Here is a 288,358-nt window from a genome sequence, read left to right on the forward strand (position 1 = left end):
GTATTAAAAAAAATGACCACCGTATTCCTAAGGAATAGCGAAATGTTATTTTAAAGCGCCTTTCTCTACCCCCAGATGTCCGATCTGTTTAAAGCAATCTAACGTTTAGAAAGTTGCATTTCTTCCACAATATGTTTCCTTAGGGCCAGCTGATATGTGTGTTGTTTTGGATATAGTTTTTATACAAGTTATAAAGCCAAGGATAGCTTTTTTATATGTAATTTAAAAGAGAACTGCTTCGTACGTCTGTGTGATTTTTACAAGGCTTATATCGAACTAGTTATCTTGTGTTTTACACGTTATCATTAAAATCTTTTACCTCTCATGGAAAAAGTAGCTGCGCGCCTCCGCCGCATGGGGTTGGAGGAGGGTGGGTTTATGCGCAGCTGTTGACAAGTATGCGCGCGCAGGTACGAACGTAGCAGGGGGGCTGTCAGTTTCCTGGCCTGTGGCGAGCACTGGCTGCTCTAGATGCGCTCCAGGGCTCATACAGTTTGTAGACACGTGCCTGTTCAGGGCCGCATAGAGCTTCGGCATTGGTCAGCTCGTGGGCGCACACAGGGGTCTGCCTGCACCGCTCTCATGGCTCAGTGTGAGCAGCGAGAAAAAGAGAGCCAAGCAGCTTGTATTTCTGTGTGCTTCGAACTACAAGCACTTGCCTGCGCATACGCGTAGAGCTTCGGCCCTGGTCATCTCGTGACCGCGCGCAGGGGCTGCCAGCTTTTCAGCGCAGAACCTGTCTGTGATCTTTCTGTGGGAAACCCGTCATTTGGTCTTTCTGTGAGATGGGGAAGGGGGCTTGACTTAGATAAAATAAAAGCGGTTTACAAGTGATAAAGCAAAGGTTAGATAGATATTTTAAATAATAGATCCTGGGGTTCTTACCCAAAGCAGTATAGGCAGGAACGGCTATAAGGTAGATCGCCACAGCTGGAACATGTGTGTATGTCCTCAGGAGAAGTGAACAAGGAACTGGCAGGGGCCAGTCATCAGGTGCTGCCTGACCGAGGGCAGAGGCAGAGGCAGGTCCTTCATGCCTGGGGACATGTCGTGGGAGCGGCTGGAACAGGCCTGGACTTGTCTTCGGGAGAAGGGACAGGATGTTGTGGGGCCACCAACAGGTGTGGCTGGCAGTGTCTGGATAGAAACTTGCACAGACATGTCGAGGGTCCGGCTGGAACAGGCCTGGACTTGTCTTTGGGAGAGAGGGCTGGGGGTGAAGGAGGGGGACAGACATCCATCAAGTCTGCTCTTGACACAAAGGAGAACCAAGCAGGTGAAAGGGGGCCGGGATGAAGGAGGGGGTTGGATTGGGGGACTGTGGGGTGAGCCCGACATCCATCAAACGGCTCTTGACACAAAGGAGAACCAAGCAGGTGCAGGGGGGTCGGGATGAAGGAGGGGTGGATGGGGGACTGGGGGACGGGACTGACATCCATCAAATGGCTCTTGACAGAAAGAGAACCAATCAGGTAGGATGGCGGGAGTCTGGACGGGTGGTCCTTCACCAATCTGCAGCCAGGGGGCGGGAACCGTCCTTCCAAGCCACCAATCAGGTGGAGGGGCGGGGGCCTGCATGCAAATCCACCAATCAGAGGAGGGGGTGGGGCTTAATGCCATCAATCAAATTTGATTGACAGTTTGACAGAAGGTCCCTGATGTATTACTACTTATGTCTACTTTATTTTGTTTTGACCCCATATGCTTTTCATTGGACTTGTCTCTTTGATTATGAACATAAATAAAATGCTATTCATTTTTACCTATTTGTCATGGCTTGACTTCTTGTGCTAAGGAGCATGCATAGCATAGCCCCTTGACTGTGGCTTTCCTGTTGGAAAAAAGTATAGATCCACCCTAATCTTGGTTCATGATGCCAGATATGTTTTACAGGCTAATGCACTGCTCTACAGTTCAGTTTTACCAGGAGAGAAACCACAATCAATGAGTTGTAGCACTCACCATCTGCGTACAGATAATGAAGAAGGTATGGGAGGAGCTTCTTGAATAACTCAATTAATTAGGGTTGACAATATTACTCAGTTAAAAAATATCTTTGTTAGGGGTAGGTATTTTGCGATTTGGACATTTTGATAAAACAGAGGGTAGTGTGCATCCAAGAAAGTTTTGATTCAGTTCAGTACACAACAGCATTCAAATGGAATGGTTCATTGGGTAAAAAAAGCGAAATGAGAAAGAACATTGGAAATATGAATTTTAAGTGTAATTGGTGTATAAGTATGAATTCTAAGTGTATATTGTAGCTAATAAAAGTACTATATATTGTGATATTGGCGCTTGGTTGGCGCTGACCCGACACAGACTAACACCAGAGGCACGGGTAAAATAAACAAAAAGATTTATTTTTTCTTCAGGCCCTACACAGTCCCCAAAACACACACAAAGAAAAATCACCCCAATCACACTCTGTCTTCCTCCACTCCTCCCAGGCAGCTTTGTTCTCCTCCTCCCGACTCTGGCGCCCTGAGTAGTGGCTACAGGCTCCTCTTATAGCCCACCCGGAAGTGCTGCAGGTGCTCGTTGCACTTCCAGGTGTGGCTGCGCTCCCGCCCTGACGGGCTTGTTAAGCCATGCAGCTCTATGCAGCTCCCCCTGGCGGAAGCCAGGGAGCCCAACCAAGATGAGCTTTGGTGTTTCACGAAAGTGGCCCCAATGCAACCCAGGGAGACTGCCAACAAAGGTTCCGAGGGACATAGCGTGGCTCCAATGGCTGTTACCCCGGATCTAGTGACAAAGTCGCGTTCCGGCCTGGCATGGGTCCTGGCCGTCCACAACAATATATATTGTTGTCACAGACGGCCAGGGTTCTTGCCCAGCTGGGATGCCTCTTCACTGAGAGGACCGGGGGAGCCAGCGTGAGCAGCACAGTACCTCCTGTGGGACGCTAGATGGCAGCCTCCATGGGTTGCAGTGGTGCCTCGAACTCCCACAGGGCTTTATGGGAGATGGAGTTATCTACAGTCCTGTTGGGATCCAGGGGTGCCGCCAGGGGTTACTGCAGCTGTTCCTGAGCCCATGTGGGCGGTTCTTCCACCACGTACGGAAGTGCAGCCGGAAGTGGGGCAACAAGCACCTGGAGCACTTCCGGGTGACTTATATAAGGGGCCAGCAGAGACTACTCGGTGAGCCAAAGTCGGGTAGAAGGTGAATGAAGCTTGCTAAGGAGGATTGGAGGAGAAAAGAGAAAACAAGAGGAATTATTTCTATTTTGTGCTCTTCTGCTTGTGTGACTGTGTTGTGTACTTGTGGGAATGGGGAAGACGTTGTCCACAAGTGAAGAAACAAAAATAAATCTTTTGTGTTTTCTTAATGTGCCTCCTGTGTCTATCTGTGTCGGGTTAAGTGCTGGTATAGTGCCATCTATTGTCAGTATATATATATATATATATATATATATATATATATATATATATATATATATATATATTGTATTGTCGTTATATTTTCTCTACTTACCCTTTATCTAGGGATAAGTGAACTCATCAGATTCGTTACCGGCTTCATCTACTGTTGCACCTTAAGATTAACACATGCCTATATAGCTATACACATACACACAGACACTCAACAGTGCCCCATGAATGACACACGTACAGCTGGTTAACCTCTAGCACTTTAAACCACATAAGTGCCTTAGGAATAACACAGCCTGTCACTCTCTCAGCACTTCAAGAGACTTACTTATTATAGATATGAACAACATACGATGTTTTAAATGTATCTCAGACCTAAATATTACTTTTAGTCTCCAAGAATACATTTAAACATAAAAAGGCTCAGCATCCTTGACTATAGGCCATTTATCAGCCAAGAATGCCTTACTTTACGTACTGTTCCATACTATTGGGTGGAGCTCTCACCTTCAGCCCTTAATAAACCTTGCAGCACAGTGGTAATGGCAAATCTCTAGCTGCACCAGGTGCTCAAAGAAATCTACCTCATTACTTCCATCACTCTAGACATTAAGACAAAGTATAGAAAGTTAAAAGCATCATGGTATTTGTTACAGGAATAATAATAATACCAGTGGAACAAAGAATAATTAAAAGTAGGACTGATTGTAAAGTCTGGATATATATAGTCTTTAGAAAAAGCATATGAAAAGTTAAAGATGACAAGGATTAATGTCACAGGCGGCTTGTGATCTGGCACTTGTAGTTTTACATTAGATGCTTTTCTGACGATCAGAAGGAAACGGCAGCACGTTGACGTCACTCTGTTCTCTTCTCCTGATGTTTTCATCCCTTCTTCTTCCTCCCTCCAATGTCGCTCTTCAGATGAGGCATATTTATTATAAAATTCTACCTGGGGTTTTGCAAAATGTGACTGTTAGATATTCTGATTGACTGGCTGTCAATATGATGAATGAATTCACTGTCTGTTTTCCCAAACAATAAAACTTTTTTCATGTTGCCTGAGGTATCCGCATGTCTTCCTTTCCCAGGCTGTAAAATAATTTAGCTACTTGTTGTCCCAGAAGCCCAGGTTATAAACTAATCAATAGACTTAGGCACCAAGATGTCTTCCTTTCTTTGTTGGAACAGCTATTTTAAAAGTGAGGTACAACTGGGAAGAGGATATGCTTTGATTTGTCCTGAATGTACAGTTGCCTCACATTTTTATGCAATCGTTTTGTTCACCCCACTGAATTAAAGCTGAAAGTCTGCACTTCAACTGCATCTGAGTTGTTTCTTTTAAAATTCATTGTGGTAATGTACAGAACCAAAATTAGAAAAAAGTTGTCTCTGTCCAAATATTTATGGACCTAACTGTAGTTCATCTGTTGTTGTTTTGAGCAAAATATAATGAAAATACAGAACAAAATTAATAGATTTTGTATCCCACTATTAAATATAGTGAAATAAAAGATTGGACACACAATGAAGGTTTGGGGCAGCCGCCCATATACTTTCCCTGGCTGCAAAAGGGCTTAAGTTAGAGTGGTAGGGCATAGGTTGAAGTCCAAAGTAGAACTGCCTTGGTAGGGATGATGGTGTGTTTATAAGGTGACTCAAGGGAAGTGATGTCATCAGAGCGGGATAGGAAGTGACATCTTCGGGGCAGAGACAGGCAGAATGTCCAGTGTCTGGTCTGTCGAGAGAAAAGAGAGAGATTCAGTGCAACCCGCCTTCCCCCCATCGTGGCACGGAATTGGCATTTTCTGGCTCCTTTAATTGACTCCCAAAATATATATATAGCTATTGTAGGTGGTAAATATTAGGATATTCATTGGGAATCACTGTTAGTGAAGCTGATCCAATGAGAAAATATCAACTTTTTCTATAAATTCTAATAATAAGAAAAATATTTTGTAGACACATAAAATGTTATTTTAACTTTGCAGTTATGCTAGAAAAAAAATTCATTTGAACATTAAAAGTAAACTCGGAGTAGAAAATAACTTTTTAATTTTTCATAGATTTAACAAAAGAAAGCCCTCTGAATTTATGGTTAAAAACATTGCACTTGTTTGATGAACCAATACTTAATAAAAACAATTTGGCTCCTCTGATTTATTACAAGGTAGTTTTCACCCATCCAGTGCTTAATTTTATTAAAACAATTAACTAAAGATGTAAATAGGACAGGAATCATTAGTTTTTATAGGTAAGTAAAAGAACGTGTCCTAGAAATGAACTCCAATTTACTTGAATGTTTTTAGCAGGTCAAATACTGTCCCCTTTTAAGATTTTGTTTTTAAAAGCATCTTTTCATTTGCCAGAGGCAGTTATATTAATACAAATTCCCTTCATTTCAGCTGTGTCATACAGGCTTGATACTCAAGTTGCATCATGGGTATTATGAAAATTCTGTTAAAGAAACCTGCTTACGTAAAGGCTCAGCTTCTAGGAGTATCTAAATTGCAATTGCAGACATTTACTTTTTGCTAGTTTAACTTTATAATGACTAGCCCTTGTTAATTATTCCTAAGACATTATATAGAAACATGCATACAAACTGACATATATGGAATACATACAAATACACACGTCTGGAGGAATTTAGTTCACTACTTTTATACAGTGCTCCTCCTTTAAAATGTATACACGTAATTAAGTAAGACAAAACAATAAGAATTGAACCAGATGATAATTAATTTCAATTTTATAAACTTTACAACAGTTCCAATAGTCTAGACCAGGGGTGAGCAATGTTGGTCCTGGAGTGCCGCAGTGGCTACAGGTTTTCATTCCAACCCAATTGCTTAATTATAAACCAATTCTTTACAATCTCATACCTTATTTGATTTTATGGCTTGTTAGTCTGCAATGTAAGGTTCTTATATAGTAGATTTTTTCCTTTCCAAGAATGTCATCAAAATGATTTGAAGCCTGTCACATTTTCTATTAAGTGTTTAAATAAATCAAACAGTGCATGATGAACGCACAGAGATGTAAATTGAAACAAGCTAGATGGTGAACTGCTGACTACTTTGTCATTTATATCTTACTGCTAAAAAGGAGCCATTAAAACAGTGAATGCAACTGTTTAAGGTTAAAATAAGCAATTAAGGGTGGAGAACCTTAGCAAGTGAGGCAACTAATTGCTTAAGCATCAAAATGTCACTTAAGCAATAAGTGCTTCATCAGCAGTAATTGACTTCTCATTAAGAAACTGGGTTGAAACAAAAACCAGCAGCCACTGCGGCTCTTCAGGACCGACATTGCCACCCCTAGTCTAGACACCTGATTTCAAACATTATGCTGCCTTAGGAGAAGTAAGGACCAATACAACCAGTTCTTTGTGTATTTTATGTTTGAGAGCAGAGTTCTAGAGAATTTACACTTAATGAGACAGCTCTTTCTTGATTATTTTTGCTCAGCTTATGATGCATGTATTATGCAGGGTATACAATGACTGATTGCGATGCAGTGGGGCACAGTTTTCTACCTTCTTAGTTGAAAACATTTTCTCATTACAGACCATGGTTGAGGTTATTCAATCCATGTGCACTAATGTCTGCTTCCAGCAACAAAAACAGCATTTATTTATATAGCACATTTTCATACAACAAGGTACCTCAAAGTGCTTTACAAGATGACAAAAAGAAAGTCACAAGAAAAGAAAAACAAATAAGATTAGGCAATAATGTTAAAGAATAAGTAACAAAAGAAGGTAAGGTCAGATGGCTGGGAGGACAGAAAAAAACAAAAAAAATCTCCAGCCTAAAACAAAATTTGCAGGGGTTTCTAGGCTAAAAGACCATCCAGCCCCCACTGGGCATTCTGCCTAACTTAAATGTTCCTAAATCAACCTCTTAGTTTTCATGCTTCACGTGATAGGATTTGATGAAGTTAGTCTTCAGCATGGTGCCTTGATCAGGTGGTGGTGGCACAGATCAAGATCACAGAAGAAAGGGAAAAGACAGCAGAGAATATAGGGATTACTACAGATTGTGGATTCTGGAAAAAAAAAATAATTCTATACCCATATAGTCTATTAGGAATACAACTGAAATGTAGCTATGAAAAAGCCACATTAAGATAATGGGCTTTTAGCAGTTTTTTAAAATTATCCACAGTACTAGCCTGGTGTATTTCTATTGGTAAAGTATTCCAGATTTTAGGTGTATAACAACAAAAGGGCACTTCACCACTTATTTTAAGCCTGTCTCTTGGAATTATAAGCAGACCTGCCTGGTCATGTGCCCGCTCGCAAGAGCAACTAACAGAGACCCGCCCACCAACTGTAAGACCATGGGATACCCCTCGCAAACTGCTCTACACGCCGCATACAGCGATTCACATCTGCGACAAACAAACTGTTTTACACGCTGCATACAGCGATTCACATCCGTGACAAACATGCCTCTTCTTAGATAGTCCTGCCGCGTCCACCCTCGTTCTCGAAGCATACACACCGCCTGGTCATGTGCCTGCTCGCAAGAGAAACTGACGGAGACCCGCCCACCAACTCGAAGACCATGGTGTGTAAAACAGTTTGCGATGGTGGACGCGGTTGTGCGTCATAACCGAAAAGAATACAGTGGAACCTTGGTTCATGACCATAATTCGTTCCAAAACTCTGGTCGTAAACCGATTTGGTCATGAACCGAAGCAATTTCTCCCATAGGATTGTATGTAAATACAATTAATCAGTTCCAGACTGTACGAACTGTATGTAAATATATATTTTAAGTTTTTAAGCACAAATATAGTTAATTAAACCATAGAATGCACAGCGTAATAGTAAACTAAATGTAAAAACATTGAATAACACTGAGAAAACCTTGAACAACAGTGAAAACTAACACTACAATAGTTCGCGCTATAGTACTACCAACCGCTGGCTAAAAACACTTTTTTTTTTAATGAGTTTTAAGCACAGGGAAAAAAATTAAAATTTGAAAAAATCTGTAATTTAATAAACCACCAAGAAAAGTAACATTGCAACAATGCACACTACGAACCGATCGCTGTAAACAGAAGTGAAAACAAAATCAAGCCCAGTGCATTCTTTACCTGCCTTCCTACCTTGTGAGTCCAGCCCCCTCTCTCTCGTGCTGCCTGTGTGTGTGCATCTGTCTCTCTCTCGCGCTGCCTGTGTGTGAGCGGGTCTCTCTCTCGGGCTGCCTGTGTGTGTGCATCTGTCTCTCTCTGGCACTGCCTGTGTGTGTGCTTCTGTCTCTCTCTGGCGCTGCCTGTGTATATGTGCGGCTCTCTCTCGCGCTGCCTGTGTGTGTGCCTCTGTCTCTCTCTGGCGCTGCCTGTGTGTGTGCGCAGCTCTCTCTCTCGCGCTGCCTGTGTGTGTGCGCGGCTCTCTCTCTCGCGCTGCCTGTGTGTGTGCCTCTGTCTCTCTCTGGCGCTGCCTATGTGTGTGCGCGGCTCTCTCTCTCGGGCTGCCTGTGTGTGTGCGTCTGTCTCTCTCTGGCGCTGCCTGTGTGTGCGCGGCTCTCTCTCTGGCACTGCCTGTGTGTGTGCCTCTGTCTCTCTCTGGCACTGCCTGTGTGTGTGCCTTTGTGTCTCTCTGGCGCTGCCTATGTGAGTGCGTGGCTCTCTCTCTCGCGCTGCCTGTGTGTGTGCGTCTGTCTCTCTCTGGCGCTGCCTGTGTGTGTGCGCAGCTCTCTCTCTCTCATGCTGCCTGTGTGTGTTCGTCTGTCTCTCTCTGGCGCTGCCTGTGTGTGTGCACGGCTCTCTCTCACGCTGCCTCTGTGTGAACCGAGGTTCCACTGAGGTTGACTAATGAAAAGTCAACGTGGCTCAGAGGTGCATGTGGAGTCTAGCAGAGACGAACGTGAATGACGCCCGATGTTGTGAGTTGCTGCGTCCGAGTTGGTGGGCGTGGCTCTGAGAGTTGTCGTCGTATCCAATGGTCTTAGAGTTGGTGGGCGTGGCTGTCTTGCGTGCTTTCCATGAGTGGCTACTTGTCGGCAGCATAGTGAATTATATACAGTGGGCGTGGCTGTCTTGCGTGCTTTCCATGGGTGGCTACTTGTCGGTGCGTGCTTTCCATGGGTGGCTACTTGTTGGCAGCTTAGTGAATTATATATATAGATATTGAACAATTATTATAAAAGTAAAGTAGAATAAATCAGACTCTGCAGCTGTATAAATCAAAAAAAAAAATCGAGTATGTGTTCAGGTAAACTACCACTTCCAGGTGATGGATTTGGCCCAGAAGTTAATACAGATCTATAATTGTGGTGTCGGACTCTGCAGCTGTATAAATAATAAAAAAAAACGAGTATATATTCAGGTAAAGTACCACTTCCAGGTGATGGATTTGGCCCAAAAGTTAATACAGATCTATAATTGTGGTGTAACAACCACATGCCAAATTTCATCCATCTATCTAGTTGCGTTTTTGAGTTATCGTATTTAGACACACACAGACACGCGTGCCAAAATTCAAAAAAACAGTATTGTTGGACACTGGTTAGTCTATAACATCAAGATTCATCAAAATATCGAGTTCGAATTTTTTTATGATTACTATACTTTCTCCATACTTCATATATGAGAAAGTAAAAACAATTTCTCCTGTGCGAAGAGGCAGGTGAATTGCTGTCAACAAAAAGCAGACACCTGGGAAATAAACTGAAACGTTACTCACTCGTGATTTTACTGTCCATATGGTAAACGTTTTGTTGAACAGCACATTCTGATTTCAGCCGTTTGAATTACATCTTGATATACAACAAGCACAAAGAAAGGCAGCATGCAAATCGCTTTCTATTTCTCATGCTTTACGCACCTGCACTCAGCTTACTCTGTCACCGCAAATGCTGGTTCACTGGATGAATACAGTATATGCGGGTGGCTCGTGGTGGATGACTTTCTGTTTTAGAGTTAAAACTTGCAAGGGTTAAAGACTAACGGCAAGAATATTCATATAAATATGAAATCTAAAAATATTTTAGTAAATTATTATTTTATTTCAGTTAATCTTTCCAGCTACTATAATAGTTTTGTTTAGTTTTAGCTTTTCATTTCAGTTTTGTTAATTATTTTATTTCAGTTTGCGAAAATGTTTTTTAATAATAGTTTTAGTTTTGATTTTATATTTCATTAACTATAATAACCTTGCTCCAGTGCATTATAAAGCTTCTGCATAACCTCCTTGGATTTGTACTCCACATAATGTGCTATATAACCTATCATTCTGTTTGCCTTCTTAATGACTTCTGAACACTTAATGACTTCAGAACACTTTCTGGAATTTCTGCAGAGTCTACTATGACAATTAAATCCTTCTAATAAGGTGTGCTCTCAATTTACAGACATCCCATTGTGTATTCAAACCTAACATTTTTACTTTCTAGTGTAATACCTTTGATTTGCTGAAATTAAATTTCATTTGCCACAAATCTGCCCAAGTCTGTATGCTGTCCATGTCCTTCTATAATGATTTAACATATTTCAAATTATCTCCCAATCCACCTATCTTGGTATAAACTGCAAACTTAACCAGTATCACACACATCCACATGGGAGACAGCTAGAGGGCTTAAATAATAGTAATACCATGCCAGACCAGGGGGTGGCGAGATACACTAACATTCTCTCTCAGTCCTGTACAAACTGTCCTTGGGTAGGTACCGGCTCCATTGATGACGTCACTTCCGGTACCAGCACCATTGATGATGCCACTTCTGGTACCAGCGCTCCGGCTGACGACACTTCTGGTCTCAACAACATCACTTCTGGTTCTGGTCCAGATGACGTCACTTTCGGTCACGGCCTTTAAAGCTGCCATTTTACCAAACTCAAATCAGTTCTGTTTTGGACATTGTACCAATCACAATTCGAGAAAAAATAAACATTTTGAAGCCAGGGATTTTACACGGGTTGCTGCCTCAACCCTTTGATGTTTCCTGTGTCTTATTGTCACACCAGCTTGTTACTTATATTCCTATCTATATCATTCATATATATTAAAAATAGCAGCAGCCCTAGCACTGACCTCCTCTGGAACACCACTCTTAACATCAGCCAATTCTGATAAGGTACTTAACAGCATAACCCTCTGCTTTCTGTGTATGGGCTGATTCTGCACCCATCTACAAACATCACCCTGAACTCCCACTTCTTTTAGTTTGATGCCCAACCTCTTATATGGTAACTTATCAAATGCTTTCTGAAAGTCAAGATAAATAATATCATATTATCCACTTTGATCATATGTTTTTGTTGCTTCCTTATAGAATTAAAGCATATATGTAAAACATGGCTTCCCTCTTCTGAACCCATGCTGACTATTCAGAAAAACTCCTATACTTGCCATGTGCTGCTCAGTCATATCCTTAATTATTCCTTTCATTAATTTTCCTGTGACACACATTAAGCTTACTGGCCTATAGTGGCTTGGATCTGCTTTTTATATAAAAGGATAATATTTGTCATTTTCCAATTCTTTGAAATCTCCCCAGTGTGCAGTAACTTCCTAAAATTTTGTGTCAAGGGTTTATATATATCTCTATACAGTATGTACTTGTGTACTTATATATGTACTTTTATAGCAATCTGAGGCAATTAAGGGGAACTTCATATCTGTATGCACCAAAGCAAAAAGAAAATGTTAGAATTTAATTGTGCCTGGACCCATACCAATATTATATAGAGTAGATGTGATTTATGGCAGATTGTGTTCCCTTCACTGCTGGTTAGAGACCTGGGGCCTCATGCATAATGCCGTGTGTAGAAATAACACTAACACATGGCGTATGGACAAAAGTGGAAATGTGCATATGCAGAAAAAAATTCAGATGCACAAAACCATGCATAAGCTAACTTCCATGCACTTCTGCTCTATAAAGCATGAAACGTAACACACGTGCACGCACCTGCCATCCCACCACAACTCCTCCCAGATATTTGCATATTTTAATATGCAAATCAATATAAGTATCACCTTCCCTGTTCAGTGTTTGGTTAAACGGCAATGGCAAAAGCATGAAAAGCGGAGGCAAGGAAAAACTTGGTATTTTTTGGTTTAAGCCGTGATCTAAACAACAAAAGGAAGTTGAGCGAGTGATACAGAGTGGTGAAGAAACTAAAAAGTTCAAGTTCAGAAAGTCACACAGTACCTGAAATAAAAAGAAGTGGTCAGATATCAAAGTTGCAGTGAAAAGGCGATTCGTGGCCAACTGTCTCAGTGTCATACGGAACTGTATTAGGGTACAGAAAAAAGAAAAAAAAATAGGGACACAGTGAAAAAAGTGTAAATGTCTACTTCAATCTTCTAGTTTATTTTCTCATTAAAGTAGAACATCATAAACTTAATCTTAAAATTAATGTTTAATTTACTAGAGTTTCTCAGTTCCCATCGTAACTAAAGTAGCACATTAAATGCTCCGTATTCTATGTGTTCTTCTATGTGCTTTATGTGTGTGAATCACTATGTGCTTCTTAAACAAGCTTTCTCTTACACCAACAGGACACAGAATACATTACATTTGTTATATTACAGCTGTCTGAACAATTTAAACACTAAGATGTATACTTGATATCATTTTCATGATGAAATGAATTAAAGCATGTATTAAATATGGAGGCACGGTGGCTCAGTGGTAGCGATGAGCTAGCTCACCGTCCAGAGATTGTCCCTGCCTCCTACAAGATGCTTGCTGGGATGTGCATGACCATCGATGAAATAATTTATTGCAGCAGTACTGTCTCTGTCAAACATACCAACCTCCAATTCCTGTAATTCCTTTTCCTTCTCCACATAACCAATCACCACACAATATGCTCTGTAATAAATGTCAAACCACCTGTAAATTTAGGAGGGCAATTTTAAGGAACTTTGAAATATCATTGTAGTATATGTTTAATTATTCCATCCATCTATCCATCCAGGGTCACGCCAGTCCCAGCAAGCATACAGTGTGAGGCGGGACCAATCCCTGGAATGGGGTGCCTGCTCAATGCTATCGCTGCGCCACTGTGCCCACACGTTTAATTATTAACAGTATACATTATCTAAATGAAATTAAAAATGTATCTGTATAATATAATATACATATTTTAATGCACTTCATCTTAAAAATAATATCAAGAGCTCCAAGAAGATAGCTCTTGGAAATCTAAATCGACTTAAAAATAATCAGCCTCAAAAATAATAATAATATTGATATGAAAAATATACAATATGAAAGCATAAGTACAAAACTTCCTGGTTGACTGATCAGAGCCCTATTCAGACTGCAGTCTTTAAAATCACAAACTGTTGATTATCCCACCTGTTACTATCATGTAGCTGTTATGGAGCATTGTGGAGTCTTGATGCAAACCATAAATTACTTGATAACCAAAAAATAAGAAGCATAAATAGACCAAGAAATAAAACCAGGCCCTCTCTCACGAGGTAACTGTAATACTAACTTATTCAAATTAAAGCAAAAAATATATAACCATTCAGAAACGTCATGGCAGTTTTAAATGCTGCTTATTAAACATTTACTCTCTTGAAAGTAAAGGTGTTATGGGAAATAATATTATATTAAATACAAAATCTGATTTGTGTCTTCTCACTGAAACCTAACTTAGTAAATCTTATACTATTTCTCTAGCTGAGGGCATCACCAGATGGATACATATTCCTTCATAAATCTAGAGCTACTGGTTGAGGAGATTGACTCAATAATTGGAATAAAAAATTTTGACAAAATGCAAACAGCTTCAAAAATATAGGTAAATTCACATCTTTTGAGCAACTCATTTTAATTATCAAAAAAGATTCCAGGACAATTGTAGTGCTAGTCTACAGACCACCAGAGCCATTCTCATTGTTTGTGATGGAATTTGGCAGAATTTTATCTGATTTGGCTTTAAACTATGATGCTGTAGTATTGACAGGGGTGGCACAGTGGCGCAGTGGGTAGCGCTGCTGCCTTGCAGTTGGGAGACCTGGGGACCTGGGTTCGCTTCCAGGGTCCTCCCTGCGTGGAGTTTGCATGTTCTCCCTGTGTCTGCGTGGGTTTCCTCCGGGCGCTCCGGTTTCCTCCCACAGTCCAAAGACATGCAGGTTATGTGGATTGGCGATTCTAAATTGGCCCGTGTGTGTTCTGCGGTGGGTTGGCACCCTGCCCGGGATTGGTTCCTGCCTTGTGCCCTGGGATTGGCTCCAGCAGACCCCCGTGACCCTGTGTTCGGATTCAGTGGGTTGGAAAATGGATGGATAGTATTGACAGCAGATTTTAATGTACACATTGATGTGTAAATTGACACAGTTAGCAAATGCTTTACTTATTTGTTAAATTTAGTAGGATTTTGTCAGATTGCCAATGGTCCAACTTATAATCATAATCACACATTAGATCTAGATAGATAGATAGATAGACCTTTATTAACAACTTAAACATAATTACAGTCATATTAAATATATCTAATTTATATTAATTTAATTAGGTTATAATATGCAAATGCAATCTTTAACATCTTATTAAAGAAAGAAACAGGACAAATCAGTAATCAGGCAGCAGAAAAGCTGTTTGTTGTATTTTTTAATGACTCCTTGGCAAAATGCCTTGGAGAGAGCATTATTTGTCACCTGGGGGGAATTTGGCTTATTAAGCCCCTTAAATAAATAAAAATATAAATAGGCAGATAAGTAAGTAAGTGAGTAAAAAAACAAACAAACAAACAAATAAATAAATAAATATACACACATGCTTTGGTCTGAATACATACCAGAATGACTATAAACCAAAACAATAAAAATGAAAGAAAGTTCTGACTTGGCTGTCACAGTCACAGGGAGCCTTCATGCAGACATATTGCTGTTTGCGTAAAGGAGCCCTAGTAGCATTTCTTGACACACTTCTGCTGAATGATTCTTTAGCTGAAAGCACTCAGTGTTAGTGTGTCAGAGAGAGAATGTGCAGCATTGTTCATAATGGCACAAAGTTTTGTTTTAATTCTCTCCATTGGTACTACCTCTGGGGGGTCCAGAGTACATTCTATATCTGAGCTTGCCCTTTAATTAGTCTTGTTGGTGGGCCTCTCTTAAAGTGATGTTGCCAGTACAGCACATTACAGCATAGAAAATTGTACTAGTTATCACAGAGTAACAGAAGATGTGAACAATGTCACTTCCCACATTAAAGGAACACACTCTACTAAGGAAAAACAACTGCTCTGCCCTTTCTTATATAGTTCCTCTGTGTTCCTAGACCAGTCCAAACTGTCATTAAAGTGAAGCCCCAGGGACTAGTAGGAGTGGACCACCTCTACATCCACTCCCAGACATAGATGATCTTTGGTGTGGCAAAAGTCAATAACCAGTTCTTTGGCTTTTTTTTGATGTTAAGATGCAGACAATTTTTTTTTCTTGTTCCCCTTTATCAATACACCCCATAAGTGTAGAATCATCAGGGAATGTCTACAAATGACTTGGCCTGGTGTTATATTTGTAGTCGTAGGTGTAGAGATTGAAGAGAAAAGGAGACAGAACTGTCCTTTGTGGTGTTTCAGTGTTGCTCACATCTGTATCAGGAACACAGTCCTTGAGTCTCACAAATTGTGGTCTGCCTAACAGGTAGTCCATTGTCTAGGACACCATAGGCTCATCCACCTGCATATCTCTAAGTTTACCCCTTAAAAGGGATGCCTGAAACTCAAAATGTAAATATTGCTACAATAAGTAAAGTTATTTCTGATCACTTTTAAATTACATTACCAATATAGTACATTTACCAATATATTCACAGATTTAAACCAAAACTGTGCGATATCAAGGTTGTCACATATAATAATGGAAAACAATTTAGATCAGCTAACATCAAATGATAATATGAAATGGAAACTGACTTTGGGCTTACACGCAATGTCCTGTCTAGTTTAATTACAATACAATACAATACAATACAGTTTATATAATTCTTATTTATCAAACACCCAGTTATAGACTTTAGACCAAATGACATTTCTCCGATGTTGTCCTTAATTAGATGTTTGAGAGAGTTAAAGGAGTTGATGGATGAGAACTACTGATTTTGCATTCCAGGGCATGTGTGGAGGTCCAGATTTTGCTTTACACAAATTAAACACTGAGTATGACTAATAAATAACTCTTCTAAACTGATGTTATTATGAAATTGTTATAACAAAATTACTTCAGAAATGAAGAAAACATCTTATTTTACAGTGTAAGAAATTGCCCCCAGAATTATGGGCCAGTACTTTTTATGCAAAATAACAGCCATCCAAAATACACTGCCATTACAACTAAAGAAGTTACTGAGGCAAGAAAAGTAGAAAGTCTTTGACTTTCCAAGTCCGCCTTCTGATTTAAATGTAATCAAGCATGAAGGTAGAAACTCCCAAAACAAATTGCCACTTAACATGACAACAACAAAGGCTTTGGTAAAGCATCTCGAGAGAAGAAACCAAAGGTTTCTGGGTCTTCCCTGGGGCCTCCTCCCGGTTGGACATGCCCGGAACACCTCACCAGGGAGGTGTCCAGGAGGCATCCTGATCAGATGCCCGAGCCACCTCATCTGACTCCTCTCAATGCGGAGGAGCAGCGGCTCTACTCTGAGCCCCTCCCGGATGACTGAGCTTCTCGCCCTATCTTTAAGGGAGAGCCCAGACACCCTGCGGAGGAAACTCATTTCAGCCGCTTGTATTCGCGATCTCATTCTTTCGGTCACTACCCATAGCTCATGACCATAGGTGAGGGTAGGAACATAGATCAACTGGTAAATTGAGAGCTTTGCCTTACAGCTCAGCTCCTTTTTCACCATAACAGACCGATGCAGAGCCCGTATCACTGCGGAAGCCGCACCGATCCACCTGTCGATCTCCTGCTCCATTCTTCCCTCACTCGTGAACAAGACCCCAAGATACTTGAACTCCTCCACTTGAGGCAGGATCTCGCACCCAACCCTGAGAGGGCACTCCACCCTTTTCTGACTGAGGACCATGGTCTCGAATTTGGAGATGCTGATTCCTATCCCAGCCGCTTCACACTCGGCTGCGAACCGATCCAGAGAGAGCTGAAGATCACAGCCTGATGAAGCAAACAGGACAACATCATCTGCAAAAAGCAGTAACCCAATCCTGAGTCCATCAAACCGGACCCCCTCAATGCCCTGGCTGCGCCTAGAAATTCTGTCCATAAAAGTTATGAACAGAATCGCTGACAAAGGGCAGCCCTGGCAGAGTCCAACTCTCACTGGAAACGGGTTCGACTTACTGCCGGAAATGCGGACCAAGCTCTGACACCAGTTGTACAGGGACCAAACAGCCCTTATCAGGGGGTCCGGTACCCCATACTCCCGGAGCATCCCCCACAGGATTCCCCGAGGGACACGGTCGAACGCCTTTTCCAAGTCCACAAAACACATGTAGACTGGTTGGGCGAACTCCCTTGCACCCTCCAGGACTCTGCTAAGGGTGTAGAGCTGGTCCACTGTTCCGGGACCAGGACGAAGACCACACTGTTCCTCCTGACTCCGAGGTTCGACTATCTGATGGACCCTCCTCAGTATCAGTACCAGTGTTATCTTGCACAATACAAATTGTCTTCATTTTGACACACTGAAAACTGGGTTTTGAGATTTATCAAAAATAAAATTTCCATAGAGCTGCATTATTATCTACAGATCTTCTTCCAGCTCAATCAATTTCCACATCTAGAAATATTAAAAGTACATAGTTTTCTCTCAATCATATTCTAGTTACATTAAAACAATTGACTTAAGTTTAAAAACAAGGTTTCATTGGGTTTTTTGGATTAAAAAGGAAAAAATGCAGAATGCAGATGCTAGAAGTTGTGCTATGGAGTATGCTGTCTCAGCAGACACATTTAAATTGACAGCTTAATTGGATAGAGACTGTTGTGGAAGGAAATTATTTATCCCATTTATAGCACCAGTTTATTAGCAGCTATGTTGTATACCTCTAGAAATAGTCAAACCATTAGACCTTAGATTTATACACTTTACTACTATAGTAAAAACATATATTAAACTGGGAAAGGAAAATCCACTCCTTATCTACTTGAAGGTTGGTTGGAAATTCAACCATGTCTTAAGATCACATATAAGGTTTATTTTTAGACCAACATGAATTATCAACATAAAACTTAATTTCATATAGATGGCTTCTCTTTTTATAATTGTGACGTTATGTTCTGGTATACACAAGAAAAGCCCAATTTAAAGTCTCTGAACTGAATATACAGTACAATTAGAATGTCATGGGCAGTAATGTACTGTGAGTGAAAGTGGTAATGAAATGGTTTATTTTAGGAAGTCTAGTTAATTATTGTTATTAGAACATAAGAAATTCAGCACACAATGGTCATTAATTAAGCTTTCACTCAAACAGCATTTAAATGTAGCTTAAAACACTTTCTTAAATCTAGTGCTCAAGCTCATAAGACTTTGAATTTTGGAAGTCAACTATCAAAACTTCAATATTTTTCATCACATATAAAGAAAGTTTAGATTCATGGTGTGCTGCATCAAGCAGGTACAGAAGTGCAATTTTTTAAAAAAGGTGAAAGAGATAAATAATTTGAATTTACATTTTTGTACAGTTGCAATAAATCATGTATATATTGAACATATACTGTATTGCCATAAAGATACATGTTCTTTTCATTTTGAGCGGGTATAAGCAAGTTACAGCAGTGACCCCTCTTGCTGTTTACCTTAGGAACTGTTGGCCTACTTACCAGGAATTTACTAAATTTACAAAGTAATGAATATCACACAAGCAACAGGCTGATTAATTGTGCCATGAATGCAGAACAGGGACAAAGGGGCTAAAGGATCAACTGCTTAACCCCAGTAAAAGACTGGTATTTAGGTTCTCAAATGGAAAAGCAGAAACAGCAACTTATACAAAAATCTTACTTTGCAAAGTACCTGGGAACTGAGTAAAGGCATTTACCCATGCAGTCTTCCAAAAGTTACATTCTGTCGGATGTCTTCTTATACTTTTAAAACAACATTATGAAATTAATATAAGAAAAACAGTTTTTGGGTGATAAACCTTCAAGGCAATTAGTACATTATTTTGTAGACAAACTATTTTTTTTCACCATATACCATAGTCTCAATTCTTGTCACATTCATTGGAGAGATCAAAAATTCCTAAGCATTCTTCGCAGCAACATGAAAATGTTCCTGTAGGTTAGATTTCAACTTATTAACACACTGTGAGTGCACGGTAGATATAATTACCTTGTGTCATCAGACCAAAGGCAATATCAAAAGTCAATTGAGGTTGTCTACCGAGTATCAGTTCATGTGGCGAGAAGCTGATGACTTCATTCTTTGTGGAGTTGTAATCTTGAGTGAGGGATTTGGCAAAGTAACACTACCTGTTATTGTCTTTATCCTTGAGGGTACCTAGCACACTGAGAACTGTTCTGTTGTATTATTCCACAGGATTCCCTCTAGAGGGATATGGACTGGTCCTTACCTTTTCGGTACCTATAAGAGCACACAGTTAAAGAACTGTGATTTGTTTGTGATCCAGAAAATCACAATGTACTGTACAAGGAATTGCACATTTCTCTACATATTGGTTTTTAGTATGTATGGCTACTGCATGCTTAGAGAAATGATCAGTGATCACAATTATGTCTTAAGTTTTATGGTTGTCATGTTCCAAAGATAGGAAATCCATGCAAACTAACTTAATTGGTCTTGTGGTTCTAGTATTAATATATTGATGAACAACTTTTTAAGGCTGACATTTACTTCTAACACGTTGGCTATTCTCCACATAATGAGACATTCTTGACCAGGTAAAATCTAGTTCACACTAGATCAAGAGTGTGTTAAATTCCCAAATGTTCCATGTCATCATGAACATTCTTAAGAATGACTGATTGTTATCTATCAAGCAATACCAATTGAAAGACAGTTTGAAAGTCACACTGGTGGTTCCTGTATAATATACCATTTTTCAGTTCTGACCAATTCCACTTTTTCACCATCAACTTAAGATCAGGAGACTTAGTGCTGGAAGTGTGTGGAGCATGCTCATTTATAATCATCATGGAAATGATCTGCCCAATAAAAAGACCAGTTTTCTTTTGCTTGATATACTCATCAGGGTTAAAGGTAGGTATTGTTAAACTTCCACAGTCATACTCAAGATCATCAGCTACAGCTTTGAGGGTGGAGTGTAAGTGATTCAACCAACGTGACTGAAGGTAAATCAACATTGATGTCACTAAGAAGATGACTGTTACAGACAGTCATACGTACATCAGTAGAAAGAACTGTATGCTCTGAAAAAGATTGTAAATCAGATGATGTAAAATGATGTATTGGGCTGGTTACTTTCTTCTTGTGGGGTAGCACAGTGGCGCAGTGGTAGCGCTGCTGCCTCGCAGTAAGGAGAGCTGGGTTCACTTCCCGGGTCCTCCCTGTGTGGAGTTTGCATGTTCTCCCCGTGTCTGCGTGGATTTCCTCCGAGTGCTCCGGTTTCCTCCCACAGTCCAAAGACATGCAGGTTAGGTGCATTGGCGATCCTAATGTGTGTTTGGTGTGTGTGCCCTGCGGTGGGCTGGCACCCTGCCCGGGATTTGTTCCCACCTTGCTCCCTGTGCTGGATGGGATTGGCTCCAGCAGACCCCGAGAACCTGTGTTAGGATGTACTGGGCTGGAAAATGACTGACTGACTTTCTTTTTGTGACACTAGGTGATAAATCACTTAACCCTGATGTCGCCTTGAGAATCCATCTGCATAGTGATTCTATTTTCCAGTTTGATATTTGATATCAGAATTGAATGTTGAAGGAGTAGCCATCTAGCTTACTGCATTCAACTTGGCTGAGCTAGTACATAAGTTAAAGGATTGTTGTTGGTGGTTCCAATAAAGTTATTACCATAAAGATTATTTTGGGTTAAAGTTAAAGATCATCAGCTGTTTTGTACTTTGCTCTTTTGTGCAAGGTCAGTGTGAACTCCTTTCCTTGAAACTACATGTTCTAAATAGTGTACTGAAGTTTAGAAACATTTGCACTTGCACTTGCAGTTGAGGATTCTACATGTAGAAATAACCACCAATTAATTCTTGAAAACTGTTAGTGCTACCACAACAGATCAGTGCCCATTTTGCCTTCAGAAAAAAACAACTTATCACTTATTTCTGTATTGTACCAGATTAACACCACTGTTGCATTTCCTTGCTTTATTGTTTATGGAATTGCATTCAACTAATTCAATTACATTTTTTGGAATGTCTGTGTCAAGAATATGCAAAAGAGAATGTTTACTTTGCAATTTTTTGTCAGGCCAAGACAACATGGCAATTTTAAAAACAAGAGGAAATAGGGATAAAGATATGAAAACCACTGAAACTTTATTAATGTTTAAGGTACTCCTTTAGAGGAATTTGCATACTATAAACTATTTTATTCAGTTAGATATACAGTGCATCCGGAAAGTATTCACAGCGCATCACTTTTTCCACATTTTGTTATGTTACAGCCTTATTCCAAAATGGATTAAATTCATTTTTTTCCTCAGAATTCTACACACAACACCCCATAACATAACAACACCGGATGCACTGTATTTAGAGAAATCTGGGGTGTAAATGATGTTTTATGTTCCACAGAAAATGAATATCTAGTGGTAAATTATGAGTAGAAAAACGTTGAACGTTGTCTGTTAATATGACTGTAATTATATTTTAGTTGTTAATAAAGGTATATCTATCTAACTATCTTACTTACTTTTACACTGTGTGTTGATTGCTTTGGTCTGGACTGGGTGTGGCCTTTGTGCTAGCAGGAGAGTGAGTGTAGCTTTTCCTTTTTTGTATTTTATTTCTTTTTTGTTTGTTTCTAGTAATTTCTGTTACAGTGTTTTTTAAAGAAAGGGTTAGGATGTCTGCGTCCTGAGGGATGCAGCCAGGCCTTTTGCCACATGGGTCTGAAAACCTTAGTAGAAGAAATAGCATCAAGTTGATTGTTGATCCTGTAGTTTCATTAGGGCTGTGTTACTGAAATAGGAAAAGTAATTGGATATAAAAACATTATTTCTGCTTCACTGATGAATAAGGCAGTTGTGTTATTTCTAAATGAGGAGGCTTTAGTTCATGAATTGTTTCAGGAAGGCCTAGTTATTAATGGCACTCTCATCTCTGTTTTGTCACTTTTGACTCCTGCAAAGAGGATTATAATCTCTATTGTTCCTCCTTTTTTGAAGAATGAACTTGAAGCATGAATTTTCATTTAGGAGACAGGTTTTTATGCTGCTCAAAAGAAGTTATAATGAGTTAGGTGTAGCTTTAAAGTTCAAAGTAGATGGATGTGATTATATTGTTTTTATATACCTCTGAATCAATGAAAAGCAGTTGATTGCAACAGAACTGATGATAGTTACCCTATGAGAAAATAAATATAATGAAGGAATCAGATGTAGAGGATGAGTCTGAGGACTTAGAATTTGATGCCGCTAATCAGCGGATGGTTATTTGTAAGATATCTATAGGTACTCTTAGCTCTACTCCAGGACGTACTGAAAATCAGATACCCAGTTGTAGCTCCACAGTTTAAAGGACTAAAAAAGAGAAAGCTGATACAAAAATTCCTGAAGTGGATGGATTGGCTGAGAGCGAGTTGAAGTGCTCTAGTCTGAGTACAAATCAGGCCAAAGAAGAAGGTCCAGCTAAGGCTGAGGTTACACAGCTTGTCAAAGAAACAACACTATCTGAGGTGGATAGAATCCAAAGTTTAAATGATAATGCTCTCTGTGTACTTTCCAAAGTTGATGAGCTTGCTGAGGCCCTTGCTGAGTCCACAGTTCAAAATGAAGCTGATTGCCCTCTTTTAAATATCAAAGCAGTGACAGAGACTGAACCTAGCAATGTTTCAGGAAGTACAGTTAGAGAAGAAAAAGCTGAAGTAGTTGAGGAAATGAATGCTGATGAAGAATGGGCGGCACTACCCAGAAACAGGGAGGAAAACACAGATGGGGCCATAAAAACGTAACAAAACAAACTTGACAGAGAGGGCTGATGTGTCTTTAAAAAATCGCTTCTTAAGAAGCAGAGATGTGGCAATTAACCCATATCTTGACGAGGGTCAGGGTGGTGAGGAAAGTGACTTTTATATGTCAAGTGACAATTTAACTAGTACTCTTGTAAAAAAGGAGTATGGCTCTGAAAGAATTCTAAACTTTTTTGGATTTTCTTGAAGGCAAAAGATGAATAAGTGTTGTAGAAAATTTTCCTGACCTAGAACTCTTTTTGGTTTCAGCCAAGTGTGTTGTGCATAATGTTGTTCCTTTAAGAATGGAAAGAAAAGAATTTAATCTTTTAAAGAATGTTATCAGAGAAGCTAAAATGTCTCTCACCTGTAGTACATAATGGCTTATCACCAGTTCTTCTTTCAGTTCAAGTTTGTCTTGTCATTACTTCTCCATTTTCTTTCTAATGCATGTTTTCTCTTTGGGTTCTTTGAATATTAACAGGTGCAGAGACTCCTTTAAAAAATATATACTCTTAAATATTTAGAGCAGAAAAAACTGATGTTGTTTTTCTTCAAGAAGCTTATACAGACCCAATGAATCAGTTGGACTGGCAGAGGGACTAGAGCGGGATAACGTTTTTAAGCCATGTCTCTAGTTCCAGCACAGGGGTGGTAGTGCTCTTCAGTAAAGCTTTTATCCAGATTCCATGATCTGTTTTGAGCAAGTTAAAGGCCATCTCATGAAGGCAGTTGTGCAAATACAGGGTAAAAAGATTATTTCCATAAATGTCTATTCTCCAAATGAGTGTAAAGAGAGAGATTCTTTTTTTCTTTTGTTAAATGATGTACTAAATAAACAGGATTCTGAGAAATTGATTAATGCATTTATTTCTAGTAGGATTGACTACTGTAATGCGGTGTTCACTGGATGTTCAAATTGTTCTTTATACAGCCTCCAGTTAATCCAAAATGCTGCTGCAAGAATTATTACAAGTACAAGAAAATATGAACACATAACTTCAGTTCTTAAATCCTTACACTTACACCTTACACTCCCGGTTAAGTTTAGGGCAGATTTCAAAATCTTCCTTTTAACATTTATAAGCCTTAAATGGCCAAGGTCCGGCTTAGTTATCTGAACTTATCATCACTTACAAACCAGAGCGCACATTAAGATCTCAAGATACCGGTCTGCTAATAAAATAAAAATAAAATAATAATAATAAAATAATAATACTAAATAAATAAAATAAAATAATAATAAAATAAATAATAAATAATAAAATAACAGTGGGAGGTTGAGCTTTCAGTTAACCCAGCCACAAGGGATGCACAAACCAGTGTGTTTCTTCATGCCAGTCCCAAGCCCAGATAAATGGGGAGGTTTACATCAGGAAGGGCATCCGGTGTAAAACTTTTCCAAATTAATATGCGGACAACAATGCAAATTTCCATACTGGATCGGTTGAGCCCAGGGTTAAAAACGACCGCCACCAGTACTGTTAGCCAACAGGGTGCTGGCAGAAACTGGGCTACTGTTGGCCGAAGAAGACAAAAAAGAAAGAGAAGAAGAGGGGGGAGACGTGTCCAGAGGCAGGAGGAGAGAAGGAAACTAAAGAGAGTGAAACTGAGAGTAGGAACTTTGAATGTTGGCAGTATGACTGGTACGGGGAGAGAGTTAGCAAATGTGATGGAGAGAAGGAAGGTTGATATATTGTGTGTGCAAGAGACTAAATGGAAGGGGAGTAAGGCCAGGCAGATTGGAGGTGGATTCAAATTGTTCTATCATGGTGTGGATGGGAGAAGAAATGGGGTAGGGGTTATTCTGAAGAAAAAGTATGTCAAGAGTGTTTTGGAGGTGAAAAGAGTGTCAGACAGAGTAATGATTATGAAGCTGGAAATTGGAGGTGTGATGATGAATGTTGTTAGTGCATATGCCCAGCAAGTTGGGTGTGCGATGGAGGAGAAAGAAGATTCTTGGAGTGAGTTGGATGAAGTGATGAACAGTGTACCCAAGAGACAGAAAGTGGTGATTGGAGCGGATTTCAATGGACATGTTGGTGAAGGGAACCGAGGAGACAAGAAGGTGATGGGTAGGTATGGTGTCAAGGAGAGGAATGAAGAAGGTCAGATGATAGTGGATTTTGCCAAAAGGATGGACAGGGCTGTGGTGAATACATATTTTAAAAACAGGGAGGAACATAGAGTTATGTACAAGAGTGGAGGAAGATGCACATAGGTAGATTACCTCCTTTGCAGAAGAGTCAATTTGAAGGAGATTAAAGACTGCAAAGTGGTGGCAGGGGAAAGTATAGTTAGGCAGCACGGGATAGTGGTCTGTAGAATGACGGAGATCAAGAAGAGGAAGAGAGTGAGGGCAGAGCAAAGGATCAAATGGTGGAATTTGAAAAAGGACGTCTGCAAGGATGTGCAGAACTGTAATAACTACAGGGGGATAAAATTGATGAGCCACAGCATGAAGTTATGGGAAAGAGTAGTGGAAGCTAGGTTAAGAAGTGAGGTAATGATTAGTGAGCAACAGTATGTTTTCATGCCGAGAAAGAGCTTGTTTGCTCTGAGGATGTAGATGGAGAAGTATAGAGAAGGTCAGAAGGAGTTGCATTGTGTCTTTGTGGACCTGGAGAAGGCATATCACATGCTGCCTAGAGATTAGCTGTGGTATTGAATGAAAAAGTTGGGAGTGGCAGAGAAGTACGAACAGTTGTACAGGATATGTACGAAGGAGGTGTGACAGTGGTAAGGTCTGCGGTAGGAGTGACTGATGCATTCAAGGTGGAGTAAAGTGGTATCAAAACCTGTTTCCAGTTTGGCATGAATTAGTACAATATCCACATCCAGTTCTTTAATCGCCATGGTAACATTTCTAGAAGAATGTTCAGAGTATAATTGGCAGAACAGTTTAATTTAAACCTTGGAGACATCCCACCATTGTTTCTGTGAGGAAAAATAATTTTTGCTGAGTCTCCATTTGTCCCGAAAGTGCCCAAAGTATTGCAGAAACAGAGAATCTTTAAGAAATTTAGTGTTAAAGTGCAAGAAAGATTTAAAGTTACTCTCAAACCCCACAGAAAAAATAGTTAGAACTAAATTATGGTCTGAAAAAAATGTGAGCAATAGACAAGAGCCCAAAATTAAGTTCAGATTGTACTTTAATGTATACATTCTGTCTAGCCTAGCCACAGACAACATTCCACTGGATGTCTTAAGTCAGTGTTTCTCAACCTTTAAGTATTTGCTGCCCAAGTTTTCATAACAGTTTTAATCGCGCCCCCCTAACGTTTTTTTGAAACCCTAATAAAATTTATTCAGATTTTTTTTGCTACCAATACACCGCTACAAGTTTAAAATTTCCCTACGAATAGCGAAATTACACCACATATGGCAACATTCGCGCCTCCTTTTTTGTTACCCTAGGGGGGCGCGCCCCACAGATTGAGAACCGCTGTCTTAAGTCATGTGTACTGTCTCCCCATTTGGTTCAATTCCTTCCATACATCTACAAGTTCTTGCCTATGAAGAACAGATTGCAATACCTTGACTGACACTGGATAAGGTTCAGCACTATTCCTGTCCATCATAGCATTTTCAGGGCAATTAAAATCACCAGCTAAAATCACAATATCCTCCGAACTGCACTTAGCTAGTACAATACAATACTATTTATTTTTATATAGCCCAAAATCACATAAGAAGTGTCGCAATGGACTTTAACAGTCCTTGCCTTTTGACAACCCCCCAGCCTTGACTCTCTAAGAAGACAAGGAAAAACTCCCAATAAACCCCTAGTAGGGAAAAAAATGGAAGAAACCTTGGGAAAGGCAGTTCAAAGAGAGACCCCTTTCCAGGTAGGTTGGGCGTGCAGTGGGTGTCAAAAAGAAGGGGGTTAATACAATACAATACACAGAAACAGAACACAAGTAATCCTCAATACAATATAATAGTGCAATAGAAATATTACAAGTACAGAGCAGAATTCAACAGTAGATGATATCACATAATATGATTTGGATTTGTTTAGAGTCCTGGAGACTTCAGCCATCAAGCAGCCTCATCCTTTTGGCCATTCCACAGCTGAGACAACACTGGGCCAGCCAATCTGATGAAAGGATCCATTTACCCGACGATTTACCAAAGAAAGAATTGTATGACTGGTGACTTAAAGTATCACGATTTATACATTTGAAGGAGATGCCTGATACCCTCTGGAGGAAAACTTCTCCATCATGGAGGAACGTTATATAAACCTCCCATTGAAATAAGAGTTGGGGACCTGCAGTGGAGGATTCTATATGTAGCAATAGCTACCAATTCATTCTTAAAAATTATTGGCATTAGAGCAACTGATCAGTGTCAATTTTGCCTTCAGAAATACACAATTTATCACTTACAGTTAGGTCCATAAATATTTGGACAGTGACAACTTTTTTCTAATTTTGGTGCTGTACATTACCACAATGAATTTTAAATGAAACAACTCAGATGCAGTTGAAGTGCAAACTTTCAGCTTTAATTCAGTGGGGTGAACAAAACGATTGCATAAAAATGTGAGGCAACTAAAGCATTTTTTAACACAATCCCTTCAGTTCAGGGGCTCAAAAGTAATTGGACAATTGACTCAAAGGCTATTTCATGGGCAAGTGTGGGCAAGTCCGTCGTTATATCATTATCAATTAAGCAGATAAAAGGCCTGGAGTTGATTTGAGGTGTGCTGCTTGCATGTGGAAGATTTTGCTGTGAACAGACAACATGCGGTCAAAGAAGCTCTCCATGCAGGTGAAAGAAGCCATCCTTAAGCTGCGAAAACAGAAAAAACCCATCAGAAAAATTACTACAATATTACGAGTGGCAAAATCTACAGTTTGGTACATCCTGAGAAAGAAAGCAAGCACTGGTGAACTCAGCAACGCAAAAAGACCTGGACGTCCACGGAAGACAACAGTGGTGGATGATCGCAGAATCATTTCCATGGTGAAGAGAAAACCCTTCACAACAGCCAACCAAGTGAACAACACTCTCCAGGGGGTAGGCGTATTGATATCCAAGTCTACCATAAAGAGAAGACTGCATGAAAGTAAATACAGAGGGTGCACTGCAAGGTGCAAGCCACTCATAAGCCTCAAGAATAGGAAGGCTAGATTGGACTTTGCTAAAGAACATCTAAAAAAGCCAGCACAGTTCTGGAAAAACATTCTTTGGACAGATGAAACCAAGATCAACCTCTACCAGAATGATGGCAAAAAAAAGTATGGAGAAGGCGTGGAACAGCTCATTATCCAAAGCATACCACATCATCTGTAAAACACGGTGGAGGCAGTGTGATGGCTTGGGCGTGCATGGCTGACAGTGGCACTGGGACACTAGTGTTTATTGATGATGTGACACAGGACAGAAGCAGCCGAATGAATTCTGAGGTGTTCAGAGACATACTGTCTGCTGAAATCCAGGTAAATGCCGTCAAATTGATTGGGCAGCATTTCATGATACAGATGGACAATGACCCAAAACATACAGCCAAAGCAACCCAGGAGTTTATTAAAGCAAAGAAGTGGAAAATTTTTGAATGGCCAAGTCAGTCACCTGATCTTAACCAACTGAGCATGCATTTCACTTGTTGAAGACTAAACTTCGGACAGAAAGGCCCACAAACAAACAGCAACTGAAAGCCGCTACAGTAAAGGCCTGGCAGAGCATTAAAAAGGAGGAAACCCAGCATCTGGTGATGTCCATGAGTTCAAGACTTCAGGCTATCATTGCCAGCAAAGGGTTTTCAACCAAGTATTAGAAATTAACCTTTTATTTCCAGTTATTTAATTTGTCCAATACTTTTGAGCCCCTGAAATGAAGGGATTAAAAATGTTAAAAAAAAATGGGTTAAAAAAATGCTTTAGTTGCCTCACATTTTTATGTAATCGTTTTGTTCACCCCACTGAATTAAAGCTGAAAGTCTGCACTTCAACTGCATCTGAGTTGTTTCATTTAAAATTCATTGTGGTAATGTGCAGAACCAAAATTAGAAAAAAGTTGTCTCTGTCCAAATATTTATGGACCTACCTGTATTTCTGTATTGTACCAGATTACCACCACTGTTGTATTTCCTTGCTTTATTGATTATGGAATTGGGAATTGTATTCAATGAACTCATTTAAATTTGTGGAATTTCTGTATCAAGAAAATATAAAAAGGAATGTTTACTTTGCAATTTTTTGTCAGGCCAAGCCAAGATGGCAATTTTAAAACAAGAATAAATAAGGATAAAAATGTGAAAACAGCTGATGCTTTACTAATGTTGTGGAAGAATAATTTTAGGGTAGCATAGCATTCAGCTTAAAGAAATAGCATAAAGGGTTAATAAATGTCGGAAACCTTTGCAGGCATATTGGGAGACCAGATAAAGGTCAAGTGAACAACAAAATATACTGAAAGATGACAAAGAGATGATTAAGAAACCAGCAGATGTCCTGTAAAAAACAGAATGGACAGCTGTTATAAGTATAGAAATTTCAAGGGTGGTGGCTCAACTCAAAGGTATATGAAGAACCAGAATATAATATAACATACTTTTATTTTATATAAGTCATTTGGGTGTAAACCAATGAACCAACCAGAGTAGAATGTATGCATTGATTGACACTGTATTTAAATTCAGTAGTTTATAAAATTAACCTCTATTCTTTGTTTCTCTGATCATTCTGACCATGGAGTCATTAAAAAATACAACAAACAGCTTTTCTGCTGCCTGATTACTGATTTGTCCTGTTTCTTTCTTTAATAAGATGTTAAATTTCTACAACAATGTTTAAAGTACTCCTTCAATTGAGACTGAAGATTGAATTTGCATACTATAATAAAATTAACATAAATTAATACAAATTAGATATATTTAATATGACTGTAATTATATTTTAGTTGTTAATAAAGGTCTATCTATCTATCTATCTATTAAAATGTTTGTTCTGTGTTTTTTTCTTTCAAAGAACAGTATAAGCTGTGTTCAATTTCTGCTTCTTTTCACTTACTAAGAAGCAACACACTTGCAGTGAATAGACTGCATTGTTAAATGTCTTGTGGAAAATTTAGTCTTTATTATTAAAACAGTATTATCAAAAAGCAAAAAAAAGGGAGGTTTCTCTAGGGAGGAAACAAATCCTTTTCCACTTTGCCTTTACTTGTTTGTACATATCACTTCCTGACTGGAGCAAGCTTTGTTCAGCAGCTATAATTTACTCATATGAACATATATATATAACAAACTCGCCTAAAATTTCCTCGTTCTAATAGGAAAAAGTAGAACACATCAATTTAGTGTCTTTATCATTTTTTCATTAATTCTCAGACGGATGCCAGTCCACATCAGTACCCAGAGAAAACAAAGCACAGATGTCATTATGCGGCAATCTAAAAGTGTCTATGCTTAACCAAAACCTCGGTATTTTTAAGTCAGTTGTCCTAAATACATGACAGAATACCTAAGGCAGGACCTTACATAGTTTTAAAAATCTGGTTTATTAGGATATTTAGTTGGCATCTGTTTCATTGTCTTCTTGAACTGATGATGAATGCTTTCAGGAGAAATTACTGAACGGCGGAAATAAAGAGCGAGGACACGCTTAAGCGAACGAATGAGAGTCACGGGAATATTTCTAATAGTCCTTTTCCAGAGTTCGTCCTTTGTTTGTACAGGCGCCTCGGGGAAGGGGAATGGGAGGGTGCGAGAGCTTGCCTGAAAGGGGGTGTGAGATGCGACGTATATTCAATTGAAGGACATTGGAAAACGATTATTTAGTGTTATGTAGCTTTCGATTTATCATCTTCGTAACGAACGACTTACTTCGGACACCTCTAAGTTGAATTTTGGAGACCATATACAAGAAGTCAGGCAGTAGCATGACGATTCCGGCGTTTTCCATCCTGTGTGTAGTCCTGATGCTCGTTTCACACTACAGGCTTAGTAGGTGAGTCTGCCTGCTTGCTATAATGCAGCAGAAACTCATCGAGATTTAAAAAAAAAACAAAAAACAAAAAAAAAAAAACAATCGCTTCGCCGACTATAGTACTGTATCATTCATTTATCTGCTATGTTTATTTCAATTCGGGTTGTGGGGAAGCCTATGCTTACTCTGACCGTATTAGGCTGATGGCAGCGACCGACCCCGGACGGGGCACAAGGCTGAAGTGGGCTACTCATTCGCAGCTCCTTATTCGGCTGGTTTCTTACTCGCTTGGCTACTTATTTGTTTACCGTCAGCTATTTATTCACATACTTTGAACAAAGCAGTTACTTATTCAGCGTTAACAGAAAGACAGATGCCTTTAATAAAAGTTGAGGTTTATCTCGGCCCAACGTGGGTAATTAATGAGAGTTACAGTAATGTTTAAATGGTACTATAATGCGTTAAATGTAGTTGGCCCATCCCAGTTTTTTACAATTTCAAGAAAATATAGATGTCTTTGTGAAGCTGCAGTTCAATTTTATCTGGCCCAACTCGAATACTTTCGTCAAATGGGCTGGCAAAGTTGGCACAGTGTAATATCTAATGAATAAGATTTACTGTGATCTTTGAAGGGCACAGTAGAGCATTAAAAAGCTCCAGTTTTCAGAATTTCAAGAACATACAGATGTGCTTGTTAATCTGCAGTTGAGTTTTTCTTTGTTCAACGAGGGTGTATGGGTCAAGTGAACTGGCAAAGTTGGCATACTTTCATATTTAATGAATGGGATTTATTGTTAAGTTTAATGGGCACTATGAAGGGTTAAATGCCCTTGAACTGCCCACATTTCCAGAGTTTTGAGAAAAGAATGATGCTTTTATTTAATCATAGTTGGATTTTGCTTGGACAAACACAAGTAGGACAAATGGATTGGCAAAGCTGGCATACTTTCATATCTAATGAATATGATTACCTCTGATGTTTGATGAGCACTGTAAAGGGTTAAATGCCATTGGGTCACCCAAATTTTCCATTTTGACAAAAGGCGGATGTCTTTGTTAAGTTGCAGTTGAGTTTTGCCCAGATTGTTCAATTTGCTTTGAAATGTTGTCAAAAATGTATTGTTTTAAGTTAAAGTATACTTTGTGTTCTATTTTTCACAAACAGTACTTTAGCTGTATGCAGCATTTTTAATGATTTGTAAATCAACTCTTTACTCAAATATAATATATGCATTTCTGAAATCATCACCTTATTATTTTGATTCATGTGATTAATGATGTAAAAACACACAGTCTTAGTTTGTTTTTTTGTATGTGATAGATATTTCTCCATGTCTGTAGCGTTTTGGAAAGTAACTATGAAAAACATTAAACTCTCTTCTCTTTCTTCCTCATCCTCACATTTTTTGAAGTGCTGATGTCATCCTTGTAAATGAGAGAGAAGTTGCTGAGAGTTGTTGTTTTCTGTGATGTGTGAGTGTTAATTAAAAACGATATATTTCTCCTAAAAACTTTGTGTTTTGGTTGTCAATAAGAGTTTTGTGGGAATTTTTGAAGATTTTTTCCCTTTAGAATGGTTTCTTTGCTTTTTCTTTATTTTGCTCGCACTTTAACAAAAGCTGCTGGGTGTTCATGGATGAGTTAGGAAAAGTTCTTTGTTTTTTGAGCTTGTTCTTGTTATTTGTATGCAAAGTAACATCAGTGAGATGAGGCAATGAGCAGAAGTAGCTGACACCGGCATCACTGTAAACGAACTGTTATAAGTAACAAAAACAGTGATTCATTAGTGGGTGTTATGAAGAATTCTGTGACCGTGGAATTCAGTGTTCCTTCTGATTTAGCGCAGGCACATTAAGGTGTGATTCTAATGGATCTTGTCATGTTTGTGCATTTTTGCATGCTGTTTCACTTTTGATTTAATGCATGCTCTATGCAAAATGCCGTCCTGTCTGTCAGTAAACATGCAGGAATGCAGTTGCCTGCCCACTATTTCCTCACCCACAACAATAAGAGATACAGAGCAATGAAAACCAGGACAAACCATCTTAAAAACAGTTTTTATCCAAAAGCAATCATGGCCCTGAACTCAAATAAAACTGTTCCATATCATTCACTAAATGTGCAATATAGACGTTAAGTCAACCAGTGCAATTTGTACATCTATCTATCTATCTATCTATCTATCTATCTATCTATCTATCTATCTATCTATCTATCTATCTATCTATCTATCTATCTATCTATCTATCTATCTATCTATCTATCTATCTATCTATCTATCTATCTATCTATCTATCTATCTATCTATCTAATATCATGAAGTCTGTGTTCTAAGATTGCAGGTGTATTAGACATTATTGTTTTACTGGAGTGCCCTGTTACTGACAGTGAACACTAAATTTTGTTAAAATGGTATTGAAAAATGCTACTTGTTGGCATTGTTAACATCGTTGTGCATGAGGAAACAGGGGGCAGGTGGCTGTGTGTGCATGTTTACTGAGAGACAGGACAGCATTTTGTATGGAGCATGCTTTACATTGAAAGAGAAACAGCACACAAAGATGGTCAAACACATGAAGATCCATGACTGTCACACCTTATTTATTGTGCCTGCTCCAAATCAGAAGGAACGCTGAATTCTACAGGGCACAGAAATCTTCATATAAAAAAGCAGTGGCTGACTTCAAAGTGGTAAAGAGAAAGGTTCTGCAGCAAATAGGCAGGTGGCTAGCATTATGATGCCAATCAAGCACAAACGGCTATAGCAGCAGACAAGACAGTAAGAAATTAACTAGCAGCAGATATTCAGTAAGCAAACTTTTCTAGATTGAACAGTTCTTAGTGGTTGGGAAAGCAGTGCAGTTAAGAGGATGATGGCATAAGGGTTCTTTAGTATGAAGGAATACAAACGGTGTGAGTGGAGACCTTTTCAGTAAAGAATAAGAGGAGTGCAGAGATAGAAGAGCAGACAATAAAATGTAAAGTTAACCTCACAGAAGAACAAACAGCAGGCAGTCGAGAGGGAGAATATTACAGAAGCTTAAGGGATCAAAATTTGTAAAATAAAAGTATAAGTTCTTTTATGAGTGGCGCAGTGGGTAGCGCTGCTGCCTCACAGTTAGGAGACTCATGTTCGCTTCTCGGGTCCTCCCTGCATGGAGTTTGCATGTTCTCCCTGTGTCTGCGTGGGTTTCCTCTGGGTACTCCGGTTTCCTCCCACAGTCCAAAGACATGCAGGTTAGTTACATTGGGGATTCTAAATTGTCCCTAGTGTGTGCTTGGTGTGTGTGTGTGCGCACCCTGCAGTGGGCTGGCGCCCTGCCCGGGGTTTGTTTCCTGCCTTGCACCCTGTGTTGGCTGGGATTAGCTCCAGCAGACCCCCATGAACCTGTAATTAGGATATAGCAGGTTGGATAATGGATGGATAGTTCTTTTATCCAATCTTTTGGCTTAATTTTTGACATTTAAGTTAAATCATTTAAATTTAATACAAAAAAGTTCTAGTAACTCAAAGACAAATTTTAATAATGAGGCCAGTGCAATGCAAGTCCTGTTGGATGTTGGACTTTTTAGAAGACGGCTTGGAGGAGCCAGTGTGAGGGTTATATCTGTAAGAGATGCCAGCTAATCCAGCAGCTCAAGCTCAGGGTCTCTGAACTGGAGGAGGAGTTGGCAGACTTAATTTGTTGTAGAGAATTGGTGAACTTGGCCCAGGTGTCCCTTAGAGAGATGGTGTGCACCCCTAATGTGGTGCGGGATGAGATTCCATACCAGACAGGTAGAGATAGGTGGGTCATGATCACAAGGGGCAAGGTAAAAGGTGCACACTGTTCAGGGGCATCAACCCCTTAAATGGAAGTATCAAACTATTTTCAAGTCCTTGCAGAGCTGGATGGTGTCTCTGAAAATTCAGAGGTGGTGGGAAGATGTGAGGAGCCCCTACGGGCCAACTCAAAAACAGTCAAATTCTAAACCAATGTTTAAATGCGAAATTAAAATGAGTAACACGTTAAAAACAGCTTGTCTTAATGCTAACAGTAAAAAAAATAAAATAACTGAGTTGGAGTTGTATGTAGTGGAGCATAACTATGAGATTATAGAAATAACAGAAACATGGCTAAATAAAAAAGATGGTTGTGAGTATAACATAGAGGGATACATATTTTGTAGGAAGAATAGACAGAACAGAAGAGGAGGTAGGGTTGTTCTTTATGTCAAACAGAATTTAAACATGAGTCCTCAATGAGCCCCATCTTAGTGAGGATATTTTTCTTTTTTTTTGATGACTCAGGTGCCACCACAAGTGGCAGCCTTTCCAGGAGCTCCGTGTACGATTTTATCTCTCTACCTTTTTATCTATTTTATCTATTTCACTGATCACTTTCTTTTATGTGGACTCGTTCCCTGGACACTTTTTACTACTTGGACATGGATTTTTACATGCTGAGACTTGTCTATTCAGGTAGTCAACTTCAAGCGCTGAGAACAAATGCCCGCACTGGTGTGGTTCCCTATTTACCTGACGAGGTAAGAAGACGGTATTGTTGCAGTAGAAAAGGAGCTAAGCTAAAGACGAAGCGGCTTGCAAGAAAGTGGCGTTACAAACCTTCGGTGCCTTCTGTCACTACCAAATAAGATTGATGAACTGGCCACGCTGGTGAAAAATGTCAGGACCTACGGAGAATGCAGTTTGTTGTGTTTTTGTGAAACGTGGCTAACAACTACCATCCCAGATGCTAACGTGGAGCTACCCAGGTTTAGCACAGTTATAGCAGACAGAGACGCAAATACCCGTGGAAAGCGGAAAGGAGGAGGACTCGCTCTCTATGTAAATACAGTGAAACCTCAGTTCATGAACGTCTCGGTACACGTACAAATTGGTTTACGACCATAAAGTTCGCCAAACTTTTGCCTCGGTTCACGATCACACACTCGGTATACGAACAAGCCAGTTTCCCTTTCGGTTTGTAAATGTTCAGTCTCTCCCTGTGCATTTCCTGTGCAGCGAGCAAGAGAGAGAGAGCGAGAGAGCACGACACACAGACACACACACAGGCAGCGCGAGAGAGAGACAGACGCACACACACAGGCAGCGCGAGAGAGACGCGCACACACACACACGCAGCGCGAGAGAGAGCCGCGCACACACACAGGCAGCGCAAGAGAGACAGACGCACACACACAGGCAACGCGAGAGAGAGCCGCGCACACACACAGGCAGCATGAGAGAGAGCTGGACGCATAAGGTAGGAAGGCACTTAAAGAATGCACTGGGCTTGATTTTGTTTTCACTTCTGTTTACAGCGATCGGTTCGTAGCGTGCATTGTTGCAATGTTACTTTTCTTGGTGGTTTATTAAATTACGGATTTTTTCAAATGTTAATTTTTTTCCCTGTGCTTAAAACTCGCTCTCTATGTAAATACAGTGAAACCTCAGTTCATGAACGTCTCGGTACACGTACAAATTGGTTTACGACCATAAAGTTCGCCAAACTTTTGCCTCGGTTCACGATCACACACTCGGTATACGAACAAGCCAGTTTCCCTTTCGGTTTGTAAATGTTCAGTCTCTCCCTGTGCATTTCCTGTGCAGCGAGCAAGAGAGAGAGAGCGAGAGAGCACGACACACAGACACACACACAGGCAGCGCGAGAGAGAGACAGACGCACACACAGGCAGCGCGAGAGAGACGCGCACACACACATGCAGCGCGAGAGAGAGCTGCGCACACACACAGGCAGCGCGAGAGAGAGCCGCGCACACACACAGGCAGCGCAAGAGAGACAGACGCACACACACAGGCAACGCGAGAGAGAGCCGCGCACACACACAGGCAGCATGAGAGAGAGCTGGACGCATAAGGTAGGAAGGCACTTAAAGAATGCACTGGGCTTGATTTTGTTTTCACTTCTGTTTACAGCGATCGGTTCGTAGCGTGCATTGTTGCAATGTTACTTTTCTTGGTGGTTTATTAAATTACGGATTTTTTCAAATGTTAATTTTTTTCCCTGTGCTTAAAACTCATTAAAAAAAAAGTGTTTTTAGCCAGTTGTTGGTAGCGCTATAGCGCAAACTATTGCAGTTAGTTTTCTCTGTTGTTCAAGGTTTTCTCAGTGTTATTCAATGTTTTTACATTTAGTTTACTATTACGCTGTGCATTCTATGGTTTCATTAACTATATTTGTGCTTAAAAACTTAAAAAAAATATATATTTACATACAGTTCGTATGGTCTGGAACGGATTAATTGTATTTACATACAATCCTATGGGGGAAATTGCTTTGGTTCACGACCAAATCGGTTTACGACCAGAGTTTTGGAACGAATTATGGTCGTGAACCGAGGTCCGAACTCTGGATATGTAAACGTCAAAATCTCCACTTGCTGCAGGGACATGAAACTGTTGGCCGTAAGTTTGCATCCCTATTACTTGCCCAGAGATTTTGGACACGTCATTGTAGTTGTTGTATACATCCCTCCTCGGGCGGACATGGAGATAGCAGGTGACATCATCCATTCTGCTGTTGCTAAACTGCAAATGCAGCACCCCAAGGCGCTTGTGCTAATCGCTGGAGACTTTAACCATGTGACGCTGGACAAAACATTACCTGCCTTCTCCCAATATGTGGATTGTAACACCCGGGGAAATAAGACTATTGACGTACTGTATGAAAACATTAAAGACCCATACAGTGCCACCCCGCTGCCTGCGCTTGGTAAAGCAGATCATAACCTGGTTCTGCTTCAGCCGCACTACAAACCAAGAATGAGGGAGCTACCTACAACCACACACTCATTCAGGAAGTGGTCCCCTGAGGCACAGCAGGCTCTGAGGGACTGCTTTGGAACTACAGACTGGGATATCCTGCAGGGATCATATAGTGAGAACATTGAGGGGGATAAAATTGATGAGCCACAGCATTAAGTTATGGGAAAGAGTAGTGGAAGCTAGCTTAAGAAGGGAGGTGATGATTATTGAGCAGCAGTATGGTTTCATGCCGGGAAAGAACACTACAGATGTGATGTTTGCTCTGTGGGTGTTAATGGAGAAGTATAGAGAAGGCCAGAAGGAGATGCATTGTGGACATAGAGAAAGCATATGACAGGGTGCCTCGGGAGGAGTTGTGGCACTGTATGAGGAAGTTGGGAGTGGCAGAGAAGTATGTAAGAGTTGTACAGGATATGTACGAAGGAAATGTGACAGTGGTGAGGTCTGCGGTAGGAGTGAAGGATGCATTCAAGGTAGAGGTAGGATTACATCAGGAACCAGCTCTGACCCTTTTGTTATTTGCAATGGTGATGGACAAGTTGACAAACAAGATTAAGATTCCCCACTCACTATGATGTTTGTGGATGACATTGTGATCTGTAGCAAGAGTAGGGAGCAGATAGAGGAGACTCTGGACAGGTGGAGATATGCTCTGGAGAGAAGAGGGATGAAGGTCAGTAGGAAGAAGACATAATACATGTGTGTTAATGAAAGAGAGGTCAGAGAAGGGTGAGGATGCATGGAGCAGAGTTGGCGTAGGTGGATGACTTTAAATACTTGATATCAACAGTACAGAGTAACAAGGAGTGTGGAAGAGAGTTGAAGAAGAGAGTGCCAGCAAGGTGGAGTGGGTGGAGAAGGACTGATTTGTGACAGACTGGTACCAGCAAGAGTGAAAGGGAAAATCTACAAGACGTTAGTGAGACCAACTATGTTACATAGGTTGGAGACGGTGGCACTGACCAGATAGGATTAGGAACGAGTACATTAGAGGGTCAGCTCAGGTTGGCAGGTTTGGAGACAAAGTCAGAGAGGCAAGATTGCGTTGGTTTGGACATGTGCAGAGAAGAGATGGCAGGTATATTGGGAAAAGGATGCTAAGGATGGAGCTGCCATGCAAGAGGAAAAGAGGAAGGCCTAAGAGAAGGTTTATGGATGTGGTGAGAGAGGACATGCAGGTGATGGGTGTAACAGAGCAAGAGGCAGAGGACAGGAAGATATGGAAAAAGATGATCCGCTGTGGCAACCCCTAACAGGAGCAGCTGAACAAAGAAGAAGATTAGAACAATCTAAATTAGAAGAGGCCATTCAACCCAACAAATGTTTCCATTCCTATCCACTTAATTCTCCTAAAAGTTTAGTTTTAAAAGTCCCTAAAGCCCTACTGTCTACCACACTACCTGATAGCTTATTTAAAGAGTTTATGGTTCTCTGTGTAAAGAAAAACTTCCTAATGTTTGTAAGAAATTTATCTTTAATAAGTTTCCAACCGTGTCCCCATGTTTTTCATGAACTCATTTTAAAGTAACAATCCATTGTACTAATTCCCTTCATAATTTTAAGCACTTCAATCATGTCTCCTCTTAATCTTCTTTTGCTTAAACTGGAAAGGCTCAACTCTTTTAATCTTTCTTCATCTCCTATAAGCCTGGGCTAACCCTATCACTGTTCTCTGGACTTTTTGTACCACTGCTATGTCATTTTGTAGCTTTGAGACCTACACTGTACACAGTACTTCAGATGAGGCTTCAGCTTGAGAATAACCTCCTTGGACTTGTACTCTGCAGATTGTACTATATAATCTAACATTCTGTTAGCCTTTTTAATGGCTTCTGGAAGTTTATTGGATAGAGTCCACAATGACTCCTAAATCCTTCTGATAAAGTGTACTTTCAATTTTCAAACCTCCCATTATGTATTCAAACCTAACATTTTTACTTCCTACATGTAATACTTTACATTTTTTGATATTAAAATTCATCTGCCACAAATTTGCCCAAGCCTGTATGCTGTCCAAGTCCCAATATAATGATTTAACAGATTCCAGATTATCTGGCAATCCACCTATTTTAGTATCATCTGCAAACTTAACCAAATTGTGACTTATATTATTATCCAAATCAATAATATATATTAAAAATAGCAGAGGCCCTAACACTGACCCCTGTTAAACATCACTCTTTGCCAATTCTAATAAGGTTCTTCACACCATGACCCTGTGTCTGAGACAATTTTGCACCTATCCACGAACAACATTCCCACTTCTTTAAGTTTGATGCCCAACCAATCATGTGTCACCTTATCAAATGCTTTCTTAAAGTCAAGATAAATAATATATACTCAACTTTGATCATATCCTTTTATTGCTTCCTCATAGAATTCCAGTATGTTGGTAAAACATGACCTGTCTTCTGAACCCATTCTGACTTTCCAGTAAATATGTTCTTGCCATGTGTTTTGCTCAATCTTATCCTTAATAATTCCTTCCATTAATTTTCTCTGATGAATATTAAGCTTCCTGGCCTGTAGTTACTTGGATCTGCCTAGACACCCTTTTTATATAACAGGATATTATTTGCCCTTTTCCACTCTGACAGAATTTCCACAGTTCTGACTTTCTAAAAATAGGAGTCAAGGGTTTATATGTTTACTTGCTAGCATCATTAAGAACTCAAGAGTAAATATTATAAGGAGATTTATTTGATTTCAACCTATTTAATATAAGCAGTACTTCTCCTTCTATAATTTCTGAATCACTCAGCACCTCCGTAGTAGTTCCTTATTCCACTAGGAGAATATCTGCTTCCTCACATGTGAAAATCTCAGACAAATTCGAGTTCAGAGCACCCGCTAGATCACTGTCTGTATTTTTAAATTCCCTTTTACTATTCCTGATGCACTTCACCTCATCCTTGACTTATCTTTTACTACTAAAATACTGAAAGAATCTCTTTGGGTCATTATTCCTGCCTTTTAGCCTCCCTAATGTCCTTCTTAATGATTGCCCTTATGTTTTCATGCGCCCTATGATTCACATTGGACTTACCAATCTTATACATCTTATACAGCTTGTTTTTCCTTTGCATCTTCTTTTTCAACTCTTTTTTTTTTAATTTTATTGATTTTATTGTAATCATTCCATATAAATAGATCAATTTTTACAAAAAATAGGATTGAAAGCAAATCACCCCCCACCACTGAGAAAGAGAGCAAAGAAAGAAAGCTAGTAAAAATAAGTAAATTGATGATAATAAGCGGATAAATATAAATGGAGAAGAAAAAGAAATGGGAAGAGAATCTGTTTCCTCAGTGCTTTAAGAGCTTAATCTAAAATGTTATTGATTAGATCCTGCCAGGTTTTCAAAAAGTTCTGCACAGATCCTCTAAGTGAGAATTTGATTTTTTCAAATTTCAAATAGTATAAAACATCAGTTACCCACTGACTTAAAAGAGGAGAGTTAGGATTCTTCCAGTTTAGCAAAATAAGTCTACATGCCAATAGTGTAGTAAAGGCAATCACATTTTGTTTGTACTTCTCAACTTTAAGCCCATCTGGAAGTACACCAAACACACTTGTTAATGGGTTAGGAGGGATTGTAACACCAAGGCTGTCTGAAAGGCACTTAAAAATTTTTGTCCAGAATGATGTTAATTTGGTGCAGGCCCAAAACATGTGACCCAGTGAGGCTGGAACTTGATTGCAGCGTTCACAGGTTGGATCTTGCCCTGGAAACATTTTGGATTTTAAATGAGACAGATGTGCTCGATATATAATTTTGAGCTGGATAATTGTATGCTTTGTGCATATGGAGCTCGAGTGAATTCTCTGCATTACTACCTTACACTCCTTTTCTGATATGTTGAGTGAGAGATCCTTTTCCCACTGTTCTCTTGGATCTTTGAAAGGGAGGGACTGTAAAATGATTTTATATATTGCAGAAATGCTGTCTGAGTACTTGAAACTGAGCAATATTTTTTCCAGCATAGAGGAAGATGGGAGATGGGGAAAATCGGCAGGTTCTGTTTAACAAAGTTTCTAATTTGAAGATAGTGAAAGAAATGTGTTGCTGGAAAGTTAAATTTGGAATGTAATTGTTTAGAGGATGCAAAGATGTTGTCTATATAAAGATTTCTAAGTAATTTAATCCCAAATGTTTTCCAGACATTAAAAACTGCATATGTTTGCGAGGGTGGAAAAAGGTGTTTCTCATACAGAGGTGCCACAGATTAAAGCTTCTCTATCTTAAAATACTTCCTACATTGGTTCCATATTCTGAGTGAGTGAAGCACAATTGGGTTGTTAGTATATTGGCTCTAACTTGCATTTATTGGGGTGCAAAGCAGGGAATATAAATAAGTACTGCAGGATTTTATTTCTATTACGGGCCAAGCCTGTGTATGTTCATCTATTTGTGTCCATGTCCAGGTTTTTATAGCTTGTATGTTTGCTGCCCAGTAATAAAACTGAAAGTTACCATAGATACTCGCATATAAGTCGAAAAATTTATGCCTTAAAATTCATTCAAAAAAGCAGAATCGACTTATCCGCGGGGCAACTCAATTGACAACAGAATTTGGGTAATGACATTGTGCACTCAACGCTTCACAGTGTTAAGTCACAGGTCATCTGCCATTTCCCATGGTCTTTGAAATAATTATAAGCCAGCAATACTATTGCTAATTAGCTAGTTTTTTTTCTAATTTCATTAAATAATTCTTTAAACTGTGAAATACTTGAATTTGAGCATTAGCTGTTGCAGGTTTTGGATAACAAACATACCATTAGCTGCCATGTGCAACCAGATTTGGAATCAAAAGAACCAAGGCAACGCACGCTATCAATGCGATGCAAGTGCAGCCCGCGATTCAAAAAATTTCTCTGCCTACCTGTTTGTCTCGTCTGACAGTAGCTGAAAAGCAGCATCAGGAGAGAGCAGCCTGAAGTAGTCCAGCAGCGGGTGATCTGTCGTTTCCAACAGCAAGCCATGCTGTCTTGTGAAGTCCGGTAGCCAGTTCGGCTCCCATGGATCAATGTCTGGGTATTCCTCCCACGCGAACCTTGCCGTAGCTGCATCGGCTGCGCGAATGCGTTCAGCTGGTGCGACATTGGCTGGTGTCCAATCAGCAGATGCCGGCTTCTCACTCTCTTGCTCGATTCCTGATCACTGTCAATAAAATCCGATTCTAAAATAGAGTCCGACTCAGCGATAATGTGCAAAACATTGTCTGCCGAGTGTTTTCTTTTCGTTTGTGACATATCGACGCCATCTTGCCTTTTTTTACATTTCGCAACTCACGTACACGCAAGGATTAGTTGCCAAGTCAACGAGTCTAGCATTTCTCCAAGCACAGATGGAATGCCTGTGACGTAACAGTGAGTTTTGTCGCCATTAACAGCTGATTGTCGCCCTCTATCTCTGATAGCTGTCAAGTTTTACCCTCAACTTATACGCGGGTCATAACAAATTTCGTAATTTTCGGCTTAAACAATACACTCGACTTATCTGCGAGATCGACTAATACGCGAGTATCTATGGTAGGTAGAGCCATGCCACTTTCTGCCTTTGGTTTTTGTAGGGTCGCTCTTTGGATACATGGATGTTTTAAGTTCCAAATAAATGAGGTTATGGTTGAATCTAAGTGCTTAAAAAATTATTTATTAATGTATATTGGAATGTTTTGAAATAAAAAGAGAAGCTTAGGAAGGATATTCATCTTAACAATGTTAATTCTTCCAGCTAGAGTGAGATGAAGGGTTGACCATCTATACAAGTCTTGCTTAATTTTTTCTATACAGACGGCGAAATTTTGTTGATAAAGAGCTTTATGTTTACTTGTGATATTTACCCCTAGGTATTTAAACTGATCTGCAATGATAAAAGGGAAGGTGTCCAATCTAATACTGTATGCTTGAGAATTCACTGGAAAGAGCACACTTTTATTCAAATTAATTCTGAGACCAGAAATCTTTTGAAATTCTGTAAGTGCTATTAGAACTGCAGGCACAGTATTTTGTGAGTCTGATATATACAGTACCTTATCATCTGCATACAGAGAAATGTTCTGTTCAAGTCCTTCTCTGATAATCCCCTTTATCTGATAAGCATTTCGACAGTGAACTGCCAGTGGTTCAATGGTCTGGTACCACGTTCTAGTTTAAAGTAGTCTGAATTAATGTTGTTAATACAAACTGAAGATTCTGGATTGGCATACAGTAGTTTGATCCATGCACAGATGTTCAGGCCAAACCCATATTTCTCTAATGTAAAAAAGGTAGTTCCATTCAGTCATATCAAATGCTTTTTCTGCATCCAATGATAATAATATCTCTGGGGTGTTTGACTTTGCAGGTGAATATATTACATTAAACAGGCATTGAAGATTGGAAGTTACAGTGGTGTGAAAAACTATTTGCCCCCTTCCTGATTTCTTATTCTTTTGCATGTTTGTCACACAAAATGTTTCTGATCATCAAACACATTTAACCATTAGTCAAATATAACACAAGTAAACACAAAATGCAGTTTTTAAATGATGGTGTTTATTATTTAGGGAGAAAAAAAATCCAAACCTACATGGCCCTGTGTGAAAAAGTAATTGCCCCCTTGTTAAAAAATAACCTAACTGTGGTGTATCACACCTGAGTTCAATTTCCGTAGCCACCCCCAGGCCTGATTACTGCCACACCTGTTTCAATCAAGAAATCACTTAAATAGGAGCTGCCTGACACAGAGAAGTAGACCAAAAGCACCTCAAAAGCTAGACATCATGCCAAGATCCAAAGAAATTCAGGAACAAATGAGAACAGAAGTAATTGAGATCTATCAGTCTGGTAAAGGTTATAAAGCCATTTCTAAAGCTTTGGGACTCCAGCGAACCACAGTGAGAGCCATTATCCACAAATGGCAAAAACATGGAACAGTGGTGAACCTTCCCAGGAGTGGCCGGCCGACCAAAATTACCCCAAGAGCACAGAGACGACTCATCCGAGAGGTCACAAAAGACCCCAGGACAACATCTAAAGAACTGCAGGCCTCACTTGCCTCAATTAAGGTCAGTGTTCACGACTCCACCATAAGAAAGAGACTGGGCAAAAACGGCCTGCATGGCAGATTTCCAAGACGCAAACCACTGTTAAGCAAAAAGAACATTAGGGCTCGTCTCAATTTTGCTAAGAAACATCTCAATGATTGCCAAGACTTTTGGGAAAATACCTTGTGGACTGATGAGTCAAAAGTTGAACTTTTTGGAAGGCAAATGTCCCGTTACATCTGGCGTAAAAGGAACACAGCATTTCAGAAAAAGAACATCATACCAACAGTAAAATATGGTGGTGGTAGTGTGATGGTCTGGGGTTGTTTTGCTGCTTCAGGACCTGGAAGGCTTGCTGTGATAGATGGAACCATGAATTCTACTGTCTACCAAAAAATCCTGAAGGAGAATGTCCGGCCATCTGTTCGTCAACTCAAGCTGAAGCGATCTTGGGTGCTGCAACAGGACAATGACCCAAAACACACCAGAAAATCCACCTCTGAATGGCTGAAGAAAAACAAAATGAAGACTTTGGAGTGGCCTAGTCAAAGTCCTGACCTGAATCCAATTGAGATGCTATGGCATGACCTTAAAAAGGCGGTTCATGCTAGAAAACCCTCAAATAAAGCTGAATTACAACAATTTTGCAAAGATGAGTGGGCCAAAATTCCTCCAGAGTGCTGTAAAAGACTCATTGCAAGTTATCGCAAACACTTGATTGCAGTTATTACTGCTAAGGGTGGCCCAACCAGTTATTAGGTTCAGGGGGCAATTACTTTTTCACACAGGGCCATGTAGGTTTGGATTTTTTTTTCTCCCTAAATAATAAAAACCACCATTTACAAATTGCATTTTGTGTTTACTTGTGTTATATTTGACTAATGGTTAAATGTGTTTGATGATCAGAAACATTTTGTGTGACAAACATGCAAAAGAATAAGAAATCAGGAAGGGGGCAAATAGTTTTTCACACCACTGTAAGTGTCTGCCTTTAATAAATCCAGTTTGATCTTGTGATTTTTTTTTTTTTTTAATTTCCTACTAATTCCAAATTTAGGTATGTACCTGTCCGGCATTACATGTGAAACATTTTTAAGCCTGTTCTAGTGCCCTTCAACTGTCTCTACATTTAAAAGCTAATCCCAGTCTATCCTTAGACTTTGCCACATCTGCTCAAAATTTGCCCTACCAAAGTTAAACTTAATAGTTTTAGTCTTTGGATCCATACTCTTCCAAAACACTGAAGAGTATTATATTATGACCACTTGACCATAGTGGTTCAATCACCTCTACACCTTCAGTTCTATCCTGATAATTACAAAATACTAAATCTAGACAGACTTCCCTTCGTGTTGGTGCTTTAATGTACTGCGTTCAAAAACAGTCACTGATTACTTCTAAAAACTCCTGATGTTACACTCCGCTATTTGTAAAGTTATCCCAATTAATATTTGGGTAGTTAAAGTCCCCCATGACTAAAATATCTCTCTGTAAACTTGCATTTTTAATACTACTAAATAGATGTGCATTGAAATTAGTGTCTGCATTGGGTGGTCTGTAATAAGCCCCTAAAATAAGATCTCTTTCCCTAATGCTTTCCAGGTGAAGTCACATGTCCTCACTAAGATTGGGCTTATCGTCCAGCTGAATAGGACTTGTGTTTAAATTCTCTTTGACATAAACAGCATCCACACTTCCTTTTCTGTTGTCTATCCTTCCTAAAAATGTGTATCCCTCTATGTTTACTCATCCCCATCTTTGTTGTTTAGCCAGGTTTCTTTTATTGCTATAATATCATATTTATGCTCTGCTATACACAACCCCACCATACTTGTTTTATTTTTGATACTTCTAGCATTTAGGTTAGCTATTTTAATGTGTTACTTATTTTAGTTTTGCATAGTATCTAACACTTTCAGTTTCTTAAAAAATAAACCTCTGCTTTATATAATTTAGATTTTAATGTCTTGAGCGTGTTTTTTGTCACTATATAGCTGTTTTTCATAATACAGTAATCCCTCGCTATATCGCGCTTCGCCTTTCGCAGCTTCACTCCATCGTGGATTTTATATGTAAGAATATTTAAATATATATCGCGGATTTTTTGCTGGATCGCGGATTTCTGCGGACAATGGGTCTTTTAATTTCTGGTACATGCTTCCTCAGTTGGTTTCATACAAGGGACGCTATTGGCAGATGGCTGAGAAGCTACCCAACTTACTTTTCTCTCTCTCTTGCGCTGACTTTCTCTGATCCTGACGTAGGGGGATTGAGCAGGGGGGCTGTTCGCACACCTAGACGATACGGACGCTCGTCTAAAAATGCTGAAAGATTATCTTCACGTTGCTACCTTCTGTGCAGCTGCTTCCTGAAGCGACATGCTGCACGATGCTTCGCATACTTAAAAGCTCGAAGGGCACGTATTGATTTTTGATTGAAAAACAAACTCTGTCTCTCTCTCTCTCTCTCTTTCTCTGCTCCTGACGGAGGGGGTGTGAGCTGCCGCCTTCAACAGCTTTGTGCCGCGGTGCTTCGCATACTTAAAAGCCAAACAGCCCTATTGATTTGTTTGCTTTTCTCTATCTCTCTGACATGCTCTGCTCCTGACGCGCACTCCTTTGAAGAGGAAGATATGTTTGCATTCTTTTAATTGAGAAACGGAACTGTCATCTCTGTCTTGTCATGGAGCAGTTTAAACTTTTGAAAAAGAGACAAATGTTTGTTTGCAGTGTTTGAATAACGTTCCTGTCTCTCTACAACCTCCTGTGTTTCTGCGCAAATCTGTGACCCAAGCATGACAATATAAAAATAACCATATAAACATATGGTTTCTACTTCGCGGATTTTCTTATTTCGCGGGTGGCTCTGGAACGCAAACCCCGCGATGGAGGAGGGATTACTGTAAACACATATTTTATATATTAGTGCTACTTTTGTCCCTTTGTAGACTAACTAGATTTCTTTATAAAAATATAAATTTTCTGGTTGGCATGGTACAGTGGTGAATGAATAACTTTGGTATTTTCAAGTGAAAGTCATTATTTCGCAACTGTGGTATATCGTTATTTTGCAAAGAAAATTGTTTTCCTTAAATGAACCATTTTTTAATACATTTTTAAAAATAACATTCCTTTTTGACCTGTAAATTCTACGATACAAAAATGAAAACAAAAGCCTTAAAACCTACTAAATACTCTGAAGTGGCAAAGATTTTGATTCTAGCTTACCAGGTGCATATTCATGAGAACAAAAGTAAGCTGGAAGTAATTACCTTTATCACAGATTCTTGGCACTATTTTTCTGGAAAACGTATATACTTACACAATTGTCAGAATTCTGAGATGGCGTAAAATTGAAAAGATAAGTCCATGGCAATATAGCACAATGTGCTCTGTTGGTTGACCACCTTTTCACATGTGTGATGTTCAAAAGCTCACAGTTAAAACATTTTACTATAATGTCTCTACTAACTGAAAATGCGTATGCTAAAGCACTTTTATTTTCATACCCTAGTGTCATAATTTTGAGATGGTGCAAAACAGAAAAGATAAGGCTATGGCAACTGATGAGGAGTTATCAATTTGATTGGCAGCCTGGAATGGGTGTGAGAGACCATGTACAGTATATGCAGTCTGTATTGGTCTGGAGCCTGTGGAAGTAACCCCCCTGAGGAAGACAGGAATAGTTCAATCAATCAGTCTTTTTTCAGTCACAGATGAGTATATGGATTCATGCTTTGCAAAGCAGAAGAGCAAAGTTTCCCGGTTTCAGTCGGCTTTTAATATTAATCCCCCCCCCCCCCCCCCCCCGTTACTTATGAAACAGCATCTAAGCATTTTATCTTACATTATGCAAATTGGCCAACAGTTTCTTTTTTGTTTACGTGTCAAGGGGGGCCCCAAAGAAGGAAAGGTCATCTTTCCTGTGTCTAACAGACGCGTTCCTAAAAACGGAAGTTACCCAAGTTCAGCTTACTTCACCTCATTTTATGACAGATGCCTTTATGAATAACCTGCCATTATAATAAAACAGCTTTTAATCGTTAGTAGCTTGCAAGCAGTTAAATTTTCTTTCACAAGCCCTATGATTCTATCCATTCAGTGCTGCTTGAAAACATTGGAGATTTCAAATTACATTTTTGTAGTCAGATGTTATTTTTTAGTTAATCTTTTTATGTAGCATTACTAGAATTTTTTTTTTTATTTTATTAATTTTATTGTAATCATTCCATACAAATAGATCAATTTATAACCAAACAAATTAAAGACAAATCAAACCCCACCCCTGAGAAGGAGAGCTTAGCTAAGGGAGAATTGCTTAGGGCTTTTTAATAAGACAACAATAAGCAAAGGAAAGGGAGAAATAAATATATATGTAAATAAGAGATGGAGAAGGGAATTAAATGCGGTAATAGTTATTTCTCTTATTCTAAAATAATATTGATCAGATCCTGCCAGGTTTTGAAAAAATTTTGTACAGATCCTCTAACTGAGAATTTGATTTTTTCCAATTTCAAATAATATAAAACATTGGTTTCCCACTGACTTATCAGAGGAGAGTTAGGATTCTTCCAATTTAACAGAATAAGTCTGCATGCCAAAAGTGTAGTGAATGCAATCACCGTTTGCTTGTCCTTTTCCACTTCAAGTCCGTCTGGAAGAACACCGAACACAGCTGTTAGTGGGTTAGGAGGGATTGTGACCCCAAGGCTGTCTGAAAGGCACTTAAACATTTTTGTCCAAAATTATGTTAATTTGGTGCAGACCCAGAACATGTGACCCAGTGAGGCAGGAGCTTGGTTGCAGCATTTGCAGGTTGGATCTTGCCCTGGAAATATTTTGGACAGTTTTAAGCGAGACAGATGGGCTTGATATATAATTTTTAGTTGAATAATTCTATGCTTTGCACATATGGAGCTCGAGTGAATTCTCTGCTTTGCTACCTTCCACTCCTTTTCTGATATATTGATTAAGAGATCTTCTTCCAAATGTCCTCTTGGATCTTTGAAAGGTAGGGACTCTAATAGGATTTTATATAATGCGGAAATGGTGTTTAATTCCTCGGCAATGAGCAGTATTTTTTCCAGCATTGTGGAGGGTGCGAGGTGGGGAAAATCGGGCAATTTCTGTTTAACAAAATTTCTAATTTGAAGATAGTGAAAGAAATGTGTAGCTGGGAGGTTGAATTTTGAACGTAATTGTTCAAAAGATGCAAATATGTTGTCTATATAAAGATCTCTGAGCATTTTAATCCCAAAACTTTTCCAGGTATTAAATACTGGATATGTTTGCGAGGGTTGAAAGAGGTGGTTTTCTTGCAGAGGTGCCACGGATAAAAGATTTTCCATCTTAAAATGCTTTCTAATTTGGTTCCATATTCTAAGTGAGTAAAGCACGATTGGGTTATTAGTATATTTGCGATAACTTGCATTTATTGGAGAGCAGAGCAGGAAGTATAAAGAAGAACTACAGGATTTTATTTCTATTGCGGACCAGTCCTGTGTATGTTCATTTATTTGTGTCCAGGTTTTTATGGCTTGTATGTTTGCTGCCCAAATTACTAGAATTTTTAATTTATGACGTGTTTGTCTTACACTATTTGCCTGCAGATTCAACAAATAATAAAAATATATATTTTGTCTTTTGTGTGCCTAATTTGTTTCAGGGCAATGAATAATATTGGGGAGTATATTGGGACTGATATTGAAATATCATGGCTTCCCAACCTAGATGATTTAATGATGGGTTATGCACGCAATTTCAGACCAGGAATTGGAGGTAAGTGTGAAATGTGCTGTTTCTTGTTACTAATACCAAATATGATACATAAACAAATGTAATAATATAGATAAAAAGTTAAGTAGAACATAGTTTTTATGACCCCATGTAAAAAAGTGTGGCATTACATGGCAGCCTTTTCACTAAATGTGCCTTTAAAAAGAGGGTTTTCAAACCTTTACTTATACATTGATCTTCTGAAAAATTACATTTACACCTCCAATAAAAATATGCCTCAAGTGTCTGTGTTGTGTTCTGAATGATTGGAAGTAGAGAACTCCCCACACATGCACTCATGTTTTCTACAGTGTTGGGGCTTGGTGGTCGATTGCATTCATCAGTGCTACTCAGCACACTGCAGGTATTTACAAATAGTGTGAGAAGCAGCCCGGACACAGACAGATGGACATCTTTATGTCACCCAACACACGTTTATTATTTACACTATTTACAAAAGTCACTGCACAAACCCAGTGCCTCCAGCACCAATCCCCCAAAGTCCAGGCCTCTCCTTCCAGTGCCTTCCTTCTTCAGGCCGCCTCCACTCCTCGCCTCCGAGACTTACGTCCACCTCCACCCGACCACGGACACTCCCCTGTGTGGCGGAAGTGCCGGCTGTGCTCCCTGAAGCCCTCCGGGTGTCCTCAATCTTCTTCCCCCCAGCACTTCCGGGTGTGGTGGAAGTGCTGAGGTCCAGGGCTCTCCAGGCACTGGGGTGCCCCCTGGCGGTGACCACGGGCCCCTACAGGGTTGAGCTTCCCAGCTCTGTACCCGTGGCCCCCAAAGAAACCAGGGCGGTCGCCCCCTCGTGGTCCGGAGGAGGCATGAGCCCTCCTCCTGTCCTCCTGGGCGTCCCGGCTGGTTGCCACCCCCCTTTGCCACAGTAGTTAAAATAGAAACCTGCTACATTACAAAAATCTAGATGAGAACAGGCCATTCAGCTCAACAAAGCTCGACAGTCATATCTTTCTGTCTACCACGCTACTTGGTAGCATATTCCAAGAAACTATGGTTCTCTGTGCAAACAAAAACTTCCTAATGTTTCTGTGAAATTTACCCTTAACATGTTTCAAACTGTGCTCCTATGTTCTTGATGAATTTGTTTTAAAATATCACTCTCAATCCACTGTACTAATTCCCTTCATACTTTTAAATACTTCAATCATGTTTCCTCTTAAACTTCTTTTGCTTAAACTGAAATGGCTCAGCCCTTTTAATCTTTCCTCAGAATTCATCACCTGTAGCCCTGGAATCAGCCTAGTCACTCTTCTCTGGACCTTTTCTAGTGCTACTCAGGTTTGGAATTACCCAGGTTAGGAGCATGCACTGATACAGCGCATTGCTGCACCCACCACATGACAAGCTAACTCAGGATCCCAGATTAAGACCTGAGTGCAGCCATGTGACGAGTGACACCTCAGCCCCACACTAGTTCAGGTGGAATAAAACCAGTGTGAGTTTTTTTTTATGGTGGCTGGAGTGCCAATTTTGCCACCAACCCCAAGGTTTTTCCCTGAAGGTTGGAGGGCCTACTTGCAGGGCTGGATGTAGATTAACGTCATACCCAGGACGGAGCAATTGCAGGTTAAGGGCCTTGGTTAGGGGCCCAACAGAGTAGAATCACCTCTGGTGTTTGCGGGATTTGAACCGGCAACCTTCCGATTAGCAGTGCAGATCCCTATTTCCTTTTTCTAGCCTGGGGACCAAAACTGTACATAGTCCTCTAGATGAAGCCTTGCTGATGCGTTTTAAAGCTTGAGCATAACCTCCTTGGACTTGTACTCCACACATTGTGGTAAATAACTTAACGTTTTGTTACCCTTGTTACTGGCTTCTGAATACTGTCTGGAAAGTTCTGCCAAGTGTTTTTTTAGAACATTAGAACATTAGAACAATCTAGATGAGAACTAGCCATTCAGCCCAATAAAGCTAACCAGTCCAATTCACTTAATTCTTCTAAAACTAGACTAGATGTTATGAACCAGTAAGAAACAATCTAAGGAATGTGACACACCAAACTGTCTTAGAGAACTTAAATGGTTTAGTATGATGCCCAATATGTGACAAGCTCATGAAAAATAATGGTAGCTGAAATTCACACACATGACAGAGTGTTACTGCATTCACTTTTCAAAGCTACACAGCTGTCAGTCATGGCCACCCTCATGCAGCCTATCCATCTACTGCTGTATGTCAAACAGTTGCTTTTTTCATTTAATTTTCTACATGAAAAGAAAATGCATTTACATTTATACTTGTGTTAAATGTGGTCACTATTTCTGTGTGGTTTGACTAGTGTGATTGCAATGATTACCAATGAATTTACACATGCTTTTAATTTGGTCAAATGCTATCCAGTCATTTCAGATCACCAAAAATACATTAAATGCCAGGTGTAAATGAAGCCTTAGTATTTTTTTATAGTCATGATTAATAAGCATTGAAAAGTACACTTTTTCCCAAACAATATGCACAGCAGCTGACTGCCTGAGTGTTTTCTGCATGAACTAGCAAGCCCGCGATTCTCAAAAGAATCGCAAATCCAAGAATGGCAATCACTTTCTGTTCCCTCCGATATTTGGAGGGATGAAATATCATGGAAGGTAGGTGCGTCCTGGGAAAGTTCATTTAATTAAATAAACATTTTTGCGCCCATTGTGTTTATCCATACGGGCTCGTTTTGTATTTCCGTTAGTTGAGCTCTTTCATTGTGGAACCGTGACGTCTTTGCTTCTGGTGTGTCTGAAGCGCGTTGTAGGAGCCTCCGTGTATTGTTTTTATCCATGCGGTCTCGTCTTTGTTGTTCTGTAGCTGTGTCGTTAGGTAGAAGTCGTTTACTGTTAGGAAGCATAATCCAACTTACATTTAATACTGAATTACCGTTATGTGATTCAAATATGCCACACCGACTGCTGGAACAGAGGATTAGAGCAAGTTTAGTGTACAGGTTGTGGTGCTTGAGCACCACGTACTGACTCTGGGAAGTACGGGCTCGGTTTTGTATTACAAATCGTTGAGCTCTTTCCATTTGGAGCCGTGACTCCTTTGCCTCTGCTGACACCAACTGCTGGCACAATGGATTAGAGCAAGTTCTGCTGGGTTTGACTCTGGGGCGCAGTGCGCATGCGCTTCGGTGCGTCCGCCGTCCGTGTTTCGTTTTGGAGCCGTGACTTCTTTGCTTCTGGTGCTTGTGAAGCGCGTTGTAGGAGCCTCCGTGTATTGTTTTTATCCATGCGGTCTCGTCTTTGTTGTTCTGTGGCTGTGTTGTTAGGTAGAAGTCGTTTACTTTTAGGAAGCATAATCCAACTTACATTTAATACTGAATTACCGTTATGTGATTCAAATATCCACACTGACTGCTGGCTCAGTGGATTAGAGCAAGTGTAGTTTACAGGTTGTGGTGTTTGGGCGCCACTTACTGACTCCTTTGCTTCTGGTGTGTCTGAAGCGCGTTGTAGGAGCCTCCGTGTATTGTTTTTATCCATGCAGTCTCGTCTTTGTTGTTCTGTGGCTGTGTCGTTAGGTAGAAGTAGTTTACTGTTAGGAAGCATAATCCAACTTACATTTAATACTGAATTACCGTTATGTGATTCAAATATGCTACACCGACTGCTGGCACAGAGGATTAGAGCAAGTGTAGTTTACAGGTTGTGGTGCTTGGGCGCCACGTACTGACTCTGGGAAGTACGGGCTCGGTTTTGTATTACAAATCGTTGAGGTCTTTCCATTTGGAGCCGTGACTCCTTTGCCTCTGCTGACACCAACTGCTGGCACAGTGGATTAGAGCAAGTTCCGCTGGGTTTGACTCTGGGGCGCTGCAGCGCAGTGCGCATGCGCTTCGGTGCATCCGCCGTCCGTGTTTCGTTTTGGAGCCGTGACTTCTTTGCTCCTGGTGTTTGTGAAGCGCGTTGTAGGAGCCTCCATTTATTGTTTTTATCCATGCGGTCTCGTTTTTGTTTCTCTGTTACTGAATTACCGTTATGTGATTCAAACATGCCACACAGACTGCTGGCACAGTGGATTAGAGCAAGTTTAGTTTACAGGTTGTGTTGTTTGGGCGCCACCTACTGACTCTGGGAAGCCGCTGCATTTGACTCTGGGGCGCTGCGGCGCAGTGCGCATGCACTTCGGTGCGTCCACCACGCATAAATTAAACTGTCGTTTAGTAATATAGATTACATTGAGTGACTAAATGAAAGACCTAGGAGTCATAGTGGACTTGTCACTGTCAACATTCAGACAGTGTACAGAAGCAATTATGGGAGCTAACAGAATTTTAGTTTATGAAGTATGATTAAGAATAAGAGGTGACATGATTACAAATGTTAAAAATTATGAAGGAATTAGTACATTTGATCTAGACTGTTACTTTAAAATCAGTTCCACAAGAACATGGTGACACAATTGTAAACTTGCCAAGGATACATTTTATATAAACATTAGAAAATGTTTCTTCACCCAAAAAACCATAGACATGTGGAACAATAGACCAAGTACTGTAGTAAAAACCATGACTTTAGGGACTTTAAATACCCCATTTGATATTATTTTGGAGAAATTATATTGCTAGAATTGGTGAGCTTTGTTGGGCTGAATGGCCTGTTCTTATCAAAATATTTTTATGTTCTAATAAATATTAGTGATGATACAATAATATCCTCTCTCAGAAATTACCAATCAAGGGCACTATAACACTTACTATGTTATAGTGCAGGGGTGGCAAACTCCAGTCCTGGAGTGCCACAGTGGCTGCAGGTTTTCATTCTAACCCTTTTCCTAATCAGTGACTAGTTTTTCACTACTAATTAACTTCTTTTTCCCTTCATTTTAATAGCCCTGTTTTTAAGGATTCAGTGCTCTGAATTCATTATCTTCATTATTTTCTTAATTAAATGACAGCCAAACAGAAATCAAATGTTAAACAAGTCAACAGTTGACCAGCTAAATTGGGGCTTCAAACTCCAACTAATTTCACTCCAACCAGTTTCTTAATGAGAAGCCATTTTTTGCTGTTAATTAAACTCGTTATTTAATTCTATGGCTTGTTGCTGCTCTCATTCTGACACAGCAGACATTTCCATAACTGTTGATTTTCTATTTGTTCTAAGAACATTGTCAAAATGTTTTGGGGACCTAAGAGATCAACCTTACTGAGATCTTCATCTTTCTTTATTTTCAGATATTGTGTGATGGGCACGGGTGAGCTGGTCATGTGGCACCTTGTTTTGTGTCTCATTATTGTTTGGCAGCTAATTAAAGAAAAAGAAACAACTAATCAAGTTAATTGAAATTAAGGCAAAAGAAGTTAATTAGCAGCAAAAACTAATGAAGAAGATGGTTAGAATGAAAACCTGCAGCCACTACGGCACTCCAGTACTGGAGTTTGCCACCCCCGTTATAGTGGTTAATGGGATAGATACTGTACAAATGTTTGTGTGTAAGTGAAATAAAAGTCAAGAAAAAGTGTAGTTTTATTTTCATGTAGACTTAGACTTATACAGGAGAAATAATGGTAAATTGCCACTTGTTATGTGCTATTCATCAAGAAAGGCAATGTTTTTGATCACGAAACACAGTAGATGATAATATATTATCAGCACATTATGAGTCATTAAACTGTAATATTTGTGAAAAATATAAGACATTCACAAGAAAAATAGGTTCATTTTAAACATTTTATTTTCCTTTCACTCTTTTCACTTTTTTCATCTCTCTTATTACTATAAATCTCAAAATCCAGACATTCTGCTAGTTTGTTTACAATGGGAAACATTACCAATCCAGTCCAAGAGTATACGTGAATTAAATTGTTGTACTTCAATGCAGAAGTTTCAGTTCATTTAATATAAATTCAGATTATTTTACTCTAAAATGTAAACAAACAGAGATACTGAGAATTGTACAGAAGGAATGCAGTAAACGGTATCTGTTTATTTAGATGACATGGTTGTTTAAATTACAGACTCATGCTCATTACCTCTGTATGTACTAAATGTATTGGGGGAGCTCCACAGCATGGAGTAATAAATAAAAATTTTAAAGATCCATCCAAAATTATACAGCTGATGGAGAAAGTTAAATAAGAACTTGGCAAATGGTAATGTCTTTATCTAACAATAGCTGACAGAATTAAATTTCTAAAGTCAATATCCCTTTAAACTTTATTTTTATAACTGCATTTGAAAATATATCAGCATGTTTTTCATTAAAAAATGGAAAAAAATGTAACTAAATAACTTGTCTGTGTGCATGTGCCACACATTTTGTAACTGAACTACGTTTTGAGCATACTGTATTTTATTATTGCAAGTTATGTTTTTAGAGCATTTTGTAAGCGCATGTAGCACATTTTGAGCACAATTGTTTTGCAAAGTTTTCTAGTTGCATGATTTTTGGCAGTGTTCTTTCACAGCATTACTGCCAAAATGATCTGGGCATAAAAGCAGAGAAGCAAGGGATTAGCATATTTTGTTATTGAAAAGTGTATAATGACAATTTCAAACATCTTTGTTTTTTTTTTTTGGTTATTTATTTCGCCTTATACAATTTCTTGTATTAGGAATTTGTTAGTTTTTGCATACCCCTTGGGATCATAGCGCAGGGTCAGCCATTGTACAGTGCCCCTGGAGCAATTACAGGTTAAGGGCCTTGCTCAAGGGCCCAGCAGAGTAGGATCTCTTTTGGCAGTGACGGGGATTCGAACCGGCAACATTTTGGGTACCAGAGCAGATCCTTAGCCTCAGAGCCACCAATCCGCCCTCCGTCTTTGTAGGTATTTTAGATATAGTACTGGATAGACAGTTGAATGTGCTTAAAAATCTTGACTTTTTAAATGTGAATGTATTAAACAAAATGTTTTAAAATTTTTACTTAACTCAACAACCCATTCATTTAGTATATCCACTTGAATGTAGGATTGCAGGCTAATGAGTCCTTTTGTAGTAGCATTGGTGCAAGGCATTAATGACTCCTAGATAGTGTGCGAGTCCTTGGAAGATCAGAATAACACAAACCTCCATTTAATGAAATCAGGAGAAATTCAGAGCTGTGAGACATGCTAATGTAAAAGGTACAGAGGAGGGTGTTTTTCATGGTCACAAGTGTGAGAAGCACTGAGAAAAGCTCTTTTTATGTTATTTCTGCAATTAAACTTGGTTGTGACTGGCTTGGCATCCCAACAATTGCATCTGTGTCAACAAATTACTTGACAAAGACAATTTAAAGTCAAATGTTACTGTGCTCTTCTACATGACAATCGTGTATTTCCTCCCATGCCTAAATTATGCAGCACTTAATTTATTGGACCTTTAAAAATTTTTATGTTGATAACAAATTTGTATCTTTTTAACAACTTTAACTATAAACTTCCTTCAAAAATTAACCACAGTATATAGAAGTTGGACAATATGTTAAAAGAAACATTAACTAATCAATATATATAAAAGTCAATGTTAGTATGTATGTATGTATGCAAGTATGTATGTTTCAGCATCACTTCCGAACGGCTAGAGCGATTTTCATGAAACTTGGTACACGTTTCTCAAAAAATACTGTAGGGTGAAATCAACCCTAACCCAATCCCTTCTGGATAGGATGGTAGGTGATCTTGTAGTCTTATATGAATGTTATCATCCAGTTGACACTCGGAACGACCACCAGAGGGCGAACTGGAGGTGACTGCCAGCATTCTTTATGTTTGAGCACCACTGCGTCCCTGTTGCTTTTGAAATTAAATAGAGTTGGCCGGTTCTGAGCGTCAACTGGATGATAACATACATACAAGACCACAAGACAACCACATTAGTGAGTCTTCATTGTTTGTTAATTTATTTTTATTTTTAAAGTGTTTTTTTATTATATTTTTCTCAAACAATTGAAAAAAAACACTTTATTTTCCTCCTGGGCAACGCTGGGTATTTCACTACGATAAAGATGTAGGTAGTATTATCTCACTAAATTCACTTTTTCAAAGATCAGTTAAAAATATAAAGACATTAATTAACATTCTCCATTTAACCTTTTGGAAACTTCAGTGTCTTTTTTGTCAGTGTTCTAGTCTCCAAGATGAAGGTCTAACAAGGGATTCTTATTGTGTGGGTGCCCATGGCTACCTCTCATCAGCCATGCAGCTCTTTACATTTTTTGAGAATTTATACCAATTCTCCAGTCCTCTCTAAAAGTATTTTGTGGATGTAGTTTTGTCTCTTAAGTTTAAAAAGAGTGTTGGTGTGTGCCATTTGCTGTGTATATTTGAAAAAGAAACATAATTGATGTTAGTGAAGTGTAGTCCATTTCAATGTGGTTGGCACCAGTCAACCAAGGATACCTTCTGTTTCCCCTTCTGTTCATGTTTTCATATGCTTGATGACAAACTGTTATGTGCAGTATACACTGGTGTAATTAAAAGTGAGTATAGGTTTATAAAATCATTATTGTCACGTTTACAGAGTACAGTTAAATTCTTGCATTTGCAAATCAACATGCAATACATCTCTAGTTCAATGTTTAGAGTTCATGATTGCCTCCCGTAATAAATTATTATGTCATATTAGCAAGTGACAGCAGAAAGGTTGCCTTAAATGGAGGGGTTAAAGTGCCCATGGATTTTAGTGAACACCAATGATCGTGGAAAACAAGAGACTCAGCTATTACTTGGAGCAGCAGACCCATAGGCCCACTATTTTTATGTCTGCCCTTGTATTTGTCAAAACTTCTAATGATGTGTTATGATTCTGCAAATAATAATACTGTAAGTCATCACTGACAACTCTGAATCTGAAGGACTTCAAATTTAGTTTAGCTGAAACCACTCCATATTTAGATGTTATTATTGTTCCAAATTAAACCTACATTGTCACATTTTCTAAGATCTGCATGTTTCAGTTTACAATATTATAAAATTATTATTTCTTTATATGCTGGAAAAACTAGTTTATTCATTTGCCTGCAGCAGAATCTGTTATAGCAATTGTTTATTGTTAAGTAATTGCTTGATTAGATCCTTAATTTTAATTCATCACACAGCAACAATGCAACAGCCCTTGAACCACTATACTGTTTTTATTATGACTGCAGTAAGTTCAGAGACCAGGAAACAGGCAAGAATATAGAAATTGGATGAAAAGATGGAATTTAGTTAACAAAATCAGAGACCCAAAAGAAATACACAGTAAAAGAAATAGGCAAGGGGGTCTAAATGCTACAAGCTTATTTGAAATGCACTCCAGCTTTCTCTAATCTAAGGAAGTGGCCAAAAGACAGGATAGACCAAAGATGTAATAATGGACATGTATGAGGTTGCAAACCTGGAAGGAAAACAAATCTAACCAAACCAAAGATGTTAAAGAGAAGTGAAAGCAAGAGATCCTAGCACTAAAGTCTTCTTGTAAGTTACTTTTAGGTTCCACTAATACTAATGAAAAAAGGACAGTGACTTTTTAGAAAAGGGATAAAATGCATGGATCTCGGTGGTTTTATAGGCAGCACAAGTGGCACAATTTGGTTACTATGATTCAACCAGAAATTATTCCCTGGCTTAAGTATATTTTCCTTGTTTTTGTCATTTTTGAGTTATTAAGTGTCATGTAGTTTTTGTTACTGTGTATCTTTGGATTGCCTTTTTAGGTATATCCTTTTTGCCTAATGTTTGACTGATTTTCCTTTGTTTGACATTTTTGTTCTCCATTTGTTTAAATAAATTATAAAGATTCTTTATATATATTGTGATCAGGTTGACAGATCAGGAGAGTTAATTTTGAGTATTGGGGCACCTACTGGTTGATCCCGATTAATAAACAAAAACAAATAGAAAATGTGTGTGGTGGCACAATGAAAAAGATGGCCACAACAGCCCAAAAATTGGCCTTTCAAAGTTCAGGAAGTATAGGGAGTCATGCAGAAGCTCTGTCCAGGTTGAGTTCTGGGTCTAAACTGAGATGCCACCTTCTGGGGATGTCCAATTTTATAGAGGCAGGAAGTTTATCCCCAGGCGTGCATGTGACAATATGTACTGTATGTATGTATGCATATCCATCTATCTATCATTGATATATATTCATATATGTATATTGTGGTGGGCAGATGGTGCCTTTACCTGGCCAAGACATCTTTGGAGTGAAAGGACCAGGGGAGAGAGCACTCTTTCAACCAGAACTGCTACATGGCAGGCCCCCTGGGTTGCAGTGTTGCTTTGGATTCCCACAGGGCACCATGGGACATTGAGTTCTACAACTCAGCCCCGTTGGGCTAGGAGGGTGCTGCCAGGATTGCGGAGCCTTACTTTTTTGAGCTTCCACCTCACCCAGAAGGGCCACCAGAAGTACTCCCGGGTATTGCATCAAAGAAGCCCACTACCTTCACTCCAGGAGCCAGAGTGGGGAGAGAGAAGATGACGTTTGCTGGAGGAGGAGTGGAGGCAGTAAGAGAGAGAGAGAGAAGGAAGATAAAGTGGTAAAGACAAAGAGCTGTGTGCTTCATTTGTGTATTATTGTGCTTTTGTACAGTGCTTGGTAGTGGGAAATGTTTAGGAAAGTTTTCCCATAGCTAAATAAAAGCTGTGTGTTGTGCTAGACTTATTTATGTCAGCGTCTGCATGTATTGGGTTTGGGGAGCTGGAGTGCTCCCTGCAGGCCACAATTCCGACAGACGGAATGTACTGTGAGACATACAAGAGTTTAAATAAAACAAAATAACACGCCTCACTAATGGAGCTCCGGCTCTTTTAATAAAAATTTCCCTTTTATACGGTATCATTATTATAGCTCCTGTTATTAGAATTTTTATTAGCCCTCAACTTTTCTTGAGATCAAATTTAATCAACTGTTGTTTGGGGTTCCATTGCCCTAATGTTATAGGTTAAAAAAAAACTAAAGTGAAAAGGAGCTTGTCATTTGTCCTCAAATGTTTTCTTTGTTCTGACCTATTCAAAACTGAATAAACAGAAAATAAAGGTTTAACCCTCTACTTTGCCATGATATAGATGAGCACATTTGAGAATAAAGATGAAATTCTTAAATTTACAGATGCTATAATTCCATCAAGTAATGAGATATTTCATTTATTAATAATGTACAGTACTTTGTAGACCTCAAAATTGACTAGTTCGCTATGAAGAAAAGATGCACTAACAGTCAAATCTGTCACATGCACTCATTGTATCATCCTGTGGTTCAACTGATTAAGGAAGTTGCTTTTCATATTCTGTGCCCAGTGCAAACCCGAGTTCAAGTTGAATGAAAGAGCCACCTAAACTAAAAAAAAAACAATCAGGAGTGATATATTTATAACCTAAATTGACAAAATAAGTTTGAGATACTGTGGAAGGATCTCATAAGAGATCTGTTCTGGAATCATTACCACTTAGAATCACCATCAAAATATGATGAGTAATTTGTAGAGTGCAGGTCATGTGTTTACAACATTCCATCTTCTATTCATAGCCACTTGAAGTCTAAGAATCCTGCCACTGAAAAGGATGATAACAACCTCACTGTGGCAGATCAGGCTGAATTTGCTCTGTTGGACCCAAAATTCAAACCTGTCAATCTGGAGCACATCAGAGAAGCTTAGAGACACTGCACAGATGCAGTTACCAGCACACTATGACACACATAGGACATTCCAAGGTGAACGCTGTTAGTATTAAGTGATCCACACCCTGTAGTTGAAATCTACTGTACATGTAAAGTGTAATGTGAATAAAAGAATGTGCTGCACAACTATTTACAACTGTCATTCAAACAGAAACAGTGCCATGGACATCACTGTAGATGCCTTTGTGGTGAAAAGAGAACTTAGTAATTTCTACAGAATTTGGAATTAAAGATCCAGTTGAGTGCTTCTGCAACAAAGAGCAGAAGGGTAAACACATCTGGATCAGCTTTCAAAAAAGCAGCTGACTCCCTCATGAGCACATTCTGCAAGGTCCGGATAGGCGATCAGTGCAAAGCTGTCTTTGTAACAGTACAGTATAATAAAATATTTCCTTAACAGTAGAATTACCAAAGCCTACGAAAAACTTGTAAATCTGTCCCACTTTAAATCCCATTGCATCTCTCCATCAGCGTCTTTTGTCTTGTAAATGTGTCGATAAGCAGCAAGCAGCCTGCCATCACATCCCCCTACTGCAGCACAGTTTTCTCAGCTCAAGTCTGTTTACCTGCGTGTCAGTTGCTTAGAGTTGTATAGAGTGAGAAGTCAAGCAAAATGGCACCTTTTATAAATACTATCTCGTGATTTGGAAAACATGCATTTCATGTGTGTTCTGTGTCTACAACAATCTATTTAAACACATCGTTAAAGCAGAAACGTTTGTCATGTTTTAGTAATAAGTGACAAAATGTAGACATGAAGTGTATAATGTGTGAAGCCTGAAGTCCAAATATCAAATAAACACTTTCACAAAAGGTAGAAATATAACAGAACAAGTGTGCCTCTATTCAAGAATATAACTGCAGAAAAAGAACCCGCGTTAGGGTGCGACACTGACATGCCTTGGATACGACCGCTTTGGTTAGTGCAACGGTAACAACTGTTGATTGCTAATCAAAACTTCACAGGTTCGACCACGTACGACTCTGTTTTGAGAAGTGAGCTGCTCTTTTCCTTACTATTTTAGAATAAAAACATACATTTGATTTGAGTCTGTAACAGCTATAATTGCTAGAAATGGTTTTGGCCAATCAACACCTTCCAAACATCCAACATGGCAGTTTGAACCTTCATTATTATAGACAAGCTCTTCATTTAAATACTGTTTCAGTTACTGTTTAGAATAAAAGATAATTAGTTATTAAATTGATATGGAAATACACACACACACACGCCCCTTAAATTATGTACTAAATTGCCAACATTTAATATCAGGATGGACTCAAAGGTGTAGAAGACAAATAAAACAGCAGAAGAAGTAAGTGCTTACCATGGTAGTGAAATTGATAAACAGAACGTTCACATTGTCAAGAATGTTGATATGAGAAATTAAATAAATAAATAAAGAAGAGATAGGAAGACTGCCTCTGCATTCCAAGGTCATGTGACAAAGGGAGCACGATTCTGGCCGCCTGAAGCACCAGACTAGCCCACAGTATGAAACATGTTACAGTGCACCCAAAAAACTGCAGTGCTGACTATAAAAAAAAAAAGAAATAAACTTTTAGCACTGATAAATTACAGAGACTGTATTGTGGTGAAAAATAAGAGGCTGACCTTAAACCAGAGGAAGGGGCTGTGAGTCCTGACCAGCCACCTGTTTAGCTGAGAACCTTACTTTAGCATCAAGCCCGGCAGTTTCAACAAACATTGTCACTAACATTACAGAAAATCAAGGCTGCAGTGAGAACTTTGCAGGATGCTAGGCATAGTCCCACAGTAGTCCCTGAAGGCCCAGAAGTGCCTGCAAGAACATTTGAAAGAATAAGACCCAGTTTGCCTTCTTCCAAGCAATTTGATCAGACCTCGCCACCTCCAACACTGTCCATGTGTGAAAGCATGCCCAGACCTGTACCCATGACAGCAGAGCAACAGTTTGCTTCAGAATTAGAAGTAATTTGCCAGCTGTCCTGCTGTGGACCCTATTTCAGACCCCATTCTATGCCCCTGTATCTTGGATAGAAGAGTTGTAGCACCATCTGCCACAACCAGGGGTGGGCTTGATAATACAGATCATTTACCTGTTCTGGAGCATGGCAGGTCCAACCATCTGCCCTATAAAAATAATGACAACACTGCTCAACAGGATGGCCCAAACAGCTACTACCTACATTATGTACAGAGCCCTACCACATTATGCTGCACAAATGAAAGCAAGCCACATTTGATGGGAAGGAAGTTTGGGAGATATTTTTTAATTCCTTTTGAGAAGGCAGCATTTAGACATTCATGGACTGGTGCTAAATGAGTAAATTGGTTATATTAAAGCCTCTGAGGATCAGCTATGCATTACGTGTGTTCACTTATTGAACACATCCAAGAGGACTATGCCCTTCTGGTAGAGAAGGTGATCCAGTGATTTGACCCCTCCAACTACCATTTGTAGATGACTCAGTGGGTTTCACCAGCAAAAGGAGTCTTTGGCAGAGTTTGCAGAGGAAGTGCATCATCTGGTGATATTAGCATATCCTTGACTAAACTTAGATCTGCAAGTTAGCTGCTGATATTTTTCCTGAAGGGGGTTTACAACCCGTGTATGGCTTAAGAAGTCATGAGTAAACATCCAATGACTCTGTCCAAAGCCTAAAGGTTGGTTTAGGTGCTCCTAATTTTGCACTAACTGCCTTTGACCAGGGAGAAGATTCAAGCTATACTTAATGTGGAGAGACTTCAAGTAACTCTGGATTATATTGTAAATCATAGTGGGCCCCCTTCACATGTGCTGCCCCTGTACTCAAAAGACAGATCTGCCAGTGTTTGACCTGCAATGGACAGAGGAAGGAGCAGTGCATGCCAGTCGTCTGGCCTAGGTAGAACAACTCGGCCTTGTTGACCAAGCCCATCTTTCGTTGGCCAAGAAGTTTGCTGAGTGCAGAAAGTCCAAGATACAAGTTAACTCTATTCCAGAAGATTAATGTGCCAGAGAGTGTTATGGAAGTGTCAAGAGGCTGACCAACTCATCTGTTGCCAGTGGGGGAAGAATGGCTACACCAGGACCCAGCCTGCAGATTTCAGTCACTATAAACAATTTGCCTACTCAAGCTATTGTGGATACAGGAGCTGAGGTCACCATCATTTCATTACAACTACATCAGAGTGTGAGATTGGGAGAACTGTCAGCCTTTACAACAGTGTTGCTGCATAATGCAGAATCAGGAAAGGAGATGTCTGCTATGAAAGGCACAATAGTGAAGTTAAAAATCGTCAGCAAGTCATGGAGATGGGATGTCCAAGATCAGCTTCTCCTAGGATTAGATTTCATGTTGGCCACAAACATCACCATTCATGCAGGAGGCAAGGTCTTTATTGGATGTGAACCAGTGCCCACTCACGTAGTAGTATGTAGTATGTATGTATGTAGTAGTAGTATGCTGTATCCCATGTACATCTAGTCAAAAGTAAAAGTCAAAGTGAACTTTATTGTCATCTCAACCATATACAAGTATACAGATAGACGAAATTGTGAAGCTCAGGGTCCACAGTGTAACAACATGAAGTGCAAATAAAAAATTTAAATAAAAAATAGAATTAAAATTTAAATTTAAATTTAAAATTAAAACTTTAATTTAAAATTTAAATTAAAACACAAACAAGACAAGACAGTAAGCAATATGTATGTGCAGTTTGGTATTATGCAATCTAGATACATAAATATAGTCAATAAATATGTAATATAATAAATAAATAAATAATCTAGAACACACATCCACAATCCCACCATGTACTAAACTTGATATATGGGGGACTGTTGAAAATCCAAGGTCTGGTGTTACAGTAGTACTGGAACCATCAAGATTAGCAGATGGCATATCTTCAGCTAATGTGCTGGTTCAGATGGAAAACTCTGTACCTGTTCACATATGCAGCCCTTTGTTACGAGAGGCAGAAATTCCACAGCGCACATGTCTTGGAGTCCTCATAGAGACTGAACCACTCCTATTTGCAAAACTAACCAACTCAGCAATTAATCAACAGGCACCTGAACATCTTTCAAAAGTATGGAGAATCCAGTCACCAAGTGCTTTGGAAATGCTTTCATACTTTCAAAGCCTGTACATTGCCTCTAGTGAAGGTCTCACCCTAAGCCAATAAGAACAGCTGACCACTTTACCTTTAGATTACCAGTCCATCTTTGGAGCCAGTTACAATTAACTGGGACACGTCTCTATTGTCACACACTGCAGTGAGACAGGGGATGCCTGACCTGTATGCCAGCCCTCAAGACACACTGCCTTATGATTCCAGGAAGAAGAGCAGCTACACTTACAGGCAATACTACATGCAGGGGTTGTCATTCCCTCCACGTCTGATTGTGCATCACCAGCTGTTCTCATTCAGGAAAAGGATGTTGCAGTCAGATACTGTATTGTCTATCACAGGTTGAATTAACTGACTATAAAGGATGTCTATCCACTCTCAAAAACAGAGGAATGCCTAGACACCCTGGGAGGAGCCACCATATTCTCTACCCTCGACATGGAAAGTAGGTATTGGCAGATATAAGTACAAGCAGAGGACATACTGCCTTCATAACCAAGTATTGGGCTGTATGAATATATGCATTTGCCTTTTGGATTGTAGATAACTAAAACAAGGACTATCCCATACTATCCCTCCAGCAACGGTCAGGTGGAACGCATTAACAGTGCCCTCTTACAAATAATTAGGTGCTATTTTGATGAAAACCAAAAGAACTGGGACCAACACTTGCCTCTACTCACTGCTGCATACCTATATACATTTCTTGGGCTCACTCCAAATCGGCTAATCCTGTGCAGAGAAGTCCTCCAGTACCATGCAGTCTCCCTAGGCATTGCTCATGCTAATGAATGTGATAATCCGCCTACCAGGCATTACCAATTTACAGGAAAAATTCCTATAAATAGGGTCAAGTCAACTTTTCAAAATAAACATTAAAGCACTTACCTTTTTAAGTCATTAAGTGCAGGCAGGGTGCGCTTTCTCAGTCATTTTAACTTTACCTTCAGCAGGTTTACGCAGCAGGACACCAGGACAGGCCCACCACCTGGACACCAGGACAGGTCGGCCTGCTTCGCCTCCAAGTCAGGCCTGCTCGAGGATGCTTGCGCGTACCACATCATAAAGGCGAGCATCTCTTTAGTCCTGCCATTGCCAAAGAAAAGTGCAAAGCATTTTAGTTAAGAACGTGCATGCATGAATTAGTGTGAGGAGGGAATTCCCAAAGAAAAGAAGTACTTACTTTTGTAGTGCCTATTGGCTCTTCCGAGGGAGCATGTCGGAATGCATTCGTGCTCACTTGCGTGCATGCAAGGATTCAAGCCCTATTTATTGCATGGCTTACACAGGTTGAGATGAGCACCTGTGCAGAAAGCACCTGCATCAGTCGCGACTGGGGAAAAGGAGCAATGTGTCGTGTGATTGGATAAAGATTGTGTGTAGTTTCTTCCTTTAGGAAGACTACCAGTTTTTGTGTATATACATTTTTGTCTGTATTTTTCATTTTTGGGGACTGGAAATTTCACTGTATATATTGCTAACTCGACCCTGAGACCCCATATGGACTTAAAACCCGGGAAAGGGTACCCGGGGGAGAGGCTCGCTGGCGAGCACCTGGTGGCTGGACCTTCGACCAGCCCAGCCGGGCTCAGGCCGAAGGAGCAACGTGGTTCCGCTCTCTTGTGGGCCCACCACCTGCAAGAGAAGCCATAGGGGTCGGGTGCAATGTGATATGGGTGGTAGCTGAAGGTGGGAACTCTGGCATTCTGACCCTCGGTTGCCGAAACTGGCTTTTGGGACATGGAATGTTACCTCTCTGGCGGGGAAGGAGCCTGAACTGGTGCGAGAGGTTGAGAGGTACCGGCTAGACATAGTCGGGTTCACCTCTACGCATGGTCTGGGCTCTGGAACCATTCCTCTTGAGAGAGGCTGGACACTCTGGAGTTGCTGTGGGTGAGAGGTGTTGGGCAGGGGTGGGCTTGCTTATGGCCCCCCGGCTCGAGGCCTGTACGTTGGGGTTCTCCCCGTTGGACGAGAGGGTTGTTTCCCTACGCCTTTGAGTTGGGGGAAGGACTCTGACTGTTGTTTGCGCTTATGCGCCAAACAGCAGTTCAGAGCACCCAGCCTTCTTGGAGTCCCTGGAAGAGGCGCAGCTCCTGGGGACTCTATCGTCCTGCTGGGAGACTTAAACGCTCACGTCGGCGATGACAGTGAAACCTGGAGAGGCGTGCTGGGAGGAACGGCCTCCCTGATATAAACTCGAGGGTGTGCAGTTGTTGGACTTCTGTGCTGGTCATGGATTATCCATAACGAACACCATGTTCGAGCACAAGGGTGTCCATAAGTGCACTTGGTGCAAGGATGCCCAAGGTCGCAGCTCGATGATCGATTTTGTAATCGTGTCATCAGATCTGCGACCTTATGTCTTGGACACTCAGGTGAAGAGAGGGGCTGAGCTGTGTACTGATCACCACCTGGTGGTAAGTTGGATCAGATGGCGGGAGAGGCTGCCAAATAGACCAGGCAGACCCAAACGAATAATGAGGGTCTGCTGGGAACGTCTGGTGGTGGACCTGGTCAGAATGATCTTTAACTGCCACCTCCGGCAGAACTTCAACCTCATTCTGAGGGAGGCGAAGGACATTGAGTCTGAATGGGCCATGTTCCAAGCCTCCATTGTCGAAGCAGCAGAACGGAGCTGTGGCCGCAAAGTTGTCGGTGCCTCTCGTGGCGGCAATCCACAAACCCGGTGGTGGACACCTAAGGTTCGAGAGGCCGTCAAGCTGAAGAAAGAGTCCTATCGGGTCTGGTTGACCAGTGGGACTCCAGAGGCAGCTGAGGGGTACCGGCGGGCCAAGTGTGTGGCGACAGAGGCAAAAACACGGGCATGGGAGGAGTTTGGGGAAGCCATGGAAAACGACTTTCGGTCGGCACTGAGAAGGTTCTGGCAAACCGTCAGGCACCTCAGGAGGGGAAAGCAGTGCTCCACCAACACTGTGTACAGTGGAGATGGGGCCCTGCTGACTGCAACTGTAGATGTTATTGACCAATGGAAGGAATACTTTGAGGATCTTCTCCATCCCACCAGCATGTCTTCCTTAGAGGAAGCAGAGCTGGAGGACTCCGGGGGGGCCCGTCCATAACAGGGGCTGAGATCGCCGAGGTAGTTAAAAAGCTCTGAGGTGGCAGGGCCCCTGGAGTGGACGAGGTTCACCCTGGGTTCCTAAAGGCTCTGGATGTTGTGGGGCTGTCCTGGTTGACACGTCTCTGCAACATTGCATGGACATCGGGGGCAGTGCCTCTGGATTGGCAAGCCAGGGTGGTGGTTCCCCTTTTTAAGAAGCGTGACCGGAGGATGTGCTCCAACTATAGAGGGATCACACTCCTCCACCTCCCTGGTAAGGTCTATTCAGGGGTGCTGGAGAAGAGAGCCCGGTCGAATCTCAGATTCAAGAGGAAGAATGCGGATTCCGTCCCGACCGTGGAACACTGGACCAGCTCTACATTATGGCCAGGATCCTGGAGGGGGCATGGGAGTTTGCCCAACCAGACCACATGTGTTTTGTGGATTTGGAGAAGGCATTTGACCGTGTCCCTTGAAGCATCCTGTAGGGTGTGCTCCAAGAGTATTGGGTACAAGGCTCGTTGTTACGAGCCATCCAGTCCCTGTACAGGAGGAGCAGGAGCTTGGTCCGCATTGGCGGTAATAAGTTGGACTCGTTTCCTGTTGAGGTTGGACTCCTCCAGGGCTGCCCTTTGTCACCGATTCTGTTCATAAGTTACATGGACAGAATTTCTAGGCACAGCCAAGGAGGGGAGGGGGTCTTTTTCGGTAAGCTCAGAATCTCATCTCTGCTATTTGCGGATGACGTGGTTCTGTTGGCTTCATCGGACGAGTGCGAAGCAGTGGGGATGAGAGTCAGCACCTCTAAATCCGAGGCCATGGTTCTCAGCTGGAAAAGGGTGGAATGCTGTCTCTGGGTTGGGAGCACAGTACTGCCTCAAGTGGAGGAGTTCAAGTATCTCGGGGTCTTGTTCATGAGTGAGGGAAGAATGGAGCGGGAGGTTGACAGACGGATCGATGCGGCATCCGCAGTAATGCGGGCTTTGCAATGGTCCGTCATGGTGAAGAAAGAGCTGAGCCAAAAGGCGAGGCTGACGATTTACCAGTCGATCTACGTTCCAACCCTCACCTATGGCCACGAACTTTGGGTAGTGACCAAAAGAGCAAGATCGCGGATACAAGCGGCCAAAATGAGTTTTCTTCACAGGGTGGCTGAACTTTCCTTTAGAGATAGGGTGAGGAGTTCAGTTATCTGGGAGAGACTCGGAGTAGAGTCGCTGCTCCTCCGCATTGAGGGCAGTCAGTTGAGGTGGTTCGGGCATCTGGTTAGGATGCCCCCTGGACGCCTCCCTGGGGGGGTGTTCCGGGCATGCCCCACTGGGAGAAGGCCACGGGGCAGACCCAGGACACGCTGAAGGGATTATATCTCCCGGCTGGCCCTGGAACGCCTCAGGGTCCTCCCAGAGGAGCTGGAGGAGGTGGCCGGGGAGAGGGATGTCTGGGCTTCCCTGATTAGGCTGCTGCCCCCGCGACCCGACCTCGGATAAGCGGTGGATAATGGATGGATGGATGGATGGATATTTTTGATTGGGATGTTATTTTTGTTGTTTTTGTTGCACCTGTAAATAAACCCACTCTTGTTTTGGAAATACCACCTTTTTGTGTCTGTGTCTCCATGTCTGACTTCTCACAAATCTGATCCTGGTTGGTCCTGTACTACAAGATGCCCACAGTGTGGTCTGGTGCGAACCTTGCCACTACAAAGGGTGTCACAATGCACAAAGGTCTGAAATCCCAGAGTATGTGAAAAATCTCGAAGAAGGCATGCATCAGGCACATGCGATGGCCCAGAAGCACCTAAAGGTGGCACAGATTCAGCAGAAGAAGACATATTACTTGTGGACTAAGGAGTATCCTTATAAAGTTAGTGATTTAGTATATTTTTGAGGTACAGTACCAAGGAAGTCCAAAGCTTCAGTCGCCATGGTGTGGACCTCAGGTTATTACTGAACGCTTTGGCCCAGTTCTGTATCAGGTTCGGCATCAGTGCAATTCAAAGATTCTGCATCATGATCGCCTACTCCATACTCTACTGAGTTTTACAGTGTGGATGAGTAGGCAACACCATTCTTTTTTTTTTGTTCTTTATTTCACCTTATACAATTTCTTGTATTAGGAATTTGTTAGTTTTCGCATACCCCTTGGGGTCAGAGCACAGGGTCAGCCATTGTACAGCGCCCCTGGAGCAATTGCAGGTTAAGGGTCTTGCTCAAGGGCCCAGCAGAGTAGAATCTCTTTTTGGCAGTGACGGGGATTCGAACCGGCAACCTTCTGGATACCAGTGCAGATCCTTAGCCTCTGTGCAGAAAAACAATCTGGAGGTGTAAGAACCCTTACAACCTAAAAAACGATCTGTACTCTGAGCTAGAGTAATGACCTGTCAAGCAGCATCTCTTTCATTTAATTTAATGTAAATGTACTGCTAAATACTTCTGGATACTGTGCAGTTAATTATCAAGGGCTTCCAGACAGATATCTTTGTAGTGGACCAGTTTTTACTCAAGCCGCACAGAAAACTACAACAATATAAATATACAGTATGTGTTTCCTCACACTGTCCAAAGACTATCAGTTCAGAGAAACTGACAACACAAAACTGGCCTTACTGTGTGTTTAGTGTGTATTCACCCTGGTATGGACTGTCCAAGGTTTGTTCGTGCATTGTGCCCTGTGCTAGCTATGCTCCAGATCCCCTCCATGACCCTGGTCAGGATTAAAGGGGCTAGAAAATGACATGGCATGACATGACAAACACATTATACAGTATATATATATATATATATATATATATATATATATATATATATATATATATAGTCACATATGGCTAGGGTCCCTGCCAAGCTATGATGCCAGCTGGATGGAAGGACCAGGGGAGAGAGCATGTTCAGGGCATTATCTCCCTGGGATGCTAGAGGGCAGCCCCTAGGGTTGCTGTGGCACCACAGAGTCACGCAGGGTAGGCTGGGAGTTGGAGCTCACTTTAGCCCTGTTGGGTTCTGCAGGGACTACCGGGGGAGCTGCTGAGGTGGCTGAGCCCTACTACACTGGGCTTTCATCACACCTTGGAGTGATTCCAGACCTTGCTAACGAGCCACCTGGAGCACTCCCAGGTACAGCTTGATAGAAGGCAGCTGCCACTACTCCGGGAGCCAGAGTTAGGAGGGATAAGAGGCAGAGAAAGAGAGAGATAGAGAGAAAAAGAAGAAAAACAAAATGCTGTACTGTAAAGTGCCTTTATTGTACTCTGCTGCTGTGGGGACCAATGAAGCATTTCCCACTTGCAATAAACATGTGGTGTGTGCTCAGACTTGTGCCTGGTGTCTGTCTGTCGGGTTTGCGTAGCTAGTGTGCCCCTTACAGGCCACTATATATACATATATACAGTATATGATATAGTACCTGCCAAATAATGCAAAGAATACAAGATGTTTTGCCCTAATTTCAGCTTGTCAGGTGTATGCACCTTTGCTTCCCCTTATGGGGATCAAACCTCGGACGTCAGCACCTCTGATGTTGTGCCACAGCAGCTGGTTCTCTTACTTGAGAGTGTGAGGATTAGAGTATTACATTCATAGGTCTGAATCATAATCTGATTATTTGGATGGTTACCTACCAGGTCTTAGGTCTGACTTTTTCTTTCTTTCTTGTATGTTTGTGCAAGAGTTGAATTTGAATCCTGGTCCAATGTGCACCTAGCATGTGCCTGAGTCTCATATCCTTCTGAGCTTATCCTTAAAAGCTGATGTTGTTATTTTATTACTCACTATGATAAATGCATTTCTTGATATTTTATATAACCCCTTAAGAGAAAATGTTATATTTTATGGCATAATCATTTTTCTATATTTTCGCTTAGTACTGAGTTTGCTGTTTTTGTATCCAGTTCCAAACCAGATAAACCTGTAGGGGAACTAGCATGTCTCCTAAAATAAGAATAAAAATAATACATTTAAACAGTCATGTTCTTCCTAAACTAACAAGACTATTAATCAAATTGCAGTCATTTAAGGTATCAACATTTGCTATGTCTCTTTAACAACTAGGTGTAACCAATCATGTTAAAAGTTTTCTGAATATGTAATGAATTCCTTTTTTTAGCAATTACCTAATCAATGAATTGTAAAATATGGCACGGAGGGCACTTTTTTTCTTTGTAACATTGTGAGATTTAGATAAAGAATAATGATTAAAGCTTTCTCCTGCGTGTGTTTTATTGCTTGAATCGGGGCATTCCAGTGGGGGGTGTCTGTATTTTCTTCCACATTTGCAACTTTCATGGATAGTATGTAGTTTATACTGGTTCAGATCTGGTGTTCTCTGAGTGGAATACACACAACAATTTACAGAAGATATGTTGTTATTTGGCTGATGGGTTTTGGTATTTGGCTACTTCTTTGCCACTCTTCCGAAAAGGCTCTTTTAATGCATAGCCTTGGAAATTGTTGAGCCATGAATATTCTCTGCAATTGCAGTCACTGACTTTTGAAACTCAGTCAGATGACAATTAGCATCACAGTAGCCTTTCTAACAAGTGCAATTCTTGTTTGACAACCACGTTTGGAGTGGTGGCCTGACCCAGGCAGAGTGGCTCTAGTTTTTTGTTTTTCTAGTTTCATATTATAAACTGCACTGAACTGTGAAGCGTATACCTTGGAGATGGTATTATAACCTTCCCTAGATCCATGTTTCTCTATAATTAATTCGTTGTTGTAATTTTTTTTTTCTCTGCATTCGGTTTGATTTGTAGAAAACATACTGCTTAAAAAAATTAAACGAACACTTTTTAATCAGAGTATAACATCAAGTCAATGGGGCACTTTGAAGAAGAAAATAAAAATACTTCTGGGTGCTTTTAAACCAGTGTCTGCATCTGCCCATTGGGTTTCACGTGGCAACAGTGCCCTCAAGCATCCACTTATTGACAATATATATATATATATATATATATATATATATATATATATATATATATATATATATATATATATAGTAAGAAATGCGCTATATTGCGCCTGACCCGGCACAGACTTGACACAGGGAAAAGACTTCCCCATAATCCCTCCAGCCACAACACAGTCCCAAGCACTAACCACTGAGTCACCACACTCCTCTCTCTTTCACCACTACTCCTCCACAGCTCTGTCCTCCTTCCACCCGACTCTGGCTGCTGAGTGGTGGTCGCTGGCTTCCTTTTATTGGGCATCCGGAAGTGCTCCAGGTGGTTGATTATCGACATCCGGCTGCACTTCCGGGTAAGGCGAAACCAGTGCCCAAAAGGGCCCAGCCAATCCTGTTGCAGCATCCCCTGGTGGCGCCTGCGGAACCCCACAGAGCTGCACAGAACTCCAATCCCCATGAAGCCCAGGGGGAGTCTGAGGCACCGCTGCAACCCAGGGAGGCTGCCATCTACCGTCCAGGGGGAGATACTGGGCTTCCCACCCTTGTCCCCCTGGCAGATGTGGTGAACGGGAGTCCTGGCCAGGCATGGGCCCCAGCCATCTGTCACAATATCTATATATATACAGTAATCCCTCCTCCATCGCGGGGGTTGCGTTCCAGAGCCACCCGCGAAATAAGAAAATCCGCGAAGTAGAAACCATATGTTTATATGGTTATTTTTATATTGTCATGCTTGGGTCACAGATTTGCGCAGAAACACAGGAGGTTGTAGAGAGACAGGAACGTTATTCAAACACTGCAAACAAACATTTGTCTCTTTTTCAAAAGTTTAAACTGTGCTCCATAACAAGACAGAGATGATAGTTCAGTCTCACAATTAAAAGAATGCAAACATATCTTCCTCTTCAAAGGAGCAAATAAATCAATATGGCTGTTTGGCTTGTAAGTATGCGAAGCACCGCGGCACAAAGCTGTTGAAGGCGGCAGCTCACACCCCCTCCGTCAGGAGCAGAGAGAGAGAGAGAGAGAGAGAGAGAGAGTTAGAGAGAGATAGAGAGAGACAGATTAAAAAATCAATACGTGCCCTTTGAGCTTTTAAGTATGCGAAGCACCGTGCAGCATACTTAAAAGCTGCACACAGAAGGTAGCAAAGTGAAGATAATCTTTCAGCATTTTTAGACGAGCGTCCGTATCGTCTAGGTGTGCAAACAGCCCCCCTGCTCACACCCCCTACGTCAGGATCACAGATAGTCAGCGCAAGAGACAGAGAAAAGTAAGCTGGGTAGCTTCTCAGCCATCTGCCAATAGCATCCCTTGTATGAAATCAACTGGGCAAACCAACTGAGGAAGCATGTACCAGAAATTAAAAGACCCATTGTCCTCAAAAACCCGCGAAGCAGCGAAAAATCCGCGATATATATTTAAATATGCTTACATATAAAATCCGCGATGGAGTGAAGCCGCGAAGGGCGAAGCGCGATATAGCGAGGGATTACTGTAATTCACTAAGCCGCCGACAAGTAGCCACCCATGGAAAGCACGCCGGAAGGGGTGTGGATTCACTAAACCGCTGACAAGTAAGACGCCAATGGCGCACGCAGGAAGGAGCCATGCCCACCAACTCTTAGACCACTGGATATGACGAAAACTCACAGAGCCACGCCCACCAACTCAGACACGACGCCTCAGAAAACATGCCGTCATTTCTGTTTGTCTGTGCCACAGTCCACTTGCAGCTCTGAGCCACGTTGACTTTTCATTGGTCAACCTCAGTGGAACCTTGGTTCACACAGAGGCAGCGCCAGAGAGAGACAGAGGCACACACAGGCAGCGCGAGAGAGAGAGCCGTGCACACACACAGGCAGCGCCAGAGAGAGACAGAGGCACACACACAGGCAGCGTGAGAGAGAGAGCCGCGCACACACAGGCGGCGCCAGAGAGACACAGAGGCACACACACAGGCAGCGCGAGAGAGAGCCGCACACACACACAGGCAGCGCCAGAGAGACACAGAGGCACACACAGGCAGCCCGAGAGAGAGAGACGCGCAATCCTTTAAAACTGAGGTTAAAACACAATGAAGGAAACAGTCTTTAAAAACCAATAAGCCCTGTGCCTCTTTTTCATTAGCGTCTCACCTGCTTCACCAATGCAGGCCCTGCAACAGTCGAGACGCTCTCTCACCAGCTGACCTTCTCTGTGCCTGACTCCACTACTGTCAGTCGCCTGATTAAAAATGGCCTTTTGAAGGGGAGCTATGGACCCGCTATACCACAGGAACACATTGCCTTCGAGCCTGCTCTCGCTCACTCTAACGTACCGGCTTTCTCTCTCTCTTCACTCGCTCATGCACTGCACAAGGGAGAAATGCCCGCAGCACGACTCCACCCGGAAACCGTTTCAGCCACACTTCCACGCCCCTCGCTATGCTGTGAGTGCGATGATTATTGATTTAAAAATGGCCTTTTGAAGGGGAGCTGTGGACCCGCTCTACCACAGGATCACCTGTGACATTGCCTTCACATTGTTTTCCTTTTATTTATGATCCTGTCGAGCAGATCAGACACTCAGGCAAACAACACTGAATAATCAATATCTGCAACCACTTTGCCCGCCCCAACTCCTCACCTGAGTCAGTTTCATCTGTGTTCAGCAGTGTTTCCCAAACTCGGTCCTGGTGAACCCCTGTGGATGCAGGGTTTTGTTCCAACCAGATTCCTAATCATTAATGCTGGTGAAACTCATCCGGGATAAGTCGGTTTTTCACACGCAGCCGTGTAGTAGATTAGTCTAGCAGACTAGCTGGATGTAATAATCCAAAATGAATGCGCGCCCTCGCGCTGAGTGAAAAGCCAATATATATTGAGTCTAAAAAACATGATCAGCAAGTCTTTGATAGTCTGCAACAAAATGATGAAAATGATAAAAGAATGGGCGCATTTTTTTCACACAAGCTGGGTGGGTGGGTGTGAGTTAGTTAATTAGGATTTCAAGATTTAATATGCACAAGCGGTAACACTGTAAAAGCAGCCCAAACCAGAAAAGACAGCTGGCAAAAAGTGGCCAACAAATTAAACGCGTGTGCATTGTACTTACTGAAAGCAGCGTTACGGATTTTGCAAATGTTAATTTTTTTCCCTCTGCTTAAAAAACATTATAAAAGCGGCGTGATTATGCGGCGTATACTACGCCGCGGGTTGGTTTGCAGCGTGTAAAACAGTTTGTTTGTCGCGGATAATTTGCCTTTTAGTTTAACATGAAGACAATTTCCTGTTAGATTTGCCTTTGCGATGACAATTAATAAGGCACAGGGCCAAACTTTCAAAAACATGGCTAGCGGGTCATACGCTCGCACTGATTACGTCCCTGCCCTTTGTACACAATAGGTACTACCATGGTCGGGAGACTTGGTGGATTATATATAGAAAAGCAGCCAAAACCGCAAACAACAATGAAAAGTCTACGTGACTCACATGTGCATGTGGACTGTGCAAAGAGGAAAACGACTCAGGTGACGAGTTGGGGGTGGGCACATGAAATGTTACTTTCCTTGGTGATTTATTACATTACCGATTTTTCAAATGTTAATTTTCCCCCTGTGCTTAAAAATCATTAAAAAAGTGGCCTGATTATGCAGCGTATGGTACGCCGCGGGTTGGCTAGTATATATATATATACTAGCAAAATACCCGCGCTTCGCAGCGGAGAAGTAGTGTGTTAAAGAGGTTATGAAAAAGAAAAGGAAACATTTTAAAAATAACGTAACATGATTGTCAATGTAATTGTGTTGTCATTGTTATGAGTGTTGCTGTCTTTTATATATATAATATACACACACACACACACACATAAACATATATATACATATACATATATACACATATCTACATATATATATACATATACACATCCACATATATATACATATATATATACACATATCAACATATATATACACACATCTATCTATCTATCTATCTATCTATCTATCTATCTATCTATCTATCTATCTATCTATCTATCTATCTATCTATCTATACATAAACACACACATATACATATACACATACATACATACACACATACATACATACATACACACACACATACATACATACACACACACATATATATATATATATATATATATATACACAGACACATATATATACATAAATATTTACATATCTACATATATACACATCTACATATATGTACACATATATATATATACATATCTACATATATATATATTTGCAGTTGGAGATCCACAAAGGGAGAAAAAACGAATCACGTATCATAAAATAGTTTTATTCCTGAGCTTTCAACCCCTATCAGGGGTCTTCATCAGAGGATAATGCTTAGACTTACAAGAATCAAAGGCAATATATAGCAGCACATTCAGGGGGGGGTGGGTGGAGGTGACTAAGTCCGTATGATCAAAAGGGGGGGGGGGGGGGGGGGTTATCGTTAAATTAAAGTGCATATGTCCTTCTTAAGTTGGCATATGCTGGATTTATGTCCAAGTGTCTGTTGATGGCATTTTCATCTGATAGCCAAGACTCGGCCAACTCTCTGGCGCTTTTTGTACTGGCCTTAAATTTTACTTTTACGTTGTCCCAGTTGAATGTGTGTCCTGTCGATTTAGTATGTGCATATATCAAAGATAGTGCGTCCATTCTTCTGACAGCGTTGCGATGTTCCTGTACACGTGTTGAGATTTTTTTTGACGTTTGTCCTATGTATACAGCTGAGCAAGAATTGCATGGAATATATATATATATATATATAGCAAAATACCCGTGCTTCGCAGCGGAGAAGTAGTGTGTTAAAGAGGTTATGTAAACATATATATACATATACATATATACATATATATACATATCTACATATACAGATATCTACATATAGCAAAACACCCGCGCTTCGCAGCGGAGAAGTAGTGTGTTAAAGAGGTTATGTAACCATATATATACATAAATATATATACATATATATACATATCTACATATACACATATCTACATATACATATATATACATATACACATCCACATATACATATATATATATGCATATACAAATTTACATATCTACATATATATATATAGATATAAATATAGACATACATATATACATACATACATTCACATATATATATATATATATATATATATATATATATATATATATATATATATATATATATATATATATATATACTGTATATATACATATCTACTTATTGGCTCCTGTATTTAGGATATAGCGGGTTGGATAATGGATGGATGGACATCTGTATGCATAGCCCTATTTGCCAGTTTTAATTTTTTTTGTTTCTTCAGTAATATTGAAGTAAACCCGGAGCTTGTCAGTTCAAATCCTGGTACTGACACCACTGTGTGACCCTGAGGAAGTCACTTCACCTGCCTGTGCTGCAAAAAACAAAAGTAATGTAACAAATTGTACCTCAGATGTTGCAAGTTGCTGGAATAAAGGCATAAGTAAAATACATAAATATGTATTATACACATAGGAACTATTCATTTATTTTCAGTTAAGTCATCTGCAGCAAACTTTTATAAATGAGGGTTTCTCATTTTTAGATAGTGCAAACTGTTTCTTCTTCGTTGACGTTTTCTCTTGGAGAGGTTTTTTCATTTCATTGAAAATTAAAGCAGCAGCTGCCAAAATATGTAGCTTTCTTATTAATTTTTCATCCATCCATCCATCCATCCATTTTCCAACCCGCTGAATCCAAACACAGGGTCACGGGGGTCTGCTGGAGCCAATCCCAGCCAACACAGGGCACAAGGCAGGAACCAATCCAGGGCAGGGTGCCAACCCACCGCAGATTAATTTTTCAACATTGTGTAAAATAAATTTATAAAGTAACATAAAAAGTTTAAATACTGGTTATCCTTTTACACTAAAATATTACTAAAGAGATACAAAAAAAGTAAAATGGATATGTTCTTTTTCTTTAAGGAGATTAAATATTACTGAAGAAAGAAAAAAAAAAATAAAACAGCCAAATGGGGCTATGCATACAAACTTAAAAGGATTAAATAAAACAGAAATATATATTTTATTTTTACTTGCTTAACTTGTGGAGGGTGTATCCTGTAGCAAAGCCCTAACTTTTTTCGTGAAAGCCCGTTTTAGTCAATAAGTCTTACAAAAAGGTGTAAAGATATTGACAATAAGCTAAGCAAACCCAGGAAGACATGGAATCGTTTAAATCAAGTATCATTACATCTTCCTTTCTTAAAGAGAAGTAAGGCAGTACTTATAAGCTTACATATTTATATATAGACATACATACATATATATATCTATATCCGAAGCCGTGCAAGCACACTCTTGAGAATGCAACGTATAGTTGTACAGAAGAAAAGCAATCTTGCCTCAAATGAATGGCAACCTTTTGTAGGTCTATGAACTTAATTTAAACTTTAGGTTTACACGGTGCTTTCCTTCCGAAGTACCTGCACTCATGAATATGTCTGTATGTGTCAGTCGGTCAAATCCATGCGCTTCGCACCGGCGAAGTACCGCTTTTAAATTTTTATTAAGAAGAAAAGAAAACCTTTTTAAATTGAGGGAAAATATACTAATAACAGTTTGTTAAGGATCTGTTTTTTTGTGAAGCTGCCTTCACTCGAGTGATCACTTCGACCTGACTTGCTGGCCAACTATAAGCGTTACCTGGTAGGTAAGCACCCATACAATCAGATTGTGAATCAGACTACGAATGCCGTGAATGTAATTACCCCGATCTACATGTTGTCAAATAAACGAACCACACGCTGTGGCGCAATTTTAGGGGCTTTGCCTGTAGCGCTGACGTCCGAGGTTCGATTCCCATAAGGGAGTGAAGTGAGTGGCTGGTTACCTACCAGGTAACGCTTATGGTTGGCCAGCAAGTGAGGTAATATCAGCCACGGTGCCTTCAGTTGTGAGAAGCAGATCATAGAATGGTTGAAAATAGTTTACTGTCAAATAATGCAAAGAGTACGCGACACGTCTTTCCCCCTTATTCTTGGCTCATCAGGCGTACACACTCACTGCAGTTGCTTACGGTAATCGATCCTCAGACGTCAGCGCTAGAGGGGCTTGTGCCCTTCAGAATGAAAACAGTTTGCATTTACCTTTTTAGTAAAAGGCGAGCTTTTAAGCCTGAGAAATCACCCCGTAAATGCACACGTTTAATTGCACATGTGTTAATATGTATGTTTACACAGTATTAAAAGACAGTGAACAACGTCATTTACCTTTGTTCCCGCGTTTGATAAAAGACGAGCTTTTAAGCCTGAGAAATCACCCCGTAAATGCACACGTTTAATTGCACATGTGTTAATATGTATGCTTACACAGTATTAAAAGACACTGAAAAATGAACGTCATTTACCTTAGTTCCCGCGTTTGACTCGTGCTGTAAATCTCTTCCTTGTTTTTAGTTCACGTGATTACGTAGGAGGCGTGATGACGCGATACGTGACTCCGCCTCCTCCATTAGAGTATATGGACAAAAAACAGGTTCCAGTTATGACCATTACGCGTAGAATTTCGAAATGAAACCTGCCTAACTTTTGTAAGTAAGCTGTAAGGAATGAGCCTGCCAAATTTCAGCCTTCCACCTACACGGGAAGTTCGAGAATTAGTGATGAGTGAGTGAGTGAGTGAGTGAGTGAGTCAGTCAGTCAGTCAGTCAGTCAGTCAGTCAGTCAGTCAGTCAGTGAGTCAGTGAGGGCTTTGCCTTTTATTAATATGTATAGATATATATATATATACATATATATATATATATATATATATATACATATATATTATATATATATATATATATATATATATATATATATATATATATATATATATATATATAGTCGCAGGTGGTTGGGCGGGCGACCCGGCTGGGATGCCCCGGAGGACTGGAAATGGGGTTTATGCCTTCCCCAGACCACGTGGTGGCGACCGCCCTGGCGGCTATGGGGACCACAGGAACAGAGCATGGAAGCTCATCCCTGTAGGGGCCTGTGGTCTCCGCCAGGGGGCACCCGAATGCCTTGGGAGCCCTGGACCTCAGCACTTCCACCACACCCGGAAGTGCTGGGGGGAAGAGGATTGGGGACACCCGGAGTGCTTCCGGGTACACAGCCATCACTTCCGCCACACTGGGGAGTGCCGGTAGAAGATTGCCGGGAAGCACCTGGAGCACATCCGGGTGAGGATAAAAGGGGCCGCCTCCTTTCATTCAGGACAGTCAGGTGGAAGAAGGACGAGATCTGGGAGGAGGGAAGGAGGCGGCCTGAAGAGAAAGTGAAGGCATTGTTGTGTGTTGGCCAGGACTTTGGGGACATGGGGACTGAGGAGCACTTATTGTGAATATGGAGCACCTCAATAAACATGTGTGGGGTGATTACAACGTGTCTGCCTGTCTGTGTCCGGGTCATGTTCCACAATATATATATTATACTGTACAGTACATACACATATATATATGCATAAATATACAAACATTCTCTTCAATCATATTCCCAAACTTAGTCAAACTTTGTTTAATACACTGCAGTCACAAAGATCTCTTTAACATACAGTGGAACCTCGGTTCATGAACGTCTCTGAACACGTACAAATCGGGTTACGACCAAAAAGTTCGCCAAACTTTTGCATCTGTTCACGACCACACACTCGGTTGACGAACAAGCCAGTTTCCCTTCCGGTTTGTACGTGCCAATGATTTCCGCACGTGTTGCATTGTTCTCGGTCAGACATGCGTGCTTGCATGTGCGTGCGTGCTTTCGCTGTGAACTCTTTGTGCTCTATTTCGTTTCCCTTCAGGTTCGTATGCGCTGATAAGTTCCTCACATGTGCATTGTTCTCAGTCAGACGTGCGTGCTTTCGCTGTGAACTCTTTGTGCTCTACAGTATTTCCTGTGCTTTTCCATTAATTTTGCAGTTAACCATGGCTTCTAAGCAAGTGAAGAGTGGTGAGAAGAAAGGTTAGAAGAAAACTGAAATCGAATTAAAGAAAGAAATTATTGAAAAGTATGAGCGTGGCGTTCGTGTTACTGATCTTGCCGCCGAGTACAAGAAGTCAAAATCTACGATTTCGACTATTCTAAAGCAGAAAGAGGTCATTAAAGCAGCTGATGTTGGAAAAGGAGTTACAGTGTTAACCAGGCAGAAGCCTCAAGTGCTGAAAGAGGTGGAAAAACTGTTGCTAGTGTGGCTGAACGAGAAGCAACTTGCAGGGGATAGTGTAAGCGAGACAATGTTATGCAAAAAAGCCTGGAAGATTCATGGCGATTTGCTGCAAAACTATCCTTCTACAAGTGGCAAAAGTGAAGAATTTAAAGCCAGTAGAGGATGGTTTGAAAAGTTTCGCAAGAGAAGTGGCATTCATAGTGTGGTAAGGCATGGAGAAGCTGCTAGTTCCAACGCTGAAGCTGCGAAAGAATTTGTGAAAAATTTCACAAAATTAGTGAAGGATGAAGGCTACATCCCCCAACAAGTGTTCAGCTGCGACGAGACCAGATTGTTCTGGAAGAGGATGCCGAAGAGGACCTACATTACCCAGGAAGAGAAGGCTATGCCTGGCTATAAACCAATGAAGGACAGGTTAACCATTTTGTTGTGTGCTAACGCTAGTGGCGACGTAAAAATCAAGCCGCTACTTGTTTACCAATTTGAGAACCCTCGTCCTTTCAAGCAGCACAATGTAAACAAAGCCAGACTGCCCGTGATGTGGAGGGCAAACATGAAGGGTTGGGTCACAAGGACCTTGTTTTTGGAATGGCTGCACAAGGCTTTCGCTCCCGCCTTGAAGCGATATCTTGAAGAGAATAATCTGCCTAAAAAATGCCTTCTTCTGATGGACAATGCACCGGTACACCCTCCAAATTTGGTTGACGATATGGTTGAGGAATACGACTTTATTAAGGTTGTGTTCCTCCCCCCAACATGACTCCTATTCTGCAGCCCATGGACCAGCAGGTTATTTCAAATTTTAAGAAGCTGTACACCAAAGGACTATTCACCAGGTGTTTCAATGTGACCGAGGAGACATCTTTGACCCTGAAAGAGTTCTGTAAGAACCATTTTAATATCGTTCATTGCATCAACCTCATTGATAAAGCCTGGGAAGACGTCACATACCGGACCTTGAACTCAGCCTGGAAGAAACTTTGTCCTGAATGCGTTCCTGAACAGGATTTAGATAGCTTTGAGCCTCCAGTTGTGGATGAGATTCTGTCCATGGGCAAGAGCATGGGTCTTGAAGTGGACAATGAGGACATCGAGGAGCTGGTCCTGGATTACAAGGAGGAGCTGACGACGGAGGAACTCGCTGAACTCCAGCAGGAGCAACATAGGTTGTTCACCGAGGAGCAGTCCTCAGGGGAAGAAGTTATAAAAAGTGATGCGATAAAAGCCATCATGGAAAAATGGAACGAGTGCCAGGATTTTTTCGAGAAGAACCACCCTGACAAAGCGGTTACGAACAGAGTGATAAACATGATGAACAACAATGTTGTCTCGCATTTCTGAAAAATTTTAATGCGTAGGAAAAGGCAAGTCACATTAGACCGCTATTTCATGAAGTCTGATCCACCAGCTAAACAGCTAAAAACACCAGAAACCCAAGAAATCACAAGAGAGAAAACACCTGAAGGAGAACATCGCTCCATCGTGGAGCCGGACTCTCCCTCAAAACTGTAGTTTTCATGGTGGTTTATGGTTAGTTTTTGTATTACGGATTTTTCAAATGTTTATTTTTTGGTTCGCAGTGTAAATTGTTGCAATGTTACTTTTCTTGGTTGTTTATTAAATTACAGATTTTTCAAATGTTCATTTTTTTCCCTGTGCTTAAAACTCATTAAAAAAAAAGTGTTTACAGTGAGTGGTTCGTAGTGTGCATTGTTGCAATGTTACTTTTCTTGGTTGTTTATTAAATTACGGATTTTTCAAATGTTCATTTTTTTCCCTGTGCTTAAAACTCATTAAAAAAAGTGTTTACAGCGAGCAATTCGTAAGGCTATAGTGTGAATTCTTGCAATGTTACTTTTTTCTGTTCAAGGTTTTCTCAGTGTTATTCAATGTTTGTACATTTAGTTTACTATTACGCTGTGCATTCTATGGTGTAATTAACTATTTTTATACTTAAAAATCTTTAAAAAAATATATTTACATACAGTTTGTATGGTCTGCAACGGACTAATTGTATTTACATACAATCCTATCGGGGAAATTACTTTGGGTCACGACCAAATCGGGTTATGACCAGAGTTTTGGAACGAATTACGGTTGTGACCCGAGGTTCCACTGTAATGGAAAACATACTCAAATGCACTTAAACTGTTGCAGTTGAAGACACTCACATTTCACTCCACACAGAAAGCATATAAGCCCAAACATTCATTTCCTATTGTTGAGCAGTAGTGCTAATTGCTGTCACCATACTTCCCTGTCTTAACAGTGTTTTTTTCATTCAACCATCCTCAATATACATTCCATTTCTCAAAAGCATCACAGCAAACACCAATAGCATGTTTATTCTTGAAATAAATTGTCTCCGTTGTATTTTAGTACTATTAAAAGAACATGTTCCCTTAGAACCTGATCAGGGTTCGAAGGAAAGATGTTTCGGACATGTACAAGTAGTTTTATAAGCAAAAAGTCACACAGTCAAAACTCACTGTAACACAAATTAAGTCAGAGCTCTAGAGATCGATATCAGAGATTTCTAAATTTTGTGTGCACATTTCAGCCAATTACAATAATTTAAAACAAATCTAGGGGCTGACATCAGTGTTTTTTTTTTGTTTTTTTTAAAGATCCACTGTCAGCAATAGCCAATCATGCTGAGAAAAGATAGCAACTGCTGATTAATTTCAGGATGGGACATAAGTGTTGCGGCCAAGATATGGGAGTCAGAAAACAACCGTTTTCCCTTTTGTGTAATGGGAATTATTGACAATATTGTGCTAGACAATATTTATGACAATATTGTGCTAGAAAGAAAAGTAATGCTTTACTGTCCTTTTCACAATTCTCCTTTAAATCAGAGCAAAGCAACAGATCATCTACATACTAAAGGCACATAGCCTTTTGCAAACACCCAAGTATGTTCAACTGGAGTAAAGCCGACAGCCAACCAGGAGAAATAACCGACAGTGAGAAATTGAAGTCGATCACCCAGCAGGTTGTAGAAACTTAAAGCCAATGGTATCTTAGTGATTCACCTGAATGCAGAAAGCGCCGAAAGCACCAAAGTTACTGCAGAATGTACAGCAGCGCATTTGAGCCACAGAGAAAAAAATTAAGGATATGGTGAAAAGGTGTATTTTGTGATTAAAGTGGATATTTCAGCTTTAATCTCGAAATGTCCACTTTAACCTTGTAGTTTACTTTATCATTAAAGTAGACCGTCATAACCGTCATCTTAAAACCGACCCAGTTGTTAATTGATATGTGCTATGTGCTTCTGGGGATTCCTCCTGACCTGACAGCAGCAATCGCCACACAGAACACATTACATTTATGATATTCCAGCTCTCTGCACATTCTTAGATGTATACTTGATGTATTTTGCATTTTACGGATAACTTGTTAACTTCATTTAAATAATGAATACTCATAACAATTACACGTGGCAGCATGATCTGCATCGCAGGGAGTCACATCCCTTGTGTTCCCTGTCTGGAGTTTGCATGTTTTCCTGGTGGGTTTCTGCAGTGTGCTCCAGTTTCCTTCCAAAGACATGAATGTTTGGGGATATGGTGAAACTAAAATGACGTTAGTGTATGTGTTCACCTAGTGATGAGCTGATGCCCTGTTCAGGGATTGCTTCTGTCTCGCGCCCGATGCTTGCAGGAATGAGTACATCCCTGGATTGATGGATTTAATCATTAAACATCCTTTTCAGAGATATTACGGTAAGGTGTCCTCGGAATTTAATGGGTGTTTCAGGCAATTCACAACACAGCAAAGCCTAACCTGTTCTCACCATGATGATATCTCACACTGCCACCGAGTGGGATCTTCCAGATTTATGCAAAGTTCGTGCGCAAGTATGAACAGTACAACGCTTACATAGCAATAGCATCTGCTGGAGCACGTGTCGCGTGAAGTATAAACCTGGCCTAAGACGGGGGTCTAAGAAGCCAAAATTTAGTCCCTCGGCACCCAGGTCACCAATTCGGAGCCAGAACAGATCTGCACCATGCCTGTGGATACTGAGAACAACAAAGTGCTCATAATTGGCTATTCCATAGTGTGGAATGTAAGAATTCCAAACTATGTGAAACCAGCAGTTAATGTTAAATGCGACACAGGGGCAAAGGTTTTTGACATAGAGGCCGGATTGGACCGTGTCACCGATGATGAAGTAGCTACCTTATTGCTGCATGTCAGCACTAATAATATTTATATACAGCAATCTGAGATATTAAAGAACTTCATCTCTTTATGCACCAAAGCTAAAAGAAAATGTCAGAATTTAGTTGTATCTGGCCCCTTACCAAGATCATATAGAAGGGATGTGATTTATAACAGATTGTGTTCCCTTCATTGCTTGCTAGAAACCTGGGGCCTCATGCATAACGCCGTGCGTAGAATTCACACTAAAACATTGTGTACGAACAAAAGCGTAAATATGCATATGCACAAAAAAAATCCATAACCATAAATCTGTATGTACTCCAACTTCCACATTCTTCCACTACATTAATCCTGGTCTGCGTGAAATGTAACGCTCATGCACACACCTGTCGCCCCTCCCAGACTCGTCCCAGAATGACACCTCTTTGAATTTGCAAATCAATATAAATAGCCCCTTATGTTTTGCGTTCTGTGAAAAGACAATGGCAAAAGCACAGGGGAAAAAGAAGAATTTCAGCAAATACCAAGTGGATCCAGGGAAAAAATGTAGTATTTGTTGGTTTAAGCAGTGATATAAACAACAAAAGGAAGTTGATCGAGTAACAGAGTGGCAGAGAAACTCAATAATTCAAGTTCAGAAAGTTGCAAAGTGCCAGAAATTAATAAGAAGTGGTCGGATATCAAAGTCGCTGTGAAAAGACGAGTCATAGCCTCTCCGTCTGAGTGTCATATGGAAGCATATTAGGGTATAGAGAAAAGAAAAACAATATAGGGACACAGTTGAAAAAAATGTCCAAATGTCAACTTTAATCTCGAAATATCCACTTTAATCACAGTTTATTTTGTCATTAAAATAGAATGTCATAAACTTCATCTTAAAATCATTTAATTTACTAGTTTCTCAGATCCCATCGTAACTAAAGTAGTATGTTAAATGCTTCTTTCTATGTGTTCTTTTATGTACTCTATGTCTGTGAATCACTACATGCTTCTTAAATGGGGTTTCTCTTCCGTTGACAGGACACAGAATACATTACATTCATGATATTACAGCTCTTTGAACAATTTAAATATTAAGATGTATACTTGATATCATTTTCATAATGATAGGAATTAAATCATGTTTTAAACATGGGGACACGGTGGCGCAGTATTAGCGATGAGTTGGCGCCCTGTCCAGAGATTGTTCCTGCCTCCCGCAAGATGTTTGATGAGCCATGCAAGACCTTCGATGAAATAATTTCCTGCAGCAGTACTGTCTCTTTCAAACATGCTAACCTCCAATTCCTGTCCTTACTTTTCTTTCTCCAAGTAACCAATTGCCACACAATATACTCTGTAATAGATGCCAAGCCATCTGTAAGATTAGAACCTTAGATTCTTCATAACTTTTATGAAACATTGAAATATCTTCGTAGTACATGTTTAATTATACCATCCATTCTATCCATCCAGGGTCACGCCAGTCCCAGCAAGCATACAGTGCGAGGCAGGAATAATCCCTGAATTGGCGCCAGCTCATTTCTGCCACTGTCCACCATGTCCTCACATGTTTAATTATTAACAATATACAGTACTGTGCAAAAGTTTTAGGCAGGTGTGAAAAAATGCTGTAAACAAAGAATGCTTTCAGAAATATAAATAATGATTGTTTGTTGTTATCAATTTACAAAATGCAAAGTGAGCGAACAAAAGAAAAATCTAAATCAAATCAATATTTGGTGTTACTACCTTTTGCCTTCAAACCAGCATCAATTCTTATAGGTACACTTGCACAAAGTTAGGGATTTTGTAGGATTATAGTCAGGTGTATGATCAACCAATTATACCAAACAGGTGATAATGATCATCAATGTCACACATAGGTTGAAACACATTCATTAAACTGAAACAGAAACAGCTGTGTAGGAGGCTTAAAACTGGGTGAGGAACAGCCAAACTCTGCTACCAAGGTGAGGTTGTGGAAGACAGTTTCATGTCATGGCAAGATTCAGCACAGCAACAAGACACAAGGTAGTTATACTGCATCAGCAAGGTCTCTCACAGACAAAGATTTCAAAGCAGACTGGGGTTTCAAGATGTGCTGTTCAAGCTCTTTTGAAGAAGCACAAAGAAATGGGCAACGTTGAGGATCGTAGACGTAGTGGTCGGCCAAGGAAACTTAGTGCAGCAGATGAAAGACACATCAAGCTTATTACCCTTCGAAATCAGAAGATGTCCAGCAGTGCCATCAGCTCAGAACTGGCAGAAACCAGTGGGACCCAGGTACACCCATCTACTGTCTGGAGAAGTCTGGCCAGAAGTGGTCTTCATGGAAGAGTTGCAGTCAAAAAGCCATACCTCCGACGTGGAAGCAAGGCCAAGCGACTCAAGTATGCACGAAAACATAGGAACAGGTGTGTAGAAAAATGGCACCAGGTGCTCTGGACTGATGAGTCAAAATTTGAAATATTTGGCTGTAGCAGAAGGCAGTTTGTTCGTCGAAGGGCTGGAGAGCGGTACAATAATGAGTATCTGCAGGTAACAGTGAAGCATGGTGGAGGTTCCTTGAACGTTTGGGGCTGCATTTCTGCAAATGGAGTTGGAGATTTGGTCAGGATTAATGGTGTTCTCGATGCTGAGAAATACAGGCAGATACTTATCCATCATGCAATACCATCAGGGAGGCGTATGATTGGCCCCAAATTTATTCTGCAGCAGGACAACGACCCCATACATACAGCCAAAGTCATTAAGAACTATCTTCAGCGTAAAGAAGAACAAGAAGTCCTGGAAGTGATGGTATAGCCCCCACAGAGCCCTGATCTCAACATCATCGAGTGTGTCTGGGATTACATGAAGAGACAGAAGGATGTGAGGAAGCCTACATCCACAGAAGATCTGTGGTTAATTCTCCAAGATGTTTGGAACAACCTACCAGCCGAGTTCCTTCAAAAATTGTGTGCAAGTGTACCTAGAAGAATTGATGCTGTTTTGAAGGCAAAGGGTGGTCACACCAAATATTGATTTGATTTAGATTTCTCTTTTGTTCATTCACTGCATTTTGTTGATTGATGAAAATAAATGATTAACACTTCCATTTTTGAAAGCATTCTTTGTTTACAGCATTTTTTCACACCTGCCTAAAACTTTTGCACAGTACTGTACATTATTTTAATGAAGTTTAAAACTCATCTGTATAATGTAATAAACATGCTTTACTGCATTTCATCTTAAAAATTATATCAAGAGCTCCAAGAAGATAGCTCTTGGAAATCTAAATCGACTTAGAAGCCAGTTGCCTTCATATGCAAATACGTGCTTTATAAAGTGACTCAGGTTGTGCAATATTATAACTAAGTTTACAGTGAAGTGATTTTACTTATAAGTACAAAACAGTTCTACCAGGAACAATTGATGGACTGATTGAGTGCGTTTAGAACATTTGGGATGAAACTGTTTCTGATCCGCGATTTTAATGTACACATTGATGTGGAAACTGACACTTTTAGCAAATGTTTTACTTATTTGTTAAATTCAGTAGGATTTTGTCAGATTGTCAAAGGTCCAACTCATAATCATAACCACACATTAAATTTAAGTATAACTTACAAAATTGAAATTCAAAATTTAAATATTACTTCATTAAATAAAGTTATTTCCAATCACTACTTATTTATGTTTGATTTGGTTCTGCCTTTACCAATACAAACAAAACAAAGACAGTGCAACATCTAGACTGTAATTCTGCTTCAAAATTTATAAATACTTTGAGTAAGTCAAGTGTAATTGTGGAAACCCATTTACATCAGTTAACATCGAATGTAAACATGGAAAGCAATTTAGATCAACTAACATCATATTATAATATGACCTTGAGAGAAGCTCTGGACGCAGTGGCTAACCTTAAAACAAAAGTGATCAAAGCACATAGAAACTCTCCTTGGTTTAATGAAAACACTCAAGCTCTTAAATTAGAGTGTCGAAAACTGGAATGCAGATGGACAATAACAAAGCTGCATGTCTTTCAAATTGCTTGGACAAAGAGTGTTAAAAATATAAAAAAGCTCTCTTTAAAGCTTGCTCAGAAAATAATAGATAGCAATAATAAAAATCCTCAGGTACTGTTTAGAACAGTGGCTAAATTAACAAATGGGAATTCAGACCTACAGTGCAAAATACCAAAAGATAGCAGTACAGACTTTATGAACATCTTTAATGAGAAAATTAAAAATATAGGATCCCAGATCTCAGCATCACAATGCAAACCACAAACTAACTTGTCAGACTCTGCCTCACATTGCATTCAGCACTTTAGAAATTTTAATCCTTTAAGGTGGTCTCAACCGGTACGGGAGATGGACATCTGAAATGGAACTCCGTTGGCAGTGGTGTTATTTTTTCTTTTTTTATCATCCCAAGGTATCCTGTATTTACTTAACCCGAGGAGGCTCAATTACATTATATCCAAACATATATTAACATGACTGGCAGAAATAGGGTTCAGAAAAATATAGAAAAGACAGCTAAAGCTCCATCTAAGCTTAGACATGCATCAAGGAGATAGACGAAAGTACAGATTTCCTGGGACTGGACGCTACTGCATCATCTCCAGCCGAGAGCGAAACTGGGAGCAATTGTACAATAGAATCAGGCCAGGATACCTTGTCGATTCTAGAAGATTAATTGAAACTGAAAATGGCCTTACCTTCCACGTTGTTAACCACTCCTTGCGATCAGGAATCATAGACTTCATCGGTGACGCATAGGGAAAACCGAAACAAGCTGTCCGAGCTGAAGGTAATGATCGTAGCAATGGCCACTGCTCAAGACATAAAAGAGCTCAAGAATGATTTAAAGAAAGATATAAAGAAAGAAAGAAATGATATAAGGAAAGAAATAAAAGACATACACAAGACAAATCAAAAGTTGCTTCAGGATATTAAAGACCAAGAAAAACATGTAAATAATCACTTTGAGGCTGCCTTTAAAGCTATGCTAGAAAAAACTGAGGAACAAATACAGGAAAATGCTTCTAAGTTTGAGAGTAAACTTACAGCACTTGGCATTCAGTTGGAAGACGTTAAGCAAACACTCGTGACTCGTACTGAAACAGCGGAACAACTGGCATCTACCGATGACAGAAAAGCAATGGCTGCAAATCCTGAATACAAAGCACTCGGAGACAGACTTGCTGCACTGGAAGATGGATGCAGAAGGAATAATACAGTATTAGAATTGAAGGTCTTCCTGAGAATTGTGAAACTCCAAACGTAGTGAAATTTGTAGCTGAACTATTCTCTAAAATAATTGGCGAGGACTTCAAATCAGACAACAAGATAGCAGCAGCGTACTGCATAGGGGGATCAAATCCCTCCTAACCTAACACTCTCATCATGCATTTTGAAAAATTACAATTTAAACTTTGTATAATGTTACTTCTCAGACAGAAACAAGTGATTATATTTGAAAATGACCACAGTCATATTTTCTATGATTTCTCACCTTCAACAGCAGCTAAATGTGCCACATTTTACATCATTAAACAGTGCTTATGGAAAGCCGATATCAGATACAGCCTCTTGCATCCTGCCAACATGAAAGTGGACATTCAAGGCAAGCTATATGTTTTTACTTCTACGAAGGTAGCAAAAAAAGAGCTAAAAAAACTGATCCGGACACTTTTTTGAAGTATGATCGTTGGTCACATTCTGTTCAGACATGACAAAGAGGATCTTACTGGCTGTTTGATCCACCTGCAATGATATTGGTACCATTATTATACATCCTATTTACTTCTCGGTAACTTTTTCTTTATATTTTAAATACAATTACATGTGTATAAGTATATATGTATATGTATGTGTAGTTTTTTTTTAACATCATACCCTTGGTTTATTGCATTAGGGCTTGCTATACTTATCCAGGGCTAATGTTTAACATCATTCCCAGGGTTTACTCTCTCAAGACTGTTTAAGATTATATTTTATGCTTATGTTTATAGTATTTGGACTGTATTGTCAATAGATATCTCTATTTTGATCCTTATATGCCACTGCTGGGGGCTTGTTTTGTTTTGGACGTGCTCTATCTCTAGGTATGTCAGAGGACTGGGACTTTGTGAAGTGTGGTATAGCTTCACGTATGGGAGGCAAAATTACTAGGGTGGAGAGAAAGAGAGCAAGCTATTTCTAATCTATTCTTTTAATCCTTACAGTATAATTATAAGTGCCAACACAACATTAAGCTTCATGACAATAACTGCTGGGAAATCTGGAAATTAAGGTCAAAGCTGTCTTATTTTAAGTTAAGACTACCAAATGACAGCAAAAGCTCAGAAGCAAGATCTTCATGACCAAACAGTTAACTTTGACAGCTGGAATGTTAAAGGGCTGAATCACAAATTAAAGCTCTCACCTAACAGGTCTAAATGCCAAAATAGTATTTTTACAGGAGATCCACTTATTAAGCAAGGATCAGTTTCAGTTACACAGAGACTGGACTGGCACAGAATTTATATCCAAGCAAATCAATTTTTTTTTACAGACAAATACATCCTCGGAAGTTTCTGCAGGAATACTCTGGGAAACTCTGAAGGCTTTCTTAAGATGACAGATTATCTCATATCTTACCCACAAAAATAAATTGGAAACCAAGAAGGTATCAGAGCTAATCAGTGAAATTTCCAGAATATATCAAGAACATGTCAGGTGTCCAAATGAAGCACTTCATTGGAAAAGACAGGCTCTGCATTCAGAACTCAACCTCTTGACAATAAAGAAACAGAAGAACTAATTTTTAAATCAAGACATCATTACTGTGAACATGGAGAGAAAGCAAATAAAATTTTAGCTCAACAAATCCATAAGCAGGAAGCGCGCAATGCAATCCCAGCAATTACCAACACAAACAGAGAGAAAATCATTGATCATAAAAAAATAATGCACACATTTTGAGACTACTATAAGTCCCTATATTCTACTGACCTTAAAGAAGACAAGACACAACCTAATGCATTTCTGGATGCATTACAGATACCACAACTAGATACTCTCAGTGCAGAGGAATTGGATAAACCTCTGGCACTATCAGAATTACTAGATGCTATAGAATCACTTCAGAGTGGGAAAGCAGAAGGCCCTGATGGCTACCCTGTCGAATTTTATAAAAAATTCTCAATTAAGCTAGCTCCCCTTTTATTAGCCACATTTACAGAAGCTAGACACAATAAAACTCTACCTCAAACTTTTCATCAAGCTCTAATCACTGTCTTTCCTAAGCAAAATAAGGACTTATTACAATGTGCATCATACAGACCAATCTCACTTTTGAATAACGATATAAAGATACTTTATTATCTAATCTTCGACGCCTGTTTAATGTGATATATTCACCCACAAAGTCAAACACCCCGGAGATATTATTATTGTTAGATGCAGAAAAAGCATTTGATATGGTTGAATGGAACTACCTTTTTACCATATTGGAGAAATTTGGGTTTGGCTTGAACATCTGTGCATGAATCAAACTACTGTATACCTGTCCAGAAGCTTCAGTTTGTATTAACAACATTAATTCAGACTACTTCAAACTAGAAGAGAGTACTAGACAAGGATGTCCCTAGTCACCACTGCTGTTTGCAATCACCATTGAGCCACTGGCTGCTCACTGTTGAAATGCTTATGAGGTAAAGGGGATTATCAGAGAAGGACTTGAACAGAAAAGTTTTTCTATATGCAGATGATATGGTACTGTATGTATTGTGGAAAACCAGCCCAAGCACAGACAGGCAGACACCAACATTTCAAAACCCACACACGTTTATTTACAATATTTACAGTGTCAAGTCCCGCACACAACCCAGTGTCCTTCCACCAATCACCCCAAGTCCGGGCCTCTCAATACTATAGCCTTTCTTAACCGCCTCCACTCCTCTCCTCCGAGCTTCGTCCTCTTCGTCCCGACTCCAGCTGACAACTGGAGGGAGTGGCCCCTTTTATTTCCACCCAGATATGCTCCAGGTGCCCCCTGATGAGCTTCCTGCGGCACTTCCTGGTGTGGCGGAAGTGCCGCATGAGCACCCAGAAGCACTCCGGGTGTCCCTGGTATTTCTTCCGCCAGCACCTCCAGGTGTGGCGGAAGTGCTGACGTCTAGGGCTCCTCACTCGTCTGGGTGCCCCTTGGCAGTGGCCACGGGCCCCTATTGGGTTGAGCTTCCATGCTCCATTCCCGTGGCCTCTATACCAACCAGGGCAGCTGCCCTCTCGTGGTCCGGGAGAGGCACAGTCCCTCTCCTGGTCAGTTCAGGCATCACAGCTGAGCACAGCCCCCAGCTGACCACCACATTGCCCCTTCATCAGCTGAGACGCATAGGAGCCAGCGGCCCATCCCGCTTTGGCAGATCTCCCACGGTGGGGAGATGACAGGGCCCAGTCCTGCAAAACAAAAGATGGAAAGAGGGGTGGAGACATTACCCTGATGCCACCGCTCGGCATCTCTTCGTATTCTATACAGGCAACGCTCCCCCCTCCTACTCGCCACTTCGGCACCCCCTCTGAGGTCTTTGTGCCCCCAAAACCGGGACACCTAACAGGAACTTTCACACCCCCATCTTCTCAGCTGATTTTGGGGCTTCCCTCTGACACTGCAAAGTGCGGCCTGTCCCCGGACATGAGCTCCCAGCCTCACATCCTCCCTTGTCGGATGAGCCGGCTTTCTTCCTCCGGATCATCCTTTTTCTCTGGGACACCATGACAGTCTGAGTCTCCCTATGGGAAAGGAAGAGACCCCGTGCCATCTGCGTCCCTGGAGAGCGGCGTGAGACCGACACTGGCTCTGGGCACAGGGCCCTTTGACACCTGGCACACATCAGCTGGTGTCCTGTCTGCCCTCTTGTTCTTTCCGCCCCCACCACATGATCACCGCCGCGTCTACTGTCGGCTGGGGGCTGTGCCCAGCTGTGATGTCTGGACAGACCAGGAGAGGGACTGTGCCTCCCCCGGACCACGAGAGGGCAGCCGCCCTGGTTGGTATGGCCACTTGGTACCCAGAACTGACCGATACCGGGCCCCCTTCGCATGACCCTCCTTTTCTCTTTATGGCACAGGTATTACTTACCTGCACCACCGTGTCCCTCCAGCCGGAGAATCCAGCGTCGCACCGCTTCGTACACTGGTGTAAAGTCTTCAGTGACGTGATCTCCTTCTCCTCCAGCTTCTCCACTGTCTCACGGAGGACGCGCATTACCTGGATGAACGTCTCTACAGGCTGAAGGCAATCCTTAAGCTCGCACAGACCCGCAAGCAAACACAGAACGTTGGCCGGAGGTGAACTTACCTTTTGATCGGTCCTACGCGCCGGCTGTGTGCCGCAGAGCCTTCTCCTCGACTCAGTCGGGTCCTCCCCTGGCTCAGGATGGACATTCTTTGGTCCCACCTCTGTCCAATCATCGGCAGGAACGCAACACACACCGTCCAATCCCTTGCCAGCCTCGGGGAGGGACTTCCGGTCCTCCGTCATCTTGTTGTTCCAGGGTCGAATGGGGTGGCAAGCCTGGCAGCAGCTCTTCTGCCGCTGCAGCTTTCGGACGCGCACCAGCTCCTCCTCCCCAGTTTTGACTACCGCCGTCATCCTGGCATCACTCCCCAGATAGGACTGCTTCGGCCACCAACGCGAGTTCAGGTAGTCTGCAGCTGCAAAACACCGGCCAAATGCCGCTGGGGAAGGGACTTACCTCCTGAACCCCGCCCTTCGGAGGAAGCTGCCTCCGTGTGGCCTCCCCTATCGCAGAGCCGACCCATGTGTCCATGGCGACAGTGCACACTGTACAGTTTGCTGCTTGTCCGTCTTTCCTGTTCTTTTTCCTCTCCATCGGGCGGTGCATGTGTGGGGTGTCCTGCTGTGTCGGGCTGTCCACAAAATTATTTTGTCAACAGGTCCCTGCCTTGTATCAGGCGGAGAGTCCCATCTGGGATGCCAATTGTGGAAAACCAGCCCAAGCACAGACAGGCAGAAACCAACAGTTCAAAACCACACACGTTTATTTACAATATTTTCAGTTTCAAGTCCTGCACACAACCCAGTGTCCTTCCACCAATCACCCCAAGTCCGGGCCTCTCAATACTACAGCCTTTTTCACCGCCTCCATTCCTTTCCTCCGAGCTTCGTCCTCTTCCTCCTGACTCCAGCTGACGACTGGAGGGAGGCGGCCCCTTTTATTTCCACCTGGACATGCTCCAGGTGCCCCCTGAAGACCTTCCTGCGGCACTTTCTGGTGTGGCGGAAGTGCTGCATGAGCACCCAGAAACACTCCTGGTGTTCCTGGTATTTCTTCTGCCAGCACCTCTGGGTGTGGCGGAAGTGCTGACGTGCTCCTCACTTGTCCGGGTGCCCCCTAGCAGTAGCCACAGGCCCCTATAGGGTTGAGCTTCCATGCTCCATTCCCGTGGCCTCCATACCAACCAGGAGGCTGCCCTCTCGTGGTCCGGGGGAGGCATAGTCCCTCTCCTGGTCCGTCCAGGCATGGAGGCTGGGCACAGCCCCCAGCTGACCACAACAATATCTGACCCACAAAATATTGTGCCTGCAGTCCTAACACCACTAACAGAATTTCAAAAGATTTCTCATCTCAGAATTAATTTGAACAAAATTGTGCTCTTCCCACTGAGTTCTCAAGCACACTAAATTAGATTGGTCACCTTCCATTTTGTCATTGCAGATCAGTTTAAATACCTAGGGGTAAACATCACAAGTAAACATAAAGCTCTTTATCAACAAAATTTCACTGTCTGCATGGAAAAAATTAAGCAAGACTTGCATAGATGGTCTACCCTTCATCTCACTTTAGCTGAAAGAATTAACATTCTTAAGATGAATATCCTTCCTAAGCTTCTTTTTCTATTTCAAAACATTCCAATATACATCAATAAATCATTTTTTAAGAAATTAGATTCAACCATAACCTAATTTATTTGAAATTCAAAACATCCACGTATCCAAAAGGTGACCCTACAAAGACCTAAGGCAGAAGGTGGCATGGCTTTACCTAACCTTCAATTTTATTACTGTGCGGCGAATATACAACCTATAAAAACCTGAACATTGACACAAATAGGTGAGCAGACACAGGCTTGGTCTGCAATAGAAATAAAATCCTACAGTACTTCTTTATATTCCTTGCTTTGTACCCCAATAAGTACAAGTCATCGCCAATATACTAATAACCCAATTGTGCCTCACTCACTCAGAATATGGAACCAATGTAGAAAGCATTTTAAGATGGAGAATCTTTTATCTGTGGCGCCTCTGCATGAGAACCACCTTTTTCAACCCTCGCAATCATATGCAGTTTTTAATATCTGGAAAACATTTGGGATTAAATTGCTTAGAGATCTTTATATACACAACATCTTTGCATCCTATGAACAATTACATTCCAAATTTAACTTTCCAACTACACATTTCTTTCACTATCTTCAAATTACAAACTTTGTTAAACAGAACCTGCCGATTTTCCTCATCTTGCACTTTCCTCTATGCTAGAAAAAATATTGCTCAGTTTCGAGGACTCAAACAGCATTTCTGTAATATATAAAACATTTTAAAGTCCCTCCCTTTCAAAGATACCAGAGTACAGTGGGAAAAGGATCTCAGCATCTCAGAAAAGGAATGGAAGGTAGCAATGCGCAGAATTCACTCGAGCTCCATATACGCAAAGCATACAATTATTCAACTTAAAATTATACATCAAACGCATCTCTCTTGTTTAAAATTGTCCAAAATGTTACCCGGGCAATTTCCAACCTGCGAACGTTGCAATCAAGTTCCAGCCTCACTGGGCCATATGTTTTGGGTATGCACCAAATAAACATTATTTTGGACAAAAAAATGTAAATGCCTCTCAGACGGCCTGGGTGTCACAATCCCTCCTAATCCACTAACATCTGTGTTTGGTGTTCTTCCAGATTGGCTTAAAGTGGAGAAGGACAAACAAATTGTAATTGCCTTTACTACGCTATTGGCACATAGACTCATCTTGCTCAACTGGAAGAATCCTGTCTCACCTCTAAGTCAGTGGATAACTGATGTTATATATTATCTAAAATTGGAAAAAATCAAATTCTCACTTAGAGGATTTGTACAAAACTTTTTCAAAACCTGGCAGGATCTGATAAATAACATTTTAGAATAAGCATTTATTTTTTTATTCCATTTTTTCCATATTTATCTATTTATTTACATATTTTTACTATTATTAAAGTGCTACTCTGCTGACCTAGCTCTCTTTCGCATGGGTGGGGGTTGATCTGATTCAAACCAGTTTTGTTAAACTTGACTTGCATGTACAGAATATTTTTTGATTTTAATAAAATAAAATATAAAAAAAAAAAATCCTGTAACTGAACAGGAAGTCTTGACTTTAATTTCTAAAATGAAACCTACTATGTGTTCCCTAGACCCAGTGTCAACAAAACTGGTAAATAGTGCAATGGATGTTCTTGCAGTGCCTAATATTTACATTAGTAGAACATTAGAACACTCTAGACGAGAACAGGCCTTTCAGCCCAACAAAACTCACCAGTCCTATCCACTTATTTCTTCCAAAAAAACATCAAGTCGAGTTTTGAAAGTCCCTAAAGTCTTACTGTCTACCACAATACTTGGCAGCTTGTTCCAAGTGTCTATCGTTCTTTGTGTAAAGAAAAACTTCCTAATGTTTACGGGAAATCTACCCTTAACAAGTTTCCAACTGTGTCCCCATGTTCTTGATGAACTCATTTTAAAATAAGTCTCGATCCACTGTACTAATTCCCTTCATAATTTTAAACAATTCAATCATGTCACCTCTTAATCTTCTTTTGCTTAAACTGTATAGGCTCAGCTCTTTAAATCTTTCCTCACAATTCAACCCCTGTAGCCCTGGAATCAGCCTAGTCGCTCTTCTCTGGACATTTTCTAGCGCTGCTATGTCCTTTTTGTAGCCTGAAGGCCAAAACTGCACACAGTACTCAAGATGAGGCTTCACCAATCTATATATACTGTATATAAAATTCTTTTCACGTTTGAAACGGAAATTACGTATGACCACACAATATTGAAATTACATATGAAACGGAAATTACGTATGACCACGCGATATCGAAATTACGTATGACCACAGAACATATTATAATACAGGAACTAATCACTTCGTTTGTGGATGAAATTTTTATATCGTCTTTATGAATTGTTATTATTTGTGTGAGAGTTATTTTACTGATATTGAAAAGAAGTAAACACAAACATGGCGATCTATCCCATAGAAGTGCACCCCGCGTTGTCCTCTCCCAGCCCTCCTCTCTGGACTACAGCGGTGAACCGCCCGCAGCCAGGCGCGTTCTGACAGACAAGTTTTATTTATTCGTCCACGTGACTGTTGCAGAAACTAGCACATTGTAACTTTTTTTTAGTTGGCAGTACTTGATAGTAGAAGACATGAGGAAAACAGCTTTGCGTCTTTCCACTTTTTAACTGTGGCGAGCTGTAAACAATGCGCGTGAGAACAAAGTGGACGCTGGGAAGCGCGGAATGTCGGGCTGCTCCTCAGGGTTGAGAGCTTCGCAGTTTCGGGCAGCGTCCTGTCTTCTCGCACTGTTTGTGACACTTCAAGTGTCCCGTTGGCTGCTGGGAGAGTGGAAATCTTTGCGAATGAGTGTAATCGGTGCCATTGAAGCAGGACTCTGTTTGTAAATTACCCTGCACTACTACTTACTGTTCCTTAAGGTGAGTTCGGGTCACTAAAACCCCGCAACATTCAAGATTCCTTTTGTAATAATAATAATAATAATAATACATTTTATTTATATAGCGCCTTTCCCATGCTCAAGGCACTTTTTGTGATGAATTATTTTACGAAGTAAATCACAGGCACATAGTGCAAGGTTGTCAGGCAGAAATTTCGACGATCACATAGAAAATGTAATTTCTATACCACAGCGGTCGTGTAGCGCCTTTCACAAGGGATCTACTACCGAGAGATAATCCAAATACATTTTAGCTGCTGTTAGTGCTACTTAACTGTTGTGTTATAGCGCCTTTAAAATGTAGTTTACCCCAAACCACTCCAGTAGTGCTCAATATATCTTTACTTCTCAAATGTTAATGTTTTACTGTTTAATAACTTATAGACTACATTTTATTTTTTTCCCTTGCACTCAGTGAGCGAAGCCACTGGGTAATCAACTAGTGCATTATAAAGGTTGAGCAGAAACTCTTTGGACTTGTACTCCACACACCCTGCTATATAACCTAACATTCTGTTAGCCTCTAGCTTTTGAACACTGTTGGGAAGTCGATAGCTTAGAGTCCACTATGACTCCTAAATCCGTCTCATAAGGTGTAGTCTCGATTTTCCGACCACCCATTGTGTATTCAAACCTAACATTTTTACTTCCTATGTGTAATACTTTACATTTTCTGGCATTAAATTTCACTGTCACAAATCTGCCCAAGCCTGTATGCTATCCAAGACCTTCTGTAATAATACTGTATAACAGATTCCAAATTATCTGCTAATCCACCTATCTTGGTATCATCTGCAAACTTAACCAGCTTGTTACTTATGTTCATATCTAAATCATTTATATATATTAAAAATAGCAGCGGCCCTAGTACTGACCCCTGTGGAACACCACTCTTAACATCGGCCAATTGTGATGAGGTTCCTCGCACCATTACCCACTGCTTCCTGTGTCTGAGCCAATTCTGCACCATCTAAAAACATCACCCGGAACTCCCACTTCTTTTAATTTGATGCCCAACCTCTCATGTGGCACATTATCAAATGCTTTCTGAAAGTCAAGATAAATAATATCATATGCTCCACTTTGATCGTATCCTTTTGTTGCCTCCTCATAGAATTCCAGCATGTTAGTAAAACACGACTTCCCTCTTCTGAATCTATGCTGTCTGTTCAGAATAATTCCTGTCCTTGCCAGGTGTTGCTCAATCTTATCCTTAATAATTCCTTCCATTAATTTTCCTGTAACGCATGTTAAGCTTACTGGCCTATAATTGCTTAGATCTGCCCTGTTACCCTTTTCATATAATGGGATGATATTTGCCATTTTCCAGTCCTTTGGAATCTCTCCAGTGCACAGTGACTTCCTAAAAATATGTGTCAAGGGTTTATATATTGTGAGCTGCGGAGCTGATTGCACCCCCAGAGAATACAGACGCCTCTGGGAAAACCCCTAGAAAAACATTGATAGACTACCTTCACATTCCTCCGTTCCCTTCTGGCCGGCTCTGTCGCATAATATGCCTCTTGCGCTGTGCTCCGCCTTCTTAAAAAGCCTGTACGGGCTTCTTTCAGTTTGTTAAATTGGTTGTTTGCTACTCCTTCTCTCTCTCTCAGACATTCTCTGCTCCTGGCGGAACTGTCATCTCTGACTTGTCATGGAGCACGTTTAAACTTTTGAAAAGAGACAAATGTTTGTTTGCAGTGCTTTGAATAAAGTTCCTTTTTTTCTACAACCTCCTGTGTCTCTGTGCAAATCTGTGACCCAAGCGTGACAAGTGGTACCAGGAGTGGTTGCACAGATGGATGCACAGTTGGAAGCCGAATACATTTTTCAAATCGCCCAGAATGTTCCGCTCCCTTATGATCCGGAGGATGATCCTCCTCCACCTCCGCAAAATGTTAGGCGAGTCGTTCCTCTGCCTCCGCTCCCGTACAATGCTAAGAATGTGCTGACGAAGATGGGTCCTTCTGATGACCCAGAGATGTGTCTTTTGGCTTTTGAGCAAGTGGCGACTTTGTTGGGATGGGACAAACATCACTGGGCTGTTATCGTCAACCCATTTTTGTCTGGTGACGCCCTACTTTCCTTACATAATGTACCTGCTGATAAGCTTGGCGATAATTATTTTTTGAAGGAGCAAATTCTTTTGCGTAAAACCACGACCTTTTTGTCTAAAGGTTTTGCACTTTACGACTGGAAACTGAATATGGACGGTTCCATCCGTGCACAAATACAAGATTTGATTCATAAAGTGCATTGCTGGTTTGAGGGGGACAGGATGGAGCAAATCGTAGAAAAGGTTGTTATGAACATAGTACTGTTCGGGATACCTGCACCTCTCCGAGATGAGTTTCTTCATCATAATCTTGAATCACTGACGATTATTTCTCAACGGGTGGAAGGCTCGCAGACCGCTTGGAGAAAAGGCGGTAGGTTTGGTGCCCTGTATGCTGTGTTACAACCTCCGAGAGACCGCCCAAGGCATTCTCGTCAACTTGACCATAGACCTGAACATCATCAAGCTACAGCACCTGATCATCGGATTTCGTCGTGAAGGCCTCCAGGGATCGCAGTTACGAATGAGATGCCTGCTTCTGGAGAAAGCGGCTGTGGACTTCGCCGAGGATATTTCGGCAGTGGTGCTGAACGAAAATGTTTCCGGTTTGACCAACCCGGTCACTTGGCAAAAGAATGTCGCCTGTCTCCAGCTCAATCAATGGAAGTTGGCTTGGCGGAGGTTTGTTGCTCAAATATTCCGGATTCTTCAAAAGAGAAAGATGGCTTATTGATCTCGGTGAAGTTTGGGGGCCGTGAGATGACGGCGTTGTGACCTTTGTTTTGTCAGACGGGACTGTCTTGACGACAGATACCTTAGTAACACTGAGACTGTAAAGATATGTTGTGTATATGGGGATGTTAAAGACTATGAGACATTACTTCTTCCTTTAACTTATAAGGATCGTCACTTTAAAGTTTGGTCTGCTGTTTCTGACTCATGCCCTTGGCCTTTGCTGATAGGCAGAAGAAATGCACTTTTTCCTAGACTAATGGCTGAACATCGCTCACCAGTCATCAAGTCCCCTGTTGAGCTTAGTGGGAGGGAAGAAAAAGGGGAACTAGTGGCGGTTGGGGAAAATCTGGAGCCCCGATTAGATATTGAACCCGATCTCTCCAGTGAGTCTGAGGGAGACACCCCCCACAATTTCCCAGAATGGCAGGAAGGCCCTTCTACATCCTCTCAGATTGCAAATGCCTCCGAACCCAAACCGAGTACTAGCGAGCAGCTGGATTTTGTGCGCTTGCAGCATGCTGATGGCTCATTAGAATATGCACACACTGGCTCACACTGCTAGTGACTCCTATTACCAAGAGCGCGATACCGGGGGCTTGAAAACGCCAGACTTTCTAGAAAAAGACGGTTGTCTTTTCAGAGTGATTACAGACCATTTAATGGGGGAATTTATTGAGCAGCTAGTTGTACCTGAGGTGCATAGGGAAATTCTTTTGCAGCTGGCCCACTCTCACATCTTGGGAGGGCACCTGGGGGATGACAAGACCAGGGAGCGGTTATCAAAACGATTTTTTTGGCTGAATATGGGAAAAGATGTTGAACGGTTCTGTACTTCATGACTGTCAGATCGTCTCCGCTTATAAGCCTCCTCAGGCTCCCCTTTGTCCTATGCCTATTTTGGATGTCCCCTTTCAGAGGGTGGGATTAGATATTGTCGGCCCTTTGCCTAAGACTAAGATTGGGTACCAATATATGTTAGTGTTGGTTGACTATGCAACGCGATATCCAGAGGTAGCTGCTTTGAAAAAGGCCAACTCCTCTGCTGTAGCCAAAGCTCTGTGCATGATTTTTACTCGTATTGGCATTCCTAGGAAAATTTTGACTGACCAAGGCACACCTTTTTACTTTTCGTGTGATGAAACAATTGTGTAATAGTTTCGCTATTAAGAAATTGAGCACCACCGTTTACCATCCACAGACTAATGGTTTGACTGAACGGTTTAACAAGACTTTAAAACAAATGATCAGACGAGTTGCTCATAATGATCCTACAACTTGGGACACCGTCCTGCCGTTTGTTATGTTCGCGGTGTGGGAATCGCCGCAAGCATCCACTGGTTTGAGTCCGTTCGAGCTGTTATTTGGCAGGCGCCCTAGAGGCATCCTGGATGTTGTACGGGAGGAATGGATAGGACATGAGACAACATCTCTCGGGCAGAGTTTTGCAGAGCGGGTAGTTTCGTTACAAGATAGAATTTCTAGACTTTCTTCTATTGCTGTGGAGCATCAACAACGCGAGCAGGAAACACAGAAGCGTCTTTACGATAGGCGCAATCAGCTTCGCAAATTCAAACCCCGCGATCGTGTTCTAGTACTGGTACCGTCTGACCCGCACAAATTCCTAGCTAAATGGCAGGGCCTGGCAATTATCGAGGAGCGTATGGGACCGGTAAATTACAATGTTAGAATACCAGGCCGGCGAAAACCATTCCAAATTTTACACATTAATCTTTTGAAGAAGTGGCACGACCGACAAGAGGTTTACACTTCCTTGGCTGCTGTTTCTCAGACTGATGTTGTCATTGGTAACGATTTAACTGCCTCACAAAAGACAGAATTATTAACCTTGATTGAACAGAACACTGATGTTTTTTCAGACTTGCCAGGCGTCACTAATTTAGCAGAACATAAAATCACTACTGAGCCCAGTGTCTGGGTACAGATGTGGCCGTTTCGAATCCCGGAAGCACGAAGAAATATTGTGCGCGAAGAAGTCAAGAAGATGCTGGAGCTAGGTGTAATTCGAGAAAGTAAAAGTGACTGGTGTAGTCCGGTCATGTTAGTTCCCAAGCAAGACGGTTTGGTTCGCTTCTGTATCAATTTTAGGTGCTTGAATAAGGTTTCTAAATTTGATGCTTACCCAATGCCCCGAGTAGACGAGCTGTTGGAAAAACTGGGTCAGGCGACCTATATCTCCACGCTAGACCTCACAAAGGGTTATTGGCAGGTGCCTCTAGAGGCTGGCAGTTGTGAGAAAACAGCATTTGCGACTCCTGATGGACTTTATGAATTTACAAGACTCCTATTTGGTCTTCATGGGACCCCTCTAACGTTTCAGCGTATGATAGATCAGATATTGCGCCCACATTCTGAATATTCTGGGGCGTATCTTGATGATGTGGTGATTTTCAGCAATGATTGGCATTCACATTTAGAACGTCTCCAGGCTGTCCTTGATAGCCTGAAACAAGCTGGATTGACTGCTAACCCTAAGAAATGTAAACTAGGTATGTCTGAGACTCATTATCTAGGTTACTCCATGGGCAGGGGTTTACGTCGTCCTCAATTAAGAAAAATAGAAGAGGTGCTCGCTTATCCACATCCTAAAACGCAGAAACAGGTACGTGCTTTTCTGGGGCTAGCGGGTTACTACAGAAGATTCATTCCTGACTTTGCAAATAGGGCTGCTCCTCTCTCAGAGCTTACTAAAGGAAGCGCCCTATTGTATGGACAGAACCTTGCGAATGTTCCTTTTCAGGTTTAAAAACCGCTTTGTGTTCTTATCCAGTGTTGCGAAATCCCGATTTCTCTAAAGATTTTATACTACAGACGGACGCAAGTGCATTCGGAGTAGGTGCAGTCCTGTCCCAGGTTTTTGATGGGGAAGAACACCCTATCACGTACTTGAGTAGGAAATTACTCCCCAGAGAACGCTATTATTCAACTACTGAGAAAGAATGTTTGGCGATTAAATGGGCTGTAGAAGCGCTATGGTATTACTTATGGGGACGAAATTTCACATTAGTAACTGATCATGCTCCACTTCAATGGTTATACCGTCAAAAAGTTACAAACTCCCGTCTCATGAGATGGTTCTTGGGATTACAACCTTACAGTTTTATAGTCAGGCATCGACCTGGCTCTGAGCATGTTAATGCTGATGTCCTGTCATGTCTGTTTGAACCTGGGCTGGAGGATCGCTTGATTCACGGAAACGTGAGTAAAGATGAGGGAGGGGGTGTGAGCTGCGGAGCTGATTGCTACAGACGCCTCTGGGAAAACCCCTAAAAAAACATTGACAGACTACCTTCACATTCCTCTGTTCCCTTCTGGCCGGCTCTGTCGCGTACTATGCCTCTCGCGCGGTACTCCGCCTTCTTAAAAAGCCTGTACGGGCTTCTTTCAGTTTGTTAAATTGGTTGTTTGCTACTCCTTCTCTCTCTCAGACATTCTCTGCTCCTGGCGGAACTGTCATCTCTGACTTGTCATGGAGCACGTTTAAACTTTTGAAAAGAGACAATGTTTGTTTGCAGTGCTTTGAATAAAGTTCCTTTTTTTCTACAACCTCCTGTGTCTCTGTGCAAATCTGTGACCCAAGCGTGACAATATGTACTCACTAGCCTCCTTAAGAACTCGATGGTAAATATTATCTGGTCCTGGTGATTTATTTAATTTCAGCTTATTTAATCTGAGCAGTACTTCTCCCTTTACAATTTCCAAATCCCTCAGTACCTCCTTTGTAGTCCCATTTACCTTTGGGAGTTTATCCACTTGCTCACTTGTAAACACCTCAGAAAAATGTAAGTTTAGGGCATCCGCTATTTCACTGTCTGTATCTTCTAATTCCCCTTTACTATTTCTGATGCACTTCACCTCCTCCTTGACTGTTCTTTTACTACTAAAATACTGAAATAATCTCTTAGGGTCATCTTTCGCCTTATCTGCTATATTCTTCTCCAACTGTCTTTTAGCCTCCCTGATATCCTTCTTAATGGTTGCTCTCATGTTCACATACACTCTACGATTCACTTATATGCCTTATAAAGCAGTTTTTTCCTTTGCAATTTCTTTTTTAAATCTTTATTAATCCACTGTGGAGTTTTTTTTTTAATTTCCTATTAATTCCAGATTTAGCTATGTATCTGTCCTGCATTACATCCATCCATCCATCCATTAATTATCCAACCCGCTATATCCTAACCAAAGGGTCACGGGGGTCTGCTGGAGCTAATCCCAGCCAACGCAGGGAGCAAGGCAGGAAACAAACCCCAGGCAGGGCGCCAGCCCACCGCAGGGCACACACACACACACACCCACACCAAGCACACACTAGGGCCAATTTGGAATCGCCAATGCACCTAACCTGCATGTCTTTGGACTGTGGGAGGAAACTGGAGTACCCGGAGGAAACCCACACAGACACGGGGAGAACACTGCATTATATGTAAAACATTTTTAAACCTGTTCCTCTGCTCCTTGACTGTCTACTCACTTAAAAGCTTATCCCAGTCTATCCTACTTAGACTTTGTCGCATCTGGTCAAAATTTGCCCTACCAAAGTTCAACTTAACAATTTTAGTCTTTGCATCTGCACTCTTACAAAATACTGAGAATTGTATTATATTATGGTCACTTGACCCTAGTGGTTCAATCACCTCTACACCCTCAATTCTGTCTTGATTATTACAGAATACTAAATCCAGACAGACTTCACCCTGTGTTGGTGCTTTAGCATGCTGTCTTAAAAAAGAGTCACTGATTAATTCTAAAAACTCTTGTGCTCCTCCATCTGCAATGTTATCCCACTTAATATTTGGATAATTAAATTCCCCCATGACTATAATATCTCCCTGTAAACTTGCCTTTTTGATATTACTAAAAAGATGTGTGTTGATATTACAGTCTGAATTGGGTGGTCTATAACACACTCCTAAAATAAGACCATCCATCCATCCATCCATTGTCTCCCGCTTATCCGAGGTCGGGTCGCGGGGGCAGCAGCTTGAGCAGAGATGCCCAGACTTCCTTCTCCCCAGCCACTTCTTCTAGCTCTTCCGGGAGAATCCCAAGGCGTTCCCAGGCCAGTCGAGAGACATAGTCCCTCCAGCGTGTCCTGAGTCTTCCCCAGGGCCTCCTCCCCGTTAGACGTGCCCGGAACACCTCACCAGGGAGGCGTCCAGGAGGCATCCTGATCAGATGCCCGAGCCACCTCATCTGACTCCTCTCGATGCGGAGGAGCAGCGGCTCTACTCTGAGCCCCTCCCGGATGACTGAGCTTCTCACCCTATCTTTAAGGGAAAGCCCAGACACCCTGCGGAGAAAACTAATTTCAGCCGCTTGTATTCGCGATCTCGTTCTTTCGGTCACTACCCATAGCTCATGACCATAGGTGAGGGTAGGAACATAGATCGACTGGTAAATTGAGAGCTTCGCCTTGCGGCTCAGCTCCTTTTTCACCACGACAGACCGATGCAGCGCCCGCATTACTGCGGATGCCGCACCGATCCGCCTGTCGATCTCACGCTCCATTCTTCCCTCACTCGTGAACAAGACCCCAAGATACTTGAACTCCTCCACTTGGGGCAGGATCTCACTACCAACCGTGAGAGGGCACTCCACCCTTTTCCGGCTGAGGACCATGGTCTCGGATTTGGAGGTGCTGATTCTCATCCCAGCCGCTTCACACTCGGCTGCAAACCGATCCAGAGAGAGCTGAAGATCACGGCCTGATGAAGCAAACAGGACAACATCATCTGCAAAAAGCAGTGACTCAATCCTGAGCCCACCAAACCGGACCCCCTCAACGCCCTGGCTGCGCCTAGAAATTCTGTCCATAAAAGTTATGAACAGAATCGGTGACAAAGGGCAGCCCTGGAGGAGTCCAACTCTCACTGGAAACGGGTTCGACTTACTACCGGCAATGCGGACCAAGCTCTTGCACCGATCGTACAAGGACCGAACAGCCCTTATCAGGGGGGCCGGTACCCCATACTCTCGGAGTACCCCCCACAGGATTCCCCGAGGGACACGGTCGAATGCCTTTTCCAAGTCCACAAAACACATGTAGACTGGTTGGGCAAACTCCCATGCACCCTCCAGGACCCTGCTAAGGGTATAGAGCTGGTCCACTGTTCCGCGACCAGGACGAAAACCACACTGTTCCTCCTGAATCCGAGGCTCGACTATCCGACGGACCCTCCTCTCCAGGACCCCTGAATAGACTTTTCCAGGGAGGCTGAGGAGTGTGATCCCTCTGTAGTTGGAACACATCCTCCGATCCCCCTTCTTAAAGAGGGGGACCACCACCCCGGTCTGCCAATCCAGAGGCACTGTCCCTGATGTCCATGCAATGTTGCAGAGGCGTGTCAGCCAAGACAGTCCTACAACATCCAGAGCCTTGAGGAACTCCGGGCGTATCTCATCCACCCCCGGGGCCCTGCCACCAAGGAGTTTTTTGACCACCTCGGTGACCTCAGTCCCAGAGATGGGGGAGCCCACCTCTGAGTCCCCAGGCTCTGCTTCCTCATTGGAAGGCATGTTAATGGGATTGAGGAGGTCTTCGAAGTACTCCCCCCACCGACCCACAACATCCCGAGTCGAGGTCAGCAGCGCACCATCCCCACCATATACAGTACAGTGTTGACACTGCACTGCTTCCCCTTCCTGAGACGCCGGACGGTGGACCAGAATCTCCTCGAAAGACCTCTTTCCCTAATATTTTCCAGGCAAAGCCACATGTCCTCACTAAGATGGGACTCCTCATCCAACTGAAGAGGACTTACATTTAAATTCTGTTTGGCATAAACACCAACCCCACCTCCTTTTTTGTTCTTCCTAAAAAATGTGTATCCCTCTATGTTACACTCATCCCCATCTTTGTTATTTAGCCGGGTTTGCGTTATTGCTAAAATATCATAATTATGCTCTGCTACATACAACTCTAACTCACTTACCTTATTTTTGGTACTTCTAGCATTAAGGCAAGTTATTTTTAATGTGTTACTCCTACATTTAAATGTTTGCTTAGAATTTACATTACTACGCATTTTTATTTCTAGAATGTTGTTTATACCTCCATGCATAGATCTAAACCTTGCCTGTCCTAAACTCCCTGCCCCCCATTCCCTAGTTTAAACAATCCTCGACTAGCCTACATATACATTGGTGCCGCTCCAGTTCAGATGTAACCCGTCCTGGTGGAATAGGTCCCATTTGTTCCAAAAGGAGTCCCAATGCCCCATAAGCCTATACCCTTCTACCCTGCACCAAGATTTGAGCCATGTGTTAAGCCTTCTAATCTCCTCAGTCTTACCTGGACTGGTGCGTGGCACACCTTGTCAGTTCTGCTCCTCAGCTTGGCACCTAACTCTTTGAATTTGGATCACATAATTGACAGACTACCCTTATGTATGTCATTTGTTCCAACATGGACAATGACAACTGGATCCACCCCCGCTCTGGCCAAGAGTATATCCACCCTTCCAGGGAGGTCCTCCACCAGTGCACCTAGAAGGCAATACACCGTGCGAGACTCTCTCTGCCTCTGGAGTACACCTGCACTTCAGTCCCCCTAATGAGTGAGTCACTAACTATTACTACCTCTCTCTTTTTGGAAACTGGTTTTGAGGTGGCCCGTTGAGGCTCCTCATCCCTGCCTACCACCTCAGAATGATTAGAGACACCGTCCAGCTCCTCAAGGACATAACGGTTTGACTCTTATAATTCTGGGGTTGATGCCCCCTGGACAGTGTGCATCCTTTACCTTACACCTTTTGACCGTGACCCACCTATTTCTACCTGTCTAGTCTGGAATCTCCTCCCGCGCCACCTTTGGGGTGCACACTATCTCTCTAAAGGACATCTGGGCCAGGTCCACCAATTAGACTGCATCTCTTAATAGTTCATTATTGCATGGCACAACATCTGATGCACTAAACGTGTCAGTCATCAAACCATTACTTAAATAGTCAGACCTAGACCATATATACTTAATAATTATAGACTGTGGAACGAGCCCCGGACACAGACAGGCAGACATGTTGTAATCACCACCACACGTTTATTTACACCTAATATTTACAAGTCTTTAAGTGCCACAATAACCCCCAATCATCCCCAAAGTCCAGGCCAAACCACACTGCCTCTTCTTCGGACCACCTCCTTCTCTCTCTTCTCTGACCTTGTCCTTCTTCCACCTGACTCCAGCCTCGAATGAAGGGAGGCAGCCCCTTTTATCCATACCCGGATGTGCTCCAGGTGTGCACCGGCAATCTTCCACCGACACACCCCAGTGTGGCGGATGTGCCGGCTGTGTCCCCAGAAGCACTCCAGGTGTTTCCTCTCTTCTTCCCCCCAGCACTTCCTGGTGTTGCGGAAATGCTGGGGTCCAGGGTCCATAAGGCACGGAGACACCCCCTGGCGGTGACCACGGGCCCCTACAGGGTTGAGCTACTAAGCCCTGTACCCGTGGCCCCCAATACAACCAGGGTGGTTGCCCCCTTGTGGTCTGGAGGAGGCATGAGCCCTCCTCCTGTCTCCCCGGGCGTCCTGGCCGGGTGCCACAAGACCCATTTGAAATTTACTCTTTCTAAAGTACTTGAAAAAGTAGTTGACAATCAACTTTAGTCACACCTTACGCATCACAATTTATTTGAGAAATTCCAGTCTGGTTTCTGCACTGGTCATAGTACAGAAACGGCACTAACGCGTGTTGTAAACGATATTCTGATATACTTCTGATGAAGGAAACTCCACTGTAATTATGTAGATAGACTTAAGCGCAGCGTTTGCCACCATTTACCATTTAATTTTACAGCACAGGATGGAAACTGATGTTGGGCTTACAGGCAGTGTCCTTGCATGGTTCAGTTCTTATTTATCAAATTGATTCCGATATGTACAGAAATGAGCTGACAGTACTCCATCATTATACACAGAACTGAGATATGGTGTCCCGCAGGGCTCAGTACTGGGATTTACTGTTTTCACTTTACATGCTTCCACTGGGATCTATCATTAGGAAACATAATGTTAATTTTCACTCATACGCAGAACACACCCAGTTAAACCTTTCTTTTAGACCAAATGAAGTTATTTTGATATTGTCTTTAATTAATTGATTTAGTGAATTGAAGGAGTGGATGATTGAGAACTACTTCTCTTTAAATACTGATAAAACAGAGATGTTAATTATTGGAGGTAATGATGCTGATCACAACAATATTTTGTTATCATTTAACTGAGTTGGAATCACCATTAATTTTACTGAATCAGCCTGCAATCTATGACTTATCTTTGATACTAGCATGTCATCTAAAGCACACATTACAAAGTTGTCGAAATCATGTTTCTTCCATCTTAATAATGTTGGGAAATTAAGGTGTTTTCTAAATTCCTAAATAAGTAGGATTCTGAGAAATTAATTCATGTATTTATTTCTAGTAGGACTGACAAAATGTCCACTGGATGTTCAAATTGTTCTTTATACAGCTTTCAGTTAATCCAAAATGCTGCTGCAAGAATTATTACGAGAAAATGTGAACACATAACTCCAGTTCTTAAATACTTACACTGGCTCCTGGTTAAGTTTAGGCAAGATTTCAAAATCCTCCTTTTAACATATAAAGCCTTAAAGGGCCAAGGTCCGGCTTACTTGTCTGAACTTATCATGACTTACAAACCAGAGCGCACATTAAGATCTCAAAATGCCTGTCTGCTTATGATTCCAAGGATTAATAAAATAGCAGTGGGAGGTCGAGCTTTTAGTTACATGGCCCCTAAACTGTGGAAGGGTCTGCCTGCTAGTATAAGAGATGCCCCTTCGGTCCCAGCTTCCAAATCCCAGCTGAAGACTCGCTACTTCCATTTAGCATATCCTGACTACAGCTGCTGATTAACTGTACAGACTGCATCTCTGTTGTTAGTCATTAGCACAAAAACATAAGTAATACATTACCTATTCTATTTCTCTTCTCTGTACTCAAATGTGGCACTTGGTGCCACGGCCCTACTGCCAAATTGTTTTGCCTGCCTAAGGTAAAGTCATAGCAGGAATCATCAGGTAGAGGGGTCCTTTCATTGGATTGGCTGGCCAATCAGCTGTGGAATGGCCAGTAGAGGGAGGCAGTTGATGGCCGAGGTCTCCAGGACTCTGAACAAATCCAAATTATATTATGTGATATCATGTACTGTTGAATTCTGCTCTGTACTTGTAATATTTCTATTGCATTATTATATTGTATTGAGGATTACTTGTTTTCTGTTCTGTGTATAGATTTGTATTTGGGGCGGCTCGGTGGCGCAGTGGGTAGCGCTGCTGCCTCGCAGTTGGGAGACCTGGGGACCTGGGTTCGCTTCCCAGGTCCTCCCTGCGTGGAGTTTGCATGTTCTCCCCGTGTCTGCGTGGGTTTCCTCCCACAGTCCAAAGATGTGCAGGTTAGGTGGATTGGCGATTCTAAATTGGCCCTAGTGTGTGCTTGGTGTGTGGGTGTGTTTGTGTGTGTCCTGCGGTGGGTTGGCACCCTGCTTGGGATTGGTTCCTGCCTTGTGCCCTGTGTTGGCTGGGATTGGCTCCAGCAGACCCCCGTGACCCTGTGTTCGGATTCAGCGGGTTGGACAATGGATGGATGGATGGATTTGTATTTACCCACTTTTTTTGACACCAACTGCACACCCATCCTACCTGGAAAGGGATCTCTCTTTGAACCACCTTTCCCAAGGTTTCTTCCATTTTTTTTCCCTACAAGGGTTTTTTTGGAGTTTTTCCTTGTCTTCTTAGAGAGTCAAGGCTGGGGGGCTGTCAAAAGGCAGGGTCTGTTAAAGCCCATTGTGGCACTTCTTGTGTGATTTTGGGCTATACAAAAATAAATTGTATTGTATTGTATTGTAAATAAGAACACTACAATATCAAAAATCAAAGGGACTCAACACGTGTAAAGAAAGAAAAGTGAAGTAATAATCAAAATCAGAAGTCAAAAGACAATGGAGAAGAAGAGTATGGAATGGAGGACAGGTGGGTTGCGGTGCAATAAGTGACTTGGGAGCGAAGTGTAACCTTCACCTCCCACAAGTCCTGCACATAATGCTGAGAATTAATAAACTTGATAATATATAAGATACAGGAATTTACCGGAGAGCGTAACAAGTTGACTTGGGAATTAAGCCCTGACTTGAAATTTTTATTGGAGCACACCTAGCCCTAACAGGGAGTCTTGTTTTATTCTTTAGCTTGCCCATTACCCAATCTAACATGCATAACCCACTGTCCACATACCTGAATCCTTCCATTATATCTAAATAACTCTTTACCCCAGGAGACATGCAAAACTAGATGCGAGCAAGCTTGTCAAATAGCTGGAGAGCGGAGCCAATCCGGATGTGGCACAGTCTCATTTTGTAGGATGCAAAAAAGTGTCCAGCATAGTGCAGTTGTTGGAAAAGGAGATCAGGACCACCGCTAAGACAATCGCCGACAAACACAACAGAGTATTAAGGCAGGGTCACTGGATAAGGAATCAAGCACATTGTGAATGGGGAAGACATTTGAGACAAGCACAGTCTATTTTAAGACCTCAGCAATAATCACAAAAGATACAGTTCTTTCCTCTGGCAACACTTAATTTTCCTTGTATACTGTAGTGGTCTCAGGACAGAACAAGTCCAGATGCCTGTCATCAGTTCCATGGTCACATCCCTCCCTCAAAAGCCTTATAAAGCCTCCTCCTTGAACTTAGCCACAGCTGTCAACTCGTTCTTGAACAGCAACGAGTCACCACAGGAACACCGCACATTTTCACCACTGATCTTGGCTGTCAGGCCAGTCCACACATCTCCACCTAATAACCCTCATCATTAACATGTCACCTTAGTATGTATAGTTCCTTTACCACACTCTTGCTAACAGTCAGGTACCCGTCATTGTTTTGGATTACATTGTTTCACATTATTCTGTAAACTTATAGCCTTCTTTTATTATACTGGTGACCAACAATCCTTTACTTTCTGTCCGGTCCAATACTTGAACTGCAATAATATATTCCATTATTATCATTAGTGAGACAAACTTCAGCAGGTTAAAATGTAAGTTTATTCTCATTTTTCAGATTCCACCTACCTATTCCATCCTCAGCAAACCTTCTCTATTAAAACATATGTGTTGGCCAACCACAATGCATACACTTTCACATTACCCAGGTTTATTTTAAACCTTTCCCAACCATTTATATTATCTCGATCACATCTAATTGAAACTCACACCTATTTTAAATACCTCCAAATATCAAATTTAGCTCAATGTTGGTATTCATTTGTATTTATATTAATTCTGGAAGGCATTTTTCAAAGTCACACACCATTCCTTTCACAGCAGACTTTGTATATCACCCTTAAATTATAACATACATATATTTATCTTGTCTTATTTATATATATATATATATATATATATATATATATATATATATATATATATATATATATATATATATATATATAATAAAAGGCAAAGCCCTCACTGACTGACTGACTCACTCACTCACTCACTGACTGACTGACTCACTCATCACTAATTCTCCAACTTCCCGTGTAGGTGGAAGGCTGAAATTTGGCAGGCTCATTCCTTACAGCTTACTTACAAAAGTTAGGCAGTTTTCATTTCAAAATTATACGCGTAATGGTCATAACTGGAACCTCTTTTTTGTCCATATACTGTAATGGTAGGCAGCAAGATGGCCATAGGAGACTGAGTTGCGTGTCGCGTCATCACGCCTCCCACGTAATCACGTGAACTGACTGTGAACTCAGTACGTAGAAAAGAAGGAGGAGCCCCAAAGAGCGCAGAAGAAAACATTCATTACACAATTGACAAGGCAGCGAAACAATAAGAAGCGAGTGAGTGACGCATACAAGCATCTTCATAAGACACGAGGTATAAAAAAGCACGGTGTAAACCGTAACCTTAACTTTATAGAAACGCTCCCGCTGCCGTTTGCAATGCCATATTCGCGAGATACAAGTTTAATGAGAAGACACGAGGTATAAACGAGAGTTTGCATCACTTTGTAACAGAGTTAAAATTGCTGTAGCGAGAAACTTTTAACTGCCGGGTCTTAGCTAACATTAAATAAACCCGTGGACATCGCAACATCACACAAGAGAGTGGCTCACGTGAAGTGACTGAACGCAGCAGGAGTGATCACTTCCATGAATGAAACCTGTTCAAAAAACACATTACACAATTGATAAGGTAGGAAAAGAATATGAAACAAGGCACGGTATAAACCGTAACTTTAAGTTTATAGAAACGCTGCCGTTTGCAATACCATATTCGCCCCTGCGAAGCGCGGTGATTTTGCTATATATATTAAACTATTTCAACCATTGTATGATCTGCTTCTCGCAACTGAAAGAGGGCACCGTGGCAGAAGTTAGCCGACTTGCTCACCAACCACAAGCGTTACCTGGTAGGTAACCACCCATACAATCAGATTGTGAATCAGACTACGAATGCCTGCAATGTAATTACCCCGATCTACATGCTGTCAAATGAACGAACCTCACGCCGTGGCACAACGTTAGGGGCTTCGCCTCTACGTCCGAGGATCGATTCCCGTAAGGGAGTGCAGTGATTGTGTACTCCTGATGAGCCCACAATTACGGCGAAACACGTGTCGCATACTATGCATCTTCAAAGCACGGTGTAAACAGTAAGTTTAAATTGAGTTTATAGAAACGCTCCCGCTGCCGTTTGCAATACCATATTAGATGACTTTGTAACAGAGTTAAAATTGCTGGAGCGATACATTTTTAACTGCCGGGTCATGTCGCGTGTTCTTGGGTAGGTACACCAAAAAATGTATACATTTATGCATGTAATGGGCAAACAAAAAATCTACTATACCCGAAAGCACTACAGTAGTACTCAATGTATCTTTACTTCTTAAATGTTAATGTTTTACTGTTTAATAATTTATACGCTTCTTATATGTTATTCAGATTCTTTTATCAAAATACCAGTAACAGCGCACTGCACGATAACGTGGAGTGAATACACTTGACATGACCATTCATAGTATTTATCCTCTTTCTCTGTACGTTTACCATTCGTTTGCTCAGAGGTTGATGCGCTTGCTGCTTAATGAGCAGCTCTTGACCCTAGCGTCCCGCTGCTTCTCTTCTTTCGTCGGCATCTTTTCCCGTTAAAACTCATTTTTTTTAAAACTTAGTATGTTTTCTTTAATTTTTCAGTTAAGCTGGCACTTAAGTCTTCAATCTGCCTCAAGAATGATTAGCGAAGGTGGTAGACAATGAAAACGTCAGCCGTACGCATCCGCCACGCACGCACTGGTGCACGCAGCTGTGAGTTGATTCTACAATAAAATAAAATAAAGATAAAAAGAGTAATAACTTGCAGCACCGCTATTCAATTACACTTGCCTAACGCCTCTCCTAAGGGGAAATACTGTGGGATCTGGGCATCCGTCAAAGCAGCAATCACAAGCCTGATTACAAAGCGGGAAGCTGTGATTTGTCGTCTCCCTCCCATGTAACAATCACAGCCCGTGTTGCAACGCACTATGTATGTATATGTATATATGTGTATGTGTGTGTATATGTATGTGTGTATATATATAAATATATATATGTGTTCATATGTGTGGGAAAGCGAATAGTAGACGTGACGTAGTATCTGTGTACCAAATTTCAAGTCAATAGGTGAAACGGTTTGCGAGCTACAGCTGATTTAAAATCCTGGACAGACAAACGAATAGCCACGGTAGTGTTTTATAGAAGAACATTTTAATGTTTAATAATTTATATTTATATGCAATGTGCTTCTTATATATTACTTCATATTCTCAAATGACAATGATGTTAATGTTGTTTATATTGATTTCTATGTTATTGTAAGTGCTCTTTATTTGTGGAAAAATAAATTTGGCAATTAAACTTATTTTATACATACATTTTATTTTTTTCTCTTGCACTCAGTGAGCGAATCCACTGGCTAATCAGCTATATATATATATATATATATATATATATATATATATATATATATATATATATATATATATGTATGTGTATATATATATGTGTGTGTATATATATATATATGTGTATATATATGTAGATATACAAATATGTATATGTATATATATGTATATGTGTCTGCATGTGTGTGTGTATATATATATATATATATATATATATATATATATATGTATGTGTATATATATGTTGATATATGTATATATATGTGGATGTGTATATGTATCTATTTATGTATATACAGTATGTTTATGTATATATATGTTTACATAACCTCTTTAACACACTACTTCTCCGCTGCGAAGCGCGGGTATTTTGCTAGTATATATATATATATGGTTGAAAAAATAGTTTACTGTCAAATAAATGCAAAGAGTACACGACACATGTTTCGCCCTCATTCTGGGCTCATCAGGTGTACACACTCCACTCCCTCTCGGGAATCGAACCTCGGACGTCAGCATCAGAGGCGATGCCCCTACCGTTGCGCCACGGCATGTGGTTTATTTATTTGACAGCATGTAGATCGGGGTAATTACATTCACGGCATTCGTAGTCTACATGCTGTCAAATAAACTACATGCTGTCAAATAAACGAACCACACGCCATGGCGCAACGTTAGGGGCATCGCCTCTGACGCTGACGTCCGAGGTTCGATTCCCGAGAGGGAGTGCAGTGGAGTGTGTAAACCTGATGAGCCCAGAATGAGGGCGAAACACGTGTCGTGTACTCTTTGCATTTATTTGACAGTAAACTATTTTTTCAACCATTCTATGATCTGCTCCCCACAAACTGAGGGCACCGTGGCGGATGTTAGCAGATTGCTGGCCAACCACAAGCGTTACCTGGTAGGTAACCACCCATACAATCAGATTGTGACACAGACTACGAATGCCGTGAATATATATATATATTGTGTGAGAAACGGCTGGCAGCTCAATCCGGCCGGGATGTCCCAGGATGGGAAGAATGGAGAAGGGCAGCCTTTCCAGGACACTGCCTCCCCCAGGACGCTAGGTGGCAGCTCCCCTGGACGGCAAATGTACCCTGGACTCCTGCAAGGCATCATGGGACGTGGAGTCCATTTTCTCAGCCCTGTTGGGTGCTGTGGGTGCCGCCAGAGGGAGCTAATAAAGGACCTGGGGACTCCTACTTTTCTTACAACCCGGAAATACTTCGAAGTCACGAGGGAGGAAGCCCACAGTACTTCCGGGATGCTTGAGGAGGATGATGTGGCGTTTGACCCGGAAGAAGAGGAGAAACATTTCCGGGTCATGGAATATATAAAGGACTGTTGGAGACCCAGCAAGCTGAGCCGGAGTTGAGGATTGTTATTGTTGAATTATTATTAATTATTGTTATTGGAGAATTGTGGAGTGTGTAGTGCTTTGTGCACTTTATTGAAGAAAATATTAAAAAATTCTTATTAGTGCTTTTATACGTGTGTCTTGGACATCTGTCTGTTGGGTTTCATGGGTCATCAGCACCCCTAACGTCCACTATATATATATATACACAATATACTGTATACTGTATATTGTGAAAGAAGTCACCCTCAGACACACAGAAAGATTTGGAGCAGCCACCCATATATTGTACCTAGCTGCAATGGTTAATTGAACTTGCACAGATATGCTCAGTACGAGTTCTCAACATGAACTGATGAATAGTGGCAAAGATGGTGGCTTTAAAGGCCACTAAAGCAAGTGATGTCATCTCTTTGGCCCGGAACTGGAAGTGACGTCTTATTGGGAATCTGAACTGGAAATTACGTTTTATTGGGAGTTGGAATCAGAAGTGACGTCACTCTTGGCGCAGAAATCAGGCAGATTTTCCTGTGATTGGTCTGCAGAGAAAACAGAGACAGGTTTAGTGCACCCCGCCGCACCCTGGCCTGGCATGGGATTACCTTCTTTCAGTCCACTCAGCTTCCTCCTACTTGCATGTGTGTGACGATATATATATTATTTATTTATTTACCTATTTATTTCACACAATGCCGGCCAAGCATAACCTCATGCCTATGCACACATAAAAATTTTATTTTATTTAATTTTTTTCTTAAGCCCTGTCTAGACACCGACAGGAATTAGATATCCTATACTGGTCCAATCTAGTCACCGACAGGAACCTGGATTCCCAACAACCTGATACTGGACCTATCTAGTCACTGACAACTGCCTGGATTGTTCTTTTTTTTAATTCCTCTGATATTTACCACTGTTGAGCCACCAACAGGGTCTTAAATCCAATACCGGTGTTATTCAATACCAGACTCCAATAGGAGTCTTGATTCTGAACAACCCGACAGGTGCCTGGATTGTTCATTGTACTCGGCTGCGATTTTTTTAAAAATTATTTTATTTCCCCCTTGTGCTTGACCGATAGAGAAAAACTCCTGTCATCATTTTTTAATTTTACTGTCACTACTTGTTAATGGATCATTGTAGAGTTGCCCTTTAACCTGACCTGCAACATCCCTGGGTGATTTGTAAAGAAAACCAGATTACCTGGAAAAAATCAGCAAGCTTAGCTAAGGCAAAGCTGGGGCCAAGATTCTAATCCAGATGTCCCTATTATGCAAAAATGCTTTCCATGGCATTCCTGTGATGCACAATATTCTAACAAAAACATTCAAGCCCTCTAAATTCAGGAGGTAAAATTTTTTAATCATGGGGTTTTGTGTGCCAGTTGGTCTCGTCTTTATTTTCTCAAACTGCTTTCACTTCACCTACCTAAGTTTGTCAATATCAGGATATCTAATAGCTTATAAGACAGAGATGAAGTAGTGATTTGAAAGAGACATTAAATCCATCACCATCTTTCCTATAATCATGTTTAAAAAGTTGTATTTGCTTAAAGCTAACTAACTGTTTTGATGTTTATTTCACATAGGTCCGCCTGTTAACGTAGCAATGGCTATTGAAGTTGCAAGTATAGATCACATCTCTGAAGTAAATATGGTAAGTTGTCAGTTGATTTCCTTATGAATATTCAAAAAGAATAACATGGTTCATGGCTGTCTTGTCTTTTTTATTAAAACTGATGCTCCATTTTGAAATAGTTGTCAATGGGAAGTCAAACTGAAATGGCTAAAAGTATTACTGTAGTCTAGACTGTTCTGTAGTAACAACTGAAGCAATTTTATGTATTCTAAATAGTAATATGCCTTCTTGGTTTTGACTAAGTTAAAAATAATGTTAATTTTTGCTTTTGAAACTTATGAGTAAATTTAATTTTTTAAGTACAAAATTGGGTATTAAATTTCTTGTTTTCGCATAGTTTAAAATGGGTATTTTTGAGCACCGGCTGTTTTTTCAATTTAGTTCAGTTCATAAACAATCTGTACAGATGTAACAAAAAATCAGAGTCCCGTGAAATAGATAGATAGATAGATAGATAGATAGATAGATAGATAGATAGATAGATAGATAGATAGATATGTTAGGATATTTTAAGTTCAGGGAAATGCACATTAAGTCCTAAGTGCTCTAATTTGTATAAGACTCATTTTTCACTCCAACTGGCAGCATTTTTTTCAAAGTGGAAAATGTCTCTGGACAAGTCACCAGCATATCATATCAAAGAAATATACATATCAACACTCACTACAATTAACAACTGATATACAAAATAACAATTGATTCACATAGTGTTGTACTGAACTGCACAGGGTGGTAATTGATTTTAGGAATTGCAACTGGGAGACAGAAATAGGTTGAATAAACAAGCCAAACTCATAACGTGAGTCAAGGAATATGAAAAGCACGGCCTAATACATATAGCAGTAATCTTAGCCTTAGAAATAGTGTGAGAAGATCAGAAACCAAATGTTCACTTAAGCGGAGTTTGTTCATAAGACATAAATTGTAGTCAAAACACACACACACAAATCAGAGCCTTTTAACAAACAATAATTATTGTTTAATTAAGGTGATTCTCAATCTTAAATCTTAAAATGGTGGTGCCCATAAGAAGTACAAGATAGCATAAAAAATTGTTTACATAAGTAAAAACACATTTAAACAAAAATAAATGTGATCATTGGTAGTTCAACTGAAAGAGGAGCAGATTTCAGTCATGATTTTCAAATACATGACATGTAAGACGGACTTAAAGTGAGCCAAAAGAGCTAAATAATATGATTCTGGACCCACCTTCTTCTTAATTGTATAAGGTTGAATATACAGTACTTAGGAGCAGGTTTCCAGGTTGGTACTCTCAGGTAGATGTTTTGTGCAGTGAGTAACAACTTTTGCCTGTCCCTAAACTCTGGGGCCTCTGTAGGTTTTTAGTCCACAAATCACTTCACAGTAGTTTCCATTTTCTTCAAATTCTCCTGGACCAACCCACAGTTATTTACTTTTCTCCAGATAATCCAACTCACTTAGAACTGATGATGTAAGGGAAGGAAATTTAAGCAAACATGGTTATTACCCATAGAGACATTTAAATAAGAACATTTTAATGGAGATATGATACATTATGCACAAATTCTACTAAAGGCAAAATACATCACCAAACAGACTGACAAGACTCAATATTAAATCATAAAAACTCCCTCTCCCGTGGTTTCCAGTTTCTAATCATGGCTACTTAAGCACAATACGTGTACAGTAATTTCACAACCTAAAAGTATTACTTAATTCTTGTGAGATACTTCTCTACCTTAACAAATAAGTGATTATCTCTCAATCATTGTAAAACATCAAAGAGGTATTGTATTTGGGTTTGGAGATCTTTAGAGAAAATAAGATTATCATCAGTATAAACTAGGACAAAATTACTGAAGACATAATGAAAAATTTGATTTAGAAAGGGCAGAAAAACAGCTGCAGCATTTGCTAAAACATATGGTGTTACACATCATTCATAATATCTATTTATGGTATTAAACACTATTTTCCATTCATGACCTTCTCTTATGCATTTCAAATTATGTGAACTTTGTAAATCTAACTCAGTCTAATTTTGTAAATATGGTAGACCCTGTAATCTGATTAAGTAGATACGAGATAAGGAGAATTGGAAAGCTTTTTCTTATAGTTATTTTATTCAGCACCTTCTAATAAGTACAAGAGCGAAGACTTCCATCTTTCTTCTTGACAAAGAGAATCCCACCTGTATTTAACTATCAGATGGGACAATGAATACATTATTTAAATTCTCCTGTGATCTGGGTAAGGCATATCTTGTAACTTTAGGAAGGAGGTGCCTGACAATAAATCAATAGAGCAGTTGTATTCCCTATAAGGAGGCAGAATTAATGATTTATATTTATTCAAAACATCCAAATAGTCATTATAGTCCATTAGCTGTTAGATCTATACAAATACACTGTATAATTGGTGATATTACTCCGCTTAAATGTGTACATATGTGTAAAACACAATGAAATTATCACAATCACTTCACCTGACAAGAATTATTATGTACATAATATGCGATGGTTGGCATTAATTGCTCCCTCTCCTATGACTGAGCCTTGAAGTCCAGATTGTTTGCGCTTCACCAGGTTTTCAAATTGTTACTACCCTTCACTAGTGTTCCACCTTGAGTGGGACTAGACAGTAAAACCAGCATTCTGGATCTACCCCCTTCACACCTCCTAGTGTTAATACAATGTGTACCTGAAGGTAAATTCAGAACAGAATTATCATATGGCAGCAAGGCGTTATAGAACACATTTGAACTAAAATTGCATAGTCAGGTAAGACGGATTGCCCTTTGTTGTGATGTAAGATTTTGCATATAACTTGATAAATATTTTGTATGTCTTTATTTGTAACTTAGGCAAAGCAATGTAATATTAGTGTTACATTATGTAAGAAGCATTCACGTTTACATACCCCCCCTCCCCCCACCAGGAATGGGTCTCTTTGAATTTTATGACAGAATTGGGGGAGGAAGTACCTTAAATCAGTTTGGCGAGTGTTTCTCTGCTAAAGTCTTTCAACCCCCGCAAGAAAACCAGGCTGCCTAACTGCCAAGTTAAACCTTAACATATGATTTGGGGGCAGGTGTTAAGATGTTCTATTCCTATGTTCTATATCGGTCTGAAGTATGGCTGGAATTGGCGTGTATCAAAAGCTTTTAAGTACCATGGCGTCCTATTGGCTCTAGGGGTTGGACAGAGAATCTATAAATTTACTTGCTTAACCTCACACTCTCTCTCTTACTAACATCTGATGAAGAAGCATCTCTTACCAAACTGACGAACTGAAAGGACAACACAATGGAGAGCACAGCTCGGCAACCATATTGAACAGACATGTGGCTGAAAGCTGACCACAAATGAACTAGAGACATTTTTAAGTAACTAACAAGTCTGTGTGCCGCCTGAAACTACACATCACCATTTAATCAGGTTGTATGGTTGCCAATATTCAAATGTACTTTGCATATTGTTATTATTTATGAATATTACCAATAATACATTGTTTAAATTGTAACTTAACTTCTGCTTGTCTTTTACTATACCTAATTGCCAGAGGTTATAGATATAGAAGGGTAGGTGGGGAGAAGTTATATACTATAATACCTTATAAACAGTGTTAAGTCTGTGGGATTTGAGGCATTCTGACAGAGGCTACATCTTAATAATACAAAGGGGAAAGTAGAGCAATATATTACTCTACCAAGACAAAACACCCTTGATACCACAAAGTTGGTCAGCACAGGCCTGAAGAATTTGAGGATTGACTCCAGGTGGTCCCACAGTGTTTTCTGTGTGTAGCTTCTGCAGTTGTCTCCTTAGTTGGTTTTCAGTTATGGACAGCCCATAATGATAGACAGAGGTCACTGGCCATTCTCGTTGACCTGGTAGGAGGTATTGATGTAGTAGGGTGGGTGTGGGAAGACTGGTCATTGAAAGAAGATGGCAGTGGGAGGGAAAATCTATTAAAATGTTGTTTCAATGTGCTGGCTTTGTCTAAATCTGAGTAGCTTGTTTTCTATTTTAGCTTTGTAAGCTTCCTTTCCTTTACTCAGCTTTTTCTTCAGCACTCCATGTGTGTCCTTCATAGCCTCTTTGTCACTAGATTTGAATACTCTCTTTTTCTCATTCTGGAGACCTTTTATCTTAGTATTCCAGAGGTTGCTATTTGGAAAGCAATGCACTATCTTTTAGGATACAGTGGTGTTAATTCAAATGTTGATATACTCTGTGATGCAGTGACTGAGTCCCTCAACATCATCCCCTTTCAACTTACACATCATTTCCAAGTCTGTCATTTGGAAGCAGTCATTCAGAGTCATTTTATCCTCCAGGCTCCGCTTCCTCACTATCCTGGTGATAACAGGTTGCCATCTAATAATAGGTTTGCAGCTGGGAATAAGATGATTCAGGATGTGGTCAGATCTGCTTAAAGGTGCCATTAAAATTACACTTAAAGTCATCTTTAACAGCTGAATAGATCAGGTCCAGATTGTTATTTTCATTAGTGGAGCAAGACACACACTGATAGAAATTTGTCCTAGTTCCTTCCAAAGTCACATGGTTGAAGTCACCACATATTATAACTGCAGGGTCAGAATAAGTCAATCGTCAAAGCATTGGTGATGGATTGAATCATTTCCGTTGCTGAGTCACCATTTGCAGAAGGAGCAATATAAAAAAATAATAAGTGTGATATAATTTATTTCCTTGGGCAAATGAAATGTTTGAATTTCAACAGCCAGAATTTTAATATCTGAATTACAAACTGTAGTTTTAACTGTAATATTCTCCCTTTTACACATTTCCTCATTCACATAGACGACCAGTTCCCCTCCTGTCTTTTTTCTAAGGTATATTAGGTTTAAGCCAGCTCTTCGTATATCACACAATAACACTAATACAATGATAATGATCATGACATGACAATGATCAAACATTGCTAATTACAATTGATGGTAGATCAGTTCTAAAACCTTTTTGCCTTTTTTTACTCTCATGCCAGCATGTCGCCATCTACGTCTTTGGACAAACAAGTTTTGTGGTACAGTGAAACTGAGCTGCTTAAGCACTCACAATAGTAGCTGATTATGGGAGTATTTAAAACATCCCTCGTTTAATTCATTAGTGTCTCTCATTTTTCCAAGTGTTACAGATTTGGGTCATTTTCGGGACTCCATCCAAGTCTGCAGTCCATTTGAAGTACAGGACGAGCCAGTGCCTAGGTTTGTATGCATTGCATTTCGTTGGTAAATTTTAATAGCCATTTAAAATCCTTTTTTCTGATTTCTAGTGGCTACATTCATAGAAAAGCAAGAAACCAGATCAAATCTAATCTTAAGACTAATAAGTAGTAAACCAAGTTCAGAAAACAAAAGAAAAACAATGAAAAGTATGGAGTTTCTGTAAAAGGCTGCTGCTGCTTGCACAGTTCTAGGATGTCATTATCAATAGCCTCATACTCATCCTCAACTGCCCAAATTTACACAACTAAATCTATTATTTGGTCAGATATGAAGTCAGACAAGAACAAAACCAGACTAGAAAATTGCTCTTTTGTTTTTCTTGTTAAACTTTTAATACTTTTTATTTCTGAAGTCACTCCTTCATCTGAGTATTTGTACTAAACGTTAGCAGATAGAATTTTACTTTAAGAATTGGAATCAGAAGATAGAAAGAGGCCAGGGTTAAGAAGCCAATGTTATAATCTGGAGTCAAAGAATCTATTCATTAAGGCACAAGACATAAATCAATAATAAAGTTTCCACTCGGTTTTCAAAACTGGTTGCACTCAGCGTCAAAGCATTGCTACTGTTCCTGTGTGGTTTCCCTTTGTTTTTTAGATTCACATCCCTGACGCCGCTTTATCAATACACTGAAATTAACCATATATCATTTATAAATTTAAGGCATCTGATTGTAATCAACCTGTTACAATATAAAGGTCCAAGGAATGGCCAAACTCCAAATACTTTAATACTTTAATACTGCTTTAATGTTGTTACTCTCAGTGTACCACTCAGAGTATTTTAACCCACTGTATATGAATGTGAAATCACAGCTCTACAGCAGCTGATCGGAAAGCTCAACGGTGGGTTGAGTAGAAAATGCAGGGGGTTATTGGGATACAGCATCTACCCTGGAGAACATTTATAGTACACGATGCCACAGCCATGCACACAGTCTATTTGAACTTATCCCATTCTGCAAATGCTTCAGATCCTTTCCTGCACGAACCTCAAGGTTCAGAAACAGCTTCATCCCAAGAGCTACATACACACTCAATCTGTCCATCAATTGCTCCTGGTAGAACTGCTTGTACTTAGAATTACAACTTCCTCACTGTAAACTTGCACTAGAGCTGCAATATTGCAGAACCTGAGCCATTTTATGAACCATTTGCACTATCTGCACAATATGTGCATGTATATTGTACTTATTCTTTCATATTGTATATTTTTCATTGTTTTTTTATTGTATTATTATTGTTTTTATAATTGTTATTTTATTATTTTATAGGAAAATAAGTTTATGGAGGATGTGCGTATTGAATCTCATTGTACCATACAATAACAATGAAGGAATTCAATTTAATTCAATAGAAGAGAGCGAGTATTTACAGATGATGACGACTGGCTTCTAAGCTGATTTAGATTTCCAAGAGCTATCTTCTTGGAGCTCTTGATATCATTTTTAAGATGAAATGCATTAAAGTATGTATATTACATTATACAGATAAATTTTTAACTTCATTTAAATAATGTATACTGTTAATAATTCAACATGTGTGCATGGTGGTGCAGCGGTAGCAATGATTAGTAGGGACTGTTCCTGCCTCGCGATGTATGCTTCCTGGGACTGGCACGACCCTGGATGGATAGATGGATGGAATAATTAAACATGTACTATGTAGATATTTCAATGTTCCTTAAAAGTTTTGTAGAACTGGCGTTCTAAGCTTACAGATGGCTTGACATTTATTACAGGGCTTATCGTGTGGCTATTGGTTATGTGGAGAAAGAAAAGGAAGGACAATTGGGTGTTGGTACATTTGAAGGAGGCAATACTGCTGCATTAAATTATTTCATCGAGGGTTGCGCATGTTCCAGCAAGCATCTTGCGGGAGGCAGAAACAACCTCTGGACAAGGGCGCCAGCTCATCGTTACCACTGCGCCACCCTGTTCCCATGTTTAATACATGCTTTAATTAATTTCATCATGAAAATGATATCAAGTATACATCTTAGTATTTAAATTGTTCAGAGAGCTGTAATGTCATGAATGTAATATATTCTGTGTCCTGTTGGCATAAGAGAAAGCCCGTTTAAGAAGCATGTAGTGATTCAGAAACATAGAGCACATAGAAGAACACATACAATACGAAGCATTTAACATGCTACTTTAGTTATGATGGGATCTGAGAAACTCTAGCAAATTTAACATTGGTTTTAAGATTAAGTTTACAATGCTCTACTTTAATGACAAAATAAACTACAAGATTAAAGTGGATATTTCAACCTTTTTTCACTGTTTCCCTATTTTTTTTTATTTTCTCTGTACGTTAACACGCTTCTGTATGACACTCAGATGGTGGGCTACGATTCGCCATTTCACAGTGACTTTGATATCTGACCACTTCTTTTTTATTTCGGGCACTGTGCGACTTCCTGAACTTGAACTTCTGAGTTTCTGCACCACTTTCTATCACTCGATCAACTTTCTTTTGTTGTTTATACCACTGCTTAAGCCAGCAAATAGTACATTTTTAATTGCCTCCACTTCGCATTCACTAAAATAAATTTTTTCACGTGCTTTTGCCATTGTCTTTTAACCAAACACTGAATGGGGAAGGTGATATTTATATTTATTTGTATATTAAAATATGCAAAATTATTGGAGGAGTTGGGGTGGGATGGCAGGCGCATGTAGGTGCGTTTCTTTTCACGCTGACTGGGATTTATGGAGCAGAAGTGCGTGGAAGTTTGTGCATCTGAATTTTTTTCATATTTGGGCACACATTTCCACTTTTGTCTGTACACCATGTTTTAGTGTGAGTCCTACACATGGTGTTATGCATGATGCCCCTGTTCCTTACATAAAAAAAAAATTCTGTCTCCCTGCAGGGCAGGACACCAACAAGATGCATCAAGATCATCTATCCATTCATCCTTATTCTTAGCCACAGTGGAACACCCATTTAAAATCTTTACGCAAAAGCTTTAATTTTAATCTTAGTTCAACCTATGACTCGGCTTTTCTCAATTTCACTAAAACAAATATGTAAAGTGCCTCATAGAGTAGATGTACTGTATGTGTTGGGTACAACTTCTAGGAATATTAGAAATTAATGACAATTTTCAATTTTTATCAATTCAATATTAAATGATTTTAATCACCTTTTTATTATATATTACAAATGTCAGGTGTAGAGTCCTCACATTGAAGGTGGTGCACCATAGGGTTTCAATCTTTATCCTTACCATTGATTATGTGGAGTTTGGATATTTTCTCCATGCACATGTGGGTATTTTTTCCAAGTGCTTGTGTCTTATGCTGATTCAAAATTTTAAACTTGTCCAGTGTTGGTGTGTGCATTAGTGGATAGAGTCTTGAACCGCCAACTGTCTGGATTGGAATTCTCTTTTTCACCCAGTACTGCCAAGGTAGGAGGCATAGACTCTTGCTTGGATTAACTGGTTTTGAAATGTTTGGTGAATTGCTTTGAATGTAAGATTGAGTGTGTGTGAATGTGTTTCTGTTAAGGATCTTCCTTTACCAGAGAATAGAGGATAGTGACATTATATGATGTCAGATTGCATTCAACTATTCACTTCAAAGAGTCAGTAAAAACAATTCACAGATGTCAAGTTGTCATCCTTATTTACTGAGTAGTCAATACCTTTACAGAACAATAATGAACTTATAACTTTTGAAAAAGATCTACTTACAGTCAGTCATTGTCCAACCCGCTATATCCTAACACAGGGTCACGGGGGTCTGCTGGAGCCAACCCCAGCCAGCACAGGATGCAAGGCAGGAACAAATCCCCAGGCAAGTCGCCAGCCCATTGCAGAACACACACACACACACACCAAGCATACACTAGGGACAATTTAGGATCACCAATGCACCTAACCTGCATGTCTTTGGACTATGGGAGGAAACCAGAGCACCCGGAGGAAACCCATGCAGACATGGGGAGAACATGCAAACTCCACGCAGGGAGAACCCGGGAAGCGAACCCAGGTCTCCTTACTGCAAGGCAGCAGCACTATCACTGCACCACCATGCTGCTCTGCTTACAGTGTGGGTCCATATAACAACAACAGCATTTATTTCTTTATCACATTTTATACACAGGATGTTGTAACTCTAAGTGCTTTACAAGATGTCAAAAAAATTGTTACAATAGAAGAAAAACAAATTACAATTTGATAATAGTAATAATGAATAAATAACACACAAAAAGTAAATCAATATGCACTTACAGAAAATAGATACTGCATATAATTAATGGAATAGTAGAGTGTTTATATAAAGATTCATTTTATGAGTCTCTAAAAATGAGTCCAATGATAAGGCTACATGGAGAGGAGAGAAAAAAAATTTAAACTCCAGAGCAGTGGAACTCCAGTGGAAGTTCATGTGGTACTGGGGGAGTAAATACATTTGAGAAGTGGCAGAAAAGTGAATGTGCACTGTGCAGCAGCCAATTCAAAGTGAAAGGACAAACAGTTGCCTTAAACTAACTAGTGTGTTAAAACATACTAAGTAAACATAGTAAGTGTTAAGTTAATGTCCACTAAAATATGTGGAAGCACTAAACATGATTCTATATAGTGTTTCTCAGATGTAAAGATATTAACTGAAAACTAGTCCTTTAAGAAAAAGAAAATGTTTTCTTTGATTGAAGAGAACATTTCTTTATGTAATTGGTTCAGAATTCTTCCAGAAAATGCATTGTAGCAATCGGTTTCTTGTTTTCTTTCTCAAAACAATATAATCCCCTGTTAGCACTTTAGTTCAGATGAGCAAAGCTGGCATATAAATCAGTGAATAGTTAAGGTTGAAAGGGAAGGAGGATTGGGTTAGCAAGTGTCCCCTGACTGCATGTGCCAACCTCTCACAAAGACTAGAATTAGCTCAGCTAGATATGTTCTATGCATTATGTTCAACTCTCACTTTAAAATTTATGTTGCCCAAGTTAAAGAGGCAAACTCCTTTGTGTATGTGTATGTGTTTGCTCATTCAGATCTATGCTTTTATAACATTGTTGTGAAAAAACTTTGAAAAATGCTCCTTTTTCTAATGTACAGTTATTCTAAATGCTGTCTCTAAATGAAATGTATGTATGTGCCATTAATGGAATATCGATTTCACTGTGGTTTAAATTCTAAATGGTATCATCTTTAACCTATAAAGCTTCTTCAGTAATTCATGCATATAGGCAGCTTCACACTGCAGCTCAGTTCTAATTTTTTCATTCATATGTAACATACCTTGTCATTTTTAAGAATTGTGAATAGTGAAAAACCATATAGAATCAGGACATTAAGGATCTGATTTAAGCCACTTTACACAATTTTATTTTATCATTGATGCAACCTTTGTCAAATCTCTTTATTGAAAATCAAGGTGAATAGCAGTACAGTACTAACAGAAACAAGGTGAGGGGTCAGACCTAATAAATATTCGTTGTTATTGTTATAAGCCTATATAACCCAATTGCTAAATATTTTCTAAATTTCTTCATGGCATTCTGAAATTGTCAAGCCACTGTTTTGTATAAAACACCATCAAAATCTCTGTCTCTCTCTCTCTGTCTTCAACAGTCCTGGTTCCTCTCTTGTGTTTCTAGGGTGTCACATACAGAAACCTGGCTACATAACAAAGATTTTTTAGGAAGTATAGCCGAAAAACAGTATTTAAATGCATGCTGTCTTCAGCTGGATGATAAGTCGCACCTCAATCAGGATGTCTGGATTCAGTTGGAAAACATTAGGGATAGATTCCTTACTTCAGAGTGTATTACAGACCCCCTCAATACAGATGATAATTTCAATGCAGATCTTTGTAATAATATTAAAAGGCAAGTTGTGAGGGGATTATTATAGTCATTTGGGTCTTTAATTACCCAAATATTAACTTGGCTAACCTTGAAAATAGCAGACTATGACAGTGGGAGCTTTTAGACATAATCAGTGACTGTTTTTTTAACACAGTACAATAAAAGATCAAAATGGAGGGGTAGCCTGTATAAATTTAGTATTCTGTAATAATCAGGATTGAATTCAGGGTGTAAAGGTGGTTAAACCACTAGTGTCAAGTGACCAAAATATTAGTCAATTCTCTTTATTTTGGGAGAGCACTGATGCAAAGACTAAAACTGTTAAGATTTTGAACAGATGCAGCAAAGTCTAAAAGTTTTAAAACTGGGATAAAATTTAAAATGTCGAAACAGTCATGGACCAGCGGAACATGTTTAAAAATATTTTACATATAACGCACAACAGGTACATCCCAAAATCTGGAATTAGTAGAACATTTTATAAATTCAAAAGTGGATATTTAAGGAGATGAGAAAGAAGCTGCTAAGAAAAAACAGCTGTATAAGTCGTGTAAGACTAATAACTCTAATGCTAACCACAGGACATATAAGAGCAGGGCAATCATTAAAAAGCATATTAGGGAAGCTAAAAGGCAACTGGAAAGAAATATTGCAGATGAGTTAAAAAGTGACCCAAAAGGAGTCTGACAGTATTTTAGTAGTAAAAACAGTCAAGAAGGAAGTGAAGAGTTGGTCTCATCCATTGCGGGAGATGGATGTCTGAAGCCGAACTCTGTTAGCGGAGGCATCAATTTTTCTCATTTTTATTATCCCGAAGTATCCTGTATTTACCCAACTCGAGGAGGTTCTATTACAGCAGTGGCGGACCGTGCATTTCAAACCTAGGCCTTTAGTAGTGCTCCGTCTGAATCAACCCGCCCCTCAAAAACTAATTTATGGTTATAAAAACCAACTTAATATGCAGAAATACAGTATAAAGAGCCGTTGCATCGCAGATAGATAACTCCTGTAGCCACAATAAATGCCTTTATTGAATAGACAAACCAGGGGTGAACAAGTTCCTTTCTACTGCAGCTACAGCCTGTGACACACATAAAAAACATCAATAATAACTCATAAACTTGCAATATGATTTAGGAAAATCGCAACATTTTACTCACCAAAAATTCAGATTATTTGTAAACAAAATCCATCCTCCTCTCTTTCCTCAAAAATGGTTCAATTACTCTGTCGTACAGATTATCCATGCGCTTCAGTTCCATCACAAAGTCCCTTCCTATCGCCATCGAAGCTAATGCTGAAAGTCGAACCTGCCCTGTCGTATTTCTGGCATAAGTTTTAATTCGCTTTAGGGCTGAAAATATCCACTCAACAGAAGCAGTGGACACGGAAATGGTCACCGCCAGACATACCAATGTGTACAGCTGCCCCATGATGCTCTCATTCAGATTTTTCTATTACACCATCCGCACCATCCTATCCAATCAATGGGTCTGAATACGGTGACGTTGCCGTACGCCTGCTAAAGGGCCCTAGTGAAACCAACTCAAAATTTGATTGGTTGAAGCAACAGTTTAATCGACATTTATTTTGTGTTACAGGGCCTGCAGAACGGATTGTGAAGGCCTCCGGGCAGACTTCTTTGACTTTGACCCTGCCTGGCAACAAATGATGGCTGAAAAGTGATTGGTTAAATGCTTTAATACGAAAATACATGTCTGGAAGCAGCACAACCATCGGAAAAGCTATGAAAGGAAGCGAACAGACTATTTGGAATTATTTAATAAATATTCATGGACAAAATATAATTAACACCAGTTTGTGATTCAGATATTTTTTTAGGCCAGCAGAGAAGGCCTTGCAGGCCCTGACGGCCCGCCACTGTATTACAGTATATGCAAGTATATATAAACATGAGCAGTAAGAAAGGGGCTCAGAAAGAAATGGAACAGAAACTCAAAGATACATCCAAGCCTAGACAGCCATCAAGTCCAAATTCAAGGTATGGCCTTACAGAGATTGACCTGGAGTAGATGGGCGAAAGTACAGATCTCCCGGGATCCCGGGCCACTTCATCGTCTCCAGTTGAGAGCGAAAGTGGGAGCGAATGTGCAAGTGATGCAGGTCACGATAGCTCGTCGATTCCAGAACATCACTTGAAACTGGAAATGGCCTTGCCGTCCGCGTTATCAACTACTCCTTGCAAGCCGGAAGCATTGGCTGTAACGCCACTTCCCCTGATCTGTCCGAACTGAAGGCAATGATTGCTGAGCTCAAGAAAGATATAAAGAAAGATAAAAAAAAAGAAAGAAATGATATGCTCAAGCTAATTGAGAAGACAAACGAGAAGCTGCAGGTGGAGCTGTGGTTGCTTCAGGAGCTGCAGCAGGATAATAAAGACTTGGAGAAACGTGTATATAATCGCTTTGAGGCAGCCTTTAAAGGTATGTTGGAAAAATTGAGGAACACATTCAGGAAAATGCGTCTAAGTTTGAGGAAAAACTGAGAGCACTTGGCGATCAGTTGGAAGACGTTAAGCACACATTCACGACTCGAATTGAAACAGCTGAACATCTGGCATCCACCGCCAATGGAAAAGCAATGGCTGCGAATTCCGAATGCAAAAAACTGTTGCTGCTCTGGAAGATGGATGCAGAAGGAATAATATTCGAATCGAAGGTCTACCTGAGAATTGTTAAAGTCCAAACCCAGTGAAATTCGGAGCTGAACTATTCTCAATAATAATTGGAGAGGACTTTAAATCAGACACTGAGATAGCAGCAGCTTACCGCATACAGGGATCAAATACCACTAAACATAGGACTCTTATTATGAGTATCGAAAAATCACAATCTAAATTTAATGTAGTGTCACTTCTCAGACAGAAAAAAAGAGATTATATTTGAAAATAACATTTGTATTTTCCCTGATTTCTCACCCTCAACAGCTGCTAAATATGCCGCTTTTTACAACGTTAAACAGCGCTAACGGAAAGCCAAGATCAGATACAGCCTCTTGTATCCTGCCAAACTGAAAGTAGATATTCAAGAAAAGCATTACATCTTCACCACTACGGAGGAAGCAGAAAAAGAGTTAAGAAAGCTGATCCTGACATTTTTTTGAAATACGATCGTGAGTCGCATTCTGTTATGTTATGGCATGGCAAAGAAGATATTACCGGCTGTCTGATCCACTTGCAATGATATTGGTACCGTAATTATACATCCTTTTCCCTTCTTAGCCACTTTCTGTTTACTCTTCTAAAGGAGATTGTTTAACATCATACCCTTGGTTTATTGTTATTGTTATTATTGTATTAGGGTTTACTATGCTTATCCAGGGCCACTTTTTAACACCATTCCCTGGGTTTACTATCTTACTATTTCAAGACTGTTGAAGATTGTATTTTATGCTTATAGTATTTGGACTGTATCGGCAATAGATATCTCAATTTTAATCCTCATATGCCGCTGCTGGGGGACTTTTTTGTTTTGGATGTACTCTGTCTCTAGGTATGTCAGAGGACTGGAACTTTGTGAAATGGGGTCCAGCCTCACATGGGGAGGCAAAATGGGGGGGACTAGGGGGGGAGGGAAAGAGAGCAAGCTATCTCTAGTCTATCCTTTTAACCTTTATAATTATAAGTACCAATGTAAAAATAAGCTTCATGGCAATAACTCCTGGTAAAATTGGAAATTAAGGTCAAAACTGTCTCACTTTCAGTTAAGACTACAAAATGACATCAAAAATTCAGAATCAACGTCTCTATGACCGGACAGTTAACTTTGTGAGCTGGAATGTTAAAGGCCTGAATCTATACTAATAAAAGGCAAAGCCCTCACTGACTGACTGACTCACTGACTGACTGACTCACTCGTCACTAATTGTCCAACTTCCCGTGTAGGTGGAAGGCTGAAATTTGGCATGATATTTTGATATATATATGTGAATGTATGTGTATATATATATATATACTAGCAAAATACCCGCGCTTCGCAGCGGAGAAGTACTGTGTTAAAGAGGTTATGTAAACATATATATACATAAACATACTGTATATACATAAATATATACATATACACATCCACATATATATACATATATCAACATATATATACACATATATATATATATATATATATATATATATATATATATACACACACATGCAGACACATATACATATATATACATATACATATTTGTATATCTACATATATATACACATATATACATGTATATACATATACATATTTGTATATCTACATATATATAAACATATATACATATATATACATATTTGTATATCTACATGCATACACATATATCTATCTATCTATCTATATATATATATATATATATATAAATATATATATATATATATACACACATATATATATACACATACATATATATATATATATATATATATATATATATATGTAGCTGATTACCCAGTGGATTCGCTCACTGAGTGCAAGAGAAAAAAATAAAATGTATGTATAAAATAAGTTTAATTGCCAAATTTATTTTTCCACAAATAAAGAGCACTTACAATAACATAGAAATCAATATAAACAACATTAACATCATTATCATTTGAGAATATGAAGTAATATATAAGAAGCACATTGCATATAAATATAAATTATTAAACATTAAAATGTTCTTCTATAAAACACTACCGTGGCTATTCGTTTGTCTGTCCAGGATTTTAAATCAGCTGTAGCTCGCAAACCGTTTCACCTATTGACTTGAAATTTGGTACACAGATACTACGTCACGTCTACTATTCGCTTTCCCACACATATGAACACATATATATATATATATATATATATATATATATATATACACACATACATATACACACACATACACATATATACATATACATACATAGTGCTTTGCAACACGGGCTGTGATTGTTACATGGGAGGGAGACAACAAATCACAGCTTCCCGCTTTCTAATCGGGCTTGTGATTGCTGCTTTGACGGATGCCCAGATCCCACAGTATTTCCCCTTAGGAGAGGCGTTAGGCAAGTGTAATTGAATAGCGGTGCTGCAAGTTATTACTCTTTTTATCTTTATTTTATTTTATTGTAGAATCAACTCACAGCTGCGCGCACCAGTGCGTGCGTGGCGGATGCGTACGGCTGACGTTTTCATTGTCTACCACCTTCGCTAATCATTCTTGAGGCAGATTGAAGACTTAAGTGCCAGCTTAACTGAAAAATTAAAGAAAACATACTAAGTTTTAAAAAAAAAGACTTTTAACGGGAAAAGATGCCGACGAAAGAAGAGAAGCAGCGGGACACTAGGGTCAAGAGCTGCTCATTAAGCAGCAAGCGCATCAACCTCTGAGCAAACAAATGGTAAACGTACAGAGAAAGAGGATAAATACTATGAATGGTCATGTCAAGTGTATTGACTCCACGTTATCGTGCAGTGCGCTGTTACTGGTATTTTGATAAAAGAATCTGAATAACATATAAGAAGCGTATAAATTATTAAACAGTAAAACATTAACATTTAAGAAGTAAAGATACATTGAGTACTACTGTAGTGCTTTCGGGTATAGTACATTTTTTGTTTGCCCATTACATGCATAAATGTATACATTTTTTGGTGTACCTACCCAAGAACACGCGACATGACCCGGCAGTTAAAAATGTATCGCTCCAGCAATTTTAACTGTGTTACAAAGTCATCTAATATGGTATTGCAAACGGCAGCGGGAGCGTTTCTATAAACTCAATTTAAACTTACTGTTTACACCGTGCTTTGAAGATGCATAGTATGCGACACGTGTTTCGCCGTAATTGTGGGCTCATCAGGAGTACACAGTCACTGCACTCCCTTACGGGAATCGATCCTCGGACGTAGAGGCGAAGCCCCTAACGTTGTGCCACGGCGTGAGGTTCGTTCATTTGACAGCATGTAGATCGGGGTAATTACATTGCAGGCATTCGTAGTCTGATTCACAATCTGATTGTATGGGTGGTTACCTACCAGGTAACGCTTGTGGTTGGTGAGCAAGTCGGCTAACTTCTGCCACGGTACCCTCTTTCAGTTGCGAGAAGCAGATCATACAATGGTTGAAATAGTTTAATATATATATAGCAAAATCACCGCGCTTCGCAGGGGCGAATATGGTATTGCAAACGGCAGCGTTTCTATAAACTTAAAGTTACGGTTTATACCGTGCCTTGTTTCATATTCTTTTCCTACCTTATCAATTGTGTAATGTGTTTTTTGAAGAGGTTTGATTCATGGAAGTGATCACTCCTGCTGCGTTCAGTCACTTCATGTGAGCCACTGTCTTGTGTGATGTTGCGATGTCCACGGGTTTATTTAATGTTAGCTAAGACCCGGCAGTTAAAAGTTTCTCGCTACAGCAATTTTAACTCTGTTACAAAGTGATGCAAACTCTCGTTTATACCTCGTGTCTTCTCATTAAACTTGTATCTCGCGAATATGGCATTGCAAACGGCAGCGGGAGCGTTTCTATAAAGTTAAGGTTACGGTTTACACCGTACTTTTTTATACCTCGTGTCTTCTCATTAGATAGATAGATAGATAGATAAACTTGTATCTCGCGAATATGGCATTGCAAACGGCAGCGGGAGCGTTTCTATAAAGTTAAGGTTACGGTTTACACCGTGCTTTTTTATACCTCGTGTCTTCTCATTAAACTTGTATCTCGCGAATATGGTATTGCAAACGGCAGCGGGAGCGTTTCTATAAAGTTAATTTAGACTTACGGTTTACACCGTGCTTTTTTATACCTCGTGTCTTATGAAGATGCTTGTATGCGTCACTCACTCGCTTCTTATTGTTTCGCTGCCTTGTCAATTGTGTAATGAATGTTTTCTTCTGCGATCTTTGGGGCTCCTCCTTCTTTTCTATGTACTGAGTTCACAGTCAGTTCACGTGATTACGTGGGAGGCGTGATGACGCGACACGCAACTCAGTCTCCTACGGCCATCTTGCTGCCTACCATTACAGTATATGGACAAAAAAGAGGTTCCAGTTATGACCATTACACGTATAATTTTGAAATGAAAACTGCCTAACTTTTGTAAGTAAGCTGTAAGGAATGAGCCTGCCAAATTTCAGCCTTCCACCTACACGGGAAGTTGGAGAATTAGTGATGAGTGAGTCAGTCAGTCAGTGAGGGCTTTGCCTTTTATTATTATAGATATAGATATGTGTATATGTAGATATGTATATATATGTATATGTATATATATGTTTACATAACCTCTTTAACACACTACTTCTCCGCTGCGAAGCGCGGGTATTTTGCTAGTTATGAAATAAAGAGAAAGAAAGTATTCTCTCACCTAACAGGTCTAAAACCTAAAATAGTATTTTTACAGGAGACCCACTTATTGTGAAAGGATCAGTTCCGGCTACAAAAAGACTGGACTGGCCAAATGTTCCATTCCAGATTTACAAAGAAAACTAGAGGTGTGGGAATTCTTATACATACAGTGGAACAGTCTCATTTGTGGTATCAGATGTAGTATCTGATCCTGAAGGGAAATATGTGATTGTAATGGGTAATTTATTTAATTGTAAAGTGATTTTGATAAATGTTTATGCACCCAATGTGGATAATAGAGACTTCATCCAAAATGTTTTTGCATCCATTCCCAATGTGAACACTCATAAAATTATAATGGCTGGGGACTTTAATTTTGTTTTAAATTCTGACCTTGATGGGTCTCCTGTCACAGGGTTGATGATATCCAACACTGCAAAGACACACAGTTTTTAACTGACCACAACTTATCACACCCCTGGAGATTTCTAAACCCAAATTCAAGAGCATATTCCTTCTACTCACCAGTGCATCATTGCTACTCAAGAATTGATTATTTCTTTGTGGATAACAATTTCTTCTCTACGATTAACTCTTCCAAGTACGATGCTATTATAGTTTCCGACCATGCCTATTTGATCTTGGAGCTAAAATCCTTATTCCCCACATACTCATCTCACAGATGGCATCTTAACCCACTTTTATTAGCAGACGAGAAATGTACAGAATTTATATCCAAACAAATCAGTTTTTTTCTAGAGACAAATACATCCTCAGAGGTCTCTGCAGGAATACTCTGGGAAACCCTGAAGGCCTTCTTAAGAGGACAGATTATCTCATATCTTTCTCACAGAAATAAATTAGAAACCAAGACGGTATCAGAGCTAACCAGCGAAATTACTAGAGTAGATCAAGAACATGCCAGGTGTCCAAGTGAGGCTCTTCATATGAAAATGCAGGCTCTGCATTCAGAATTCAACCTCTTAACAACTAAAGAAACTGAACAACTCATTTTTAAACCAAGACATCATTACTATGAACATGGAGAGAAAGCTAATAGGATCTTAGCTCAACAAATTCACAAGCAAGAAGTTCACAATGCAATCCCAGCAATCATAAAATACAAACGGAGACAAAATCGTTGACCATAAAAATATAATGCACACATTTAGAGAATACTTATATTTTTCTGAGTTTAAAGAAGACAAGACACAATCTAATGCATTCCTGGATGCATTACAGATACCACAAATAGATACTCTCACTGCAGAAAAACTGGATAAACCTTTGGCAGAATTATTAGATGCTATAAAGTCACTTCAGAGTGGCAAAGCAGTAGGCCCTAATGGCTGCCCTTTATAAGAAAATTCTCCACTCAGATAGCTCCCCTTTTATTAGCAATATTTACAGAAGCTAGAGCCAATAAAATTCTACCTCAAACTTTTCGCCAAACATTAATCACCGTCTTTCCTAAACAAAATAAGGACTTGTTACAATGTGCATCATACAGACCAATTTCACTTCTGAATAATGATGTTAAGATACTCTCCAAAGTTCTAGCTAGACGGATGGAGAAAGTGCTGCCTTCTGTAATATCATAACATCAAACTGAATTTATTAAAGGCTGACACTTAGCTTCCAATCTTCGACGCCTGCTTAATGTAATATATTTACCTGCAAAGTCAAACACCACAGAGATATTATTATTGTTGGATGCAGAAAAAGCATTTAATATGACTGAATTGAAGTACCTTTTCACTACATTGGAGAAATTTGGGTTTGGCCTGAACATTTGTGCAAACTACTGTATACCAAGCCAGAAGCTTCAGTTTATATTAACAAAATTAATTCAGACTACTTTACAACAACAACATTTATTTATATAGCACATTTTCATACAAAACGTAGCTCAAAGTGCTTTACATAATGAAGAAAAGAAAAATAAAAGACAAAATAAGAAATTAAAATAAGACAACATTAGTTAACATAGAAAAGGAGTAAGGTCTGATGGCCAGGGTGGACAGAAAAAAAAAAAAAAAAAATCTCCAGAAAGCTGGAGAAAAAAATAAAATCTGTAGGGGTGTCAGGCCACGAGACCGCCCAGTCCCCTCTGGGCATTCTACCTAACATAAATGAAATAGTCCTCTTTGTAGTTAGGGTTCTCACGGAGTCACTTGATGCTGATGGTCATACAGACTTCTGGCTTTTAATCCATCCATCATTTTTGGAACATCATGGTACTTAGAGTAGAGCCACCACCAAAAGGACACCGGAAAAGGAAACAGAAGAGAGAGTAGGGGTTAGTACAGATTTTAGAGCCACCGTGAGTAGTTATTATAATGAATTGGATATACAGAGTATCAGGATTAAATTACAGTGAAGTTATGAGAAGGCCATGTTAAAGTAATGTGTTTTCAGCAGTTTTTTAAAGTGCTCCACTGCATTAGCCTGGCGAATTCCTACTGGCAGGCTGTTCCAGATTTTAGGTGCATAACAGCAGAAGGCCGCCTCACCACTTCTTTTAAGTTTTGCTCTAGGAATTTTAAGGAGACACTCAGTTGAGGATCTGAGGTTGCGATTTGGAATATAAGACGTCAGACATTCCGATATATAGGATGGGGCGAGATTATTTAAGGCTTTATAAACCATAAGCAAAATTTTAAAGTCAATCCTGAATGACACAGGTAACCAGTGTAGTGACATCAAAACTGGAGAGATGTGCTCGGATTTTCTTTTCCTGGTAAGGATTCTAGCAGCTGCATTCTGCACTAGTTGCAAACGATTTATGTCTTTTTTGGGTAATCCTGAGAGGAGTGCGTTACAGTAATCTAGTCGACTGAAAAAAAAAACGCAAGAACTAATTTCTCAGCATCTTTCAATGATATAAGAGGTCTAACTTTTGCTATGTTTCTTAAGTGAAAAAATGCTGTCCTAGTGATCTGATTAATATGCGATTTAAAATTTAGATTACAGTCAACAGTTACCCCTAAGCTTTTTATCTCCGTTTTGACTTTTAATCCTAATGCTTCCAGTTTATTTGTAATAGCCTCATTGTATCCATTATTGCCAATCACTAAGATTTCAGTTTTCTCTTTGTTTAACTTGAGAAAGTTACTATTCATCCATTCTGAAATACAAGTCAGACATTGTGTTAGTGAATCAAGAGATTTGGGGTCATCAGGTGCAATTGATAAATACAGTTGTGTGTCATCAGCATAGCTGTGGTAGCTCACGTTGTTCCCTGAGATAATCTGACGTAATGGAAGCATGTAGATTGAGAAGAGCAGCGAACTCAGGATAGAGCCTTGTGGAACACCATATAGGATATCATGTGTATTTGAGTTGTAATTACCACAACTAACAAAGAATTTTCTCCCAGCTAGGTAGGATTCAAATCAATTTAAGACACTGCCTGAGAGGCCCACCCACTGACTAAGGCAATTTTTAAGAATATTATGATCAATGGTGTCAAATGCGGCACTCAGACCTAAGAGGATGAGAACAGATAAATGGCCTCTGTCTGCATTTACCCGCAAATCATTGACTACTTTAACGAGTGCAGTTTCTGTGCTGTGATTTGTTCTGAAACCTGACTGAAATTTATCAAGAATAGCATGTTTATTGAGGTGCTCATTTAACTGCATAACGACTGCCTTCTCTAGAATTTTACTTAAGAAAGGCAGGTTAGAGATGGGTCTAAAATTTTCAAGAGCAGAGGGGTCGAGGTTATTTTTCTTAAGAAGGGGTTTGACTACAGCAGTCTTAAGACAGTCTGGGAAGACCCCCGTATCTAATGATGAATTTACTATGTCAAGAACATTATCAATTAGCATGCCCGATACTTCTTTGAAAAAATTTGTTGGTATTGGGTCAAGGATGCAGGTGGAGGGTATCATTTGAGAAATTATTTTATGTAAATCAGGTAAATCTATCCTAGTGAAAGAGTTCAATTTGTTTATAATGGAATACTGGGGTTTAGGAGGATCCTTAGTGTTGGGGAGATATACTATGTTATTTCGAATATCATAATTTTTTTGATTGAAAAATACAGCGATAGCCTCACAGGTTTTACCTGAAGTACTTAGGATGTATTCCTTTGAGTTACTTGGGTTTAACAGACGATCAGTTGTTGAGAATAAGACTCTGGGATTACTAGCATTGTTATTTATAATCTTAGAGAAATAGCAGCGCCTCTCAAGACAGACTGTGTTATTGTATTCTGTTATTTTAACTTTTAATATTTCATAGTTCTAGTTCACTTTAAACTAGAACGTGGTACCAGACAAGGATGTCCCTTGTCACCACTGCTTTTCGCAATTGCCATTGAGCCACTGGCAGTTCAATGTCGAAATTCTTATGAGATAAACGGGATTATCAGAGAAGGACTTGAAGAGAAAATTTCTCTATACGCAGGTGATATGGTACTTTATGTATCAGATCCACAAAATACTGTGCCTACAGTCCTAACAGCACTAACAGAATTTCAAAAGATTTGTGGTCTCAGAATGAATTTAAATAAAAGTATGCTCTTTCCAGTTAATTCTCAAGCACACAATATTAGATTGGACACCTTCCCTTTTATCATTGCAGATCAGTTTAAATACCTAGGGATAAACATCACAAGTAAACTTAAAGCTCTTTATCAACAAAATGTTGCTGTCTGTATGGAAAACATTAAGCAAGGCTTACATAGATGGTCAACACTTCATCTCACTTTAGCTAGAAGAATTAACATTCTTAAGATGAATATCCTTCCTAAGCTTCTCTTTTTATTTCAAAACATTCCAATTTACATCAATAAATCTTTTTTTTAAGAAATTCGATTCAACCATAACCTCATTTATTTGGAATTCAAAACATCCACGTATCCAAAGAGTGACCCTACAAAAACCTAAGGCAGAAGGTGGCACGGCTCTACCTAACTTTCAATTTTATTACTGGGCAGCAAACATACAAACTGTAAAAACATGGACATGGACACAAATAGATGAACATACACAGGCTTGGTCCGCAATAGAAATAAAATCCTGCAGTACTGTACTTCTTTATATTCCTTGCTTTGTACCCCAATAAATGCAAGTTATCGCCAATATACTAAGAACCCAATTGTGCTTCACTCAATCAGAATATGGAACCAATGTCGGAAGTATTTTAAGATAGAGAAGCTTTTATCTGTGGTACCTCTGCACGAGAACGACGTTTTTCCACCCTCGCAAACATATGCAGTTTTTAATGTCTGGATAATATTTGGGATTAAATCACTTAGAGATCTGTACATTGACAACATCTTTTCATCCTACGAACAATTACATTCTAAATTTAACTTTCCAGCAACACATTTCTTTCACTACCGTCAAATTAGAAACTTTGTTAAACAGAACCTGCCCAATTTTCCACACCTCCCACCTCCCTCTATGCTGGAAAAAATATTGTTCAGTCTCAAGGACTCAGACAGCATTTCCGCAATATTTAAAACCATTTTACAGTTTCTCTCTTTCAAAGATCCAAGAGGACAGTAGGAAAAGGATCTCTCACTCAATATCTCAGAAAAGGAGTGGAAGGTAGCAATGCAGAGAATTCACTCGAGCTCCGAACCAGATAACCAGATAACGAACCAGACTAGAAACAGATAATATTTATCTTCAAGTGCATATGGGGATTAGTGAGTACAATATAAACCCTTGATGCATATTTCTACAAAGTAACTGCACACTGGAAAGTACTCGAAAACAGCAAATTTTATAGTATTACTAGCAAAATACCCGCGCTTCGCAGCGGAGAAGTACTGTGTTAAAGAGGTTATGTAAACATATATATACATAAACATACTGTATATACATAAATATATACATATACACATCCACATATATATACATATATCAACATATATATACACATACATATATATATATATATATATATATATATACACACACACATGCAGACACATATACATATATATACATATACATATTTGTATATCTACATATATATACACATATATACATATATATACATATTTGTATATCTACATACATACACATCTATCTATCTATCTATCTATCTATCTATCTATCTATCTATATATATATATATATACACACATATATATATACACATACATATATATATATATATATATATAGCTGATTACCCAGTGGATTCGCTCACTGAGTGCAAGAGAAAAAAATAAAATGTATGTATAAAATAAGTTTAATTGCCAAATTTATTTTTCCACAAATAAAGAGCACTTACAATAACATAGAAATCAATATAAACAACATTAACATCATTATCATTTGAGAATATGAAGTAATATATAAGAAGCACATTGCATATAAATATAAATTATTAAACATTAAAATGTTCTTCTATAAAACACTACCGTGGCTATTCGTTTGTCTGTCCAGGATTTTAAATCAGCTGTAGCTCGCAAACCGTTTCACCTATTGACTTGAAATTTGGTACACAGATACTACGTCACGTCTACTATTCGCTTTCCCACACATATGAACACACACATATATATATATATATACACACATACATATACACACACATACACATATATACATATACATACATAGTGCGTTGCAACATGGGCTGTGATTGTTACATGGGAGGGAGACGACAAATCACAGCTTCCCGCTTTCTAATCGGGCTTGTGATTGCTGCTTTGACGGATGCCCAGATCCCACAGTATTTCCCCTTAGGAGAGGCGTTAGGCAAGTGTAATTGAATAGCGGTGCTGCAAGTTATTACTCTTTTTATCTTTATTTTATTTTATTGTAGAATCAACTCACAGCTGCGCGCACCAGTGCGTGCGTGGCGGATGCGTACGGCTGACGTTTTCATTGTCTACCACCTTCGCTAATCATTCTTGAGGCAGATTGAAGACTTAAGTGCCAGTTTAACTGAAAAATTAAAGAAAACATACTAAGTTTTAAAAAAAATGAGTTTTAACGGGAAAAGATGCCGACGAAAGAAGAGAAGCAGCGGGACGCTAGGGTCAAGAGCTGCTCATTAAGCAGCAAGCGCATCAACCTCTGAGCAAACGAATGGTAAACGTACAGAGAAAGAGGATAAATACTATGAACGGTCATGTCAAGTGTATTGACTCCACGTTATCGTGCAGTGCGCTGTTACTGGTATTTTGATAAAAGAATCTGAATAACATATAAGAAGCGTATAAATTATTAAACAGTAAAACATTAACATTTAAGAAGTAAAGATACATTGAGTACTACTGTAGTGCTTTCGGGTATAGTACATTGTTTGTTTGCCCATTACATGCATAAATGTATACATTTTTTGGTGCACCTACCCAAGAACACGCGACATGACCCGGCAGTTAAAAATGTATCGCTCCAGCAATTTTAACTGTGTTACAAAGTCATCTAATATGGTATTGCAAACGGCAGCGGGAGCGTTTCTATAAACTCAATTTAAACTTACTGTTTACACCGTGCTTTGAAGATGCATAGTATGCGACACGTGTTTCGCCGTAATTGTGGGCTCATCAGGAGTACACAGTCACTGCACTCCCTTACGGGAATCGATCCTCGGACGTAGAGGCGAAGCCCCTAACGTTGTGCCACGGCGCGAGGTTCGTTCATTTGACAGCATGTAGATCGGGGTAATTACATTGCAGGCATTCGTAGTCTGATTCACAATCTGATTGTATGGGTGGTTACCTACCAGGTAACGCTTGTGGTTGGTGAGCAAGTCGGCTAACTTCTGCCATGTTGCCCTCTTTCAGTTGCGAGAAGCAGATCATACAATGGTTGAAATAGTTTAATATATATAGCAAAATCACCGCGCTTCGCAGGGGTGAATATGGTATTGCAAACGACAGCGTTTCTATAAACTTAAAGTTACGGTTTATACCGTGCCTTGTTTCATATTCTTTTCCTACCTTATCAGTTGTGTAATGTGTTTTTTGAAGAGGTTTGATTCATGGAAGTGATCACTCCTGCTGCGTTCAGTCACTTCACGTGAGCCACTGTCTTGTGTGATGTTGCGATGTCCACGGGTTTATTTAATGTTAGCTAAGACCCGGCAGTTAAAAGTTTCTCGCTACAGCAATTTTAACTCTGTTACAAAGTGATGCAAACTCTCGTTTATACCTCGTGTCTTCTCATTAAACTTGTATCTCGCGAATATGGCATTGCAAACGGCAGCGGGAGCGTTTCTATAAAGTTAAGGTTACGGTTTACACCGTGCTTTTTTATACCTCGTGTCTTCTCATTAAACTTGTATCTCGCGAATATGGCATTGCAAACGGCAGCGGGAGCGTTTCTATAAAGTTAATTTAGACTTACGGTTTACACCGTGCTTTTTTATACCTCGTGTCTTATGAAGATGCTTGTATGCGTCACTCACTCGCTTCTTATTGTTTCGCTGCCTTGTCAATTGTGTAATGAATGTTTTCTTCTGCGCTCTTTGGGGCTCCTCCTTCTTTTCTACGTACTGAGTTCACAGTCAGTTCACGTGATTACGTGGGAGGCGTGATGACGCGACACGCAACTCAGTCTCCTACGGCCATCTTGCTGCCTACCATTACAGTATATGGACAAAAAAGAGGTTCCAGTTATGACCATTACGCGTATAATTTTGAAATGAAAACTGCCTAACTTTTGTAAGTAAGCTGTAAGGAATGAGCCTGCCAAATTTCAGCCTTCCACCTACACGGGAAGTTGGAGAATTAGTGATGAGTGAGTCAGTCAGTCAGTGAGTGAGTGAGTCAGTCAGTCAGTCAGTGAGGGCTTTGCCTTTTATTATTATAGATATAAAAAGGGCGATTTGGCAGATCCAAGCAACTATAGGCCAGTAATCTTAAAGTGCATCAGTTGTAAATTAATGGAAGGAATTGTTAAGTAGACTATTAAGCAGCACTTGGCAAGAACAGGAGTTTTAGGGAACAGTCGGTATGAGTTCCGATGAGGGAAGTGATGTTTTCTAATATGTTGTAATTCTATCAAAAAGCAAAAAATGAATGCAATCAGAATGGTTCATATGATATTATTTATCTTGATTTTCAGAATTTGTTATGAGAGGTTGGGCATCAAACTAAAGGAAGTGGGAGTTCAGTGTGTAGTGTACAGATGCGTCTAAAATTGGGTAAAATGCAGGAATCACAGGGTGATTGTTTGAGCAGCCTTTTCAGAAATGGGTGCTGTTAAGAGTGGTGTCCCTCAATAGTCAGTACTCTGGCTCCTACTATCTTAATACATAATTTGCCTGCCTCCTCACTCACTCACTCACGTCCGTCCGAAGCCGAATGCGCAGTCGCCTACTGCGCACGTCCGAAGCCGAATGCACAGTCGCCTTCTGGCAGCTGCCCGAAAAATCTTACGAGACTGGCATCCAACCCCAACATCGCGGCAGGTGGCGGATTTACGGGCGCAAAAATTCAAAGAGAAAGGTGACTTCGATTAAAGCTCTAGAGGCCTGAAAGGCGATTTCAACTATAGCTCGAGGTCTAATTACGCATTCTGATTCAATTATGCATTCATTCAATACACCTATATCAGGTTTGTGGTGCTTATACTTATACTTATTACTATTCCATATTGGACTGGAACATTCATCATTCAATATTATAATATAGGTCTGGAAAATCCATCAACTAACAGTACAACCCTGTTACAGTAATGAGTAAAGCGGACTACAATCATTACAAAACAACTTCTTCGTTACTTATCATTTGTTCTTCATACACTGCTGACACAAACTCGTGCCCATTTTATCTTACGTTGTCGAAACGGGCTCTTTGTCTAGTATTTAATATTCATACATTATAACAACAACAGTTTATTTCATGTATAACCCTAAATCACACAAGGAATGTCTCAATGGGTATTAACAGGTCCTGATTTTGATAGCATCCCCACCTTGACTCCCTAAGACAGGGGTAGGCAACGTCGGTCCTGGTGAGCCGCAGTGGCTACAGGTTTTCATTCCAACCCAATTGCTTAATTAGAAACCAATCATTGCCAATCTCAGACCTTATTTAATTTTATGGCTTGTTAGTCTGTGCAATGTAAGGCTCTTATATCGTAGATTTTTTTCCTTTCCAAGGATATCATCCAAATGATATGAAGCCTAAAACAGATCATTTTCAGTCTGTCACATTTTTCTATTAAGTGTTTTATTAAATCAAACAGTGCATGATGAACACACACAGATGTAATTGGAAAAAAGCTAGCTGGAGAACTGTTGGCTGCTTTGTCTTTTACATCTTATTGCTAATAAGGAGCAATTAAAACACTGAATGCAGCAGTTTAAGATTGAAATAAGCAATTAAGGTTGGAGAACCTTAACAAGCGAGACCACTAAAATGAAGCATCAAAATGTCACTTAAGCAATATGTGCTTCATCAGCAATAATTGAGTTCTCATTAAGGAACTGGGTTGGAACAAAAACCTGCACATACTGTGGCACTCCAGGACCGACGTTGCCTACCCCTGCCCTAAGAAGACAAGAAAAAAACTCCAAAAAAAAACCCTTGTAGGAATAAAAAATAATTGAAGAAATCTTGGGAAACAAAATTAAGAGTGAGACCCCCTTCAGGGTAGGATGGAAATGCAATGGATGTCAGTAAAAGTATATAAGATGAATAATATAAATAACAAACTGGTTATGTTTGCAGATGATACCAAGCTAGGTGAATTTGCAGATAATCTAGAGTATGTTGAATCAGTACAGAGGGACTTGAACAGCATACAGGCTTGGATAGATTTGCAGCAAATTAAATTTAATGTTAGTAAATGTAAAGTATTACACATAGGAAGTAAAAATGTTAGATCTGAATACACAATGGGAGGTCTGAATCTTAATAGTACTTCTTGTGAGAAAAGTATAACAATCATAGCTGACTTGTCATTATCAACCACCAGGCAGTGTTCAGAAGCCATTAAAAAAGCTAACTCATTGTTAAGTAAAATTGCACATTTGTATAGAGTACAAGTCAAAGGAAGTTATGCTTAAATTTTATAACACACTAATGAGGCCACACCTCACACCTCAAGTAATATGTTCAATTTTGGTCAAAAAGACATAGCAGCACTAGAAAAAGTCCAGAGATGAGTGACTAGGCTGATTCCAGGAATGTGAGGAATATTAGTTATGAGGAAAGATTTGAAGAGTTGATCCTTTTCAGCTTAACTAATTGGAGATTAATAGGAAACATGACTGAAGTGTTCAAAATTATGAAAGGAATTAGTAAGGTGGATCAAGACTGTTTCTTTAAAATAAGTTCAACATGAACACAGGGACACATTTGGAAGCTTGAAATTACCAAGCACTGTGGTGGACAGTATAACTCTAGGGTGTGGTGGACGGCCAGGACCCATGCTCGGCCGGGACGCCCCTTTGTCACTGGATCCGGGGCAGCAGCCATGGGAGCCACGCTACATCCCTCAGAAGCTTTGTTGGCAGCCCCTCTGGGTTGCGTTGGGGCCACTTTCGTGGAACACCAGAGCTCATCCTGGTTGGGCTCTGTGGCCTCCACCGGGGGAGCTGCATAGAGCTGCACGGCTTAATGAGCCCGTCTGGGCGGGAGCACAGCCACACCCGGAAGTGCAGCCGGAAGTAGGTCAATGAGCACCTGCAGCACTTCCGGATGGGCTATAAGAGGAGCCTGCAGCCACTGCTCTGGGTGCCAGAGTTGGGAGGAGAATGACAAAGCTGACCTGGGAGGAGAGGAAGACAAAGAGTGTGATTTGGGGTGATTTTTCTTTCTTTGTGTGTGTTTTGATGACTGTGTTGTGTCTGTGGGGATCATGGGGAAGACGTGCCTCACAGGTGAAGAAAAAATAATTTTTTTTTGCTTATTTTACACGTGCCTCAGTTGTCAGTCTGTGTCGGGTCGGTGCCAACCAAGTGCCAGTATCACAAGGGACATTGAAAACTTGACTTGATATTGCTTTGGAGCAATTAGGTGAATAGGACTGTGCTGAATAGCCTTTTCTTGTGAAATTTTTTTTGATGTTCTGACTGCATTAAAATCATCAACTAAGGCAATCCTTCCAATCGCTATGTTAGGAATTTGCAGACATATTGCACTGAAACCACTGAAAGTAGTGCAGCAGTTAGCATGTTGTTTATATTCATTCTGGTCTATTGCTCTAGGGTCACATCTACCTGAAAAAAAAATTTGACCATGCAGAGGACATTCAGGATAGATATACTGTATGTACAAAGTCATATCGGATTTGGTTCAATGACAAAATTAATTCGAACAAAAAAAAAATCAGATATGAACCAAAAAACAGAGCTTGGCCAATTTTAGCTGCAGTATGGCATACATTATAAAAGAGGCAACAGGCATCTTGTGTCACTATATAGTAGTTTTAAGCCTACCCAGATATTAGCTGGGATAACCTTGCAAATAGCAGAGCACAACAACACAGTTTGTTAAAGCACCAAAACTGAGGGGGAGCCATTCTGATTTCGTATTTTATAATAATCAGGATACAATGGAGGGTGTAGAGGTGACTGAAACATTAGGGTCAACTGACCATAATTATAATGCAGTTCTCAGTGTTTTGGAAGAATGTGGATACAAAGGCTAAAACTGTGAAGTTTAACTTTGGTGGGGCAAATTTTGAGAAGATGCAGTAAGGTCTAAGGAGGATAGACTGTGGATAAGCTTTTAACTGTGGAGACAGTCGAGGAGCAGTGAAACAGTTTTACATATAATGCAGGGTAGGTACATCCATATATTTTGGAATTACGAAATTTAAGAAAACTCCACAATGGGTTAATAAAGAGTTGAAAAAGAAGCTGCAAAGAAAAAAAACAGCTGTATAAAGTATATAAGACTGGTAAGCTTAATGTGAATCATGGATAAATTAATGGAAGGAATGATTAAGGATAAGATTAAGCAACACATGCCACAAACAGGAGTTTAACTGAACAGTGAGTATGCATTCTGAAGAGGGTGGTTATGTTTTTGTTTTTTTAATTTTATTGATTTTATTGTAATCATTCCATACAAATAGATCAATTTTTACAAAAAATAGGATTGAAAACAAATCAACCCCCACCCCTGAGAAAGAGAGCATGGCCAATGAAGTAAAACTTAAAGCTTGTAAAAATAAATAAATTGATGAGTTTAATAGGCGGATAAAGATAAATGGAGAAGAAAAAGAAATGGGAAGAGAATCTATTTCCTCAGTGCTTTAAGAGCTTATTCTAAAATATTATTGATTAGATGCTGCCAGGTTTTGAAAAAGTTCTGCACAGATCCACTAACTGAAAATTAGATGTTTTCCAATTTCAAATAGTATAAAACATCAGTTACCCACTGACTTAAAAGAGGAGAGTTAGGACTCTTCCAGTTTAGCAAAATAAGTCTGCGTGCCAATAGTGTAGTGAAGGCAATCACAGTTTGTTTGTTCTTCTACACTTTAAGCCCATCTGGAAGAACACCAAACACAGCTGTTAATGGGTTAGGAGGGATTGTGACACCAAAGCTGTCTGAAAGGCACTTAAAAATTTTTGTCCAGAATGATGTTAATTTGGTGCAGGCCCAAAACATGTGACCCAGTGAGGCTGGAACTTGATTGCAGCGTTCGCAGGTTGGATCTTGCCCTAGAAACATTTTGGACAGTTTTAATTGAGACAGATGTTGAATAATTGTATGCTTTGCGCATATGGAGCTCAAGTGAATTCTCTGTATTGTTATCTTCCAGTCCTTTTCTGATATGTTGAGTGAGGGATCCTTTTCCCATTGTTCTCTTGGATCTTTGAAAGGGATGGACTGTAAAATAATATTATATATTACAGAAATGCTGTCTGAGTCCTCGAAACTGAGCAATATTTTTTCTAGCATAGAGGAAAGTGCGAGATGAGGAAAATCGGCAGGTTCTGTTTAACAAAGTTTGTAATTTGAAGATATTGAAAGAAATGTGTAGTTGGAAAGTTAAATTTGGAATGTAATTGTTCATAGGATGCAAAGATGTTGTGTATATAAAGATCTCTAAGCAATTTAATCCCAAATGTTTTCCAGATATTAAACTGCATATGATTGCGAGGGTTGAAAAAGGTGGTTCTCATGCAGAGGCGCCACAGATAAAAGATTCTCCATCTTAAAATGCTTTCTACATTGGTTCCATATTCTGAGTGAGTGAGGCACAATTGGGTTATTAGTATATTGGCGATAACTTGCATTTATTGGGGCACAAAGCATGGTATATAAACACATACTGCAGGATTTTATTTCTATTGTGGACCAAGCCTGTGTATGTTCATCTGTTTGTGTCCAGGTTTTTATAGCTTGTATGTTTGCTGCCCAGTAATAAAACTGAAAGTTACTGTAGGTGGAGCCATGCCACCTTCTGCCTTAGGTCTTTGTAGGGTCACTCTTTGGATACGTGGATGTTCTGAATTCCAAATAAATTAGGTTATGGTTGAATCTAATTTCTTAAAAAAAGATTTATTGATGTAAATTGGAATGTTTTGAAATTAAAACAGAAGCTTAGGAAGGATATTCATCTTAAGAATGTTAATTCTTCCAGCTAAAGTGAGATGAAGTGTTGACCATCTATGCAAGCCTTGCTTAATTTTTTCCATACAGACAGCAACATTTTGTTGATAAAGAGCTTTATGTTTACTTGTGATGTTTATCCCTAGGTATTTAAACTGATCTGTGATGATAAAAGGGAAGGTGTCCAATCTAATATTGTGTGCTTGAGAATTGACTGGAAAGGGCATACTTTTATTCAAATTCATTCTTAGACCACAGATCTTTTGAAATTCTGTTAGTGCTGTTAGGACTGTAGGCACAGTATTTTATGGATCTGATACATACAGTAACATATCATATGCATATAGTGAAATTTTCTGTTCAAGTCCTTCTCTGATAATCCCCTTTATCTGATAAGCATTTTGACAGTGAACTGCCAGAGGCTCAATGGCGATTGCAAATAGAAGTTGTGACAAGGGGCATCCTTGTCTGGTACCACGTTCTAGTTTAAAGTAGTCTGAACAAATGTTGTTAATACAAACTGAAGCTTCTGGATTGGTATACAGTAGTTTGATCCATGCACAAATGTTCGGGCCAAACCCAAATTTCTCTAATGTAGTGAAAAGGTAGTTCCATTCAATCATATCAGATGCTTTTTCTGCATCCAAAGATAATATCTCTGTGGTATTTGACTTTGCAGGTGAATATATTACATTAAACAGACATCGAAGATTGGAAGCTAAGTGCCAGCCTTTAATAAATCCAGTTTGATCTTGTGATATTACCGAAGGCAGCACTTTCTCCATCCTTCTAGCTAGTACTTTGGAGAGTATCTTAACATCATTATTCAGAAGTGAAATTGGTCTGTATGATGCACATTGTAATAAGTCCTTATTTTGTTTAGGAAAGACGATGATTAATGCTTGGCAAAAAGTTTGAGGTAGAATTTGATTGTCTCTAGCTTCTGTAAATGTTGCTAATAAGAGGGGAGCTAGCTGAGTGGAGAATTTCTTTTAAAATTCTACAGGGTAGCCATCAGGGCCTGCTGCTTTCCTGCTTTGAAGTGACTTTATAGCATCTAGTAATTCTGATAGCACCAGAGGTTTATCCAGTTCCTCTGCACTAAAAGTATCTATTTGTGGTATCTGTAATGTATTCAGAAATGCATTAGATTGGGTGTTGTTTTCTTTAAACTCAGTAGAATATAAGGATTTATAGTAGTCTCTAAATGTGTGCATTATATTTTTATGGTCAATGATTTTATCTCCGTTCGTGTTGGTGATTGCTGGGATTGCTTTACGAACTTCTTGCTTGTGGATCAGTTGAGCTAAGAGCTTATTAGCTTTCTGTCCGTGTTCATAGTAATGATGTCTTGATTTAAAAATGAGGTGTTAATATTCTTTGGTTGTTAAGAGGTTGAGCTCTGAATGCAGAGCCTGCCTTTTCCTATGAAGAGCCTCACTTGGACACCTGGCATGTTCTCGATCTATTCTAGTAATTTCACTGGTTAGCTCTGATACCTTCTTGGTTTCTAATTTATTTCTGTGGGAAAGATATGAAATAATCTGTCCTCTTAAGAAAGCCTTTAGAGTTTCCCAGAGTGTTCCTGCAGAGACCTCTGAGGATGTATTTGTCTCTAGGAAGAAACTAATTTGTTTGATATAAGTTCTGTACAGTTCTCGTCTGCTAATAGAAGTAGGTTAAGATGCCATCTGTGAGATGAGTGTGTGGGGCATAATGATTTTAGCTCCAAAATCAGAGGGGCTTTGTCGGAAATAACAATAGCATTGTACTTGCAAAATTTAATCATAGGCAAGAAATTATTATCTATAAAGAAATAATCAGTTCTTGAGTAGCAATGATGCACTGGTGAGTAGAAGGAATATGTTCTTGAGTTTGTGTTTAGAAACTTCCAGGGGTCTGATAAGTTGTGGTCAGTTAAAAACTGTAATTGTCTTTGCAGTGTTAGATGTCATCCCCCCTGTGACAGGAGACCTATCTAAGAGTGGATTTAAAACACAATTAAATTCCACAGATATTATAATTTATGAGTGTTCACATTGGGAATGGATGCAAATACATTTTGCATGAATTCCCTATCATCAACATTGGGTGCATAAACATTTATCAAAAATCACTTTACAGTTAAATAAATTGCCCATGACAATCACATATCTCCCTTCAGGATCAGATACTACATCTGATACCACAAAATGAGACCGTTCTATGTATGAGAATTCCCACACCTCTAGTTTTCTTTGTAAAGCTGGAATGGAACATTTGGCCAGTCCAGTCTTTTTGCAGTCGGAACTGATCCTTGCTTAGTAAGTGGGTCTCCTGTAATAAAAATACTATTTTAGCGTTTAGACCTTTTAGGTGAGATAATACTTTCTTTCTCTTTAATTCGTGATTCAGGCCTTTAACATTCCAGCTCACAAAGTTAACTGTCCCATCATGGAGACATTGATTCTGAATTTTTAATGTCATGTGGTAGTCTTAACTGGAAGTTAGACAGCTTTAACCTTACTTTCCAATTTTCCCACGAGTTATTGCCATGCAGCCTATTGTTATATTGGTAGGTATAATTATAAGGATTAAAAGGATAGATTAGATATTGCTTGCTCTTTTTCTCTCCCCCTCTTATACCCCACCCCTTTTTGCCTCCCCACGTGAGGCTGGACCCCACTTCACAAAGTCCCAGTCCTCTGACATACCTAGAGACAGAGCACATCCAAAACAAAACAAGCCCCCCAGCATTTGAGGATTAAAAAGTAGAAATATCTATTGCCAATAAAGTCTAAATACTATAAGCATAAAATATAATCTTCAACAGTCTTGAAATATTAAGACAGTAAACCCAGGGAATGGTGTTAAAAAGTGGCCCTGGATAAGCATAGTTGTAACGGTTGTCACATATTGTTTTTATTGTATGCTTTTAACTGTTTCTGCCGCTTGCCCTTTAGTGATGATGATCCCGGCAATTAAGGTCTATGGGATATCTCTTTAAGGAGAGTAGGGGTCCAAACAACGCCTGAGGGTCCTTGCCAAAATGAACTTTGGTATGACGTAAATCTTCCTGAAAAAGGCAAGGAGGCGCGTAGTTTAAAGGGAGAGAAAAAAAAGTAAAGGAGTGAGGAGGGCGGAGGAAGAAGAAAGTTTGTTTAGAGAAGTAGCTGGGAAGGAGAACGGATTTTGGTAAAAGAAGCGATTAATAAAGCACGGAAGGCTCCGAAATCACGGTTGGACGCAACGAAGAGCTGTGCGGGCTAATCGGAAGGATCTTCGGAGTGCACGGCTTTATGTTGGATTTGTGATTACGGCAGCGGCCATTGAAGGACGCTAACGCTCAGACTCCCGGGTGAGACGGATTGCAGTTTTTAACGAAGAATCGTCGCCAAGCCGGTGAGATTGCTCCTTTTTACCATTAAATACAGTTTTCTAGTCAGCGGAGCTTAGTGACTGAATTACTGGATTATTCACTGACTTCCCAGGCCGAGTGGCTAGACTCTCTAAATCAACGATATATAAAAGGGACTGGGGAACGAGGGGGGGATTGTGAAACTGTATATCTAATTTATATTTGGGTATATGGGTGTATTCCTACAGATATTTATTGTGAATTTATGGTGGGTGTGGTTAAATAGGATATATCTCTGTTTCTTTTCCTGGCTTTCTTTCTTGCTTTCTTTCTTGCTTTCTTTCGGGATATTATATAAGGAGTGATTTAACGGGTGTTTATTATTGGTGTGATTTATAATATATATTCTTTTGATTTGGCTAAACAATTGTTGGGTAATTATTTCATTGTTTTTTTTTGTATAAATCCATAAACAACTCCATCTGGGGACATCAAAATTGGGTCGAAGGTTCTGTCGGTTTTCGGACATTATAGTATTATTTTTCCTAAGAGTAGGAGTTTTTCGTGTGTTCCGGGCTCCTCATTCAACAATTAGGGGAGTTCGCTACATAAGTGGTGGCCCGTACGGGGACCGATTTGAACCAGGGTTAATTTATTTGGTTTCCTTTTTTTATTGTGGATTTATAGACTTGGTTAGTTACCCTAATATGGCTACTGAGGCTTTAGAGCAGGGGCTCGATGGTGATGGAGATCTGCAGGCCGAAGAATCCATGATCTTGGGCCCACACATCACTGTCAGGGCTGGTGAAAGGGTCAGAGAAGTCACGGGCATGTTGCAACGGTTGTATGTGGATGACACCCTGGGAACCAACAGATCAGACACCAGTCTTCCATCTCCTATAACAGAACTATTCGATAGGGTCCAGAGAATAGAAGGACGGTTGGACCAGATGGTGGAGACACTGATGGCACGAGAAGAATCTCTTAGAGAATATATGGATGCCACTTTTTCTAATCTTGAAGAAGCTATGAACTCCCAGGCGGAAGATATTCTTAAAGAAACTGTGGCCTGTTTTGAACGGAGAGATAAGAAGTGGCAGTCAGAGTTGCAGGAAGTGATTCGTCAGAGTACTCAAGGAGGGTGGCGTCCATTTAGCCATTCAACTCCATCAGGACAGACCATATTGAGACCAGCAGTGTTGCCTGCCCCATCAGCAGCATTGCGCATGGACTTTCCCAAGATTGGGGAAGCTTATACCACCGATGACATTTTACGATTTGTGGAGCAGGGGGATGCCTTTATGGAGGTGCACTCTCTGACTTCCAGTGAACTTATGGGGGTTTTGAATGCCTCTCTACACGGAGCAGTCGGTTGTTGGTGGCAGGCTGCTAAACGGACTATTGATGATTGGGCTTCATTTAAGACAGCTTTTTTAGATGCCTTTCTCCCCTCCGATTACTATGAAGAATTAGAACGGAGATTACGGGAAATGGAGCAGCAACCAGGGCAGGCCATTCGGGACTTTGCATATGAGTTTCAGGCCTTATGTCTTAAATGGAAACCAGACATAACCGACGAAGAAATTTTGCGTCGCTTATTGGGAGCATGCAACTCGAGACTGGCTGGGACACTCAGGGGCATGGTGAGAACGGTGGATGACCTCGTCAAACTGGGATCAATGGTGGAACGAGACTGGGCGGCTAAAAGAGGTTTTAGGCTGTCGAAAACAAAACAGGGTGAACCAACCAACACTGGTAATAAATACCAAAAGAAAGAACCAACAGAAGGTCGGCTAGCAACTGTGTTTGGACAACCTCCCCTTCTGGTGGTTCCAGTTCAGCTGCGAGGCTTATGGGGAGAAGCCATAGTGGATACAGGGAGCACATTTACACTCATGCGTCTCAGTATGTGGCAAAAGATTAAGACCTCGGAGGACGAACTGACAGAGTCCACTTCGGTCAAGTTTATACTGGCGGATGGCAGAAGAGGGGTCGCTCTGGGAAAGGTTCAGATCAAATACAAACTACAGCAGACGATATGGAAGACAGACACTTTCATATTGGATGATACCCATCTGGCCATGCCCTTACTTCTAGGGTTGGATTCCATTATGGCTGCACAGATGACCATTTGCCCTTCTCGAGGAGAGTATACCTTGCCTGGGGGTGGGGTGTTCCAGTTTGGAAGGAAAGGATCAGAAGAGCTCGGCCAACCCATTTCCCAGTTTTATTTAGCGGTGGAAGAAGTCCTGGACAAGGCCTTGGACCCACATATAATTAACCAACCGGAAGAGGTACGTCCATTGTTAGACAGATGGCCATCAGTATGGACAGACCAATTGGGGACTACTCAGATTGTCTCCCATAATATTTATACATCTGACGAGTTGCCCATTAAACATCGGGTTTATAGAGCCTCTCCCCAAAAACTTCAAATTATTAGAGAAGAGCTTGCTAAGATGCTGCAGGCTGGCATAATTGAGCCATCATCTTCTCCATGGGCTTCGCCAGTGGTGTTGGTTCGGAAAGGGGATGGATCACATCGGTTCTGTGTGGACTACCGAGCCCTAAACGCTAAAACCCGAGTGGATGCTTATCCTATGCCCCTAGTCCATGACATTCTGGAATCGCTTCATGGGGCAACAATATTCTCCACCTTGGATCTACGTTCCGGGTATTGGCAGGTACGGATGGGTGAAGACAGCGTGCACAAGACAGCGGTGATAACTCCTGATGGCTTGTACCAATTTCGGGTTATGCCCTTTGGGTTGGTCAATGCCGGGGCTACGTTCCAGAGGTTAATGGAACAAGTTCTGAAGGGGTTACTCCGAAAAATTTGTTTTGTATATATAGACAACATCATTGTGTTTTCACCTACAAAAGAGCAACATCTACAGGATTTGGAAGCAGTGTTCCGTCGTCTCCATCAGGCCAACCTGACCTTGCACTTAAAGAAATGCCATCTGATGCAATTCCCAATTGACCTTCCTGGGCCATGTGGTTTCAGCAAGAGGGGTGGAGGTGGATTCCGAGAAAACCATCGCCATACGGGACTATCCAACTCCTACCAACGTGAAAAGCCTACAACGGTTTTTGGGAATGGTAGGTTGGTACCACAAGTTTATACCAAACATGGCAGACGTGGCAGCACCATTACATCAACTCACCAAGAAGGGAACCCCGTGGCAATGGTCACCTGAATGCCAGGAGGCAGTAACACAGCTGAAGAACACTTTGCAGAAGCCGCCCATCTTGGCACAGCCGAATCTACAACTCCAGTTTCACGTGAATACGGATGCAAGTAGTGTGGGACTGGGTGCGGTTCTTACTCAGTGTGACAGCAGTGGGGAGCATGTCATCGCTTATGCCTCAAGAAAATTAAGGGGACCTGAGCTTAACTATTCAGCCAGTGAAAAGGAGTGTTTGGCTGTAATTTGGGCTGTGGAAAAGTGGCGGCACTATTTGGAGGGAACTATGTTCAACGTCTACACAGATCATAATGCCTTGACCTGGGCGTTTAAGTGCTCAAAAACTTCTTCGAGGCTTACGAGATGGGTTCTTCGATTGCAAGAATTCAAGTTTCAGGTTTTCTACCGGAAGGGACATCACAATATAGTACCAGATGCATTATCCCGGATCCATGAAGATTCCCAAGAGGCACTGGTGGCTGTGGTCAAACCCTCGGTATCTGAACTGCCCCTGGACTTGCAGGTTATCGCTCGAGCTCAGACAACTTGTTCTGTTTGTCAGGGGTGCAGGGAAGGGTCAGGGGGTAGATCTGGGAGTATTAAGTATGAGGAACTCCAAGGGGTGCTATATCGAGTGATCCCGTCAAAATATGCAGGCCACAAATATCAGCTAGTGGTTCCCCAAGAGCTAATTTCAGATTTCCTCCAGTACTTCCATGATAGTCCTTTTGGGGGACACCTGGAGAAGACCAAGACCCTGTTGAGAATCCTGGAGGTAGCCTGGTGGCCCACCATCCGTAAGGATGTCTGGCTTCACGTTAAAAGCTGTCACATCTGCCAACAGTACAAGATTCCCCCAGGAAAACCAGCAGGATTATGTCAATCTACCGTGGTAAATGAACCAGGAGAAATGATAGGGGTAGATTTGATGGGACCGTTCCCAAGGTCCAAAAATAAAAAGACTATACTATTAGTAATAGTAGATTATTACTCTAAATGGGTGGAACTGTTTGCCTTGCCCAATGCAAAGGCAGGGAAGATCTGCTCCATTTTAAGGGAAGACATCTTCACTCGTTGGGGAGTTCCAAAATATATGGTATCTGACAGAGGACCACAGTTTACGGGTGAGATGATGGAAAATATTTGTGCCAAATGGGGAGTGGTGAAGAAGCTTACAACAGCCTATCATCCCCAAACGAATATGACTGAACGGGTAAACAAAACCCTTAAAACTATGATTGCATCATATGTGGGGAAGAACCATCAAGACTGGGACTGTTGGTTGCCGGAACTTCGATTTGCGCTCAATACTGCAGTACACGAAGTTACCGGAGAGACCCCTGCTCTATTGGCTGTTGGTAGGCAGATCAAGGGACCCCTGGAGCGTCTCATTAAAGCCCCACACCCTAATTCAGGGTCTTACCTTACGATACACCAGCTAGTTACCTTAAAGAAGCAAGTGGAGAGTCGTGTGGCGAAGGCCAAAGCCAGACAAGCCAGGTCTTACAATAAACATAGGAAAGAGGCCCACTACACTGTAGGGGATCTGGTCTGGATTAGGTCTCACCCACAATCCTCTAAAATAGATCAGTTTGCTTCCAAGCTTGCGCCAAAATATATTGGTCCGGCAAAAATACTAAAAATGTTAGGACCTAATAATTACAGGGTTCAGTTTGGTACGGGAACAGAGTCTAAAAGCGACACGATGCATATAGTGAACCTAAAGCCCTACTTTGGTCCCTCTCCAGAGGGGGGGGTGGGGATTATGTAACGGTTGTCACATATTGTTTTTATTGTATGCTTTTAACTGTTTCTGCCGCTTGCCCTTTAGTGATGATGATCCCGGCAATTAAGGTCTATGGGATATCTCTTTAAGGAGAGTAGGGGTCCAAACAACGCCTGAGGGTCCTTGCCAAAATGAACTTTGGTATGACGTAAATCTTCCTGAAAAAGGCAAGGAGGCGCGTAGTTTAAAGAGAGAGAAAAAAAAGTAAAGGAGTGAGGAGGGCGGAGGAAGAAGAAAGTTTGTTTAGAGAAGTAGCTGGGAAGGAGAACGGATTTTGGTAAAAGAAGCGATTAATAAAGCACGGAAGGCTCCGAAATCACGGTTGGACGCAACGAAGAGCTGTGCGGGCTAATCGGAAGGATCTTCGGAGTGCACGGCTTTATGTTGGATTTGTGATTACGGCAGCGGCCATTGAAGGACGCTAACGCTCAGACTCCCGGGTGAGACGGATTGCAGTTTTTAACGAAGAATCGTCGCCAAGCCGGTGAGATTGCTCCTTTTTACCATTAAATACAGTTTTCTAGTCAGCGGAGCTTAGTGACTGAATTACTGGATTATTCACTGACTTCCCAGGCCGAGTGGCTAGACTCTCTAAATCAACGATATATAAAAGGGACTGGGGAACGAGGGGGGGATTGTGAAACTGTATATCTAATTTATATTTGGGTATATGGGTGTATTCCTACAGATATTTATTGAGAATTTATGGTGGGTGTGGTTAAATAGGATATATCTCTGTTTCTTTTCCTGGCTTTCTTTCTTGCTTTCTTTCTTGCTTTCTTTCGGGATATTATATAAGGAGTGATTTAACGGGTGTTTATTATTGGTGTGATTTATAATATATATTCTTTTGATTTGGCTAAACAATTGTTGGGTAATTATTTCATTGTTTTTTTTTGTATAAATCCATAAACAACTCCATCTGGGGACATCAAAATTGGGTCGAAGGTTCTGTCGGTTTTCGGACATTATAGTATTATTTTTCCTAAGAGTAGGAGTTTTTCGTGTGTTCCGGGCTCCTCATTCAACAATTAGGGGAGTTCGCTACATAGTGAACCCTAATGCAATAATAACAATAACAATAAACCAAGGGTATGATGTTAAACAGTCTCCTTTAGAATAGCAAAAAATGAAAAAACTTTAATTTCTTCCACACATACTTTTTGTTTATGTTTTTATTACAATTATAGGTGTGTTTGAGAAGAGAAAAGGATGTATGATTATCAGTAGCGGACCGTCAGGGCCTGCAAGGCCTTCTCTGCTTGCCTAAAAAAATATCTGAATCACAAACTTATGTTAATTATATTTTGTCCATGAATACTTATTAAATAATTCCAAATAGTCTTCCTTTCATAGCTTTTCCGATGGTTGTGCTGCTTCCAGACATGTATTTTTGTATTAATGTTTACAAACCCCGCCTCCTTGGGGCTAAGACAGGATAGTGAATTTTACGACAGGGTTGTGGGAAGTGCCTAAAAGCACTTTTGCAAGTCATTCTCTGCAGGCGTGTCTCAACCAACCCCCACATTGAGGCCAGCTATCTAGCTGGCAAGCTTCACTTTACCAAATGGTATTAGGGGCAGGTGTGAAACCATTGTGTTGGACCAGAATTCTATTGGTCTAAAGTTGCCTGCTTGGTTTTAAATCAGAAGCCATTAAGTGCCACGAGGCCCTATTGGCTGTAGGGTATGGACAGAAAATATATAAATTTGCTTATTTTACTCCTGCCTCTCTCTCTCACACCATCTGATGAAAGGGCATTTTACACGCCATGAACTGAAAAGGACAACACAATGAAGAGCACAGCTCAGCAGCCATATTGAGACAGGCATGTGCCCTGTTGTGAAGAAAGCTGACCATTAATGATGCCTTAACTAGAGACATTTTAAATAACAAGTCTGTGTGCTGCCTGAAACTACACATCAGCATTTATCAGGTTGTATGGTTGCAAATATGAACTTGTACTTTGCTTATTGTTATTTATGAATATTATCAGTAATAAATTAAGTTGAAACTTAACTCCTGTTTGTCTTTTACTACACCTAATCGCCTGAAGTTATAAATGTAGAAAGGAAGGTGGGTAAAAGTTACATACTTATTTCTTATAAACAGTGGTAAGATTGACAGATTTGAGGCATTCTGACAAAGGCTACACAGTAATAATACAAAAGGTGAAAGTAGAGTATATAGAACTCTACCAAGAGAAAACAATTGGCGTAGTCAGCAGGATTTTGGGGTAACCATGTTTTACACCCTGTTTGCAAATACTGCTTTGATGTATGTGTGTGTGTATGAATTTTAGGGCACAAAATGTACAAATGTGGTGGGAGTAAAACATTGTTTGGTTGCTGGATGGAATATATCCAAAAAAGGTTTTGTGACATCAAGTGTATCTTGAGGACACCTGCATGTTTGTTAGTGCTGGTGGTAGTGAGTCCCTAATTAAAGTACAGTGGTGGTGCAAGCATCACCCATAGTTTCCTAAATGTATGATATCTTAATGAGTCCTATGCGAAGTACTAATGAATGACAGGCTAAGTAGGCATCATTCATAGTAAGTGCTTGTGTGGATAGGAACTGTGTGTGCATGTGCGTGTGTGTTAGTGTTAGCTTGTTAGTTTACAGGGGCAAAAGTAGGCCAACCCATAACGAATTTGTCAAATTACATTACAGTAGCATTGTAGACTCAAAAATGCCTAAATTCATATTAAAGCCAGTCATCTTTCAATGGAGTTTCAGAGGCAAGCAGGCTAAAGCTAGCAAATGAAAAACTGTAGTGAAGGTAGAGAAAGCAGAAGCTGAGCTGAGCATGCAACAAAATGGAAGGGGGCTGGAATGATTTAAACTGAGATCAGGTATAAATAAAACAGCTGCTGTTATAAGATGTGTATTATCTTCTATTAGTAATAAGGAAGATCAGTATGAGAAAGAACATAGCAAAGTGGCTGAAAGTGATAGAAGAATGTTGTGTGAATGTTTAGGTTTTGAGAGACGTAACAGTTGGTGTGAAAAATGTGAAATGCTAGCATGTAGAACACCCACTGCTAAAGTGGAAAGCAGTGAAAGCAGGGTAAAAAAGGAGAGTAAACCTCCCGTGGTAACAGTTAGGGCAGTAGTAACAGGATCTGACTGGAACCGTAAAACATCATGGGTGACTTACCTGAGACAGAGATGAGTGCTCAGATAAAGAGTGGGAATGTGAGTGTGAGCAAAAGGAGAGTGATCAAAGGAAGGAAAAGCAGCAAGGGTGTTTCCTTATATTATTCTCCACTGCACCACAATGTCCAGATAATTCTGAGGTATGTCCAGTATTTAAAGAACATGCTAGGAAAGGTAACCAGTGCTGCATTGAAATTTGATTTAGGATAAAGAAATCAGATACAAGGCAGTGAACCTGGTTAGTTTGAATGGCAATTGTTGACTGCAGGGCATGAACTGGATAATGGAATATGGGTACTGAGTGAAGTAAGTGTGGAATTAAAACAAAGAACAGTAGAAATGAAAGAAATTCAAGTGCTTGTGTGTGAAAGGTTTGAAAATGCTAGTGCAAGGATGACTGAGTTGGACAGAAAATTTACCAGTTTAGGAGTTGGTTTAAATGAAACAAGACAAGCGAAAGAACAAAGGATGGGGGATGGTGCAGCAGAAAATGTTGTAAGCTCAGGCAGCAAGTCAGGAATGCATATGGGTGTGAGTGTCCTAACAGCACTGCTAGGCCGGTCACTAATTTAAAAGCACACACAGGTTCAGTAATTTGAAACCTGACTGACCAGTTCATTAAAAAGAGAAAAGAGAGCTGGTTGTGAGTAAAGAACAAAGGTCAGTTTTAGGAGAGATGCTGGATTTGGCACTTGGAATTTGGACAGGTTTTAGTCCACATTTTCAAGTAGCAGTTACCATACAATAAAAAAGGACACACAGGCATTGAAAAAACAGTGGAAGGATAGTGTAGGAAGACAGGAAAGGGAAAATAGTTATTTCTAACCATTTCCATTTTCTGATCTTTTGCAATAATATTACTTCTATTTTGGGTTTTTATTGACTTTGGATTGGTGCTGGTAATAAATAGTAAAGGCAATTGGCAGAGTAAAATCCATGCAGGAAACTGGGTTACAAGTAGAACATTAGAGTGAAGTGGCACTAGTGGCCAAGCTGTTCCAATATAGAACTCTACCAAGACAAAACAGCAGTAATCTAGAATCTGTTGAAACATTACAGAGGGACTTGGACAGCATACAGGCTTGAGTAGATTTGTGGAAGATGGATTTTAATGTAAGTAAAAGTATTATGTGTAGAAAGTAAAAATGTTAGGTTTGAATACGCAGAGGAGGTCTGAAAATCAAGAGTAAACCTTATAAGAAGGATTTAGCAGTCATAGTAGACTCAACACGATCAACAGCCAGACAGTGTTCAGAAGCCATTAAGAAGGCTAACAGAATATTAGATTATACAAGTATGCCCGCGAATCGGAAATCCAAGAATGGCAATCAGTTTCTGCGTGATGAAATATTATGGAGGGTATATGCGGTGGTGTGGGCGGTCACGTCCGGGGCGGCTGTACAACCTGGCGTGCACGCTTTACCTCAGGTTTAGTTCACAGGTCGTAGGCATGGTAAAGTTTCCATTTAATTGAATAACCCTATTTGAACTAAAGTGGTTTCTTTGTGTGGGCGCCTTCGTTCATTAAATCTAGTTTACAGGTGGTGTTGTTTGGGCGCTTACAGGATGTGTTGTTTGGGTGCCACCCACTGACTCTGGGAATCTGTCGCGTTCTGGGAAGCCGCTGCGTTTGACCCTACAGGTTGTGTTGTTTGGGCGCTCACAGGTTGTGTTGTTTGGGCACCATCTACTGACTCTGGGAAGCCGCAACGTTTTGGGAAGCCGCTGCGTTTGACTCAGGGGCGGGGGCCACGGCGCAGTACGCATGCACCTCGGTGCGTCCGCCGTGCATAAATTAACTGTGGTTTAGTAAGATAGACAATACGATGTATGGAGTACAAGTCCAAGGAGGTTATGCTGAGGCTTTATAATACTGCTTACAGTTTTGGTCTCCAGGCTACAAAAAGAATATTAGCAGTGCTAGAAAAAGTCAAGAGAAGAGCAACTAGGTTGAACCCCGGGGTACAGGGGATGAATTATGAGGAAAGATTAAAAGAGCTGAGCCTTCAGTTTAAGCAAAAAAAAGATTAAGAGGATACGTGACTGAAGTGTTTAAAATTATGAAGGGAATTAGTACAGTGGATCAAGACTGTTATTTTTTTTTTTTTGTGATCAACTTTTTATTAAGTAAAGACAAACTGACAGGATAAATCAATAAACTGACATGGCATACAAAGTAACCCAACCCACCAACTTAGCCTGAGCCATTGTTATTTTAAAATAAGTTAATTACAAACACAGGGAAGCAGTTGAAAACTTGTTTAGGGTAAATTTTGCACAAATGTTAGAAAGTATTTCTTCACACAGAGAACCATAGACACATGGAATAAGCTACCAAGTAGTGTATCAGACAGTGGGACCTTAAAAACTTTTAAAAACTAGACATTGTTATTTTAAAACAAGTAAGTAGATAGGATTGGCAAGCTTTGTTGGGCTGAAAGGCCTGTTCTTGTCTAGATTGTTCTAATGTTTTAATGTTTTTTTTTTGCCATATTAAATTTGGAGCAGTGCAGTACACAGTTAACATCCATCCATCCATTATCCAACCCGCTGAATCCAAACACAGGGTCACGGGGGGTCTGCTGGAGCCAATCCCAACCAACACAGGGCACAAGGCAGGGAACCAATCCTGGGCAGGGTGCCAACCCACCGCAGGACACACACAAACACACCCACACACCAAGCACACACTAGGGCCAATTTAGAATCGCCAATCCACCTAACCTGCATGTCTTTGGACTGTGGGAGGAAACCGGAGCGCCCGGAGGAAACCCACGCAGACACGGGGGGAACATGCAAACTCCACGCAGGGAGGACCCGGGAAGCGAACCCAGGTCCCCAGATCTCCCAACTGCGAGGCAGCAGCGCTACCCACTGCGCCACCGTGCCGCCCCACAGTTAACATGTTGCTTTTTATTTTCACTGGCAGTACTACTACTACCATTGCTGCTGCTACTACTACTATTGCTGCTGCTACTACTACTACTACTACTACTAATAATAATAATAATAATAATAGTAATAATAATAATAGCCATAGAGCTGATATTGGACAGACTGAACAGCAAATCCACAATTACACTTTTCTGCAGAATTACCAACCAGTAATTAATCTGTACAAAATGATGTGAAATGTTTCTTATAGTGGTTGAATTTTTAGGCTTACACAGTTCCTCAGCAGTGCCTCTCTCTGACCTTATTGCCATGTAATCCTCTTTAGGAACACCCCATCACATACACTCTGTATACACAGCACTTTGTTTTATTCTTGTCCAAAGATTTATACAGTACATGCATTAAAAAGAACCAAAGTCAATTTGCATGTGTATGTTTATTTTTTATTCATATTCATGTTTCCAAAAGACTGCTGCACAAAAATTCTAAAGCACACTCCAGTCTCTTATGTACAATAGCGTAAATGCCTTCTTCAAATAAAGTGTATGTGTGTGCCCTTTGATGGACAATTGATCTCATCCTGATTTAAATTCTAAACTATACCAAAGGCTTCCAATATTTTTTAAATTTATGTAGCTTATTCAGTGATCTGATACACATGCTGTAGAGAATATCATAGAAGAGGCAACAGGTATCTCTGGGTTATTTGTGTCACTGCATGCTGTATGTTGTAGTGTGCAGCTGGGGCTCTTGCCTGGCTGGGACGCCTCCACACTGGGAGGACCAGGGGAGCAAGTGTGGCAAGAGCGTTACCTCACCCGGGATGCTAGATGGCAACCTCCCTGGATTGCAGCAGTGCCTCAGACTCCCACAGGGCTGCATGGGAGTTGGAGTGTGGTGCAGCCCTGTTGGGATCCGCAGGCACCGCCAGGGGGTGCTGCAGCAGGAGCTGCTGAGCCCTTACGGGCAGTTCTTCCGCCACACCCGGAAGTGCTGCCAGAAACAAGTAATCAAACACCTGGAGCACTTCCGGTTGCATTATAAAAAGAGCCAGCAGCCACTACTCGGGGAGCCAGAGTCGGGAGGAGGAGCGACAAAGTTTGACCTGAGTAGTGAAGGAGGAGAAGAAAATGAGTAAAGGAAGGGATTCATTGTTTGTGCTGTGCTTGTGCTAGGACTGTGTCATGCTTGTGGGGAACAGGGAAGGTGTTTCCCACAAGGGGAAAAGAAAAAATAAACATAGTGTGCATTAAACTTGTGTACCACGCGTGTCTGTATCGGGTTCGGCTGGCAATGCCAGCCTGGTGGACCACATTGTTTAAGCTTGTGATCTTTTTGTGGTTGTAATGAATTTGATGCAATGCAGAGCATACTTAATATGTTGAGTTACTTTTATTTTCACTAATAATAATAACAACATTAATAATAAACATCTAACATTTCATTGCTTTTTGTGCAGATTGAGCAGCAAATCAACAACTAAGGTTTTCTGCAGAACCTCCAACTAACAATTTAATTGACAGGCTTGTGCCAGAGTTGATTTGCCCCATATTTCTCTGTGAGCAGAGGAGTGATTACGCTCAATTCAGTGGTGGCTTGCTGCCACCGTTTACTAAATGAAATATATTCTAAATTTTGTAAGATACTGGGAGAATACCTGCCATGATGGACTGTAGGGCTGCCATGGATTCATTGGGCCTTTTTTTAATGAGAACAATTTTACTTGTAGGAAAACCCTTGCAAACAGAGCAAGAACATGCAAAAGCCACACAAATCAAGCCTGTGGCATAAGTTTCAGAACTAGGGATCCAAAAGGCAACAACGTGAAAAATATTACTTTGTCTCACCCATATTACAAATAAAAGGTGAAAGTGTTCCAGTAGAATGTTGTTGAGTCCTGATGGGTATCCTGACAACGTCAGCTACAAGGCAGAAATCAGCCTTTTGATGGTTTGCTAGTTTGATGGTTCACGCAGTACACAAACTCACAAAGAGAAAATTTACAGATACCATAACATGTTCAACAAAATATAATATTTCAAATTGTACATTACCAAATAAGGCACTGTTTTACTTTAATATTCTTTTCCAGGAGTATACAATGACAGTATTTCTTCGTCAGAGTTGGCGGGATGAGCGTCTCACCTATAACCATACAAACAAAACCCTGGGTCTGGACAGTCGCTTTGTGGATAAACTCTGGCTTCCTGATACATTTATCGTGAACGCAAAATCTGCCTGGTTTCATGATGTCACTGTGGAAAACAAGCTGATCCGTCTACAGCCAGATGGTGTTATTCTTTACAGCATTAGGTAAAGACTTTTATTTAAGCTTTCTATGTCACAAAATAAAATTGTTTGTGTCAATTCTCACCCATAAGCATCTGATATTTGGCAGTCTTTTAAATAGTGTGAGTAGGCTGTAGCCTTGACATACTCCAAATGTTTTTGTTGTAAAACATTAGGTCAAATTTATGTTCATAACAGAACTAATAAAATTCTCCATAGTGCTTCTGAGAACATACCGGTTCTACAGATTGAGTGAGAAAATTATTTTACTGACTTTATGACTAATACATCTGTTAGTTTTATTTTCTACATAGTACGCAAGATTGATATAGTAGATAACAAAGATTTATTGACTGTTAAATCTATTTATTTAATTTCAGAATTACATCCACTGTAGCATGTGATATGGATCTTACAAAATATCCAATGGATGAACAAGAGTGCATGCTAGAGCTTGAAAGCTGTAAGTTTATTATATTTGTAGTATTATAGAGTATCTAACAGTAATAAAACTAATTGCATAACATTTTCTGAAAGAATCATGTTTGTATAACTGTTTGCCTTTTCTTGATCCCAATACAGTTTTCTGATCATATCTTTACTCCCAGATGGCTATTCCTCAGAAGATATTGTGTACCACTGGTCAGAGAGCCAAGAACACATTCACGGTCTTGATAAGCTTGAGCTTTCTCAGTTCACCATAACTGACTACAGATTTAACATAGAGATGATGAACTTTAAAAAAGGTAATGTAACGTTTACTTTGACATTAATGGGAGTGTAGAAATGGGAACAGAATTTGAAAGCAGAGAATTTTTAGCTTTGTCAAGGAAATGAGTTGCACTGTATTTGGCAAGTGAGTTTGTTTATGATAAATAATCTTATTAACAAGGAGAGCAGGGTATCAAAATGTGAACTCAACAGGGCAGTCCTGGTTTTGCTTTGTTATAGCCATAAGATAAATTGAATATGCGAATTAAGTACTTTAAGCTATATATAACCAATCAACAATATTTCTAATGACCTAATGTCTATTATTAATAATTCTTATTATCCTATCAAATTTATATACAACAGTAATAAAGAATGGAAAACAGACTATATATAAATATTTATTTATTTATTTAGTGGATGTTTTACATACAAAGCAAGTTATAATACATAAAAGAATGAAGGTGCAAGCATCAAAGCAAGAGAGTATAAATATAATAAGGCATGCATGAGGGAGTAAAACTACTATATAATTATACCTTCAACTAAACTAGGACAAAAATCAGTATGCTGAACTCTTTGTAAGTACAACAGTAGCTATCCTGTAGGAGAGAAGCTAAGAGATCCAAAATATTTAAGGAAAAGATGCATTTCCAAAAGATGCTTTGGGTGCAGTACAAATAGATGAAAGGAGATAATTCCACAGTGTTGAAGCAAGAATGGAGGAACATTGCCCAGTCCTGGCACATCTGGCAAGAAGGGGACTGGTTAGTTGACAGGCAGAGGTAGAATGTAGACTTCTTGAAGGGATATATGGAGAGACCCAGGATTGGAGCCAATCAAAGAACTGTAGGTCAAAAAAAGAGTTTTGAACTGGATCCTTACACCAACAGGAAGACAGTGGAGGGACCAAAGTATTAGAACAAAGATTTAGATAAAAACAGGCCATTCAGCCCAACAAAGCTTGCCTGTCCTATCTACTTAATTCCTCCAAAACAACATTAGGTCATGTTTTAAGGTCTTTAAAGTCCCACAGTCTATGGTTCTCAGTGTAAAGAAAAACTTCCTAAAGTTGGTGTGAAATTTACCATTAACAAGTTTCCAACTGTGTCCCCGTGTCCTTGTTGAACACATTTTAAAGTAACAGTCTCGATCCACTGTACTCATTCATTTCATAATTTTAAATGCTTCAGTCATGTCACCTCTTAATCTCCTTTTGCTTAAACTGAAAAGGAATAGTTATTTTAATCATTTTAATCCTCTTAACTTATCCCCTGGAATCAGTGTAGTCGCTCTTCTCTGGACTTTTTCAGGTACTGCTATGTCCCTTTTGTAGTCTAGAGACTAAAACTGCACACAGTACTCCAGATGAGGCCTTATCTGTCCTTTGTAAAGCTTGAGCATAACCTCCTTGGACTTGTACTCCACACATTGTGCTATATAACCTAACATTCTGTTAGCCTTCTTAATGGGTTCTGAACACTGTCTGGAAGTCAATAGTGACAATACCACTACAACTCCTAAATCCTTCTCATAAGGTGTACTTTCAATTTTCAAACCTTCCACTGTATATTCATATTTCACATTTTTCCTTCCTAGGTGTAATTAAATTACATATCATCTGCCACAAATCTGCCCCAACCTATATGCTGTCCAAGTCCTTCTGTAATGATATAATGGATTCTAGATTGTCTGCCAATCCTCCTACCTTGGTATCACCTGAAAACTTAAGCAGATTGTTATTTATATTCTCATTTTTTTTGTTCATTAATGCACAGCTGGAAGATTTCCAAGACTCAGACTTCATTTTCAATTGCGGAGAAACCGAGGAGTTTACATTATTCAGTCGTATGTCCCATCTATCTTACTTGTTGCAATGTCCTGGGTGTCATTCTGGATCAGCCAGTCAGCAGTGCCTGCTAGAGTATCATTAGGTAAGAACCATTTAATCAAAGATTGTATTACTTAATGCGTTAATAATGAGATTTTCATTAGCCATCTTAATTGATATAAGAAGTAAACCTGATATGACATTAATACTGAATACCATGGATATGTGAGGTCAATAATGAAATCAAATCAAATCAATGAGAAAATCAAAGAAAGAAAACATACAACAAAATTAGGGAATATACAGGAAGGTTACTATACTGTTTCTTGAATTTTGGAACTTCAAATAAATGATAACTTTAATAATTTCAGGTTCAAATGGCAAAAATGTTGTACCTACAGGCTCTTCTTCTCACCATATAATATAGAATGGGTACTCAGTTATGGTCCTGGATGCAGGTTTTCGTTTCAACTAGTTTCGTAATTAGAAGTAAGGTCTAACTGTTGAAGAAACTTGGTATTTAATTATATGGCTGGCTAGTGCTTCCTTTTCTCCCAAGAAAAAAATGTTATTATTTTGTTTTCTGAGAACTTTATTAATATGTTTTGTGGTCCTTCCCATCCCTCTTATTTATTTCAAAACATTTTATTAACACAGATAATTTATGATGCATGTATGCTGGTTTAAACAGAAGCATGCTAGCTGGAAAGCTGGTGGTTCCCTTATCATTTGCACCGCATTGTTAACTAATATCTGGTTAAGAAAACAGGCAACAATTAAAACCTTAACACAGCTGTTTAAGACTAGAATAGGCAATTAAGGGCTCTTAATTGTAGCATCCAAGTTAACTAAAATATTGCTTTATTAGTAAATAAATGGGTTCTAATTAAGAAATCTTGAGCATGGAAAAAGCACTATACAAGTAGAATGTATTATTATTATTATTATTATTATTTATTATTATTATTAACAAACTGGTTAAAGCAAAAGCCTGCAGTCACTGTGTAACTCCCGGACCATAAATAACTACTCCTGTACGAGAAGAGACCCTTACTTAATGTAATTCTCCCAGGCTCCTCTACAGAAGCATGAACTGTAGCCACAGAATATACTGTAGCTGTTGCCTCCTAGTTGGTTGGGATACTAACCCAACTTTACTAAAAGTCCAAGGTCATCCTCCATTTATTTGGATGCTTGTGCCATGAAATGTTTGTCTTGACATCTGGGATGTATAATACAGTGCAGCTTTTTCCATTATCCTCCTTTACCTTACTTGCTATCCACCTGGTGATAACTTTTATGTTATATCATAATGTGGAGGTTCCCAATAAAGAACTTTTCTTAAAGGTTCTGTTGGGCTATGAAAGTATACAGTTTAAAATAATTAAAAATTGAAAACAAGCTATATATTGAAAATGTAAGGTCATTTATAACACATTTTGTTGTTAAGATTACATTAATGAAGATTTAATCACAGTACATTTAATTGCCTTGGAAATGTGAAGTACATTATTAAAAACATTAAGGTTTCATTATAGGTGACCTTATCTGTCATTTCATAGCATACACAAACTTTATTTTGCAAATTTTGTAGCCTGTAAAATTTAGATGAGTTATCCGAGGAGGAAAGTTTGCTTGAAATCAAATCAGTACAGTTCAGTTTTGGTTTTATAAAGCACTCTTTCCACATAATTCCACGCAGCAGTTAGCGCTGATACCTTACGAATCCATCATTTTGCTATCATATGCACAGTCATTGTTTGTGTATAGCTTGAACATTCTTTCAGTGATTGCATTTTTTTAAATCTGGGTAGTCTGTTCTCATCCCAGTTTATCCAATGTGGGTGTATTTATGAGAAAGACCTACAGTTTTATGGTCTGGTGGTCAGGCCAAAATTAGTGCCTTCCATCTGACGCTACTTGAATAGATACCAACCCTACAAAATCATGAATTGAATCAACTGGTTTACGAATGTGTTACTGTATATAATTTCTCAGACCTTGTACACCTTTTCAAAAATAATATAAATAATATAAAACACAAAAATACAATACAAATAAATGTAACTAACCACAAATAACACCAAATGTGCCTTCATTGAAGTGTATAGAGAACAGATAGAGTTTAAGGGGTTCAAAAATTACTGTGTTTGGACACCTAATAAATAAAGCCAATAGCAGCAGTTTAAAATGTTTCCATCAACTAAGAGGAAACAGCGAAAATTTTGTATAAATGCTAGAGTACCTTTTTGTATTTTTTTACACAGAAATTGATCAATAAGAATAGTTAGTAAAGGCAAACAGGTATGATGAGATTTTCTCCACTGTTTTAAGAAATCCTTTATTTTAATCATACTGTATCATTTGAATGTAGATAATAGGCTGAAGATTGCAATGGAACAGTTTTTAGTAATATACTGTATTTAAAGGGTAAAATATGTATAACATTAATATATTTTCTGATTTGCTATTAAATTTGGGATTAATAAAGTATATCTATCTCTATCTATCTATCTATCTATCTAAAATTATTCTCTCCATCTCTATGAAGCAACATGTGCCAGAAAGATCAGCTCGTGCAAATGTTATATGTTAGCCCCAAAGTAGTTTATTATCATTTTTTGTGGAAAAGCTAGAATATCTGGGTGAGACAGGGTGTCTTCAACACACATACAGTACCTTCCTGACAAAAGGTAATCTTTTCAGTACCAACATGTAATTACTGTATTTCCAGTGTCAGTTTATTTTTTATGTGTGAAGCTAACTATTGAGTGTCCCTAGAAACACTGCACCATATTAGGCATCAGTTATATCATTAATTATATATGCTGCTGGTAATCTGTCCTGCTACCTCAACAGCATAACTTCTTGTACTCAACCACTAATGCTTTCCGATGCCTTATAGTTTCCCTGTGTGAGCCCAGGTTTCCTTATTTAGTTTAACACACTGTTGCACTTTAAAGTAGTAGGTCTTCTTCAGCTAGATAATACAGAGCTATTCTCAGCAGCGTTCCATTTAGAACAGTATGGGAGATCTCCTATGCATGACTAAAGAGACAATGCTGAAGGTAAGACTGCTTGCTGACAGCAAACGTACTTCTACATCCCTGCAAAGAAGTTTAATTTCTGTATGAATGTGTCTTTTCTTTAACAAAATAAGCTGGGAATCTGAGTTTAGGCCAGTTTAAATTAGTGTATCTACCTGTAAAAATAAATATTTTTTAATACTGTGCAATATATAGGCATGCATTTTTGTTGTTGATTTTGCCTTATACAATTTCTTGCCTATTAAAAAAATGTATACTTTATGGCTGCCAAACATAGTTGACAGCAAAGAATATTTATGTGAGTTATTAACATGTTATGTGTGCATGAAAATCACATTGACCGGTGTGGACGAAGGTTCGAGGCAAACAGCAGGCAGACAGCAGATGTAGAGTAAAAAAAGCAATTTCTTTATTCTTGGTGAGCAGGGAGACCATTGCAGCCCCTGTCAGCTAGTGTCACTGACAGTTTCTAGCCACAGCCCCCCTTCCTCTTTTCACAGCAGGCTTTTATATCTTTTTTTGTCACGTACGCACTTACCGCAAAACTTATTTTATAGTTGCAGCTTCACAAGCAGCCCTCCCTTACTGGTGGGGTAACTTTTCTTTTTTTTAACTAAGACAGAGTGCATCTTCCTAAGGGCTGACTCACTTAATAACCTTTAACTTCCCCACATCACATACCTTAACAATCTTAATGCATTCATATGGTTAACACAAAGAACTCTTATACTTGCAAATATATACATTTTCTTAGCATCAGCTGGTTTGCAAAATATATTTTTCATCCACCCAAACGCACACCGATAGTAATCATCAAGGCGATTTAGACTTGTTTATCTAAGTACAAATTGTTCCGTTGCACTTAGATGTAGTGACAAGATCTTCTTCCTCTTTCTTTTTGACTAGGTCAAAAAGGCCCTCAGCCCAAGATTTTTTGTTCAACTACTATTTAAGATATTGATTCAAATTTTTATTATTCCACATTCCCCCCTTTTTGAACAAAGAATAGTTCAAACAAAACAATCTTGATCGAGAGTGGACTGAGAAGAGGATTGGGGCTGGGAGAGAAGATGCATGCGCTCTGTGTGGAGGAAATAAGCTTTAGTTACTGAGGCAGTAAAATACTTCTGGATAAAATACCAGATTAACGGAATAAGGCAACAGCCAATCAAGAGAATAATAGTTAGAGCAACTAAAAGGGAAACAAAAATGGATTTAAACCATTGGCCCCAAGAGCCGAAGGTGGATATAAACCATTCATCAAGAGGGGTATCGATACCTGAGTTTTCAGCCAATTCTAGAGAGAGAGAGGTCAGACCAGCAAGGGCTCGGGTGATGGAGCCATCGGGGGCAGTATTATTTGGAATGTATGTGCAGCAAGCATCACCGAACATGGAACAAACACCACCTTTTCCGGCTAGGAGCATATCTAGCGCTAGGCGATTTTGCCAAGTCATAAGGGAGGTTTTATCTAATTGCTCATGTATTCCTTCAACAGCTTCTTTAGTAAAATTCAGGAAACGCTGTTGATTGTAATATAGATAATTTATCCTATCCACATTTTTATTGATGGTGATTAAGGGAAAAAGAGATTCAAAACCAGCAGCTACTTGATCTCTTACTTTGATTTTGTTAGGGACACCTCTAGGCATGTGTATTGAGTCAATATACACACCTGGACCATGCAATGAGAAATTTGCAGCGGATACTAAGTATCTACGAACACGATGTGGATGGGGGGAGGATGGAGGTTGTTGGCCACGGAGGGGGAGGAGGCGGAAAGGCATGATCAATTGTATTCACTAGTCAAAAAACTGAAGTCAGATTCATAATAGGTGTAGGTCACACAGACATATTTTTCAGACCACCTCCACAGGGAGCAATGGCGCAAAAGTCAACTTGAAATGAAGCAGTCTCTTCTACTTGGAAAGTCAATGTGGTAAGGTCCTTATGTTGTTGTTGTCCCAAAGTCAGATGGATAGAAAAGATTAGGACTAACAGAGCTATGAGTGCCATTTTTTGCAATGCGACATGTGAATCCAGGCAGGGAGTCCTTCTACTTTAACAGCATGAGGGGTTGATAGCAGCACTTGAAACAGTCCTCTCCAGCGAGGTTGGTGCCAGTGCTTCCTTCGGGTGTCTCTGACCAGTATCCAGGTTCCCAGGGGAATCTGTGACTCCGTTGGTGGAGGACTGGTTCGCCAAGCCTGGTTAACCTGTTCGTGGACTTCCTTCAGGGACGCTCGAAGACCTGCAAGACTGGAAAGAAGATCATTGTCCACAGTATGCAGGGTAACATTTCTAATAACCAAGCCAACAAGCATGGTTCCAGTTAGTATTTCAAACGGCGAAAGTCCCAACTGCCGGTGTGTTCTCCTTCTCAATCCCATTAAGGCCAGGGGTAAAGCGTCAGGCCAGGTTAAATTCGTCTGTTCACAGATTTTTGCCAATTTAGATTTTAGGGTGCCGTTGCACCTTTCCACAATACTTCCACTTTGGGGATGGTACTTGCAGTAATGATGTACATTTATCTGGAGCCAAGTATTCAATTCGTTTATTACAGAGTTCACAAAATGAGTACCATTATCAGTCTGCAATTTCTGTGATATTCCCCATCTTGGAATGATTTCTTTTATCAAGGCTTTTGCCACAGTTTCGGCATCTGCATGTTTGGAGGGAAAGCTTCCACCCATCGAGAGAACACATTCGACAATTACCAAGCAGTAACGGCAGCCCTTAGATGGTGTTAATTCAGTGAAGTCCATTTGAAGATGTTCGAATGGACCCATTGGGTTAGGTGTGATGGCGGAACTTACCTGGGTACCTTTACCTACATTAAATTTTTGACATAGTGCACAGCGTCTGCAGAATTGCTCTGCATACGTAGAGAAACCTGTGGCTTCCCAATGTCGCTTGATATCTTGAGTCATTGCGTACTTTCCTGCGTGGTCCAGGCCATGTGCGATTTTTGCCATTCCTGGGAAAGAAGCTTTTGGGAGGAAAGGTTTGTTATTTTGCCTATGGGTCCAGACCCCATCAGAGAGGAATCCTTCTTTGGACCATTTTCTCTTTTCTCTGTCCGTGGCTGCACTCTGTAAAGAGAGAATTTTGATTATCAGGATCTTTGTCATCTTTCTGTTGGAATAAAGAGACTGGTGTGTTATTATAGGCAGCCTGTTTAGCAAAGTGATCAGCCAGGTCGTTTCCTTTGCTGACAGGATCTTGTTTCCCAGTGTGGGCCTGGCATTTAACTACTGCCAATTTTGATGGTTTTGTTATGGCTTCTAAGAGGGATTCTACGAATTTCTGATGTTGGATGGGCTTGCCAGTACTGGTCTTGAATCCCCTTAATTTCCATAATGCTCCATGATCATGGCAGACTCCGAAGGCATACCTGGAATCTGTGTAGATTGTTATGATTTTTCCTCTTGACAACTGACAAGCTCGGATGAGAGCTATTAATTCAGCTGCTTGCGCGCTTAAACTTGAAGAAATTCGGTTTGCTTCCAGCAGGTGGTCACCTTTGTCCACTGCATAGCTGGTTGAGGGTGTTCCATTATCCAATCGCAAGGAACACCCATCTACGTAGAGTACTTCTTCTGTTTCTAGTGGAGTTTCCTGCAGGTCTGGCCTAGGTTTTAAGACCTTAGTTATTTCATCATAACAGTTATGTGGCTCCCCTTCTTCAGTGGGAAGAAGAGTGGCTGGGTTTAAAGTGGAGCATCTTTCAATTGTGACATTTGACAGAGTACGTTTTGATAGTGTATTGCCCTAGCAGTAGTGAGATGTGAAGTTTTGGCCTGTACTAAAATGGAGTATACTACGTGAGGCACCTTTACTGTTAGGGGGCTCATGAGCACTATATCTGTACTGGCTAGCACGGCTTTTGTTGTGGCTGCTAATGCTCTGAGACAGGTTGGAAGTCCCATAGCCACTGGATCCAGTTTTTTTGAAAAATAGGCTATTGGCCTCTGTTTTTCTCCATGGAGCTGTGTTAGTACTGCATTCATATATCCCCCCTTTTTGTCCACGAACAGAGTGAATAGACGAGAATAGTCAGGGAGTCCTAAAGCTGGCGCAGAAAGTAGTGCACTTTTTAAATCACATAGAGCCTTCTCAGCCTGCTCATTCCACTGTATGCGACCAGAAAGAGGAAGGTCGGCAGTGTTAGCTAGATTTTGTAAAGGCTGTGCTCTTTCAGAAAAATTTGCAATCAAACAACTTCTCAGGCTGCAAGCTGGTCATTAAATTAGGAATTCATCTTACCATAGTTTTATGCGCGCTAGTTTCCAGATCATGAAAAAGTCCGTGGCGAAACCGGGTTCAGCGGCAATCAAGGAAACACTCATTTCCGTGGCGATCCAAGTTCCAGCGACAAATCAAGGACGATCCACTTCGGGAAATCACGCAGCACAACTCCACAACAAGAAAACATTACCATCAAAAGCTAGGTGGCCACAGAGAATATCCCGACTTAACCCGTTGTTTTGTGACCGGTCTGGGAAGGTTTTGGATGGTGGTTTTGCGGTCTTTTTGACAGAGCTCTGGTACCACACGTGATGTCATGACCCAAGTACTTGACAGTGGTTTGAACTAACTGCAGTTTGGCCTTAGAGACCTTGTGCCCATTTGCTGCATGATACTTGAGCAATAATTCTGTATCTTGTGTGCATGCTTTCTCTGTCTCGCTACAGAGTAATAGATCGTCGACGTACTGTATCAATGCACTCCCCCTGTTAGGCCAGAAGCCTTCCAGGTTCTGAGCAAGCGCTTGGCCGTATACACAAGGAGCCTCTGTATAGATACTGTAGATAGATAGATACTTTATTAATCCCAATGGGAAATTCACATTCTCCAGCAGCAGCATACTGATACAATAAATAATATTAAATTAAAGATTGATAATAATGCAGGTGAAAAAACAGACAATAACTTTGTATAATGTTAAATGTTAACGTTTACCCCCCCGGGTGGAATTGAAGAGTCGCATAGTTTGGGGGAGGAACGATCTCAGTAGTCTGTCGCTGAAGCTGCTCTTCTGTCTGGAGATGATACTATTTAGTGGATGCAGTGGATTCTCCATAATTGATAGGAGCCTGCTGAGCGCCCTTCGCTCTGCCACAGATGTTAAACTGTCCAGCTCCATGCCAACAATAGAGCCTGCCTTCCTCACCAGTTTGTCCAGGCATGAGGCGTCTTTCTTCTTAATGCTGCCTCCCCAGCACACCACCGCGTAGAAGAGGGCGCTTGCCACAACTGTCTGATAGAACATCTGCAGCATCTTATTGCAGATGTTGAAGGACGCCAGCCTTCTAAGGAAGTATAGTCCTTTCTTGCACAGAGCATCAGTATTGGCAGTCCAGTCCAGTTTATCATCCAGCTGCACTCCCAGATATTTATAGGTCTGCACCATCTGCACACAGTCACCTTTGATGATCACGGGGTCCATGAGGGGTCTGGGCCTCCTAAAATCCACCATCAGCTCCATGGTTTTGTTGTTGTTCAGTTGTAGGTGGTTTGAGTTGCACCATTTAACAAAGTCATTAAGTAGGTCCCTATACTCCTCCTCCAGCCCATTCCTGATGCAGCCCACGATAGCAGTGTCATCAGTGAACTTTTGCACATGGCAGGACTCAGAGTTGTATTGGAAGTCCGATGTATATAGGCTGAACAGGACCGGAGAAAGTACAGTCCCTTGTGGCGCTCCTGTGTTGCTGACCACAATGTCAGACATGCAGTTCCCAAGACGCACATACTGAAGTCTGTCTTTAAGATAGTCTACGATCCATGCCACTAGGTATGAATCTACTCCCATCTCTGTCAGCTTGTCCCTAAGGAGCAGAAGTTGGATTGTGTTGAAGGCGCTAGAGAAGTCTAGAAACATAATTCTTACAGCACCACTGTCTCCTTGTGGTAACCTTGTGGCATAACGGTCCATGTCCACCGGCGGTTTTGAAAGGTAAAAGCAAACCAAAACTGAGAATCAGGATGTACAGGAATAGAAAAGAAAGCATTTGCTAGGTCAGTTACTGAAGTAACGAGCTGTCGCAGGAATCGTAGAGAGAATAGTGGAAGGATTAGGGACAATCGGTGCCCTGGGAAAAATAGCAGAATTAACTTGTCTGAGGTCTTGGACAAAGCGCCAAAAGCCGTCAGCTTTCTTTACTGGCAAGATAGGAGAGTTTACAGGAGAATATTTGATAGGAATTATAGCCCCCCTTTCAACGAGGTCTTTATGTACAGCAGTAATTCTGAGTTCGGCCTCGGGAAAAATGCGCATGGCGAGGACGGAAGGATGATTTCGGAAAAACCACCAGAGGTTCACAATTTGCAGTCCTGCCAAAATCATTCTTTCCCTGAGAACATAGGGTGTCAGGAATTGAAGAAAGCCATGGGAAAAAGTCAGTTTGTAGAGAGCATAGAGAAAGAGATGGGTGACAAATGAAACGAACAACCGGTAGGTCAATTTGGATTAATACCTTAGTTATCAGATGGTCTGAAGTATCAAAAATGCCTGGAGAGACGTATTGCCAATCAGTCCTATTTAGACATTGTTCAACCCAGTCCCCAATTTTGACCCAACGAACGGTGTTAGATTTGGCCAAGGACACGTGGGGAACCGAACCTCCTAGATAGAAAATGTTCTGTGAGTATGTGAGATGGACTGAAGCAGCAGCTTTAGTAGATGAAATGAAAATGCAAGGGATATGAAGGGTCTCTGGGCAAGTACCTGAAGAGAGGAAAAATTCTAACCAAGGCATGTCTACTTCGGCAGGGAAGTACTGGACAGTACAGTATAGGGTGTCGGGGACTTGAAGGTGGGGAAAAAGACATGAAAGAAAAGAATGTAGGGCTTTAAGGAGAAGGGTGTGTGGGGAGATGTCCAGGGTCAAGGCTGCAAAAGAGGTTTTAGGGTGTGGGGAAATTTGGCACAGGAGCTTAGGAATGGAGCAGTAAAATCCTTGTTCTGTCAGTGAGATTGAGACTGACAGTTTAGTCATGAGGTCTCTTCCTAGTAGATTGACAGGACACAGATGATTTAACAGGAAATGGTGAGTTAATGGAGAGCTGTCGGTGCTGAGTTGCACTTGCAGAGGCTTTGAAACTAGTAAAGTGTGTGGTTGTCCTGAAGCAGTGAGAACCTTCACAGTGTCTTTCGAGGCAGGGACCTCCAACAGCGATAAAGTGGAGCCTGTGGCTCCCATGTCCACAAGGAAGACAGTTTCCTTGCCATTTACTATCAAAGTCAGAAAAGGATCCGTGTCAGCATGACGGGTAAGCAGAGGAAACTGGAAGAAATGGCTGGGGGTCCCTGCTAATTCCTAGGACCAAGGAATGTCACTGGGCTCTGAGAGAGGGGGTGGTGGTGGTGAATGCTTGTTTGGACAGTTACGTCTGAAATGTCCAGGTTCGCCACAGCCGTAGCAGGTGTAAGATGCTGGAGGTTGCTCTGATGAATTAGGCATCTGGGTGAAGGGGTTGTTGGGGTTGAAGGACTGGAACCCTTGTCCCCTCCCACTCCCTCTTCCTCCGAAGGAGTTGCCACGTCCACGGCCTTGGAATCCTCTGCCCCTGCTCGTTCACCCTGTGTAATATTGCAACTGTGCTGCTAACAGCTTAGTTTGTGTATCAGATTCCTTTGCTTAGATTGTCTCTCAGTATGCTCTGCATGGCGTTTCACTTCCTCAAAAGTAGCACTCTCCCAGCCTATGTAGGATGTGCGAACTTTGTTTTGTCCCGAAACAAAAAGGGGGAACGGCAGCGCGGTTTCGGTCATCGTTGTCTTCCAGACCAGAATGATTTGCCATCAGGTCTTGTATTCTGTGTGCCCACTCATTGACCGTCTCATCCTTCCGCTGCTTAGCAGCTGATATGAGCAACCAGTCTGTTCCCTTTTTATATTTTCCTGCAATTGCAGTTTTTAACAAGTCCCATGATGAACAGTTGCCCAGGTAGTGCCTAGTTTTCGTCGTAGCACGTGTCCATTCGGCAGCATTTGGCTTATACATATCATCCAATTGCTGGAGCTGTTCCACAAATTTTAAGCAACCGACTCCCTTAGGGTCGTGTACTTCGGACACCACATCTTTCAGTTCCTGGATATCCCAATTGCGATGTATCATTACTGTGGTGGGATTGTTAGGTCCTGGAGGTTGATTTGGATTGTGTCTAGGGTTGGGGACCTGTATTAATGGGCAGGAAAACTCGGGGCTGGGTGCCTGGTGGTTTGGGGAAATTAAATTGAACCCTAGTCCTTGCTGGTGGGGTGTGTGGCTTCTAGTATGGCTAGAGACCGGGGATTGGAGTGAAACCTGTGTTCGGGCCTAGTGGACCGAGCACCCTGGTTTTCATCATCCGGATTTCAATGAGGATCCGGATCATAATGGTGCCAATGGGGCATTTGGAAGAAGAGGGGGAGGTGGGGTTGATAAGGAGGTGGAGAGTGAATAATTGGGTAAAGGGGATCCTTTTTGTCTGATTTCTTTCGCCTATTTTCTGGGTCTGGCTCTGTCTTAGTCTTTTATAATGCTAATAACATTTCTTCTTTTTCTTTTCGGGTTCTTATTTCAGAAGAAAGCGTCTCATTGCGCTTCTGTGCTGCTTCCAATGTTCTATCCTTAATTACCAATTCCCATCTATCAAACATGTCCAGTTCTATAAGGACCCCTGTTACAACAGCTTTGGGTATTTCTGCATAGGATTTTCCTAATTTCTTGTATTTCTGAAATGTCCCCAGTTCCCTCAACTGGCCATCTGCCACCGCTTTGTTTATTCCATTTTTTACACGCTTTTTTAAAATCTAATCCGAACTAGAGTCCGACATGCTTTCCGAAAATAATCCTTCCAACAGAGACTTTTGATTTCCCGAAGGAACCTTTTTGACCGGTTTACTATTTTGCTTTCCCATGACTGGATAGCACCAAAACACAAAGGAATAGATCAGCCCTCGTGACATTCCGCCTCCAGTTTCTTCCATCTCCCGGATCACACTCTGTGGCTTCGTGGCTTTAGCGGACTGACGGTCTGTCCAGTGCTGAGTCCGGGAGTTTCGACAGTTCAATGCCGATCCCTTCGTCAGTTGCCTAACAGCTGGTAACCGCTTTTGGTGTCCACCACAGACTAACCCGTAGGAGCAGGAATATGACCAGACGTTAGAGGCAGAGACTTGCCCACCCACACAGTGTTTTTCTCAGATGCTCAATATATATTCTACTCTTTTTACTCCCTTTCCTCTATTTCTAGGAGTGTGCCACTCACCCCTTTCTATTCCACTTCACGGGGAGTAACTTACTAACGTTCTCAGCACCTTACACTGTCCCCAAGGGACCCAAGTATTATTCTCCGCATTCTGGTTTACTATCTGCCAGGCGATACAGTATTTTATTTCTCAATTTTCTTTCCCGTAAAACTGGTCAAATCCATGAGTTACGTCTTTTTTACTCAATCGGATTCCCTCAGTCTACTCACCAAGAATTTTCTTGTCCTGCTAGGGAACTCCCAGTTCACTCGACCTTTGTATTCAATCGGAGGAGGCCAGAGACTTCTCACGCAGGATTCGCCCAAGGCAGACCAGTCCTAACTTTTGCTGGAGCTGGTCCTCCCGATCTGGCCGGAATCGGTCCTCTTACCGGTCCTCTGGACGATCCCACTCGAGGAGTCACCTGTCTGTCTCCGCCACACGTTCGGGCGCCAGAAAACTGTGGACGAAGATTCGAGGCAAACAGCAGGCAGACAGCAGATGTAGAGTAAAAAAAGCAATTTCTTTATTCTTGGTGTGCAGAGAGACCATTGCAGCCCCTGTCAGCTAGTGTCACTGACAGTTTCTAGTCACAGCCCCCCTTCCTCTTTTTACAGCAGGCTTTTATATCTTTTTTTGTCACGTACGCACTTACCGCAAAGCTTATTTTATAGTTGCAGCTTCACAAGCAGCCCTCCCTTACTGGTGGGGTAACTTCTCTTTTTTTAACTAAGACAGAGTGCATCTTCCTAAGGGCTGACTCACTTAATAACCTTTAACTTCCCCACATCACATACCTTAACAATCTTAATGCATTCATATGGTTAACACAAAGAACTCTTATACTTGCAAATATATACATTTTCTTAGCATCAGCTGGTTTGCATAACATATTTTTCATCCACCCAAACGAACACAGATAGTAATCGTCAAGGTGATTTAGACTTGTTTATCTAAGTACAAATTGTTCCGTTGCACTTAGATGTAGTGACAAGATCTTCTTCCTCTTTCTTTTTGACTAGGTCAAAAAGGCCCTCAGCCCAAAATTTTTTGTTCGACTACTATTTAAGATATTGATTCAAATTTTTATTATTCCACACCGGACATGGATTCCCATGCAGATGTGTAGAATGTTACTCCAGATTTACACCTGGAGACACATGCTATAAGTGAAAGAAGCACTATTTCTGTGCTATTTCTCCCAATAGCCTTCAAATACAGGAATAACACACTAGAGATTTTTATGTTTACAGTATTTTGTTTGGTGGCGTCACAAGCAATTAAAAAAGTGGGTAAATCTATGAGAGCTCAATATAAATTTGTGAACAGTGTTTATGCCCAATTTAACTTAGTTCTATTTTGCTTTAATTCTGTCATTGTTTTACCCTTCTCAGGAATCACTACAGTACTGACAATGACAACCTTGATGGTCAGTGCCAGATCTTCTCTTCCCCGAGCCTCTTCTATTAAGGCTCTAGATGTCTATTTCTGGATCTGTTACGTGTTTGTGTTTGCTGCATTAGTTGAATATGCTTTTGCCCACTTCAGTGCTGACTATATGCGAAAACAACGAGCCAAAACCAAGTCAAGCAAATCAAGTACTGAGGTTTGTTTGAGATTTTTTTGTTAAATTTATGTTTTTGTTTAGTTTTAAAGTATATAGATTTTACAATCTATCTGGCTGAATTAATACAAAGCTTATACGTAAGTAATATACACTGCTCAAAAAAATTAAGAGAACACTTCAATCACACATTGGACCTCGATGAACAAAATACTCCAGTGGAAAATCTTTACTAAGTAGTTCTATGTAATTTGTTGAGAACAAAATAATGTAACAATGGTCAACAGGAACCAAAGTCACAAACCCATTGAGGGCTGGATTCAACATCACACCAAAAATCAAAGTTAAAAATTGAAATCACAGGTTGATCCGACTTGCGTGAATTTCATCATGGCAATTCATAATGTGACTCAGCAAAACGCAAAACAAGAGAACAATCATTCATGAAGGATAAGGAGAGAGCAATTGTCTGTGGCCAACACCTGCAAAACCATTCCCTTTTTGGAGGTTGTCTTTCTGTTGCCTCACCAGTGCACCTGTTTTCACTTTCATTTGCACCAAAGCAGGTGAAGCTGATTCACAGTCACTTATACTTCCTAACTGGACAGACTGATATTCCTGAAGCTGAACTGACTTGGTATCAGACTTTGATGATTAAGTTTTTCCTTAATTTGTCTGAGCAATGTATATATTTTGTAACTGATTTTGTTTCTCCTAGCTTTAGCTTAACATTTTTATTATATTTGGTATGTTTCATTTTCTTTGAAAATCACTATAAAATGTTATTTTTATTAATAACAAACTATCGGTATTAATACAAATAAACCAATACTATCCCTAAAGGGCAATATTAAAAATCAAATGCAAATGTCACAGAATTAAGTTAAGACTAGCAAATATTTTAATAAATACATGATTGTTTCATCAAGTTAGGGTTCTAATAGGACTCTATTGTGCCCTTTTGCACTCTTTATTATGTAGACCTTAATAAAATGCCTCAAATCCAATACTGTTACCACATTGTCATTTACTGCACCTTGGCACTACCATTTCCTTTTATGCCTTTAACCCCAGTCAATTAGGCAGAGTAATAGAACACACAGATAAACATTTAGTTATGTATTCAAGATAATATGGCTAAATTATAAGGAAGCAGAGTACAATGATTGTCAGTTAAATAATAATACAACCATATAATAAGCTGCTGGTCTTTGGTCTGGCATGGCTCTTGAATATAGTGAGCAATAACTTGGCCTTCTCCATGGATGGAAAATGGCAGAAAGAAGGATCTCTTTGTTACTTCTGACTTTATCTTCATTCAGCTTTCTTGATTTACCTCTGGACCAGTGGGGAGATGTTGACTCCCTATGTCATTACAATACCAATAAGCAACAGCTCAATTCCAGTGACCAACAGAATAGATCTGTTTATGCCTCCCTGGGCCATTCACCAATAAAGCTGTTTAGGCACAACCCATCCCCCAAGTTGCTTTATCCTTTGTGGCCTGCTCATGTCCTAGCCACCTGTATTTTTTTAGGCTAACTAGCATGGCCAGTAAATTCCTGCTTTGGAATTTTAGCTATTTAGTGCCTGTATGCAAAGATCTTTTTCTGATGAATGGACTGGCTTAAAAATTATACAGTATTAGACATTAATAAAAATAGTAATAACTGATATGCTGGATATCATTCTCCACTACATGATAAATGAATAAATGTGAGTGCCTTTTCTGAACTTTTTTTTATGTTTTTAAACTGGAAAACTTGTTTGATGGCACAATTGCACAGTAGGTATTATTACCTTATAATTATGGGACAGTGTTTTCATGTATTTTATGTGGAATGTGTACATTCTTATGTTTGTAAGATTTTTCTGTGTTGATGTGTTTATAGCCATTATCTGTTTCTCTTTCACAGGTTAATGATTTAGAGATCTGGAGGCAATGGTGACCTTAGAGAGCTAAAGGCCATGCCGTTCAAGACCTCTGGTCCTAGCACCTGGTGACAGGGTTTTAATAGATTCAGTTACCTGTCAGGATAATTTTATTTGTGACAGATAGCAGAGGAATTCCTCCAGTGTAACAATAAATAAGGAGAAGGTTTTTATTGGCTGGGTGTGGTTTACTGGGTTGGGTGGATTTTAGCAAAGCTTATATAAAGAATGATATGATAATCATGGAATACAGTTAACTTCACATGTATGTAGTAAAGTTCAATGACACTTCCCTCCATTAACTAAAAAGTAAATACTGCTTAATAATAGTAATAATCAATAAATCAAATTTCAGACATATCATTGTCACATGAATTTCTGAATGCCACAATAATTCAGGATGTTTTCATTTGCACAAACTCTTTTGTAACAAAACACTTCTCACACCTGGTTTATTGGAAAAGTTACTTTGTCAGGTGTGATATAGCTGTTTTGAGTTTTATGTTTCTATCAGTATATGGAAAAGACATTAGCTGGTAATAATGGTTATGAAAAGTATTATCTAACGGACAAGTCAAATTAGTTTAAATTGCATACACATGGTGCTTTTCTTTATTCCTTTTTTAGATTTGACCCAACTTTAAGGATAACTTTGTGAAACCAGACTTGTCAATTTTATATTATTATTTCTCAATTTCAAACTACTTCACTATAAGTGATAAGTTAACCATCGAATTGAAATGACTTTAAGTGAAGAAAATACTTGTAACTGGCGGAGGCTTGAAATTTGCTCCCATAATATGTTATATGTCACATTTTAATTGTTATACTAATAAACTAATAAAGTACTTTGGCTTAAAAAAAGCAATCAATGATGTAAATTTAGTACTTTCTGATTTGTTTTCAACAATTAAGTATGCAGTTTTAGTAGCCCTGCAAATTGCATTTCTCCGAGATTTTGCACTTTCATTAACATGTTCCATGTTTTGATTGCAAAGATTTTTTTTGTCTTACAAATCATTAAAAGCTGAACCACACAAATGTCTGGCTAATGTGGCTATTTTGAAGCATTAATGCAATCAATATTATTTTGGAATAATATGTGGACGAATGTGTGAGATTGGCACCCTGTCCAAGGTGGAGGCCTGTCTTGTGTCTGTGCAGCGGGGATAGGCCCCTACTCCCTGTGACCAGATACGCAAGTTAATTGGATGGAGACCTTTAGTTGAAGATAAATGTAAAGCTTTCATTTGTTTACTATGTCTGTGTATACCACTTTGTTAAAGATGGAATAATTTTGCATTCTTTGAGCTGGAGGTTGATTGGTCATATCTTTGCACTCTCAAACGATGTGCAAAATGTTTATTTTTGATTCTCAACTAATTCCATAATAGCATAAAAGTGAAATGATGGACTCTGTTTTGCCTTCAAAGTGCAGTTGGATTTTCCCATTTTATTAAGTTAAACCATAGGCTATTGTTAAATAATAGGCAGAGTCTTGCATATTGCAATCCTGAAGTCCCTGCTGTCCTGTTGTTCATGACCCTAACCCAGTTTAACCTTCTATGATACCCCTACATTGACACCCCCTTCACACTCTTGAACCTTTGAGATGATGAAACTTTAAGAATCTAAGCCAAATTAATATTTAAAATGGTTAATGAAGCACACACCAAAATACAATAATAAAACACATAAATATTGCCTGCTTAGGTTATAGTCTTGTGCTGACAGCACATTTTCATTTTCTAAGCAATGTGCAGAAGCAAGTGAAAAGGCAAATATAGTGGTAGGTTATATTGTAAAAACTGCTTAATATTAGTAGAGGGACATTATGCTTAAACTAATGAGAGTGCATCTTGAGTATTGTGTGCAGTTTTGATCACATTTTAAAAAATACATACCAGCATTTGAAGCTATGCAGATGAGAACAACCAGGTGCATCCCAGGTCTTAAAGACGTGCTATATTCTAACAGACCTGATAATTTAAACCTGTTTAGTGAAGAGCAGAGTTAATTGTGTGGGAGCCTAATTTAGGCCTTCAATATTCTCAAAGGCATCAATAAGTTGATCCAGCAAAAGTCCTTCATCTTTACTATAAATCAAGTTCTTGGGGACACCAATGTAAATTAAGGAGAAGTGCATTTAAGACTGAAGCCAGAAAGCACTTATTTTTTACAAAGAGTCGTGGTAATCTCAAACAAACTATCAAGACATGTAGTTGAAGCAGAAATGTTGAGAACCTTTAAGAAGTATCTGAATGAGATATCGGGACAGATTAGCTATTAGCAAAACAAATGATGTTGATGGACTGAATAGTCTTCTATCATTTGTTAAATTTCATATGATATGTTACTTTATGAAAACATCTACAACAGAAGATATGCTTATTTTTTTATCTAGAATTTAATATTCTTGTTACCCGGGTTTGTGCAAACCTGAATCATTAAAGAGAGAGAAAGATTGATAGAAAGAGACAGAGAGAGAGAGAGAATAAGTTGTTTGTGAAATTAAAGAAGGCTGAATTTAATCAAACTTCAGTTTTACTTTTAGGGTATAACATCTTTTTTATTGGCCAGCTCCTAAATTCGTTAACACTAGAATTACCAAAGCCTATGAAAAAAACTCGTAAATCCAGCCCACCTTAAATCCCTTTGCACCTCTCCGTCAGTGTCTTTTGTCTTGTGTCAACCAACACACGCAGCAATCAGCCTGCTGTACCATCCCCTCCACCGCCGCAGAAAGGGCAAGATGTTCTCCTAGCTCAAGCCTTGATTATCTTGGAGTGAAATGCTGGAGTTTTAGAGGGGAAATAATAGATCGTTATTTGGAACACATGCATTGCATTTGTGCACCGTGTCTACAACAATCTATGTAAACACATCATTAAAACAAACGTTTTTCATTTTTTAGTAATAAAAGACAAAATGTAGACAAAAACTGTATAATGTGTGAAGGCTGAAGTCCAAATATCAAATATACACTTTCACAAAAGGTACAAGTGCAATATGACAGCTTCCATGGTGCAGTGGTAAAAACTGATGACTTATAATCAAAAGACTGTGGGTTCGATCCTGGGTGTCTCGCAAATTTTCCGTTTTGAGTAGTGAGCTGCTCTTATTGTTAATATTATACAATAAATACATATATTTGATTTGCGTCTGTAACAGCCGGTGTAAATTTATAGTACATGTAAAAGCATCTTTTTTTATTTGAAACTGTGGATGGTAGTGTAGTGGTACTGTAGACTTTGGTGGTGTTTTGAGACAATGGAACTGGAAATTCTCAGATCTGGAGGGATAAAAGCTGACACAAACGTTGGTGTATCATGCCTTCTTCGTATCTCATTGTCACTTGAATTTTTTATTCAGTTTTATTGAGTTTTCCTGCTCACACTGAATTAGTATGCACCTTATGGTCCATGATGTCAAAGCCGCACTGACAAAAAACAGAGACATAGATATATATGATATTTGGAATAATTCATTTTATGATATGTATAAGCAGGGGAGCCACCAGGTAAAGAAGACACTAGACTTTGTGTTTTTAAAGGACTGCGTCCAGCATTGTTTTAACCTTGTTGTTTTAAAGGATTGTTTTTTTTTTTTATTATTTTTAACCTCCACTTCACAACTGTTTTATTGGGATTATTTATTTATTTGAAGATTTTTGTGATACACTGCACTTATTTAATTTGGACTTTGTTTTGTTGTTCATTGTTTATAATAAAAGCACTTTGCACTTTTACACCATCCCCTTGCTCCATTGTTATGCCTCACTGCCGAGCTCATCGGTGACATTACCGATGGTGTTGGGTTCAAGGGCTCCCGTAGGCAAGAAGGGAGCGTGGAGCAGAACCCGCATCATCACAAGGTCATAAAATGATTTTTTCAAAATGTCACATGTATTTGTCTCTTTCATTTTTTGCCCAGTGCTGCGTTGACATCATGGACCTAAAGGCGTGATCTTATTCAGTGTGAGCAGGAGCACGCAGGTGGCTGGTTACTGTGTGCTACAACATTCTTGATCTGGCGGCATTCAATGCACATGTATTATGCAAGGCATGCACGGGGGACACTGAGAAAAGAAGAGTGCTCTTTGGTCACCTTGCAAAAGAACTTCGTTGTTGCTTCTTACAATAAAAGGCGATGGAGAGAGAAAAGGAGGATGCAACATTGACAAGCTTTGGTTCCAAGACCGCCGCTTCCCCCAGGAAAGCAAACTTAGCAAACTCAAGTCAGTGTCAGGTGCCCCTTCAATGTAATAGGAACCACAGCATAGAGAGAAGTGTGTACATTGCAACAGGTGCACATGTCGTAAATGTAGGAACCTCAGTCCCAGAGATGGGGGAGCCCACCTCTGAGTCCGCAGGCTCTGCTTCCTCATTGGAAGGCATGTTAATGGGATTGAGGAGGTCTTCGAAGTACTCCCTCCACCGACCCACAACGTCCCGAGTCGAGGTCAGCAGCGCACCATCCCCACCATATGCAGTGTTGACACTGCACTGCTTCCCCTTCCTGAGACGCCGGATGGTGGACCAGAATCTCTTCGAAGCCGTCTGAAAGTCGTTCTCCATGGCCTCCCCAAACTCCTCCCACGCCTGAGTTCTTGCCTCAGCAACCACCAAAGCCGCATTCCGCTTGGCCTGCCGGTACCTATCAGCTGCCTCCAGGGTCCCACAGGACAAAAGGGTCCTGTAGGACTCCTTCTTCAGCTTGACGGCATCCTTCACCGCCGGTGTCCACCAACGGGTTCGGGGATTGCCGCCACGACAGGCACCGACCACCTTACGGCCACAGCTCCGGTCAGCTGCCTCAACAATAGAGGCACGGAACATGGCCCATTCGGACTCAATGTCCCCCACCTCCCTCGGGATGTGGTTGAAGTTCTGCCGGAGGTGGGAGTTGAAGCTACTTCTGACAGGGGGCTCTGCCAGACGTTCCCAGCAGACCCTCACAACACGTTTGGGCCTACCACGCCTGACCGGCATCCTCCCCCACCATCGAAGCCAACTCACCACCAGGTGGTGATCAGTTGACAGCTCCGCCCCTCTCTTCACCCGAGTGTCCAAGACATGTGGCCGCAAGTCCGACGACACGACCACAAAGTCGATCATCGAACTGAGGCCTAGGGTGTCCTGGTGCCAAGTGCACATATGAACACCCCTATGCTTGAACATGGTGTTCGTTATGGACAATCCGTGACGAGCACAGAAGTCCAATAACAAAACACCGCTCGGGTTTAGATCGGGGGGGCCATTCCTCCCAATCACGCCCTTCCAGGTCTCACTGTCATTGCCCACGTGAGCATTGAAGTCTCCCAGCAGAACGAGGGAGTCCCCAGAAGGTATGCCCTCTAGCACCCCATCCAGGGACTCCAAAAAGGGTGGGTACTCTGAACTGCTGTTCGGTGCATACGCAGAAACAACAGTTAGGACCCGTCCCCCCACCCGAAGGCGAAGGGAGGCTACCCTCTCGTCCACCGGGGTAAACCCCAATGTACAGGCTCCAAGTCGGGGGGCAATAAGTATACCCACACCCGCTCGGCGCCTCTCACCGGGGGCAACTCCAGAGTGGTAGAGAGTCCAGCCCCTCTCAAGGAGATTGGTTCCAGAGTCCAAGCTGTGCGTCGAGGTGAGTCCAACTATATCTAGCCGGAACCTCTCAACTTCGCGCACTAGCTCAGGCTCCTTCCCCTTCAGAGAGGTGACATTCCACGTCCCAAGAGCCAGCTTCTGTAGCCGAGGATCGGACCGCCAAGGTCCCCGCCTTCGGCCACCACCCAACTCACACTGCACCCGACCTCCTTGGCCCCTCCCATAGGTGGTGAGCCCATGGGAAGGGGGACCCACGTTGCCTCTTCGGGCTGTGCCCGGCCGAGCCCCATGGGTGCAGGCCCGGCCACCAGGCGCTCGCCATCGAGCCCCACCTCCAGGCCTATCATTTTTATGGATAAATATTTGGTAGTAGTACATTTTCAGAATAACAGATTTAGTAAAAAGTTCTCTTTAATTTTAAGAAAACTGCCTCAATACTTGAGGGATGGATTATTTTACTTCTAATACTGTTCGTAAAGATCTCTTTCAGAGTCAAGATTCATCCTTCTCACAGCATCCTGGCAGTTGAAAAAACAAAGAATTTATTATTATGCAACAATTAGTCAAGACTTTGGAGATTACATCAAAGGTTTTCCTACCTCAGAATTCAAATTGTAGATCAAAATTTAAATCCAATTTTTGGCGCAATTTCTGTTCATGTTTGGAAATGATTTGATTTCAGGCTGTTGATCTGAGAGCAGACAATGAACAGAGAGAGTTAACCAAAGATTAGAACACTATTGTACAGTACTAATACTAGCAAAATACCTGCGCTTCGCAGCGGCGAAGTACTGCTTTAAAATTTTAAATAATAAACTGAGGGAAAATGTACCAATAATTATTTGTTAAGGATTTCTTTGTATACCACGTTGTCAGTTCGCCCCTCCGGTTGTAATATGACCAAGCTGTGCGTGGAGCTTACTCTTGAGCATGCAACGTATAGTTGGCCATGTGAAAAGCAATCTTGCCTCAAATCAATGCCAACCTTTTGTAGAGTCTGTCCCTGAGACTTATTAATTGTCATTGCGAAGCAGAGCCTTACTGGAAATTGGAGGCGTTTGAATTGAAATGGGTGATCAGACGGTATAAAGGGGATGCAAGGAATAAAAACTCTCTCCCCTGAGACACCGCCAGTAAAAACAGTTGCCTCAATTAGGTTCTTTTGCAGGCATGTGACCTGAAGTCTCATGCCATGTATACTAGCAAAATACCCGCGCTTCGCAGCGGAGAAGTAGTGTGTTAAAGAGGTTATGTAAACATATACATATATATACATATCTACATATACACATATCTACATATACATATATATATACACATCCACATATACATATATATACATATACAAATTTACATATCTACATATATATATACACATAAATATATACATATCTACATATATATATACACATATATATACATATGCACATATATATATACTGTATAAGTATAGACATACATACATACATACATTCACATATATATATATATATACATATCTACATAAATAAATATATATATATATATGTGTATATATATATATATATATATGTGTATATATATATATATATATATATATATATATATATATATATATATATATATATATATATATATTCACGGCATTTGTAGTCTGAATCACAATCTGATTGTATGGGTGGTGACCTACCAGGTAACGCTTATGGTTGGCCAGCAAGTCAGCTAACATCCGTCACGGTGTCTTCAGTTGTGAGAAGCAGATCATAGAATGGTTGACAATAGTTTACTGTCAAATAATGCAAAGAGTACGCGACACGTGTTTCGCCCTAATTCTGGGCTCATCAGGCGTACACACTCACTTCACTCCCTTACGGGAATCGAACCTCGGACGTCAGCGCTAGAGGCGAAGCCCCTAACATTGCGCCGCGGCGAGTGGTTCGTTTATTTGACAGCATGTAGATCGGGGTAATTACATTCATGGCATTCGTAGTCTGAATCACAATCTGATTGTATGGGTGGTTACCTACCAGGTAACGCTTGTGGTTGGCCAGCAAGTCAGCTAACATCCGCCACAGTGCCTTCAGTTGTGAGAAGCAGATCATAGAATGGTTGACAATAGTTTACTGTCAAATAATGCAAAGAGTACGCGACACGTGTTTCGCCCTAATTCTGGGCTCATCAGGCGTACACACTCACTGCACTCCCTTACGGGAATCGAACCTCGGACGTCAGCGCTAGAGGCGAAGCCCCTAACATTGCGCCACGGCATGTGGTTCGTTTATTTGACAGCATGTAGATCGGGGTAATTACATTCACGGCATTCGTAGTCTGAATCACAATCTGATTGTATGGATGGCACTCACTGAATATAGCCAAATTCCCGTGCTTCACAGCGGTGAAGTATTGCTTTTAAATTTTAATTAAGAAGAAAAGAAAACCTTTTTAAATTGAGGGAAAATATACCAATAACAATTTGTTAAGGATCTGTTTTTTTGTGAAGCTGCCTTTACACAGCCTGTCCGCTGTTTTATAAATGAACGCCATATAAGGCCGTCCTTTCTCCTTGCTTAGCGGTTCTGTATTGTTTTATTGTTCATTTATTACGATTGTTATAGTTATTGTGTAGGTATTTGAGACTTACTTTTCTGTTCAGGTACCCATTTCCTTTATGTAATCCGCGGATTCTCCGCTATTTTTTGTTCGTTTATTACGATTATAGTTATTTATTGATTCCCTTCTTTAGCTAACTGCCTGCTCATATAAGGCGCTCTGCTGTTTTTTTGTGAAGCAGTCTTTACACAGCTTCTCCGCTGTTTTATAAACGAACGCCATATAAGGCCATCCTTTTTCCTTGCTTTGCCAAGGAAGCAGCCTTTTTATCTAATGCACGGGTTCTCCGTTGTTTCATTGTTCGTTTATTACGATTGTTATAGTTGTCTTTGTATACCACGTTGTCAGTTGAGCACTCCGGTTGGAATATGACCAAGTCGTGGAAGCTTACTGTTGAGAATGCAACGTATAGTTGTACAGGAGAAAAATGGCAATCTTTTGTAGGTCTATGAACTTAATTTATGCCTGTATGCGTCAGTCGCTTCATATTCTTTTCGTACCTTATCAGTTGTGTAATGTGTTTTTTGAACAGGTTTGATTCATCGAAGTGATCACTTGTGCTGTGTTCAGTCACTTCACGTGAGCCGCTCTCTTGTGTGATGTTGCGATGTCCACAGCTTTATTTAATGTTAGCTAAGACCCGGCACTTAAAAGTTTCTCGCTACAGCAATTTTAACTCTGTTTCAAAGTGATCCAAAGTCTCGTTTATACCTCGTGTCTTCTCATTAAACTTGTATCTCGTGAATATAGTATTGCAAATGGCAGGGGGAGCGTTTCTATAAACTTAATTTAAACTTTCGGTTTACATATGCGTCACTCGCTCGCTTCTTATTGTTTTGCTGCCTTCTCAATTGTGTAATGAATGTTTTCTTCAGCGCTCTTTGTGGCTGTTCCTTGTTTTCAGTTCACGTGATTACGTAGGAGGCGTGATGACATGATACACGACTCTGCCTCCCACGGCCATTGAGCTGCACTCCATTACAGTATATGGACAAAAAAGAGGTTCCAGTTATGACCATTACGTGTACAATTTCGAAATGAAACCTGCCTAACTTTTGTAAGTAAGCTGTAAGGAACGAGCCTGCCAAATTTCAGCCTTCCACCTATACGGGAAGTTGGAGAATTAGTGATGAGTGAGTGAGTGAGTGAGTGAGTCAGTGAGGGCTTTGCCTTTAATTAGTATAGATGTATATATATGTATGTATATATATATATATATATATATATATACATATATATATATATATATATATACATATATATATATATATATATACATATATATACATATATATGTATATATACATATATATGTATATGTATATATATATATGTGTGTATGTATATATATATATATATATGTGTGTGTGTATGTGTATATATATATATATATATATATATATATATATATATATATATATATATATATATATATATATATATATATATATATATACATATATATATATATATATGTGTGTGTATGTATATATGTATATATATGGTTTTGGCAGCCAAGCGCATTTTTTCCAACCTAGAAGACCTCTCTTGAGATCCGTTTAATCGCCTCGTTGATTGCATGTCTTCCAAGGTAGTTTCAATACCCATTTCCTGCACCAAGTCATCTCCCCTTTTATGAGTGACTGTGTTAGTGGCCGTACTTCGTACAGGTCTTTGAACGCACTGAATACTTGTAACTGGTGTCGCCCGTCGGCTACTTTCGACAGGGAATGGAAGCAATTGTTGAGTAACAAAAATTATTTGTAAGTGATTTCGCATTGAAGAAATAGTAAAAACTTGATCACTTGGGTCAATACCTAAAGAAATACACACAGCAAATGCAATTGAGAATACACCAGAATCTGTATGATTTAATTGTTGCTGTGCGTCTTCATGAACTATGGGAGGTTTGTAAGGAAACAAAGCATGAAGGAAACGAAGCTGCTCTTCGGTGAGGTTGAATTTTTTTATCAGCGTTTAAACTGTCACAGACATGATTTACAGTACCATCATAATAGGTACACACCCAGTGAGTCACTGGGCTGCAGAAGGTAATATTTGAGTATGTTTTGCATTTTGTGGAATGGGCATTATAGGTATGTCAGGAGTCCACATTAGCAAAACCTCTTGAGGCTGGAAAATTGTATGCGCAGCTAAAATTTCGTTTAATTTGCTCATGTGATCTGTTGATAAATAATCATTATTTACCAACTCATTCATTGCAAAATCTGACAGTGGTAAGATCACTCCTTCCATAACACTAAACACAAACACTAAGTAGACACTAACACTAAAAAACGGCAACACCGCCGGGAAGAACACTAAATAAGATAAAGTAAAAGTCTACTAAACTTCTTTATTATAACTGCTTTATTATAGCAGGTGAGGGGACGCTGGCGCACACTTGTTGTTGCCGCTCCTCCCTGTTAACAACAGTTTTTCCAAAATTCACCTTAATTCTGCATTTTCTTACGCTTGTTTTATTTCGTTTATTGTAGCCTACGTATAGTTCGTGGATGACTCGAATTGCATGTATTTGGCTTAATATTTAAAGATTTTATGGACTCCACTTTACTGGGAACAGCTGAGTCTGTGGATCACTGGACGAGACCTAAGAACATTTCTTTGTACCTGGCGATCTAGCACCTCGGGATGATCTCTCTCCGTGATTATATTCGCTATGCTGATCTGCTCCCATTTCATCTTACAGTACTCTACGACCAGGAACTGATCTGATGTTCATACTAACCTGGCTTATGGCTTATGGCTCCGGGGCGATCACGCCTGAAATTACCAAGCGTTACTGTTTATGGCTGTGTATTGGAACATCCAAATCCTGCTTCCTCCTCCTGCTGTGCTTTCTGCTGCTTGCTATCGCCGCTCACCTACACTACCACACCCGCCTGTCCCGCTCCGTTGTGCTGTGCTGCTTCTACACTGCTATCAGCTAAGTATCACTCACTATTTTAGCGCTTTGAGTACTTAGAAAAGTGCTATATAAATGTAATGAATTATTATTATTTATTATTAAACACTAAAGTACAAAAACGAAGTAGAAAGTAACACTAAACTGCAACACCGCTGGGAACACCGGCACACTGCGTCTACTAAACACTAAGTAGAAAAACTAAAGGAAAAAATACTGTTCAGTAAGTACCGCGTCTACTAAACAGTAAATCAGTAAAGGAGAAAGGACTAAACACTAAGGAAAAAGAACGGCAAGATTGCGTCAGCTGCGGAGCTCAGCTCGGAGCGAAATGAAGTGAATGAAATGAGGTGAATGGGAGGGGAGATGATCACGTGACTCCAACACCTGCCTTAACTTTCCATCCCTCCACAAACACACAAACACAGTCTCTCGGATCCCAACTCTCCTTTATATATATATAGATTACTAGATGCTATGGTTTAGCTATCTAACTATGTGTTTTAAACAAAAGCATATGCAAAAAGTAACACATAGATGGCTTAGAAAGATCTTTGATGCCAGAGAAGTAGCAATTGAGGTTTGTCCTTCCATATTTGCGTACCATTTTGGAATTGAATGCTCAGCCAATATGCTATCTGCAGCTTTACTGACCCTGTAGGGACCAGTTAAAGCACCAACTAGAAAATATGTTAAAAATGCATAACTGTGCGTTACCACAATAAACAAATACATACATTTAAAGAAATCAAAAAATGGTTGGAAACATAATTTTCACAGGTAAGAATTTCAACATTGATTGAAATATGGTCTAATGAGAGTGATGAGGAACAGGAATAAATGACCATACCATCTTTCTAATTAGTACCCACGTTTTTTTCAATAAATACCAGAAACTTGGACAAAACTTCTCATAGCAATCCTTCTCCCTGATTGCAAAAATGTCTTTACATGGCTATATCTCATAGGTTGAGTCCATTTGTACACTCAATGCTAAACTAGATTTTATGTCACCATCTTCAAGAGCTATACTGGTTCGCTTACTTGACAGGGTGAAGATCAGAGTATTACATCTATAGACCTGATTGCAATCTGATTATTTGCAATCTGATTAAATTGTACTTTTACTTGAGTAATTTTTCCAAATTTACTCTTTTACTTTTACTTGAGTATTTTCCATATAAGACACTTTTTGCTTAAGTAAACTTTTACTTACTTAGCGATAATTTTACCTGAGTCTGTTTGTAGCAGCTTGGCATACTTTGAGTATGACAGCATCTTGCCTTATAAGTAAGGTCAGGCATACCAGTTAATGACTAAGTGATCAGTGGTATATACTCTGAGGGCTGTCTAACATTGCCTGCTACAGCTCTATGATGTTATGCTGGCCTCACAAAACAACATGCTGTGGAAAAAAGGGTTCAACTGAGCTGGTGAATGGAAAATTTTCAGGGAAAATTTTGGTGGCCAAAGTCACCGATGTACCTAGCATATTTGCTGCAAAAACTGCTTTGGCAAACTTCACCAATCCACACTAATCATTATGTACCTAAACTATAAAAATTCTAGAAAATTGCACCTGGCCATTTATCAAAATTAGATAAAGGGGATGTAGTCTATAGCATATTGTATTCCCTTCACTACTGGTTTGAAACCTGGTGTGTCAATGAAAGCATAGCCTTTGTTAATAATTGGGATGATTTTTAGAAAAGGCCTAGGTTGTTCAAGAGAGATGTTCTTTCACCCTAAGTGGAGAGTATCTTCTATGTATCCCAAATTATTGCAGCAAAATTGTCTGTCTAAAAGATCAGAACACCATATAAGCTGCAGGCTTGAAATCATAAAGTGCAAGCTGTTGTTTATCCCGCCTGTTACTATTCTGTAGGAGCTGCCAAGTATCCCTTTTATGGGGCATCATTTAAATTTATCCAAAAAGGTTCTTTATTTATCAATTTTTATATAATTTAAAAAAACCTAGAAGGAGGATAACAAAATAAAAAAAAATCTCATATATAAATATGATACCTCACCACCAGCGCCCACATCACCCCATCCTACCCAGAACATGTGGAGAAAAGTGCCTGTTACATTAAGAGAACAATGGTGACAGAGTGGATCAGGAGATAAACCCATCAGGAAAAGCTTTTTTGGATAATAATAAACACTATGGATAACTTTATACTGGATGTGTTGATGATTAGAATTTCTAGAGGATTTTTTTATGCTTTTAAAAATTGTGTTCCAACACAATGGAATTGACAGGGATAGATCAGTAATCCATTTTTGAGTGAGTGAGACAGGTATAATAATGGAATCACAAAGGCACGCATATAAAGTGGAAATGTGTTCAGTCAAATAATGGATGATTGGGAACAGGGACATAAAAATTAACTTCATACATTATGAGAACATATTTAATCTGTAAAGTAGAAAAAGAAAGAGGAGGAAGGTATTGTATTTGTCCTTAAGAAACTAGAAAGAGGCAAGCCCGGTTCCATCAAACAAATCGCAACATATGCTAATACCTCATGAAGCCCAAGTTTCCTGTAGCAAAATATAAATCAATCAATAACCATTGGAGAAAGTGTATGTTTAAAACGAGAGTAAAAATCCTAATTCAAATTAAAACAAAAAGTATAATGTCAATCCAAAAACATCTGTGCAGTTTAAAATGCTGTTTCCTAAACAGTTGCTCCATGGGAAATAAAGCTGATTTGGTAAACAGTATTATGTTAAGTACAGAATTTGATCTCTTTGAGAAGTGAGTGAGGGCTACTGGGCCAAGGGCAGGCTCATCTAAACAAGTTAATCCAGAAGAAGTTTAAGAAAAGGGTAGATTAAAGGTAAGAGAGAGGAGTCATTGAATGTTGGGACAATGACCAAGAAATGAAAACAATTGGCAAATTTTATGTAAAGGAGGAAAGTGAGAGTGTTTTGTGGGCAGGAAACTAGATGGAAGAGGAATAAGGCAAGAGAATTGGGTGGAGACTTTAAGTTTTTGTACATTGGAGTAAACAAGCAAGGGAGAAATGGTGTTGGTATAGCAGTATCCAAAGAACTAAAAGATACTGTTAACTTGTCAGTGTGAAAAGGAGGAGTGATAAAGTGATGAGTGTCAAGCTGGGCCTTGGTAAGACTGTAGTTAATGTCCTTTGTGCATATGCTCCTCAAGTGGGCTGTGAGGAAGAGGAGAAGGACGTTTTCTGGGAACAAATGGATGAAGGGCTTAGAGCAGTACAAGGGGGAGAAAAGGTGATCATTGGTAGTGACCTAAATAGGCAAGATTAATTGGAAAGGGTAGAGATAAGATATAGAGAGCTCTTGGAGGCTGAGGAGTAGGGGAGAAAAATGGGGAAGGAGAGAGGATAATACAGTTTGCCATGGCATCTGATTTGGTAATAGTAAACACATTTTTTGAAAATAAAGTAAATCAGCTTGTGACTTACATTACTGGAGGAAGGGAAAGTCAAATAGACTTTCTAATGCGTAGACATTCTCATTTGAAGCAGATAAAGAATTGAAAGGTTAAAGTTGGGGAAAGTGTGGCAGCATAAAGTGGTTTTGAAGAACTGGGAGATCAGACAAACAAGGAGGCAAAGAAGGCAGTTGCAAGAGGCAAGGCACAAGCTTTGAAGTAGCTGTGTGAAAAATTGGAGACAAAAGAGGGAGGAAAAAGGAGCTGTAGAATAGTGAAGGCAGGAACAAAGAGGAAAAGGATTTTAGTCAGATTAAGCAGATGAAAGATGAGCAAGGTGTGGTCTTAAACGAGCATGGTAGGATCAAGACTAGATGGAATAGGTACTTTAAAAAGCTTTTGAGTGAAGAAATCCAAAGGTAGTATTTGGGGATGAAGTCACAAAGCAAGCACTAGTACTAAGAATAAGGACAGAGGAAGTAAAGGAAGTAAGGAAAAAAAAATCCAGCATAAGTGTGCAAGAGTTTAGAAGGAGAGTAAGTAAATGTGTTTTGGGATTTAATGGAGAAGAATTATGAAGAGAAGAGAATACCAGTGGAGTGGAGGAACAGTGTAATTGTACCCAGTTATAAGAAGAAGGGTGCTATTCAGTAATTTAACACTATAGAGGAATAAAGCTAATGTCACAGACAATGAATATCTGAAAAAGGGTTGTAGAGAGAAGAGACCATCATAGGGGAGGAGCAGTTTAGTTTTATGACAAGGAGAGGAACTACTGATTCAGTCTTTTCATTGAGACAACTCACAGAGTAGCACAGAGTAAAAGGGAAAGATTTGCACAAGGTGTTTATTGATTTGATAAGGCTTATGGCAGAGTGCCACGTCAAGAGGCCTGAAGACCTGAGAGAGAAAGAAATACCAGAGAAGTATGTGAAGATTGTCCAGGATGTGTATGAGAGAGTGAGGGAATGAGGGTTAAAAGCAGTATTGGGGTAACAGACAAAATCCCAGTTAGAGCAGGTATGCACCAGGTATCTTCTTTATGTACTTATCTCTCTGATCTGGTTATAGATGTGTTGACTCATAGGATAAATGTCCAGTCCCTCTGGTGCATACTTTTTGCTGATGACATTGTGTTGTGTAGGACCAGAAAAGAGGAAGTGGAGAGGAATTGGGAAGAATGCAGATTTAATTATGATCATTATTCAGAAGTTAGCCTTCAGGGAGAACTGTAGATAAGATAGGATACATTTAAATATCTAAAATCACTGGTAGCCTGAGAAGGAAAACTAGATTAGAGATAACCCATAGAGTACGGTGTGAATGGAACAATTGGAAGAAGATATCAGGAGTATTGTGCGAAGGCAAAGGTTAAAGGTAAGGTTTTTAAGACAGTGGTAATACCAGCAAAGTTGTATGGAATTAAGGCATAGATAGATAGATAGATAGATAGATAGATAGATAGATAGATAGATAGATAGATAGATAGATAGATAGATAGATAGATAGATAGATAGATAGATAGATAGATAGATAGATAGATAGATAGATAGATAGATAGATAGATAGATAGATACTTTATTAATCCCCAAGGGGGAATTCACAAGTAAAGGTAACAGTTAGATGTGGTATGAATATGTGGGCAACAGAGTGATAGGAATGGAAAGACAGTGGAAGAGAAAGTGAGGAAGGCCAAAGCAGAGGTGGATGGATAAAGTAAATAAAGAAAAAGAGCTTGACTGGGGAGGAGGTGTAGGGTCAAGCAGTTTGGAAAATTTTGATCAAGAACATGAATAGAAGTGGAAAAAAATTAAGAGGAAGATGAAGAAGAAGACATAATTTGATTTGTATCTTCTTACTGAAACTTGGCTTAGTAAATCTAACACTGTTCCTTCAGCTGAGGTAGCACCAAATGATTATGTGTTCCTTCATTAATCAGGACATAATCAGAACATACTGCTCAAGTAGATGGCCTTGGAATAATGCTGTGCAATGAATTACATTAGGCATATTTACGTACATCCTTTAAGGCACTCATTTTAGACATTATAACAGATTCCAGCCATCTGTATTGTCTGTGACTGAATCTGATTTAGCTAATATTTTATTTATCGGTTAAACACAGATTTGCCGGATTGTTAATTGCCCAACTCATAGTTCTAACCACACATTAGATCTAATTGTTACTTGACAGAATTGAAATTGAAAATTTGAATATTACTCTGTTAAATGAAGTTATTTCTGATCATTACTTAATTATGTTTTATTTTTTTGCACTTATCAACAGATTAGAATGGGCACAATGCAACATCTAGATTGTATCTCTGCCTTAAAATTTGAAGATATTCTGAGAAACTCAAACATAATTATAAAAGCTGATGTAGATCAGGTAACATAAATTTATTTATAAAGATTAATAAAAAATATTTAATTCAATTTAATCATCTTCTCCTGTGACTGTAATATTTCAAGCAGTCTCTTTTGTGTAAACTTCGTACATTTTTTATGTTAACATTGTTGATTGTTTAGTTCCTTTATATCTAAGCCTCTTTTTTTTTGTGCCATGTGTTTTGTGACTTGCCTATCACCATCAATTGACTGCCCTTAGCCCTATAAAGAGGGAGAAAAGCAACAGTCCATTGCAAGCACTTGCGGAGTAGTGTTTCTTTGATTTGTGATTTTTCTTGTGCATTGTGTTTTACTAAGTTCTTAGCCTAATACTATGTTTTTGACTTTGTATTTTAGATTTGTAATTGTGACTTGTTTGCCTTGGATTGCCATTGCCTTTTCCAGCCTTCTATTTGTGCCTTTTATGCTCTTCAGAACTTAACTGTACAACAGAGCTTCTGGTATTTCCAGTGATGTGGCTTGGGGTGGAGCGGTGCTTCAATTTGCTGCACACCAACATACAGTGGAACCTCGGGTCATAACTGTAATTCATTCCAAAACTCTGGTCGCAACCCGATTTGGTCGTGACCCGAAGTAATTTCCCCCATAGGATTGTATGTAAATACAATTAATCCGTTCCGGACCGTACGAGCTGTATGTAAATATATATATACACTCGCTCGCACTCTCTCTCTCGCGCTCACTTGTGCTCTCTCTCTATCTCTCTCTCTCTCTCTCTCGCTTGCTCGCGCTCTCTCTCTCTCTTGCTCACTCGCTCACTGCACAGGGAATCCACAGGGAGAGACTGAACACGTGCGGACATCATCTGTGCGTATGGACCGGAAGGGAAACTGGCTTGTTCGTCACCCGAGTGTGTGGTCGTGAACAGATGCAAAAGTTTGGCAAACTTTTTGGTCATAACCCGATTTGTACATGGTCCGAGACGTTTGTGAACCGAGGTTCCACTGTGTCTAAATATGTCAACTTATTTACACAGAATTGCACAGAAACACAGGAGATTGTAGAGACAGGAGCTTTCAAACGCTTCAAACAAACATGTCTCTTTCAGAAGTAAAATGAGCTCAGTATGCAGTTAGTTCTCAATTAAAAGAATTGACAAACAATAGGAGCAGAGGATGTCTGGGGGAGAAGAGAGAAACAAAGCAATCAGCCAAAAAGGACAGGTGCTGTTCAGGCTTTTAAGTATGTGAAGTGCCGCACGAGAAGTTTCAATTCACGGAGCTTACAGCGCCTATCGTATAGACATTTTTGGGTTTCCTGCTCATGTCGCTGATGCTCCACAGCGATAGAAGAACTATGTGGACCTTGCAACGAAATTACTCAATCCGCAAAGCTCGGCCCGTGAGCTTTTGTCCCGATTCCTGTCCATTCCTCATGTACAACATCCAAGATGCCTCACAGGCGCCTTCCAAACAACAACTTGAAAGGACTCAAGCCAGTGGGCACCAGTGGTGCAAACATAATGAAAGGCAAGACAGAGTCCCAAGACGTCGGGTTATCTTGAGCAACTCGCCTGATCATCTGCTTTAAAGTTTTGTTAAATCATTCAGTCAAACCATTCATCTGTGGATGATAAACAGTGGTACTTAATTCCTTAATAGCAAGGCTGTCACACAACTGTTTCATCACGCCAGAAGTAAAAGGTGTGTCCTGATCAGTTAAAATTTCTCTAGGGATGCCAATACGAGTAAAAATCTCGCACAGAGCTTTGGCTACAGTGGAGAAATTGGCTTTTTTCAAAGCAGTCACTTCCGGATATCACGTTGCATAGTCAACCAACACAAGCATATATTGATACCCATTTTTACTCTTAGGAAGAGGGCCTACAATATCTAATCCCACCCGTTGAAAGGAGACTTCCAAAATAGGCATAGGAGAAAGGGGAAACCGAGGAGATTTATAAGCAGAGACGATCTGGCAATCAGGACATGAAGTACAGGATCATTCAACATCTTTTCCCATATTCAGCCAATAAAATCATTTTGATAAACGATCTCTAGTCTTATCAGCCCCCAGGTGCCCACCCAAGATGTGAGAGTGGGCTAACTGTAAAAGAATGTCCCTATGTACTTCAGGTACAACTAACTGTTCAATAAATTCCCCCACTAAATGATCTGATATCACTCAAAAAGGCAGCTGTCTTTCTCAAGAAAGTGTGAGGTTTTTAAGCCCCCGGATGCACGCTCTTGGTAATAACAATCACTAGTGGAGCAAGCCTGTTTAAATGCGTATTCTAATGAGCTATCGGAATGCTGCAAGCACACAAAATCCGTCTGCTCGCAAATGCTCGGTTTGTGTTAGTAGGCATTTCCAAGTTGAGAAGTTGTAGATGGGCCAGCCAGCCGCTCTAGGAAATTGGAGGAGTCACTCCTGGTCTCACTGGAGAGATCGGGTTCAATGTCGAATTGGGGCTCGAGGCCTTCTCCGACAGCCACCAGTTCCTCCCCTTTGTTCATGATGACAGGGGGCTCTAGGGCTGGTGTCCCAAACTTGGCTAAGAGCTTAGTCCGAAACTGTAGTCCAAACTTTAATGTTCCGTCCCTTATATTTTAAAGGAAGCAGCATAGTATCATAGTCCTTAACATCCCCATGTACACAGCATATGTTCACAGTATCAGTGCCACACGGGGACATACTTTTGAGGCAGTCACGTCTGACAATACAAAGGTCACTACCTGAGTCCAATAAGGAAGGGATCTTGCGGCCCGCTAACATCACGGAGATCTTTAAGTGGTCCTTTTTCAGTGAAGTAGAAGGAACATGGGAGCAACACAACTCAGCTAAGCCGACCTCCAAGGACAGAGCAGGGGAAAGGCAACATTTTCTGGCGAGGTGGCTGACCTGCGCTCGGCACCACTGCGGAAATATGCATGGTGGCGTATACGACCAGGAGCCTCTCCAGATGTGGTCACATCAGCAACAACGGGAGCCCAGGATTGTCTTTCTGAGGAAACTGGATGTTCAAGGCCCTGAGCCAGCTGTTTATTGTGACGATCTTGGTCAGGCTGAGAGTGTGCCTCTGGCGAAACAAATGCACCACCCTGTCTCCAAGCAGTATGGGAGCCTTCCAATCGTTTGTCGAAGGTGGAGAACAAGTCAACACCATGACAAAAAAACTCATCCTGGAGAACTTCAGGAATCCCTGCCAGTACCACATCACTGGCTACTTTCTTCACAATCCGCTCGATCGAGTCCCCCTCAAACCAGCTGTGAACAAGATGAATTAAATCCTTCAACTGAGCATGAACAGGGCGATCCAGGTCCAGTTCCCATTGGCAAAGCGCAGAGCCCTTAGCCAGACCCAGAACATTCACATCATCTTGAGGATTCATCTGTGCAACCACCCTAATTCTGGTACCACTTGTCACGCCCGGGTCACAGAATTGCACAGAAAGTTCTCAATTAAAAGAATAGACAAACATCATAGGGGAGCACAACGAGAGCGGGACCCCCAACAGGACCAGAGGATGTCTGGGGGAGGAGAGAGAAACAAAGCAATCAGCCAAAAAGGACAGGTGCTGTTCAAGCTTTTAAGTATGCGAAGCACCGTGTGAGAAACATATCACGCAACAGAGCAGCCACAAGTAAGCCCAGCAAAGTAATGGAGCAATGTGAAGATAATCTATCAGCGTTTTTAAGAGGGGTTTTTTGAAAAGCATCCGTGTCTTCTAGGGGTGCATTCAGCCCCCTGCTCACAATATATAGAGAAACAGCAATCATTTTTCACATATAATTATTTCTAAGCATCAACTAGACAAGAATATAGTATAGACGCACTGATAAGCCATGTTCTAATTATTAGTTTAATATAATTACGCTGCAAAAACCAGAACCAGTGTAATGTACAAGTGATAGGTGGGGATGTTTTCTGCGCAGAACAAGAATGCATTCGGATTGAAAATGAAACAAAATTATAAATTGTAAATTAGTTGTTTATCTTCCTAGAAATTATTATCGGTGTAATGTTTATTAGTATTAGTATTAAGAATATATTATAGAATTTTGAATGTTAGCAGCAAAGTCAGGGTGGGATGAGAAGGCACTCATACTCACACTCCGTAAAAGTTTGGATGCTGAAATAAAGGACAAGATCCTAGGTCACCAAGTCTTGGGCACTTTAAATAATTTGATCGATGTAGCCCAAAAAGTAGGCACACATTTAAAAGAGAGACTGTTTGAAAGAAATTATAAAAGGGGATCCTCCACATCAGACAGAAGCATCTGAAAGTCCACAGCCAGGGCCTTTGAAAATTGGCAAAACTATGGTTGGAGGGCAACGGCATTTAAAACACAGATTATGTTTTAACTGCAGGTAACCTGGACTCGTGGTGTCATCATGTACTACGTTACAGGGAAAATAGAACTCCCTCTCTACATGCGGGATGGTAGGGTGTAAATTTATAGTCAAACCCTCTTTTAAAATTTACTACAAGTCCACTGTAATGTTAATGGAAGATTAATGAAGCAGTGGATAATTTTATTAGTTCCTCATTAGTGGAACAATGAAATATTCAATATGCACCTTTTAAATCCAAGCCCCTCATATTTGCAGTGGATGGTAAACCTATTGGCTCAGGTTTATTGGATTTTACCACCCCTTCTTATTTGCTTTGTGTAGGTCTTTTTCTCTTAATGGTAACAAATTAATATTTTCATTATTTAATCCCCTATACCAGGGGTCCCCAACCACTGGTCCGCGACCCACTACCGGGCCGCAGCCGTCTGACCGCCGGGCCGCGAGAGAACTGCCGGCAACGGAGACTCACTCAGACTTTTCAGAACGCTTGGCGGGCGGGGCTTTGCAGCGGCGCAGAGAGAGGAGAGAGTATTACAACAAAGTATTGTTACGGTCCCGATAGTTTCCCAATATGACACGAGTCTATAGAAATCGCGTTACTACGAAGTACATTCAGCAGATGCTTTCATTACAACGAAGTGACCTTGAAATGCCTGAATGAATCATCCACAGAGCAGTTAGATCTGTGGTCGCAGCTCAGTTGTGCACGTTTGCACAACGATCCCCAAAAAAAATTCTTCGAACTTTCCTCGTACTGTTTTTTTTTTTTTTGCTGTTTTTGTTTTCTGTGGTTTTCAGTGATACCTTTTGCTTATTGCTTGTCAACATTTGAAAAACATCCATTGGAATTTAACTCATTGTCACCCTCCTATAGAAGCGGCAGACACGAAAAAAACGATAACAGTGTTAATGTTTGTGATGTGCAATCTGTTGGAATGGCAAATGCAAAGCATATGTCTTTGTTATATGCAAAAAAAGAAGAAAAATCTCGGGTTGCAAACGTATGCGAACTGCTTAATAATAATAGAAATGTTATGTAAATTGTGTATAAAACTGCCCCCCCCCCCCCCCCCCCCCCACCGGTCCTTGGAAAAATTTGCATCTAATAAAGTGGTCCTTGCTGTCAAAAAGGTTGGGGACCACTGCCCTATACCATAAATCCAAAAACATAATCCATGTATCAGAATAGCTATAAAAATTGCTTACACATTTTACAGAAGTCATCAGTAATAATACTCTCTCTCTCGCCACATGAAAATTCTCAGTATCTTTTCAAAATAAAAAGCATCACTACTACCCAATTACTGAGAATATAATTGTGCAATAGAATTGTTACCTAGTGCTCCCTTACCTAAGGGTAAAATTTATGCATTGTCTCGCCCTGAACAAAGATCAATGGAAGAATATATCACTGAAAACCTTAAAGATGGGTGTGGTGAACAAATTGTCCAATAGGAGTGGGCTTCTTCTTTATTGAAAAGAAAGACAGGGGATTGCGTCCTTGCAATGATTTTTCTGAGTTGAACAAAATAACAAAGAAAATAAATTACCCACTTCCTCTCATTTCATCCTTACTTAATCAGATTACTGGCTCATCCAACTTTATGAAATTAGATCTCCGGAGTGCTTATAATCTGATATGTATTTGTGAATGGGATAAATGGAAAACATTCAATAATTCTACTAGGCATTGCAAATACCAGGCCATGCCATATAGATTGGCAAATGCATCTACAGTTTTTTTTTTATTTTTATTAATTTTAATTAAAAGCAAATAACAATCCATACAATCAAGTCAAACTTAACAAAACCAAAATTCATCCTGACCCAAAAGAAAGGAAGAGAGGAGAGACAGCCATCTATTATCCAATCCACTATATCCTAACTACTGGGTCACGGGGGTCTACTGGAGCCAATCCCAGCCAACACAGGACACAAGGCAGGAAACAAACTCTGGGCAGGGCGCCAGCCCACTGCAGGGCACACACTAGAGACAATTTAGAATCGCCAGTACACCTAACCTGCATGTCTTTGGACTGTGTGAGGAAACCTGAGCACCCGGAAGAAACCTACGCACACACGGGGAGAACATGCAAACTCCACGCAGGGAGGACCCAGGAAGCGAACTCGGGTCTCCCAACTGCGAGGCAGCAGCGCTACCCACTGCACCACCGTGCCACCCGACAGCCAGCCAACAAAGCAAATCTTTGAAGCAGCAAGGAATGAAGAGTATCCTTTTCCCCAATATAGAAGATTGTTCTAAAATGTTATTGATTAGATCCTGCCATATTAATAATAGTTGTTGTGTACATACCATATCTTTGGCTCAGTCAGAACTACAGTTAATATGCCATTGTTTATTAACAGACTGAAATTCTGTAAGAGATTATCTGTATGTAATACTTCCCTCTTGAGCCCCGGAGAATCAGTGAACTGCAGGTTTGAAAGCTACTGAGCACATTGGAAACAAAATCATCACCTTGATGTGCTTCACTAACACTTGACCCAGACTCTATCATGCTGTCACAAGCAGCTCACGAAGAACTGTCACTTTTGTTGCACAGTAAATCACTTTCTATTCCACACGCTTTACACGCCCATATTCAATTTGCTCTGTCACCACAAATGCTGTGTGAACACCTGCCCTCCATCACTAGCCGCCAATCACTGGACAAATAAATATATGCAGACAGCTTGTGAGGGATGACCTTCTGTTTTAGAGTTCAAATTTACAAGGGTTAAAGATTAATGGCAAGAATATTTATTAAAAAATGAAAACTAAAAATATTTTTAATTATTATTTTATTTCAGTTAGACTTTACAGCTACTTTAATAGTTTTGTTAAGTTTTAGTTTTTCATTTTAGTTTTGTTAATTATTTTTTTCAGTTTACGAAAATGTTTTGTTATTAATAGTTTCAGTTTTGATTTTAGTTTTCGTTAACTATAATAACACTGGTTTCTAGCTTTAAAGTAGTGGACAAATTGTGTTGATGTGAAGTTAACTTTGAAACTTAATTGTACATCGATAATGCTTTTGGATCCATGAGCAAGTCTCTAAATGTTTTAATCCCAGACATTTTCCAAGCATTAAATACTGTGTATGTTTGAGAGGATGGAAAAAAGTGGTTGTCATGTGCTAGTGCAACAGATAAGAATTCCTCTGTCTTAAAGTGCTTCCTACATTGATTCCATATTCTGAGTAAATGAAGGGCAATTTGTGTATTGACGATAGTTTGTATTTACTGTGGAACAGAGCAGGAAATATAAAGAAGTACTGCAAGATTTTAATTCTATTGCACACCAAGCTTATTTATATTCATCGTTTTGTGTCAATGTCCAAGTCATTATGGCCTGTATATTTGCTGTCCAGTAATAAAATTGAAAGTTAGTTGGTGCCATGCCCCCTTCTGCCTTAGGTCACTGTAGAGTCACCCTTTGGATGCATGGATGTTTAGAATTCCAAATAAATGAAAACATTGAATCAAATTTATTAAAAAAAGATTTGTTAATATACATGGGGATGGTTTGAAATAGAAAAAGAAGATGAGGGAGGGTGTTCATCTTAACAGTGTTGATTTTACTTGCTAATGTGAGATGGAGGGTGGACCATCAGTTCACATATTGTTTAATTTCTTCCATGCAGACAAAAACATTTTGTTGAAAAAGAGCTTTATATTTACTTGTGATATTTATCCCTAGATATTTAAACTGATCTGCTAAGATAAACAGGAAGTTGTCTAATCTAGTATTATGTGCTAGAGAGTTCACTGGGAAAAGCACACTTTTATTCAAATTAAATTTGAGTCCAGATATTTTTTGAAAATCTGCTAATGCTTTTAGGATTGCTGGCATGGAATTTTGTGAGTCAGATATATACACTACCATATCATTTGCATATAATGATATTTTCTTTTCAAGTACTTCTCTGAAAATCCCCTTTATCTCTGATGCATCGTGAAAGTAAACAGCCAATTGCTCAATGGCAATTGCAAAGAGCAATCCTTGTCGAGTACCGGGTTCTAGTTTGAAGTAGTTTGAAATAATGTTGTTAAGACAAACTGAAGCTTCTGGACTGGTATACAGTAGATTGATCCATGCACATATGTTTGGGTGAAACCCAAATTTGTGCAGTGTGGTGAATAGGTATTCCCATTCAACCATGTCAAATGCTTTTTCTGCATCCAAAGATAGTAAGATCTCTGGGGTGTTAAATATAATGGGTGAATATGTGACAGGTGTCTGGTCACACTTACAGGTAATCTAACTTAGTCACCATTAAAATATCTGACTACGCCACCCAGTTTTATTAAGAGACTAAGAACTCTTGAAATTTACTGATAGTAGCACACAGGTTTCTTTAAATTGGGTGGTGAGTAAACACACAATAAAAGACACAACAGTAATTTCAGAAAAAGTAACAGTAAGTTCTATTACACAAGACAATATAAAGTAAATTAAAAAGATAAACGAACATAACAGAATCTAAACATATCAGGAACGAATTTCCTTTTTTTTTAAAGGAAAACACACAGTCCACACTCTAAAAGTCTGTTAAAAACAAGAATTGGAGGATACAACCTTTAATGGTGCAGAGTCCAGTTTGTGCGCTGTTACCCCAACAATTAATCGTCCAACAGTCCACCGATGCACTCTGTTCACCGGACACTCGTTTCCCAACAGAAGTTTTGTGAAATTGTTGAATGCCTGTCAGCATCTCTTTGTCGTTCCTTTTTTTCCACTCTGGGCTCCTTGTGTTGCTGTGACCTAGGCACGCTTCATTTCTCGCCTGCCAGCTTGGTCCTTTTATGCGGCTTCCCTCTCTTGCTGGACCCACAACCGGCGTCTCCTTGTGGAGCTGTGTTGCCGTCCTAGTGCCTCACGTCGTGCCAGCCAGGTACCCTTGTCTGCCTACGAGCCCCTGTGCTCTGTCCGAGTGTCTTGGCAGCGTTCTCAGTGGACCTTCCCTCCTCTGCCTTCTCATGCCCAGGAGTTTAAATCTCCTTCAGTCCCTGCCGTTGTCAGTCCTGGACAATTGGTTTAATCAATGGCACATCTAAATTTCCTGGGTTTAACAATTAATGAAAACACAAGTTAACAAAATATATTGTTACCAGCCATTATTGAGTACAGATCTGCTGATTAGAAACCTTTATTGTCAAACATGTTAATTTCCAAGTCAGGTAAATACAGACCTCCTCCAAAGAAGGAGCAGTTCTGTTATCACAACTTGGTATTGTTTGTAATCTCAACCAGCCAAAAACTTCAAAGCGGTGACTCCTTTGCAATACAGCAAATACCTACATCCTGCAGACAGCCTTTTAATTTCTCACACCCAGTCCCAACAATGAGTGCCTAATGGAACCACCCAGTGTACAAAAAAAATGTCCCCCTCTGACAAATATATTATATTAAAGAAACGTCTAAGATTAGAAGCTAAGTGTCTGCCTTTGATAAATCTGGTTTGGTCTTTTGATACTATAGAAGGAAGCACTTTCTCAATCCTTCTAGCTAGAACTTTGGAGAGTATCTTAATGTCATTATCAGGAGTGAGATTGGTTGATGTGATGGACATTGTAGTAAGTCCTTGTTTTTCTTAGGAAAGACTGAAATGAATGCTTGGCGAAAAGTTTGAGGTAGAATTTTGTTGTCTTTAGCTTCTGTAAATGTTGCTAATAATAGTGGAGCTGATTTATTTGAAAATTCTTATAAAATTCCACTGGGTAGCCATCAGGTCTAGCTGATTTCCCACTTTGAAGTGAATTTATAGCGTCTAGTAATTCTGAGAGTGTCAGAGGTTTATCCAGTTCCATAGCTCTAAGAGTATCTAGCTGTGGTATCTGTCAAAGAATTATTTAGATTGCGTCTTATCTTGTTCGGACTGAGCAGAATATAAGGACTTTTAGTACACTCTAAATGTGTGGGTTATATTTTTATAGTCTTTGATTTTATCTTCATCTGTGTTGGTAATTGCTGTTACTGCATTGCTGACTTCTTGCTTAAGGATTTGTTGAGCTAAAATCTCATTGGAATTCTCTCTGTTTTCTAAAATAATGATGTTGTGATTTAAAGATGAGCTGTTATGTTTCATTAGTAGTCAAGAAGTTACATTCTGATTGCAAACCTGTCTTTTCCTATAAAGTGCCTAATCTGGAGACCTGCCTATTCTAGATCTATTCCAGTAATTTCACTGATTAACTCAGTTTCCAATTAATTTTTGTCAGAACAATATGAAATAATCTGTCCTCTTAAGAATGTTTTCAGAGTTTCCCAGAGTCTTCCTGCAGAGACTTCTGGAGGAGCATTTGTCTCCAGAAAATAATCAATTTGTTTGGATATAAATTCTGCACAGTTCTCATCAGCTAATACCAGGGGGTTAAGACACCAGCTGCAAGATGAGTATGTGGGGCATAATGATGTGAGCACCATGATCAGAGGGGCATGGTCGGAGATAACAATAGCATCTTATTTGCAACATTTCTTCATGGGCAAGAAATTGTTGTCTATTAAGAAATTATCAATTCTTGAGTAACAATACTGATGAGAAGAAGGAATATGCTCTTAAGTATGGATTTAGAAATCTCCATGGGTCTCATAAATTATGATCAATTAAAAACTCTGTGAATAGTTTTGCAGTGTTAGATGTTGTCTCCCCTTTAGCGACCTAGACAGGTCTGGACTTAAAACACAATTAAAATCTCTGGCCATTATAATTTTGTGAGTGTTCAAGTTAGGAATTGATGCATTCATTTTTTATAAAGTCTCTATCATCCACATTGGGTGCATAGATATTAATCAAAATCACTTTACAATTTAATAAGTTACCTATCACCATCACATATCCCCCTTCAGGATCCGATACTACATTTGATACTGCAAATGAAATTGTTCAGCCATTTTTAAGGATCACAAGACTCTGATTTATTTAAAATCATAATAAAAACACAATACAAGCCAGATGGGCGTTGTTTTTTAGTTAATTTTAATTGTGTTGTTATGGACCAGAATGGCAAAGCTGATGCTTTGGCATGTTTATATGAACGTGGGGATGTTATTGAATACCCTTAGCCCATATTAGTGCATGATATATTCCTTGAAGTGATGGTTTTACCTTCCATGAGTGACCACTTGTATACATAACAGGATAAAGAGGTCATTCTAGGTTTACTTCCTTATCCAACTACTCAGATTTCAAAACCCTTCTTTGCTCTTTAATATTTTACTGAGTTTAAATTTGGCAATCTTTTTTGGCTTTGGTTGTTTTTTGATATTTCAGTACTGACCCTTGCTTTGTTCTTTTCTCTGTATCTTTTCTTCCAGTCATCCTCTTTTTTACTTGCCCTCGGGATAGAAGGATAGAATACTCGCAAGCTGAACCCAAGTGTAGCAGAAAGGATTTTGAGCAACTTGAAGGTTTAAAAATAAACTTCAAATAAGGATGATGTTTGAATTTGATTTCTCTAAAGGCATTAGAGTCTGGAGTGATTAATATCTTTAGACACTGATAGTGCAGATGATTTATTAATTATTCTATATTTCTTCTCTGGTTGTACTTGTTACTGTGTTTATATCTGGTGATGGGTGTTGGGCAGGGCCAGATTAAGGCGAAATTGGGCCTGATGCTGCAGCGCAAATTTTTTCTCGGCATTGGTGCATGTGCATTCGACACTCAACGTACATGCGCACTCAGACATACCAAGGAGCCTTAATTGCTTGCGATGCAACCAGCCAGCCTTTATTGAACATGAATAATAATAACGACGTAGTATCGTAACAACTCGAGATTAACATCAACATTCAATAGCAATTGTCTGAAAAGTGCACTTAATGCAGAAAAGGCTAAACCAGATCAACTTAACCTAGGCATATTGTCACCCTAACTACTGTGCTAGTGATGCTTACTTATTTTGCTGTTTTTCGAGCCTTAGCAAGCGTGAATTCTTCGATCGTGTCAGTGAAGTCAAGGCTGTGCAGAAGCTCATGCTCAATGCTCATAAGCGCCAGCATGCTTAGCCTTTCCTGCCCCATTGAGGACTGCAGCTCTCCTTCGACTATTCCCAACTTTGAGAAGCTCCACTCGCCGGAGGCATTGGACACCATCATGCACAAATAGATGCAAAATCGAATGTCGACATTTGGAAATGTCTGAGAAAGATTCAACGATGACAAAAGCCTGTACATGGTAAGCTCTGCTGATTCGTTCACAGTCACCGGTCTCTGAGTGCGCATAAATGCAGAAAACTGTATCAGCTCAGCCACCAGTGTGTCTTCCAAGTCATCTGGATACAAGGAAACGAGATTCTTAGCTTTGTCCTCGATCTGCTCAATGCTCAATGTCGTTAGCTCCGAGAGAAATACAAATGTTTTACAAATATCGTCATACTCCTTCATCCGCTTTCCAGTTCAGCTAACAGACTGTCGATCATGGCCAGATATGTCTGAGTTTTGAACGTTTCCCTTGGGCTGAGGTCTGCTTCATTTGTAGCTCCTTCGTAAGGCATTAGCTTTCGCTTACGGCCTTGACGCTGCTCAGCCTTGTATTCACCGTGTTGAACCTTTTCAGTCGCCATCTGCTCATACATGTCAAATCTGTCCCATGCAAACTGAACCGTGTCGACCAGTGATGCCATCAAGCCAGTTGCCATTTTCAGGCTGACTGTAGGAGCTCATACTGTTGAGACGGCCAAGGATATCGTTCCAGGCAGTCGCCATAACTGCTGTCTCAAGTTTGTCCATCCTGCGCGAAAATCCCTTGGCCTGGTTTCTCATATCTGCCTTCTGCTCCTTATCTGCCGCAAGCTCATCCAGCACTTCCTGAATGCTCTTCCACCCTTCTACCAGTGCTCTGACAGCATCTGCACGTTCACACCATCGGGTTCCAGGCAAACCCTTGAGCATCAGCGTGCAGCGATTCTTTAGCTGCTGCCAGCAATATGTTGAGTCAGACAGGAAAACGTATAGTCCATTAACAAAATCAAAAAACATGGTACAGCCACCACAGCTTTCAACAGCCTGATCTCCTACCAGGTTTAGGTTGTGGTTGCAGCATGGAATAAAAGCGGCATATTTACATTCTCGCTTTACAATTGCCTGGACACTATTGTACCGTCCTGACATGTTTGATGCATTGTCATACGACTAGCCTCTTCAATTAGTAATATCCAAGCCTTTTTCCTTCAGAAAGTTCAGAAGTATGCTAGCCATCTGCTCCGCTGGCAGAACGTACCAGATAACAATCGTTAACTGATCGAGGTGTGATACGTCAGGTGTCGAGTCAGTCGAGACAGACAAATACTTCGCCTCCTTGGCTTCTTTCAGGATGGTGTCCTGCACCTTTTGTCCCATGAGCTTCACCAGTTCCTTGCAGACTGTGGATGACAAATAGGAAACGTGACCTTTCCCACGGTTCACATAGTTTCTAATATGGCTAGCCAGCAGAGTATCATATTCCGCCAACAGTTCAATGATGCCAAGGTAGTTACCATTATGAGCGGAACCTATGCTCTCATCCGCACCCCTTATAGCAAGACCACGCTCAGCTAGGAATATCAGAACGTCGATGAGCCGCTTCACAATCTGGCGCCAGTAACACCGCTCTTCCTCGACCTGTTTAGCGGCTAGGTAGTTAACACGACCGGTCTCCTTCTGTCAGCTTGCAAAGGACATCATAGCCTCGCGATGACCTTCACTGCTTTCCTGCATTTTTATTCTTGATTCGCCTGCCCTCCAGTTGTCAAAATTGCCAGAAACGAAGTTAGTTGCTTGAACAGCACTGCCGCTGAACAACTTGCATGCAAAGCAGAACACCTTCCCTGTTGAAGGCGAATAGCACAACCATTGTCTATAGGATTTTTCGCCATTGAGCGAATGCGTACGCACGAAGAAGATCTTTGTGCATCAACGTTGGAACGACTCGCCTGGGTATCGTCTGGCACTCTCTTCAAACTTTGATTCAGTGTGTTGGCAGTCTTTTGGACCTTTCTTGACCCAATATTCTAGAGTGTCAGTGTTTATTTCTCCCCACTGTCCTAAATCATTGGTGAAATCCTCCAGTGTCAGCTCTAGTGCTTCAGCGATAGCATCTCCTTTCACCTCTTCTCTCTCCGCTGAACTTTCCCGCTCTTTATTCTCTCTTGCCTCAACAGGTTCATCTTGCTTGGCCTGGTCTTCAGGAGCACTCGAACTCGCAATCGCATCCGACACAGACGATTGAGACGAAGATGCTCGTACTCTGAAGTATGAACTCAATTTTGGAATTTTCGCCAAAAGCTTTTCTTGTTCTGCTGCTTCTTTCCTTTTCTTTTTCGCTTTATCCCATCCACTGAGTTGAGCCGCTATAGCAAGCGTGCGCGAAATAGCACGAAAGATATCACAAAGTGACGTCACGTGAAAACCTAACAAAGAAATACACAAAATTTCGCAATTCTCTTACTAAACAGAGTAAGAAAAAATGAATTTGCAGAGACATTGGGTCAAAGTGACTCAGTTCAGGCTCTTGAGGGTAAAAATTTGTCCACAATTTAAATTTCATAATAGACCAGAATCCTGTCGAGGATTTAAAAAATTCTAAACATCCATGCCAGGCCCGCGAGCCGGCTTTTAGTTTTACCTTTACAAATAACCATTTAAATCGCCATCGATTTTTACTGTACAACTAACTTTCAAGGTGAAAAATTTACTATGTGGCACTTACCGAACAATAATAAAGCGGCAAGAATCCCCAAGATATTGCAAAAAACGCAGCTAAATTACTAAGTAAACTGTTTAACGTAAAATTGATAGCATTAACTTGAAATCTTCGGTTAACAATAAACACGACGACGTTATAGTTACATCACAGCGCAAAGAACAATAGTAACTGTATAATAAGTAATGTTGTGTCTAGGCGTCCGAAAGTTGGACTCCAAATTTCATTCTAAGAATTATTTTGAGGTTAATATAGCAAAGGAAAACTGTTCCGCTTCTAGAAAATTCTCATCTGTTTTCATCTGGGCCTATTTCAGGAATGGGTTTAATGCTGCAGCATCAATAGCACCCACCTTAATCCGGCCATGGTGTTGGCCTGTATTGATTTGTTAAGTTGGGATATTAAGCAAAGTTAATATTGATGGCTATCAAGTTATTGTTTGTAGTTTTGTAGGGTTATTCAGATAAATCTAGTTGCCTGTTGTAGCACCGGATTTTTACACTACAGTTTGTGAGTGTCAGCAGCTGCAGTGCAGAACGTTGCTTGTAAGAAAAATCCAGTGCCATGCCATTAGTGAGGACAATGTCATTTCAATCAAACTAGCTCCTGGATTTTTGTGATTGCTTGTGGGGATGGAAGGCAGCCAGTTACCATGTTTATTTATTTTTTCCTTCTTCAATTTGTGTTATTGTGGGGTGTGCAGCTTTATGGATTTTACTTGTGTTTTATTATTAAATTAGCTGTGTTACCTGGCTTCACCTGAGGAATGTAACAAAGTGTATCTCAAATGTTGTAAGTTTTCTTGGATAAAGGTAAAATATTCCATCCATAGATCAATTCCTATTTTAACTAGTGACTAGCCTTGGCTTTTGTTGATGGTCATTGAAAATACAGTTTTACAGGAAACTGTATTCTTTTGAATTGAAACCGTAAATCAGTAGGAAAAATGTGAAATTTGAATATGTATTATTATCATTATTAGATGTTTACGATTTTCACCTTTTTACATAATTCACAGAGGTATTCCTTTTCATGTTTTTCATTAGTTTTATGTTTAATCTTGTTATTTATTTTTTTATTTTTTGCAGTAGCCATAGGTAGACAATAAGGTTCTAACACTGAGTTACATTATATTTTAACTTATTACAAGCAGCAATGATGTTTATAGGCTGCACATTTAGGCGACTCATATAATGATTTGAATGTTTTTACTTTTAGGTTTTGTTTTCAGTTGTGCTTGATTTGAAAGAAAATAAATACCAAAACCATGTTTTGGAGGCTTCTTAAATGATCCACAGATGTAAATATATATTGTGGACACCAAGGGGCACTCCACTTCCCCAAACACCCAACACAAGCAGGCACAGACACAAGTATAAAAGCCCAAAGAGTCTTTATTGTGGGAAACTCTCCCAGAACAAGTGTTTGTTGCCACAATCACAAGTATATACATTAAACACAGCACAATACAGCAACTCTTTGCCTTTATTTCTCTCTGTCATTGCCTCCTCCACTACTCCTCACAAGTGTTGACCACCTTCTGTAAAACTCTGGCTCTTCTATGTGAGGCAGGCAGCTCCTTTCATCTCCAGGAGTAGTTCTTTTGCTCTGTATACATGGTCCGAAAGCACTTCCAGGTGATACGGAAACCCCATGAAATTGGGATCCCCAGCCTCTGCAACACCCCCTGGTGGCACCAACAGAACCCAACAGGGCTGAGTCAAAGAACTTCATGTCCCATGCTGCTGTGTGGGAGTCCAAGGCATTGCTACAACACAAGGGGGCTGCCATCTAAGGAGATAATGCTCTGTGCACTCTCTCTCCCCAAGTTCTTCCATCCCAAGGGTGTACCTTACAATTTGTTTTGAAATTTGATGAGCCATGGAGAGGAAGGATAGGGCATCCCTGTTCAAAGTAAGCGGATACGCATGTAATGAGTTTGTAGGTGGGGGTGGTGGGGGTCCCCTTTCAAAGTCTGTAGATGTGAATATATATTATAATGGAATAATGGAACAGTTCATGGGGGAGCCATTAAATTTAAACATATGCCATCTGTTCCCCTTGTGTTGGATCATAAGAAACCACTTCCAATTCTACCTCTCTCCCAGCTTTTTTGCTTTAGGACACCAGCACTCACATGCAAAGCATTTGGCAATGACACTCAAGCTTTATAACACTTGTTAATCATTAAGTCTTGCATAACTTTCCGGTTTCCTCCCACAGTCCAAAGACATGCAGTTAGGTGCATTGGTGATCCTAAATTGTCCCTAGTGTGTGCTTGGGGTGTGGGTGTGTGTGTGTGTGTGCCCTGCGGTGGGCTGGCACCCTGCCCGGGATTTGTTCCTGCCTTGCACCCTGTGTTAGCTGGGATTGGCACCAGCTGACCCCCGTGACCCTGTGTTAGGATATAGCGGGTTGGATAATGGATGGATGGATGGATGGATAGCTTTCCATTTTTCTATTTCACAACTCACTGTACACAGCAAACATTATTACATTAGAGTGTAATGAACTGCTTGTTCTTCAGTCATCCATCCACCACTCTATTGACTAATGCTGCTGTCAATCACTTCTGCTGCATCCTTCATTTGCATGCCACCCCTGTCAACACTGCATAGAGTATGTAAGTTAACAAAATATTAATAAATATTGGGGTATTTTGTTTTCTTTTGGGGGGTTACCTCTAAATCGTGATATATTGAAATGTCCTTTCTTATTGGAAACCTACTGAGTAGTTGTACCATCCACCCAAATTTCAACTTTTTAACTAAATGGGAAACAGTGTTTTTGTTTATGAGTGAGTGAATGAGTCAGTTGACTTTTATATCTTTGACTCTTCTTTGTGCATAAGCTGTTATCGGTATGGGTAGGCTGTCAATTCTGCAATCCCAATTTTAAATAGTAAGGTGCTAAGTTAGGTGGTTCTGATAAGGTAGCCTTCGTCAAAGTTCTGTCTGTGCCACGCAACTTTTCAGGAAAGACAGAGGAGATTAGAAGTTTTAATCTTGGTGTAGGATAGATGGGCATAGGTTTATGGGGCTTGGGAATCCTTCAGGAACAGAATGGTGAGGCTTGTGAGTAGTTTAGTCAAAGATTGCTTAAACTAAGGAATGGTGTGGCAGGGATCTTGGAACAAGCTGGGTTTATAACTTTACATAAAGAGAGGTATATTACTGTACTAACAAATACATATAGTTGTTATGCATTAATGTGTGGTTTTTGTGTTAAATGGTTGTTTTGTCATTTTTTAATTATTGTTATATTTTTACATTATTACTGTCACTTCTGTTTGGTGGTTAATTATGTACTGTGTACATATATCTGTGTACAAAATATAGTAATGTTTCTTGTACTTTGTAAATGGTTCCCAAGACACAGGGCTACACTGACATGACAACTGCTGAGACCTCCCCTAGGTTACTGTATATTCTGCCAAAGCAGAGGCCTCAGCAGCATTTTGTTGAAGTCATTTGGAGTGTTTGTGAGTATTTTGGCAACTCTTTTGTGCTTCTTTTCTGCTCTTGTGAGCTTTTCTTTTGTATTTTTACATTTTTGAAAATAAACCTTTTCATTTATAAATATTCTTTGCTGCCCTGCTTTGCACAAGCCAATGTTTTTGTTCATCATCCTTTTGTGGGGCTTTTAATATATTTTGGGGATAATTAAATTTATTTTCAGGCTACAACAACAACAACAACATTTATTTATATAGCACATTGTCATACAAATAATGCAGCTCAAAGTGCTTTACATGATGAAGAAAGAGAAAAAGACAAAATAAACAAAAATTAGAATAAGGGAACACTAATTAACATAGAAAAAAAAGTAAGGTCTGATGGCCAGGGAGGACAGAAAAACAAAAAAAAACTCCAGACGGCTGGAGAAAAAAATAAAATCTGCAGGGGTTCCAGGCCATGAGACCGCCCAGCCCCCTCTAGGCATTCTACCTAACATAAATGACCTCAATCAGTCCTCATTGTATTCAGGGTTCTCATGGAAGAACTTGATGATGACAGTCATGTGGACTTCTGGCCTTTAATCCGTCAATGTAGGGACATCACAGTGCTTTGATCAGGTGGTGGTGGTGCAAGTCACCACCCCAGAAACCCGGAAAAAGAACAGAAGAGAAAGTAGGGGTTAGTACGGATTTTGGAGCCACCATGAATAATCATGATAATTACTTGAATATACAGAGCATTAGGATTAAACTAAGATGAAGCTATGAGAAAGCCATGTTAAAATAATGTGTTTTCAGCAGTGTTTTAAAGTGCTCCACTGAATTAGCCTGGCGAATTCCTGTTGGCAATCTTTTCCAGATTTTAGGTACATAACAGCAGAAGGCGGCCTCACCACTTCTTTAAAGTTTAGTTCTTGGAATTCTAAGCAGACACTCATTTGAAGATCTAAGGTTACAGTTTGGAGTGTAAGGTGTAAGACATTCCGAAATATAAGATGGAGCAAGATTATTTAAAGCTTTGTAAACTATAAGCAGGATTTTAAAGTCAATTCTAAATGACACAGGTAACCAATGAAGTGACATCAAAACTGGAGAGATGTGCTTGGATTTTCTTTTCCTAGTTAAGATTCTAGCAGCTGCATTCTGCACTAGTTGCAATCGATTTATGTCTTTTTTGGGTAGTCCTGAGAGGAGAATGTTGCAATAATCTAGTCGACTGAAAACAAAAGCATGGATTAATTTCTCAGCATCTTGCAATGTTATAAGGGGTTTAACTTTTGTTATATTTCTTAAGTGGAAAAATGCTGTCCTAGTAATCTGATTAATATGGGATTTAAAATTCAGGTCAGAGTCAGATTAGATTTGTTTTTAAGTCTGCAGGGACTGAGGCAAGCAAGTGTGTTGAAATAAAGCCTCCTGGGGAGAGGCTTTTTCTAGGTAGGCAAAGGAGGTGCTGCCTGGCCTGGCAAGTGAAACATTTTGGAGGAGATTTATATTATATTTGAAACTCCATTTCATGACAAAAGTAACTTAATTTCTAGACCATCATTAACATGCCAAAGTATAATACATTAAAAATTGCTTATAATTCGTTCTAAAACTCTGGTCGTAAACCGAGTTGGTCGTGAACCGAAGCAATTTCTCCCATAGGATTGTATGTAAATACAATGAATCCGTTCCAGACCGTACGGACTGTATGTAAATATATATTTTTTTAGTTTTTAAGCACAAATATAGTTAATTATACCATAGAATGCACAGCGTAATGGTAAACTAAATGTAAAAACATTGAATAACACTGAGAAAACCTTGAACAACAGTGAAAACTAACACTGCAATAGTTTGCGCTATAGTGCTAGGAACCGCTTGCTAAAAACACTTTTTTTAATGAGTTTTAAGCACAGGGGAAAAAATGAACATTTGAAAAATCCGTAATTTAATAAACCACCAAGAAAAGTAACATTGCAACAATGCAGGCTACGAACCGATCACTGTAAATAGAACTAAAAACAAAAACAAGCCTTCTCTACCTTATGCGTCCCTCGCTCGCTCTCTCTCGTGCCTGTGTGTGTGTGCATGCGTCTCTCTTTTGAGAGCCTGGAGCGCCTGTGTGTGTGTCTCTCTAGCGTGCTCCTGTGTGTGTGCGCGCCTCTCTCTCCTGCGCCTGTGTGTGTGTGTGTGTGCGTGCGTCTCTCTTTTGCGAGCCTGGAGCGCCTGTGTGTGTGTCTCTGTAGCGCTCCTGTGTGTGTGCGCGCCTCTCTCTCCCGCGCCTGTGTGTGTGTGCGTGCGTCCCTCTTTTGCGAGCCTGAAGCACCTGTGTGTGTGTCTCTCTAGAGCGCTCCTGTGTGTGTGCGCGCGCGCCTCTCTCGCGCATGCTCCTGTGTGTGTGCGCGGCTCTCTCTGTCTCGCGCTGCCTGTGTGTGTGCCTCTGTCTCTCGCACTGCCTCTCTCTCGTGCTGCCTCTGTGTGTGTGCGTGTGTGTGTGTGTCGCTCTCTCTCGCTCTCTCTCTTCCTCGCTGCACAGGAAATGCACAGGGAGAGACTGAACATGTACAAACCGAAAGGGAACCTGGCTTGTTCGTATACCGAGTATGTGGTCGTGAACCGAGGCAAAAGTTTGGCGAACTTTTTGGTCGTAAACCGAGTTGTACGTGTACCGAGACGTTCGTGAACCAAGGTTCCACTGTATCAAAAGTAAAACAAGTGCATTGGAATTTTATGTAGCTGGACATAATTATGGTATTATAGCAATAGCAGAAACTTGGCTAATTAACAGAGAAGTGGATGCGCATAATATAGATGGTTGCACATATTTTAGGAAGGACATACAAAATAGAAAAGGAGAGGATTGCTCTTTATGTTAAGCAGAATTTAAAAGCATATCATCTTTAGTTGAATGATGAGCCAAATGTCAGTGAAGAGGTTGGGCTTCAACCAGAAAGGACTGGGATACATAGATCAGTTATTTTAGGAGTGTGTTATATGACCCAGTGAGTACAGATAATAGTTTCAAAATGCATCTTTTTAATAACATTAAAAAGGCAAGTGTAGAGGTTGATATTATAGTCATGAGGGCTTTAATTGCCTAAATATTAACTGATCTAACCTTATAGAATTCAGTGTGCAGATGTGATTTAACCACTGGGGTCAAGTGACCTTAATATAATAAATTCTGCAGTGTTTTGGCAGAGCAGTTATGTGAAAGCTAAGACTGTTAAGTTTTATCTTTGTTTTTAAAAATATTAACATATAATGCAGGATGATTTCATCTTGAAACTTGGAAGCAGTAGGACATTAAAGAAAACCCTATAGTGGATAAAAACATAGATAAAAAAGAAGGTACAAACAGCTACACAAGGTGTATAAGATAAAACAATTCCAGAGCTAAACAAATGACATATGAGAGCAACCATTAAAAAGGATATTATGGAAGTTAAAAAGCAGTTATAGATTTGCAAATTACAGAGAGAGAAGTACTGTTTGGAAAAAAAATGCTGAAATCTAAATAATAACCTGGACTATATCACATTTTTCCTCAGTTGCTTAAGGCGGTTAATAACTAAGCAGATAAACCCTTGATGCATATTTTAATTGTGACTCTACACTAGGGACATTTCTAAGGCCTGGAAGATAGCAAATATCCAAGTAAGTGTAGGCCAGTAAGTATACCTTGCATCACAGGTAAATTAATGGAAGAAATTATTAAATAAAATATTGAGCATCAAAGGAAATAAAACACTGGAATTCTATGGGGAAGCAAAAAACGTATATTATAAGAGAGGTTCACAAAATATAAAATGATTAAACTGGCCATCAAACTAAAATAAGTGGAAATTCAGGTTGTAGTTGTGTTGACAGGTGCAAAATTAGCTAAAACATAGGAAACAAGAGTTTATGGTGCAAGGAACCTTATCAGCATTAGGTGATGTTACAAATGGTGCCTCTATGGGGTCAGTGCTGGAACTACTGTTATTTTAATGGGATAGGAATATAAATAACTGGCTGATTAAGTCTGCATAAGATACCAAACTAGGTGGACTGGTAGGTAATCTAGCATCATCCAAATCACAGAGGGCAGCATACAGACTTGGACAGATTTTTGGAAGATGACAGTTAATATGAGTAAATGTTGGGGACTTGATTAAATTGTTTTAAATTATAAAATATATTTAAAATTAGTTCAACAAGAATTCAGGGACACAGTTGGAAATTTGTTAAGGGTAAATTTTGCAAAAATGTTTTTCTTCACACAGAGAACCGTAAACACATGGAATAAATTACGGAGTAGTGAGGCAGACAGTACAGATTTTATGAACCTTCAGAACTAGACCTGATGTTATTTAGGGAAATAAGGTGAAAAGGATTTGTTGTGCTGAATAGCAGAGACAGCTGGATTGGCAGACTTTTGAGGAAAGGCCTGACTGATCTGAAGGTAAATCAAAATTCTAATAAGAATTCACTCCTCAATCAACTGTTATAGATAATGTTGTTCAAACACAAGATTGCTGATAGGTATGCCTGGTACCAGAGTATACTGGGCCAGAGGTGAATGACCAAATGTACAAGAGGGTGTGTTCCAATTACACATGGATTACGTTGCTCAGAATCTCAGATATGTAAAGGCATATGCTGAAGTGCTGCAATGAAAACTTTGTCCAACAGTTGAACTTTAGTCCAACGAATAATAAAGAGGATATAGTCCGGTGTCTGTATCACATTGGCGCAGCTCTTAAGTGTTGCACAGATATACAGTATGAACAGCAGCTGTTGCATGCCATTTGTTTCATTTATTTACAGTGAGTTTTGTTCAAATACTTGGCATAGTCAGCAACAACAACAACAATGTATGTCTTGTATAGCCCAAAATCACACTAGGAATACTTCAATTGGCTTAAACAGGCCCTGTTTTTTGGCAGCCCTGAGCCTCGATTCCATAAGATGAAAAGAAAAAAAATCTCAAAACAACTTCACAAGAAAAAAAAAGGAAAAAAACTTGGGAAGGGCAATTCAGAAAGAGAAAGACCCAATTTCAGGTATGTTGGGTATGCATTGGGTGTCAAAAAATGTCCATTCTACAGCTAAGTCAGTGCTGGAGCAGCCAACCTGATTAAAGGGTAATTCTCCCTTTATCTGAGGTGACTTTTCTATTGTCAGGTAACAACTTGGCAGAAGAGCAGTGACACCAAGTACCACATGAGGATGCAGAAAGGAAATACAGAACAGGCAAGGGTTAGTAACAGTTTATAAATATCATATTACTTATATTTTAGTACTAACGACTAACAACAGAGATGCAATACACAGAGCTAATCAGTAGCTCCAGTCTGGTTATGCTAAACTGAAGTAGTAAGTCTTCAGCCTACATTTAAAAGCTGAGGATGAAAGGCCACCTTTTATACAGTAGTAGGCAGACTATTCCACAGCTACAGAGCCCTGAAATTAATGGCTTGACCACCCACTTTTATTTTGTTAATGCTTAGAATCATAAGCAGGCCGGCATCTTGAGATCTTAATGTGCGCTTTCATTTGTAAATAATGATAAGTTTATGTAAGTAAGCAAAGCCTTGGCCATTTAAAGCTTTATATGTTAAAAAAAAGGATTTTGAATTCTTAAACCTAACTGGGAGCCAGTGTAAGGACTTAACATCTGGAGTTATGTGTTCATACTTTTTGGTTTTTTTAATAATTTCTGCAGCAGCATTTTGAATTAACTGAAAGCTTTATAAAGAACAATTTGAGCAGCCAGTAAACACAACATTGCAGTAGTCAGTCATACTAGAAATAAATGTACAAATTAATTTCTCAGTATCCTGTATATTTAGAAAACTCCTTAATTTTTCAACATTATTAAGATGGAAAAAGCATGTTTTGGATAGATTAGTAATGTGCGCTTTAAACAACATGCTAGTATTAAAGATAATGCATAGATTGTGGCTGATTCAGTTAAACTAATGGTGATTCCAATGGATTTAAAAAAATGACAAAATATTGCTGAGATCAGCATCAGTCCCTCCAATACATTTCTCCTGTGTTCAAAGACAAGTAGTTCTCGTCCATTCAGTCCTTTAATTCACTAACACATTTAATTAAGGTCAACACTGGAGAAACATCATTTGGTCTAAAAGAAACATATAACCTGTGTGCAAGTGAAAATTAACGTTATGTTTTTAAATTAAAGTTCCCAATGGAAGCATGTAAAGTGAAAACACTAATGGTCATTTATGGTGGTTGAGAGACTCTGTGAAGGGTGCATCTTGTTTCCTCTCTTATTAATACTTTTCATGAAGATTATATAAAAACAAAGCTGAGATTTGGAGAGTAGCCAGTTTGGGAAGCTGTGCTTTTTATGGATAATATTGACTTTATCAGATTGTTATCTCTGGTTCTAACTGCAGCAGTTTCCTGCTAAGTATGACCTGGTAGTAATGAGAAATAATAATTCTAAATCTGAACCCATGGTCCTCTTTCATGAAAGATTGAATTATTTCCTGTGGGTATGGGGTGAGCAGGTGTACAGAATAATGCAGTTCAGTTTCCTGGGACTCCTGTTCACAGAAAGGACAGAAGAGAGCATGAGACAGACTACTGAATGATTGTGAAGGCAGCAAGTCTTGTATTTTTTACATTTTGTGCATCACATTCCTCACCAATGGATACTTAAACTATTTTTTCAAAACAATAAGATTGTAAGTACAAGTATCCAGTGCTCAGTCTTCTTATGAAGTCAGCAATACAGAAGAATCTTAGAGGAAACCTGCTGCTTCTTCACATTGAGAAGAGTCAGTTGAGGTGGTCTGGACATGCAATTAAGTACCCTTTGTGTAAAATAGACAGATCCCTATCATGCTAGATGAATAATAATGCTTGACTGGCCTTGATACATCTGGGTATTCCTCAGGTAGAACTGAAAAATATGCTAAGAATAGCCAAAATGTCACCACAGCCATCCCCAGGAAAATAGTTGACAAACTTTTACAACAGGGCAGTATGGTGATTCCATTAGTTTTCCTCACTGCTCCAGAGATGTGGGTTTGATTCTGGACTTTCCGTGCTGTCTGTAACATTTGAATATTCCCCAATTGTTTATTTATACTTTCTGTAGAATCTATTGTTTCTTCCTGAATCCTAAAGGGTTTGGTGTGTCTTGAATTGTTAATTTTGAATTGGAACCTTAAGTGCGAGTGTGGCATCTGCTGACAAACATGCCTTCCAGGAAGGGTTCTTGACTAATGTAGAATGTTATCAAAAATAATTTTGCTATTCACCGACTACACAGAAGAAAGTGTTAGAAAGTGTATATATACAGTAAATAGTCCTCACAGTTAAAGTCCAAAAAGCTGGAGTGTAGGTGATCTTCTTTAACTCACTTCACTAACAGACTTCTTTACCTTTTCTCTAGAGGAAGAGCAAGGCATCTGCTAGGATTCAATTTAATTTTCTGTGTTGTGAAGTGCAGGCTCTGTTTTAATTTGGTACATTTGTTCTAGAAAACAAAGGGATCATAAACATCTAAGGTTTAAGAATTGTGATACATTTCTGGACAAATCCTAAATCCTTTCTTTGGGTACATATTTAATCATTTTATTTTCTTAGGAGAAGTTTGGAACCTGCTGAATAACACGTGAAAGATTTTGGGGTTCACAATTATGAGAAGCAATATTTTCATTACAGTTATAAACCAGTCATATACATTAAATAAGAAAAACTATTCTACTACTGGTCAACCCTACAAATTAATAAGGACATTTTTGGTCTGTTTGTTTGCAGTCTATTGTGAAAAATGGACAACGGGCAATGGTGCTGTTTTCTCTAACAGTGGCCAGTATGAATCAGGGACTTATCTACAGCCGTCAGCAACGATCCCAAAAGCCCCCTGGAGTGGATAATGGCAATACTAAGGCTAAGAAACATGAAAACAAGATTGAGAAAAAGGGCTGCTTAAAGTCTGTCTTCAAACCAATTGATGCCGACACTGTTGACATCTATGCCAGGGCGGTATTCCCAGCAGCCTTTGCAGCTGTTAACATTATCTATTGGGTAGCATACACAATGTAAAACTGGAACTTTGAATAAGACTGTGAATAATATGTTATATAACAATTAGAACTGTGCCAGTAATTGCTTATATAGTCTTTTTCCTGTTGGATGGTATTGTCTCAGTAAATATGGATGCACCACTAGAGCTAATAAAAGTAGAAGCCTAATGCTATCAGCTCCTTCAAACCCACATACTGACTTGTTTCCCAAGTATATTCTGCTTTCTTTATGCTGCTTATAGCCCTCTTTAATTTATCTCAGCATATGAGCTTAATTTTGGTTCAGCAATACTGCAATTATAAAAAAAAACTGTTAATTTGTTATAGTTTTTGTGTCTTCTTTAATCCATATTATGAGACTTGGTGTAGAATGGTGTTGTAGTGGTTAACCTTCCTGCCTAATGATTTTAGGAAATTTCGTTTGAGTCCTTATGAAGTCTGTACCTTTTCTCTATATCTAAATGTATTTTCTGTGAATACTGTTATTTCTTTCCACATCCAAAAGATGTGAAGATTAGGTTAAAAAGAAATTATTTACTTTTTCTGTAATTGTGAAAACAACAGTGCCCTGTGATGGACTGACAAGAATCAGTTCTTGTCTTTTGCCTCTCATTACAGATGCTGCCTGTTTCAAACAATACTCTAAATGCATTCTCTAACCTTGACCCTGCTTCTTTATATTGTTATTAGACACTTTAATTATTGGTGTTCACATGATTAAAGAGATATATTTTATATAAACAGGATAGACTCTATAGTAGGGTTGGTCAAACTTTTTGGTGGTGGGCTGAATTGTCAATAAGTCTTACAGTGGGCCACATAAAGTCTAGGTGTGCCTATGAACCTAGGTAATCTACCATTTATGTTAATGACAAAAATAAACTTTAAAAATATATGCTCAAAGAAAAGGTTTGATTATAACACTTTTTATCAAAAGCTATTAAGTGAAATAGTCTAACAGCAATGCTGGAATGAAAGCATGGAGTGAACAAGAAGGTTTTGTTTTTCTCAGCCATTGGAATGCCTTTCATTGTAGACATTTCTTTTTACTGACAAGATGGACTACACCTATAGGAGAAAGGGACAAATATTCTAGGAGCTAGAATCTTCAGGAAAGTGTGCAAATATTTCAACTTCATTCTATGGTGGGATTAAGGAAGACACAAAAAAACAGTCAATCTGACCTAAGGAAAACTCAAAACCTGAAAAGACAAGAAGTCACTCCTTAATGCAACAAGCATTAGAAATACATTGCCTGAACTGGAGGCAACAGTATTGATTTGGGACTATGATATTGTAGAAATTACAGAGTCATGGCTAAATGAGAGTGATGGAGAGGAATATAATATTAGTGACTACACATGCTTCAGGAAAGATAGACAAGGAAGGAAAGGAGGAGGTGTGGCACTCTAAGTGAAAAATAATATTCAGGCCCTCATCTTCAAGATGGAAGAAGGAAACACATCAGAACCACTGTGTGTTAAGATAGTAAGGAAGAAAGGCAGAGATCTCATTATTGATGTCTGCAGCAGGCCGCCAAATTCTGATATGTCAGAAAATAACTATTACATATATATATGTATTACATATACATATATATACTATTACATATTACATATATATATATATGGCGCAGTGGGTAGCGCTGCTGCCTTGCAGTTGGGAGATCTGGGGACCTGGGTTCGCTTCCCGGGTCCTCCCTGCATGGAGTTTGCATGTTCTCCCCGTGTCTGCGTGGGTTTCCTCCGGGCGCTCCGGTTTGCTCCCACAGTCCAAAGACATGCAGGTTAGGTGGATCGGCGATTCTAAATTGGCCCTAGTGTGTGCTTGGTGTGTGGGTGTGTTTGTGTGTGTCCTGCGGTGGGTTGGCACCCTGCCCAGGATTGTTTCCTGCCTTGTGCCCTGTGTTGGCTGGGATTGGCTCCAGCAGACCCCCGTGACCCTGTGTTCAGATTCAGCGGGTTGGAAAATGGATGGATGGATATATATATATATATATATACATTGGTGCTTGAAAGTTTGTGAACCCTTTAGAATTTTCTATATTTCTGTATAAATATGACCTAAATCATCATCAGATTTTCACTCAAGTCCTAAAAGTAGATAAAGAGAAACCAGTTAAACAAATGAGACAAAAATATTATACTTGGTCATTTATTTATTGAGGAAAATGATCAAATATTACATATTTGTGAGTGGCAAAAGTATGTGAACCTCTAGGATTACCAGTTAGTTTGAAGGTGGAATTCGAGTCTGGCGTTTTCAATCAATGGGATTACAATCAGGTTTGAGTGGGCACCCTGTGTTATTTAAAGAACAGGGATTTATCAAAGTCTGCTCTTCACAACACATGTTTGTGGAAGTGTATCATGGCATGAACAAAGGAGATTTCTGAGGACCTCACAAAAAGAGTTGTTGATGCTCATCAGGCTCGAAAAGGTTACGAAACCATCTCTAAAGAGTTTGGACTCCACCAATCCACAGTCAGACAGATTGTGTACAAATGGAGGAAGTTCAAGACCAACAAAGATCACTCCAAGAGCAAGGCGTGTAATAGTCAGCGAGGTCACAAAGGACCTCAGAGTAACTTCTAAGCAACTGAAGGCCTCTCTCACATTGGCTAATGTTCATGTACTTGAGTCCACCATCAGGAGAACACTGAACAACAATGGTGTGCATGGCAGGGTTGCAAGGAGAAAGCCACTGCTCTCCAAAAAAACATTGCTGCTCGTCTGCAGTTTGCTAAAGATCATGTGGACAAACCAGAAGGCTATTGGAAGAATGTTTTGTGGACAGATGAGACCAAAATAGAACTTTTTGGTTTAAATGAAAAGCTTTATGTTTGGAGAAAGGAAAACACTGCATTCCAGCATAAGAACCTTATCCCATCTGTGAAACATGGTGGTGGTAGTATCATGGTTTGGGCCTGTTTTGCTGCATCTGGGCCAGGACGGCTTGCCTTCATTGATGGAACAATGAATTCTGAATTATATCAGAGAATTCTAAAGGAAAATGTCAGGACATCTGTCCATGAACTGAATCTCAAGAGAAGATGGGTCATGCAGCAAGACAACGACCCTAAGCACACAAGTCGCTCTACCAAAGAATGGTTAAAGAAGAATAAAGTTAATGTTTTGGAATGGCCAAGTCAAAGTCCTGACCTTAATCCAATCGAAATGTTGTGGAAGGACCTGAAGTGAGCAGTTAATATGAGGAAACCCACCAACATCCCAGAGTTGAGGCTGTTCTATACGGAGGAATTCCACCAAGCCGGTGTGCAGGACTGATCAACAGTTACCGGAAATGTTTAGTTACAGTTATTGCTGTAAAGGGGGGTCACACCAGATACTGAAAGCAAAGGTTCACATACTTTTGCCATTCACAAATATGTAATATTCGATCATTTTCCTTAATAAATAAATGACCAAGTATAATATTTTTGTCTCATTTGTCTAACTGGTTTCTCTTTATCTACTTTTAGGACTTGAGTGAAAATCTGATGATGTTTTAGTTTATATTTAAGCAGAAATATAGAAAATTTCAAGCACCACTGTATATATATATATATATATATTTATATATTGTGGAACGAGCCCCGGATACAGACAGGCAGACATGTTCTCTTGCACCACCACACGTTTATTTACACTATTACTATTATTTACAAGTCTTTATGTGCTCCACAAACCCCAATCTTCCCCAAAGTCCAGGCCAACCATACTGCCTTCTCTTCGGACCGCCTCCTTCTCTCTTTCTCTCTGACCTCGTCCTGCTTCTACCCGACCTCAGCCTCGAATGAAGGGAGACGGTCCCTTTTATCCATACCCAGATGTGCTCCAGGTGTGCACCAGCAATCTTCCACCGATATGCTCCAGTAATAATTATATAGTACTGTATACTATTTAATTAAGACATATGTGCAACAAAGAGAACAGTGTGGTTATGGGTGATTTTAACTTTACAAACTTTGATTGGGAAGCCCATATCAGGAATACAGATGGTAATTGACTGTTTTTTCACCCAGTTAATCTCAAGCCTAACACGTGGTGATGCCTGTCTAGATCAAACCTTTTCAAACAATAAAGAAAGAGTAACAAGAGCAGACATTACTGATGATTAAAGCAACAGTGATAACAACATGGTAAAATTTGAGATTATCTTTAAAAAGACACAAACGTACAACAAAATGAAGACTTATAACTTGAGCAAAGCAGACTTTATTGGGATAGGGACGTATCTACAAAACACTATATGGGAAAGCAAAAACTTAGCTTTTATACAGTATAGTTGGTGTCACTTCATAGATCTTTGATGTAGGTTCAAAATAAGTTTATTCCAAAATGTAATAAAACAAAAACACTAAAAAATCATTCGAATTGGATAAATAGGAGCATTATTTTAAAAAAGTAAAGCTGAAAAGAAAAAAGACAGACAAAAAGCCAAATAATTCTGGCAGAAATGAATACTGGAAACTAAATCAAGAGATAAAAAAAAAGCATTCAAAACATGAAAAAAGAAAGTGAAATAAAAATTCCTATTGAAGTCAAACAAACAGGAAGCAATTTTATCAATACTACTCCAGTAAAAGATGATAATAGAGAATTTAAGAAACCTTAGAGACACAAATAAAGAAATTATAAAGGAAGAACCAAGTCGAATGCCTCATGCAGAAGTTAAAACAAACTTGAGTTGATAAATTTTAAAACAGACAGGTCAAATATGCTTCAGTTCCTCGATATGTTGAAGACTAATAAAACCCCTGGACCTGGATCTCTAGCTTGTTAACTGACAAAAGACAAAGAGTACAGATAAGAGGAGAATGCTCCACATGGAGCAAGGTCATCAGTGGTGTCCCTCAGGGGTCTGTCTTTGAACTATTATTTTTTCTAATTTATATTAATGACATTGATATTTAGTGAACTTGTGAATTCAAAGAGGACACTAAAATTAGAGAGATGGCAGACACTGAGGAGGCAGCAAAAAGAATTCAAAAAGTCCTGGACAACCTTCAGAACTAGGCAAACACCCGGAAAGTGCAGTTTAATGTATAAAAGTGCAAAGTGTCACATGTGGGCAAAAGGAACATCAATAAATACATACAAGATGGGAGACACTGTCATACAGGAAGCAACCTCAGAAAAGGATTTAGGGGTATATGTTGTGAACTTGCACCCAGACACAGACAGATACGGAAGCCAAATGTCCCAAAACACACACGTTTTATTTTTTTAGCACAAAACACAGTACACCAACCAGCCACAATGCTCAGTCCTTTGTTTGACTCTTCTGCCAACCTCCACTCCTCACTCGCAAGCTCTGTCTTCTTTCACCCGACTCATGCTCCCCGAGTGGAGTGAAGCCGCCTCCTTTATACTGCATCTGGAAGTGCTCCATGTGCTTACTGATTAACATCTTGGGCCACCACTGATCCTAGATATTTACATTTAACCACTCTTTTGAATAGCACATCCTGAAGGGTAACTTTGGAATCCTGATTATCATTATACACCATATTTTCTGTCTTCTTCCTATTTATTTTCATTCCTCTATCTTGCAAAGCCCTTCTCCAGTTTTCCAACTTCCTCTGCATTTCTTTTTTCTGGTGCTACACAATACAACATCATCAGCAAAAAACATGCGCCAGAGGAATTGGTCTTTCATCCCATGACTCAACACATCCATAACCAGATCAAAGAGGTAAGAACTTAAAGAAGATCATGGTGCAGACCTGCTCTAACTGGGATCTTGTTTGTTACCCCAACACTGTTTTAACCCAAGTCCTCACTCCACCATACATATCCTGGATAATCCTTATATATTTCTCTGGTACTCCTTTCTATCACATACAACTTCTGACTTCTTGACGTGGCGCTCTATTTAAAAGACTTCTCCAAATGAATAAACACCATATGTAATCCTTTCCATTTTTCTTAATGCGTCTTTATGAGCTGTCTCAATGCAAAAACATGATCAGTTGTTCCTCTCCCTGGCATAAAGCGAAACTGCTCCTCCCTTATGCTGGTCTCTTCCCTATGCCTTCTCTCTATAATCCATCCATTTTCCAACCCGCTGAATCCGAACACAGGGTCACGGGGGTCTGCTGGAGCCAATCCCAGCCAACACAGGGCACAAAGCAGGAAACAATCCTGGGCAGGGTGCCAACCCACCGCAGGACACACACAAACACACCCACACACCAAGCACACACTAGGGCCAATTTAGACTCACCAATCCACCTAACCTGCATGTCTTTGGGCTGTGGGAGGAAACCGGAGCGCCCGGAGGAAACCCACGCAGACACGGGGAGAACATGCAAACTCCACGCAGGGAGGACCCAGGAATCGAACCCAGGTCCCCAGATCTCCCAACTGCGAGGCAGCAGTGCTACCCACTGCGCCACCGTGCCGCCCTCTCTCTATAATGCTTTCCTAAATTTTCATTGTGTGTGACATCAGCTTTATCCCTTTATAGTTTACACAATCCTGAATTTCACCTTTCTCCTTATAAATGGATACAATAACATTGTTCTTCCACCCCTCTGGTATTCTCTCCTGTTCATAGATCTTCTGCATTAGATTCCACATCACATCTACTCCTTCTTCTAAACTTTTCCACACTTCAACTGGTATTTCATCTGGTTTTGATTTTACATTTTTCATAATTTTCAGTGCCTCTTTTACTTTCCTTCCTCCTTATTCTTGGTACTGACTCTTCATCTGGGACTCCATCCCCAAACACTACCCTTGGATTTTCTTCATTAAAAGCTTTTCAAGGTATCTCTTCTATTTTTGATCCTATGATGGTCACTTAAAACCACACTTTGCTCATCTTTCATCTGCTTTACCTGACTAAAATCCTTCCCAGTCTTCTTCTAAACCTTCGCTACTCTAAAAATCCTTCTCTCTTCTTTTGTCTACAAATTTTTCATACACATCTTTGCCCCTTTTGTACCTAGTCTTCCTTGCCTCCTTCTTAGTCTTTGTCACATCTTACACCTCTCTGTTACACCACCAATGTCTCCTTGTCCCCATGTGGGCTTTTTCTGTTGTCCTGCCCAATACCTCTTCGCCTACTCTTAATGCAACTTTCCTATGTTTTGCCACTGTTCCTCCAAACTTTCAAATATCTGCACTTTATTTAACAGTTTCTCTCTAAACCTGTTCTTAAGCTCTTCTTCTTTTAACCTGTAGCACTTTATCCTTGGTGCTGCTTGCTCTAAATTTATTCTCCTGCTGATTCTAATTTCCCAGTTCATCATCACCACTTTATTTTGTCACACTTTCCCATTTATGACCTTACAATTCTTTATCTTTTTCACATAAGGTCTTCTACATATTGGAAAGTCTATTTGGCTTCCCCTCCACTATCATAAGATGTCCTTCTTCCCTTCCTTACAGCCCACATAAGAAGTATATGCACAAATGACACTAACTACAGAGTTTCACACTCATCATCCTATCACTCCTCCTTTCCACACTGACAAGATTATCTTTTAATTCTTTGAATACTAGTACTAAACCTACACCATTTCTCCCCTAGCTTCCTCCAAATTCTCTTGCCTTATTCCTCTTCCATCTCATTTTCTGAACACACAGCACTCTCACTTTTCTCCTTTCCTTTAAATCTGCCAACTTTCTTCCTTTCCCAGTCATTATCCAAACATTCAGTGTGGCCACTCTTACCTTTAACTGACCCTTTTCTTTCCTCTTCCCTGTCGTCTTTTTTAATTTTGCTATGACACTGTTCTGGTCATAAAATTGAAACTGCTTGTTTCTGTACAGTTGTGGCCAAAAGTTTTGAGAATAACACAAATATTAATTTTCACAAAGTTTGCTGTCTCAGTTTTTATGATGGCAATTTGCATATATTCTAGAATGTTATATAGAGTGATCAGATGAATTGCAATTAATTGCAGAGTCCCTGTTTGCCATAAAAATGAACTTAAACCCCAAAAAAAAAACATTTCCACTGTATTTTAACCTCTGCCACAATAGGACCATCAATGCTTTGCCCAAAGAGGACTTCACAATCAAGGATGTTGCTGCTAGTAAGATTACACCTAAATCAACCATTTATCGGATCATCAAAAACTTCAAGGAGAGAGGTTTAATTGTTGGGAAGAAGGCTTCAGGGCGCCCAAGAAAGTCCAGCAAGCGCCAGGACTGTCTCCTAAAGTTGATTCAGTTGCAAGATTGGGCCACCATCAGTGCAGAGCTTGCTCAGGAATGGCAGCAGGCAGATGTGAGTGGATCTGCACGCACAGTGAGGTGAAGACTTTTGGAGGATGGCCTGGTGTCAAGAAGGGCAGCAAAGAAGCCACTTTTCTCTAAGAAAAACACCAAGGACAGACTGATATTCTGCAAAAGGTACAGGGATTGGACTGCTGCAGAGTGGGGCAAAGTCATTTTCACTGATGAATCCCCTTTACTGTTGTTTGGAGCATCCAGAAAAAAGATTGTCCAGAGAAGTAAAATATAAAAAATGAAAATCCTGAAAATGAGATTTAAATTTACCATAAAGGTTGGTCTCATCCGTTACGGGAGATGGACGTCTGAAGCAGAGCTCCATTAGCAGCGGCTTTATTTTTTCTCATATTTCTTATAATCCCAAGGTATCCTGTATTTACCCAATCTGTGGAGTTTCTACTACAGCATATAAACATGAGCAACAAGAAAGGGGGTCAGAAAGAAACAGAAAAGAAGTCTAAAGCTACATCCATGTCTAGACAGGCATGAAGTCCAAGTGCAAGGTCCGGCCTTTCAGAGACTGACCTGGAACAGACAGGTGAAAGCACAGACTCCCCAGGACCTTGCTTCGCTACATCGTCTCCTGTCAAGAGCGAAAACGGGAGCGAATGTACAAGTGATCCAGGTCATGATAGCTTTCATCTACTCCTCGCGAGCCAGAAGCATCGGCTGTAATAGGGCTTGCCACTTCACCTGCGGAGTGCGAAAGCTGAAACGATCTGTCAAAACTGAAGGTAATGATCGCAACAATGGCCATGGCAATAAATGAGCTCAAGAAAGACATTCAGAAAAATATAAAGAAAGAAAGAAATGGCTTGCTCAAGACAAGCGAGAAGACAAACGAGAAACTGCGGCTGGAGCTGCAAGAGCTGCGGCAGGATAATAAAAACTTGGAAAAACATGTATATAATCGCTTTGATGCAGCCTTTAAAGGTATGCTGGGAAAAATTGAGGAAAACATTCAGAAAAATGCGTCTAAACTGAGAGCACTTGCCAATCAGCTGGAAGATGTTAAGCAGATCTTCACGACTTGAATTGAAACAGTCGAACATTTGGCATCTACCGCTGATGGAAAAGGAACAACTGCAAATATCGAATGCAAAAAACTTGGAGACAGGCTTGCTGCTCTGGAAGATGGATGCAGAAGGAATAATATTAGAATCGAAGGTCTACCTGAGAATCGTGAAAGTCCAAACTAACTGAAACTTCGTAGCTGAACTATTCTCAAAAATAATTGGAGAGGACTTTAAATGAAAACACAGAGATAGCAGCAGTTTATTGCATACATGGATCAAATACCTCTAAACCTAGGACTCTTAATGATTACAACCTAAGTTTAATGTAATGTCACTTCTCAGAAAGAAACATGAGATTATATTTGAAAATAACCACATTCGTATTTTCCCTGATTTTTCACCCTCAACAGCTGCTAAACGTGCCACTTTTTACAACATTAAACAGCGGTTACGGAAAGCTGATATCAGATACAGCCTCTTGTATCTTGCCAAACTGAAAGTGGATATTCTAGACAAATATTACATCTTCACCACTATAGAGGAAGCAGAAAAAGAGTAAAGAAATCTGATCCCGACACTTTTTTGAAATGTGATCGTGAGTCGCATCCTGTCATGGTATGGCATGAAGATATTACCTGCTGTCTGATCCACTTGCAGTGATACTGGTACCATAATTATACATCCTTTTCTCTTCTCGGCCACTTTATGTTCATGTTTTAATTACAATTATATGCGTATGTGTGGAAGAAATTAAAGCAGTAACATTTTTCTTTTTTCTTTTTCTTTTTTTTTCTTTTTTTTGTTTTTCCTTTTACTATTCTAAAGGAGACTGTTTAACATCATACCTTTGGTTTATTGTTATTGTTATTGTTATTATTGCATTAGGGTTTACTATGCATATCCAGAGCCACTTTTTAACACCATTCCCTGGGTTTACTATCGTAATATTTCAAGACTGTTGAAGATTGTATTTTATGCTTATAATATTTAGACTTTATTGAAAATAGAAATCTCTATTTTTAGTCCTCAAACGCTGCTGCTGGGGGTCTTGTTTTGTTTTGGATGTGCTCTGTCTCTAGGTATGTCAGAGGACTGTGACTTTGTGAAGTGGGGTCCAGCCTCACCTGGGGAGGCAAAATAGGGGGGGTGGGGGGATAAGGGGGGGAGAGAAAGAGAGCAAGCTATATCTAATCTATTAATTTATTCCTTATAATTATAATTACCAATGTAACAATAGGCTACATGGCAATAACTTGTGGGAAAATTGGAAATTAAGGTCAAAGCTGTCTCACTTCCAGTTAAGACTACAAAATGACATTAAAAATTCAGAATCAATGTCTCCAGGATGGGACAGTTAACTTTGTGAGCTGGAATGTTAAAGGCCTGAATCACAAATTAAAGAGAAAGAAAGTATTCTCTCACCTAACAGGTCTAAACGCTAAAATAGTATTTTTACAGGAGACACACTTATTATGAAAGGCTCAGTTCCGGCTGCAATAAGACTGGACTGGCCAAATGTTCTATTCCAGCTTTACAAAGAAAACTAGAGGTGTGGGAATTCTTATACATAAAACATTTGTGGTATCAGATGTAGTATCTCATACTGAAGGGAGATATGTGATTGTCATGGGCAATTTATTTAACTGTAAAGTGATTTTGATAAATGTTTATGCACCAAATGTAGATGATAGAGAATTCTTGCAAATGTATTTACATCCATTACCAATGTGAACACTCATAAAATTATAATGGCTGGGGACTTTAATTGTGTTTTAAATCCAGTCTTAGATAGGTCTCCTGTCACAGGGGTGATAACATCTAACACTGCAAAGACAATTACACAGTTTGTAACTGACCACAACTTATCAGACCCCTGGAAGTTTCTAAACCCAAACTCAAGAACATATTCCTTCTACTCACCAGTGCATCATTGCTACTAGAGAATTGATTATTTCTTTATAGATTATAATTTCTTGCCTAAGAATAAATCTTGCAAGTACGATGCTATTGTTATTTCTGACCATGCCCCTCTGATCTTGGAGCTAAATCATTATGCCCCACATACTCATCTTGCAAATGGCGTCTTAACCCACTTTTATTAGCAGATGAGAACTGTACAGAAATAATATTTGAAAAAAATCAGTTTTTTTCTAGAGACAAATACATCCTCAGAGGCCTATGCAGGAAAACTCTGGGAATACTCTAAAGGACTTCTTAAGAGGACAGATTATTTCATATCTTTCCTACAGAAATGAATTAGAAACCAAGAAGGTATCAGAGGTCCACCATCCGGCGTCTCAGGAAGGGGAAGCAGTGCAGTGTCAACACTGTATATGGTGGGGATGGTGCGCTGCTGACCTCGACTCGGGACGTTGTGGGTCAGTGGGGGGAGTACTTCGAAGACCTCCTCAATCCCATTAACATGCCTTCCAATGAGGAAGCAGAGCCTGGGGAGTCAGAGGTGGGTCGAGGTGGTCAAAAAACTCCTTGGTGGCAGGGCCCCGAGGGTGGATGAGATACACCCGGAGTTCCTCAAGGCTCTGGATGTTGTAGGACTGTCTTGGCTGACACGCCTCTGCAACATCGCATGGACATCAGGGACAGTGCCTCTGGATTGGCAGACCGGGGTGGTGGTCCCCCTCTTTAAGAAGGGGGATCGGAGGGTGTGTTCCAACTACAGAGGGATCACACTCCTCAGCCTCCCTGGAAAAGTCTATTCAGGGGTCCTGGAGAGGAGGGTCTGTCGGATAGTCGAGCCTCGGATTCAGGAGGAACAGTGTGGTTTTCGTCCTGGTCGCGGAACAGTGGACCAGCTCTATACGCTTAGCAGGGTCCTGGAGGGTGCATGGGAGTTTGCCCAACCAGTCTACATGTGTTTTGTGGACTTGGAAAAGGCATTCGACCGTGTCCCTCGGGGAATCCTGTGGGGGGCACTCCGAGAGTATGGGGTACTGGCCCCCCTGATAAGGGCTGTTCGGTCCCTGTACGATCGTTGCCAGAGCCTGGTCCGCATTGCTGGCAGTAAGTCGAACCCGTTTCCAGTGAGAGTTGGACTCCGCCAGGGTTGCCCTTTGTCACCGATTCTGTTCATAACTTTTATGGACAGAATTTCTAGGCGCAGCCAGGGCGTTGAGGGGGTCCGGTTTGGTGGGCTCAGGATTGGGTCACTGCTTTTTGCAGATGATGTTGTCCTGTTTGCTTCATCAGGCCGTGATCTTCAGCTCTCGCTGGATCAGTTCGCAGCCGAGTGTGAAGCGGCTGGGATGAGAATCAGCACCTCCAAATCCGAGACCATGGTCCTCAGCCGGAAAAGGGTGGAGTGCCCTCTCACAGTTGGTAGCGAGATCCTGCCCCAAGTGGAGGAGTTTAAGTATCTCGGGGTCTTGTTCACGAGTGAGGGAAGAATGGAGCGTGAGATCGACAGGCGGATCGGTGCGGCATCCGCAGTAATGCGGGCTCTGCATCGGTCTGTCAATTTACCAGTCGATCTATGTTCCTACCCTCACCTATGGTCATGAGCTATGGGTAGTGACCGAAAAAACGAGATTGCGAATACAAGTGGCTGAAATGAGTTTCCTCCGCAGGGTGTCTGGGCTTTCCCTTAAAGATAGGGTGAGAAGCTCAGTCATCCGGGAGGGGCTCAGAGTAGAGCCACTGCTCCTCCGCATCGAGAGGAGTCAGATGAGGTGGCTCGGGCATCTGATCAGGATGCCTCCTGGACGCCTCCCTGGTGAGGTGTTCCGGGCACGTCCAACCGGGAGGAGGCCCCTGGGAAGACCCAGGACACGCTGGAGGGACTATGTCTCTCGACTGGCCTGGGAACGCCTTGGGATTCTCCCGGAAGAGCTAGAAGAAGTGGCTGGGGAGAGGGAAGTCTGGGCATCTCTGCTCAAGCTGTTGGCCCCGCGACCCGACCTTGGATAAGCGGGAGACAATGGATGGATGGATGGATGGAAGGTATCAGAGCTAACCAGCGAAATTACTAGAATAGATCAAGAACATGCCAGGTGTGCAAGTGAGGCTCTTCATAGGAAAAAGCAGGCTCTGCATTCAGAGCTCAACCTCTTAACAACTAAAGAAACTGAACAACTCATTTTTAAATCAAGACATCATTACTATGAACATGGAGAGAAAGCTAATAAGCTCTTAGCTCAACAAATCCCCAAGCAAGAAGTTCGCAGTACAATCCTAGCAATCACCAACATGAGACAAAATCATTGACCATAAAAATATAATGCACACATTTAGAGACTACTATAAATCCTTATATTCTAGTGAGTTTAAAGAAGACAACACACAACCTAATGTATTTCTGGATGCATTACAGATACCAGAAATAGATACCCTTAGTGCAGAGGAATTGGATAAACCTTTGGCGCTATCAGAATTACTAGATGCTATAAAGTCACTTCAGAGTGGGAAAGCAGTAGGCCTTGATGGTTACCCTGTAGAATTTTATAAGAAATTCTCCACTCAGCTAACTCCCCTCTTATTAGCAACATTTACAGAAGCTAGAGACAATCAAATTCTACCTCAAACTCTTCGCCATGCATTAATCACCGTCTTTCCTAAACAAAATAAGGACTTATTACAATGTGCATCATACAGACCAATTCCACTTCTGCATAATGATGTTAAGATACTCTCCATAGTCCTAGCTAGAAGGATGGAGAAAGTGCTGCCTTCGGTAATATCACAAGATCAAACTGGATTTATTAAAGGCCAATGCTTAGCTTCCAATCTTCAACACCTGTTTAATGTAATATATTCACCCACAAAGTTAAACACCCTAGAGATATTATTATCATTGGATACAGAAAAAGCATTTGATATGATTGAATGGAACTACCTTTTCACTACATTAGAGAAATTTGGGTTTGGCCCGAACATTTGTGCAGGGATCAAACTACTGTATAACAATCCAGAAGCTTCAGTTTGTATTAACAAAATTAATTCAGACTACTTTAAACTAGAACGTGGTGCCAGACAAGGATGCTCCTTGTCACCACTGCTATTTGCAATCGCCATTGAACCACTGGCAGTTCACTGTCGAAATGCTTATCAGATAAAAGGGATTATTAGAGATGGACTTGAACAGAAAATTTCTCTATATGCAGATGATATGGTACTGTATATATCAGACCCACAAAATACTGTGCTTGCAGTCCTAACGGCACTTACAGAATTTCAGAAGATTTCTGGTCTCAGAATTAATTTGAACAAAAGTGTGCTTTTCCCGGTGAATTCTCTTTTTTTAATTGCAGATCAGTTTAAATACCTTGGGGTAAGCATCACAAGTAAACATAAAGCCCTTTATCAACAAAATTTCGCAATCTGTATGGAAAAAACTAAGCAAGACTTGCATAGATGGTCAACCCTTCATCTTACTCCAGCTGGAAGAATTGACATTGTTAAGATGAATATCCTTCCTAAGCTTCTCTTTTTATCTCAAAACATTCCAATATACATTAATAAATATTTTTAAGCAACTAGATTCAATCATAACCTCATTTATTTGGAACTTAAAACATCCATGCATCCAAAGAGCGACCCTACAAACACCTAAAGCAGAAGGTGGCATGGCTCTACCTAACTTTTAGTTTTTTTACTGGGCAGCAAACATACAAGCTATAAAAACCTGGACATGGACACAAATAGATGAACATACCCAGGCTTGGTCCACAATAGAAATAAAATCCTGCAGTACTTCTTTATATTCCCTGCTTTGTGCCCCGATAAATGCAAGTTATCGCCAATATACTAACAACCCAATTGTGCTTCACTTACTCAGAATATGGAACCAATGTAGGAAGCATTTTAATTAGAGAATCTTTTATCTGTGGCACCTCTGCACGAAAACCACCTTTTCAACCCTCACAAACATATGCAGTTTTTAATATCTGGAAAACATTTGGGATTAAATTACTTAGAGATCTTTATACAGACATCATCTTTGCATCCTATGAACAATTACATTCCAAATTTAACTTTCCAGCAGCACATTTCTTTCACTATCTTCAAATTAGAAACTTTGTTAAACAGAACCTGCCCGATTTTCCTCATCTCCCACCTTCCTCTATGCTGGAAAAAATATTGCTCAGTTTCAAGGACTCAGACAGCATTTCTACAATTTATAAAACCATATTACATTCCCTCTCTTTCAAAGATCAAACAGGACAGTGCGAAAAGGATCTCTAACTCAACATATCTGAAAAGGAGTGGAAGGTAGCAATACAGAGAAATCACTCGAGCTCCATATGCGCAAAGCATCCAATTACTCAACTCAAAATTATATATCAAGCACATCTGTCTCGCTTAAAATTGTCCAAAATGTTTCCAGGGCAAGATCCAACCTGTGAATGCTGCAATCAAGTTCCAGCCTTACTGGGTCACATGTTTTGGGCCTGCACCAAATTAACATCATTCTGGATCAAAATCTTTAAATGTCTTTCAGACAGCCTTGGTGTCACAATCCCTCCTAATCCACTAACAGTTATGTTTGGTGTACTTCCAGATGGGCTTAAAGTGGAGAAGAACAAACAAACTGTAATTGCCTTTACTACACTATTGGTACGTAGACTTATCTTGCTCAACTGGAAGATTCCTAACTCTCCTCTTTTAAGTCAATGGGTAAATGATGTTTTATACTATTTGAAATTGGAAAAAATCAGATTCTCATTTAGAGCAGATTCTTTTTCAAAACCTGGCAAGATCTAATCAATAACATTTTAGAATATTTAAAGCACTGAGGAAGCAGATTCTCTTCCTATTTCTTTTTCTTCTCCATTTATCTTTATCCGCTTATTAAACTCATCAATTTACTTATTTTTACCAGCTTTAAGTTTTACTCTGTTGGCCATGCTCTCTTTCTCAGAGGTGGGGGTGTGGTGTAGGGGGTCCACAGCTCCCGTTCAAAAGGCTAGTTTTAAAATAAATAATCACTGCACTTGCGGCTTGGTGAAGGGGCGTGGTGGATGTGTGGCTGAAGCAGTTCTCAGGGCGATTCGTGATGTGGGTGTGACTGCACAGGTGAGAAACGGTCCGCATCCATGATTGTTCCTGGGGCTGTTGATTTGCCACAGCTGCCATGCCCTCTTGATATATAGAAGCGCAAGTCAGCTAGGGGAGAGGAGAAAAAAGAGAGAAACGAACGGAGGTTGCAGGAGAAGGCAGGAAGCAGCAGGAGGAGAAAGTCGGTGCGGGAGAGTGAGCGAGTGAGTGCAAGCTCGCGTTGCAGCTGTACAGTGAGCCTGGGAGTTGGGACTTAGGATGTGGTGTCCCCAGTGTGAGAGCCCTGGTCGTCGGGGAATCTCAAGTCGCTGTCAGGAGGAGCCTACCGGAGCCAGGGATCGGTGAGGCAATCCAAACGGCAGAGTGAAGAGAAGGCCAGCTGCAGGAAGGGCAATTCCCCTGTTGAGAAGCCCAGACGGAGGAAGCAGGGGAGCCGCCAGGTATATATATTTTCTATTGTTTTTAACCTCCACATTTTCACTTGTTTTTTTTATTTGTTTAATGACTCTTTTTGGAATCATTGCACTTTATTTAATTTGAACACTGTTTTGTTCTGTTGTTTTAATAGAAGCACTTGGCACTTTTATACACCATCCCCCTTGCTATGTTGTTGCCTCACTGCTTAGCTCATATTACCGACGGTGTCGGGTTAAGGGCTCCCGGACAGCAGATGGGAGTATGCAGCAAACCTGCATCGTCACAGGGGGTTGATTTGTTTTCAGTCCTATTTTTTTGTAGAAATTGATCTATTTGTATGGAATGATTACAATAAAATCAATAAATAAATAAATAAATTCACCACAAAGAACAGTAACCTGAGCAGTATGTCTAGCAATGTCCACACTTCTGTCTGAACACTGATCTTTAAAATTGGGAAAATATACAGGCTATTTTGCCTGTTGCCACTGATTAAGTTTATCATAAAGTCTGAGTGAAGAAAAACATAAATTAACAGCACTCTATCAAAACTAAAATGAGCTGAACTGAAAGCTGAAACTATCTTCTTCTAACCCAGGAAGTGAAGTGTTTGAAAAACAGAAATTGCCCAAGGGGAAAGTTGGAATGTCTACCAGAAACATCTTTCTTCTTCTAATGCACTCCTTTCAAATTTGTAAACAATGATCTTAATACTGATTTGTACACAGACCCAGAGTGACACCAACGTTCCACCTTCAGGGATGCCACTGATAAAATCAACATGTGCAAACTCATATATTTAATAACACACATGCCACATAAAGGCAAGGAAGCATCTACATACACAAAGAAAAAAAAACATCTATGGGGTTGGCACTACAGACTCTATTTGCATAGTGAAAGCTTGGATTTCTTTTTTGAATGACACCACATTGCAATTAACTAGGGTTACACCAGCCAACTCTAACATCAACTTGTTAAGACCACCTTAATAGGGCTGTAATGTTAGCTATTTCTATGAGTAGCCCAGGGGCAGCTCATACCCATACCCTAGAGTCAGTGCTCATTTCTTTTTGTGTTTCCTTTCTTTACTGAATCCCACATGTTTAAACTCTGCTTCATTTCTTCTATTCTGATTTCCACTTCTTGGCAGTTTTTGCTCCTCTTTAGCTACAGCATTGATTTCATTATATTCTGATCAGAAAATCATCATGTAGTATTTGTTTCTTATTTGTCTATGTTAAGTAATTTTAGATACCACTACATTGTTAAATTTCTGGAACCACATTTTTACAGTAATTCTTTCTAATGTATTTAATGGACTACCTTATAATGATCTTTCATCAATTATAAATATAATAAGAAAACGATGATTTTAATAATGTATGATCAGTTTTTTTGTAGTCAATAAATTTAAATTTCACAAAATCAATCTTTTTTTGAAGAACTAATTAATTATTATTTTTGCATATTCATCAATGTGTCTGAAGAATTAAGTTGCCTTTTGCCATTTTTATATGAAATGTAAGAGATTATTGTCTCATCAAATATGCTTAAATTTTCCAACAGAGAAATGCTCATTGTCATTACATCGCAGGTCAGAAAGTCATCAACCTCATTTACAGTATTGATTTTCCATAATATTCAATCATGGTTTTCATAGTTTTGTAGACTCTACCAGATACTTTTGTCAGATGACAGTAAGCTAAATACAGTATTATTTAAAATCCCAATCTGACCTCACAAACACTATATGGCCAAAAGTCTGTGGACACCTGACAATCCTACATATATGGGCTTGTTGGACATCCCACTCCTACACTAAGGGCCTTAGCATTATGTTTACCACCAAGACACCTGTTTACAACCAGAAAAACAAGTTAAAAACACTGACTTTTTCTTAAAAAGAAAAAATGTAAATATGTAAATATCAAAACATTAACAAAAATACAGTAGGAAAGGTATTTCTATTGTCCTTACTGTATTATGCAGATTTAGTACATGTCCGTCATGTGACATATCTTGAAACAGTCACCACTGCACAGCCCAATGTTACAGTCAGGACAGTAGAGCATTTTTCTTTGCACACTTTTCTATGATATTTTTTCTGTTGCTTGAGTGTGAGAAAGTAGAATGTCAGGGTCTGATCCACATGATCAGCATTGCTCAATGTCTTATAATAGGCTACCATAGTGCATGTCTTAGTGACTTCCACCTTTCCCTGACACAAACAACAGTTGCTCCATTGTGAACAGTGTTTATGTGAATTTCCCATTGGGATTAATAAAGTATCTATCTATCTATCTATCTATCTATCTATCTATCTATATATCTATCTATCTATCTATCTATCTATATATATATCTATCTATATATCTATCTATCTATCTTTAGGGGGCTAATGTCTTTGTTGTCTTTCTACTTGATCACAATCAATTTAACTTTGTCACGCAAGTACTAGAACCACACTGAATGATCAGGCAACCAGATTCACCAGGCATATCATGGTGGTTTGTGTCATCTGCATCAGTTTCTCTATCTGTCAGTATCTAATAATGACCAATTCACATTGTCATCATCATCACCTGATTCAACTAATGGTTTAGTTTCAGTTTGTTCTAACACTGGCTTTACAGTTTCCTGTTTACACACTGTTGCATTTTGGTGTGCCCCACTTATGGATATTATTGAGTTACCATAGAGTGTCAAAAGGCATTGAAGTATTAATTATTTTTTGTAGAATAATGTAATTTTATCTACTAGATGGCAGCAGAATATTGTTCTGAGAGTTATTCAGGCATTACACTTTAAAGAGGATCATTAGACGTCACTCCAAGTCTAACTTGAGCTAAACAAAACAGTAACTGAATAGGATTCTGAGTCTGAGTCACACTCAGGAGTAATGCCAAGTAGGTTAATATGGTGTTGCCCCCCCACCCCCAAATCTTGTTGGAGGACTTCCAACACAGTTTTGAAGTGTTCATATTGGAATTTGTGTCTATACAGCCTAAAGACCATTTGTGAAGTGAGGTACTTCCCAAACATGTCCAGTAGGGTTGAGGCATGGCTCTCTACAGGCCACTTGAGTTCCTCTACACCAAACTCATCAAACTTTATATTTATGGCCCTGTCTTCATGCATATATTGCATGGCTATGTGCTTGATTTTATGCATGTGTTAGCATTTGGTGCAAATGAAATGCCTGAACTGAATTATTTCAAAGGGTGTCCACATACCTTTAGCCATGCAGTGTATAGTTGCTAATTGCACTAGGTAACAAAATTTGACTTTTTGTCACGTGAATCAATAGATGTAAATCTTACAGCCTGTTTGTGCTAAATTCAGACAAAATTACTTGAAAAAATACTTTAAAACACCACTAAGTTGTTCTGTGACAAAATCTTTGTTGACCAATGTTATGGTACCTGGCACTTTTTCCAGGGTTGATTCCCCCAAATTTGACAGGGGGGACAGGGTGGCTCATTTTGACACTGAAATAAATTAACAGGTTACAAAATATCTCTGCATAATTAGTTTAACTTGAATGTCTTTGGGATGTTGGTGTAAATCTTGAGAACATGTATGGTGTCTTAGGACACCGTATACATGGGGTAAAGTCCAAAGAAACTCATGAAGAATGTGCAAACTCCTCTAAGACAGTGAGTGGCTTGTGATATGTCCCCAACATTCTGAAACTTTAAAGTGGTGTTAACGCCTGCAAAAACCATATTTTAATGGTCAATCTATCAACAGGTATTTATTCTGGTGCAGAAGTTATATTTATAAACACTTGCAAATTTGTGCTACATACCTCCTCCAATGGTACAGACCGTGTTGCGGTGGAGGAGCTTGTGTGTTCCAGTGACGCATAGAGCTATGCTGGTGGTAGCATAGCTACCAGAAGGGTCAACCAAACCAGACAGGTCTCTGATGAGGCGTCAGGCTAACATGTACCTCCTCAGAAGTGGAGACTCTGAGTGGTATCAAGCTGAAATAACCCTACCAACAGGTGCCTTAAGAATCATATAATTGCTGAAGAATCTGCATAAGTGGGTGGCTTACAGAAGGGTCTGCATAGCATCTATTGCCTCCCTGAGAGCTATACCTGGAAAGCAATGCAGTAATGGCACATATACTGAATGGCTGCTGGGAGTAAATTCTTACTTGAAGTGTGGGCGCCTTGATGTGTACTATAGCCTAGAAATATCTAATATGTCCCGGGCTGTTGTCCGTATAAAAATTCAAAGGGTGAGAAACGCGTGGAGGCTTGTGGGACTTCCTGATAGGCAAAAATGATGAAGGGGGAGGCAGCTGATCTCAGTTCCTCCTATCCTCGCTGACTACCTTACAAAGCATTTGTTTGAGATTTTGATTAAACTATTGCACTAGACCATCAGTTTGAGGATGATATACCACAGTCTTTAGATGCTTTGTCTTTAGTAACTTAGCCATTTCCTTGAATGTCTCTAAGGTAAAAGGCTTGGTCAGTCAGGACTTCTTTAGGAATGCCATCTTGTGCAAAGACCCCTACCAATTTCCATGTAATGGCTTTAGATGTGGGTGTGTGCAAAGGAACAGCTTCAGGATATCAGGTAGCATAATCTACTAGGACTAAGATACATTTGCGTCCTCTAGGCTGAGTGCTCCAGGGGTCCTACTAGGTCAACTCTGATTCTTTCAAATTGGACATCAATGAGGGGAAAGAGAACTAGAGGAGCACGGTCCCTCCTTGGAATTTGACGCAATTGACACACCAGACAGGATGTGCAAAAGCGACAAACCTCCTCATTAACTCCCTGCAAATAAAATCTGAGCTTAATTCATTTCAGAGTCTTTTCGGTGCCCAAATGGCCTCCTAGGAGGTGGGCGTGTGCTAATTCGCAGACCTGCTGCCAGAAAGTCCACGGGACTAACAACAGTTTACGCACCTCCCCATCCTTGCTTTGCTACCTGATTTAAAAGGTCATTTTCTAACACAAAGTGAGGGCCCTGAAGCATGGGATGATGTGTGCATTGGCTGTTGACCAGAACTACTGCATTCTTTGCAAATTTAAGGGAATTTTCATTCCATTGTTCTCTTTTAAAAGGTGTTTCTCAGAACTGAAAATGTAACTAGAAGAGAGAATCTGGAGCGACCTCAAGTAGAGTGGTTTCATCCCGCACAGCCTCTGCAACTGATGATGATGTTTCGTCAGGCGATGGCACGGTGTCTACCATGTCATACTGAGTGGCTGTAACCTCTTTCTCAGCCAGCTCTTTACACAGCATGGGGGCAGCTGGGGACATACTTTCTCCATCCATAACTAGGCCCAAAATAGGTTTAAAAGTGGAAGGTGTTGAACCGCTTTTACTTTTATAACAGTCCCGCCACAGAATCACCAGGAATGGTGGGTTTGGAAGTACCACTACAGTTAAACTTTTTAGCGATCCTTTGTAATTGATGAAACATGAGGCGCATCTGTACCAGTGGGTTTTGTCGTGGATGCAAATTAGACTGGTCTTAACTTTTACCCACTGCTATGGTAACACAATGGAGATGTTGCTGCCGGAATCAAACAAGGCCAGCTTTTCTGTCCATTAACAATTACCACTCATGGAAGCATCAGGGGATTCATAAGTGCGCGATACCCTTCCTCCCCCATTTGTCTGCATTCCACTTTGACGGTCGGGCCTGTAGCTCGGGACGTGTTCCATCTGGGTTTGACTAAGGGACGGTTTTGCCCTCCCAGATTGTGAAGCCGCCCTAAGCTCTTCAATTATCATGATTAGGTTGATAATATTTTTAAATGGTTGTCCCCAGACCTGCTCGGTGATACAATACGGGAGGCCCGTTAACAAAAAATAGCAAGTGATTTGCTTTACTATATGGCGGGTTTTGTTCTCATCTGGCCTTAGCCAGCACCCAGCCTTAGCCCACATGGAAAAAGCCTGTAAGTGGGTTGGCCTCTCTGGGTCAAATCTCCACTGCCATAACTTCACCTGCTGGTCTGGGCACCCCCACATTTAGCGAAGCTCTCCACCTTTGTGGGGAGCACGGCCCTCTCCTCTGAGAGAGCATAATAAGCCCCTTGAGCCTCCCCATCTGCACCAGCTAAATCCTGTTGTCCCATCCTGCCCCGTGGTATCTGTTTTGCTCAGTTATGTGCACTGGGGACATCTTGGAGCTATTCATCCTGCTGACTATGCCAGTAGTCAAATAAACAGACAAACAGTTGAAATCAGGCTGCAAAGTAGGCAATTAAATGTGAGTTGTTTACGTATTTGAGTCCGGAAGAGATGTCCTTGAGCCTGCAACCAGAAGTGAAACCGGAAGTGACATCATTGGGGCCAGGCAGGATTTCCCATAGCTGGCCTGCAGAGGGAAGAGAGAAAGGGTTAGTGAACTCCTCCATCCCCTGGTCTGGCATAGAATTATCCTCATTTGAACCTTTTAGCTGCATCCCATGCGCACGTGTTTGACAGCCTCCACTGGAGAATAATAAGGTCAGCAATCATCACAGCTGCTGAAACGACCCTTGGTTCCCAACGTAAGAAAACCAACGAATGGATCCCTGAAAAATCAATCCATCTGGTTGAGATATGGAAACATGCTCTCAATTGTGGAAATATACAAGAAAGCAGAACTTTTAATAAAGAAATACGAAGGATAATATGTCATGATAGAGTTATATTGGAATAACTTAGCTGAACAACTTGAAATTGCTAGTGCTTCTGGCCAAACTAGAAAGTTGTTGAAGCTAATGAAAATGTTCAGTGGAAATTTCTCCAAAATGGGGTAAACAGTTAAAGATGCACATGGGGAAACGATAACAGTCCTTTAAAGATGCATATGGTGAAACGATAACAGTCCTACAAAATCGTATGTCAAGATTGAAAGAATATTTTAATAATATATTAAATCATCCTGAACCTACTGCTCCATTGATTCTGTGCCCTACAAACTATAAAATATCATTTGATGCACCCACTGTATCTAAACTTGAATGTGCCATCCAGAAGCTAAGAAATAACAAGGCAAGTAGTATATAGCCAGACACCTTCTGTCACAATGTCAATCAAAGACGATTGATGCCTTGTTGGCCACGCCCCTTTTTCTCTGATCGGTGGATTTAAATGATGTGCCCCACCCCCTGTCAGTTGATTGGTGAATTACAACCTGTCCCCACCCCGGCCCCGCCCAGACTCCCACCCCCTCCACTTGATTGGCCCTGCTTTGTGTCAAGAGCAGTTTCATGGGTGTTGATCCCACCTTAATCCATCCCCACCCGCCTGATTGGCTCAGGGTTTGTGTCAAGAGCAGTTTGATGGGTGTCGGTCCCACCTTAATCCATTCCCACCTGCCTGATTGGTTCAGGGTTTGTGTCAAGAGCGGTTTGATGGATGCTGCCTCTGCATCGCCCCCAGTCTGTCAACACCTGTTTGTTGGCTGGCACTTCACCTCCCTGCCCCTACTCCCAAGGTCCTTAATATCAAAAGAACGACCTTGCCATGAACCCAAGGCCTGATCGACATGTCCAGACATGAATTGCCCATCTCTGACAGGTGAAAAGAATACATTCAAATAAGACCTTCCCTTCTGAAAGTTGTGTATAAAAAAACGATTCATCTTCTACAGCTCTAAAGACTCTGTGAAGAAATGGAATCTATTACCAATGCCCCAGTGAAGCGTCAGATCCACAGGGTCTATTTGAATGCCTGTTTGAAAGGAGTTAAAAGACATTTGTTGCCCGAGTTTCTTGAAGTTGAAGCGGCAGACAAGGACCGGACTAAGTCATGCGAAACACAGGCAGAATCAGGCGATGACGAAATGGAAAACTACCTGCTGCCTTTAGTATTCAAGGCATAAATTCTGCAATCTGAAGCGGCAGACGAGTAACGAACTAAGTTATCTGAAACATCGACAGAATCGAGCGATGACAAATTGGAAACCCCGCCTTTATTCTATACCACACCCCTCCCTTTTACAATAAATACTCAGCATGTTATCAACCGGGCCCAGATCGAGGAGCCTGCAATTTCAGAACACATTGAAGCTTTTAAAGCTCTCTGCATGTCGGCTGCTACAGACTCTGAAATGACGGATGTCGTCGTAACAACCTCAGGGGTCCCGCCTGAGGCTCCAAAGCCTGAATCTTACCAACTCTATAATTTGGACAGGGAGTTCGAGATCGACTGCATTCAGGACAACTAAGAATCTGACCCGCTGTTTTTTAGTGTACGGCCTGATACAGTCTCTGGTCTTGTGACATTGAGGCAAACAGTCTATTCCATTCTCCAGGACCAGTGCTGTCTACCCCCGTCTCCACTAATGGTGCTCAGAAGGATACCTCTTACCTAGCTCCAGGTCAGCCGTGGGTGAACAGACAAGCTCCACAGGAACCAATGTCGATCGGACTTTCTGAGACAGATATGGATTGCCCTGATGGCGTGCTACCTGAAACCTGGAAAAAGGCCCGGAAACTTGTTAAAGGGCTGTTGACGTCTCTGTTGGACATTATTGTCTACCGCAGCTAGAAAAAAGAATGTCAAGGCTGCAAGATAGACCATACCAGCCAGACAAGACATTCCTGTCTCAGTGAACCTGATAGCGCCTACCGTGTAGGACGCTTTCAGAAGATTCTGAAGATTTTCTGCAAGTCTTGGTTGAAACAATTGGCTGTGAAAGTTCTGGGGTATTATAGCATTTTACTTCCGTTTCACAAAACATATGTGGTGATTGAAAAGACTGTTGATGGACTTGAAAATACCTAATCTATTCATGAAGCTATAATGCAGTCATTTTATGAAATGGATGAACACTCCTACTCTGTAACCCACCGTATTGCACATGAGTTTTGTAAGCATAACCTTGATCATGAGGGCTGTAAGAACCCCTGGGGTGAATATGACCTGGCATATGCTGATGTGGCAGAACTTGTTGGTAATTCTGAACCTGATGCCATACCAGTTTGAAAAACTCAGACTACTAAATAAATGTTTTCTAAGTTGAAAAGTTGTGTCAGTGTCTTGTTTTATCACTGGCGATGGAGCAGGTCTTGGAAAAAACATATTATAATTCTGAGAACGCGGGATCCTTGGGGGGTAAAGAATCCTGGAAAAGAGCTCTCTTGCAATCGGATCACAATATTAGGGATCATGAGGTGTCCGAGTGGTTATCGGGACAATACACCTACACGATACATAAACTGGCCAGAATCCATTTTAAAAGGAATAGGGTGTATGTTTCCAATATAGATCGATCTTGCGAATATGACAAACCTAGCCGACTATAACCAAGGTTACAAGTATTTATTGACTTGTATAGATATTCTTTCTAAATATGCCTGGGTCAGGGTTCTGAAAAACAAAACGGGTAAAGAAGTAACAAGGGCTTTTTGAGAAATTTTGGAGGAAGGTAGAGTTCCCATCAAACTTCAGACCTATAGCGGTAAAGAGTTTCTCAGTCGCGAATTTCAAAGCTTGCTCAATAAACACCGGATAAAACATTTTACCACCGCTAGTGAGTTAAAGGCCTCGGTGGTTGAGAGATTCAATCGAACTCTGAAGACCAAAATGTGGCATTATTTCAGCTCCCGCAATACCTGGTCCTATCTGCAAGTGCTACAGGATTTGGTGAAATCTTATAATCTGAGTTATCACCGAGGCATAAAAATGGCCCCTGCCGAGGTGAATAGTTCCAATTCTTGAAAAGTCTTTAAAACATTATACAACCTAACTAAATCCATAAGCCCCCCAAAATATAAATTCAAAGTTGGAGATACGGTGGGAGTGTTGAAATCCTTTTACAAAGGGATATGAACAAACATTTTCAGACAAGGTATTTACAATTTCTGAACTAGTCCCGAGGGATCCGCCTGTTTACAAGCTCAAAGATTATGACGGCGAAGACATTATAGGATCCTTTTACGACGCAGAGTTACAAAAGATTTGAGGTACAGACGTCTTCAGGATTGAAAAGACTTTGGTGAAAAAAGTTTCAATAGAAAAAAGCATATTTTGGTGAAATGGCTAGGATGCCCTGAAAAGTTTAACAGTTGGATTCCTGAAAGCTACGCGCAAGACGTTAAATACTGAGAATCAAAAATAGCATTTCATTAACTGTGTGTTTACAATGGAGAGAAAAAGCTTTTACGTTGTTCTTCCCAGCAATTCTTCCAGGGATGTTTTCCCTAACAACAATAACAACAACATTTATTTATTTATTTCCCTAATAATTCCATCGCCAATTTTACCAACAAATTAGCTGCCCCAATTGAACTACAGGGCAACTGGGAAGTTGGATTGGCCGAAATTCAGTATCCACACACTTGAAAGACCCTAGACAAACCGGATAATGACTTTATCGTTGTGTCCTGCGAATAATCCAGATTTTATACTATTCCTGCAGGCTATTACTCTAGCCTCGAGAATGTTACATCCAAGATGAATGACGTTGTTACGAAAGAACCAAAAGCCATCGAGGCCGGTTCAAAAGTCACTACGATACCAGAAAACACCATGAGATTCTGCTACAGCGATCTGGAGTGAAGATTCTACGTCATAAACACTGTGAAGGATGAAACTCTTCATGTCAGGGGTCAGTTGGGGATGATTATAGGAGCTCATTCGGACATGACCATCGGCATTGTGAATGAGGGGCCTTACCCCGTGGATATCAGAGCGGGGTTTAATACCTTGTACGTCTACAATGACATTGTGTCTCACCAAAGAGTCAGAGACAGTTACGTCCCTCTCTTGAGATGAATAAGATTACCACTATCACATATGACAAGCCGCACTACGCTCCGGTCAGTAAGACTCAGTTTGATACTTTGACCATTGAAATAAATAATAATAATAATACATTTTATTTATATAGCGCCTTTCCCATGGACGGATCAGAACAAAGTGGTACCATTTCAGTTTGGCAAGGTCATAGTGAAGTTACATTTCAGACCCTCTAAGCGGTGTATGCACGACTAATACAGAGATTAGATCTTACCAGGGCCCTAGCCCTTACATGCATTATTATGAATCCCAAGCAGGCAATGGCCTCCCCGGGTTCTCTGGAGCCCCCGTGATGCACGGTTCTGGGATCGGCGGGATATTTCGCGGTCTGTTTAGAAGAGCGTTGCCTCTCTTGAAAAGAAGATTCGAAATTGTCAAACCAAACATTAAATCAGCCACTAAGAATATTGTCAAAGACGTGGTGGCTGGGGCCATGTCCGGAGCTATGACTCGAGGAAGCGAAGAAAATCAAGGGGGATCGGGGCTGATGGTGATGAGGAAAACTAAGCGTAAGAGACCTCCCGAGTCACGCACAGGACCGATCATCAAAAAGATGGGCCGTTCAGCTTTAACATCATTTTCTTCTCTCCACCACAAGGATAAGTCCTGCAGAAAAAAGAAATCGAAACAACATTTTTTAACTCAAGATGTCTTTCATTTATTGAATGTCTCAGGAGTGTGTAAAATCCGAACTGGACTTTGTTTACAGTGCCCTATACTCAGACTAGCGTAGAAAAGAAGTATATGCGTCAAGGTACCACCTCTCTCAGCTGTATCTGAAGTTGCACCACTAGAGTTTCTGATTCCTGGGAACGGTGAAGACTACTTAGACCTGAATAACACGTCAAATGCAAAACTGTCAAGGCTGATGAAACTAACCCGGCCCCTGTGGCCAAGGCAGCCTTTGTTAATTATCCGATAGCCAGTTTATTTTCACAAGTGGATGTAACCCTGGGAGATCGCTTAATATCACAGAGTTCCAGCCTTTACCTGTGCAGGGCCATTTTCGAGGGACTGTTAAATTACAGCAATGAAACTCTCAATTCCCATTTTGCGGAGGGTCTTTTTTACAAAGACACAGCCAACGAACATGAAAACATGGCCTTGGACGGTCCGAATGAGGGATTCAAAAAAAGAAACAGTTATACATCCCAGGGTATAACAGTAGAACTCCTCATACATACTCATTCCGACCTATTTTTTCAAGAAAAATTCATTCTAAATGGGGTGGACATCAGAATTAAAATGGTACGGAGCAAAAATGAATTCTGTCTGATGTCAGAGCACTACAAAGTAAACATTTTATCCGCCGCTCTTTTTGTCAAGAAAGTTAAAGTTTCAGCGGCAGTGAAATTGGGGCATGCCCACGTTTTCACATCTGCCAATGCCAAGTACCCCGTGGAAAGAAATATGAAAGTTCTCAGTATGCTGGCTGAGGATACGAGTGTGCAATCAGGAGAACCTGTTCTTGGGACAGCTGCCCAAGTACGTGGTAATAGGTATGGTGGGTAATGATGCCTTTTCAGAGGATTATGCCAGAAAACCCTTCAATTTCAAGCATAACAATGTGGAGTTCCTGGCCTTGTATTTGGATGGAGAGCAGATTCCTGCCAAGCTATTTCAACCCAATTTTGAAAGACCAGCCTCTAGCCATCAGCCGTACTGACTTCTACCAGGGATACACCTTGTTTGCCTTTGATTTGACGCCTGATCAAGAATGCGGAGACCATTTCTCATTGGTGAAAACCGGGAACATGAGATTTGAAATCCGCTTTCGGCATCCCCTACTCCGTACTGTGAATCTAATAGTGTACGCCATCTTTGACAACATTATTGAAATAAACCAGAGAAGAAACATACTTTATGATTACTAAAAAGCACGAACACCCTGCAGATCACCAAACTCATGTCCTGTAATCCATACACAGAAAATCTTTTTTACAGAGTGTTGGCGTGCAACGAACTGCCTGAAAAAATACTTACGGATCTCCCAGCCATGATCATCATCAATACTCACCATCAAAATCAACCCGGAAAACACTGGTTGGCGATACATCTCAGAGAAGATGGAACTGGAGAATTTTTCGATTCCTACGGTGCCCCACCAGACTTTATTTATTTTCCTGAGGAAATATACAGCTGTTTAAACAGAAACTGTAAAGAAATTATTCACCATAACCGACAGCTTCAAAACCGGTTTTCCACTGTCTGCAGGCAACACTGTATTTTTTTCCTGCATCACAGAGGGAAAGGACGCCCTTATAAAGACGTCATGAACCTGTATTTTAATGAAGTCACCAAGAACGATTATATTGTTCAAAAATTTGTCAGCACCTTGTCTAAGAGCACTTCTAGAGGTTTTTAGGATCACCCCTGTATGCAAAGTTCTATGATCTGTAATTATCTTAATTAAGAATAGGCAGGCTGTGTAATCAAATGTAATATTTTATTAAACAGAAATATAATTACATTTCAGTAAGGAGTCCATTCATTCTTTTTGCGAGATCTGGTTTTCTCGCGTGTCGGTGTTTGGCACAGCGGATGCCGGAATGTTCAAACCGGCCATGGCCTTGACAAATTCTTTCCACCCACTAGGTCTCCTATAGGATGGTATGTTGTGACGAGCGGTCAAGTTCCGCATTAGATCGACCATATTCATACTGGCTAATGGTTCTCCACTAAACACAAACTCTCCCAAGCCATTCCAGTAGGTTGTATTAGTGTTATGTGACATTTTCTGTAAAATAAGTTCGGTATATTTCTTTGATTTATCCGGCACAGTTCAAAATCTCATCGTACACCTGATCTTCTGGGGTACTAGGAGCCTCTTTGATCTCACCCGGTGGTTTCTCCTTGCTCTCTGCAGGCAGCAATAGCATCAGAGACCCTGTTTCTTTATCCGCTTTTTTCACAAAGGTAAGGTATCTTTGTAAAGCAGTCATATAAAGTTTTTCTTTGCATCGGCGCTCAAGTCACTACGTTCGAGTATGAATTTCATTTGTTTATCCAGTTCACTTTCCGTAGCTCTTAACACTAGAATTACCAGAGCCTACGAAAAAACTCGTAAATCCGTCCCACCTTAAATCGCGTCTTAAATCCGTTTGCACCTCTCCGCCAGAGTCCTTTGTCATCTAAATGTGCTGATAAACAAAAGCTTCTAGCAGCCAGCTATTCCATCCCCCCACCGACTTAGAATGAACTTCTCTCCTAGCTCAAGCCTTGCCTTGATTTGATTACCTGGGATTGAAGTGGAGTTTTACAGTGGAAATAATTCTAGCGTTATTTGGAATACACGCATTTCATGTGTGTTCCATTTCTATAGTAGGCTGTGCAAACACATTTTTAAAACAGAAACATTTTTCATATTCTAATAGTAAATGACAAAATGTAGGCATAAACTATATAACGTATGAAGCCTGAAGTCCATATATCAAAGAAACACTTTCACAAAAGGTACAAATAAGAGAACACGTGCGCTTTCATTCAAAAAATTAAAAAAAAAAAAGCCGCGTTAGCATGCCACATTGACACACTTATTATAACCGCCGTGGTGGCGTAATGGTATCAGCCCCTGACTGGGGATCAGAGAGTGGCGAGTTCGATCCCGCACGGCTCCACTTCGAGAAATGAACTGCCTTTATTCTTACAATTTTAGAATAACAACATAAATTTGATTTCAGTCTGTAACAGCCGGTGTAACTTATGATACTGGTAAAGGTTAGCTTTTTTTTTTTTTTTATAATTCACTTTTCATTCTCGCAGTCGCATTCAGAATCAATCCATACAACCCCATCTGACACAGCTGGTTTCACATAAATAAAAGTGCACTTTTATTCAAGACTATAACCGAAGAATAAAGAAAGCAAGTTACAGTTGGTGGTTGATACGACAGCTTGCGTGGTGCAATGTTAAGAACTGCTGATTTCCGATCCGTGCTATATAAAATCATCACATTCAAATATTAACAGTTCCCACACACCCAAGGTCTGCCATTCCTACATTTACGACATGTGTACTTGTTGCAGTGTACACACCTCTCTGTGCTATGGTTCCTATTACAGTGAATGAGCACCTGACACTGTACTTTCTTCCCTGGGGGAAGCTGAGGTCTTAGAACGGAAGTTTGTTGATGCTGTATCATCTTTTCTTTTTCCATCGCCTTTTCCTGTAAGAAGCGACGACGAAGTTCCTCTGCAAGGTGAGCCATGAACACTCTTCTTTTCTCAGCGGACCCCGTGCATGCCTTATACAGTACGTGTGCGTTCATCGCTGCTAGGTCAAGGATGTTGTAGAACACAGCAACCGGCCACCTGCGTGTTCCTGTTCGCACTGAACAAGCACGCGCCTTCTGGTCCATGATGTCAACGCCACGCTGGGGAAAAAAGAAAGACAAATATATGTGACATTTTGAAGAAATCATTTTATCACCAGAATAGCACCAGAATACTTCGTCACACTAATATGTTTTTCATTAGCATACCTTCATGTGGTTGTAGTCTGTGACCGTGGTTGTTTTTTTTTTTTTTATCTTGCCCAATCTCCACATCATGGTGCATTGTGCTGAGAATGCAGACAGACTTCATCTTTTTGGGCACATACACTGTCAGCATGGCACTGGGAGATCTAAACACCAGCGTGGAGAATTGTTCGTGTACTGAACTGACTTTAGCTGCAAGTGGAAGTTCCCGTCGCACTTTATTCATGGTGCCAAGCAGAGTTGTATTGCGGTGCAGCAGTCTATTAGCCAGCGAAAGAGACGTGAAGAAGTTGTCTGTTGTTACGGTTCTGCCTTTGTCCAGAAATGGCTCCATAAGCTTTATGACCACAGACTCGGAAAGTCTTTCTCCCGTGGGACGACTGGGATCTTTTCCTAAATAAGGAGTGACATTGCACATGTACTTTGTCTCCAAATCTGCTGCACCGCAATACAACTCTGCTTGGCACCATAAATAAAGTGCGACGGGAACTTCCACTTGCAGCTAAAGTCAGTTCAGTACACGAACAATTCTCCACGCTGGTGTTTAGATCTCCCAGTGCCATGCTGACAGTGTATGTGCCCAAAAAGATGAAGTCTGTCTGCATTCTCAGCACAATGCACCATGATGTGGAGATTGGGCAAGATAAAAAAAAAAAAAAACAACCACGGTCACAGACTACAACCACATGAAGGTATGCTAATGAAAAACATATTAGTGTGACGAAGTATTCTGGTGCTATTCTGGTGATAAAATGATTTCTTCAAAATGTCACATATATTTGTCTTTCTTTTTTCCCCAGCGTGGCGTTGACATCATGGACCAGAAGGCATGTGCTTGTTCAGTGCGAACAGGAACACGCAGGTGGCCGGTTGCTGTGTTCTACAACATCCTTGACCTAGCAGTGATGAACGCACACGTACTGTATAAGGCATGCACGGGGTCCGCTGAGAAAAGAAGAGTGTTCATGGCTCACCTTGCAGAGGAACTTCGTCGTCGCTTCTTACAGGAAAAGGCGATGGAAAAAGAAAAGATGATACAGCATCAACAAACTTCCGTTCTAAGACCTCAGCTTCCCCCAGGGAAGAAAGTACAGTGTCAGGTGCTCATTCACTGTAATAGGAACCATAGCACAGAGAGGTGTGTACACTGCAACAAGTACACATGTCGTAAATGTAGGAATGGCGGACCTTGGGTGTGTGGGAACTGTTAATATTTGAATGTGATGATTTTATATAGCACGGATCGGAAATCAGAAGTTCTTAACATTGCACCACGCAAGCTGTCGTATCAACCACCAACTGTAACTTGCTTTCTTTATTCTTCGGTTATAGTCTTGAATAAAAGTGCACTTTTATTTATGTGAAACCAGCTGTGTCAGATGGGGTTGTATGGATTGATTCTGAATGCGACTGCGAGAATGAAAAGTGAATTAAAAAAAAAAAAAAAAAAAAAAAGCTAACCTTTACCAGTATCATAAGTTACACCGGCTGTTACAGACTGAAATCAAATTTATGTTGTTATTCTAAAATTGTAAGAATAAATGCAGTTCATTTCTCGAAGTGGAGCCGTGCGGGATCGAACTCGCCACCCTCTGATCCCCAGTCAGGAGCTGATACCATTACGCCACCACGGCGGTTATAATAAGTGTGTCAATGTGGCATGCTAACGCGGCTTTTTTTTTTTAAATTTTTTGAATGAAAGCGCACATGTTCTCTTATTTGTACCTTTTGTGAAAGTGTTTCTTTGATATATGGACTTCAGGCTTCATACGTTATATAGTTTATGCCTACATTTTGTCATTTACTATTAGAATATGGCTGTGAAGATAACGGAATCTGTATCATGATACAGAATCCTCGGCCCTAAACAATCCAAAAAATCATACAATTCTAGTGGGCATAGGCCATTGTGATAGCAGCTATCACCACATTGACTGGGCCGGGAATTACGTATTTGTCATCCACATACCTCCACTGCACTTGAGCGATTTCATCGCTGACAAAGCCAAAATAGGAGACCCGATACTCATCCGAGAACAGGTAATCGAAGAATTCTTGGGTGTGTTTAACAAATGTAGTGGTAAGTTGGTTAGGCTTCTGACCAAATTTTCCCCAAAGAGAATTCAGAAATAACTTGGAAATTTGTCTCTTAGCGGGGTTTGAGGCTATGTTTTCGCTATCCAATAATACGCCTTCTTTTACAAAATAGTCATCAACATAGTGCTTGCGGGATGCCTCGTCCTAGGCCCACGACGGCCAACCAGAGGCTTCCTGTTTGCCTTTCAGATGAATTTTGATGTAATCAGAAAATAAATCTGCGGTGCTCTGTTCGTAGTGCCATATCTCAGGAATTTTTAAAACTCTGTACCCTTTATCTTAGTATTTCAACTCTGAACCAGGTTTCTGTTAAAGACCTTTCCTGACCATTGTGACGGCAAAGGCTGGTTGATGTCTGGGTTTCTGCACAAGAACGGCACAGAGTGAACATCAGTTTACCGCAAATTCTTAAAGGGAGGACCGGAAAATACAATTTGTGAGGGGGTAGCATGGTGATTTTAATGAGCCCGAAGTAATGCTTAAGATCGTCAAACTCCTCAAAAACAAAGGTCGGATGTCCAGTTGGGTAGGTCTTTGTTTTTTTGACATAAGGGTAAAGATTTGTAAAATCGTAATAATGAATTTGCTCATTGCCTTGAAACTTATGGTATAATTTGATAGCGTTGATGCGCCCTCCAAACTGGGCATCACGGGGGTTGATAGCTTCAGGAAACTCAAATTAATTTCAGAAATCCTGAAGCTCTGAGTTTTCTTTTTTCATGCGTTCCCACTCATGCTCCCAAATCACTCTAACGGGCAGATAAAATTTTTCACGCAATTTCTTCAGTTTGTCGTCAAAAGTTTTAAACGATTCGGCATAAGACGTACCCGTGAAAGGGTGTTTGGCTTGCGCATCATAGCACTTTTGACAACCGTGATAAAAGCAACCAGCAAACTCAAAGGCCGTTGGTACACCCTGAATTTTGGTGTAACCATCTAGATAAAATGATCCCATCTTTACTTCACCGTGATTCAGGGCATGCCAAATGTTTATTTTTTCCTTCTCAGAAAGAAACATCAGCCATTGCATAGAAGCATTAGAATAAGCTTTGTGGGTGCTTTTGTAATTATCACTCGGAATTATTCCAATTGATTTATTAGTCATGCAATTTTGTCTGTACATGGACAGGCAGACAGAAGCTAGGGTCATACACTGAAAAGGATCAATATTACCGATCCTGAGCACTTCCTCTCTGAATTTCATGCAAGCTGTTCTCAAAATAACAACGTCGTTTCTACAATAGTAAGCCATTTCTTGTCTAAAGTTGAAGGTTTCGCTTTTAATCGATTCGTACCAAGACAAAAATTCCTCTCTTTCCTTGCTCATCATGTGTTGAATGCCGTAATATTTAGGATCTGGGTACAGACTGATGTAATTTTGATATTCAGCTGTGATTTTCAGAAATGGGGAAAGTACCCTTTTTGAGCCTGGAATCCCATGGCTTTGGGCATACTGCTCAATTTCATAGGTAAGAAGTTCAACGAGTCGATAAATCTCAAGTCATAATCTTCTTCTATAAAAGAACACATTAGTTTACATCCCTGAGTTGTAACAAATGGAGTTTGCCCACTCTCGACGAGATATTTCATTAAGAAATAGCCGTCATATCCCTTAGAATTGTGAGCTATGAACGTGTAATCTTGGTGTTTTGGGAGCCGATATCTGTCGAAGAACTTTGCTACGCAGTCCTCACCGGACCGACTCCACGATTTACCGTTCCAATGCATGCAGTGGATATAATTTGGTATGTGGGTTCTGCCATCTTGACAGCACTCAAAATCGTAGAACACATACTTTTCGTGGACCGGTCTTTCCAGTAAGCTTTGAATAAAACACTGATGATTTTCATCAGACTCTTTCATTTCAACTCTACCAACGCGACAGTGCCGACACTTGAGAGGTTTTGACTCGGCTTTCACGCTGTATCTCTGGTAACAGAGAGCGCAGACGTTAAGGATGTCACAGATGCTTTCAGATTGACAAGTCTTTTCATTAAATTTACGCGTGTTGTGGAGCTCGAAGCAAAACCTTGATTGGCAAAAACGATTGCAAATGGGACATCGAAAAGCCTCACCGTCAACCCATCGGCAGTCTGCAGATAAACAGACGTCACAGTGATTGTCACAGCAATATCGTGACGGACTAGAATATCCTGTGTAGCAGAAATCACAGATATAGGCAAATCCCAGAAATCCTTTTAGATTCAAAATACCATAATAATGCTCATTGTGCAAAAACAGGAACGCCATCTTTGGTTTTCTGGCACGGGACGCTTCAAATTTTAACAGAGCACTAGTGGTCGGTTCCTGGTACCAGATGATAATTTTAATACCCATTAGCCTCTCAAATTTTTCAACATCTGAAAACACTACTTTCTGATCCGGTGATAATCTGGCCCTGATGTGCAATTGACGGGCCTCTTGTTCACACAATTTCTGGTTGTTTCTGTACCTATCGTTTAATACAGCCAGCAAGCCCCTGGCAAAACAGCACTGATCATTGAGGGTGAAGGAGATCCATAGGTGCTTCCGTTTCTTTTGCACGATTATATCATTGAAAATTGAAAAATTATCATTGCTTTACGCCTGGACCCCCCAGATGGGGCCCTCACAACCTGAACGATTAGCATCAGATTGGAATCGGCTAAAATAGTAGTGTGACTCTGGAGAAGTAATTCAATCTAGATAAAAAGTCCTCAACAGAAAGTGTACCGGCGGGGGTTAGGGAAAAAACACTGGGATTGAGAGAATCGGCATGTAATTCTAGCTGGACTAGATCCTTAGGATTCAAAGTGCTTGCAAACCTGTCTAATATTTGCTGAAGGGTCTCGTGTATATGATGAAAAACTTCGGCGAATGAATCAAGTTTGTAGGCTTCTGAAAAATTGAAACGGTGTCTAATCTCGATATTGTTAAATTTTGGACGCTCAGTTATAAACAAATTATTTAATCTAGAGGTAGAGGGTTACGGGGATCTTACTGACGGCTCTGGAAACGAAGGATTCGCTGTATGCGAGATAGATGGCTGTGGAGAGTTAGCTTCAACACTCAAGTTTTCCCCAGACGGATTAGTCACTCCTGCTCCGGTCTGAGGCAGTAAGGCTGAATTATCCGATGCTGCTAAGTCATCAACAGGCAAGCGTTGAAGATGGACCTTACTTATACTTGAGGTAGAAGGATGTATTACAGGGCCGTTCAATGTAGTCGAGTTGTCGACAGGTAGGTGTTGAAGTGGGGATCTACTTGTACCTGAGGTAGAAGCTTGTGGGGATTTTACATTCGTGTCTAGGACGCTAGAATGTTGTGAAGGCCCTGGATCTGAAGATGTTCTGGGCTCAGAATAGGTATTATTCAATACCTCCAGCAGATCGTTAAAGATGGCTATTTCATCAGAATTTAGAACCTGAAGTGGATTATTAAGGATGTCAAAAATTGTCAATTGGATGTGTAGCTGGGGATGGTGCTTGAAAAATTTGAGGAGATCGTGATGGTGCGGGGATTTTAGGGGGCTTTATAGAATATTCAAGGTTATCAGGCATCTCTTTTAATAGTCTCAGGTTTTCACTGGACAGTCTTTTCCTACCTTTAGTCCCTCCAGGATGTTCACATTCATTCTCGCTATCTGTATCGCTGCTGCAGCTGCAGCTGGTATTGCCGCTATACCTGTTTTCAGACATGACCTAAATTTAATCAAAAGTTGCAGTTATGAACACAGAATATAGCAATTTGCAGTCAATGTTATTTTAATGAAAAAAGGAAAATAAATCCTATCCTTTAATCTTGGGTCAGACCCATGTAAAAAGCATACATACTGTATGTATCAAATGTACTCTCATTTCGGGTCTGGAATTGTACACAGGAGACTCTGATTCTGCAATTCGATCCAGTAACCAGCGAAGAATGTCAGCCACCTGCGCACGCTCCAGTCTTTCTCGGTGTCTCCACTCATTGTAATATTGGGAATATCGGGGTGAATGACGGAATCTACGCTGAGGCTTGTAGTCAGAGTGAGGTGTTGACGGCAAAGGGGTCCACAGGAGGGCTGAACGTCGGCTGTAATTAGAGGGCATCGGTGATAGCGGAGGAGAATGCGGGAGACTTGAATGAAGACTGAACTCAGAGGGTACAGGAGAATGCTGAAAGCTGCTCTCAGTGGGCGGTGGGGTTTGCGCGGTCTACGGATTCTTCCAGTTTTGGTAGATTTATAGATTTTCTGAACTGTCCAGCAGTTGCGTTAAAATACCCAGTGGACTAGGATCTGGAAATTAAGTTTGACCTTCTCAGTTAAAGACATCTTTTCACAAAATCTGGAGCTATGTATACACCCTATGTTTCTTCGATAAACTGAAATCTAAAATGATACTTACTGCGATTGGACAGATCAGAGGAAGCCCTTTGAGAAGCTGTTTCAGATTGTAAAAGGTTGTCATCTAGAAAACAAAATGCATGCGCTCATTAAAACAACATTTCCCCTTCCAGTGCACGCAGCAGTTCAAACAAAATGATCTGATATTAGTTTCAAGGTAACCTTCTCACCACCGGGAAGCCTTATAATAGTTCTGTGTGGATGTCGCTGCATTGATACAGTACATAAGCAAATAAATGGCTTGCAACATCTATTTATATGATAGATAGATTTTCATTTTTAAAACAACCTTTATTAATGTATCATGACAAATTTGCCATTATACATCCGTCCTTATACACAAATATTCACACACACACACACACACGCGCACACACACGCACACACACACACACACAGAGTTCATGCGCTTAATTAATCCCTGCAAATTTAAACCTCGTCATCCCCTTTCATGCCCGGTTCAGACAGATAGAAGTATGTAAATATAAAAATTCTATTTTTATGATAGCAAGACAGGCTCTCGCACATTATAGGCTATATATAACTATCCGAAACACTTTACACAGACTTTCGCTTACGCTTTGCATTCAAAGTACTCTTTAACAAAACGCACGCGCAACCCCTACACCAAGATGGATAAAAACTTTTTAAAAACAGACAGCCTGGTGGAGACAAAACTTAATTGATTGGATTACCCATTTTGGTAACAGAAACCAACTACTATTGCTTACTTCAGTAATATGAATTTGCACCTTAACACTAGAATTACCAGAGCCTACGAAAAAACTCGTAGATCCGGCCCACCTTAAATTGCTTCTTAAATCCATTCGCACCTCTCCACCAGCGTCTTTTGTCATCTAAATGTGCTGATAAACACAAGCTGAAAGCAGCTGGCTATTCCATCCCCCCACCGACTTAGAACGTGCACAAACTTCGCCCAGTTCATGCCTTGATTGATTATCTGGGTGTGAAGTGGAGTTTTAGAGTGGAAATAATAGATCGTTATTTGGAATACACGCATTTCATGTGTGTTCTGTTTCTACAGTAATCTGTGTAAACACATTGTTAAAACAGAAACTTTTTCATATTATATATAGAAAACATTGTTCTAATAAGATAATGAAGACGCACCTTTTTGTCTTTCGACGAGATTCTGAGTCATCTTTCAGTATTAACGGCAAGCAACGTAATGGTTTGGGGTCCAGCTGAACGCTTATTTATATACAGAAAAGAGCAGGGCATTTTTTGAAAGTGGACTTTTAAATTAAGGACAGTGATTTCTTCAGTAGATGTATGCCCTTTGGCCCCCATTTTAAACAGACTGCTGTGTAATGGGTCTGTGTTCGGCCGAAGGCGTATATCTAAACACCTATACACCAAAAAGAACAGTATTTTTTTAAAAGCCATCTTTGTAATAAGGAGATCTCTTTAATCAGGTGTATGTCCATCTTTAAGATCGGTTTACACTGACCACTGGAAGATACGACCTGATGTTAAAAGATCTATGTGTGAACCGGCTCTTGCATCAGCAAAATGTTTGATCAGGGCACACAGCTGTTGCCGCTTAAGTGGGAATCGACCCTTCTGGCCTCTTGCGTCAGGAGAAGGGGTCAACACATGTTTTTGAAGGAGCTGAAAGAATGATCACAGTTTTCGTGGAGTGGCAAAAGAGTGTTTAAAGTGCCTTTTTCTACCACCAGAATGGCTGAGTGGACTTAAGATCCAATGGCCAAATGCCCACGTGGATTCAAACCCCACTTCTGGTAGCTGGTTATTCAAGCGTGCCCCATTCACTCTGTGTGTGTGTCTAGGTACAGCTCTCACCGTTAAAAAGTTAAGTGAAATGCTTCCGCAATATGGATCTTTAGCTCAGCTGAAAATACATAAATGTACTTGATTATTTAAATGGGGGGTATTTGATAGAAAAGGGTTTATTTTAGATAGATTTTTTTATATAAATTATAATTACAAATTATAAAGCAAAGGATAGATTTTTTATATGTGATTTAAAAGGGAGTTGCTGTATGCTATTTACCTCTGTGTGATTTTTAAAAGGCTTATATCGAACTAGTTATCTCGTGCTTTACACACATTACCTAAAATTCTTTACCTTCAAAAGTTAAAAAGCACAAAACGTGCATCTCATGGAAAGAGGAGCTGCACGTGTTCAGGGCCTCACACAGCTGGGTGCCTGTCACCTTTGAGCTATACATGCATATGCCTGCTCGTACGCGCGACCATGCGCAGGGGCTCACACAGAGGGGGACCTGTCAGCTTCGAGCTACATGTACTTGCCTGCTGTCTACACACTGAGACATGAGCTCGAAGCTGACAGGCCCTGCGATCATGTCTCAGTGTGTAGAGAGAGCAGGCAAGTGCCTTTCTGTGAGAGAGGAAGGCTTTTTTATCGCAGAGCCTGTCAGCCTGACTTTCTGTGAAATGATAGAATCAGCTGCTAGAAGCCTGCCTTTCTGTGAAAGGATTTTCTGTGAAATGGAAAAGGCTGATTTACTGTAGGACCTGTAAGCGTTTTTGATAGAAAAGGTTTTACAAATTAAAAAGCAAAGGTTAGATAGATATTTTAATCTCGTGATAATATTAAAATAATAGATAGGTGCCTCCTCGAACCGCCACCTTATCATGGTGGAGGGGTTTGCGTGTCCCAGTGATCCTAATAGCTCTGTTGTCCGGGGCTTTATGCCCCTGGTAGGGTCACCCAAGGCAAACTGGTCCTAGGTGAGGGATGAGACAAAGTGTAGTTCAAAAGACCTTCTATGATGAATAAAAAATTTGGACGGCGTTTTCCCTTGCCCAGACGCGGGTCACCGGGGCCCCCCTCTGGAGCCAGGCCTGGAGGTGGGGCTCGATGGCGAGCGCCTGGTGGCCGGGCTTGCACCCATGGGGCTCGGCCGGGCACAGCCCGAAGAGGCAACATGGATCCCCTTCCCATGGGCTCACCGCCACCTATGGGAGGGGCCAAGGAGGTCGGGTGCAGTATGAGTTGGGTGGTGGCCGAAGCCGGTGGCCGAAGGCGGGGACCTTGGCGGTCCGATCCTCAGCTACAGAAGCTGGCTCTTGGGACATGGAATGTCACCTCTCTGAAGGGGAAGGAGCCTGAGCTAGTGCACGAGGTTGAGAGGTTCCGGCTAGATATAGTCGGGCTCACCTCGACGCACAGCTTGGACTCTGGAACCAATCTCCTTGAGAGGGGCTGGATTCTCTACCACTCTGGAGTTGCCCTCGGTGAGAGGCTCTGAGCGGATGTGGGCATACTTATTGTCCCCTGACTTGGAGCCTGTACATTGGGGTTTACCCCGGTAGACAAGAGGGTAGCCTCCCTCCGCCTTCGGGTGGGGGGATGGGTCCTAACTGTTGTTTGTGCGTATGCACTGAACAGCAGTTCGGAGTACCCACCCTTTTTGGAGTCCCTGGAGGGGGTGCTAGAGGGCATACCTTCTGGGGACTCCCTCGTTCTGCTGGGAGACTTCAATGCTCACATGGGCAATGACAGTGAGACCTGGAAGGGCGTGATTGGGAGGAATGGCCCCCCCGATCTGAACCTGAGTGCTGTTTTGTTATTGGACTTCTGTGCTCGTCACGGATTGTCCATAACAAACACCATGTTCAAGCATAGGGGTGTTCAAATGTGCACTTGGCACCAGGACACCCTAGGCCTCAGTTCGATGATTGACTTTGTGGTCGTGTCGTCAGACCTGCGGCCACGTGTCTTGGACACTCGGGTGAACAGAGGGGCAGAGCTGTCAACTGATCACCACCTGGTGGTGAGTTGGCTTCGATGGTGGGGGAGGATGCCGGTCAGGCCTGGTAGGCCCAAACGTGTTGTGAGGGTCTGCTGGGAACGTCTGGCAGAGCCCCCTGTCAGAAGTAGCTTCAACTCCCACCTCCGGCAGAATTTCGACCACGTCCTGAGGGAGGTGGGGGACATTGAGTCCGAATGGGCCATGTTCCTTGCCTCTATTGTTGAGGTGGCTGACCAGAGCTGTGGCCGTAAGGTGGTCGGTGCCTGTCATGGTGGCAATCCCCAGACCTGGTGGTGCACACCGGCAGTGAGGGATGCTGTCAAGCTGAAGAAGGAGTCCTACCGGTCCCTTTTGTCCTGTGGGACTCTGGAGGCAGCTAATAGGTACTGGCAGGCCTAGCGGAATGGGGCTTCGGTGGTTGCTGAGGCAAAAACTCGGGCATGGGAGGAGTTTGGGGAGGCCATGGAGAATGGCTTTCGGACAGTTTCGAGGAGATTCTGGTCCACCCTCCGGCGTCTCAGGAGGTGGAAGCAGTGCAGTGTCAACACTGTATACGGTGGGGATGGTGCGCTGCTGACCTCGACTCGGGATGTTGTGGGTCGGTGGGGGGAGTACTTCGAAGACCTCCTCAATCCCACTAACATGCCTTCCAATGAGGAAGCAAAGCCTGGGGACTCAGAGGTGGACTCCCCCATCTCTGGGACTGAGGTCACTGAGGTGGTCAAAAAACTCCTTGGTGGCAGGGCCCCGGGGGTGGATGAGATACGCCCGTAGTTTCTCAAGGCTCTGGATGTTGTATGGCTGTCTTGGTTGACACGTCTCTGCAACATCACATGGACATCAGGGACAGTGCCTCTGGATTGGCAGACTGGGGTGGTGGTCCCCCTCTTTAAGAAGGGGGACCGGAGGGTGTGTTCCAACTACAGAGGGATCACACTCCTCAGCCTCCATGGAAAAGTCTATTTGGGGTTTCTGGAGAGGAGGGTCCGTCGGATAGTCGAACCTCGGATTCAGGAGGAACAGTGTGGTTTTCGTCCAGGTCGTGGAACAGTGGACCAGCTCTACACCCTTAGCAGAGTCCTGGAGGGTGCATGGGAGTTTGCCCAACCAAACTACATGTGTTTTGTGGACTTGGAAAAGGTGTTCGACCGTTTCCCTCGGGGAATCCTGTGGGGGGTGCTCCGGGAGTATGGGGTACCGGACCTCCTGATAAGGGCTGTTCGGTCTCTGTACAACCGGTGTCAGAGCTTGGTCCACATTGCCGGCAGTAAGTCGAACCCATTTCCAGTGAGAGTTGGACTCCGCCAGGGTTGCCCTTTGTCACCGATTCTGTTCATAACTTTTATGGACAGAATTTCTAGGTGAAGCCAGGGTGTTGAGGGGGTCCAGTTTGGTGGACTCAGGATTGGGTCACTGCTTTTTGCAGATGATGTTGTCCTGTTTGCTTCATCAGGCCGTGATCTTCAGCTCTCTCTGGATCAGTTCGCAGCCGAGTGTGAAACGGCTGGGATGGGAATCAGCACCTCCAAATCTGAGACCATGGTCCTCAGCCGGAAAAGGGTGGAGTGCCCTCTCAGGATTGGGAGTGAGATCCTCCCTCAAGTGGAGGAGTTCAAGTATCTTGGGGTCTTGTTCACGAGTGAGGGAAAAATGAAACGTGAAATCGGCAGGTGGATTGGTGCGGCACCCGCAGTGATCCGGGCTCTGCATCAGTCTGTCGTGGTGAAAAAGGAGCTGAGCCGTAAGGCAAAGCTCAGAATTTACCAGTCGATCTATGTTCCTACCCTCACCCTCACCCTCATGAGCTATGGGTAGTGACCGAAAGAATGAAATCGCGAATACAAGCGGCTGAAATGAGTTTCCTCCACAGGGTGTCTGGGCTCTCCGTTAAAGATAGGGTGAGAAGCTCAGTCATCCGGGAGGGGCTCAGAGTAGAGCCGCTGCTCCTCCGCATCGAGAGGAGTCAGATGAGGTGGCTCCTGGACGCCTCCCTGGTGAGGTGTTCCGGGCACGTCCAACTGGGAGGAGGCCCCGGGGAAGACCCAGGACACGCTGGAGGGACTATATCTCCAGGCTGGCCTGGGAACGCCTTGGGATTCTCCCGGAAGAGCTAGAAGAAGTGGCCGAGGGGAGGGAAATCTGGGCATCTCTGCTCAAGCTGCTGCCCCCGCGACCCGACCTCGGATAAGCGGAAGAGGATGGATGGATGGATGGATAGATGGATGGATAGATAGATAGGTGCATGATCCAACACAGTATTTGCAGGAACATGTCTGGACATATTGATCAGGCCTTGGGTTCATGGCAAGTTCGTTCTTTTGATATAAAGAGCCTCGGGAGAAGGGGCAGGGAAGGGATTGCCAGCCGACAAACAGGTGTTGACAGACTGGGGGACAATGCTGAGGTAGCATCCGTCAAAATGCTTTTGACACAAATCCTGAGCCAATCAGTTGGAGGGGGTGGGAGTCTGGGCAGGACATACATCCATCAAAATGCTCTTGACACAAAGCAGGGCCAATCAGGTGGAGGGGGTGGGATTAAGGCGGGACCTATATCCATCAAAATGCTCTTGACACAAAGCAGGGCCAATCAGGTGGAGGGGTGGGAGTCTGGGAAGGGTCGGGGCGGGGACAGGTTGTAATTCACCAATCAACTGACAGGGGGCAGGGCACATCATTTAAATCTACCAATCAGTGGAAAAGGGGCGGGGTCATCACTCATCTTTGATGACATTTTGAGAGAAGGCGTCTGGCTATATGCTACTAAGGCACCTTGTCATGATGCCATGCCAACAGAATTGTTTAAAGCTGGTGGACCAGTATTTATAACATCATTTCATCTACTACTTAAAATGGTCTAGGCAACTGAAGCAATCCCACCAGACTGGGAAACAGCTTTATTGCTACCACTTCACAAAATCGGCTGAAAGTTCAAACGCTCCAACTATCAAGGGATGTTTTTGTCACTTGCTTTCAAAATTTTAGAAGCAGTAGTCCTCAATCACATACAGCAACAATGTGATTCAAATACAAGAGAAAAGCAGACAGGCTTCTATAAGGCAGAAGCTGTCTTGAACAGATATTCTCCTTGTGTCTAATTATAGAGCACCAATATGAATATAGACAGCCAACCTTTGATGCACTCCTGGATTTTGCAGCTGCATTTGAAAGTGTGCACAAGCCTACCTTACGGAGTCTACTTAATCAATGTGGCATCCCACCAGAAGTGATTAATGTGGTTTCAGCAATGTATAAAAGGACTTTGTGCCACATTAAAGCATATGGTGAGTTAAGTACTCCTTTTGAAGTTCCATCAGGGGTACATCACAGCCCCATTTTATCACCTATACTCTTCAACCTGGCTATTGATCACATAATATGAACTGCACTGGATGTTTACCCAGCAACAGGTGGCATCACTGTATGTCTAAGCAGTAGGCGTCATATATCAGAAATATCAAAAATTGACCTGCACCTAAACCCTAAAAACTGTAAAATCCTAAAAAACTGTTTTGATACCACTTAGCTCTTGACCAGTTATGTAGCACTTGTTTACACACAGGATTGCAGCAAGCTGGCTAAAAGTTGGCAGCTGTGGCATAGCAATGGATTGCGCAGATTGTGCAAAGCACAAGGGCCTACGAGCTTGGGGGGCCCACTCAGGGCCGTATAGATTTTTTTAAAAACTTTTAATAACTTAAATCACTTGCACAGTTCATTGCATTAATGATTCACAGTTTCAGTGGCCTGTTTGCACCATCACCAGGCAAGTTCAATCCAATCCAATCCAATCCATGATGATATTATGTATTCGGCAGGCCTACAGTTTACCTGAATTTAGACTTCGGTAGTTTGGAGGCTCGGAGCCTAATCAGAGGTACAACACGGCCTAGTCCACCTTACAGAGAAGTGCACATTCCCAAATTTGGCGAACTTTGGTTTGCCATAGCAGACGTGAACAGAAGAGGTTTTGAAGGGCGTCACATAAGTAATGTGATTTGATGTCAACAGTTTTCGAAATTCGAACTCACAAATGGTAAATCACAGTGATTCTGTTGTTAAGTTATGGTCTCCATTACTCAGCAAACACTGAATATTTGAACAATTTAACATTTTTTATATCTTCACTATATGATGTCATGTCGGCCAGTAGCAGCGGATCTGGCAAACATTATAAAAGTGGTGCTGCTAAACGTAAGGTACGTCTGCAACAGGAATTCAAAAATGCTAAGCTTACCAAAATTTTTACCTTTCTGAAAACTGAGCAAGGGCCAGCAGTAGGAACTGAGAATGCTGATGCTGGTTCAAGCCGCAAGCAGGTTATGCAGACAGTGTAGTGAGTGAAATCGTTGCCACTACAGAGTCTGGAAGTAGTGATACAACAGCTTCAGAACAGGTGCTGAAACCATTCAAACCAACAAAACTACTGAAGACCAAAAAGCAATATATATGACAAAGAAATTTCCTACCGACAAGGTAAATTTCTTGGAACCATTGACACCTGATGAGAAGCAATTTATGATTTCAGCAGGTCCATGTCAGCCATCTGGACCATTTCTACACCATCCAAGTCAAAAAGGCTGGTGCTTCTCTAACTCATATTTTACTGAAGTCAACCAAGCAGGGGTCATCAAAAAACTCATCATAAATTTCCTCAGAAGCACCAGGTCACAAGACAGACTTAGTGGCTTAGCTGTACTCTCAATCAAAAATGAGTGTTTACGGTACTAGTGATATTATAAGTAATATGATTTGTGAATTGTCAGTCAGTTCCATTTTTGTAAGCTTTAACAGTTTATATCTGTAATCTGTTTCATTGAGTACCCTTAGTATGACTTACTGTGCAGTGTGACCACTTTATGATGTCTATTTTCTCAGAACTTGTGCAAAACAGGTAAATTGTGTAGTAGTATCCTGTCAGTCGGTGTTGTCGTTTTAATTTGTTACAAATTGAAATTGTTTCATTTTATAGCACAGAACAGTTTCTACTTTCTAACATGTGTTACATTTTAATCATATTCCTTCACAAAGTTGTCTTGGAAAAGTAAGCAGGTTCACATTTTACATATTTTTATGTACTACTACTCACACCTCCCACATTCAATTCCCACAATTTATTTTATTTTTGCTAACTTATAGCAGCTGTGATAAAGTGATTAAAAAAGTTATTACAAATTCCATTTAGAGATATGGTTTGTTTGTTACCAGTATGTGATCTGATAGTGATGCGGTTGTGGACGCCACTGCCCTGCAGGCCCTTAGAATCTAGTTGAGAATAAATTAGTAACAATTATGCTAGACAGGAGGGGCCCACTTCAGGGCGCTGCACAGGGGCCTTCAGCAAGCTAGCTATGCCCCTGGTTGGCAAGTGTGTAATGGAGTATAATCTACAATCATCCCTGCTGTGTGTGGAGAGGAGACAAGGTCAGGTGAGACATAATTTGTCCCAGTACTTGTGTATTTTGCGTGTTGGTGGCTGATGTGTTCTTAAGGACAAGACTAAGATAAACTCAGAAGTATGTTTTTATGCTTTTATTCACTAACTTTTTAAAAACTAATGATATGCTGTCACTGATACTGCCAATCTCTCCTGGGGAATTCAAACTCCCAAAAAATCATTATAATCAAAAACTATAGCTGAAATAATTAGCAAAAGGGTCACTGAACATATTCCATAAAACATTATTCTCCTTCCCTAACTTATTGAAATTAACTGTGAAAAGAGGACTGGAAGTCCTGGAAGTGAGCTGGTCATGAATACAGTCTTGCTGCATGAGATATTGGGGGCCCACTACCTGTTGAGGATTGAGGGTAGGAAAGAATAAAAAGGGCATGGTGCATTCAAGCTGCATCATGTGGGCTAGAGTTTTCTTTGATGAGGAAGTCATCTCCTGTCGGGATTCTCTAGTAGCATAGCCTTCTGGCATGGAACCAACATTTATCAGCTTGTTAAAAGATTGCAGGACCCAGAAGGTGCTTAATTTGACAGGGTGCTGATGGGAAGAATTGGAGGTTGTCAGTAGGACATGTTCTTGAACCCTAAAACAGTGCATCGCCTTGACAATAGGAATATATATATATATTCCTCTTATTATATTCATATAACATATATTATATATATTTGAATTTCCCCTTGGGATTAATAAAGTATCTATCTATCTATCTATCTATCTATCTATCTATCTATCTATCTATCTATCTATCTATCTATCTATCTATCTATCTATCTATCTATCTATCTATCTATCTATCTATCTATCTATCTATCTATCTATCTATCTATCCCTGATGAGCCTTTGTTTGTCATTTTTGCACAGTTGCTTCAACTGGCTTGGTGAGTCAGCAAGCTATAGGAGAACAAAGCTTATACAATGGTAGCTTCAGCTCATGGCAAAGCATAAGTTTGGCAGAGGAAACTACTGTATATATTCAACAACTCTGTAATGCATCAGAGTTTGTGACTGTGGCTTATTGAAAGAAAAACAAAATATCAGATGGGTCCTGAATTTTGGTCAAAGTCAGTGAACACAGCTGAGGTAAACTGTGGACCATTACCTGTTGTAACAAATTGTGGTAACCTCCAGTGAACAAACAGTGTGTCTAGAAAACCAAAGAGGGACTCTAGAATGGTCAGCCATTAACAAGATACTCTTTTTGGTTTGTAAAAACTGGGTTCATAGAAGATGCTTCAGCAAGCTTTTTAAGAGACACTACATCTTCCAGCGGAGAGTGCCGCAGGTGAATCAGATCCACCTCATGATTAATCTGTACAGAGTGTGACAACAGAGAGAGATATATGGACATCAGTGATGCAGAGGGTTTGGTGGTCAATTTGTAAGGTAAATGGACGGCCAAACAGGTAGATATGCCAGTTTTCACTGGCTCCAACAAACACATGTGCCTCTCTCTCCTTCAAAACAATACTTGTGTTCATCAGGGCTCACTGCATGGGAGACATAAGGAACAGGTTTCTCTACACCATCCTGTATCTATGACAGGACTACTCCTGCTGAAGCAGATGCATCGCAAGTTATTATAGTTCGACCTGCTTAAGTGAAAATGTACCAAGACCAGAGAAGTAGTAAGCAACTATGTAGGTTTGTGAAAGGCTTCTACACAATCAGGAGACTGAATTCAGTCTGCTTCTTTTTTGAGCACCAAAGGGTAGCAGTGAGTGCAGAAGACAGTGGCATGAACCACATATAGTAAGTTGTCACCCAAAGAAAAGAAGCCAGTTGAATAGCTGAAGTTGATGCAGAGACACGATGAATGGCCTCCAAACTTGAGTGAAGGGTTGAAACAAGGACATGATGAATGGCCTCTAAATTTGACTAAATGGTTGATGTAGGGACATAATGAATGGCTTCCAAGAAGGGGGGAAAAAGAGCTGAAAAGACTTTTTGTAAATACTCATCAAGGACAGTGTTTTCTGGGCTATGGACAACAATTTTGTCCAATTAAAGTACCACCTCAGAACCCCAGTCAGGATATTAAACATTATTTTTTGAAAGCATCTTGGGAGTGGAGCACACATCAAATGGCATCCTGCTATAATGGAAAATCACAGCATGAGTGGTGAATGCAGTCAAATTCCCGCTCTCCATGTGCTGAAGAAGCTGAAGATAATCCTGACAAAGTTTCAGCATTTGAAAAAACATTTGAGTAATTTAAGTGAGTAGTGAGCTCTTCGATCAGGGATGATAGCTTGATTTGCCCTCATATCCACACATAACTGCAGATCAGCTAACATTTTTTCTTCTATAACCAAATCTGATATCCATGTGAAGTCACAGATCAGCTCTATATTGCTGGTGGTGTAGTTGTGTGGCAGCAGCTGCCCACTGGGCTAAAGGCTCATGATGCAGAGGCTAAATAAGAGGGGCAACCATTTTATTAAGCAGGGGCCTATGTGTAAATATTCCAAGGTGACGAAGAACAGTAAACAGACTAGGTAATTTCTGACACCACAGCAAGATAACAAGTTGACAACTAAAATATTTCTTCTATGCCTTGTGATATGGAAACAGAAATTACAAACAGTGTTTTTGCCCTACTTTAGAGGCAGTGGACAAGACTCATCACATTAGTTTTGGAACTGCCATATCAAATAGAGGGCAAGGCTAGGCTGCTGTAGTGGTAAGTGCAATAAAAATTTTGTATAGAAGGTCATGTTTATGCACAAGATTTTAGCTACTGTGTCTAGCAGACAGGAGATGCAGACACCATACAGGTAAAGTGCACAAGAGCTAAACACAAGCAAAGAGCATTCTGTGTGGATTACTGTAGGAGCGGACTCAGCAGAACATATTTATGCTGTGCAAAACTGTGTAAAACAAGGGTTTGCTGCTGATCAGAACCATTTTGCAAATGGTTTTTCTTCAGGCAATGTCTAAATGTTACATAAGAAACATAACAAACATAAGAAATTTGACAACAAGAAGAGACCATTTAGTCCATCAACCTTGTTTGTTTAGCTAATAGCTAAGCCATCCCAATATCTCATCCAGATTCTTCTTAAAGGTTGTCAAGGTTTCTGCTTCAACTAGATGTCTTGGTAGTTTGTTCCACAACTCTTTGCGTAAAGAAGTGCTTCCTGGCTTCAGTTTTAAATGGACCCTTAATTTCCACTGACATCCTTGAGTACGTGATTCACTCTTAAGCTGAAAGAATGTTGCTCTATTTACTTTTTCAATGACTTTGAGGATTTTAAATACCTGGATTATGTCCCCATGCAGCCTTGAGACAGGTTTAATTCTCTGAATCTGTCAGAGTAGGACAGGTCCTTAAGTCTCAGGATATACTTGATTGTTCTTCTATGCACAGCTTCAAGTGCTGGTATGACTTTCTTGTACCATTGTTCCCAGAACTGCAAACAGTACTCCAGATATGGTCTTGCAATGCATTATATAGCTTGAGCATAATGCTCCTTGACTTACATTCAACAGTTTTTATGATATAACTGTGAGATACGCCCAGACACCACCAGACCGAGACCACATCTTTATAAAAAGCACGTTTTATTAATACAATCCCGCACAGCACACAGTGCTCCCAGCACCAATCACCCCTAATACAGGCCTTTCTCACACTGTCTGTGGGCCGCCTTTTCCTCTCTCCACGGGCGCTTTGTCCTGCTCCCACTCCTGACTCTAGCTCCCAGACTGTAGGAAGGTGGCCCTTTTTATGCTCACCTGGACGTGCCCCAGGTGCTCGATGATTCTCTTCCGGCAGCACTTCCTGGTGTGACGGAAGTGCTGCTCTTGCACCCGGAAGCACTCTGGGCGTCCCTGGAAGAATCTTCCTCCATTTTCCAGGGTATCCCTAGTTCTATCGTTGAAATCTGTTTCTACATTGACACGCTTGCAGTACTCTTGATTATTTTCAATTGTACAATACAAATATTTACATGGCATGAATATGCAACATACAAAAATGTATTATAATACGAGTACATGTATATTTGTACATGTTCTTGCAATATAAAACTGCTCGAACCAAGGTCTTCCAAATTGATATATATTAATGATTTAAAACTGTTTCTACAGTAATAAGTTTTCTTTTTTATTTTCAACTGTACAAAACAATATGCCTGTTTGTCTGTGGGTAAAAGCATGTCTATCTCTGTCACGTCTTGCTGATTGTTATAATACATTTCACCTAGAACCAGAGGCATAAAGATCAAGTTATGTCCAGCTTAATTTCCATCTACAACAGGTAATAATGACCTATGGCTGCGGCTTACAGAGCTCCGAGTCCACAGTGTTTAGTGTTAATCTTTGTTCGTCTTTGTCAACTAGTATAAGTAAAAAAGTAGATTTAAATGATAGTAGTACGCAGACATACATTTATGAGTGGCAAATCATGCTCTATTTCAGAAGAAACTGCTCCGAAATATCCAGTGAGGTGACAGAGACGCTCCACAGCCTTTGCTTACTTCGGCAGCCTGAGAAGATGAGCTGGCGAAAACGCAAGCGCAGCGATTGGAAGCAGAAACGAGGTAAATGCAGTGGTGTTAGCACAAGGCTAAAAACTAACCCAACCAGACCGTCTATTCTGCTTGTGAACATCCGATCGCTGGACAACAAGCTGGATTATATAAAGATGCAGCGGGCCAAGCAGTGGGGAATGAGGGACTGTTGCATCTTTATTTTCACTGAGACATGGCTCCAGGAAAACATTGCAGACTTGACCATCCAGCTAGACGGATTGACCATCTTCCGACCGGACAGATACACCATTTTGTCCAGTAAGACACCCGGGGTGGGGGGGTGGGGGGTAATTGTGTGTTTATGTGATCAGAGAGTGGTGTACGAATGCTACCTCAGTTGCGCGACACTGCTCCCCGCTGAAAGAGGTTTAATCAGTAAGGTGTCGGCCTTTCTACCTGCTGAGGGAATACAGTTGCGTGCTGGTGGTTTCTGTCTACCTCCCGCCTAGCGCAAATGTTAACCAGGTGCTAGCGGAACTCTACGAGATCATCAGCAAACTGCAAACGACACACCCCGAGGCATTTTTCATTATTGCTGGAGACTTCATTCATGCCAACTTGAAGTCATTTCTCCCAAAATTCTTCCAGAATGTGAACTTTGCTACTAGAGGGGGAAGCTGTCTGGACAATGTTTACACGAGTGCTCCTGATGCCTACAAGGCCCTACCCCACCCCCACCTCGACTGTTCAGATCATATCAGCGTTTTTATGGTCCCTGCATACAAGTCCCTGCTGAAGTGCTCTAAACCAGCCCGCAAGAGCATCAGAGTGTGGCAGGTTGGTGCTGTTTCAGCTCTCCAAGACTGCTTCGAATTGACAGACTGGGACATTTTCAGAGAGGCTGCTATGGATGGTGACTCCATCAATCTGGAGGAGTACACAGACTCTGTGACTGGCTACATCTCCAAATGCATAGAGGATGTTACTTTTACCAAGGATGTTACCACAAGAGCCAACCAAAAGCCCTGGATGACAAGAGAAGTGCACAAGCTGCTCAAGATCAGAAATGCAGCCTTCAGATCTGGAGACAAGGCCACCCTCAGGGTGACCAGAGCCAACCTGTCTCGCACTATAAGGAGAGCTAAGTGGGTATACGCACAGAGGATCAACAGACAATTCAGCAGCACCAGAGACACATGTCGTATGTGGCAGGGCATTCAGACAATTACAAACTACAAGCCCAACCCACACAGCAGCGATGGTGATGCCTCCCTTCCGGATGAGCTGAACAACTTCTTCGCACGGTTTGAGGCGCAGAACAAAGAGCCTGCGAGAAAAGCAACACCTCCCTCCACTGACCAGGTACTCTGTCTCTCCATAACTGACGTGAAGACGACTCTATCCAGAGTCAATCCACACAAGGCTGCAGGACCTGACAACATACCTAGTTGTGTGCTCAAAGAATGTGCCAGTCAACTGGCTGGTGTCCTCACAGACATCTTCAACACATCTCTGAGCCAGTCATCAGTCCCAGCATGCTTCAAGTCGACCACCATCATACCAGTGCGGAAGAAGTCATCAATGACATGCCTGAATGACTACCGACCAGTTGTACTCACGCCAATCATAATGAAGTGCTTCGAAAGGTTAGTCATGTCACACATAAAGACTAATCTCCCTGCCTCCCTTGACCCTCTTCAGTTTGCATACCGCTCAAACAGGTCAACTGAGGATGCCATATGCTCTGCCCTTCACTTCACCCTGACACGTCTGGATTAAAAAGACACGTATGTTAGGATGCTATTCATAGACTTAGCTCTGCCTTCAACACAATCATCCCTCCAAAGCTGGTTGTAAAACTGAGCAGGTTGGGCCTGAACACCACCATCTGCAATTGGATCCTGGACTTCTTGACAGAGAGGCCCCAGTCAGTTCGGATGGGCTACAACACTTCCAGCATCATCACACTGAGCACTGGAGCACCGCAGGGCTGCGTGCTTAGTCCACTGCTATTCACCCTGCTGACTCACGACTGCACAGCCACGCACAACACCAACCACATCATCAAGTCTGCGGATGATACAACGGTGTTGGGACTGATAAGCAGGGATGATGAAACAGCATACAGAGATGAGGTGGAACGGCTGTCTGCATGGTGTGAAGACAACAATCTCTCTCAATGTCGACAAGACAAAAGAGATAATCAAGGACTTTAGAAAATCACGTCCTGCCCACACCCCACTCAGCATCAACGGTTTAGATGTGGAGACTGTTAGGAGTATCAAGTTCCTCGGTGTGCACATAACTGAGGAACTTACGTGGACACATAACACCTCATCACTAATCAAGAAAGCTCAGCAGAGACTACACTTCCTGAGGCGACTGAAGCGAGCAAGCCTTCCCCCTTCCATCCTCACCATGTTCTACAGAGGCACCATTGAGAGTGTTCTGACCAGCTGCATCACTGTCTGGTATGGCAACTGCAACATATCCG

At 40.5% G+C, this 288,358-nt stretch overlaps 1 protein-coding gene across 3 annotated transcripts; it reads left to right on the forward strand.

Annotated features, from left to right (window-relative positions):
• Positions 1 to 31,142: 31,142 nt before the first annotated feature.
• Positions 31,143 to 234,005, forward strand: gabrd (gamma-aminobutyric acid type A receptor subunit delta). 3 transcript variants are annotated; one of them, XM_028807484.2, is made up of 9 exons: positions 31,143 to 31,376; positions 50,821 to 50,933; positions 122,464 to 122,531; positions 171,849 to 172,069; positions 172,426 to 172,508; positions 172,654 to 172,791; positions 174,535 to 174,690; positions 188,267 to 188,478; positions 233,511 to 234,005. In XM_028807484.2, the coding sequence occupies exons 1-9, from the start codon at positions 31,309 to 31,311 to the stop codon at positions 233,796 to 233,798; spliced, it is 1,347 nt and encodes a 448-aa protein (XP_028663317.1). In that variant the 5' UTR covers positions 31,143 to 31,308; the 3' UTR covers positions 233,799 to 234,005. The 3 variants fall into 3 exon arrangements, with proteins under 3 accessions (XP_028663317.1, XP_051787342.1, XP_028663316.1); XM_051931382.1 differs by having other exon boundaries at positions 171,879 to 172,069; XM_028807483.2 differs by lacking the exons at positions 31,143 to 31,376; positions 50,821 to 50,933; positions 122,464 to 122,531 and adding an exon at positions 152,595 to 152,628.
• The last annotated feature ends 54,353 nt before the right edge of the window (positions 234,006 to 288,358 follow it).

The sequence above is a fragment of the Erpetoichthys calabaricus genome, chromosome 8, assembly GCF_900747795.2.
Source record: "Erpetoichthys calabaricus chromosome 8, fErpCal1.3, whole genome shotgun sequence".
In the NCBI taxonomy this organism is placed as follows: Eukaryota; Metazoa; Chordata; class Cladistia; order Polypteriformes; family Polypteridae; genus Erpetoichthys; species Erpetoichthys calabaricus.

Bases quoted from the DNA above. Each gene is read 5' to 3' on its own strand.
- gabrd (XM_028807484.2), top strand. From the start codon at position 31,309: ATGACGATTCCGGCGTTTTCCATCCTGTGTGTAGTCCTGATGCTCGTT. The intron at 172,792-174,534 runs GTAATGTAACGT...ATTAATGCACAG, and splicing joins GATGATGAACTTTAAAAAAG to CTGGAAGATTTCCAAGACTC. The intron at 188,479-233,510 runs GTTTGTTTGAGA...GTTTGTTTGCAG, and splicing joins CAAGCAAATCAAGTACTGAG to TCTATTGTGAAAAATGGACA.